This window comes from Chelon labrosus (assembly GCF_963514085.1).
Source record: "Chelon labrosus genome assembly, chromosome: 20".
NCBI lineage: Eukaryota > Metazoa > Chordata > Actinopteri > Mugiliformes > Mugilidae > Chelon > Chelon labrosus.
Window position 1 is genome coordinate 6,009,406 of NC_140353.1, and position 288,358 is coordinate 6,297,763.

At 42.8% G+C, this 288,358-nt stretch overlaps 6 protein-coding genes and 1 long non-coding RNA gene across 8 annotated transcripts; 2 read left to right on the forward strand and 5 right to left on the reverse strand.

Moving 5' to 3' along the window:
* Nucleotides 1-36,029: 36,029 nt before the first annotated feature.
* Nucleotides 36,030-42,533, reverse strand: mbip (MAP3K12 binding inhibitory protein 1). Its single transcript, XM_084568343.1, has 9 exons — nt 42,386-42,533; nt 41,244-41,360; nt 40,889-41,092; nt 40,204-40,300; nt 39,733-39,798; nt 39,211-39,369; nt 38,716-38,813; nt 36,426-36,464; nt 36,030-36,322 (listed from the first exon to the last, which is right to left on the reverse strand). Exons 1-9 carry the CDS (start codon nt 42,503-42,505, stop codon nt 36,233-36,235), a joined length of 990 nt encoding a protein of 329 aa, XP_084424469.1. The 5' UTR covers nt 42,506-42,533; the 3' UTR covers nt 36,030-36,232.
* A 17,943-nt stretch (nt 42,534-60,476) lies between these two features.
* On the reverse strand, nt 60,477-62,178 carry nkx2.1 (NK2 homeobox 1; the record flags this gene model as incomplete). Its single annotated transcript, XM_084569751.1, has 2 exons — nt 61,742-62,178; nt 60,477-61,150 (listed from the first exon to the last, which is right to left on the reverse strand). Exons 1-2 carry the CDS (start codon nt 62,106-62,108, stop codon nt 60,477-60,479), a joined length of 1,041 nt encoding a protein of 346 aa, XP_084425877.1. The 5' UTR covers nt 62,109-62,178.
* Nucleotides 62,179-70,377: 8,199 nt separating this feature from the next.
* On the reverse strand, nt 70,378-71,295 carry nkx2.9 (NK2 transcription factor related, locus 9; the record flags this gene model as incomplete). Its single annotated transcript, XM_084568780.1, has 2 exons — nt 70,378-70,952; nt 71,136-71,295. The coding sequence occupies 2 exons, from the start codon at nt 71,293-71,295 to the stop codon at nt 70,378-70,380; spliced, it is 735 nt and encodes a 244-aa protein (XP_084424906.1).
* Nucleotides 71,296-84,024: 12,729 nt separating this feature from the next.
* On the forward strand, nt 84,025-91,180 carry pax9 (paired box 9). Of its 2 annotated transcripts, XM_084568860.1 has the most exons (3): nt 84,025-84,164; nt 84,807-85,421; nt 90,907-91,180. In XM_084568860.1, the coding sequence occupies exons 1-3, from the start codon at nt 84,161-84,163 to the stop codon at nt 91,080-91,082; spliced, it is 795 nt and encodes a 264-aa protein (XP_084424986.1). In that variant the 5' UTR covers nt 84,025-84,160; the 3' UTR covers nt 91,083-91,180. The 2 variants fall into 2 exon arrangements, with proteins under 2 accessions (XP_084424986.1, XP_084424985.1); XM_084568859.1 differs by lacking the exon at nt 84,025-84,164 and having other exon boundaries at nt 84,672-85,421.
* Nucleotides 91,181-95,171: 3,991 nt separating this feature from the next.
* Nucleotides 95,172-184,439, reverse strand: slc25a21 (solute carrier family 25 member 21). Its single transcript, XM_084568958.1, has 12 exons — nt 184,307-184,439; nt 184,083-184,174; nt 126,412-126,460; nt 113,687-113,770; nt 104,411-104,477; nt 103,569-103,628; nt 100,050-100,157; nt 99,787-99,951; nt 98,039-98,220; nt 96,646-96,698; nt 96,106-96,207; nt 95,172-95,418 (listed from the first exon to the last, which is right to left on the reverse strand). Exons 2-11 carry the CDS (start codon nt 184,150-184,152, stop codon nt 96,146-96,148), a joined length of 900 nt encoding a protein of 299 aa, XP_084425084.1. The 5' UTR covers nt 184,153-184,174; nt 184,307-184,439; the 3' UTR covers nt 95,172-95,418; nt 96,106-96,145.
* Nucleotides 184,440-186,996: 2,557 nt separating this feature from the next.
* Nucleotides 186,997-223,453, reverse strand: plekhh1 (pleckstrin homology domain containing, family H (with MyTH4 domain) member 1). The gene is made up of 30 exons (XM_084569558.1): nt 222,861-223,453; nt 218,522-218,704; nt 208,512-208,574; nt 206,356-206,505; nt 206,185-206,268; nt 205,808-205,889; nt 205,317-205,499; nt 204,092-204,828; nt 203,850-203,928; nt 201,780-201,871; nt 201,531-201,678; nt 201,112-201,248; nt 200,917-201,027; nt 200,570-200,656; nt 200,097-200,255; nt 198,894-198,974; nt 198,576-198,755; nt 198,382-198,493; nt 197,305-197,417; nt 196,080-196,256; nt 195,779-195,876; nt 195,508-195,685; nt 194,378-194,533; nt 193,805-193,902; nt 193,465-193,606; nt 193,206-193,348; nt 192,954-193,083; nt 192,605-192,688; nt 191,858-192,004; nt 186,997-189,689 (listed from the first exon to the last, which is right to left on the reverse strand). Exons 2-30 carry the CDS (start codon nt 218,663-218,665, stop codon nt 189,537-189,539), a joined length of 4,248 nt encoding a protein of 1,415 aa, XP_084425684.1. The 5' UTR covers nt 218,666-218,704; nt 222,861-223,453; the 3' UTR covers nt 186,997-189,536.
* Nucleotides 223,454-231,653: 8,200 nt separating this feature from the next.
* On the forward strand, nt 231,654-234,614 carry LOC311505060. The gene is made up of 3 exons (XR_014699649.1): nt 231,654-231,786; nt 233,247-233,460; nt 234,334-234,614. It is a non-coding gene; the product is annotated as an uncharacterized lncRNA (long non-coding RNA).
* The last annotated feature ends 53,744 nt before the right edge of the window (nt 234,615-288,358 follow it).

Here is a 288,358-nt window from a genome sequence, read left to right on the forward strand (position 1 = left end):
AAGCAGATTTTTTTCCTATTCATGGCTTTCAATCCACTTATTGTGGTTTCACCCCACTTGCTACTATCTGCAACAATACAGATGGTGCACTTACAGAGCACTTTCGCCTGGCTAATTTTGCAATGTGGACGTTCAGCAGGAGGAACTCATTATACAGTGTGTCCCTCTCTCAGTCTCTGTGTGTGTGTGTGTGTGTGTGCATGATATCTCTTTGAAATCTCTCTCCACTAACATGGTATCCATTACCAAACAATGTGTTGTATACTGTGGGCAAGTATTCAGATGGAGGGGCCACACTCTAAAACCCATCACTGAGATTTTTTAGACTAAAATTTGTTTCTAATACATCAAGAAAGACAAAAATAAAGACAGAAAGTCAAACATTTTATCATACCTTACCACAGAATCAAAACGATGCCAAAGTATGAGATACGGTCAGTTGATTTATTTATTTATTTATTTTATCTGCCTTAGTCATACAAATTCTTAAATAGTGATAGGACGTCTATATAAATATTTTTAATAATTTTAATATCCAACTTAACTCTAGATATTTGCTGCAACGTCTTTAATTGGCATGACCATTAGCCTATGTTGCTAATGCTAGCTAGATGATGCACCGCTGCTGCTTGGCAACTGTGGCGTTTAAAAACCGCCTACCTCCGCTAACGGTTTAGCAAGCTAACAACGGTTTAACATTTAATGTAGGAGAACTAAATCAAAAATAAAAGGGTTAAGGTCATTTGTAGTTTATTAGTACAGTTTTCTTCGTTATATCATAATATGTCTAAGGGAATGATATTCCCAAGTGCCTCTTACCACTTTTTTAGCTTGCTAAGTTTTAGCCTCAACGGTTGCCTAGCTAGCTGATGTGTTACCATTTAAAGGAGCCAGGCCGGGTTGCTGCTAGGCAACCGTTGGCATTTAGAACCAAGTGAAGCTAACAGTTTATCAAGCTAACAACCAGGTACTTTATGCAGGAAATGAAAAGGCATAACGAAAGGATGAAACGGTTGGGAATTTACTGTTTATAACATGCATTTTTAACAATTTCATCCACCTTATTTTATTCATTGCTGTTTAGCTAGGATGCATAGTAGCTAGCTAGATAGCTAAGGTCTGCGCTTCTAGCTAGCAAGCAGGCATGTATGTAAATAAATAGATTCAGTCTTTATAGTTGTTGGGAGAGTTTGTGTACAAATAAGGAAAAAACTGCTTTGGTAAACCATCATATTAAAACATTAATGAGAGTAGAAAAAAAAATATAACACATAAACTGCAGTGTATAAAGGAAGTTTAAACACATTAAAATATGCAGAAATGACTGCAAGGAAATCCATAAGTGCCAAGGTTCTGAATAGCTGTTGCACCTCCTCCCTGGCAACTCCTTGACGAGGGGAAATGAGTTTGAGAGATGAATACAGAGTGGACATGATGGAGGAGTTGGAGCTCAGAGCTGGGTTTTGATCTGTGTGCGATAGTATTACAGCTTCAAGTCCCTCTATTAAGCTTTTTGAAACAGTTGAGAGATTCAATAACTGGATTCAAATCAGTATATTGTGATTTAATGGTCAGCATCTTATACTATTGATCCATGGGATCACGGCTGGTCCAACACTTGACTAATCCTCTGTGGATATTTTGATTAACTGCTTTAGATATGGGCTGAGGGTTTGTAACAAGCCAACAGGAAGTGAATGTAAGTAATGCTCTCTGAAGAACGGCCAAACTAATGTGTGCATGTTTGTGTGTAGGTACTTGCTTGTGTGCTTCGCAGGGTGGGGTTTAAGCTGGACTGTAGAGGGGTGAAGTGCCTTCGATCCTTGGGAGTGGAACGCTTTTCCTTTTGTTGCCCTCCAATTTTTGACTGGCTTGCCCCAGCACATGAGCATGATGGGGCTGTTTCTATTATCCAAGCTTCCCAGACTCCCCCACCTCACCCTCACCCTCGTCCTTCCCTGCTCGGCCTGTTCCCAAAGCGACTGGCATTCCTGGGGGCCACCAGTGAAGCAGCTTTAGAGGGAAGGCCTGCTGGCTCCTGGGTGGCCCCTTGTGCACAGGCTCCAAGGGGAGGAGACAATGTCTTATTAATTGACTGGGCGTCTTGGTCAGAGTGCAGGAATTTGCAGAAGGGGGAGACAGAAAAGTGGGGATGAGGGATGAGCTGAGAGGGATGGATGGATAGATGGATGGATGGATGGGCGGGATGACCGGGGAGGACTCACAGTCCGCCAATGGAGATTCATTGACCTCTGTCTCAGATTTATTTTCGTTTGATTTACATTGCTGCTCGGAGGGCGAGAGTGGAGGTCTGTTTTGCTTTGGTGCTTTTTATGACTTTAAATGCATTCCACATTATTAAGAGTTTCTAATTTGGCTGTATTCTGAAAGTCTCCCAGATTATGCTCATTTCAGAGGACTTTTCTTACCTCTGAACAGATTTATTTCCCTTTAACTCAATTCACACTAATACATAAACCTTATAGATCAATTATCAAATGAATGTAATTGAGACTGTCCATTTCTAGGCAAAATAATGTATATATCTTCAAATGAATTGATAAAATATCACCTCCATCTTGAACAAACACCACTGTTAATACTTTTTGTACAACAACAATACAACAATAATATATTGATTATATTCAGATTGATGGAAAACTTTAGGCTTAGGTTGCACTGATTTAAATGTGTAGCAGAAATATCTCGTCTAAGACAAAGCTGTTTTCTGATCATGTTTGCAGGTTGAAGAGCGTCAGACATCGCCGTGTGCAGGCGGACGTGCCTCCACGGCAGACTCCCTGTTTTGTGTAAGTTTGATGGAGTGGGACAGGACAGGGAGGGTTTTTTTTTGGGAGGGGTGGGACGGGTGTACCATCTCCCCATGTGGTCTCCCCCCAGGTGTCCTCACCCTAATCCTGTTACATGTGTCCCCCATTAGCACTAATGGAGCGGCCATTGTCCCCTCGTTGTGTGCTGCTGTGCCCTCGGCCCAGTCACCTTGAGTCAGTAAACTCGGCACTGTCATGTTTGGACTGCTTCCCACACCCAGGGGTCTCCATGACAACAGCAGACCCCACTCACACACACACACACACTGACTTGATTGTCAACACTTTCAAACTATTAGCATGTTTTATCACTGCTGTGATTAATTCAGTTGATCTTTTAAAGTCGCCCAATTCAATCTAAGCAATCACAATTATTAATTACTCTTCACATCATCTAACAACTATGTCTGCAGCTTTGTGGAAAAGCTTTTTTTTTTTTGGAAAAGGTTTATTTAGTTGAAGTAGTTGGAATTTTTGTCATCTCATAAAGAAACACATTTTAATTCAGTTTATTTGGTAAATTGACCTTCACTGAACAAAAAAAGACGATCGGTTTCATCTGTTTAGGTGGTTACTGACTATTGATGATGAATAATACATTAACATGTGATTTTCTCCCAACTTTTATACTTTAAAATTAGTTAAAATTGTTTCAAGGTTCCCTGCAGACATAAACTCATGAATGTTTTTAGATGTATGAAACGGTGATGCATGTTCGGCCATCTTGTTTGGAGCATTTTCAGGTGACCTGGCCCCCGCGCAGCATCCATCATATACAGACTGATTGAGCTGACCTTCAGGCCTGCCCCGCCGACCCCCAGGCTTCCTGTTCTTTGTCAGCCACTCACAATACCGCCGGTATCACACAGACAGGGGAGGTCTGAGAACCGACCAGGGGAGACCACATAGGCCACGGCTGGGATGGCGGGGTGGGGTTGGGGTGGGGGCAGTAGCAGAGAGGGTCTTTGGGGAGGGCGCTGAGAACCCCCTTTTCAATTTTGCCCGGTCTTTCCAAATTAGAGAAAAGGCAGAGAGTGGTGTCCTCTGTCACCCTGCCACACAGGGACCTTTAAAAAGCAGCCTCAGTGGATTCTCAAGTGAGGTGTCTTCTCAAGAGACAAAAAAGGGGAGAAGAATAAGTGGGCGAAGAATTTAATTGTGGCCCTGTGTGAGGACTGGCAGCAGGAGGATGGCCACTCTAGCATTTGTAAAGGACTGAGACAGTTTACTTGTCCTTCCTCTGTGCCTCTCTTTGGCCCCGTGAAATCTGAGGGGGTCTCCAGCACAGAAGCTACATCGCTAATCTTCCTCAGGTAACTCTGAATAACAGTAGCAGATGAAGCACTCAGATCATTTACAGGGGTAAAAGTAGCGTCATGGCAAACTAAAAGTTGAGTCCTGCATTCAAAATGATGCTTCTATAGAGGAGAACGGACTAAGAGAATCAAAAGTTGTACTCAATCTGTACTCAGATACAACTTAAAGGTGCAAAAAGTTTCTCTCCAAATATTACAAATTTATTCTAAGTCTGGTGTTGAGCTTCACAATCATAGCTAAAACCAACATTAAGCAAATGTTTAGAGAAGGAGTCATCTGCCATTTACTGTTTCTCAGACATACTGTTTAATTCATTAACACAGTGATGCTTTAACTACAGGGAAAACCTTGTCGAGCCTGGACGAGCTTATTAGCTAACTGCTAGCCGACCCGATGAAACAGGTTGAAAACAGGGTCACAGAGGTTAAGATGGTCGCAGAGGTTTGGCCAATTAAGAAGCCTGTTAGTTTGTTGGTGAGCACCAAAACAATTATTTGTTAAATGTTACTGTATTCATTATTATTTTAAGTGTGTTATTGTGATTTTATGCAACATTTTACAACCTTTGTAGTAGTGCCCCTGGTTAACCTTGGATCTAAATACCCAAGATGAAACAGGACAAAAAGGTTGAATAGCCTCTGATTAGAGACTTCTGTTTGGAATAATACATTTTGCTGGATATACAGTAGTTTTTTCCACAAACAAAAATAATAAATTACTAATTAAAAACTCAAATCCTGAAAACTATGAATTCAGATCTTTGACATACTGTATAAAATGTTAATTTGTGTTTACCGTTTCCACATCACACTTGTGTGAGTTGTATTCTGGGCCTCTGTTACCCTCTCAACGAACTGTGATGTTGAAGCACAAATGAATAAACAGATGAAAGTGAAAACAACCTGATAGAGTTAAACCCTGCACGTACATCACAATATATATAGAGTACATGTAAATAAAATGTCACTGTCAGCAGTAAGAAGAAAGCTCTTGCATCAAATGATCACGACTGATTAAAAACTACAATATTTCCACCTTTAATGTAATAGATTAGACGTATAATGGTTGTAGTCACCGTCTACAGCTGATTGAGAGCTTCACATATAATAAGAGCAGAGCTGAATTGACCGTAACATCCATGTTAAATCATCTGTCATGTAAACTTCCACAGTGCTACGTTTGTGTCTCTCTCTCTCTGCCTTCTTATGCATTCACATGCATGCGTGTGCGTTTGAGCTCTCACTCGCGAGCATACATGAAGCTTTGTCTAAAGTGCTCACCAGTTACCATGACAATACTTCTTTGCAAGGGGTCTGCAACAATTGCCTGCATGTATTGCTTCCCCTCCTTGTGGAAGGTATATTAATAAGATTTGTCCTTGGGTACCAACATACATGACTGTGTGAGTGAAGAGTTTAATAAATTGTGTTAATAAATTCAGAGTTCATGCGACTGCATCCTTCACATGGGCGAAGGAAAAAATGCTTTTTCCCTCCGCATGTGATGCCCCTTCAACAGAATGTGTGCAGCGTCCTTGTACCTTTGCATTTTTCTGAATAAAAATCAATAATCCTGCATTGATTGACCCTTTAATGGACCTATCATCATACAAACTTGCTCTCTTATGGTCTCCAAGAAACGGTGAATTAAAAAATGTCTTAATAAGGAGAGGCACAGCGATAAAAAAAATATAAAAAATACATAATTCAGAATATTGACAATCAGAAATTTCTCTCATCAAGAATGCTGAAGACACCAACTGAGCTGTACAACTGGTACAACTGAGCTGTGAGACACAGAATTATTATTATTATTATTATTATTATTTTGTTTCCTATTGTGTACTAAACTAGCTTACTGACCATTTTCATTTCCCCTTCTCCAGATGTCATCCAGTAGCAGTAACAGTTTATTAGCCACAACTCCAAAAAGAGGAGCTCAGTCCCAGTTGCCAATGTTTGCACAGTGGCACAAAAATCACACTGTTGAAAAACCAAGCTATAGAAGTTGTTTTTCTAAAAAAGACTGACCTACATGATTTAGTGGCATCTTGCCTCACTCTCTCCTTCCTAGTTTGCAGCAAAACTTACAGTAGCTGTTAAAAATGTGAAAAATGTGGCGCGCCCTTTGGAGAATCGGCGTTTGGGTTTCTGTTTCGGGCTACTGTAGAAGAATGATGACACAACATGCTGGACTCTGGAAGAGGACCTGCTTCCTCTGTAGATATCTCAATCTAAGCTAACAAAGACATATTTGTTATTTCTTTGTTGAATGAACTGTGAAATAAATGATGAATGACAAATTGAGTTACAGAAGATAGAAGGATATATTGGCACGCTTCAGTGACTTTTACTTGCAACCAATTTTAGGTTACATGAGCATATTAATATAACATATTAATTTCAGTCGGACTGCAAAAAAAAAAAAAAAAAAAAAGACAGAGAAAAGCCCAATTTTTATTTCCTTGTTGTCACTAATGAAGTCATCAAGGATCATTTTAAAAAATGCAAACAAAAGACTGATTGAGCCGTCTTGTAGATGTTAAAGCTACCACCGCCCTCACTTTCAGCTGCTCCTCGTCCTACAGTCTCCTGGCAGCTCTTAGTCAGGCTGCTGATCCGCTCTCTCTCAGTCCAGACCGCAGGCCTGTGGCCCAACACACTGAAGCTCCACTTCTTTTTCTTCTAATTCATTTGCAATGCTAATGCACAGGAGACAGCTGTCATCTCGCTGCGACCATGATCAATCCAAAGCCAGGAGGGCGAAAGGAGGAGGGAAGGAGGAAAAAAAAGAAAGAAAGATAAATAAAACTGCAGGGTAAATAGGTCGGCCTATTATCTTCTGGCCTTGCATGGGTGCAGGTCCTTGAGAGAATGAATTTCAATGAAAGTCCCTTTCACTGGGGGAAAAGAAGAAAGAGAATAAAATATGGAAAGATGCCTACAGAGACAAATGAGAGCAGAAAATTAAAAGTGGAATGAAGGAAAGCAAACAAGTTTTGTTTTCAGCTACCTTGTTGAAAGTACTCTTTGTAAAGCAATGGAACGCTTCGTGAAGAGTAGGGTGCTTCGTCTTGGGCATGTACGTATGTGAGTGCTCTTCATTCAGGATGTAGATGTCTCTCCTCCTGAGAACATATATCTGATTACTCGGGCAGTTGTTTGTTTTTTTTTTGTGTATTTTGTGGAAGTGGGTCTGGCCGACATTGTTTATAACAATCTAGTACAGTGGCAGCAGTGTTGTTGTTTTTTTCCGTGGAAGTAATTGAAATGCCCTTATTGAAATGAGCCTTTCATTTAAACCCCGGATGTCCTGCTTCTGATCTCAGTTTGTCTTGCTGACACTTTACTTTGCGTCATATCTTATGTTCAGCAGAGAAATATGCTCAAAAAACATATATTGTATATGTATCTAATGTTAATACAAATGCATGCTATGATTAATCCTTGTCTCATACTACATAACTTCTTCGTCTCCAGACTCTTGCTATCAAACCACTTACTTCCCTTTAGCTATCACAGGCCGAAAACATCATTCTTATATTTTATAATTTACTATGTTTTGACAGTTTCATTAAATACTCCGTCCTTACGCTGACATAGACAATAAGGAAACTGCAGAATAGTATATACTATAAGACATCCTTTAAACAAACTACAGTTTTAATTAAAGGTTAAAGCTTTTATTTTGCATCCACAGCATTTATTATCAACAGTAATATGTATTTTGATGACTGCTTACTGATATCAAATGATTGGTGTCAGAAAAGATTTCCATTTAATTCATGAATCGTGTGCTCCATTACATTTTAAAGGCAAATATTGTAGTTTCTACTCTCCTACATTTATCTGGTTACAGTTATAGTTCATTTTAGAGATGCACCAATAAATATGTCGCCACATAAAAGGAAGAAACAGTACAGGAATATTCTTCTTCTGTAACCGCTTATCCTATGAAGGGTCGTGGGGGCTGGAGCCTATTCCAGCTGTCATCGGGCGAGAGGCGGGGTAGTACAGGAATATGAGGAAACTTAAATAGCGACACCGTTTCAAACACCAAAGACCAATGCCGAGTTATAATATGTTATATAATGTACTGTGCATTGATCACAATTCTTAAAATATAAGGAAACAAATTGTAGGAAACAGAACATAAAAGTTGCTGGAAATAGTTAATATTTGACATTTTTGCTTAAAAATGACCTAAATCACAATTAATTTCCTGTCAGTTTGCTCTACTATTGATGGAATTAGCTCCACACAAGTTTGTGGATCAGTATCAGTAAGTTAATGTGGAAAATATTATACTGTATGACATAGACACGGACCAGTCTGAGTAACCAATACTCTGTTTCCAGTTTGTTAGCTATACGCATGGCTAAAACTAATTCTATCTAATACAAATAATCATAATAGTATAATTTGGGTTGAATTTTGTCCACCTTATCAGTGAGGCTAGACTAAATATCAGAAACAACTCTCTGTGTAACCCAGGGTCAGGCAACATATCCTCCAAAATGTCTTATCTCCTCTAAAGCATAAAAAAGCAGGATTTGTTGCGGGACTTTAGTTTAAAGTATACCTAATAAATTTTGAAAAATCTAGTGTTAGCTAATTGAAATTGCATAAAGGGTCTTGTTTGCATCAGGACAGACGCAGCTACACTGGAGGTGTAAGAACCCAGACAGTATTTTGCAATTTGTAAACCATATGATGACAATGGAGGTCAGCCAAGACACAAGAAGCTATTACTCTCCCTCCACCGCCTTCACTCTCTCTGCTAATAATGTTTGCCTAAGCTGGATTGAGGGAAATGAGGTGGAAAACTCAGAGCATGTGTGTGTGTGTGTGTGTGTGTATGTGTGTTTGGGAGGTTGGGGTGGATCTATTTCTGTGTGGTGGGTGGGTTTGGTGCGAGGGGGGAATCAATTGATTCCTGCTGAAGGAGTAGCAACAATGTTTCATCTTAAGATGTCATCTCTCTCTATCTCCTCCGCTCTTTCTCACCCCCAACCCACCCAACCCACCCACCACACATACACACACACACAAGCCTGTTGATGTCAGGCAGCAGCAGTAATCCCTGTGCTAGGCCGCCCAGATCATTATAGACTCTGATCTGCAGTCCCTGAAAGAGGGAATTAGCTGGGAACACAATCCCAGCGACCTCTGTGACACGGGGACAAAGCCTCAGCTGCCGGGGGTCCACATCCCTAAACCAGCCCATATGGCTCAGACAAAACTGTTACAATGGCCGCTACAAAGGCAACACAGTGGGAGGGTTGGCCGGTCTGCCTCTGTGTGTACGTGTCCCGCCACGAGATCTGACAGTTAGTCCGTGTTTGTACACCAATATGTTGATCTGCGTCGTGGATTATCAAATGGGTCGTTTGATGTGTAGGACCGGTCCTTCAAGTCGTCCAAAAAGTTCTTTCCTCACAGTTTTGACACTTGCTGTAGAAATATTTGAGCCATTTTCTGCATAAAAGTCCCAGTGTCAGGTTCCTCAACCTGATTTTTCCTGCTTCTACGACCCTGTCACATTTCTGGAAACATTTCTGGAAACATTTCATCATTTCGTTACAGAAATTCAAACGTCTTGACTGAGGATTGAGGGTTTAAAAGCTGTTGGGTTTAGGTTTAGGGTTAGGGGCTAAATAACTATGTCATTGAGGGTCCTCACAAAGATATAAGTACAAATATGTGTGTGGGTGTGTGCTCCTCCTTTACAGCATGTTTCCTATATGTAAGCCTTTCCTCTGCCCTTTTCCTGTGAGCTGATGGGTTTCCTAAGAGCCCCCCTGGTGAGTTTGTGCTCAGCAGCTCTTTGTGTTTTGGGCAATGGGAAGAGACCCCCTGCTTTTAGAATACACACAAGAGGATCTCCCACTTTCTCTCTCTGTCTCTCTGTCTGTCTGTCTCAGACACACTCACACACTTTCTCTGGTTCAGTACTTCCAGTGTGATCTCTTGTTACGTTACGTTTGTCGCAGACGTTTGAGACGCCTTCCAAGAAAAGTAATAATAGCACAAGAAAACACCCCAGAAATATAGTGATTTTACATTTAAGAGACTAAAAGCCTAAAGAATTTGCAAGATTCAAGCTGCGTGTATTGTGAAATACTGTTTCTTCTTGTCTCACTGTGCTGCAAGTATGCTGACCAGACACAAGCAAGAACTAATATACTTTCCTCCTGCTACAACACTAAGATCTATAATGACAGAATACACAGAGGAATATATGAACAGGAGATTTGTACTCCCTTGCCAGTTCATTACGTACATTAGGTAGTGAAAAGATAATAATACAGCGGTCCTGCACTAAATCTCCGCTTCATGTACGTCGTGGTATTCAGCATGTTGTTGTCTTAAATAACTGAGACAGCTGTTGATTCAACTGTGTTTTAATTTTAGAGGATAGAGTTTTAATAGGTTTCTATTTTTTGACAACCCATACATTGGACACATATTTAACATTGTAATATCATGAAGGGGGATTTAGTGCATATTACAAAGCATTTGTTTTCACTAGTGTACCTAACGAACTGGCAAAGGAGTGTAGGACAGGATAGTTGCAGTTATTGGTAAAATATTGTTGCTGTACAGTATAATGAATGTACTGTACAGACCCCTTTCATTTTGACACAAATTTAATTCGCAGAGCAAGGGGTCTTATATGTTTTATGTATTTTATGGAAAACTTGTGTATTGTGCACTCATCAACCGTTTGCTAACTGGACAGCTGTGATTGTGTATGAAAGCTAACACTTTAGAAGCCAGTAAATGAAGTACACAAGTTAAAAAAATAAAAAGTCTGTTTAGTTTTTCTCATATTTTTACCTGTTTTCTACAGTACTAGTGGTGGGATATTAAAGGATAATGGGTTCTTCTAATCTTTCATTGGTGGGTCGAAGCTGTAATAGCTGTCAAAACGGTGAGCCTTGCTCTCTTTTGGGATGTTTTCGCACACGCTCTCCTCTATTCACGCTTCCACAAAGGCTGCAGAGATGTACCTTCAAATGATTTTCACTTCTTTTAATCTGTTCCTGAATTTCAGAGTGGAATCATTTCATACCTGCCTACAAGTCTAACATTTATTTCCAGCCAACCGGTAACAAACAAGGTCGTGAGTTATGGGAAATCAGAAAAAGTGGGGAGTGTTCAGTGCTGCTAAATGGTTAGAATGTCCCTTTTTTTTTTTTTTCAACCTATCAGACCAAGATAAATGGTCCTTGCTTGATGTGAAGTGCTCCTATATCACCCTTCATCAGATATTTAAAACACTGAGAATGATTACATAAAGACATGCCGAGCTGCTTTCAAGGTGAGAATATGAACACTGAGGAATGACGAGTCTCCGCATGACTTGTTTTCCCGGCGTGTGTCCTCTTTCGCCTGCCTTAACGTTTGGCATGATCCGCGTCGAGTCAACGGTGTTGCAGCAGAGGTGCATGTTCTCCGGGGGCCATATTCTCTCTTTCTCTTTTCTCTCCACTCTCTTCTCCACTCTTCACCCTCTCCAATTAGGGGAGCTCCAGCTGTGTACCAGTCAGGATCAGAGGCTCCTTCTATTAGCCAAATCCATTTGTGTAGCGATTGAATCACTCCTCAATCTTCTCTTTTCGTCCCCCCGGCCCCTGAAGCCCCGAATACACATCCATACACCCACGCTTTCACGAGTGGCCCCACACACACACACACACACACACATCAGCCTTTTCTGACAGCTTCACAAACCCATGGCACGGAAATCAAAAAAAAAAAAGGTCCACATTTAACGAACTGCAGTGAGGACCCTGACTAAAATTATATGTTGTTTCCTGCATTTACATACGTATAATTTTGACATAATTTGTTACAAAATAAAAAGTAAAAGGTATTGAAAGAAGTATAGGTTCCATTTTTCTAGTAAATTAACACTAAGTGAAATAGCAACTTTCATTTTCAAAGCTCTACTCAAAGTTATTCTTGACCCAAATCTCTGTCGAGTCCTTTCCCCGTCCTTCATCAGTTTTCCCTTTTATTCCAGAAGGTGGCACAATTGTGTAGGGGCTGTTCGCAGGCCAGGCATTCATCCCGGTTCCATTGACGCAATACAAAAAGCCTGTCACTGAGGTCTTGTTCCTCAGACTGTCATAGAAAACAGTATCTCCATCTTTGTTCACTGTATGTTAAGAGACCTCTTGACCCTTTGCCCCGAAGACAGCGTTAACAAGTTGCCAAAATGTCACAGTCTTTTTCTTTTGCAATAAAAAAAAAAAAAGATTATTGTTGCTTGAAAAGAAAGCGTTAGATGAAGAGTATGTGGCCCTTCCACAGAGTCACATAATTCAAACCCACCAAGGGTAAGTCTTTTGTAAATCCTGTCCTCAGTTGAGTGTACTTTCCTGTCTTCCACTCGCTCTCACACTCTTTTTTTTATATAATTTTCTTTCCACATTCTGTCTTCGTCTGCCTGTCTGTCTGTTCTTTCTTTGTCTGTCTCTGTCCTTCTCTTTGAACTCTTGAGTGACAGAGCGTGGTCCTCAACAACTTTTACAAGTATTAAAGCACAAGGAGAAACAAAACGTTTATGGGACTTTCCAGCTATTGGACATTTGTTAGATGTAGACTAATAATCAAACAGATTGCATTAAAACACCGGATAAAATCTCTTGAGAGGGGAACTGCCACTTTCAATAAATGTTAAAACATCCTCATTGAATGTAAAGCTTCGGTTTTACTTTCCTATACGATGAGTTTTCTTATGAGCTGCTGGGATTTTCTGTTTTTATTCTCACATTGTGAACTGAATGTGGCTTTAAATATTATGCTGTACAGATTTTTTATTTTTTTTACCTCCACCCACAAGAAGGATCAGTTCTTGTCGAACTAGTTTCTAAGATGTCTCCAAAACTTTTTGCATAAAAACAGAAAAGGTTGATTCAGTATTAACGCAGAACTAAAGAGACGTTTAAAGAATGTCTTTACAACTCTGGCATAAACTACATAGGCTTCAGCACGCTGACTCATAATACTTTAAAAGATGAAATAAAGACATAGCACATTGCAGTTTATGTGATTAGTTAATGCTTAATTGTAGTTATGATTCCAGACTTGTTCTCATTTAATTCTGTTTTAATTAAAGTGGTAATCAGGTGACGAAATCAGGTTCCTGAACACCACACACTAGCATCACATTTTACTGACTCTTCAACACACACTCAGTGTTCAGTTTATTATGTACTTATGTTTGTGGGACGCTTGTGATGTCCTCTGTTTATACATTAGTCTTGTTGTTTCTGGTATTTTGACCTTGTTTATTCCCCATCGATAAGTGCAACACCCCATTCATTTTGACCCATGATTTACAATGATATAAATGATTTGATGAAAAGCCACAAAATAGACATTATGAGTGTTGACTGTTGTTATGGCATGGCTGCAGAAGTGCTCTTCGGATGTAATGTCAGCTGCAATCTGCATTTTGTTTTTGGTTTCAGTGCACCAGTGTCTTCTACGCGATTGAAACAAATGATCATCCTTGTCATATTTGACATAAACAAGGATTGTTGCGTCGCGCTTCAACATGTAGATTTTTTTGCATCTGACTGCTACTCTGTTAAAATCTGCTTCATGTTCAATGAGCAAATGCACTGTTCTGCTTTCAGAACGTCTGATCTTGAGAGGCTCTGAAGTGCCCTTTTCATCTGGTGGCATATAAATGAATGCATGAAGTAAATGTGAGTTAAAATGATTAACTTGTGATCTATTAAAACTCCTTCTGATTTATTCAGTGGTATGGGGAAAATAGGATTTCATGACACCTCCTGCTTTAATTTCATTACATAAGCTTGTATTTTTTTGTACTATTACTATTACTTTTAAATATATAATAACAAAGATGGAGGACTGTGCAGGGGCATGCAATTCAAGTGTTCTTCACTTCGGTTTTTCCTTCTGTATGTACACTGCTATCCTCTGCTCAAAACACACTAGAAAGAAAATATTTGGAGGTTGAGGCATTAAATGTATTCATGGGGGAGAACACTTCCTGATCCTCCGAGCACTGATGTATTTTCCTGCCCGCTCGTTGGCCCACTTCGCCTCCTGAAGTTCAAGCCTGAGAGAAGCCTCTGGTGCTCTTGATGACACGAGTTTAAGAAAAATAGCTGTGGCTAAAAGGCTTGGCAAGGTGTTCTGCATGGGCATCCGAGTGTGTTTGTTTGAGGGGGTGCACTTGACCTCCTCCCTCTCGAGGAGCAATGGAGGAGACAGTGGAGAGCTTCTCAGGGCTGTCAGTCAGACTTTTTCCCCTCGTGGTGCTGCTGCACGGCTCAGCCCACGGCTCCACCGGGATAAAAACACTGAATAAATTGTCATGCTGAGTATTTGATTTTACACCTTTGTTTCAATACATTGCAGCATTCGTGGCTTCTTGCTGTGCTTAAACTTAGGTGAATTAGTTTTGTTTATGCCTTAAAGTATACAGATTTGATTGGATTGGATTATTTGAGTTTCTTAAGTGTTTTAATAAGTCTCAATTCATTGCAAAGTTGTTTTTAATATGCCTTTGTCACTGGACAAATAAATATCACGGTGAAAATTGACTATTATTATGAACATAACAGCAAAGCTTTAATTTTTTATTTAAAATCTGTATTGCTAGTAGATGGGTGCTTCATCAGGACAAACAAAACAATGAAAAAGCTCTGAACCATAAATAATTGATTTAATTTTTTGGGAACAGGGCCATAGGTGTTATTGGAGGTCATAGCTTTGTACATTTTATTAATGTTATCATTAACTCTGAGCAATTAAGACTTAATGCTGTTAAAAGAACTAAAATAAATGTTTATTTTTTCTTTTTTTCATCTGCTTAAATCATCTTTTATCATATAACCTGACCAAAATATCAGATAAGCTGAAGGTCACATGCTGTCCAAGTATGCCGTGCTGTATTCCCTCTGTAAAACCCTGGAACAAAGAAAAACTATCTGCTTCCATCTTGGAACTTTGAATTACGCCCCTAACTTGGTTTTGTTTTCAGCGCGTCTCATCACTCTCAAGATGATAGTGCTGATTGTGATTTGTATTTTCAAAGCTGGGGCGGGAAAGCGCGTGGGTGTTTCGGGGGGTGTAGGTGTTTGCAGCAGAAAAAGACAATACAATTAAATGATTAATGCACAGCGGGACCACTGACAATTAAAACTATTATAGAAATTAAAATGGCATTATGTCACAGTGGAAAGCTGATGATACCCGTGCCGTCTTTTTAAAAGCAATTTTCATAATTCCAATAATTGAAATTACGGCATATTCATTCATTTACTGGGTGAGGAGGGCTAAGAGCGGCTACTAATGAAATGCAATCATTAGCATCCAAACAAAGTAATTGGGTAGTCTTTTATCCTTGGAGATAGGTGATAAGGCACAATCACCCCCGTCACCCCCCTCCATCAAAATGCAAAAGCAAGTAATTAAAGCACAGACAAAGATGAGACCAGCGCTGCTGCTGTGCTGTACACCTCTGAAAACAGCACTGATTGCCTTGATTAGAGACCTTACTGTACCCTCTGATTTTGTTTATGGATACTCTGACATTCTTGGAGAATAGAAGGGGTTGCGGGTAGATGGGTGTGAGTTATGAATTTGTTTCGGAAACGGCTAAAATGAAACCAGAAAGATGGGAAACTCTTATGTATCTATATCTATATCCGTATATAGATATAGATACAGTAAACTCCACAGTGGTACCTAAGGGTCCCTTTCTTTTCCTGTGATGGAGCTTGAATTCACAACTAAATCCACATTTAGCTCAGTTAGATATTAGCTCCTTGTACATACTTAAGTTAATGGAAAATAGTGCTGCTGTGTGTGACAATTACCAACCTGCTCTAGAGGACAGAGCATCAAGAAAAGGGAGGATGGATGGAGGTGGAGAGGTGAGCCGGAGAAGAAGAGAGAGGTTGAAGTGAGAGGAAGATGGGCACATGAAGAGTCTTGAGAAAAAGAGCTCCTTCTCCGCTCGTCTCTCTAGTGGGGACACCATTCTCTCTCCCTTTTCTTGGCTACCTCCTCTGTGGCGTTCGGGGGGCTTCTTCCCTGTATGTCAGCCCCCCCGTGTCTCTTCCGCCATCCTTGGAGAGCATCATTAGGCCCTCCTGGAGGGGAGTCAAGAATATAATGCGAGAGGGGCCACCTTCTAAAAAAGAGCCTAGTGGAACCTTTTCTCCTCGTGCCATCCCCTCATTAACAGCCTCCCCTGCTCTGTGCCTGCTTCAAACTTCCATCTCGCGTCGGCCTCTGCTCCTGTCCTCATCTGCAGCGTAAGGAAGCTTGTGTATCTGCCTCCCAAAGGGCTGGCGAGGGAGCCCATGTCTTGCTAGTGGGGCAGGGAGTTGACACAAGTCACCTCCTCCCAACCCCCGAACACTATACTTCCACCTCCTCTGAGATGGACTGATGGGAGGATGACAAAGGGACATGGAGGGGAAAGAAACTCCTCTTCTTATAGCCTTGGCCCTGAAGCCCACCATTCCATTTTGCAGCCTGTGAAAGAAGAGCTTTTCATCTCAAAAGATCAACACATTTCTCTCCTGCAGGCACCTACACCATTTCTCTCTCCCATTTTCTCCCTCTCCCCTCTTTCTATACACCTCTCTCATTCTTACTCCTTGGCAAATGGGAAAACTGTCCTTGGCTGGATTCTGTTTTTCAAAGGAATCAATTCTCCTTTGTACACACTTGATCTGACCCTGTGACAGGCATTAAGTGTGTCTTCTGCCTGATACAGAGGGCTCGTGTTCTGTGTGCTGATGGACGCATCCCATTATCACACACAAGCGCAAGCGCACACACACAAAAATGGAAACTCATGAAACGCGTGTGTTTTGTTCACGTGTCCGTGCGTGCAGACACACAGACACACGGATTCATACAGCGCATACCACATAAATGTATATGCATGAAAGCAAACACAGACTCACACAAGCTCGCTCGGTGTTGCCTGTGAGCTGATGTGCGCAGAATACCAGTGAGGAATGTTTGTGACTGAGGCTTGAGAGAAACAGATATGTAATGCCGAGCGCAAACTAATGACTTTGTCGGGAGCAGCGAGAGGGTCGAAGAGGTCACAACAAAGAAATGTTCGAAAGTGAAGATACCTGAACTGGGCAGAAATGCGATGGAGTGGTGATTAGACATTAAATGCAAGACTAAAGTTAAAAGCTCTTGGGTTATTTAAGGGCACCAACCGGAGCTACAGGTAGATATGCAGCAGATAAATGCTTTGAGTCTCACGTAATTAATTTGAAAGCTTCAGACGAGACATAACAAATTGAAAAGTCTCACAGATGCAATGTCTTTAACACCAATAACCTGTGGCTTTATGTGGAATTGAAAATTGTTGTTTACCAAAGTGACAGGGGAGCAAACCCATTAATACATTTAACCGAGACTTACTACAGTACAGCACATGAATGTACAGTATGTGTTTACTGTCATGATGGTACATACAAACTAGTTTTGACTGATTCTCTTAAAGTTTGTCAAACTTAAAGTGATATATATAATATATATATATTATTTTCTGTCACAAGGGTTCAAACACAAGTTGATATACATCATCTCTTTCTAATATTAACCTTTAAATGGTTTCTTGTTGTTCTTGAGAGTTTTTGGAGCCTTTTTGCTGAAAACTAATGTTGCCTGCATCTAACTATGGGTTAAACAATGGAAGGTTTAACGGTAAAGCTGCAGAGCCAGGTGATAAAATGACACCACCTTTGGGAGTTGCACTTAAAGGCAAGATCACATTACAATGAAATCAACCTACATTTGATCCCCCGTTGAAGGATGTCCTTTGTAACATTTAAAAACTAAATAAATAATGCCATACTCATGTTTACTATGCTAAATGTAGTTGTTGGTTGTGTTAAATATGTAATTTTAGCAAAAGATAATCTAGATATTTCATCCATTCTTTTCAAAACGTCTGGCCACGCCCACTTAGGAAACAGGAGGTTAGGAGGCTATTTCGTTACTGTAAATTAATATGTTTCATTAGCGCAACTTATGAGGCGTCATCTTTACGTGAGACCATATTTGGTTAAACTTTGACGTTAGAACGTTAGATTGGCCACTAGAGGCGCTGCTGAACAGTGTATTTTAGCATAATTAGCATATTTTATATATTATTTCTCCAGAGGAGTAATAACATATAAAATATGCTAATTATGCTAAAAAGTTCTCAGTCACTCTCAGACTCTATTTATTGATTAGATTAATATTTATTTACCGCATCAAAATGTGACATCACATCGCTTGTCAACGCGCCCTGCCACTATGTTAATTTGACCCGGAAGGGTTACAAACTGGACATCCACAATTTAGAATTTCGCGTCACCTTGTAACGAACGAAGCGGCGCAAATGATTCGAATCGGTCAGTGTTTCATTGTGACGTAAGAGGCCTCAAACGTCATCGGCCTTGTGATCACGGAGATTTAATACAAACTTCGACACAGCTGTTTCGAACCAGCTTGCTGTGAAAAAGTGAAAAAGGCTTCGGATCCTCAGTGTCAAACGTCTCATCTCTATGTAGAACTCAAGATGTAAATGTAAGTTTGGCTGCTTTATTTGAATCCGCGTGGATAAATGTGTCAGAGAGGGAGCTAGCGAGCTCATTATGCTAACCTACCTGGTTGGCCGTGCAATTTGAAGTCATTAGCATAACATTTTAATATTTGAGGTAAACCGTACACTTTTTTTTCAAATGTGTGTCAAAGTCTGACCCGTTTAAATAATTAATGAATCACCGTTTTATCGAGTCCAGTGTCCGATACAGCGACTAGATTCCATATTATGTATCTCCTTTAAATCGAAGCTCTCAACAGGTTGTTTATTAGCAAGCTAGCATTAGCTTATTCGTCGGCCCCATTAGCATTAGCAGGTGCCTTGACCAATAACTCCAAACAAAACCCTGCAGAGAAGCAGGTTTGTATGTTGTAACCTGCTTTATTCTTTTAATGTGCAAGACAATTTAAACATTTTAAAATCCAGTTTATAATGTCAGTATTATGTTATTTGTTGATACTTTCCGGTTGGGTAACACTGTTGTCAGTCAGAAGTCACTTTTCCACAGTGAGGTTACAAATGAATAAATTAAATCTAACTTGGCTTTCTAATTCGCTAGCTGTCTTGTGTGCTTGTGCATTTTCAGTCTTCACAAATTAGTCTCTACATATATTGACAAATAAAGGCCTACCTGTCATTATTTGTGACCCAGAAATACTGTCACTTTAATTAGTTCTCTAGGAGCAAGAAGCCTCCTGTGTCTATTAAGCTGTTGCACTGATTTAACATAACTGACATGAGTTTAAACTTTGACTTTTTTTTTAAGAGTGGTGACACAGTTGCATATCTTCTTCTAATGAACTGAGAACGGGCTCAGTCATTGATATGAAACAGTTGAGCTCATTTAGCATGCACATGACTAATGAGTTAGAAGAGACCAGTTTTTTTCTTGCTTCATTGTTACGCTGCTGTAATTCTGAGCTAGACTAAACAGTGTGAGTGCACTAAAAACAGACCGTTCTAACAGTGACAAGACTTTTGGTAAGGAGCTACAACTTGTGAGACTATTCTTGAATTGTTTTCCCTCTTACAGTACATCGCAGCAGAACCTCTGCGCTTGCATTACAGCACGTTGCCTGCATGTGTGAATCCAGAGGAACCTTCCACCAACAGCCATGGGAGCACAGAAACAATATATTAGAGGTAAAGATGTGTTAATTATATAGATACTCTCAAAGGAGTCACACACAAGCCACTATGCAAATTGCTATGAAGAGTTCTGTCCGTTTAATCTGAAATTTCTACACATTACTCATTGTCAAGGAGAAGCTTGATAACTGAGGCACTTCGCCAAGTAATGTTGTTATTCTACATAAAGAATATTATAGGTTTGTAAGTAAAATTAAGTGTGCTCACATTTCTGACAACCCTTTTTTTCCCCCAACATTTTTCAAGATAAATAAAGTTGATTAAATAATATAAATATTTAAATGTCAGTAATTAAGCAGATAACCTGAAGATCAAATGCAAAGCATTTTCTAACATTTTGTTATAAGACTTAATCACTGGGCACATTATTAATTACAAATGGTGTTCTATCACTGAGGTATGGTAACACTGAATGTCCTGTGTTTTACAGGTATCTGAGTGACCTGTTAAAGTGTTTCTGGACCAACCAGACTCTCCTCACTGAATGAGAGGCCATCGCAGATGGAAGTTGTCCCCAGGTGGGAGTCTTTCTTTAGTCTGGTCAAAGCTTGAAGATGATGATGTCCAGCAGCACCAGGAAAATCTAGGTATCCACAGACAGACACATGTAACTACACTGGATTATTTAACTCCAGTCAACAGAACTTCAGCACACAACAAACACTTTAGCACTCTTGAGTATATTTTTTCACAGGTAAAAGGTGTGTAACCAACACAAGACATTTGTCACTTTGACAGTCAGACTTCATTCTAGTGTTGTAATCATAATACCTAACGAGCATGTCTTTGGACGGTGGGAGGAAGCCGGAGTGCTCAGAGAGAACACATGCAGACACAGGGAGAACATGCAAACTCTACACAGAAAGGCCCCAGTCGGCCTGGATTCGAACCCAGAACCACCAGGCCACTGTGTCACGCACTTTTAAGGGTATCTTACAATACTTTAGTCTATGTATAGATAGTCTATTCCATGCAAGATACTGCCTCATTATGGGACGTTGGTCAGGTGTTACTAATGTGTACAGTCAGGATGTGGCTGGTAGCTACTAACTCTACTTTTAGTTAGTAATTAGGTCTGTTCCAGAGCTAATTACTTGACTAAAGATTCACACCGAATTCTAACGTTACTGCACATTAATATCTTCTCACAATATACGCTTTCTATTTCACTGAACACTGCAGCTCATTTATCAGAAAGGTAACTTCTAAAGACAAATATAAAACAGAGTATGCGTTTACAGTTTAGAGAATTCATGCTTTTGGGAGAATTTATAGATATATACCTAAATATTATGAGATATTTACATTATGATTACCAGTGGAGTCCCTATTGGAAACCATTCAGCTTTCTGCTCAAACATGTGTGATTGTATTGATTTTTGGTGGGACTAATACAGTATATTTGCTATCTGCAAATGAAGGCGTGCACTAATAGGAAGTCAGTCGGAGTTGGGCTTGTTGCACAGATTTCTGTCTGTTCCAAAAAGAGCAGTGATAAAATGGCTCTTATTGAGCATCTTTTGTGGTTGTTGTCTGATTGATTATTGCTCGAAAGCAACAGCAATTCATAAATCATGCTTAAGAACTACACCAGCATCGTGATCATTGAATAGCTTATGGTGTCCCTACATGCTTGTTTATTGGAGGCTGAAAGCACCGACCTTTTCACAGCTCATTGCTTGTCAAAGGTTTGAAGGTGATGTATTATGTTTAAGAAAAGCAACCTATAGCCTGTAATGTTTCAGTAAAAAAAAAAAATACCTGCAGAGGATTAGGTTAAGAATACATATTTAGTCTACAGAAATCACACTGTAATCACAAGGCTATTGCTGATCATAATGTAGGCTGTTGCTTAAATAAAGAACACTGAACAAAGAATAATAATGTTGTTTCTGCAGAGGCTGTTAAGCGCTCAGCAAACAGCCGTGTTTGACTTCCACTGGCTGGTGGAATATTTTAATATGGCGTCTAAACCTAATTGTTGTGATGATCCCATTGACCTGATATAGAGATAGACATGACCACCATGACCTCACCCTAATTCTTGAAGATGAGTTTTAAAGCTCAGTCTGGTGGCTCAAGCCGTTACCTACTTAGCATTGGTTGACTCCTCTTAACTCCCAGCTAATTCAGTATTTGGGAGGTAGAGCATCGGGGGAGGTGAGGCAGGTGGGTGATGCATAGGTAGACAGCAGTTTAAATATTCATGAACCTTTTAAACCTCAAGTTATCTGAAACTTTGCCCCTGTACAGTTAACGTGAAAGCGTGAAATTCATTGACATTCCTGTGTTGTACAAGGCTGTAAACATGTTTATTTCTGCTGTAATGCTTGACGTTTTAACACGGAGGTCTGTGGCTATTTACGCACTGTTGGATCCAGCCTGGAAATGCAGCTTTTGGCACTTGCCGTTTCCTTCATCTTTTAGTCGTGGAAGTCACAGCTTGGATGAACTCACAGTTCCAGCTAATGGACAGTGACCTGAAAGAAGGCTTTCATGTTGTCTGCCCTATTTTTTCTTTTTTTGAAAATTAAAGACCTATACAGTAGGCTGGATTCCAACTCTGTGGTACTTGACTCTTGACAAGTTTAGCCAATTTTAGCTAATTTTAGCTTTCTTCACACTGGTAGCTGTAAAGTAACTTCTCTTTGAGTCCATAAACTGTCTCGGCATTTTCCGTATTGTTTGTCTCGTCTGGCCGCCATCTTGGCGCGATGTGGGATCTACTGCGTTATATAAAAGTTGAAATAAATGTCTGCAGGGAATGAAAACACAAATCAGTCATATAATACCAAACAACTACAAAAAGTTTCCATCTTTAGGATTAGAATTCATTTACAGATTATGGGAAACTAGGCCTGTCTGCTCTGATTTCAATCAGATTTCAACGTGGGTCTCCATCACTTGTTCCCGTCCTCATTCTCTGCTCTACCTGTCTTTCTCAATGCTCTTTAATTGTCTGTGATTTCTCCCTTGTTGGTGTGTCTCGCAGCTGATACAAAAACCCACAGAGTCTTGAAAAGGCAAAAAATGAGAAAAGAGGCTGAGAAGAAGAGAAAGGGGAGCCGGAAGAATGCGTTTGATTAGCGCAAGTTTGCTCGAGCTCAAGTTCGCCATTGTGTTCGTCATGGATGTGTGAATGTTGCAGCGAACGGAGGGGCTAAGAAAAGACAGGCATGGGAAACATGCACACTGACATTTCTTAATCAAATATGGCAATCAGGGGGCCAACCAACAGCATACCATTTGCAATCCCTTTTAATTCATAATCAAAAGCTGAGCAAATGAGGGAGAAATTGAGAAAGACTGAGAGAGGGGGGAGAGCGAGGGAGAGAAATGAGGGAGAAGGAAAGAGAGGGAGAGAGAGATGCAGGTCATTACATCTCTTTTTACTGGCCCGATGAGAGCAATGCAGAATTAATCAGAGGCCATTAGGCTGTATTTACTTACCACTGCAGGGGCTCAGATCTCTCTCTCCCTCTTTCTCTGGATACGAACCCTGATATGATCCTACTCTGCCCCCACCTTATAACAGAGGCTGGAGCAGGGCTAAGAATAAGGGTATAACGAGAATGATCCCACATACAAGTGTGTGTTTGTGCGTGCGTGCATGTGTGCGCGTTTGTGCGAGTCTGTATTCCTCGACATTATGTTGCATCATGTGGGTGTTGTATGCACCGGGGGCCCGAGTGGTACGGAGAGGAGAGGAGCTGGAGAGATGCTCTTAAATCAGAGTGTGTAATCCCCTGTGGGGTCAGCCTGCGGCCTCTGATGTTGACTCACAACTCAGGCTATCACACATCTCTCTACCCCTCTCTCTCCTAATGCACTGCTGCCATTACTCACCCAGGTCCTGCTGGTGCCAAAATTTCTAATAATGGGTCTATGTCCCCAAAAGCATCTTGGCACTAAGTTAGTGCCATTTCAAGAAAATGGAGTTCAAACCTTTCTAAAAGATTGTGTTTTAGTTGTAACTAATGGCTTTTTAATGGTTAATAAATGTTATTAATGCTTTATAAATTGACATCTTGGTTGCAGTGTGCAGGAAGAAGTAATAATACTTCAATTTCAAAATAAAAGCAGGCATTTAGTGAAAGTATTATTAAGTACTACAACTAAATTGCTGTGTAAGCATTACTTTAATGTTGGACCTGGTAAAGGTTATGCTATAAAAACAGCTGATTATATTTGATGTCAGTAATTACGTTTTTTAAACCGGTCTAATACAGGTAAAGTCTGTATAACCTCCCTATTAGATGGATGGGAAAGTTCGGTTTTTTAGCAGTAACGTACTGGCACTGAGCATACCATACATAATCTATAATGGTAGAGGAATCTAGGATTGAATCTTCATCCACCCAGTTGCAAAGTTTCTAAACTCTAAATACGTTAGGTTGAGTTAAACTGTAAGAAAATTAAAAGATGTGGGGATATTTTTTTTAGCTTAGCACATTTTACAAAAACAACCATAACAAATTCATCACTTTTTAAGTTAATATGACAGGTGATTGAGGTAAAATCGCCTCAGCTAGTTCCTAGTTTCCATTTTCTAGTTGTGTATGTCTACCATTAAGTTCTGAGTTGGTTGTATGAAACAGAGCAATAACCTTATCCACATTTTCACCCGAAGTACCCAGAACTTTGAATCCCAGAACTTTTTTCATGGAAATAAAAGTTTCCTTCACACATTTAGTTGTCTTCCACTGCGCTCTACGCAAATTAGTCCGCTGACAAATGAGACAGCGATGGCTATATGTGTAATTCTTTTAACAGGTCTGTACATCAGCCTGCTTCACTCAAGTTGCTTGGTGACAATACAGGAGACTATACAACAATAATATAACAATAGCGACTGACAGGAATCAGTGTGACACAACACGAAATTACTGCTGCCATCGAGGAGTATCATTGCTATGGGATGGGGGTGCCTGGTTAAGTCTAGGTGGGTGGTGCATGTCTAAGTAACATCCTGTCCAGTCAGTGTTATTTACTTCACCTGTCAGTAGGGTGACCAGATCCCAATTCGCCAGACGTGGGACAAAGACTACGTTTGTGTGGGACAATGTGGGACAATGTGAGATACCAATGCATCAAGGTAGTCTAAAAGAACTGAGAAAAAATAAACATTTCTATTCTGCCCCTTTGCTTATGGCATTACTATGCTTTGCCATCTGATTGATTCAGTAGCACATAACAGCCTGCAAATAAAAACTTAACAAATATATTTTACAATATAAATATATATAAAAAGTTGCTTAAATGCAAATTTCCCAAGTTCACAAGGTGAGCAACACGTTTTGTCTCGCATTGTCTGTGTCGTTTCACGTCGTATTCACCTCCGTGTGAAACGGAAAAATGACTCAAGCAAACCTCACAGCAAACTTTACCAGACTCGCCTTGCATTGGATAGTTTCCGAATCTTTATTATAGCTGCATTTCTTCTTCTCAGTCGTACGGGTTGTGCTTCCCTCCATGTCTCGCGCTGCATGCCGTTCTGATCTGATTCGCATTGTTTGTTGTTGGTGGGCGCGCCCTTAACCTGCGTCCGCGTCCCAGTTTGATTGACATGATCAAACAGCCCGCCCCGACCCCTGATGACAGCCCTCACTGCTTTCTCCAAACAGCTATTTGATAAATGCCAGATTGTAAAACATGCATTTCAAAACTGGAGTCGGACTGTCAATAACAATGCGGGACAACGTCTCAATTTGCGGGACGTGTGAAAAGTAATGAAAATGCGTGACTGTCCCGCACAAAGCGGGACATCTGGTCACCCTACCTGTCAGTGGTTTTAATGTTGTGGCTGATCGGTGTATATGTATTAGTACAGACGAGGAGAGCTGCAGATTTGGTTGACGGACCCGTTATGGTTCATTACCAGGAGTCACCCCATTCACCTTGGCCCATTGATTGATTGTTATCATAAAGATGTTAACTATAGCCGCTTAAAAAAATAATGATGACACGTGTTAGTGTAAATGTTAGAAGCTGTTGGTCATATTTTCTGTGTGGATGTTTTACAGCAAAGATGAGTAGTCGTAATCCTCATTGGAAGGGTCTTTTTAATGGACAGTATATTGGTTAAAAAAAAAAAAACTAACATAAACACTAATCATTTACAACCCTATGACAAACAAATGCCCATTAATGGCTCATTAATGATCTATAAAGCATTAGTAAATTACTTATTAACCATTTGTAAACCACAAGTCAGAGCTGATAAAGCTTTTGCAAGGTGTGTCGCATTAGAGTGTTACACAGACGTTCTGTTTATTTGTGAAACCGTGCTTTGAAAAAAGTATGCACAAGTGTATACAGTATAAATTTTCAGTTTATTTACCACGTGACCTGAAATCGCAACTTCAGGGTCAGCTTCGACCATTGAGGTTAATTCCCCAGGAGAGACGGCACTTCAAAGTCCCCGGCACTGACCGACCACACCATTACAGCACAAACCTTTTTAAACAACTGATAGTGAGACAAAGGAGGCTGCAGCATACTTTCTGTGGGCGATATGAGCAAACAGCTAATGATGTTTACTTAAGATTAGCGGGGCTCACCACCAAAGGAGTCTGTCTTGGAAAGAGAAAGAGCCAGCAGAAAAGAGAAATAAGGGAAAGAACAAAAGGAACACAATTCAACAGTTTAGTCATTTAGTCTACATTGTTGTTTGTCTGTTTGTCGGGTGTGTCGCAGGAGTGGAGGAATGCTCTGTTTAGAAGTGAATAATTTGCCTTGAATCACGCATACAGGCACAAATCTACCTGCACACAAAGGCACGTGGGGAACTTAAAAAAAATAAATAAAACATTTCATGAATAAAAGATAATTGAAGTAGAAAGAAAATATCATGTAATTCAGTAAGTTGATTTGAAAATGAAAAAAAACCTTTTCATGTCGATCATGTAGATTGTTTAGTGAACAAATACCAGTAAAATTGTGAAAGAGGCAGTCTTTTACTTTAGGTAGGTTTCTACGTCTCTAATGTTGTAATTTCCATTCTAGCAGATGACAAATGACCCACCAAGAAAAAACAAACAAACACATTTTACTTAGTAAAACTAGTAATGTAAAAGTAAAACATTACTGTATAATATCACAATATATTTAATCTAACAATCCTATATTTAAAATCTCTGAATCGGAGCTCAAGTAACAATCAGAAACAGAGTACTTCTTTAATCCTTCAAGGAAATACTTTTGTTGCTTTCATAAAGAAGTGACAGTTGCAAGGAGACAGACTCAAATACAATAGAATAAAATAACAATATGAAACATGTAAGATGCATAAAAACAAAATGTTGCACTAAGTATAAAGTGTATATATATTGCATAAAGCAGAACAAAAATGACCTAAAAACTGTATGTAAGCTTGCAAGCTGTTGTGGAAACAATTTGCAAACACCACATGGGCTCGGGTGGATATAACAAACTTGTTAGCAGTCCGGTTACTTATTTACACACTGAGCAGATAAAGAACAACGTGGCATTTATTTGTAGTCCTGTTTTTATCAGCGCTTTGAACGTCACAACAACATACTTGATGCCTAATCCCATTGATATGCACGGCATGCGTAGTATCAAAGCGGTCCCAACGTTTGGCAGTATGCTCAGGCGGTGTATGTATATCTAATGGGTGCGGCTGTGTAGGTGAACTGGAGCTCCCAACACCTTTAAAACCATTAAAATCTTAATTCACCTCCACGTCCCCAACAAACGGAGCCAGACGTCTGTCTCCGCCGCACAGATAACGCTGCAGCCGCACCGTAAAAAGGCACCCCAACAACTGCAGCTGATTCCTCCCAGAACGTGTAATTTTCTCATTTAGCTCACAAGCGTTTGGCCCGACACCAATTAGCACGGGGCGCTGACCTCAGATGTCTGTACCAGGAGACATGGCGCTGAACGTCGCACCACGTGGCGCACCTCAATCAGCCGCTTGCACCCTCTTTTCTATTTTGCAGCCATCAAATCATTGCCATATACATAATTCATACACCTCGGATTTGGAGGTTTATTATAACCCCTCTCTTACTGTGAGAGTATGATTATATGTCAGCTTCAACTTTATAAAAATAGGAGAATGGGCCGTCTTTCTCTCCCATCTACATATCCTCTTTTAAGAGTGTCTGTGTCACTGTTACATATTTGTAATATAAAGACATAATCCATTTAAATGCTTGTAATTTCTAAATTAGGGGTCAATACATGCTATAACATATGTTAATGTATCTGTTCTTATTGTAAGTATCTGCTTATAGGACTTAAGGACTGTCCACAGATACAAAAAAACTCCTCTTTTTAATTGTCTGCCCATGTTATGTAATACCAAATTTCACCATAGGGGGGTGGGGTCATACCAAAATGCTAGTGCTATCACCCATGCCCTCTCAATATGAGGGAGCCACGAATGTCAATGAGGAGGGTGTACTTGGCTCTGGGATTATCAACATGTAATGGTAAGATAACATGAAACTTTGATGACTGTCTGGAAACCAGGAGGCAGAATCAGTGATTTCTAATTCAGATATATGATGGAGAATAATGATAGTATGCAATATTAAATTGTAGTTCCTCTTAAATATCGTGGCTTTCCTAATACGAAAGTCCTTGTAGGACTTAACATTGTGAGTGATAAATGTGAAACTTAACTGTAGTGACATTTGTATGTTATAATTAGAGTAACGTTGGTTGTTTTTTCATTAGCCACTTGAGCTTATCTTGTTATTGAACGTTCGTTTTAATGGACTCGCACGCTGTTTGGGTAAATCTATTTTGATTTGATTTGCTGATCTCTGCGCCGGTGTCTACAGGCGTGCGACGTACAGTATACGCGGGTGACCAGGTGTTTACGTATGTAAATGTATACATGCACATGCAAGTGTGCGTCCATATGCGAGTCCATTTGCACGTGTGTGAGTGTGCAGCATGCACATGTCTCTCCTCCTTGACGTCGTCTGTGCACCCCACCAGGCAGCTCTTGGCCTCCTCCTTTCATTGCTAAGAAACCATCCATTCTGTGTGAGTAATCAGAGCTGTGCCTCCAGGAGCCCAGCCAAGCCTCTCATCCTTGGGCTGCTCAAGAGCTGCTTTAATTAACCATCATACCACAGATGGGATCGATTTTTTTTTTCACCCCCCCTACCCCCCACCCCCTCTATCTCACTCTTTCTCTTTGCTCCCTCACTCTCTCCTTGCCTCTCTCTTTCTCTCTCTCTCTCTCTCCCTCTCCCTTCTATCTGCTGCTTCTTTCCTGCACCCTTCTCTCCCATACACAAGCCCCATAATTGCACTGGAACAGTGCCAGCCGCCAGTCGGGCCCCAGACTGCAGGCCTCTCCTCTCCCTCTGTTCTCCTCCTCAGCCCCTGGCCTCACCTGCTCAATACCTTATTAGTGTCAGGATCTGTAGAGAGTCATTGCGGATTAACTAAAGAGATGTGAGATTGATTTCTGCCCCTGCAGATAAAATTGAAGTTTTCTTCTTGCGTGTGCACGTGAGTGCATGTACTGTGTGTCCGTGTGTGTGTGTGGGTGTGTGTGTGGGTGTGTGTGTCAACAAGGGACAGAGAGCGAGAGAGAAAAGGAAAAGTAGAAAAGCAGAAAAAAAAGTCTGTATGATCTTTTAGTCTGCAGCCTTGCAGGGATACACTGGATGCATGTGCATGTTGTGTGTGTTTGTGCATTACTGTTCTCTAGTATGTATGAGGGTTTTTGAAATGAGGGTTTGCTAATTTGCTATTGGAAGACCCACTTGAGCCTCTGCCTCTCTCACAACAAATTAATCCCCCCTCTAGCTTTACCTTCATTGGTTTTCATGTGGCGCTATGAAGGCACTAGACAGACCCATATCCCTCTGTGCTACACTGTATTCTAGAGAGAGCTCCTCCATCCATACACATGAACACACACACAAATAAGAAAAAAAAAACATGCATGCACACCCAGCAAATCTGAAAGTCCAATCTCAAATTCAAATCTGCCGCAGTAATGGTCCCATGAAATAACCTGTTCTGGTAAATACGTTCACGAAAATAGCGTCCTATTGATTATTCATGGATCGGGAATGGCTATATATGTGTCAACGAGGTCTCGGAGGCAGCCAGTTGGGCGAGAGATTAACATCTATTTCGGAGGTAGGTGAATTTGTAGTGGAGGAGAGGTGGTGGGGGCGGGGGCAGGCGAATTCTGTGTGTGTGTGTGCGTGTGGAGAGTTGCAGGAGGTTGGGGATAGAGCGGGGTGGAGGGTTGTCTCCTCAGGATTGTGCTGTAATCACAGGCCTCCGTCTACATGGCACATCTCAAGAGTGGTGTCAGCTGGGCTCTCTTCTGTTTGCTAATAGCAGGGGGTCAGGCTTCACTCACAAAGAGGTGCGTTTGATCCCCAGGTATGGGACATGGAGGGAAGGAGATGACACTACTGAATACTAACAGGTCACGCTACACGCCTACTTATCTTTCATCTGGTGCGCGTGTTTGTGCGTGTGTTTGACATCCTAAATGGTATTTGTGTTTTTCAAACAGATTAGTGGGTTTAAAGCTGTGGTTCTCTAGTTTCAAGGTTTAAAAAAAATCACTGGAGATTCTGAAACAATAGTATGCTGCTAAAATGCAGATACTAAGTCCGTCTGAATCGAATTCTAGTTTCAAAATAATATAATGGAAACACTAATGATTAAAGCATGCAGCGGATAAAACCAGTCTAACTAGCCTTGAGCAGGCAGAGAAACTTTTTGAACAAATCTGCTCTGTTCTTGTTGTTGTGTGATGGCAGGTGCATTGCCTTTGTGTGTTACAGCTGCTGATTTCTAGTGCGGTGTTTGTGCGTTTGTATAGAAGCCGTTGTGGTGGCGGTTGTGTAGCAGTTCATGGGTCCCAGGGCCCAGCTGCCAGAGTGAGGCAGAAGAGTCAGACATCATTGTGGTGTGATTTCCTCCTCTCCTTGCAGATGGAGTGTTTTTGTCAGAGCGAGGGCCACAGTGATTGCCTCTTCGCCACCGGTGTCAGCCCAGGATAATACTGCAGCCGTCCCCCCAGGAACAAAACAGGATCAGCGCAATCCATTTTCTTTTTCTCTGCCAAAATGGAATAATTTCAAAGAGACAATCCCTGGTAGTCTCCAAAGCCCAGGAAAAAATCAAAAGACAACCATTATGGCAAAAATTGTGAAAGAGGTGTCCCACCTTTCCCCCTTGGCTCTGCCAAATACTATGCCCAGCTCTAACTAACAAGCCACAGCCACAGATAGACAATGAAAGTGGATTGAAGAGCAAAGCTAGCAATCTCACAAAACAGAGCGCTAAAGTGAGACATGAAAGATGCATGCGCACAGACTCCAGATGAAGAAGTAGACCCCAGTATGGCCTCTCACATTAGGTGCCACACTCAGATCTTTATATTCAAAATATGGTGGTTTTATATGAGTCCATACATCTGCAGCAGTCTGAGTTCTATGGCAACCTGCCCTTTACAATCCTAATGACACTTCAGCAAAGTGTGGTGGCTGAGAGAGGGCGGGAGCCGGGAGGCTTTCCCTCAGAACGAGCTGAGAGCATCTTATTGGGAAAAGGGGCTAAGAGTGTTGTTGTTGTGATGCCTGACTCCATATTCTCGGGTCATAGATATTCAAGAACTGCACCTCCCTTTCCATTCTGTCTTCCTGTTGCTATAGCGCATCAGTTCGGGACACGTAGTCCTATAGCGAGCCACCTGCAAATGAATATCCGCGCAGAGACAGCGGTGTGATGGGGCTTGAGCATGATGGTTTGATGCATAATAAAAGCAGGGACAGGTAGGAAGACTCTTCTAAAAGTGCTTTCTTCTGCAGAAATGATCAAAAGCATCAACACTTATCTGCAGGTTTTTTTGTGCATTTAAGAGAAGTAACTCTTCACATATTTCTCAAGAACTTGCCATGACACATGACCGGTTTGAAGCTCTGCTATGCACAGGTGCTTGAAGGACAATACCGGAGTAGTAGTCTATTATTGTACAGTGTGAATGAATGAAGAGTGATTGAGTGCAGTACTCCACGCCACCTATATAAAGCAGAAGTATTGCAATGTGAGGGCCAGAGAGAGAGAGAGGGTGAGAGAGCTCTAGAGGCCTAAATGAGGTGAAGGGAAGTGGAAGTGTCCAGTAGGGGGTCTGCTGCTGTGGGAAGAGAGGGAGAGGGGAAGGTGAGGGGAGGAGGGCTTGCTCTACGCAGTGCCTGGGCCAATGCACGAGGGTTTGGGGCTAAGTGTCTCATCAGCATCCAGCTCAGGTGCTGCCAGGGCCCACGCACTAACTATGCCCTGACTTGATTGTAATTGCCTGAATTCAACTCCCGCTGCTCCCTCCTGGCAATATCACAGGCACATTTAACTCCAGAGAGCCTGGGGACCATGCAGCAGGGCCACAGAGTGCAGCTGACTGCCTCTTGTTGAAGCCTGTGGGCTGCAGGGGGATCCTCTCTTGTGCTGTCTGCTTTGTGGGGGAGGGTCACAGGTGCACGCGCCCCCCTCATCTGGGTGTTTGTGAACATGAAACAAGTGCGACTGCATCGGATATACTCCGACAGTGATGGCATGAGCATGACAGAGGTATTTGTTGTTTTAATGTCACCTTGTATGGAATGAAAATGCGTCCCTATCTATCCTGCGCCCACAACAAAAGTTCTACATGACGTGCAAATTTCGGGCTTATACAACAAAAATATACTGATTAAAATTTGACCTTCTCTTTAAATTTCAGTATCCATGGCTTTTCATAGCTATGAAAACCATAAATTATTTAACATTATCTTTAAAATCTCCACACAATCAGTCCAGAAAAATAACCCTCCCGGTTTCTGTCAGCCTGTGTTTATCATGTCCAATTCAAAACCAAACTATACACTTGATTGCTTCATATTGCCACCCACAATATTTTTTATTTTACACAGTGTTGTGTGTACAGCGGCATGCTGTAGTTATGCAAATGTTTTGGGGTTTGAAAATTGCTTAAATCTGCTTTCAAAAGAACAAAAAACCCCTTCAGAGACCGGAAAATAGTTAAATGAAAAATGTGAGACCACCATCAACAACTTTACAGTAGGTACATTTGGGTTTTCTCCAAACAATGCATATGAATTTGGTTCCAAATTTCTAGTTATAGAACATTGAAGCTGCCTACATTTGAGCCCCTTTGTTTGTGACATTTGTGACTGACAAGGGCATGAATGAAGTACTTCCCTCATACAGCGACAAAAGCCCTTATTCAAACACAACATACAAAATTACGAGTAGAAATAGATTTTCCAGCAGTAATACGTAATCTATGTTTCCCAATCGGCCAGCTTTGGAAACTGCAGCAGGGTTAACTTAAAAAAGTTAGCCTGTGGTGCTCCTCATCCTGTGATAATAGGCCTGTCTGTAATGAAGAACAGGCTTGTTGCCAACAGGTGGTCTCTTTAAAAGACCAGAGCCACAGCACTCAGGATGGGGAAAAAAACTGCCATGGCAAAATGTGTCAGAATCTAATGTTCTGCAGAGTGAAAAGCCTGTTTTCTGTCTTTTGTTCCCAGCTAGAGATTCAGCCTTGTTCCTCATTGTTCAGGGCACAAACGAGCAACAGTCTTTTTTGACACGGAGCCACAGATGAATAAAGACTGGAGCTGACTAGTCACAGGAAAGAGCTTTCTTTTTGGAGGGCTTGGAGCCCATTAAGAGTTTGTGAGATATGAATGGATATGAATCCTCTCCTTCGACCCCACAAAAAAAAAAAATACAACTGGACACACAGAAGACAAGGAACACCTCTGTGTCTTTTTACCGAGGTTCCCAAGGACATTTCAAGACATCAGGCAGAAGAAGGGCTGATTGACAGGCAGGAATTACATAGAGTCAATAAGGAAGTGGTTCTTTGTTAATCTGAAAGGGTACACTATGCCCACCCAACCTTAGAGCAATAACCACTGACATTAACGTTGACATATTGACTTTATATTCTTGACATAAGCTGTAGAAGAAGCCATATAATTGAGGTGATTACAGACTGCATTATTGTGACATGAGCTTTATATTTCTGTTAGATTCACGGTACGAAGGTCTGTGCATAATGTGCCAGTGTAATAAAACAGATAAAGATAATGAGATATTTAGTAAGCCACTTCATGCACATGCTAGTCGGCGCGTTCAGCTCAATGGGCAGATGATGGGGGAGATCCCGGCAAAGCAGCCCACAAAATACAAGCTTTTGTCCAACTCCATAATCCATTTGTTACACTCAGACCAATTTGTCCTCATTAACCCTCATAAGGGGACTGTGTCTGAGACAAAAGCTCCCGGGGAACAATGAGTGCACCCCACCCTCCCCGCGTCCACATCGCCGCTGCTCAAGTGCTCCCCTTCCCAGCACATTGTGGCCCCTTGTTGCCAAGAAGGTTCCAGTCTATGAGCAAGAGATGGACAGAGCCCAACAAGCAGGATACACCTGAAAGACGGGGTGAAAAGAAATTTCCCCATTTCCGAGTTAATAATGAAATATCTTCCGAAAAAAAACCACAATGCGGAGTCTGCTGTTGTATTCAGGTCACTCCATCAATCAACTCTGAAATAAATCTTGACAAGATGTACAAAGAGCAACTGCAAAGAAAAGGAAGGGGAGTTACAGTAATTTCCAAAGACGTGAGAAAGTTGTTTTTTCCTGTACTTTTCAGTTTGTTACACCTTCAGTAAAATTAATTTAACAATGACGTAATTTCCATTTTTATTCCGTGTGAAGCACAAAATCGGTTTAAGTTTTAAAATACATTACATTTCCATACAATCCAATTTGTACCTGTTAGTGTGCCTTGTTTAAATGCACTGGTCACAGTATTTACTTCAAAACACCTATTGTTTGAATGAATCAGTTTACAAAAGGGTTCAGGTTTTGTTGTTGCATTGCTCAAATGTACAGTTCTTCAGTGCAGTTTTAATAACAAACCTAAACCTATAATAAACCTAAACTTAAACTTTGGATACAGTATTTCCTTTTTATGCTACTCCATACCTGTATTCCACTTTAAATGGAAATATTATATTTAGTTTGTACTTATTTTACATGATGTATTTATGCATTTACAGAATACACAAAACACGATACTAAAATACCGGATAAAACACAATGTTCATGTTCAGATCATTCATAACTACACGACTGCCTCTTAGAATGGTTTCAAACTTGAGTTTAAAAACTCAAACTCAAAAATACTGAGTTTTTTTGTGTTAATTTTAAAATTCTTGCATAAAAACAATTTGGATTAAACAATAAACCAGTGGTTTCAAAGAATTTAGCAAAAGGTAAAAAGTAGTGTCTAGTAGGGATCATGTTTTTGATGTCCTATCTAAATGTCTCTCCATTTAAATACTATCATCTGAAATACTGTATATATGGCAGCTTAAACTGTCATATAATACAGTACTTTTTTAAGTGTATATAAATTGATGATATATTCCGTCTGTCCATGGAAACAGATAATAAACATAAAGCTCTTATCAAATCTGACTGAGTTACAATGATAATGAAACAGTCGTCCAGATTTCATCATAAGAGAAAAGAAATCAGAATTAATTCTTCAGCCACTTGCTCGGTTAAAGCTCTACGCGAAAGCCTTTCATGAACATGTCACAGTGTCAAACGCAGCGGCGTCCCATTTAATGCTGGTTTGTTGGGTCTCCAATATGTTTTCCAAACAGAGTTGCAGTAATCAGGTCATTTGTTATAATGACAACCATTAGGGGTGATCATCGTCACACAGCAGTCAGGCAGATAAATCAGGTGCTCTCTCTCAGATTCATCTCAATTACACACACCGCGCACAAACAGACGGAAAACGCACACACTCACCTTCACATCATTGGGTACTAAAGATGAAAATGTTGAAGATCCAGTGTTTCCTGTGTTCTTTGAAACGTGTGGTTGAGTTTATTGCAACTATCGGAGCTAAAATCGAAGTTATCTCTACTTGGAAATTCTTGGTATGGTTTGATAGTGCATTAAATATATTTAATACATAAAAATATTATGATTAGCTGCAATGTAAGAGTGACTGATTGCGATAAGGTTGTGATTTAATATCATAAGTCATGATTAAGTTAGAGTCAGAGTTTGTATATGAAAGAAATACCTTTATTTACAGAATAATTACATTTCATTTAACTATAAAATGACTTAAAGAAATACATTTCTCAGTTTTGATATACAAAGTTGTCCCATCATCATCAAACGGCGGTGGTATGAAAAGCTCTTTTCACAGACGTGTTTCGTTAGGAGCAGTATGGATGTGTGTTTGCGTCTGTCCCAGTGGACGGTCTCTTCGCTAATATCCAGGCCCAAATTCAGTCACCCTCTTCAGCAGTGCTGCTTTCACTGCAATGATCTTCTCATCCAGCTCCGTCAGGCTGCAGGCCTAAAGGACGAAGTAAGGAAAAAAAAAAAACTAATCAATCACTCAAATCGGATTAACCTCCACTTACAAAGTACTATGAAAGGAAACAAAAGAAACTACTAACCTGAGCGGGGGATGTCTTTGGTCGCTTGTGCAGGTGACTCTACGAAACAAGGACAGAAATAATACACATTCTGAATTAGTCCTATTTTTAAACTGGCTCGAGCTTTGGGGGGCATACTGAAGTCTGTTCTTCTTACTTCCCCCTTAAACGTCTCTCAAGGACTGAAGAAAGAGTTTGCTCAGAGAGATAAAATGCAACAGCCAAGTGTTTTGCAAAATTAAAACTTGTAATTTTCTAATATCCACTTAAAGAAATAAAAATAAGTGACCTCATATGAGCAAACAGCCGAATGCACAATGCTGAAGATTATAAAAGAAAAAATTTCATTTAAAAATACACTTTAATGGAGATATGTCTCTATTAAATGTTCTGACAATAGTTAAGAGGCAGTAAACATAGTGAGGGAGATGAGGTGGTTAGCATACATGTAAAGTTCTTGGTCAAACAGGTCGTCTTTTGTGGAAGACTGCTTTATTTTTTAATTCTGTATCTTCAACTGTCACTGTAAAACTCAATGGCATTGTTCGGTTTTAAGTCGCTGCCTCCTTTACTGTTCAGTTTTAAATGCTGATCCTGAATAATCGTAGGCCAACTGTATTCTGCTTTTCAGCAAACACCAAACTATAGCAAGGAGAGAGGGAGAAAGAAAAAAAAAAAGCGGTGGGGGACTCCAAATATAAAGGACCCCCATCCTCATCAGTTTATTCAAAGACACTCAACATCTCTTGCTCTGCTCACACAAACATGCAGTGAGTCAAAAGCAGATGGAGAGCAGCATACTCAAAGAAGCAGCATGCTGTGCTGAGAAATACCAGTTTGAAGAGACATGCACATCTCAAGCACACTTAGATAACTAACACACTGGACAGACTCCTTCAGCTTGGGAAATTAGAGTCTGTGACTCCGCAGATGTCTGACAGGTTGAATATAAAGTCCAATAAATTACCTACTGACATCTTTTGAGTCTCTACTTCTCTTATATAAAAAAAAAAAAAAAAAAGCAGTGAAAAGTCATCATTTCTCAAATGATTCCTCTGCTGTGACCTAAATACGTCAGGTTTTGATTCCAATCAAGTGTAACTTGGAGAGTGAAATGTGTTGAAGTATCCAGGCAGTGCCCACAAACTCTGGGAAATAGATTATTTTTTTTCCCCAATAGCACACTAATATTGTACAGTTGACAGTGTAAATAGACAAACTTAAATTTGTCTCTTACAACACAGTGTGTGTCCTTGTCTAAATAACTCACACATAAAAATTTAAATTCTGAAAGCACGGCAGGATACCATGTTTTGAGAACTGAACCTTAAACTTTTTATCCTGTCGCCACCCTCTTCCTATTTGTGCACTCGTTGTATTTTAGAACCAAATCACCTTAAAGAAAACCAATCCATTTCCCATCTGGTAGATGGCTAAACCTGGACTCCACAAAGCTCATTTTGCGTACTATTAAAAGTAAAGCTTTGCAGTGTCTTCTGAAATTCTGCGGACGTCTATACTGACATTAAAAGCCGCGTATCTTGTTTGCTCCCAAGGCTTATCACATGCCGATGTGGTCATGGCATCTGCTTCTTGGTAGAAATTAATATTTTACGTTCTGCATCAACCTACCATTGGTTGATATGCACAGAACTATATATGCAAACCAGCCTGGAAGCCAACTTGAACTTCCCCTGGCCACTTGTGGCGGAAAGTTGGTCTGGGGTCGAGACACAAGACACAACATTTGATAGGATTTGAGTCTGGCTATGCCAAGCTATTTTCAAGTGGGAACTGGTTCTTTGTTATCGCTGTGCACTGGTCACATTGGGAAAAGTTAAACTTGTTTAAACTGCATTAGGAAATGGAAGCAAAGTTGTGTTTACTCCAACTCAAATGCATAAAAGTGCCAAGTTAGGGCAGCGTGTGTGGATTATATACTGCAACTGAAACAAGTCTATAAGCTTCAGGTGAGAGTCAAGAAAGAGCCTGCTACTTCTTTAAGTAATTATGCAAGTGTGAACAGGGAGGTGTGGCTACACGTGTTCAGGAAGTTTCTTATGATTCAGCTCCTCAGGTGAAACGTAGCACCTACTGAATATTTGAATCGGAGGAGGCATGCATGTGGCTGTTGGTTTGCAACGACCAGCTGTAACTCTTCCTCCACAACAAAACTCCTTTTGAAATAATGTTTCAAAAAGCAGACTTATCAACTTTATGTAGTTTCCTAAAAGTGTATATTCTTTCCATCTTGATTGATCGTAATGATTGAGTGACTGTCTTGTATCTATTTTAAAGCCAGGGGACTCACTGTGGACAGAAAGTACTCGGGTGATAGCCCCTCCAACTCCAGGATACGGTCCTCCAGCTTCTTAAGTCTGTGATAGACGCTCAATGGGACCGGGCCCACTGTAAAATAAAACACTTGTTGAACAGTCTAAACACTTACGCTTGTACATGACAAATTCAGAAGTAGTCAGTAGATTGTGATTAAGATGTGAATAAAAGCTCATATTTGATGTTACGTAAAAAAAATCATGCTGGGTAAAAAACTCATAAATTGGTTTGTCTTAAAATATTGGCTAGTCTTATTTTACACAAAGGTCTTCCCAAGAATAAACTTACAATACCATCATATGTAAATTTACATGTGTTCTAATTTATACTGAAAAAGTCTCATTGTTGAATGGGAATTTAGAGTTCAGCTGTTAAAAAGCATTTTACAATGAAGTGTGACACTTTCAGTCATTCACAACATTGCGTGAAAGACGGACAATAATTTCAGCATTGCTAGAACTTGTCTCACCTGTAGGGAGTTTTAGGTGAGTCTCGATGTTGTTAAGTCTCTCTTCTATAGCTGCATTTCCACAGTCTCTCGCCATTGGCCCCCTCTGCTGCTCCCCAGTCTCGCCCTGGTTTCCCCCGCTACGAGTCTGGGGCCCATAAGTGTTTACCACTCGCGTGACTGTCCAGCAAACGAACATAAACAGAATCCTTTACTTGGTTTTACACTGCAGACGAGTAAACGACACATCAAGCAGCTTAACAAACCATTTACAAAGCCAGTGTGTATATAAATAGTCTTACAAGACACTTATTTTTAACAACACAGCGACAATAGTACTTGTTTTCTTCCTATAATTTCTTGTTTTTTGTCATGAGAAATGTGAGCAAAGTGGCACTGGAGTTTGCTTTTATAATAATACTACAAATGCTAAATCAATTGCTCTTAAAAAAAATAAATTAAAAAAAATACACGCTTTAACTATCACTGCATCAAATATTATGTGCTAATTACAAAAACGTTAAGAGCTGTTAAGAAACTTACCTTTTACATGGCTTTTGAAACCTGGGTAAGGAGTGAACACTGCATCTGTTCTGGCACAGCTGTCTTCTAGAAGGGGATCAAATTTGATATAACTCGCAATTAGAATTTCCAAATGTAATTAAATGTGATTTTTTTATCTATCTATCTATCTATCTATCTATCTATCTATCTATCTATCTATATATATATATAAGTGTCATATATTTTATATGACACTTGAATTACAACTACTCCTGATTTCTATTACTGGTGTCTCACACAGGCTTTGAATTTAAAAACGCTCCTCTGTCTCATGTTTTTCTGGACTAAGCGGGTTGTGTTTTGAGGCCGAGAGTGTTAGCTACTTCAGTCCCACTCTTGGAGCAGTTCAGCCTGACCTCTCGCCTGTGGAAATCAGCTCTCTCCCAAACATTGGCAATCTGTGTGCAGGCTCCCTCTCCACCCTGCCCCCAACCTCTCTCCCATTCTCACCCTGATTGCAGTCGATCACGTTGCAAAACTCGCGTACATTGTTTTCATTGATCTCCATCTGCTTGCGTTCCATAAATGCAGATATTCTTCGCTCAATCTAGGGTCACAGTGGAGACACAACACAGATAATAAGATACAATGGAATGATGAGCTATTGATAGGTGTCAAGAACGCAATGTGTTTTGCCTACTCAATGTTAATGATCTGGGGCAAACAGGGTGCAGCAATTTACATTATATGGAATGAGAAATGCAGAGATGGAAATTATTTCAGGTAGCCCAAAAAAAAAAAGTTGAATTGCTTGCCATCATCACATGATAGAATATGAATACTGTTTGCTTGGCTACCAAAATAAATGCACAACAGAATGGGGCCTCTTGTCCTTCATCCACATGCAATCTCAGAGTAATGAGCATCCACTTCATAATCCATCAAGGACCTGGCCCTCTCTCAAAACCCTCCAGCAATGTGGTCTCTTCTACCCCACCACAGCACTAAAGGACCCCTTATTCTCCGCCGAACTCGGCTTATCAGGTCTCCATCAAGCATTTGCTTCACTGCGGCACGTCATGTGCACATCCTCGGGAGCAATTACTTATGATTATTCATTTGCTTGACGGAGTGTAAAGAGGGCTCTAAAATGTCACTGCCAGAACAGCTGACAGATCTGCTGACAGAGACCAACCTCTGACTTCCCGGCTCTAATTTGAACCATGACGTCATCGGCTGCCGTCTTGCTCTCTGCAGCCTCCGAGCTGTGAGGATGGTGCTCAGACGGTGCAGCTGTCTGCTCTTTAACTGTAGATGAGGTGACGGAGTCATCTGACGTGTTGTCCTTTATAGATGAGGCATCAGCATCCACCAGTGTCTTTATGCTTTCTGAAACAGCCTATATCAACAAAGACTATATTAGTAGTATAGTTTAAGTAATATATATATATATTTTTTATTAAATACATGTAAAAATAACACTGTCATAGCTCTCAATTCGAACTTATTTCTGTAATAACTTAAACGTATTGTCAGAATTGTATAAATACCTGTAGTTTAGTGATATGCTCCTGCAAACAGCTGTAAACGTGAGCAGTTGGGGATGATGGAAGATTCACAGCATTGGGGTTGACTTCTATCCTCAAAGCAGCATCACCTAATTTCAGCTTCATGTCAGAACACACACACAAAAAAAATGATGTCTCACTGGTTTAGACACAATCGTAAATCAGAATCAGCATTTAACATAAAACTGCACACTGTCAGGACAATGGACACACTTCAGAGGTAAAGCTATTTAGTGAAAATATCAACTACATTGATAAACAGCTGGGATTAATCATTGAGCTTTTTTTTTAAAGAAAGCTATGCATGGTACCAGCTCTCTACATACCTGCACTTCCTCTTAATATTTACTTCTTTGCTATTCTGGCTAGATGCTAACTGTACTCAGCACCAATGACAAAAAGGTTAAGATAAGACTTCAGTGGAAATTAAAAACAAGTTCCCTGATCTAATAATCTGTAATGTGTAGAACTATATAGCAGGTATTTTCTGCTAATATTTACAATTTTGATAATGAACTTCACAACTAATGGAATAATAATTTATCATGAGACACTGATAAACTAAGTAGTTGTTAACTGGAAGTGAAGACGTGTCACTATCATGCTACTATACACAGAACATATATGAAGATAGAGCAAGTGTAGGGAGATTTATGTATTCTGTGTATTAAATCAGTGTGAACAGCGACAGTAATCATGTTTTACGTCCCCTATATATATTATTTGTACGGAATCATATTCAAGTAGTCACAAGTTGCAACGTATAAGCTTAAAAATGAGCTATGTTCAGGGGAAAATTGGCGATAAAGGTGAAATGCTTTAACTGATGCTGCTAAGTTGCTACTGGAAGCAGTCAAGCCAACAAACGTTTGAAACAATTAAAACAATCGTTTAACGCCAGCTGAAACCCAAGCACGGTCACTTTCCTACAACTTGCCTGCCAAAAACATCGCCTGGACGTTGAGTTAACTGAATGAATGAGGAGTAGGTGTCGGCGAAACCAGCCATGCTAATACAGCAGGTTGCTAAAAACATTCCTAACAACATTAGCATGTAGCAACGTAACGACGCGAACTGAGAGGACCGCTGTCCTAAACGGCGCAGCTTAAACAATCCACACCAACCTCTCTCCCGAAGTCTGCTAGCAGCTTCAGTATCACATCCATGCAGCCTCTGTAGCTGGACATTTTACCGGATTCATTGGGAGGAGCGTGGTTTCCACTTAGCTTCATTGTCTCCGCCATTGCTGTTCAACGGGCGCAGAATACTGTCCGCTGATTGGCTGGAGCGCAGCGGCTGGTGTATGCGCAGTAGATGCCGTCGGGGCTGCACCGGCGCGCACACGCTTGCGCGTACGCAGACACAAGCGGGCTTGTTCAGAATAGATTACTGCTGATTTTTTTTTTGTGATCACATCGACAAGATTGTGATTTACTAATAATGGAGCTGCACTCTGGAGCAGGCTGTGCACGAGTGTGTCTATATTTGGCTCAATCTGCTGCTTTTTAAAAAAAACGGTTCATAGTAAAACTTATTCTATCGCATTTATTTGATTTATTTAAATAGTGTTGAGCTAAAACGAATGCTGTCCTACAACTGTTCAGTAATAAATCCAGCCTTTGTGATGGTTTGCTCAGATTCTGTTTGTTGATAAGTGCTGATTCAGTTATTTCTTATCCCTATAATGATATATTTAAACAAGGAGGGAAAAATAATACACGTGTTGCGTATATGCACATCTTTCCTAAATGTCCTATAATATGATATACTATGATAAAAAAAAAGAGGTAAATAAAAACACAACAGCAAAATGTAATTGCATCTAGCACTCCTTGTGCATCATGTTGTGCCCTGTAGCTAAGAAGCATTTCAGTGTTGCAGATATTTACAACAACTTTATATACTGTTAAAAGAAATCATCATCATGTTTAAAAATAATAATAATAATCATATGATTTATGTGAAAAATCTTATCAACTAGTGCCATAAATTAAAAATGTGTACCCCATCTCTGACATCAACCTTTTAAAACCTAAAAAACACTTTATCCTCTGCTGCCTTATGTCATGTTTATCACTTTTATTTTGCTTTTACGTTTCATATTTATATCTGGATTGGCGCTGAATGTTTATTTGATCATATTTTTTTATATAATAGATGTATGTTGAAGCTATTTGCATGTGTTTGACTTAAATTAATGTAGATTGTTGCAGGTAATTTTCCATATTATATCATACTTGTACACATGGCTCTAACTAAGGAGCAGCCATTTAGAAACTGCTGAAATAGAAGATAAATGATGCGCAGAGAAGAAAATGATCTAATTATCTTCTGGATGCACTTTAGTGAGCAGAATTATGTGTATATCTGCATCAACTGCATAATGAATCAAGTACTCTAAGCTGTTGTTCAGGACCTCCGCTCTGATTTATATCTGCAGTCAAATAAGAAACAATCAGACCCGGCTACCCGTTGATTTGACTCAAATGTGAGATTTGGAGCTGCATTTAACTGTATTCTCCATCACGTACTTTTCAAACAGGAGAAAGAATGGTCACTCAATTATAAGAACATTGTCCCTCTGACCACGGTGGACTGTGCAGCAGGGCACTGGGATGGGAACCTGGCCACAATGGCGTATTTTTCTGTGTTGAGTGACTGTGGGAAAATCTCCCTCTTCTATTCAGACATTTTCCCCTTCTTTTCATATAATGTGGAGAGAGACTGATGAAGGCAACAACAGAAAAAGAACAATTACAGGCAAAGAGAAGGCACAAGCACTCAGAACTCAATAATGCTCTTTAGAAGGGTTAATCATTTTAGGAAGGGGTCTGAAGACAAGCCTTTTTAGTTTAATTCATCTCTGGGGTGATATTTTTTTCTCCCCAAAACAGGAAAGGAACTGTAACACTTGACATGGTTTGACATGCTGAGCCATTGCTGAATGTTCCCACACAGCAAGGAGCTCAGAAATTAAAAAACTGCTCATTTAATGTGCCTGGCTGCAGACCCAAGTGCTGTGATTTATTTCTTTTTTTCCTTTAACCACAAAGCGTTCTGATTTAAGGCATTAATACGAGCCAGAGAAAGTGATGCTTCAGCTTGTTATTTTACATTTTGGTCACATTTAACTTTTTAAATCCAATTTGCAAGCTTTGGCTGTTACTCTAAGTTTGTTTTTATTTAAGATCTACAGTATAAAAATATTCGGTTACAAGTAAAAGCTTGACAAAAATGTACTCCAATTAAAAGTTGAACAGGCAACAGAGAGTTTCATCATATGAATTTATGTTAAACCAATGACGTTAAAGCTTAATGGTATAAGTATTCACCAAGTTTACAAAAACATATGTAAATTGTCCCAAATTGTGCAATATATGAGTAAATGCAATTGGTTGCTTTGTGCCACTGAAAATACATCTGAATGCATCTTAAAACTTAATATAATTTAACTTAATAACGTTTTGTCTACACTAATCAACAAATGTTTTCAGTTTTTAATTTGCAGTCTCAATTATAACTTGTGTATACAGCTAATGAAAGTTAGTACAGCATCGTATGGCTGTAACAGCATAACCTTTAAAAAATATGTTAATGTACATTGTAATGTGTAAAATGTCCAACCCCAAACGTAAGGCATACCGCTGAGTAAAAACGTATCTTGTGAGTTACAGAGGATTGTATAGTGTTACCAAGATTCCTTAGTGGTCCTCTGCGCAACTTAACTGTATTTTTTTCTTTAGCTCACAAGAATGCGTTCTTGGCAATGAGAGGGGGTTTGTGTTATACAGGAAACAAGATTGTTGCTGCCTCTTGCCTCAGTCACATCAGCCACCTGCAGGAAAATAAAAAGGTCCGCTTTTGAGGCTGTCTGCTCCACAGTGGCAGATGATGTTGACAGAGCATGAGACAGAGTAAAGGCCAGACGGGAGGGTCAGGAGAGAGAGGGAGCCAAGTGGATTGCAATGGGGAAGGTTTTGTCTGGTTTTACTGACAGACGAACAATTAAATGTGCTCCTTTCTATGTGGGCTTGGGACAGAGATGATTGGGTGGAACCACTGCCTTTAAAAGCGCGTCAGAAATATATCAGAGTAGACATGCAGACACTGCAGACATGTTTATTCCACAAGTCACTGTGTATCGACACTACAACCATCACATTAGAATGCCTAAAAACACCTTGGCTTTATACATGTTAAGTATTCAGATGACTTACGTGTACTAGTTCAGTGTAAAATGTTCAAACCAAAGTAGGAATTGTGTTCAGTCACCCGTCAGTGTTGTCATACACCCTTTACCCCCTCTAGTTGCTATAATTTATGGGGAAACTAATGTGTAGGGTCACGTTATAACATTAATTCGACACTACAAAGTTATTCTTAGATTATTTTAACATAGATAACAGTGCCACCCCATGATTGAATTTGTTTCTTTGAATTCTTGTCTTTACTAAATGTGGATTATTCAAAGATTATTCAGGTTTTTGGTTACAAGGATGGGATGTCCAGATGAGGCTACAACTTGCCGCACCGATTTAATAATTGAAGTTAAAGCAACCCGCAGAGGGAAATAACGGACCATTCCTCCAGTATTACAAAAAGTCTGAATGGAAGTCTTTAATATTTAATGACCAGTTACGGTTAGCGTCTGAGAAAAGAGTTCATCCATTTCTGTGACTTTAGTTATTGAAGACCAGTAAAGCAAGGGCTTACAGGCGGTTTAGGCTTCTGCGTCAATTTGACGCCGTAGCTACGTCGACAGCGCAGAGCATACGCAGGCACACTGACCCTAGCGCTGTAGCTGACGTTCACCGCCCCAGAAATGTATCTATGCACCGCGGCAATGTAGACCACAAGAGCTGTGATTGGGCCGCTTGGTAGTAGCGTGTTTCCGCTTTAGTATTTGCAGCTGCTTCTCCATCTCTGCAATTTTTCGAATCGATTGTTTTGGATCAATACAGATGGAACACATCGAGGAAAGGTTAACTGAGGAGGTTCAGAGATACAAACGTTTGTAGGCGAAGTTTCAGTCGCCATTGTTGAAAATGAAGCAGAAAGTAGAAACAAAAATTAACCCGACTGGCAAAAAGGACACAGCGCCGACTAGCGCAGTGTCCTTTACCACTTACTAGTAACGCCACTTCTAGTCCACCACAGAAAATACATCAATCAGACTTGAAGTGACAGACAGGAGTATGATATTGCTGTTACAGCAGTATCTGACAGTTTGAGAGAGTTTTTCTAACCGTGGCTTGACAAATAAAATAAGTGCTTGTGTGCAATCAGAAGAGGAGACTGATTGTCGTGTCAGACTGACCAAGTTGAAGAAGGCAAACTGTGGCTTTGCTAAGCCGCATAGAGGTTAGTAAGGTTTATGTGTGGTGAGGGTCATCTCAAAGCCTGTTTTGCTGAAGCACAGAGCCAAGACCATGTTTGTGTTTCCTGCAATATTTATCAAACAGGGGAAAAGACTAAGAAAGTGCTGAATTGGCCAAAATATGGCCATCATAGTGGCATCAAATTTGGAATTTAAACACAATATCAAAATGTATTTAACAAAATCAAACATAATGCAGACTTACAGTTTTGTTCACCGTCAAAATTTACTGAAAATGAGTTTTTGAAAGATTTTCACACTCATATTCTGCTGATTTAGCATGTCTAAACACAACACTGACCAAACTAGACAGAAAACTAAATGCCTTTTGGGTTTTTACTGTTTTAACGCAGACGCAGCTCTACTAAACTCTCAGTGAGCTAATGTGATGAGGAAAATATCACTCTCCTCTGCAGTGCAGTCCGCTGAAAGTTAGCCACAAGGGTAGGCAGGGTAGGTTATTGCTTTAAACCACTTCTGACTGTTAAGAGCATTAATGATATGGACAAAGTGCTAAGGATCCTCATAAAGTTATTAACTGGCTTTTACCGCTGCATACTGCTGTTCCTGCCACATTTCCAATCAGCAAGAGGAAGATGCAAGTCTACCAGCTCTCGAGCCTTTCCATGTGCAATCGCTTAATCAGCCTAATACAGGTATGGGGTAATTCAAGAGGTCTCGTGCCTGACCCATTTTCAGATGGTTTTTCATTATTCCTGCCTTTGGTTTTCTTTAGCTTATGTTTTTGAGTCATCCCATGTCTGACAAGACCACATAACACATCTGAAAACTAGTAAAAATCACATGAAAGCAGACACTTTAGCATTTGTAGACGCTCTGGAGCATTATTGTCAGACTATATATGGTCTATTACAAGCAATATTATTTTAATCAACATGGTAGTCACTATAGCCAGTGAGGTAAGAAAACCCTTGGCACAAAGATGTTGTTCATTTGTTCATTAATCTAACTCTAACAGGCTTTTAGCTGGAGCTTGAATTTTGCATAAACAGTGAATCAAATATTTTAAATGTTAGTACAGAAAATTGAAAAACTGCTCCTCATCTTTCAGCTCGTTGTTTTAAATCCCACAACTTTCCAGTTTTGGTTCTTTGTCTCATCAGTGATGTTTGCAGCACCAGCTGGCAGCTGTTTTCAGGTAAAGCTTTTTTGTTATGCCTGCTTGGCACCAAGTAGCAGACAGACTAAGTGACTGATTCTCTGGAGATGGTGGAGAACAAACCAGAGCAAAAAAAAAAAAAAGGACTTGCGTTATTTGGTGGACAGAAATACAGCTTCCTATGTTGTGATATCTGCTGGAGGTGTAAATAAGCAAATGTTTGCTACACCATGTCCCTATGGTCGTTACGTCCTGGCATTTTTAGAAGATCTATGGTTTGTATTTGCAGAATTAAAACTGTTCATGCCAAATCCAAATTCCTAGTTACATGATCAGGGTCATGGCCTCTGTGTTCTCTCACAGCTCTGACTGGTCAGCTCTGATATTTGAGGTCAGGAATGACCAAGTTAGCGCTGACAACTTGGTCCTCCTACGTTGTCCTCTACACAGTCGAGACAGTAACCAGCAGAGTCTAAATGGCTGAAGTGCGGTGCAGTGAGTCAGAGTGCTCCAATCACTCAGCAGTATTTCCCTAAGAGGGTGTATGTTGATAGTTCCCTTGTTATTACATCCTCAGTCAGAACTATGGAGGCCCGTCTGAATCATGGCCATCTGCCAGCACCAGACACACTGAGCAAGACATGAGATATTTGTGATGGATAATGGTAAACAAATGATAAAGGAAAGTGACATTGTAGTCAGGAATGCACTGAAAGTACATGTTGCTATAAATACTATAATTGCAAGGTGCATAACAGCATTTTGCAGCAGTGGGACTATTCAGAGTGTTTACTTCTGCCAAAGCAGCAATAGCACAAGTAATGTAGCTTACTTATCGTATCAAAAGCACAGCTCTGGTTTTTTGTTGTTTTAATGTTTTAAATTATTTTAGTGGAGCTACTTTTAATAAGTTTATATACTGGTGGATAGTGTCGTCTATGAAAATACATCATGATTTATGATTTACATCTGAATTCATCATCTACAAACAGCATCACTGTAAAATGAATTGTGATATATTGTTGAAACGTAATGTAGTTAATAGGATAAGTGTACGCTTATTAATCTACAATCATATCTTCTGGTCTGGAGGCATTTTGTTTATATAGTTACTACCGCGTTATGAGTATTTTTATTTTGTTTGGTAAAACTGCTCTTAAATACATGAATATGTTTAACACAAAGGCTCTATGTCTTTTCAAAATGACATTATAGTGCACTCTAAGCTATGTCAATCATTATGAACTTATAAATATTATTATTACAGGTATAATTCAGTAAATAGTACAAATTTTGAATACAAAGAAAAAAGGAAATACAAAGACTACAACTTCTTCTTTCCACCACTGGTACTCACTGCATGGAGAAACCCTGTTGAATCTTTGAAGTATTAAATAATGTAATGTTAAAAATTAGTCTAGTATGTTGCTATGAATAAGAGTATTTTACTTTTCACTCTGTTCCCAGATAATTCACTGTACTTCGTTCTGTAAATCTGTCTGCCAGCAGCCCCACAAATACATCTTGCCATATTACTCCCCGCTTCATGACACCATCCCTGCCCCCACCTTCAGCTGACTGCACCTGTCACCTGGGGGCCTCTGCCTACATTCAGGATCAATTTACATAACCTCATTTAGCAGTTCACAAATCAGAGCCATTAAGAGCTACTAACAGGAACCAAGGGTTCTAATTTAGCTTGCCTTTCACAGTGGGAAAATTGTGCAGTTCAGGCCTACAAATAAAGATTCAGGTCTTGGCTTTGATTGTTGATTGTGATGGTAAATGTACAGATGATTAGAACAGATTTTCCCCCTGTATTGATTTCCTGCCAAAACACAGCAGGCACTGGTCCTGCACTGGGAAACCACTAGAAGAGGTGAGCGCTAAGGGAGTTTGCTTCAGACATTGATATGCACATATATTAAGGTTTTTAACTATAAAGTGTTAAAAGAAATCAGTAGTGCAGCGTGTGCATGGTGTTCACTATATTTTTCACCACATATTTAATGTTATTATATGAAATGTAACATAGATTTGTTTAAAAAAAACACAAAGAATGAATGAAGAATATCACAATCAGTTCAATAAAACAGTTTATTTACCGCAACTGTAATTTTTGATTTCTCTGTGCACACCAGACAGCGTCCCTGTATCCCTGAACTGACAGCCGTGCGGTAATTTGAAGGACTTGCTTGATACTTAAATGCTTTTATTTACATTTGCGTGGCAGTGTGACAGTAGCAAAAACCAATTCAGAGTCGTGAATAGCTGAAGTCAAGAGCTGAAAAATTATTTTCAATCTGCATTCAATTTGGCAAAGATGGGGCTCATAGAATAAAGAGGCTGATTCAGATTTCCACTTGTTCACCACTAAACTTGGTGGTGCAGCATTGTGAACGTGTGCTTTTAGGGGAGCCATATTTTTTTTTTTTGGTGGGGCTAGGGGGAGTGTGTGTGTGTGTGTGTGGTGGGGGGGGGGGGGGGGGGGGGGGGATGTTTAATTAATCAACAAATCAGCACTCTTCTCACCAGCGTTCCAGGCCCATATGTTTGCACTTCAGGCTGTAGGACAAGGAGGACGCTCGGCATGAGATGCATCCAGCCGCCTACAGATTTTGTCTACTGCTGTTGCAAAACGTGATTGCATAACATCAGTCGTCAGCAGGCAGATAAGAGCTGCGATAACAAGTAGGCCCATAGAGTTGGCAAGGTTTAGACCAAACAGTGCTGAAAGACCCAGACGCATGCATTGACTGTATAAAAGCTTTGGGGGTCAAGTCACATAAAAATGAAAAGGTTTATGAGGTGTGATTCAGTAAAGTGGCCCTGTCCAGCTTTGGTCCGGCTCGTTTTTAGTCGTTTCACTTGAGGATAATTTATTACAAGTGTGCAGAGCAGGACTATGTGGGGGTTGGGATTTAACAGAATGGTGCTTGAAAATGCTATAGCAACCAACAAGAGGTTGTGGGCCTTTGGTAAAAGCAACTCGGATTGTGTAAAAAGGAGATAAGGCAGCCGATCGTGAGCGTGGAATATGACATTTTGCACACTTTTATACGAAGCAAGTAGGCAGCTAAAGAATAAAAGTGATGCACAAACTGCTTTTTAATGATAAGAATGGAGACGTTAAGTTGTTTGAAATGAACTTTCAGACTGTTTTAACGCAAACAGATGAAACTATTTGACAGATTAACTTGAGCCCGAGGGAGATTAAATGCTAAAAAAAAAAAAAAAGAGACTTGGACTCAAGCCAGTGTCTTGTCCATCACTCCTTGTCCAGGACAAGGGAGGAGACAACTGTTGTTGCTGTGTAGCCTAGACGAATTACTTTTAATGAACATGTAATTAATGGAAATAGACTGAACGGTTTCAAAGCAAACAACGATTCTAATTGATTTGCATTTTCCTTTTCCTTTTTTTTTTGGGTGGGCTCTCCGATTCCCTTTGTCAGGCGCCTCTATTGATTACCTGCTATGTGTATCGCTCCGCATGTGTTTTCCTTCATTAAGAGATAACGGGTTCCTGATTACTCCCATCCCCGGGTTTAATGTTGCTTAATGTCTACTTTGTTCCCGTGTCATGTCGGAGGGCAGGGAGAATAATGAGAGAGTGGGTGGGCCGTGATTGGCCTGCAGTAAGGCAATAGTGTTTAGGACGCCGGCTGCAAGGGGATCAGTGGAGAGGTTAGAAAAGCAGGACCTTTTGGGCTGGATGAAGCGCAGCATGTGGCCTCAGAGTCCGATTCACTCTCACTTACGCTGCTGTTTTCTGTTAAACTGCCATTTTACTATCAACACCTGACACCCCTGCACCGATTTCCCGAGATTTGGGGCTTTTTTTTTTTTTTTTTTTTGGGACGGCCAAGTGTTTAACATTAACGCGCCTCCGTGCAGCTTTGGGGATTAGGATACATATAAGCCCTCGTTCAGTCGATTTCCGTTCATTTAGCCTGTAAATTGACCAAGTAAGAAATCACATAGGCTATATCCTGCTGCGCAATTCAGCCACCGGAATAACATACAGTGACAATTGGCCAAAAAGGAGAACTACCGCGTTGTGAACAGAATTGCATGTTAGCTAATTGTTAATTTAAGCGGCTCGCAGTGGCTAATTATGTCGGCACAGCCAAGCCATTTGCATGATGGACCAGCCACCTGCCTGAAGGCGCTGCCAGGGCAAACTATATAATTACTGAACAGCAGTGGGGCAATTTTTGACTGTCGCCCCTTTTGTGTCGCATGAATTCCTCGTAATGACATATTTCATTAGGGGGGCAAATATCACCCCCTCCTCCCGGCTGCCGAACAAAACACGCGAGTCTCAACAGGTCCTAATATACGGGACCTATTTACATCCACCTCCACCCTGTGTTTTTATTAACCTGTAGTTATGTGCGTCTTTGCTGTGAGTTAAATGGACGAGCCGCGTCTTTTCTCAGCTCGGCTCTGCAGCCTATAGACCCCGCTCGGGTTAAAATGGACCAGGCCTTTTCTTAAAGTGATTGCAGCCTGAACTCATTAAGCTGTCAAATGTCTAGGCTTTGGGATCTTGATTGCTTATTGTGTTGCAACATTCAAGGAATTTTTTTTTTTTTTTTTTTAGTCTGCAAAGAGACCCCACTATTCACTCTAGCTGGAGAGAATGGGCTACAGGCTGCATGGTGGACTATTGGGTTTCCTCAAGTTTCCCCACTTTACTGGGAGCATGCTTTATGTTTTATTATTTATTATTCTTTTAGGAATGGCTCAAGATAAGAGCATTTCCTTTCCAACATTGCAGTATCCTCCGGTGACCACAATAATCAAATAAATGCACATATATAAAAGAATGTTTTTAATGCACTCCAGGTTTTCTTGTAGTTTTCTTATAATTTTAATAACCGCTGGAGGAAGTTAGCTATATAAAACAACTGTGCACAGTCTATATAGGCCACATACAGTCCTAGAAGATAGATTAACAACAAAATGTGCTTGAAAGATGAAAGGACTCAGTAAAGGTTCTCACTGTTTGTCATGCATTGCTTCTTTTTGCTATTACTTGGTCAAGATGAGAACGTTTTAATTGCAACTGTAGGGTTTTAACCAGTTATATAAACCAATCAAACAGATGTTTTGTTTATCGAAACACTCATTTGTAAAGTAGGCTTACAAATACATTAAGTGGAGTAGAAAGTACAGAAATAGGATTAAGAGAAGAAGATAGAAAGTAATATATGTATGAATTAAGTTTCCTGCTGATACTTTATATTATGGCATGTTTTTTCTGAGTGAATTTCTCGATTAAAAAAAAAAGTAATTATATATTATAATGTATAAGTGCTCTTGTGTGTATGGCATGCAGATCCATTTAAATTCACTTAAGGTTTTTAGCATGTGAAAAGGGATAGCCTTGGACTATTCAGACCTCCATTAAATGGAGAAGAAGTTATTGCTGCAGGCCCATAGAGCGAGCGGCGGCTCCCGGGTCGGTGTGGAGGGTCTGGTGTTAACGGGGTTAGTGATGGCTCGTTGGTTTCTAAAGGACTCCTGCTGCTACTGTACACAGACATGACAACTGCGCTTTAGTCTGGTCTCCTTTAATTGGCATGTCTAACGGGAGCGCGCTCACACGTCTTGTGTAATCTCTATCCCGGTGCGGACCTTCTACACAAGTTAAAACTCAAGATATGAATCACAATCAACACTTAATACTAGGGTGAGGTGGGCTAAATTTTAAAGGGGAAAATCTAGAAATATGTGAGATTAAAAGAGACAAAACTAGAAAACGTCTGGTGGAAGAACACAAAGGGACAACAGCTCTGAATGTTTGGACAACTGGGAAGATACATCAATAAAAACTACTATTTAACATGCATGGGTTGTTCCACTGAGGCTTGTGTCTGGGGTTAATAAATATTTTTTAGATATTTGCAACAAATGAATGATGCCCATTTAAGATGGATTTACACCCATTATGAATGACATGAGGTGGTAGCCCTGCATTGTTTATGGAATGCATTTAAAAATATAAGCTCAAAGAGACTCATGAAAGCAGGCTCGGGGTATAAAGAAGCTAATGGACCATGGCTGGAATATGGCTTGGGTGTTTTTGGTAGTCCCTGTAAAAAGGATTTTTTATTTTTTTTTTCAGGGGGAGAAAACTTAAGAAGTTGAAAGAAAAGTGAAACATTATTTTCGCACCTTTTGTTTGTGCGTGTATAATTTACTCGAGGAAAGGGGGTAATTATGTGCACAAATTAGCTTTGAAATGCTATGATCTTAACTAAGCTGAGAGAAACCAGCATAGTTCTTTTCTGAGTTTGTCAAATATTCAAGGAGGTCTGGCTTATCCAGGGATGCTTGATGTGTCATTAAGCTTCATGCGGCTGCAAGCTGGGAACAGGGTCTATAAACACGCGGTAGAATTTTCTCGCTTTGAGTTAAATCTGTGATTGACAAGCTCCTTATGCATGATGCTTGTCATAAAACAAATTTCCACAGCCTAAAACCACTCCTAACCATCGCTCTTATCCCACCCCGACTTCAATCCTAATTTTAAACTTATCAACAAATCAAAGTAATCACGTTAAATAACCATATATGTACTTTTTATCTTAATCTCAACCACAAACCCGGTCTTCTTCTAAGGACAAATACAAGATAGCATACAGAACTCAGTGATGGCAATATACTGCACACTTACATTAGCTTAGTTGGACTCAGCCAGAAAAGCACTTCATTCTTTTTAGAATAAGAGAACCTGAAACGTTTCGAGTATGACCGCCAACTATGCCAGGTCTCAGTCAGCACATATAACTTCACTGTTGTACATAAATAATGTTTCATTTGATGTATTGCCTGTAATTGGGTCACGTCCTCGTGCGATGGAATAGGTTCTCGTCTCCTTTTGAGAAATAATGTCATTAATAACGCTGACTCAGATAAACTTGACTGTTGTAATACAGTGGATATGTGGGTGTGTTATGGACCTTTGCTGTGTGTGTCATCATCGGGCCACTGACCACAGTGTGACTCAGCACATAGAAGTTGCAGGTATGTGTTCAAGACAAAAGTACAAAACACCCACACAGGTTGTGACAGGTGATGAAAAACTGACACAGTTTCTAGTATTTTACCAAAAGTCACTGAATTCAAACTCAGCGACCATGCCATGCTTTTCCTACGTCTATGTAACTTGGTGACCCACCGATTTAAAGGCAATGAATCTGAAAAAAGGCATTTCCAGTTTTATTTGAGCCCCTACTCTTGTGCTATTTAATTTATGATTGAGAAATTGGTTGAGCGTCTAATCAACTGCGCCACAAACAAACATCAAACTGTCGCACTATCAACTACATAATTGCAAACTTTTATTGTTAAATTGTTGTTTTAATACATTTGTAAGTTGTAATGGTGTATCCGTTTTTTGATTATTTGTTGTTTTGTGATCAAAGCTTAACGTGATTTGTGACAACTATAGCTACCCAAAACTACACTTTATCATTAGGTAGTGGTTAGGCAGACCAGTATCTTAGTAGGAGGTTCATTCATCAGTCTTTCATCTTCTGTAACCGCTTATCCTGGGAAGGGTCGTGGGGTGGGGGGGGCTGGAGCCTATCCCAGCTGTCATCGGGCAAGAGGAGGGGTACACCAGGCCAGGACAGGTCTCCAGTCTATCACAGGGCTAACACAGAGAGACAGACAACCATTCACACTCACACCTACGGCCAATTTAGAATCACCAATTAACCTAACCAGCATGTCTTTGGACAGTGGGAGGAAGCCGGAGTACCCAGAGAGGGAGAACTCCACACAGAAAAGCCTGGATTCGAACCTGAAACCTTCTTGCTGCCCTACTAGGAGGGTATTTTTGGATTTCAAATGTCTTCCTCGTCCTCCTTGAGGTCTATCTCGAGTAACGGAGGCGTGTGTAAACACTCCCCTGCAGCTTTATGTCTTTACATCGCTCATTATTGTGCAACGATTGCTAATCCATGCTAAGCTTTGGATTGATTTAAGTCTCTCTTTTCAGCTCGACCCCATCCACACGTTCTTCTTCATTCAGAAATGCATCACACTGCCAAGGCTTAAAACCCTCCAACATCTGTTTCAATGCGACTTCAACGTCTACGCAGATGATGCTCTCCTTTAAACCATATTATCTTTAGCAGCACATTCACTATAACAGATTGTAATGTATATTTTTAGAACCACAGAGCTGGATAAGACAACAGCCAGGAAGTCTGGTACCTCTTTAAATGGTTATTTTAATCTATAGTAGAGTTCTGAAGAAGTTTCTTTCAAATGTCTTTCGAAGAAGTTCAGAAATTAGGAAATATATATATATATTTTTTTTTCCAAATTAAAGAGGCCATTATTAATGGAAAGCAAATATTTAGGAAATAAGTAAAGTAAGGTTTGCACTGTCATTCATTTAGCTTTCAACTTTTGTGTTTTCTTATCAGCATTAAAGGATTTTCAGCCAAGACACAGCTCAAAATCTTAGTTTTACAGCAAAAAATAAATAAATCACATCTATTTACAAGTTTTCTGCCTTTTTAGCCTTTGCATGAGGTCCATTATGTATTGAGTTGAAAATTCGTGTGATTTGTGCCATTTTTTTTTTTCATCCACCCGAGCAGTATTATTAAAATGAAGATAAATGGCAGCCAGTCCCAGAGAAATTTTCTTCAAAAAGAAACAAAGCCAAATGAACACAGGAGATGTATAAAATGTGCTTTGTTCATCAGAGGGAGGGAGAGAGAAAAAGACTCCACTCAGCGAGCTCTGAATGCTGCATTTCATGCCTGCAACAATTATGCTGAAAGGTCAAGTATTACAGCATCTTGTGCTCCGCTTTGCATGCAAAGTATTTCAGTTCACAAATGACCCTCGTTTGCGCTCTTTGCACAATGGCTTGAAGAACCAGATAAACGTAGGACAATTAAAGATTTTTGCTCCTAGCTCACAATAACATTTACCAAAGGGGGTGATTGCAGTTGCTGTGTAATTGTCCTATTTGTAATGCACATGAATGCTCGGGCCTGCTGCAATGAAATGTTTAGGAACTTAAGAAAAAAGAAGGAGAGTGGCTGTGTTTTAGGAAGGAAGTGCGTTGTATGTTTCGTAAAGTCCAAACAACATAATTATGAATTATTGTGAAAACACATAACGCATATTTGGAACGGTCATTTGTGCAGATTTTCTATTGATGTATCTTTTTCAGCACCGTGGACAGCACCCAAGTCATCCGCCTTGCATCTTTAGCAGAAAGTTAACTTTAAAAAACTGCACAAAACACACACACACAAAGCAGTTCCTCACATTTCTAGTCCTTAGATGTCACTCTGAATTTCACTGCTAACATATTTCTGGTTTTATCACATTTCTTTGATTTGTTTGAGGTTTATATTTGCAAAAAGTGCAGAGTTAATGTTGCAAATGTTTGTGTCCATGTTCATCAGTAGTGATATATATATATATATCAGGAGTCACACTAAATCGAAAATAATTGTTCATGGGTTACAGATCTGGTCTAGTTAATATATCATTATGTAATATAAATACAGTTTTAGCCATTCTTACAAGCTTAAGTATTAGACTTTTTTTTTGTTTTGGAGCAACCAATTAATGGCGAGGTATGAGCCTGGGAACAAATGACCCAGCAACAAATATCCATCTTTAAATGATCTGAAGAGAGACATTTAGATTTACTTTATGCATACTTATCCACATCTTAGAAGTGATGACTGAACACGTAAATTAGAATTTGTTCAGAAATGCAAATTAACGATAAAAAAAAGTCGAGGTTAATGCGCAGTGTTACTAGACGGTATGTTGCAAAATGTGTTAATTAAAACCCTTTTTTATTATTATTCTCCTTTTCTTTCACTTTCGGTGCCGACATGAATATTTAAATCAATTTCTCCAGGAATATTATTGCACCCACAGTTTTGAGACACACGCTCTCAAACTTCAAATTTAGCCTCAACTCCGCTGCGCTGCCACTGATCCAGAGGATTCCTTGGTGCTAAACAGGCGAATAAAATTCACCAGCTACGGCCACTAACTCAAATATGATTACCTTGAGATTAGAGACTAATTGCTTGGGGTTCATGGAGACAGCCCACCATAAAGCCAGGAGGACTTGGGGAGTTGCACTGTGGGCTTCCACAAAAGAGAGCGATGAGAGCACACACGCTTCCAACAAGTCATTCTCAACAGCTACAAGCTCCACACAAAGACCACACACCGCGCCAAAGACATGTTAATGTAATCCCAAAGTTCTCACTTCTCTCCCGCACAAAACCTGCCCTGCAAAATACCTAATAGAAGATAGTTTCTGAAGCTGCTGGGTTTTCACTTAAAAGTCCTCTGAGGGGCATTTTTAGGCGCTGCCTGGTGGCCTGAGGCTGAGGCTGCCTCTGCTCGCTTAACGCGCAAATTGGAATTGCTTTCCAAAATTTAGCGAAATTCACCTATCTTTAATAACATTTGTGAACAAACTGACTATTTAATTCAAAAGTCAGAAATGAATAATTGCAGAAAAATGAGTTTGTAGTTGTAATAAAAGTCTATGAGCTAAGAAGAAAGGAGAACAGAAAAATGACAAATAGGTCTAATGCTATGAGTAGTGGTTGTGCGTCAAAGTGCATACAGCTGGACACTGTTAATGCCAGGAAACAAAGTGGAGATGATAAACAAGAAACCCGTCTATTAACCGCAATGTAAAATACATTAAAAGGGAACAGGTGCAGACATAACCTGCAGGGTTAATGCATAGCTGCATGCCAGTACGCTATTTGTGCAACCTATAAAAAATAGGGGAATGCTTGCTGGAATAGTAGCTGCGAGTTGGTCGATTAAAGAGCTCATTTTAGCCTTGAATAAAAACTCCTAAAACATTTTTTTCCCCTCCCCTGAATTTGGGAAAACATCCCCATCACCTATAAATGGAGATTAACTTTCAGCAAAATTGGAAAACGTACAGAAGTGATCATTTGTCTCAAGATAACGGATAAATATCTTTTGTTTTGAAACAAAATAAAAAGCATGCTTAAAACATTCACTTAAACATCTATATTTTTATGAATCTGAAGATACTTTATGTTAAATTATTTTTTTTTCTGTTAAGAGTATCGTATCCAGACTGCAAGAAATTATAGCTGTGGGATATGACGGCGCTGAATTGAAAACAACTTATTTCAGCCTTAAACGAAAATCACCTATCGTTACCTCCGTCGCTTAGCAACCACACTGTTTACGGCTAAGACTTATAGCTCTATTAGGTGGCGGGAGAATAGCCCCTAATGATTATTATACCCTTTTTTATCCAGCGAACCTACACATAAAGGAAAATAAATTACCGGTTGTGTTTATTATGTGTCCGATTAAAATAAAATAAAAAAAAAGGCGATCAAATAGGAGTAAAGTAGCCTATCTTAAAAAATCTCTATATAAAAAAATAAAATGTTTGTGGAAATTTGATATTGACGCCCGACGCAGACAGCCCCTTTCTCCGTTTCCTTTCAATTCCCCGATTGATAACTGATGAACCGGCTTGATAGCCCCGCGTCGACAGTTCGCCTTTGCCCGTGATTTGAGAAGAATACCGCGCTGTTTGGCCAGGGATTTCATCGATAAGCTGCCCTTTGAGCTGCGCTTGTGTTTGATGTAGGGAGCCGAGAGAGACCTCACCTTTCTGAGTCACAGTCAGCACACAGAGGGAAAACACACATGCACGAAGGGGGGAGAAAAAAAAGAAAAAATAAAGCACATAAAGGCTTTAGTTTACTCTGCGGGGCATGCTTTTGAGCCTTAAATGATAGCGCAAGACTGTGATTTGTCAGGAAAAATCAGCCCAGGTGTTGGAAATGTCAAAACAAGAGCCTGAGTGTTGTTACTTTGCCAAACCTATTTTGCATTAAATAAAAGCCTTAAAAAATAGATATAATAAAAAATAAAAATGTTAACTTCCTTGTAATAATAATAGCCTAATAATAGCAATAATCATAATCATAATTACGCGTTAGTTTCATTTTCGTTTTCTACTATTTTTTCGCCCCACTGGACTATTTCTGCCATTTAAACCCGCATGTTTAGACATATTTCACAAAAAAAAGTTTAACTGTCTTGTTTCCATAATTTATTAATAGGACTGTTTTGTAGTAAGTCAAATATCTATATAAGTTACAAAGAAATAAAACGTACAAATACCAATGAAACGACAACAAACCGGCAATAGCGTCAAAAACTTTGTACAACAAATAGCTAAAATTCAAACCTTTTACAGAAATATACAAGCTAGATCTACGGCGTTACATTAAATTCTATTATAAATCAGAGCCATCACGTGTGTTTGTGGAGGGGAATTTAACCAGCACCCATAATACAGCAGTCCCATATGCGTCCCATATTCGGGTTCAGTTTTTTTTTTTTTTTTCTTTTCTCTTTCCCAACTATTCGGCCTATTTGACTGCTGATTCTTCTTTTGTGTCAATATAATTTACATAAATAAATCCCAAGACTTTCACATCCGCAGTTTCTGGACCAGTGTTTCTTCCAAACAAGTCCACATTTCCTTTCAAAAGGTGGAAATTCAAGAAGAGCTGCACCGATTTCACTCGGTTCTTGTTCAAATGCGCACATTTACAGTGGAACTTGCCATGACAGGAAAAAAATGTCTTTTTTTTTTTCTTTAAATAGAAGAAGATTTAAATCATAGCCGGCGCCTCTTGTCACCACGTCCTGCCGTATAACAGGGCTGAACACTGCAAGGCCGAGCCGTACTCTGCGCCGGGGGAGTTGAGGTGAGAGAGGCCGGCTACTTGGCTCTGCAGAGAGGGCGGACTGGAGGAGTGCGGCGCCAAGTCTGGAGAGTGACCTGTGCTTCCCACCTGCTGGCTCTGATGCTGCCCGAGGCCGGACGTGTTGTTGGACATGATCATGGCATTGCCCCCTTGCTGGTGGTGTGTCTGTGCGGAGGACGTGGGCGTGTGGCCGCTGCCTTGGCAGGGCTTCCCGTCCTTCACCAGCACGGGCACAGCCACCCTCCGCGGGGACTGCTGCTGCTGCTGGCAGGAACCGCTCTCCTGCTGCATCTGCTGCTGGGACACTTTGTCTTTAGCCTGCCTCTTCATCTTGTACCGGTGGTTCTGGAACCAGATTTTCACCTGGGTCGGGGTGAGGTGGATCATACTTGCCAGGTGTTCCCTCTCCGGCGCCGACAGGTATTTCTGCTGCTTGAAGCGTCGCTCCAGCTCGTAGACCTGCGCCTGGGAGAACAGCACTCGCCTCTTTCTCCTCGGGGTGCTGGACAGAGAGCCCATGCCTTTGCCCACGTCCGCCAGGGAGCTGAGGCTGCCCATGCTGCCCATGTTCATGCCCGACGACGAGCCCATGAAGCGGGAAACTGAAAGAAAGAACAACAATGAGCTCTGGTTTCATTTGCAACAGGTGTTACGCTGAAAATCAACCATTTGCGTATAAAAATCATGCACAAGCTTGTTGTTTTTCAGTTATTACAACGCCAACAAAAATATTTTTCATGCCGGTCAAAAAAGTGCAACCTAGTACTATTTTTCATTTTGGCGTATCAACCTGAAGCAGGTACCCTCAAATGCGTGTCAAAGTCCATATTCGTAAACTGTCAAACTGCATCGGCTAAATGCTCTTCACAACTGACAGCATATTATTATCGGATTAATGTAATAAAGGACTCGACACTGGTTAATAAACTGTGTCAAATAAATTTGCAAAGCGTAAAATTCTCCTATCCCGAGACTTTTTCTAGCGCGTTGCACTCCTTGGATTAAATATGGGATTTGCGTGTTTTTTTACTCTCCGTAATGACAAGAAAAAAATTAACCAAGGAGAGTTTGAGCACAAAGGCGCAGAGGTGACAGAAAGAATGTAGCAAGTACGAAAATGCAGGACCACGTAAACCTGAGTTTCAGGTTTACGCACATTGCGATAACGCGAAGCACAGGTGCCGGATACTCACTGGTGGAGAAACGCGGGTCTGGGTTGGCTCCGTACCAGCCGGTGGCCGTGGCGCTGCCCCTCATGCCGTCCTGGTAGGACGGAAGATCGCCCATGTTGCCCAGGTTGCCGTTACAGTAGCCCCCCATGGCCGAGTGTGACAGCTGAGAAACACCTGCCGCAGTCATGTGGTAAGCCGCAGACACAGTCCCATTATGGCCCATGTGGTGCTGCTGCATCGCCGCCTGAGAGACCTGGGGCTGCCGGTAAGAAGTGAGAGGTGCCCCCAAGTTGTTATTCTCCATACTTACTTTCTTATAGCTCTCCTCAAGGGGACTCAAGATATCGGAAACAGAAAAAGGAGTCGTATGCTTAGGGCTCATCGACATTGTTCTGTGGCTGGAGAGGGAGAAATTAGAAGGCAAGGCAATCTCTCCTTCTCTCTCCCCTCTCTTTTTTTTTTTTTTTTTTTTTTTTTTTTTTTTGGCCAAAGCCCCTCTGGTTCCTGTTGTCTCAACGTCGATCCTGGTAGATGAACACGTAGGAGAGCGCCTCAAGTCCGCCTTAATTGGATTGAGTGGGAGCTCGGCGCTGGCTTTGGTTTGTTTTAGCTGGGTGCCAGGTTTAAGGCTACCATCAGAGGCGGGGCATCGGCAACAATACCAAACAGCTCTAGCCTCCTTTCGCCGAGCGTAATTTCACTTACAAGACATGTGCACCCCTCCCACTAACAATAACATAAGCGCTGTACATGATCATAAATGCTCATCCCGGCGGCTGCGGGCGGTGTCCGAGCTCGCTGCTGCTGCTGCAGCTGCTGCATCTCGAGTTTGTGACTTGTTGCTGATAAACACGCGGCTGCACCTTGGGATTGCAGTGACCACAATACACTTTATTAACTGTAGTGATGTTTACGAGGGCCTCTTGATGAAAGGAGGCCTATATGGACTTGAGAGTTGGAGAACCACTCCTCAGTTGAACTACTGACTTTTAATGGCCATGAGAGGCCTCCAGTGATTGCAGGATTGTTTGTGTTATGCCTTATCGTACTCAGACATGCAAAAGTGCACTTGCGGGGAGGGAAAATGACTGATACTGATAAGTAAATAAATACACATCCGCGTGTTAAGTGGCTGCGTAAATGATTAACCCCCCTCAATTTTTTCCCTTTTGATATCATTGGACGCAAGCAGCGTGTTACCTAAATTCAGATGCACACACTCGTCTAAGAGAGACCCGGTAAAATAAAATAGAGTCTGGAGGAGGAGAGGCTCTCATGTGAAGTTAACGGCGTTCAAGTAGCTACTCTCCTGCAGCACAACGCCAGGTAGCCCTCAGTAGCATCTTGCCTTAATGCTCAAGGAGCCATTACAGTTTAACTCAATCATATCTCACTTGTAAAATTTTACGCAGGAGCTCGAGCAAAGATTCATTTTTTTTTTCTTTACCCTTTTCTCCCCAACTACAAATTGTATTCTGGTGAATTGTGTGTCTGAGGTACTTTCTCTGCATATTTCTCTACAAACAGGAAATAGTAATATTTTTAAAGGAAAAGATCTGTGAAATACTCCAGTAGAAATTATTGTTGTTACTAATATTAGTATTATTATTATATTTCGAGCAGGCTATTTGCACCAGTACCGGTGGATTAAGCTTCTTTTAATTGTCAGTAATAATGTATTATTTCACATTAGTCAATATGTAAATATATAAAGCGTGGGGTTTTAGCCACAACTGCAAATTTATTATTTTCTTTTTTTTTTCTTAGTAATTAAATTATTGACAAATGGCGTCAAAAAATAATCGGTGAAGAATGAAAATCGATTTAATCTAAAAACTTTTAACTTAAACATTCTGTGCATTTCAGGATAAAAGCTGCTGAAAGACAATGTGAAAATATTAAAGCAAACGTGTTTTAGTATTTTGCAAGGGTCTTGCAGCAGCAGCAGCAGATTCCATCGAAGTCTGTGCCTGCAGGTTGAACCGGTGTCACCTTATAGGAATTAAAGAAACACAGCGTCTTCTGGTGGCAGCCACTCTTAGTCGTAACGTTGGGATCTGTTTCCTCCAAAATGATCCTAAACCTTTGTGTTTTTGGTTTTGTTTTTTCGTGCTGCACTACTGAATTTTTTTCTGTTAGTCATATTTGCGCACCTAAAGCAACAAGCTGTCAAACTGGATCCAAGCTCAGCAGCAACAGCAGCAGCAGTGTGAATGTGTCGAGAGCATGCAGATCAGTGGTAGTTTGCCACGGGGATCACCGGCTACAGTTATTTTACAGTCTTCTGGCTGCACATTTCACGGCTGCGTTCAAGCTCTGGCGGGATAATCTGTGCTCTATGTTCATTGCATTATTGGCCCAATTTTAAGAGCCCCGTGCGCGACACGCACCACAACAACCCATGTCTCCCGTCGCCTTACAATTATCTTTAATGAAGAAATATCATCATATAGTCCAAAATAAAAAATAAATTGTCTGGATGCCAGCCGAGGTGCCTGCGCGTAATTCGCAGGCCATATAATCGCAGCCAATTAAAATTACAGCATCTTTCTGCATCCAAGGTAAATCTTGCTTATGCGTTCCTTTAATTACGGGATTTCGCAAGACATTCTTAATCATCTAAATCAGTACCTTTCCCCTGTTCTGGCACACGGCTATTATGGCCAATTAGCGCCAATTAGTCCAAATGTTCCGGCTAATTCCTCCGAATAATGAGGACACTTTGAAGTGGCGGGTATGAGGCTACCGAGCCTTTGTTATCGAGGCTTCACGTTGTTGTTTATGAACTGATTGGCGCATGATATAATCCAGAGAGCAACTCCAGAGTGGAGCAGTAAACGTGTGCAATAGAAGAGCATAAATAAGAAGTTATTTTCTGTTGATGTTAACCAATAAAAATGCACTTTTCTTTTAAGGGTGAGCAGCAAATTGGGCACACGAACAGAAGTCTGTGTTAGGGATGCAGAGAGATGCAATAATAACTTCACATTTATATAAATAGTGCAGTTATTAGTGCTATTAAACCACGAATTAATCTCAGATATGTTCAAAACAAGCGCACCATAATATCCATACCAATTACAAATAATATAATACATTTAATGACCCTACATTTTTATTATTTTGCACTCTGTATAGTCATCCTGCACTAAGTCTGCATGGCATCCCGAATAAATCTTATTTTAACCAATTTAATGACAGTATTGGCTCCCCTGAAGTTTTCTTTTTTCTTTGCAAACCTTTTTCTGTTTTCTTCCGTGACCTCTCATAACTCTACCAGGAATTGAGCTACAGGGAAAAATAAATAAATAAAAAAAGAATAAAAAAGAGGTGAGAGTGGGGTGACAAAAAGAGGAAAGGTGGACACGCTGTGTGCTTCTCCACCTCAGACATGAAACGTTATGTGATGATGACCTCATGAGTCTTTCTTTCAGCTTTCAAGTGCGAACTACAGGAGGTCGCTAATTAATAATAATCTCTTGTTTCCCCCTCTCTAATCATTTATCCAATCATCCCACATTAACAGGAAGAGTTCCAAAAAAAATAAAAAATAAAAAATAAATTCCACGCAGCAACATAAGGCCTCGGTGGATGAGAGGAGCGTCTCTGGAGGCCCGCCGCGCAACCTTTGAGCAAATACTGCGCGCCTCCGTGATTATGCCGCTGAGGGCAGACATATTTGTCAACCCCCAATCTGCTAAGGAACACAGTGGTGAGGGTTGAGGGTAAAAAGAAAATGCGTTTGTCAGTGAAGCGCGGCCCCTAGTGGACCAAACTAAAGGACTAAACTCACCTTGTGCTCTCATTTCTCACATAAGGCGAGAGAGACGGTTTCCTAAATGATACCGTGTGTTATTCCGCCATCTAGTGGAGAGTTCGCTTTATAAACCTTATCACAACTAGAATTCACTGAAGGTGAGGCACATATCTGAAAGTAGGTAAAGCACATGTGGTTTAATGATGGCTCAGTACCATTAAGTGTCCCAGTAAGCCTTCCCCTTAGTGGAATGCAGTCACCATCAGTACATACACCTTTTAATATGATCTTTGACCTTACAAAACATATTTTTCCAACTTTCTTTATTAAAGATTAAAAGCGGTAGCAGACTGTTATTAAAAATAATTGGGCGTCTATACAGTTATACAGCTACATGTCCTGTCCCACCCCGTGAACACACCCATTTCAGGTCAAGACAGACATCATACGCACTTAACACACATAAATATATAAACAAATAAATACTGCAGTTATTGCTGAGGGAGAGTATAACATATACACTGATCAGGCATAACATTAAGACCACCTTCCTAATATTGTGTAGGTCTCCCTTGTGCCTCCAAAACAGTTGTGACTCATCAGAGAATGGACATGGGCCTTCTGAGGGTGTCCTGTGGTGTCTGGCAACAGGATGTCCTATGGGTTGAGAGGAGGGGCCTCTGTGGATCATCCCACAGATACTTGATCAGTTTGGGATCTAGTGAATTTGGAGGCCAGGTCAACACCTTGTGCTGTTCTTCACATTTTTTTTTAGTTGTTCCTAAAGCGTTTTTGTGTGTGTTTCTGTGTCAGGCTGCATCCTTCTGGGGATGGCTGCTGCCATCAAGGAGCGTCATTGCTATGGGGTGGGGGTGTCTAGTCTGGTCTAGGCATTCATTCATCCACATGAATGAATCCCAGGTCCAAAAATTTCCTAGCAGAACATTGAACTGTCGCAAGATGGTCAATGCTATTTACTTCTCCTGTCAGTGGTTTTAATGTTGTGGCTGATTGGTGTATGGAGCCTTTCAAAACACATTCTTTGTTTGCCACTAGATAAAACAAATATGTATATGTATGTATTACAGGTACAAAACTTCAAGTTTACCTTGAGTACTTTGCACAAGTACGTATGCTCAAGTTTGTTATATTTCTATTCCACAGAGAAATATATTGTACTTTTTGTTCACATTCACAGAGTCACATTTTATCAACTAAAAGGTATGATTATCTGATGAGATATGATAAACCCGCTTCTGCTGCTCTCTGCTCCTCCTCTCCATCTATGTCTTCCGTCCCAGCTTTTGTTTCTGTCTCTATACCCGGCCTGTCTCAAGCAGACGGTTCCCCCTGTGTGAGCTGAACTCTGCTCAAGGTTTTCTTCCTGTTAAAAGGTGGTTTTTGCTGCTTGGTCTGGTGATTCTAAGGCTGTGGTTTCTGCAAAGTGTTGCTATATAAATGATATTAAACTGAACTGAAATTAAATAAACTGAAGTAGCAGGAGGTGTTTACCATTGTCAGAAACTACTCCATCTTGTCCAGCTGTAACACTAAAATGCTCTAAAATGCAGCAATCCTGGATTATTATTATTATTATTATTATTAGGTCAATAATATAAGTATTCTACTGGATTACATTTAATACCAAAACAACATTTATTTACGTCCATATTTTTACTTTAATTGTGGGTGTTGACACTTCATGTAGTATTTTTTTGCAGTGCAGTATTATTACCTTAACCTAAAAGATCTGAATACTGAATGATGTTCAGTCAGGTCCTGCTAGGATAGTGTGTGAGGAGCATCACTTCATATAACCTCCTAAATTGGTTTACTGCAGTGTTTCCAGGTTTTGGGGTCAGGACCATAGGGCATTGAAGAAGAATAGATAATAATTATATTTAGTCAAATCTCTATTTTTGTGTCCATGACAACACTGATAAAGAGTCTGTAATGAGATTAAAGTCAGATGTTTTCATTGACTGACCTTAAATACAACTCTTAACGGATCAGTGAGCTAACGAACACTTTTACAACAGCAACAATACATTAATAAACCGTCTCTGGACTCAGTGTTGATGTGTAATGAATATTTTGTTTTTATCTATTAGTTTTTTTTTTTGTTTTTTTTTTTACATAAGTATTAGTTTTAGTCGTGCATGCTTTACATTCTGAACAAACGGAAATCTACATTAACCTCAAGCCTGCATGAACAAACGAAACACAAAAATACGAATTTCTGCACCATATCAACCCCAAACACATTTATTTCTTATGCTGTCATGTCGGTCTATATTAGAATGCTTATTCTACAAAAACAAAAGTAGGCTAAACACATTAACTAAGACAAAATCTGCACAAAAATGTGGTTTTCTGCCTTTAAAATAATCCTCATAGAATTTACCCTGAGGGCTAAAACGCTGAGGAAAGAGTGTATGTCAGCTATTTATAGCACACGATGCAAACTTTAGACAACTTTAACAACTACTTTGTTCATTATTGGTAAATATTTAGCTTAAGTGAACTCCATTAACTCCACCGCATCTTGATGAACTGGTCAATTAGCAATTTTATAGCTGCATTCACCGTCCATATAGCATGTGATAATAAACTTCTTTTCTCACTATTTATTGTTGGTTTTAACACACATTTCTCTATGTGTTAAATATATTTTATATTAGATGTATTTGTTTTGCTCATGCTTACTTTCTGTTCTGTTAAAGGAAGCCTCCCTTAGCCTTAAGCATGCACGAAACACCAATCCCGTATTCTGCTCTCATCATAAACTACTATATAAATGTAGAATGAAGTTTATTTCTTTAACGTGAATATATTCATTAAAAAAATAGATTGTTTTGATGTAGAAAGTGATGAGAAAAGATCACAAGTAGACAGTTTTGAGTGTATGTACCATTTGTGGTTTAGTAGCTCTCCATCCAAGTCTTTAGACTGATTGCATGTGGGTATAAATGAAGTTATTTCCTAAAAAGGGGGAAACTTTAGGGATTTAAAGGCATTTCTCCCAGAAAAAAATAAAATCATCTGTACAAAAATGTGAAATCCATTAATATTGACTTGTATCAAATGCTATTTGCAGCAAGTTGCAATGCAAACTCCGCCTGTGGCCTAGTTTATGTGGACCTTCTAACTTTCCTGAAAGGGGCCCCAGTGAGTAAAACTATAGGATGGGCAGGCTAATACAGGCCCATCCTTTTCAGACAATTCTTCGGACCAACTTAAAAAACCAATGGCAACCTCTAAAAGCCTGTCTTTGTCACCCTTAAACCCCAAGATGCTCTAAAACACCATTGTGCAGTTAAACCTCATAAATTTGTCGCAGGGACTGATTAAACATCACGGGAATTGAAACACTAAAGATTTTGTCTCGGTCCCTTTTGGATGAGGGACAATGGTCCATTCACAGAGAGACACCCAGACAAAAAGAGTGTTTAAGGGGAGATGCAGCGAGCTGAGGGGTTCGGCCAGTCCCCTCCATATGTGATACAAGGTGGCCCCAGTGAGGGGGACAAAGGGCCAGGTGACAGGGACGATGGGCTGCAGGGTCACAGGACGAGCAAACAACATTATAGGGGGCGTGAAAGCAGAAGACCCCCCTCGTCACTGATGAAAACCTGACATGATTTTAAACACTGAGGCATATTTTTTTCATAATTAGATATTCACGCAAGGGTGGACGGGGTTTCCTCGAGGTTGAAATTAGTCACCGATATTTCAGGGTATTCAAGAATATCACAATTAGCGCTCTAGTCAGCAGTTTTCTAAACTTTTTGGAAGTAATTTCACCGTTGAGAATAGTTCTGAACCCTTGTCTGAATGCACACACACACAAAAATCTATAACAACTGCCCCTTCATCATGCTTCACTTATTGTGTTATAAAATATTTAAAACTGGTGCTTGAGGAAAGTCGATTATCTTCCTTTAATTCTTGATTTTCCTCTCAAGAATCTTCTTCAGACCTACAGTACACATGCACCAAGGTTTTCCAGTTAAAGCTAATAGCTGCACTTAGCCCACTTTCCCCAGAATAACAAAAGTTAATTGTGGAAGAGAAAAGCAGCTCACGGTCCCAGACAACCACAGGGTGCTATAGAGAGAGAGGCTGTAATGTTTACTGGGTATTCTTATGCTTAAGCAAATCCAAGTCCCTTTTAGAAGTGATGTTTGCTCAGCTTTTGGGTGCATAATTAGTTTTTTAACATCATAAAAGCCTCTTGGGTCCCTGGCATGACCTGCTACATATTTTAGCTTCTGCAAATTAAATATATTTGAGGCTGTGTGAATTTTTTTAACAGTCTGACAGGTTTAAATCAGATCACTATTTTCTAGGGGGGGAAAAAAACAAACATTTGAGCATTTGTTTAGTTTAGAAATAGATTTATAATAGAAAAAGAAAGCACATTACACTGTAAAACTTATCATACAAAATATGAAAGATTTTATTAATAAATTCGTTCACAAAAAGAAACAGTTAAACCTTTAAAGAAAGTCTCCTTAAAGACAACAAATAACATTATTTCTCCTTCATGTTTCAGGCTAATAGTGGCTCTGCTGCTACACCATTCCCCTGCTATTACCGCCTAATGCAGCCTACTGAACCTCTGTGGTTTTCAACAAGTTATTTATACAAATATCGTGTTTTAAAAGCATACAAATAAATCATCTCATTGGATAATTAAAAATCTAGAGGCTACACCAGTAAGCCACGTGAGAGGAAAATCTTCCGAGACAACGCGTAAAATATCAAAATAAAAATGTGCAAAATATATTTCGTTCTATAGTGAAAAATCTAAACGTTTAAGTAGCTCGAAAATTTGCAGGACATTCAGACAAACATTTTATGCCGTTCTAAATGAGTCTGTGCACCGAAAATGAGGCCTTCACTTGAAAGAACTGAAGTGGACCGTGTCGCTCCAAAAGTCTCTCCAGGCCAATCTGGAGGCCGCAGCGGCTGGAAAGTGCTGGTGGTACCTTGGAGGAAGGGCGACCGGGGAGGGATGCTGAAGAGGTGGGTAAGCTAAAGGGAAAGGTACCACATGAGAAGAAGGAGGGGGTAAACAACCAGCTTTCTCAGTCTCAATTAAGCAGGTGTGAAAAGGTTTCCCGTCCCGCACCAGGATCGGAACGACGACCCTACGCAGCAGCGGAGGCTGCGGTATTTCCACGTCGTGCAGCGCTCCTTCTGCTCGGCCTCTCTTCATCTTGTAGCGGTGGTTCTGGAACCAGATCTTCACCTGGGTCGGAGTCAGACTGAGGAGCCGGGCCAGCTGCTCTCTCTCCGGGCCGGACAGGTAGCGCTGCTGGCGGAAGCGCCTCTCCAGCTCCAGGGTCTGGGCCTTGGAGAACAGGACGCGGCGCTTCTTGCTCTTCTTGCTCCTTTCCGGCTCCGAGTCCAGAGACGAGTCATCCGGCTTGGTTGAGTCGGGAGAGGCCTCGAAACTGCCCTCATCGGAAGCTGTAGGAACAAATTCAACAACAGGCCATGTTAGAATAAATTGGCACACATTTTCTCCCATCTATCTGCCTGTCTGTCTGCAATTGTATATATCTAGATAAACAATTAAATTTCAAAATGTAGCTCTTGATAAAATAATAAGTAAGTATAATCAGCCTGCCTTGGCTTTAAAAGTGAACTTACACATGCATGGGCTCCGGTCACAGTCGATCCAGGAGGAATAGGGCGAACCGGAGGAGCAAGAGGAGTAAACCGGGGAGGACCTCGGCGCTGCCTCCGCATCCTTCTCAGGCAAATCCAGGATGCTCCTGACGGAAAAACTGAACTTGCTCGGTGCAGCCATCGCGTCCTTGCGAGCAATCCGGGTTTGTTTTGCGTGGAAAAGAAGAAGAAGGAGAAGCAAGCACTCGAGGTAAATCTATCCGATGAAAAAAAAAGAACCTCGGGGGATCCACTTTAAGCGCTGTCCAAACACCAATGTGTGCACTGGGCTCAGTATTTACACAAACAGCACTCCATAAGCTGCAAACACAGGGCTGCTCGCTTATAAAGCCTCCTCCTCTGCTGAGTACCTGAATGGCTCGAGTGCTGTCACCCAATGATGGTTAGGTGTGGAGCAAGAGAGAAAAAAACCCCTCAACAATGAGCGAAGGAAACACTCGTCATCATTACAGATTCGTCCCGTATCGTCAAACTGGGAAACAGATAATGGTAATTGTTGGAGCTGAATCACGTCTTGGGTGGCAGCTGACAACAGAGCCCGTCCCATCATCAACCCCCCTCCTCCTCCTCCCTCCCTCCCTCCCGTCCTCTCCTCTTTTCCCTCCTCCCCTCGTCCAAACAACGTGTCCAATATTTGCATACAAAGTGAGCAATTAGCGTGATGCCTGCGAGTTGGTTTAACTAATACGCCCATTAGAGGCGGATTAATTGCACCGGCGTGAGAAGGTTGGACGTTTATGGGCGCTGGAGGATTCTCAAACGAGCACTTGCAGGAACTTCCTTTGCCATATTTGAGGAATGCGCCGATGATTTACGGTTAGATTTTATTTCATTCGCAAATAAATGGGGTTAAATGTTGTATATTGTGATATGCACAAAATAGATAGACACAAAAGAGAATGACATAGAACTACTTTTAATTACAAACACTTTAAATGTCCCAATATCTACAGCTGCATTTCAGTTTAGCTCCCATTTATTATAATGTTTTCCTATATGAGTGATAATTGCACAAGCAAATCTTTGTCTAACCTCCAAACAAGCCCGCTCCAGTTTCTGATAAATAGTCTCATTGATTGATTACTGCTGGCAAGATTTTTCTTAATTGGTTATCAAGATAAATGATCAATAATTTATCATCCCGGAAGCAATGATCATAAAGGGAAGACTGAGGCTTCTAATGCTTTTCTTTCCCCTTCAGTTAAAGTAGTTTCTATAAATGTTTACGCATGTTAAACTGGCTCAACCCTTCCCTGGCGTCTTGTCTCTTTTCAGTCCACCCAAACATATGAGAAAGTATTAAATGCAAAGCGTGAATCCAGCCTTATGTAGGGGGGGCTGTTTTCTTTCTCTATTTGATATTGATATCGACCCTCATCCACTTCAGCGAGGTGCGTGAGGGCCGAGCAGGAGAGTGGTGGTGGTGGAGGTGGTGGTGGTGGTCATGCCTCCCCAGTCGTCCTGGGTGGTCGGACGAGAGGGAACACAAATACATGCCAACCAGAGAAGGGGAACAAAGGGGGAAAATGTAGCCCCGCGTCCGAGACCCGTTGGAAGCATTTGTTCCAGTCAAGATTTTGCATTTGTTCAGTCCCGCAATAATGCCTGATTGACGCCCCGGCACAATGTCCTTTAACTTTGCAGGATAAATCCGAGCTTGTTCCGTGTTGTCATGGTTTTGAATGGAGCTGAATAGGATCTGGGACACTATCTACTGCTTTGCGTCTGCTGCCTCCAAGTCTATAGCACAGGGCAATATTACATGCGTGATTCAGGACGCATTAAATTGCGTTTAGATTTTCAGAGTTCAGCAAAGTCAGTGACCTGTATTATTAACTCCAAAATGCACTGAAATCAACCTTTATTTCTCGTGTTGTTCCAATTAATGATCTTTACGCGCAACGCACGTTTGTTCATGGAACCAAAACCAACCTTTTAAGTGTTTGCAATCAACACAATCTCATTAGATGTGAAAGCTCCGACTCCTCTCAGAGCATGACTTCTGTGTACACACCGGCCTCCTCTGCGGTTGACAAACAGCAGAGGATTACAGTACCGCGGGTTTGCAGGAGTGGGTGGTTTACAGAGGCACACTCGATTGGAGAGCAAAAACACGCAAAGGCAAAGAAGAGTCATGTCCAAAGAGCGCGAATTTCTCTTTCCACAATGACCTAGAAGCCTCTTAATCTATTTAACACCCGCGGGCTTGAGCCAGAGAGGGTCCTCTGCAGCTCCCAAGAGCTCTCCACTGCCAAATATTTACTCTGTTGTTCAGCTCTCCATTCCCAATCCCTCCTCAGCCAAATGGAGATTATTCTCACATGGTTCTGAAGTCAGCAGCTGAGCTGGTGCATTTTGAGAATGAGGGGACTTCAGTAAATATTTTGCAGCCTGTAAAGAGCAACTTCTAAAATGTTATATCAGTTTTTAGGTGTTAATGTCCCCTTTATTCCAAACTGTGTTTTACTTCTCTTAGATATATGACTCTCATCTTGCAAGTGCATCTGGCTTTTACATTCACCTACTGATGAGGGATTTTTTTTTTTATTGAACTCAGTTTAAATGTGAAAACAAGAGTTTGATTTTACAACTAGTCTGGAAGAGGATATTGCTCAATATGCAGCATTCCCAAGTGTGATTTGGAAGCTGACATTTAATTGAAGTAGGAGCTCCAGAAGTTAAACGTTTAAAATTAGCAATATTTCCATGTATTTTGAGAAATTTCCAAGTTAACTGGGAGCTTGCGTTGGAAAAATACCAGCAAAAAAAATTCTTCCAGTTAAAGTATTTATTTATTTAAGCTTTTAACACTTTTTAACACTAGTGCCTTGATTTATTTTAACCTCAAACCTTTCAGGTCAGCTAAACAGTAGCTTCCTGAGCCCAGCTTAAATTAAATAAACCCCATATGTGCTGTTTTACCCATAAATTAAGAAAGGAGAAAATCTACAGTGCATCATTTCCCATCATGTAAAAAAAAGAAAAGAAAAAGAAAAAAGACTCATTCATGATGTATTTTCTTTGATTATTATTATTTTCTTCTGTGTTTATTATTAAATTAAATGAACCAGAGGATTACATGGATAAAACAAACCATGAAGTCTATTCTTCCTTAACTCATTTTGACCTAATGCCCTCTGCAGCACCAAAATCTCCTGACTTGCACCGTTGCTATCCAAGTCAGAGCACTGTGTGTCGGCTCAAGTTGTGATTTTACAGTGGACCAGTGAAAGAGATGTTTATCTGTTTCCAGTCTGACTGATTATCCACCACCTCAACGGCCACAATGTCCCCTCTGTTGCCCCCTCGGTGCAGTGCGGTGTCTCAGTGCAACGTCACGCTCCGGCAGCTGCACCTGCCGCTGATGTCCTCTCCCCTTTCCCTCTCCTGTAAATACCATTAGCTTTTTGGAGAGGGGCGGTGGGGGATAATTACTTGGCAGACACATCACTCTCTCTCTCTCTCTCTCTTTGCAGTAAACTGGAGTCTTGTGAAGCTGCTTGACCGTGCAGCAGCTGCATGTTGGTGCTCAGTGAAAGTGCGTCAAAAAGTCAGGTTTGTTTGTATGCCGCTTTAGGACACAAGGCCCAGTGTGTGTCCATGGGATTTTTATAAAAAGGAGTAACAAAGGAGAGGAACATCTGACATAAAAGTGTGTTAAAGGCACACAAAAAGACACTAAAACATCAGGTTGCAGGAGGAATTTGAAGCTCAGATTATTAGACGTTATATGATGCTGTCCTTAAATGTTAGCATTGTAATAAAAAAGGGAAGAGCAAGAGAAATAAATACCAAATAATACAATCCTGTCTGCGTGTGACATAAAGGAGATTAAATATCTCAGGATAATTTAAAAGAGAGTTTCTCAACATAAAGAAACGTAAAGCCCTTCCACACCGCCTGTCACCACAGTTTTTAGTTTTATGTTGGAGTTTGCAGAACATCAGTTCAGAGTTGGAGCTCAGTTATAGTGCATTACTTTGTCTTTAGCCAGTGAATATTTATAAAAAAAAAAAAAAAAACTAAAGTGGGGAGGCATATTCAAACACATCTAAATATTTGCAGAATATTAAAAAAACAGAGTTAAGGTATAGCTGCTGGCGTGATTAAAACAAGACAAATACGTACAAAAAAGCTAGTGTTCAATCTACTTAAGCTCCTATTTAGAGCAGACACATCTGGATTGTGATGGAAAAACTTTACAAACAGTATTTTCCTTTGAACCCATATGGAAACACAGTAATTTTGAAAAAAAAACTACAATATTCATATTATCATATTATATTAATGAAGCAACGTCACCAAAATGCTTTAAAATGTGTTCTACAACAGGTTCTTTGTAGGATCTATATCTGAAACTCACATAATGGTCTGTGTTTATTGTCAGCAGTGCTGTTTTTAAAATGACAACATAAGAAAAAGACTGCAGTCATTGGATTTTTTTCTTTTCCCCTAAACACCTAGATTTTACTCGCAGAAGTTGTTTGAGTTTCTTATTACAACCTCCAATCTTTATAGCAGAAGAGATAAAAGATGTCCCTCATTGCCACTCACTGTCTCCACCTGTTTTCAGTCTGTGTTTGCCTGAAATGCTCTGTGCAAAACAAAGGAAACCGGTGACACTGCCTTGAAACATCACAGCTTATAGTAATGTTTTCTCTCACTTTGATTTGAAAGGACACCTGTCATGATGTCTCCAGGGTTCCTCCTCAAACCCTCTTAATCCTAAAGGCAAACAGTTAAAAACACAGAAGCCTTGTTTGACATGTGTGGTGCTTGGTTGCCCTCTGCAGGACACACAGTAAAAGACTATTTCATCGTTGGCCTCATCCAACCCCTTTTCACCCAAAACTGTGGGTGGAGTTCAGTTTGGTTTTAGTCTGAATCAAAATTGTGAATGTCAAGTGTGGCTGCAGCACAGAGACAGAAACGCAACAGTATACCTCATCTCTATTAGCAAACAAGTAGGACAGCTTCTCAAGAGTCTGTCTTGGTAATTGCAGAATGTGTGTACTCCTCATTCTTTCAAGCCTGTTGTAAAATCAGTGAACTCTGGTTGAATGTTATCTTAAAGAAAGGACTGTAGGATAAGTTTTTAAATCCCTTGTAGATGCAGAAGAGACAAGAGAGACTTCTGCTGAGCTCAATGTCCTCACACTTTAACCTCTAGGATTTACCCAGCCACAATTCAAGCATAAACTTGATGTTCCCAACAAGTGCATTTAAGCTTGACTTATTAAAAAGAACTCATCTTAACTTGTTCATACAAGGAATATAAGCAGGAGGCACGCACACAGCATTTAAAAGGTGTGTTTAAATGATTACATGCAGAATATGCATATGTAAAATTAAAACAAATAGGAAAACTGTAGAACAGGAGACGTAATAAAATAATAATTTCACTGATAAAAATCTAACAGTTACCAGAACCAGAGAACCCGGGGCAATAAAATATATTTATATCAGACTACGCCTATTAAAGCTCTCCTACAATTCAGTAAATAATGATACAGTGGTTTTATCCCTGAAATAATATAATAAACACTCTTTATATATTGTATATTTACATTTGCATATTGCCCTGTATTTTTCATATCCTTATTGTTTACAGAAACTCCGTATACGTTGTATTAACATCTTATATTTTCCTTGTATATTCAGTATACATATCCTTGTATATACTTCTTATATACTTGTTTACTTTTTACTTTTAGACTTAGGTAGACTTTATTCATGCACAAGGGAAATTGTAGCTCAACTGCACATAAAACAAAACACTCTTGAAGACTAGTAAAAGAGAAATAGGTGTAAGGTGTAAAAATAATCCATCTATCATTTCTTCCAGATATCCACCAGATGGCGCCACTGCATTTAGCAAGACACACGCTGTGTCGTTAGAGTGCGTGTTGGCAACGATTCAGCAGCATCAGTGAGGCTCCACAGTGTGTGACCAATAAGGACAAACAGGGAGACTAAAGGGGATTAAACCAAATTGTCTTGGTTTTCATCTCAGTTACGAGCTACAAAACAAACTGGTAGGTTCTGACTTGTTGCGTCTGACTCGCCTGGTCTTCTGAGGCTCCATTATGTCCCCCCCGCCCTCCTTTTTTATTTTTTTATTTTTACAGGCCTCCGAGTAAAACTAAGACTCACCTTAGTTTACCTGAGCCTTCCAACAAAACACGCTGCATCACATTCCACTAATGTGCAACCTGTCATTAAATTTCGAAATCAAATGCCTCGCCTCAGTTTCCACGTCGGCGCCATTACGCACTGGTTCAGGAGGCCTCAGCGCAGATTTGATCCTGAAATATATTCCCTCCTTCATCAAGTGCATACAATCACGCACAATTTAACTGAAAGAAAGTTATTCTAATTTATATTATTACTATTTCTATAATTCATTTAGTCGCCAGGAATAACAGAAATACCAGAAGGCCGGTGCTCTGTCAAAGCCCTCTCTGACATTATACATCTGACTCTCTCCGGCCTCTATTTGTGTATGAGGTTATTGAACACTCACTCTGCTCTGTAATCTAATAACACTGTGTAAAAATCTGACGCTCATGTGCCCAAACTTGACTAATTGCAGGAATGTTTCTGCGCTTAAGCGGTGATCTTAATGGATGGGGAAATTTAATATAAGCCCAGTCCAGGTATGACTCAACGATTCCTCGCGTCTGAAGTGCAGAACAGTGCGGTGTGGTCTGCATCAACACCCCATTTGCACGTTTCTGCACAAAGGAAACGCCGCGTAAAAGCGCAGTAAAGGTAGATCTCGCTATTTTTTCCCAGTGTCCTAGGTTAGGGACAAAGAGGGCTCCAAATTAGGGCGGAATGAAATATTTAATACTAATGGATGCCAGGTGCCAGACGAACAGATGTCAAAGTGATGTATGCTTAAAAGTGTCGTAAATATTGTTTCTTTTTGTCCCTCACCGCTGAACCCCAGGCCTGGCCTCTGAAACACGAATACATACGTCGTTAACCTGCGTTCGTCCTCATTAAGGCCGCACTAAAGTTACCGGGCCACTCGGTCCATGGAGAAGTGCTAACCTGCAGAAAGACTTTAATGGTGTCACCGCCGTTTGGCCAGCAAAGGTTAGAGTCATCAATGCGGGTTATTTTAAAGGCGCCCGCGCGATGGCATTTCCCTAAAAAAACAGCAGTCTCCACACATTTAACATCCATATAGTCCCATCTTATTTGTATCAAGCCGCTGGAGGCGATATCACGTCCCCTGTCCACCTTAACAACCCGCATTAGTGGCGCTTTTTGGGCGACAAACTGCTGGGCCTCAAAGCTGCGCACACAAACCATAACTCTCAGGCCGTGTGTATCTTATTGCAGATGTCAGTCAATTTGGGGACAGTTAGTATGAGATGACAGACCTCCAGCCCCTCTGTGAAACGAGAAATCACTGCGCGTCCCCCATAATAAGCCATTAGTGGTGGCTGGGATATCCCACAGGATCTCACTGGGAACATTAAACCGGGAACACCGTTCAGCTGCTTTCCTGCTTTACGGAGGATCTGAGCAGTGGAGCAGATCTGTGCCCCAATGCTGATGATAAGAAAATCTGCCTTGCACTATTTTTTTTTTCTCTCTCTCTCCCCTTGCACCACGCAGAGGAAACAGCGTTACAGTCAAAGCGTCTCAATCCAATTTTAGTTGGTTGTAATGAGACACCAGGTTGGAGATAAATTGCTCGGATGGATGTGATAATAGAAAAAAACTAATCACAAAAAAATGATCTAATAATAATAACAATAATAATAATAATAATAATACAAAGATTTATTCTAGGATATATAGTTATTTGCACTTATAGTATAGTTATAGTTATATAGTTATTTGCACTTGTTGAACATATTTTAATGGGGAAAATATTTAATATACTTTACATTTTTAACCAAATTATGAGTTCTTGTGCGCTTTAATTGTGCGCATTCTTTGTTGGCGCAGTGTGTGATCATTTAAACATTGCGTCCATCGCCTTTTTCTTCGTTTCTTTCATTTATCTCCTGCAAGACGAGGATGACATCTGATTGGCTCAGAGAAAATTACGTTAAATAAAACCAATTAGAGAATAACACTCATGAGCGGTTTCTAATTAATCGGATCAAAGGCTGGAGGCTAATGTATATTATGGAAAGCGGAATAAAGTCGATCGTCGCTGCGTTTCTTATGGAGCATAAATGCATCTCAATAAAAACCTAATAATAATAATAAATTCACAGTTTCGATACCGACTATTTATCAGTGTTGACGTTGTCCCTGATCCACGAAATTTAACATGTCATTTTGCAGTAAATCGGTTACTGCCTTGGACTGATTAATCGAAATGAAGTGGAGAAAATAAATCATATTTGGAGGAGAAAATTCTTCGGTGAGGCAGCTTAAAATTTACGAAAAAAATAAAAAATAAAAAGTCCTGCAGAAGAATATCGAATTTCATAAGGTACAAGCTTGATTTGGGATTACTTTATTAGAGATCATAAACCCATTACCTATTTTGTATTTAGCGCAGCATGATGGATCAAACTAAACTCCACTGCAGAGACATGGGGAGAGGTGGATTGCGCAACATTCAGGGGATTTCAGTGGGACTATTTTAAATCGAAATCCTGCTGCAGTTAGCAACTCTTTAATAGCTCACTTGGTACCAAAACAGTCCCAGCCTTAGAAACCAAGACAAGGGAAGAGTGCAGCCCACTGCAGCCCATGTGGTGACAACTGCTGAGCTCCTCGTGTCTTCACTTGTTGATAATGTGGAAATGCTAAACACAAAAGGTGGTTAAAGTGACTCTCTGCTCTCGCACGAAGAAGATACTTGAGGTGGGAGTGTCTGGGTCATCCCGGTTTATCAGTGTTTTGCAAGTGCAGTAACTAATCACACAGGTAAACAAACCCACGCGTGCCCACTTTTGCTGGCACAATTCGGTTTTCTGTTCCTCTGCTCCAATCAGCGCGGCCGTTAAAATGTAGTCTTAATTTATTGATGTTTAATTTTACAAGATCAGACACATTTGCAGAAGTGTGATATGGCTGTCTTCAAAGGAAAGGTGCATCGTGGAAACTCGGAGGGAGTGTGTGAGTTTTAATATTAGCAGTGGCTAAATTAAAATATGCTTTAATGTGTCTCATCAGTTTGTTGCAGGATCCGAAACTCAGCCTAAAATGTTGATGGATCGATGCAGTTCCAGCGGGATAACCGGCACCTTAATTAAACTTCAACTCTAATGGAAAAAGTGCAGAAGTAACTCAAAATTATATTTTGTCTACAGCTTCTTCCATCTTCGCTCAAACCAAAGCAGACATGAAAGAACATCTTCGCATGCAACTTGTTGCTCTGTTTCCATCACCATCTCTTTAAAGTTTCGGTCTGCTGCACAGATTCCACCAAAACAAAATAGAAGAACAAATCTCCAAACAAGAAAAAAAGTCATCCATGTTTTAATTATTGAAATTAATATTATTAGTACATTGCTAAGAATATGCCGTGGCCTTGTCCAGTACCTTGGTTTCAGATTAATACCTCTTGCTTTATTTTAAGCACACTTGTAAAATATAAATTTCTAAATCAAGAGAGAGAGTTAGTTAATTTAAAATGTCTGCTGCTTGGAAAGGCTGCATGGCAAACAAGCTGGAGGAGGTGTTAGAAATCCAAGTGCGCAACAAAATGATATTATTTACAAAATCCCTCTCAAGCATTAAATTGCGGATTGTCGAGTGTGATGGAAGCGTTGCTTTGCAGTTTTCTGCAGAGAAACCGTGCGTAAAAGCGCCGCACACACGCCGCCTGTCTGCATGTGCACGTCTGTGAAATAGTGGACTATTCAGTTGTCTGCTTGGCTGCATAGAACAACAAATACCTCGCTGGAGTTTAACCAAAAATGCATTTTAAAGACAGCATTTCGCAGATTGTTTGGTTAAAAATAAATACTGTTTATAAATGCGCCATGTTGAAACGTCTCCCATAACGTCTTCAGCCATCCATCTCTGCGTTCAAAGAATTAGACGGGGAAGAAAAATGTGACCTGTCTCCTGCGGAGAGGATGTTGAAGCTCTGAGTCCATCGGTGCACAATTTGTCTGACAAGTGATGCGTTGCCTTCACATGAGGTATGAACAATCCAATTCGACACGGACGATTTTGGGCTTGTGAGCAGTACAGGCATGTGACAGCCATGTAGAGGCTGGAAATCATGCGTGGAGGCTCCGCAACGCTAACAGGCCTCCAACAATGGAGCCCAGACGAGTGAAATATCAGCAGCCTGAATACTGATTTACCAGATGATTATTAGACACATTCCTGTATTCCATCTCAACATGAAGACACGTGGGAGGCTTCTTTAATCCACCTTGACAGCCATTATTATTATTATTATTATTATTATTACTGCAATAAGATGAAATGGTTTACTTTTGACCAGCAATACTAATTTGAAATAATAATAATAACGATAATAACAATCATTGTGAGCCGATCATTTGCAGCAGTTTTCTATAGTATAGCTTAATAGTCACATCATTTGTCTGATTCAATTTCAAGCTATTTCAATAACCTGCAATTCATTCTTGGAACTAGCGCTTTAATGCTGTCCATTCCCTGTTTCTGTGCGGTGCCATTAATCAGACAAACATGCACAGAAACTGGTCGCGTCCCCTGCTGCGGTTGCACCGTCACGTCTCCTCACGCTGGACATCTATTTGCCACAAGAAAAAAAAAAAAAAGAAAGAAAGAAAGAGAGGGGAGGAAAGAGGTCCGTCCAGTCCAAAAAAAAAAAAAAAAAAAGAGGCTGAAGATGGAGCAGTTTGCAGAGAGACCCTTGATCTCTCACCGCTGACCTTTTGTTATTTCAGCCACCAAAGGCACCTCAATGGAAACAAGTTGAGCACGTTTCCCCGCACCTTAAACATTATCCTTGACGCATTAGTGGCCTGGGAGCTGAGCAGGGTGGGCAGGTGGGGGGTAACAAGGGGTGATGCAGTGATACATTTATTATTATGAAGAAGAAAAAAGTTAATAATAGTCAGCTGAGGCTCCGAGTAGGCAAATAACTTTTAATGTAAACAGAAATATACGTCTCCCCAAAAGGCACGTTTAACTGACTAGTATTGGTGTTAAAGCGCACGACGTGATTTGTCCCGTTTCAGAGATTTACGCCACCATGAAAAGAAGGGAAAACTAAACAAAATACAAGTATGGTTGCCCTGCAGTAACCAGTCCCCGGTGCCGTGCGTGCAGAAACAAACACCGAGGAATACTTTGTGTACGTTTTGGCCCCCTCGAAGCCGCCTCTGTGTTTAATGTCAGCAGAGGTTTTCAACAATATACCTAATTGCGCGGCTGTACAGGAGTGCCGTTTGATGTTTACATGCACGCTGATCCCTTTAGATTGCACAGAGATGAAGGTCAGTCATGCGCCGTGGCCTTTTTTTTTTTAAGAAAAAGAAAAAAAAAATATGACACGAGAAAACCCAAAGCATGTGGCGAAATGGGGAGAGAGTGGAGGCGCAAAGTTATGGCGTGTGTTTGTTTCTCGTGTCGGGAAGCAACAAATCTTTCTTATTGCTTGCAAGTGGAGTTTCTTCAGAGTCAGTGCATGAATGCAGAGGCAGTAGAAAACGAGCCGTCTGCAGCTTACTGGTCTGCAGACCCTGAGCATAAAAAGCTTTTATGCAAAAGTTAAGAAATAATATCTAATTATTTTATCGCATAAAAGCCTGCCTACCAGTAACGCTTACTTTGCGTAATTGGCCAAAGAGTCAACATTTGGCCTGTCCGGCGCAGAGCCTTAATGCAAATCACTAAATCACAGTTTAAAATTGAAACGTGAAAAACTACTTTGGCTAAAACAGCACTTCAAACTGTAATATTCGTTTCACACGTGTCTGATCAAATCAAATAATTATTATTTTTTAAACTGGCACAAAGGTAAATGTGGCTGCCATTTATTTTCACACTGCATGACTTAAATGATTCTTTACAAACGTCAAAAAAAAAACATGTTTGCCTTTTGATCTTTCATTTTCAGCAAATCCTTGTCCTGTGCAGCAGTATTTGCTTTTGGGAGTGTTTTACAAAGTGTAACCTACTTCATGCGTAAAGGAGAATAAAAAAACATGGGCGACACATAGCAGAGAAAAGGCGCGCTAATCCTCAAGCGTATTGAGATACAATTTACAAACATCACCCTGCCAATTACATTACTCAAAACCAATCATTCATTTCCTCCCATTTCCTTAATGATGCCATTTAAAAGGATGAGATGAATGGGGTGTAGTGGAGCGTAAAGCCACCCAAAGTCACGTTCATACTGAGCTTTTATTTTATTTTGAAAGGATTAGTCATTACTGTATATAAAGGAACATGAAATAAAACTATTAGGGCTTTTAAATGCTCAAATTCACTCGCTTTTATGAGATATTGTTATTAGATTATTATTTTAGGCGATGATTTCTTATGATCGTCACAAACAGGAGCTTTTACGCATTTCTTTTTAAATCCAGCTCACTGTTCAATGGTGAAGGTCTGATCCAAAATCTTGATATGGCTTTATACTCACCCTATCGGCGTCAATAACAAACGCATTCATGGTGGTAAATCGCTAGTTTTGCATTCTGATGGGAGAGCTGCACGGGGAGGTGGACCGGGGGGAGCTCTCTCTTTACTTGTCATGTCAAACTTTTGGGCCAATGGCAAAGCCGCTCTGCGCAATCTCGAAAGTAGATGGGCGAGCTGCGCCAATCGGCGGGGCGGAAGCATCGGAAGCCCTGCCTCCCGATTTCAACAGATTGAAATGTAAGCCTGACTCCAGCGCCTTCAGGAAACAGATCGAGAATTTTGTCCCTCTTGTTCCTTATCGCACAAGAAGATTTTCTTGGGCGCGATTTTGGACAGTGGACACGCTGGACGCGGAGCAGGATCCACGCAGGCGGCAAGAACCGGACACCGTATTCTTCATTTGCGGCTTTAACACCATGGGTGAGTTCCATGTTGAATCGTTTTTTTTTGGGTTTTTTTTTTCTTCTTCTTCTTGACAGGGATGCAGCGAGCAGTCCCGCGACAAGGTGGGGGAACCGAGCGAGAAACTGACCGCTTGTGATGTTTTTAGGAGTCGCTTTAGCTTTTAATCCAGAGGGAAGAAACTAGGACCCTGAATTATTATGTGTCAGTTACGCACGAGTTTTTGGCACTGACCGCTGCACATCCGTGAGCAGTTTAGCCTGTGTGTCGACAGCAGTCAGTCAGTCAGATAATAGTCGGTACTTTTCACACAAAACTCGGATTATCAAACTTGATATTTAGAGGGAACAGTTAATGAAAACAATTAAAGCTTAAAATCAGGCGCCTCTGAGTTAATGGTGGAATTTTTTACAGAGCTACAAAGAGTTTTGGTTTCTCGTATAAATTACAAAATGCGTAATAAGTGGAATCAGCCACAGTTAAGCTATAACTACATTTGATTTGTTTGATTGATGTAATTAAATATATAGTTTGAAGTGTCAGGCCTTAAAAAATAAACGCTTTAACTCGGATCATTAGGGGTGTGTGGTGGGCCTTGGGTTGGTTACCTAATGGCTGTCTCATTGTTGTGCCCTTTTGTGTGTTTGTTTTTGACACCAGAGCCAGCCTTCGGTGAAGTGAACCAACTCGGCGGTGTTTTTGTAAACGGCAGGCCGCTCCCCAACGCCATCCGGCTACGGATAGTGGAGCTGGCCCAGCTCGGGATCCGACCCTGTGACATTAGCAGGCAGCTGCGCGTCTCCCACGGCTGCGTCAGTAAGATCCTGGCCCGCTACAACGAGACCGGCTCCATCCTCCCGGGGGCCATCGGAGGCAGCAAGCCACGGGTCACCACACCCACTGTTGTCAAGCACATACGGACATACAAGCAGAGAGACCCGGGGATTTTTGCCTGGGAGATCCGGGACAGGCTACTCGCCGACGGGGTTTGCGACAAGTTCAACCTGCCCTCCGTCAGCTCCATCAGTCGGATCCTCCGAAACAAGATTGGGAATCTGTCCCAGCAGAGCCAGTATGAGTCTGGCAAGCAGGCGCCTCACCCACCGCCACAGCCAACGTTACCCTACAACCACTTATACTCATACCCGACATCTAAAGTGCCCACTCCCCCTGGCATGCCCACCCTACCCGGACACATGGCCATGCACAGGATATGGCCTTCCTCGCACTCTGTAACTGATATTCTGGGGATACGGTCTATTACAGAGCAACAAAGTAAGCATGGCTGCACGGAGGGCGGTTTCATTTGTTTATTGCACTCCATTTATCCAACTTTTGAAGGGGTTTTGCGCGCAAGAGTGCGAATGTGTGTGTGTTAGGGGGGAAACGAGCATTTGTTTTTTCCCCTTTGAGCTAGTCTAATTGTTTTTATAGGCCTCCAAAAGTAGCTATAGGAACGCTGTAAACTCACAGGCCTCTATGGAGAGAGAAAGCTTAAATGCCATTTGACCTGCCTGCTGATATTGATTTGAAAGGGGGCAGGTTAGTTCAGAAACAGATGGTTTCGGCTTGCAGTAATAATTAAGAGACGGATGTAGAATATTAGAGGGACAGCGGAGGGAAAGGCGGTGAGATGAAGTGTATCACAATGAGGTGTGCTGAATGTTTGCCATGACTCGGAGCCAGTCATTTTGTTGCAGAGCTGTGTATTCAGGAGGTTGTGTGGTTCAGGCCTCAAAGCACTAGCTCCCGCTAAGATAAGTCTTCTGCTGAATGTGCTGTGTTTGTCGTACGTGTGTCGCATGCAGGCAGGCCCAGGTATCTTTGTGCTAAACAAGACCACAACTGTTTTGGAAACAGCGTAACACGATCCGGCATAAATCAGTGTTAATGGCCTGCTCGGTGGTGTGAGAGGGATTTTTCGGAGGGACTGTTTCCCAGTGGCAGGAGAGGAAGCGCTGTCAGTCCCACTGCTGTCAGGATTCGGGGCTGCCATGCGGAAACACGCCCCGGCTCCTCTCCACCTCCACCGCCATGCGAAAACCTAAGTCGTGCAATCTAAACAAGACAAATGTAAGACAGATATGCACGAGAAATCACGGGGGGAGGAATGTGTTTTGAAAGGCTGCCTTTATAAACAAATTATGCATTCGTAAATTATTAGCAGATGTTTGTGGCAGGTTTTTTGAGCACTACGTTAAGGTTTTAAGCACACTGGGTGACATAAGAGCTGATTTGCATGGAAGGGGTTTCAACAAATTTAAACGCTGGGGTTTGAATACATGGAAAATGGCAGGCAATAACAGAAGAATGCGCAGGCTTAATACCATTAACTATTAGCAACTATTTATTTTTATTCGCACGGAGGCAAACAACACACAGGTTTGAATTTAATCAATCTGTATAACTCTCGCCGTGTTTAAAACTCTTCATCGAGTCATGGCACTGGTGGGATTACTTTTCTCATAGTAAACACACGAAGCTCTGCTTAACATAATATCCATTACGCACGAAAGAGGGAGACGGCAAATCTAATTTGTCCACGACGATTTCGGTGGGCTAAAATGTCCCGGGCCCACCGGAGAGTCGTCCTACTTAAAACCATCTCCTGGGCCTCAATCTTCATCTGATCTCCAGGAGGAAGCAAAACATTTAGTCTCGCTCAGTGTAAACACATTTGCTTTAACGGCAAGTGAACTAATGTGACAGATCATTTTGTTCTGTGGTCTTATTTTGAACAGAAAGACATGAAGCCTGGTCACGTTTAGAGATTAATGGCAGGAGGAAATGATTGAAGCAAGAGAAAATAATCTCGAATTATCAGACAGTTGGAGAGGAAAATAATCTCTGCATCAGATTAGTTGCATTTAATAACAGATACTGAAACTGATTTGTTTAATCGATTAAGAAAACGTTTATTTAAAAAAAAAAAAAAAAAAACTTTACGCACACGACAGGCCTCTGACATGCGTTTGATATCTGTGCGTAAAATGCCAAATGACGTTGCTTCAGTGGAAAATGTCACAGGGTTTATTGTCTTATGCAACATGGCTAACCTTCGGCTGATGGATGCATGAGTAGCAGCGGCCTTCTTCTTTTTTTTTTTTTTTTTTCCTAATCCTAAAAACCCCTTCCTGACTTCCTTCTCTTCTCTTCTCTCTTTCTCTTTTGCCCCCCCAGTTAGTGACAGTCCGTCCTTTTCCAGCGCCAAACTAGAAGAATGGAGCGCTATAAACAGGACTAATTTCCTACCAGCAAGCTCTCCACTAGTCAATGGCATGGATAAACCGCATTTAGAACCTGAAGCAAAATACACACAGGTAAAAAAGTGGACGCTTTTTTTTTTTTTTTTTGCAGTAACAATAAGTCTGACAGTCTATCCAGACTTCTGGCAATTACATTTATAATCCAGCGTCTCCAGTATTTAACATTTAATAATTATGTGTTCTGGAAATTCCTCTTTTCACAATATTAATACGATCCTCCCATTGGCTAGCGAGTGATGGAGCATTTTTATAATATCTTTTCATTCATTTATTTATTTTTTTAGCTTCCTTTAAGTCCTGCTGCTTAGCCAGTGCTTTATGAATGATTACAGCACAAACGAGTTAACAATTAGGTCATTTATATTAGTCCAGTTATTAAACGCTTCCTGGATTATTGGAATTAATTGTAGCATGCGCAACACCCAGACACGAGCCGGACACGTAAATAAGAGCCAGTAATCAATATTTTATAGTTTTTGATTTCCTGATAAATGGTTCTAGCGCACACTGTTTGCTGTAGTCGAGTCAAATCATGCGTCTGTGCAAAAGGAACAACCGCCATTGCGCAATTTGTTTGTTTTATCCAGATTTACAGAGGACAAAGATTTAGTCGTGCAGGCCTAAACTTTCGCAATATGCAATATATTTTTTATTTTTTTCCACTGTGCTCCCAAAAGCCGCGTGAAAAAAGTCCAAAATAAACCAACAATTGATTTTTACAGACACGAACTTTAATTAAAATCGTTTACGCTGTATTTTCTACTTTTATTTAATTAAGTTTATGATACCCAAAATAGTTGATATGTATGGTTTTTGTTTTTTATTCAGTTTTACGTCAGTTTTTCTATGACAAAAATTATATTAGTAATTTATTCTGACATCTCCTAACAGGCCTGTACTTTTTGGTTTTCCGCGGCAGGTATCACGTCAAGGGTCAGAGTGACGGCGCTTGCTTGTGCGCGCATGCGTGCGTATTTTCTTTTGTCTTATTTTTTATTATTGTTTATTTTACGATAGTGCGTGCGATTCTCGTTACCGACAGAAAACGCTTCCACGCAGCATCCTCTATTTTGCCGCTGAGTTTTCGTGCTCGTTACACGCGGAAAATAAAAACGACAGGGCCGATGGTGGGAGATTAGCAGCGCTCAAAGAGTGGACACGCGAACCGTCTGAGGGAGAACAGCCATGTACAAAAAAAAAAAACAGAAGTGAGCCATTAAAGCGCAGAAAATAACAACTCTATAAATTACAGAGTTTACTGCACGAAAAACAAAGAATGGTGAAGTAAGTGCTGCTCCATCAAAAGGCTGGGGATTAAGCGCGCCCTTTGTCACTTAGAGTTTACACAGACAGCCACTGGAGCCTTCTGAGATGTTAAGTTAGTGTTGGTGAGACAAACAGGGACAGAGAGCGATGTCGTGCAAGGATCGTGTTCAAACATGGGGGCTGACAAGTTTTTGAAACTGCATATGTCTTTCGCTCTAATTTGAAAGCAAAATCTTTCCAGGCCTAATTTTCCTAATGCGCCACTGTCTGACTGGGAGCACCAGGACACCTCTACATTATATATACATATTTTTTGCCAAATATCAACAGGCCTAAATCACATGTTATTTCTCTATGAATCTGCGGTTAGATCCGTGCAGCCTATGGCGGTGTGCAGAGGGCAGAGCGGGCAGAAGCGCCCATGGCACTGTTTTTCTCTGGAAGAAGAAGAAGAAGAGCAGCGTCATTAAAACAGATTTAAGGTTGTTCTCGCGGCGGCTCGGAGCTGAATACGTTAGTGTTTCACTGAGAACATTTTTTAAATAATAATAAAATAAAAATCCAGAAGAAAATGTAGCTTTCCTAACAAAAAAAAAAAAAAAGGTTGCATGTAATATCATTTCAGTTCTCGCGCGATTACCGCGTTCAAACTTTTTAATGATTTATTCAGGATATAAACTGTGGGGATTCGAGCGTGACCAGGTGATTGAGTTATCCTTTTATTAGTCATTACACGATTCTGGTTTTGCTTAAGAAAATATAGGAGGATTAAGAAAAGACGAACTTAAAATATATTTTCTAGTTAGCCATTTTTTTATATTTTATTTAAATAGTATATAATTATTTCTCAAAATTCAAAAAATTCCATATATTGTATAAAATATTTGAGAGGAGAAAGAGTGGACAAAATAACTAGAAATAACCTAAGAAATAATTTAGTGTCAGACAGGTGATGATTCAACTCTTATATGAAGCTCTGCTGGTGCTCTTGTAGCATATTCCATTTTATTTAAAGGGTGTTTCCTGCATATGTAGGCCTACTGCATGAGAGTATGTAGTGTGTGTGCGTCTGTGTGTGTGTCTGTGTGTGCTTCATTAAGCTGTGATCATTGTTTTAAATGAAGAAAAACATCCAGCACAAATGAAACGTCCTGTAAAACACTTGATCGAATGTGCACAAGTATCTGTGAGTGAAGGAAAGACACCGACACCCGCAAACCCTCACCCAAGACACCCACACTCACCCAGCACAGACCCACTGTAACCCACAGCCGCGTGCATATACAATAACTGTTTTTGCTCTATAGCTATTTCTTTTATTTATTTTTAAATATATATATTCACCACAAATGTCAGTTTGGAGGATTATTTTTAAAATCTATTTCGAAGAAGCAGACAGTGACTCTGCTCTGTCAGTCAAGCAAGTCTATGAAAATAAGTCAGGGGAACAGAAAAGATCCCAAATGTAGAAATAATTCTCTGCAGACCACCCAGGAACAGAAAGTTCTGCCTCCCTGCTGAAATGCTTTGGTGAATTCCTCAAGTTAAGTCTTGTCGCTGTGCCAGAGAAGCAAAGCCCATTCATGCTTCAAACCCTATGCTCTGCCTCATTCTCTATCATATTTCCCCTCTTCCTGCCTTTTCACTCTCAATCTATCGTGACATCTGTTTTGTGGCGCCCCCGACCAGCCCTGTCTCCCATCGTCTGGCGTGGTGCACGAGCGCCGCTGCAGAAATGTCCACTTTCGGGCAGAAAACAAGCCCCTTGCACTGACGGTCAATCATGCGTGTGTGGGTTTTTTTTTTATTTTTTTATTCCTGTTTCATATGTTCCAGGGGCATGAGAGCGCATAACTGATCATTTATACTTTCATCAAAAATGGGGAGAATGGGCTTTTTTATGTGGTGTCTGTGAAGTTAGGATTTAAGCCTCTGCTATTTATAATTCAACCAACATCAGATTCACTTTCTCCCACAGCTTGCCTCAATTTTTCCCCCATTATAACAGCTGCTGGTGTGTGTCCACCTGGGACAGAATCACTTCACTAGATAAAAATCTCGGCGCTAAATAATTTCTATCTGAGAAAAGACACTAAATGAAAATGGCTAACCATGAGTTCCACACCGCGCAGGGAGCCAAGAAAGGATTTAGCGGTGCCTTGTTCAAAGCTGTAATGCAGATGTTCACCTCCTGATCTTCTTGTTTCTTGCTCTCCTTTTGTTTGCAGACGCCGAATGGATTGCCCACAGTGAACAGCTATGTCACAGCGCCCAGCATCCCTCCCTACCACCCTCCCACCCAAGTGTCACCCTACATGGGGTACAGCGCCACCACGTCGGCCTATGTGACCGGACCCACGTGGCAGCCGGCCAGTGGCAGTGCTCTATCTCCCCACAGCTGTGACATCGCCACCCCTCTGGCCTTCAAGAGCATGACAGCCAACCGTGACGCCATCCACCCAGTCGCCGCCTCGGCGCTGTGAAGTCACCTCCACAGACTGACTGGAGAAAGGGGCGAGGGGGTGGGGGGGCGGGATGCAAAGCGGGGTAAGTGACGAAGAGGACAGGAGACTCCAAGTCTGTCCCCTGCGGCTTCATTTCGTTCCCACCGCCATCTTCCTATGAAGGACTCGGCCCCAGGATGTGCGAGCATGTGAGTCCCCCATCCTCCTCCTCCTCCTCCTCCTCCTCCTCCTCACCAGCTCCCAGCTAAACACAGTCAGACCAAAGACACACAAGGAATAAACAGTCAAACTTCACAACCAACTTGTTTTCTAAAAGAACTTGCAGGACAGGTGTTCTGAAGGACTGATGTATGACTGCTACTCCATCCATCAACATAATTCCTCTTTACTGCACACTTCTGCAAATGTCTTTGGGCAAAATGGGGTAATGTATAACTTCATGAATATGCAATCAAAGAAAAGGGGGAAAAAAACTTTGCATTAGTGTTTCAGGGTGCTTATATATTTGCTATTTTTTTTGTATGTTGTATGCTTTTTGTTGTTGTTGTTGTCGTTTATGATTTGATAAAAGTAACTGTCTCATCGGTGCATTGTTTTCCCACTTCTCTAAAAATGTAGCCTGTGCAAGAGCTCCAGAGAGAAGTTTTATTTATTAGATTAAGGTACGTTGAATGAAGTGCAATTAGCCTCACAGACAGCATGGAAACCTCCACGCACGTTTAGACGAAATTGGCATTGGTCTTATGTTGGAGTCTAGAGCATTAACAATTGACAAATGTTGCACAATGAAATTGAATGTATCTTATTAAATTGTTTGCCTGTTCTCGGTCTTCGTGGAGTTTGCTGGCTGTTTTTCGGGGGGGTGGTGGTGGTGGTGGGTGGGGGGCGGGGATCCTAGAAGACGTGTGCACCTTTCGCGGCTAAAAATATGCTTTTTAACCGCCGTCTTTCTTCCCGCAAGTGATGCTAAATTCAGGGTATTGTTGCCTGCTGGCCTGCTTTACATGAGCAGGAAACTGCTTTTCATAAAAAGCTATACGTGCGTGCTCCTACAGGGCCTGTGTTTTCTATCGCCACGCGTCATGGCTCACTAGGAAGGTTCATCAGAAATGCTTTGAGCGCGCACACACAGTGTTTGTCGCCACATAAAGCAATTCTTTTTAAACCTTTCGGCCATTAAATTTGCACGGATCGGCCCGTCTTTTCACCTCATTACCTTTTAATGTGGCTCTTTCTGTATTCATAAAAAATAATACCTGCCTATTAGCCGAGTGACAAAAGAATATGTAGTTTAAGGAGATTAATTTGTTTCCTACGCAATATTCTGACTTAATTTATGAGCAATTAATCTAAAACACTTTGAACGTGCAGGGATTAAAATATGAAATGTAGGGGATAATACATGATAATAATGGTCTAATATTATGCATTATCATTTCCAAATTTTAAAGAATGTTTCTGTTTAGTTGTAGAAAAAGGTAAATTAAAACATCACTGTCACATAAAACTTTGTGTGCAGAGGACTCCCAGATTCCCGGAGCGAGGTGGAGTCCATGCACATTCACAGAGCCACAAATAGGCTCATTGGCCTGCGGTCTCCAAGGTCATCAGACATGCGACCCAAACGTGAACCTCCAGCAGCCGCAAAAAGGTCCAAACAGGGCTTGTCGGGGCCAACTCAACGCGTTCATTACAAAAGGAAAGCACACATGCCCGCTGACAAATGACATGTTTGCAAAATGATGCAAAAATACTTTCTGAATTTTTCAGCGGTGGGGGGGAAGTGTAGAGTAATAAATTACGTGAGCGTGGCAAGCCCTGTCTAGCCCGGCAGTGGAAACCAGAGATTTAAACAAGCTGCGGCGCTGTAGCGTGGACACAGAGTTGTGGATTGATAACTTAATAAAGTTGCTCACCTGCTTTTGTCACGCAGCATTACCTGCAGCTGAGGGCTTAGGAGGAGCCTGCTTTAATTACGGCTCCGGGTTTCTATCCCTCCTGTGTTGCAGCATAAACAATCCCTCCAAGTGACAGTGTCAACAGTCCTCCCCGCGCTGGAGCTGATTTGACTTGGAAAGCACTCTTCCCCGCATCCAGTGGTCACGGACCGTTGCTCAGGGATCGTAGTGTTTCTTTGACCGTATGTGAACCACATCACAGGGACGTGATGATCATACACTCGCTGTACCAGCCAGCCCTCACTCATGGCCACCCTTTTACCCTCCGCCATCCATCACGGGACAGCAAATGATAGTTAACTCTCTGAGTGACATGAAAGAGTCGTTACATGCTCGTGTTTTTTTTTTTTTCTTTTTCTTTTTACCTCAGCCTACACACAACAAGGCCAAACAACTCTTCCTTTCAACTGAGCTGCATGAACTGCACACAGTCTTGCTAGCCTCCTCTGACTCACACAGCAGAATTAAAACGTAGTCCTCTAAACTGATACCAGTATTAAAAAGAAAGAACAGTGTGTTTTCTAGACAGGGGGAAGCTGCTAGAAAGTCTGGTAATTCCTGCTCTTCTAGACTAATGTTGGTCAGCTTTATGGAAGCCTAAAAAGGCGCAGTTTTAGAAAAATAAATAAATAAATAAAAAAAAATAGGGGGCAGACACGTGTTTATAATTAATTATGCTGAGTCTGAGTTCAGTGTCATATGGTTATCTTTACTTCTCCGCATGCAATCAGAAACAAGACAGCCATTTGCAGAGTAACACAGAGCAGAGGACGTAGCGCCGGCTGAATGCAGGACCTCGTGTGTGTGTGTTTCTGCTCAGGGAGCTTTTTTAGAAGACGCTGACAACAGCCAGATATGTTTTCTTAATGTCTTAAAATAACAGCAGACAGGTGAGTAGAACCTATAAGTAAGAAATAAAAAAAAAAAGAATCAGCAGGGAAAAATCACAGCCTGTCTGGGGCCTTTGCATGTGTGTGCACGGCTCGCCGGTTTTTAGAGCGCGGTGTAAAACGTGGACATTTTAATATATATTAATCATTTATCCTGAGGCAAGTAGAGCCATGCCCAGGTCGGTGCAGGCTCTGTCAAAGCGCGGCCACCGAATTGAAGCGTTACAGACGAAGATGTGGAATTTACATGGAAAGGGTGTCGAGGAAAATGAGGAGAGGGAGATTTCGCCACTGATTTATGATCAGCGCGGCGTGCAGGGAGTTCAGGTGAAGGGAGGCCCTGTTGCCTAGCTACAGGCAATACATGCTGCAAGCTGTCAGGTCTGAAACAAACATACACATTCAGCGCCGCTTCACAGAAAGGACAGGTTAAGCGCTAACAGTCCCATCAGTCTGCAAGCCACAGTTGTTAGTCTGTCACCACGGGGCCCCCGGGCAAAGAACCAGGAGCCGTTCCATTTTGGCAGAGACAAACTCCCACATTAATGATGACTGTCAAATGCCAACGTGGCTCAGCGTAAGCTGCTACCAGATGAGGTTAAGATGAGTCTCTTAGAGCAACCTCTGCGCCCAAGTCTGTGCAACAGGTGTGTGTGTGTTTGCATATATGTTAGAGATAGACCAGCAGAGGGGGAGAATGTGTGAGGCAACTCCCCCCCACCCTCCCTTACTCCTGCAGCCACATTTGAATTACTTGAGCTTGTTGTTTTAGCTTGCACTGAAGCTATGCTCAGGCAGGGACTCCCCGCCACAAAAAGAGAGAGAGACAGAAAGAGAGAGAGAGAGAGAAGACTGACACACGGTTGGCTAATACAACTCCTTCAGCTGACAGGTTCTCAAACAACACAGCGCACGCACGGGGGGGATGACAAGGAGGAGGGTGATGAAGTGGTAAACTGATGGAAGGTGATATGCTTATATCAACGCCAAGCTGAAGCGCTGCCAGCGAAGACAAACACGCAACAAACACAAACTTACGGTTACAGGATATACAAGGGTATAACCCACCCCAAACACACACACACAGACACGAGGAACAAGTGTTTCTTTATCCTTTTTATTTGTCACCAGTACAAGCAAGTAACTTTCCAAAAGCTTAAAAATGGAGATTTAAAAAAAAAAAGTCAAATTAACGCAACAGTTCACCGATAAAACCTCCAAACACGAGGACGTCGTAAAATGTCAAAAAAAGATCCGCAGCGGGCCTCAGAAATATGAGTGTGGAAATTCTTATTAAAGCACCGTCGCAGCCGTTTTGGTTTTTGCCTCAGATACACAACAATAATCTGTGTCAGACGTATGAGATGCAGATTCATGTCAGTCACTCGGTCCAAGATCTGCTCCTTCATGACGAGTTTCTGTTAAGACTGGAGTTTTGAGATGAATGGATGATTCACTAGAGCTTTGCTTCACAAAGTTTGACTAATCTCGAGCGTGTTCAAGTACAGATAAGACAGAGTAAACAAGCCTTCACGTCGTCTTTTGTGGCACTTCAGCAGCAGAGCCCTTGACATCACTTCTTAAGTATCAAGTATATTTGCGTAACACTAAGTCGGACTACTGGAAATGATCAGGACTGTGTGGGTGTGTTCTGATCAGATATGGCCGGCCTTGCCGTGCCAACCCCCCTGCACCTCACACCCAGTCGACCCACAACAACTGTCATCAGATTTTGGGGCCTATGTGCTAAACTCTGATTGGTGCACAGGGGAACCGGAGGTCCCTCTAAGGCTCCGCCCCTTTTTAAACCAGTGAGAAGTGCACAAGGGAAAACACACAGAAATCATAGATGTGGATAGTAGGAGTCACGCTGCACATAATCACAAGACTAGTTCATTGAGACTTTAAAACATGTTGATGCAATATTAAAAAGCTTATTTGTCCATTTTCAGATATTGCTGCTGTTTGTTTTTAATTCCTGAGAAACCGTCTTGGATGATCCTTGTAACGCTGATTTGGTAATTTGTAAGATAAAAAAAAAAAAAAAAACCTAACAAAGAAAATCTAATATTACTGTGGTCAATTAACAATACTGGCAGTGAGGCAGAACTTACAAGGCACTACGGTGGCTTTCCCCTCCCTTTGTTTTTTCTGCTACCAGTTCCTCTGCAGCCATCCAGACACGTACTCGTAGACCAGCAGCATCACCGCTCCACCTGCAACGAGGAATACGCCTTTATTTCCATGGAAATGCGCAACGTCAGCTCGTGTCATGCGATCTAGAAAGCAGATTCAGACGTTTCGCCGCCTTTCTGAAGAACCCTTACACACACTTACACACACACGCCTCGAAAGCTGGTAGCCAAAGTACACAGAGAGGACAGACGGTGTGTCTACCTCACAGTATTTACAATCCAAACATTATTAAAACAATATACATATGCGTATTGTTATAGATTATTTAATCGAAAAATAAAATATGATGCTGGCCTCGTTTATTTGGAAACACTTTGGGAAGTGCAATTATTTTTTTTTCTTTCAAAAATCTAGGTCAAAACTATTTAAGTTCAAGTTCGAATATTTTTCATTAGCTGTGAAAGGCAATCCGTAAAATAATAAAAAAAAATCTTGGTATCAGTTTTATTGTTTGTTACCTGGTCCAAGCCTCATTATCTTGGGAACCAACCCCTTGTATAACGCCAGGTACCTGTAGAAAAGATATATAAGACATTAATGGACAAATATATATCCGTAGTTAGAATTCGGTATAAGGTTGTCTATATTTATCCATGCATGCAGGATATATATTTTTATCTGAGTAAATATAAATATAATACATATAGTTATTTTTTTTTACCTGAAAACATTATGAGGTACTTTTTACTGCCATGCATTTGTTAAATAACTCGTTTGCACAGTGTAAGAGATTACAGCAGCTGCATTCCAATGCATTTTTATTGGCTGCAACACCGATAATTTGCATGCACCAGAAACTACAACAACCACTTTTACTTTTAATAACTTTCTGCTATATTTTTATGCTTTTATTTTTGTCCTTCTTCCACCCCGGCATGCAGTCCTCTTTATTATGCATGTGACTGTGGACGTGAGTGCTCGCCTGGCTGGCTGTCTGTCTGTCACCCAATCAGGCGGTATATAGGGTCTAACGGCCCAGCGCTGGCGAGTACCTGCCTCTTAATGCATTCAAGGTGATCAGCGGCTGCCTTGCCTCCATCTCGTGCTCTCGTGCTCCCTGTCCGGCTCCCTGCCCCCGCCACTGATGGCGTTAATAAGGCTCGACCCACTTCCTCCCTGGCCCTCTGTCTGATTAGATTGACCCGTGGAGCGCCGCGCGGCTCGTTAGGGTCTGCTTAACGACGTCTCCCATAGGGACCACTAATTAGCTGGGACTGTGTTGTGTTAGGGAAGGGGACTGGATGTGGCGGAGGGGGCACCCTCCACGCACCCCTGCGACGACCAACGTTCCAGCGCCGTTCTTGCAACAACCCCCAACTACAAACTAACAACATCCACTAACTACAAACATCTCGCTCTAGCCCTTGTCTCGCGGAGCTGCATGGGGGAAAGTGGAAAGCCTGGGGCAATTGCTAACATAACATACATCTTTCCTTGAAGCTTCAATTTAGAGCTGTCATTCTCTGAGGCTTGAAAATATGTTAGCGTTTACTATACAACTGACAGACTGCAGAAATGTATGCTCACACTCGTGGGGGAATACAGCCCAGAATCTAACATCACTATTTGGTTTCCAGCTTCGGATCAAATGCACTTCCCATGTAGTTAGCACAGGAAACTTACACCGCACAATCAGACGTTGCTAACTTGTAGCTGCAGCTGGTACATTTGTCTTCTCTGACAGCCAGATTGGCAGATAACCAACTATCAGTTTCTAACAAAACAGACAAAGTGGCTCATTAATTCTTGGATGCACCAGTGGCAGTGTTACAAGTTTCATACTGGTTTCATCCCCGGTTTATCCCACCCCCTCCTTCCCCTTCCCTCCCTGCCCCGACTCTTCCTTCATACCCCTCCTCGCGGTACACCAGCGCCATGGTCTGGAAGCAGGTGCGGTACTTGATCTCTCCCGGCACCGGCTGGGGACCTTGGATGCGGCTCTTGGCGACGTCGAAGGGAATGTTCACGCAGGAGGAGATGGTCCCAGAAACTAGGCCGATAGTGAACTTCCTTAGGAACTCAAGGGTAGGATTCTGTAAGGGGCGGATATACATAATTAAAAATAAAATATTATTGTTCGACAAGGACTATACTACCGGACACTACTTTTAGAGTGACCGCCGGGCGTTAAATTTGGTGGCATACGACATAAATAAAGCCCAGATGGATGAGAAGAAAGTAGCGACAGTGAGTTGACAAAGTCAGTAATGAGACATTTTGTGTATATATGTGAGCGAAAGTGAGGGAGAGCATGAGGGGGGGACTTGTGCATATGATTGCAAAGCTGGCATGAAAGCCCTGATCATTTTATGGTAGCGGGGGGCAGATTAGTGCTTCCTGACTGCGGTGCGGCGCTCTGATTGGCTGAGCAGAAGCACATGTTCTTCGGAGAGCCAAGACAGAGGATTTATAAACAGGGTTCATGCAGGCAGACTGGGGAGGCATATGGGGACAATTTGGGTAATTGGGCTGTGACTCGGCACAGGGGTATTACTGTACCAAAGAAGCCCAGACTCAGAGAGCTCTGACAGCTAATTGGCCAGGATATTTTTACAAATGACAGCAGCCTCTCTGGTCCAGGCCTTTCTCAAGCGGCTGGACACCCCGAGAGCCATGGTAAATCAACAGCTAATCCCACTTCTTCAGTTTTTTTTTTTTCAAGTGGGATGTGGGGAAGGGGGTAACATAGCCGCGGTCTAAGTACACCCATCAACCCACTTCCTAACAGCCTTAAGCAAACATCTCCTCACACATTCACTTGTGAATGATGGCAGTGTACTATCTGTATCCTCTGTGCTATCCAAACGGCCACATGAGAGAAGCACAAGTGTGGCGGACTGAATGTGTTTGAAGCTCATTGCTCAGGTCTTTGGGTCAGTTCAGCCCTGTAAGTTGTCAGCGGCCTCACTTCTTACGCTTTGCTGCCTCGGCGACGGCCGCCGGTGGCTCCGCTCGAAAAGCATCAATCCATCAATGGACGTAACAACAAACATTCCCAAAAGCAGCGCCACAATCTAAGAAGAAAGCTATTTGAGTCATCCAGCCACATAATTATCATTCAGAGGATGACCACTCGGTTCTCTGCACATCATGCGTCACTGGAAAAATTTCGAAAATATAGCAGAGCCGGGCCTCCCACTGTAACCTCCTCTTGAAAATAGCACCGTTGTCTGCTTCCAATTAGTTCATTGGGGTTAATCTAATGCTCCAGTTTGTACATGTGGAACTGGCGTATGGTAACGTTTCCATTAAACAAAATTAACTTTTGTTTGGGCCATCAGGCACTGCCGGATGTGTAATCTGAAACTTTGAGGATGTTATGAAGAGCAAACAGACGAGGTATTAGCGGGGCTGATCTTACAAGCTCCCTTCTGATTTTTGCTTCCTCCTTGCCGTGGCGCTGGGGCGAGGTAATCATACAGTTAAACACTTGCTCTCTTCCCTCTGGCGATGTGGCTGGGACATGTGCATGTCATGTAGCTTGAGGTTAGCCGAAAAAAGTAGGTGTAGTCACCGTTACCAACACCAAAGCAAAGAATGTCTTGTGTTTGTCACTTGATAAAGGCAAGTATCTAAGATAGGTTAGAGTGGCATATTACCGGGCTGGTAGGAATGGCATCCTTGACATTGAAGTAGAAGCCAAAGTAGATCATGTTGAAGACTCCATGGCGTCCCAGTGTCGATGTTAATCCCTTATTCAGGCCCTTCAGTCCGAAGCCGTCTGATTGAATTATGCGTCTCGCTTGGCCAAAAGAGGACGGTTGCTGTATTGGACGGATTGAATTCAAAAACATGTCAAAGAGCTTCTAGGGAAATGTAACCAGCGCCTAACAAGAGAAGACAGTATTTTATTTCAGCCAACCTCTTTGAAGGAATCTCTGTTGGCCTGGAGACTGACTTTCACCACCTCGAACGGATTGACGACGACGGCCTCAGTCAAGCCTGCGCCGAGCCCCGCTACAGACAGCGCCTGGAGGGGAGGAGGGGGGTGGGGGGGGGGATTGCACGTGATTTAGGGCTGAGAATGTGGAGATGATATTTGGGTGGAGACGGAGCAGAACGGGCAAAGCGATGCAGACTATGAACGTGACCAGGATACAGGAGCTCAGTTGCAGTTTCATTCTCGGAGACCTGTTCCGGGTCTTTGTCTCGACTAAAATAGATATTTGCACTCGTCACGGTCGTCGTTGCAGATGACACGTGTTTGTTATCTTTTCACAAAACGTTAAGATAACAAATAGGAGTGAGAGGAAGGTGAACGGAGGGGGAAAACTGGAACGTGAGTAAAGATGCCGTAAGATGGAAAAGTGTCTTCAATGAAGTAAAAAAAAAACAAAAACAAAACAGTTTAATGATTTTCTAATCAGCAAAGCCATTTATTCATCTTGTCACACTCTGGCATAACATTATGACCGCCTTCCTAATATTGTGTAGGTCTTCCTTGTGCCTCCAAAACAGTTGTGTCTCATCAGAGAATGGACATGGGCCTTCTGAGGGTGTCCTGTGGTGTCTGGAAACAGAGTGTTGTTAGTTGTTGGGCCTTTGGAAGGAAGGGGCCTCTGTGGATCATCCTACAGATACTTGATCAGTTTGGGATCTAGTGAATTTAGAGGCCAGGTTAACACCTTGTGCTGTTCTTCATGTTTTTTTTTTGAGTTGTTCCTAAAGCGTTTTTGTGTGTGTGCCTGTGTCAGGCTGCATCCTACTGGGGATGGCTGCTGCCATCAAGGAGTGTCATTGCTATGGGGTCTGGTCTAGGTGGGTGCTAGATGTCTAAGTAACTTCCACATGAATGAATACCAGGTCCAAAAGTTTCCCATCAGAACATGTTATTTACGTCTCCTGTCAGTGGTCATAATGTTATGCCTGATCGGTGTAAGTTGTGGCTATAAAAGTGCATCTAAATTTATATATTTGAAATTAGCAAGTAAAAGTAAATGCTGCAGCACTATATGTATTTGCACTCGGATGCATTTCTTCATGTAAGAGTGTGTGTGTGCGTGCTCACAGAGAGGCGTAATGGGAACATGTCAAGAACGTGTCTATAGCTCATTACTCTTTCTGCCTCTTTATCCTGCTGTCAGAGCCCCGGGACCCATCTTCTCAGACATGCCTCACGATGTTTACACAGCCATCCAGCCACGTTTTAATTCCTTATTTGTATTATTACCGTGTGTGTCCTCATTAATCAGCGTGAAGACATTCAGCTGTGCTGTGCTGAGTAGTAGAGACGGAAAGAGAGAGAGAGAGAGCGCCATTCATTCAGAACCAATTCACTTGCACTAATAATCTGATGTGATTAAAGTACTGGTGGAAAAGGGGTCAGAGGCACTTGAGGAAGAGGAAGGGCAGGGAGATGATAGCGAGAAAGAGGCGTCGGAGGAGGAAGATGGGGGAAGATGGGACGGTGATGGATGGGACAGGTAAACATTTCTCCACCAGTGGCTGTGAAAACAAGCTGAGGATGTTCGCCGTGCCGGGGCAGCTCTGACACCGAGTTACAGGTAAGTCATCCATCATGGCTGACGTTTGGCTGCCACCTGAATAGGTGACCGCACCCCAGCAAACGTGATTCTGTCTGGAGTCCATGCAGCAGAAAGCTGATTACTCAAGAAGGATGAAACCACTTGTATATTCAGGGCCTGTGGTGTAACCAGTCTGCAGAATTAACAACCGCCGGGCAAACACACCGTGGAGTCCGTTAAAAAAGGACATAATTGTGCGTGCGGTTATTTTGGCTCTACTCCAGCACGCTGGGTTTGAAATGAAACAATGACTATGAGGTTTTTAAGATCAATTGTGTTCACGTCACACCAGCATTACGCGGTGGAAACACACTATAATTAGAAGCTTTGACACTGTATCGATAAATTTTAATGTTGTATTGCGCTGCCAGATTAGCTGTTGACATGACACGCACGGGCTAACAACGCCTGATTAACTGCTTCAACAATCTGGCTGTCAGACGCCTCGGAGGACGCCCGGCATGTCAGAAATTTTACTAGACTGTCTCTTGTAGTTTGCAGTTCCACGTGTCTGACATATTTTATCATTGTAGAAGTATCTTACATGTGGCTAAAACAGTACTCTTTAGGGAGACTGCTGTGATCTGAAACAGATCTCCACTGCAGACAGAGTCAAACTGCTCATCTTTTGTCAGCAGCGACGACGTCAAAGTCATCCAGTTTCGGCGCGCGCTATTCAAATAGTCAGGAGACAGGACTGAAGGGCGGTTGCTTGTTGTCTCCGGTCAAGAGCGTGACAGTTTAAGGTCTGGGCCATGCAGATGTGCTTATAAACCCATCTTGTACTTTTTATTAACTCAACGAACAAGATGGCTAAAATGCAGAATCGGCAGAGCTGCGAGTCTTCACTTTGATCTCATACTGTACTTTCATTTCTAATCCAACGTGCTCTTAATAAAGATCTGAAAGAGTAAAAAAAGATTTATTTATATATTGAATTTATTTCCAATTATGTCACGACAAAACAATGCATCTGTAACAAAAAAGCTGCCAGCCACACTAGATTAACACCAACCTTCTGTACACTCTTGCCGCGCGCTGTTTTGGAAAGGAACGGCGAAGGTTTAGGACGACAAATAAGGCCATTAAGTGCAACCCCGATCACAGCTGATGACCAGCTGATCTGTAAGCCGAGCGCCAACTACACACCCAACCTCGAACACAAAGGAGTCTCTTTGAGTGCGACTGCATACGTCTAATTCCTGAAGCTGGAAGAAACTTTCGGTTTCAGAAGCAGCAGAACTGGATCTGAAATCATTCGGACGCAAGCTATTACACAGCAGCAGTGATAGTCCTGACATCTGAACATGTCTGTTAGACATCAAGGAATAATTCATACGCGCTTAACACTGAACTAAAGTTGTCACTTTAATTTTAATTTGTGAATATTTATCGTGTCCAGGGTGAAATGGCTTCATGAAAAAAAATAAAGGCTGTGATTGCAGCTGTGTTAAATATTATTAAATAATATTAAGCACACCAAACAGTATGGACGTGTTTAAAGCTTAGTGGTGCCAGAGACTGTATGCTAGAGTCAGCAGGTAGAGTAGCCACATAAAGAAAAACATCCAGAAAAATAAAGTAAAATCACTAATAATTTTCCTTTCTAGTCATGAGTTACTGTTACATGAAAGAGCACCGAGAACTGTACGTTGACAGGAGAATTTACATTTATTTTAATTCGCTTGGCTGGTACAATTATTCTTGGCATTTGTCTTTGTTTTAAAAGGCTTTGGCGGGTGAGCTCAAATGTTGGGTTTTGACTAACGTTCTTCCTGGTTCGCTGTATGCGTGGGTTTTCTTTTTTTTCTTTTCACACGGAAGTGTATTCAGGTGTTTCTGTGCGCAGGACTCACCACCGCCGGAGACAAAGGTGTCAAATTCAGCAGCTTCTTGTATTGCTCAAAGGTGAAAAACTGTGGAGGAAAGATCGGGACAAATAGAGCTGTCATGACCTGGCATCTCTGCACACATCAACAAAGACAAAAGACAAACATGAAGCCACTTTAAAAAGCAACCGTTTCTATCTCAACGTATATGAAAATGATGCACTACTTTACATTTCAGACCTCAGTCTCTGCGGAGAGAGAAAAGTCTAATCCAGAGTCTCAGGAGGAGACAGATCCTCTGATTTGTTTATTTGAGCAAAGGGCAAAATGCCAGCGGAGGCTTTTCAGCCGAAGCTTTAATTTGCTTTAATTCTTCGCTCCAGACATTTCTCACCATCGGCTAGCTTTGTTCGCCGTGTGAGCGATTACCCCATCTTCTCAGTGTGAGTGCTTATTTTTAAAGTTCACACGTCCCTCGTCTCCAGCATCTCATTACAGCTCCATGCCAGGCATCAGGCCCCCTCTGTGCCCCTCCTCGACCCGCCCCCGCGGCCCCGTCACCCCATTACATGTTGGTTAGCGCCAAGCGGGAGATGCTAAGCCTCCTTACAAATAACAAAAGATGGCGCTGAGGGGAAGGCTTCCTGTAAACGCTTGTAAGTCAATATTTGGTAGCCCAACAGAACAAACAGGAGTGGCTGAAGAGGCAGACATGGAGGAGGGCGTCATGTGTTTAATCAACACGTGTGTACCATGTTAGGGCGACTGTGGTTTGAGTGTTTTCATATGGCAGTGGTGGAGCTCACAATGAAACCAGATCCTGAGCTTTGCAGCCTCATACAAACAGACTTCCACATCCTTTATCTCACCTTGACTGCCCTCTTCGGTGTCTCTGCCAGAATTGGAGGCAAGATTCCCTTGTAGAAGCCAAAAACTCTGCAGAGAGAGAATGTTAAACTTTCCAGTTAGTGACAGGGTTCAGTTCAGTTCTTCAAAAAGTCAGTAAGGACCTTATAAGTTGTGCAAGTGATTCACTGTGCACTGTAATTTTTATTGATTCATTCATACTAAAACTCATGGCAGTGCAGTCATTTTTCAAGGTAAATCTACATTAAACTGAATTCCCAAGCAAAGACAAACTCGACTACAAAGATTCAAGCAAATTGCTCTTAGATCTTTCTAATATGTCAGTACAAATCCTATTAATTGCAGCTTTTACATAGACAGGTTTCCCCGCAAGATTTGCTATGTTATCCAAACTATTAAAAACTATTTGTGCAGAATATAAAATGTCTGCACATAAAATACAATCGGTTCACCTTTAAATTACCGTAATAACGTGACAAACACCAGCAACACCAGCAGTCTGTGCAGTTCAGCTCATATACAGGAATACTAAACAAGATGCTGTAGAGATATGGACAAATGTGTGCAAGATTAAATGCAGTATCAGCAAATACATCTAATTTATAGTAAACCACTGATTTTCAATCAAACTTTGCTAGCTAGCGCTTACAGAGTTAAGCTAGTTCACGTCACGTCTCGAGTCGCTTCATCCGGGTTTTGACCGATAATTTAAAATCTCCATGATCTAAAAGATCAAGGGCACAAAAAATCGGGTTTTAAGAAGTTTTTATTGGTGAACAACACGACGAGCTTCACACCCTACGTGAGGTTAAACTGAGTGCAGATCAGGTGAGCGACAGGTGTGTGTGGGAGGTGAGTCTAGGGGGAGGCGGTTTTGGGAGAGGTGAGGGAGGAAGAGATGCTTTCGGGAGCAACAGGAAAAACAACGAAAGCAAGACGTGGTTTTAAACGTGCAAAAATATTTCATTTATAGGTATGAGACCATGGCGGAGTAAATTAGACCCTGGCGGGCCGCTGTAGTATTCCCATTGCATGGAAAACCCTGGACACCGGTATATTTCAGTAATAATCTAAATAAAAATGCCTCATACAACCACCAACAGACGAGATGGAATTTCAGAAAAGGAAAATACTAGCGCCCAATAACCATGTTTTCTCTGGGTGGATTAAATATATTCTATTTCTACAACTGTGTCCGATGGGGGATGAACTTCAGATGACGGGACGAGTTTCCAAGAGGGACAGAAACATAGTGTTAACAATCAAAACAAAAAAAGAAAAAATAACAAGGCTTGAATCTACATGGACTCTTTTATATAAAGAAGTCAGCGTTCCCAATCAAGTTGGGAGGGAAAACATCATCTTCTTCTTCTTCTTCTATGTATATTCCAAACAGATTTGATGCTCCACAGCTGGCAGAACCACTTTGCACATGTCAAACATCAGATTATTGTATTCAGCGTCCCTGCAAACAGTTAAATCAGAATCCCTGATCAGAAGAGAAATGTGGTCAATGAGGGGAGACCTCTCAGTGTGATGCAACACAGTTTAAAAAAAAAAACACCCAAAAAACTGCAACCTTCAAAATAAAAGGAGCTGAAGCTGCAGTTGTTAGCGCTGTCCTGTGTTCAAACCTGCCTGTGTGGGATTTTCTTCGCCTCCCTGTCCCAACCCCAAAGCCTAAAGCGTAAGTAAGCACAGCTGACGGATAGATGATTTAGAATAATAGTGTAATTAGGGTAATTTTACTGTTATTTCACTATTATTCCAACGTTATTTTATTTTGTAATCGCTTTTGATATATAGGCTTGCGGTAATTATTTTCTATAGCACTTAGCTGCTGTGTCATTTTGAATTTCCCCTGAGGTGGTTCAGTCAGGTTACATCTCATTTCATCTTGCACTCCCATACCAAGTTTGGGTAAGAGACAAATAATTGAAGATACTTGTGCAGAGGAGGCTGATTTCTTAAAGGGGAACTATCGTTTTTTACAACCTGGACCTTATTTCTGGCATAAAATATGATTCTTTACTCACCCATATAACTTTGGTGTCTTTTGGAGTCATCTGGACGATATTTACATCCGCGTATATCCATATAGTGGGAGTGAATGGGGCACCGAAACGCAGCTTCTAAATAACGCATTATCTGCCATGAAACTCATTAATTTCACCAATATTTTGTTATTACACGCTAGTGCTATTCCCGTTGAGTCCCTAGTTACCTGTTATCTATTCTCGGACGTGCAGCGGTTTGTTGTTCTTTGGCAAGGTCCAGGTTGTAAAATACGGTAGTTCCCCTTTAAATGTAGTCAAGGCTCTAAAATAGCTTGACTTCCAGAAACCCAGAATACATTTCTAGTAATACAACCATCAGGGAACCATTCATATCTGTCAAACCCATTTCTTACAAATTTATAACACATGCTCTTGGTAACAAAATAGTGTTATGATGAGTGTTATTGTTTCAGACTCGTTGAGTTCAAGCTACAAACGGCATCAAAATTCTCACTTAACGTTTTATGATTTAGATTCGCAAGCACGCTGATGTGACATTTTCTCAAAAACACAATTTCTAGAGCAATCAAATCTCCAACAGTACAAAATATCTAAACTGCTGGACCTGAGCACAGAACTCACAATGCGGAAACAGAACATATATTGCTGCTGTTTGGCAACATCACTAACATATATTTTCAAACCACAAACGCTGGTAAACAAGCTCTGCAGGAACATGCAGAGGAAATGATTTAAGAGGGGTTTTCAGCATTTGATCTGCTGGATATAGCAAAAAAAAACGGTAGCTGTATAATTTGGTAGTTTGCCTTTGCTCGATCATGTGTCCAGCCATGATTTAAAGCCCACTCAGTGCCAGGAAAAAATCATAAAAAGGAAATGTAAGAATACATGTAACTATATAATGTGTTATATTTAAATAAACAGCCTGGTTAGAGTGATAGTTTTACACATTTATGCATGTACACAAATTTCTTTCTTTTCAAGTTCAGAATCATGCATGTTATACACCGACCAGCCACAACATTAAAACCACTGACAGGAGAAGTAAATAACATTGACCATCTTGTGACAATTCAATTTTCTGCTGGGAAACTTTTGGACCCGACATTCGTCATGATGTTACTTAGACATGTAGCACCCACCTAGACCAGACCAGGCACCCCCACCCCATAGCAATGACACTCCTTGATGGAAGCAACCATCCCCAGCAGGATGCAGCCTGACACAGGCACACACACAAAAACGCTTTAGGAACAACTAAAAAAAAACAAAAAACATGAAGAACAGCAAATTCACTAGACCCCAAACTGATCAAGTATCTGTGGGATGATCCACAGAGGCCCCTCCCCTCAACCCACAGGACCCCACTAACAACATTCTGTTGCCAGACACCACAGGACACCCTCAGAAGGCCCATGTCCATACTCTGATGAGTCAGGACTGTTTTGGAAGCACAAGGGAGACCTACACAATATAAGGAAGGTGGTCATAATGTTATGCCCGATCAGTGTAAATGGAAGAAGATAGTGTGTTTTCTGTTTTGCAAAGTGAGCACAAAGCGTGTTTCCTATACATTTAGAAGTGCACACATACGCATTTCCCACCACCTTCAGTTTGGTGAAGACATGGGTTGGAATAGTTGTTTTGTTTGAACTTGTGTGGTTTACACCAACAGGGCCAGGCTGATAATGTCAGACAACTTGTCAATCAAAGAAAATTACACAGGTACTGACCTGAGTTTTAAATGTTTTCAGTGTAAACTAAGCTTTCTCTTGCAAGTTTTTATTTGTTGAGCTGAACTAAATGTGGCCCACGGGCCAGACCATGGTCACAGCACACCTGAAGCATTGGATACTATTGAGTCATTAGCCTTTGTGTTGATAACAAACTGCCACTGGCAACAGCAGCTACTTTCTACTGCCCTCATTCCCGAAATGTTGTTTTAAGGGGATTGTCTCAAAGTGGAACAGGTAAAACTGGTCCAAGTCTTTAAACAGTAGAAACAGTAAATGCCACATCGTCTATGTACATTTGGGAATTATTACAGATGTTTAATGGAGTGTACGGATCAAGTGATAACAACACAACAATTATAATTATTCCCACCTTTAACCACCTTTGGCTATTTAACTTATCTGATCAGACACAAGGATTCAGTAGCATAATAGGCACCACAGATTATGTCTGCACACTTTGTGGAATATTTTTGGCACATATTTAACATCCTGATGTGTGAAATGTGTTTTTTAAGAGATAATATTTCTCTGAGAGCCAAGACAAGTTCAGGCGGCAGTGAACCGGAGGGACCAAGGAAATTAACCAGCGCATAAACAGTCAACAAACCTGTTGCCATGGAAGAATTATTTTATTTTGCGGTTGCAGTCAAAAGCTTTTCAGTTTTCTACACTTCCTTGTCTATTCACAGTGTTTTCCATGAGCACATATTCCATTCATGGAAAATGCAAAATCGAAAAGTTGTTTACAGCTTTGCTGGTTATACTTCCTGGGTATTGAGCACTCTTTTTCAAAGGCCATGGCCTCGAATAAAATAAATACTTTGAATTAAGACAGTCCAAAAGCCCAGTCTGACGTACACTTGACAGTTTAAAGATAAACGTATTAATATCAAAGCAGCAGATTTGGCATCTGATGCTCACATGATCAACAATGTGATTCAAATAGTGACAGTTGAGTGAGTAATACAGGTGCTTATTTTTATCACCTGCCTCTAGCTATGTACATATGCAGTAACGTCTCCTAAAATCTGGGTAAAATGTGTAAAATGATTTCTCCTTTGATCCAAAAGATAATGTTTGAGACGTCTCTTCCTGCTATATGCATATGTTTCATTCAGTAAATCCCACAAAATTCCCCTAAGTGTTAATTAACTCATCTATGTATTGTCTGCCAAACCCTGCTTGGTCACCTCAGACCTCCAAAAACCATCAAAAACACATCAGTGTGCCAAAGTGTCGCATGCTGTGACACGTTCCTTCATAATAGTGTACTTCAGTTTATTTTAAGCCTATCAAAAACACACTGCCCTATCGCATTACACGCTTGAGCTAGAGCGATAAGCGTGTTGATCCACAAAGAAGCCCCTATAAAACAAAAAGCTTCTTTATTATGGAGTCAGTGATAGAATGAAAGGATGAATTTGTGACTTAAATATAAAATTTGTTCCCAAATGGAATAAAATAGGTTTGTGACTGTGAGCCACAGACGAGGTTGGGAAGTTGAAACTGATGATGGAGGAACTACATCTTTGTTGGTTTTGGCCTTTCACTCTTTAAAACCCAACATGGCGCCAGCAACACGTTTGCGCATGCGCACTTCGGATTAGCGTACTTACGTTACGCACTGCGCTATCTGAAAACTTTCAACAGTTTCTGAAAGCTGATGAGACGTTGAGCTTTGCAGCCATTATGGTGTCATTACGGTAATTTCACTTGCGCCTCTCCTGGAAGGTTTTTACACTCTCATAACATGCAGTTATAGTTCCAGGTCAAGTCTGGAAAAACTGGGTAATGCACTTACTCACAGGACATTTTCTGACCTTTTTATTGTTGAAATAAGCAAAAAAAATAGTTCATTAAAAAATGTGTTTACTGTCAGCGGCCTCATCTAACCAATTTCAAACAAGGTCCTGAATTTTGGTCTTTAAATGAGCACATGACCAGTGTCCAAGCTTTCAGGCGATAAGCATAAGAGAGTAGTATATTGATAGTGAACACAGATCTGTGGACACAGAGGACAACGTGGCGTGACCGACTGTATCCTGTGAACAGCAGCACCAGCTCTGTTGTGGCAACATTGTCTATAAGTCAACAGAAACGATCGTGGTCGATTAGGTACGAGAGTAAATATTTTTGCCCCTGGCACACATTTCAACTGAATACAACCCGAGAACAACAGGCCATGGCACTTGACAGCCCAAAACCTCAGCAGCGAGGCCACCTTCCAAAAACAGCAGTGAACCGTGACTAATTGTCAAAACACTTGTCGTCATGTGACAGAGCCAACGTATTTCATCAACACCTGAAGTTACACAAATCGCACCGGCGCTGGCTTATGGAGCCCTCATATCGGGATTATCGCTGAGGAAAATCCTCGCCAGAAGCCAAAGATGAATCCCTCGCTTTTTTTGTGTAAACAAGTTATTTCAGTCGGACGGAAGGCCCTTCCCTCTGCTCTCTTTGTCCATGCAAATGGTGGCCACAGATTTCCCGGGTGTGGTCAGGCTGGGGAGCCACCAGGTGATGAAGGAGGAATGAAATTTGCTACAGAACAAATATGGCCTCTAGTGAGTGGCCGTCATTTGAATCCTTATTTGATTGCCAATGTAAAGTACACACTAAGTCCCCTTTTTTGTCTTCCCTAACCAAATGGCGTCCCGACACAGAGCGAGGGACGAGGGGGGAGCCGAACGCGTGTGTGCGTCAGCGAGTAGGTGTGAGTCTGTGTGTGCCCGTGTGATTTGGCTTTCATTTTCATAAACCTTTCCTTTTTTAACAGCCTCCCTCCATCTGGAGAGGAGCGTATCAGCGAGAGACCGACACACACACACACATAAAATATATAAATAAAAAACAGCCAATAATAAAAGAAGTTTAACATTAAAAAAAAAATGTGTAAAAGTACAAAATTACGGACTGTGTGCTGCACTGCTTTGACCTGAAATATGAGCCACCACAGGGAGCATTTTCTCATGTAAACAACCGGTATGCTTCATCTGCAAATATTTTCATTTTCCCAGACTACTACTTTAACCTTGACATTGTCACTAACAGGGACGACGCAGCATTAGGCAGAATTCACAAAATGTTTTTGCATTGCAGGGCCCACCTAACCAATCTAAAGGGTTAAAAATAAGATTTAAAAGGGCGTTTAATGAGTTAAATTTATATTTTTTATATGGCAAGCATGTTTCGAGTCACCAGTTTAACATTTGGTGGTTATAAATTGTCTTTTTTTATAACCTAAATGTGGAATTTGCAAATGCGTAAACCAAAAGGTATAATTTGTAAAGAATTTTACTAACGCAGAGACAAAGGTATGTGACATTTTTCAGGAAATGCCAAGAGTATGACGGTTACATCGATAGCACTTAAACCGAAGCTTGCAGCTTAGCTTAGCATCAAGACTGGAAATGTGTGAAAGCATATAGCCTGGTCCTCCCCAGCTGTGTCAGTATTTCTTTGCAGTATAACTAAAACTCACTTCTGAACATGTGACTTACTTTTTCAATCTTTGGAAACTAGATAAGCCATCTCTATTCCTTTAACCTGACGGCTGCTTTATAAAAACACTTCCTGCTTCAATGCAGCGAAATATATGTAATCCACAGGACGCGCTATATCTGCACTTCTTCACACTTCCATGGATGTATGTATTTTTTTGCATGGGTGGTCCCAGCTGCAGACGACCCCGCAGCCCCCCGTCCCCGCGGTGTCAGTTCCAGGCATTAGTCACCGATCTACAGTATTTCAAATATTCTCCCATAACACATGGACCTTCTAATATTCCTGTGGCCATGCTTTTGGGTCCTGACCCAGTCTCTGGATACCACACCGGTAAAGAATGCTCCAGAATAGAGTCTTTTTTGTATTCGTCCAGACGGAAACACTTAACACATGCTCGTGCTGCTGCGCCCGCATGCAACAGCAAGAAAAGGAGTGTGGCCTGTGAGGCAACAGAGTGCTGGCGAGCAGAGTTCACACTGTCACACACTTACGAGCAAAGCTACGGGATTTCATGCCGGATTTTACGGATTTCCAGTCGACGTGATGTTAAATTTCGGAAAATATCGTCTTTAATTTCTCCCCTGCGAGCGTTTTAATGTATCATCTTGTGTATATAGTAAATATATTAGGTCGAGTTATTGTGTCCGGGCTTCCGTGTCTTTCCTCAGTTCAATCGCTGTGCTGAAGTTGTGAGCTCAGGTTTCATCCCTCATCGCCTCAGAAAGGAGAGCGAGGCCTGGTGTTAGCTCAGTCCTGCCATGAGCTGACGGGAGATGTTTATTTTTAATAATAATTCTACAACAGTGAGGCCTAACACTATTTATATAAATTATAACTAAGTGGTTTGGCCTGGAGGTTCTCCACAATGTGCTACTGGGGAGTGATTATACACTCAGCAAAAATATACTGTTAATGATAATTGGTCGACAAGAAAGTGGATCTTCTGTCTTAGGGGACTCTCCGCCGCATACCACAGCTTTGTTACGTGAGCTCACAGTAAAAGAGCTTTCATAGGGTGGAAGCCACGGAATTTGGCAAACATTGTATTGTGCCGGAAAATTCTCTAGAAATTCATACATTCCCGAGTCCGGAGGGACCCGCCCAAAAAGCATGTAGGCAGAAAGGCGTTAAATATCAACACTGTAAGCGCGCGTGCAGGAGGAAGAGGGCATAGCTACTGTTGCAGGAAAAAAAAAAAAAAAGAAAAAGAAAATGTCTGCTGAACTCCAACCAAGTGAGGATTTCCAACTGTCACTTAGCGGGCCTCTCGCCGCGCGCTTCGCTCACACCTCGCAGCAGATCAACTTTATATTCGCAGTAAAGCTGTCGGCTCGCCGTAAACAAGGCGAGTGGCAGCCACTTTCTCCTACGCCTGCACTGTCTCACAGACCTGTCACGGTGCAGGGAGAGGAGGTGGGCGCGCGGCCGGGTGACTGTCTTTAGTTAGGCCGCTCGTATCCGATGTGAGACACAATGGAGGATAATATGCGACGTGCTGCACAGATCGGCGACTCAGTTACACTTGAATAAAGCAGCATGTTTGGTCAAATGCATACTTTTGTATTTCCAATATAGGATAACCGTGACAGAAAAAATAAGTAAATACAATTGGATTAGTTTCCTGTTTAGTGCAATCAGTATTTCTGATATAAAATCCCTAGATATTAGATTATGTTGGACGGGAATAAGCAGTGTCTAACATTACTGGATTAGGCACAACCACTGAGCTTTTTTAATTTCATTTATTTGCATTTGAATCAATTATTTCTAAGTTTTCTAAGTAGATAATCTTACTTGTAGATAAGGAAATTAAATTACTAATAATATTATTTATTATTTTACAGGTAAGTAAAGCCACTTTAACACTAAACCAAGGCCCATCTTTCTTCCTGCTCTCATGTGCAGTAAAAAAAAACGTATGTCTGATGTTGCCAAATGTCTTGAGAAACCTTATGCATCATTTACGATCTCTCTTCTTTGTCACGGAGTTGGCAGCAACTGCTGCCGATCACCTTACCCTTCATTGCGGAAGATCGTCCTGAAGCAGTCGCCCAGGCTCCTGTAGCTGTTGGGGTCACTGGTTCCTCTCTGGATCTGGAACCTGCAACGACAAAATAATTCCTAACGTTTAAAATCATCGATTCGAGAAGCGTGTAACGTCTTTGCTTCCCGTTGCAGCAACGCCGTGACATCTGCGCACGAAATACACACAGTGCAAATCCAATCATGTAATTAATGAGCTCATTCCTTCTCCTTATTTTCTTCGCCCGCTCCCTTTCATCTGCACTTTTTTCCTCCTCTGCTCAAATGAGAGGCTCCTACTACCAGGTCCCCTCAGCGCAGGGGAGAACTCAAACATTTATTTAACCCAACCGATCCAATTAGCCACCCAACACCCCAGGACCAGGCCTTTTGCAGCGAGGTTTTCGGCCGCTTACATGCCAGTAAGCCAATTGTAACAGCTCTTCAGTTACGTGTAAATTTTTAATATGATGGAGCCAGTCAAGGGACTTTTTGTTGTATAGCAAACATGCAGGTACCTCCCTAATAAAGGCCGGTGAGCTGCGTGTAAATCTTTTACATGAGAGACTAGTCTGAAGTGAAAGAATGGACAGAAATGAGGCTTGTTAGGAGTAAAGAGTTACAGGTATTGAGATGATAAGGAATATTAATCCAATGAGGCTGGGACATAACAAGTATACAAATAAAAGCTAAAAATCCTAAATTAACTTACATTTAGTGGATGATGGATGTTAACTTGACCAATTTACATAATTGTAATAATAATAACAAAAACAGATTTGGGGCGATTCTGGGCGGACATAAATAAAGAGAGCAGGCGGTAACGGGACAAGAGAAAGATTCCCTCCTCATATGGCTTCAACTGCCGGGTCACAAGGGCAGCAGTAAGACGTCCACGCGGGTGCCTGATGGGGCCATAAAGAGCCCCCGGGTTCCAGTGGAGGGGGAGTTTAGTGGGGTGAGCGGCCTTTCATATCGCTAACAGATTAACATCTTAGAGGGGTGTCCCTCAAATCCTATTTGGTGGATTCCCAAATAGCTTGTAACCCGTTCCTGAAAACCAGTTAAAACAGCATAATAAATAGATGTCTGACACCATATTAAAGAGAAGAAGAAAAGAAGGGCTCAAGGTATGAGGGGACGGAGGAATATGGGGAAAGGGGGGAGGGCAAAGACCCAGAAGATTTAAGACTACTGGGGCTTGTAAACAAATTCAAATCTGGCTTAATTAAAGTCATATGATGACGGGGTCAAGGATGGAAGGCACCCTGTCCCCAGTCTCCCCCCTGTCTTCTCTGCGCTCCTTGCTTCGACCCGAACCGGCCCTGAGAGAGTGGGGTTGGCAGGGCCGTGGTCCGGTTCCAGCCCCCCGACTCCACTTGTGACCCCGGGGTCACCTCATTTCCTCATGGCCCTCTCCTACCCTGCCATAAAAGCCAGGGACCAAACAGAAAGGCCCAGGGAGTAGGAGATAATAGGGAGGACTAGAAGAACTTGTGGCAGCAGGGGAACTGTCAGGCCCCTGGCTAGGAAGTTGCTAATGTTGCTTTTCACAGCAGAAAAACACTGGAAAATAAGACTCAAAGCTTCAGTTACGTCCTGACTGAATGTCTCATTTTGTGCAGACAAAAAGCTCTAGTTTCTGTTAATAAGGCCTCAGCGAATACGACAATATATTAGCTGGCTGAAGAAGAGCAAAAGATATCCTCTGTATGGCTATAGCAGATTCGCTTGGCCTTGGAGTCGGCCATGCAGATCATAAACCCTGCAGACAGAAGACCAAGGGGAACCCTGGGACTGCTTTAAAACACACAGCTTGGAGCATCTTCGTCAATCACCGGTGAAAACTAATGGAGATACAGTATAGTCAGAGGTGATGATATCTCCGAGTTCATCAAAAACTCCCTCTTTCCACCCTTACCCAACATCCTACTCTCCCTGTATTTGTGCTTTACGGGCCCAGAGATGCCCCGGGTGAGGGTTAAGACGAGGGCAGGTCGGTGCTTCTGCGAACGGGACAAGCACTCTGGGGTAAATAATCCTAAAGACCTCGTCCACCTGACCTCCAACGCCTATAAAAGTACAAATTCTAGGCGTCCACAAAGAAGTCAAAAAGGTAAATGAGGGCGGAGTGGCAGGCCAGAGCCCCTGTCTTTGTATTTTTATGGACAGCAGCGCGGCGTTTGAGGGCCCTGCGAGGGCCGTGTCCGATACGGGACCCTCGTGGTAATGGGCTCAAACGGGGGGAACAACAAGATGGGCTGTCACCTCATAGAAGCCGAGATGCCGAGGTGAGGCTCATTAATGATACGTGCTAGAACAAAAAAAATGCCCATGGGAAGGGATTGGGGAGTTATTGGGTTGATCAAAAGGCTCGATGGGCCAACTTTTAAAGGGCCGTGCTTTTTTAGGAGATCTCTTAAAAATATACCCCAATAAACGAGGGGTGTTCGCTCAGCCGCGCTCAAAGCGTGGCAAGTTTGATGAGTTTTCTTTATTTAAAATTTGGGGCTTAATAGGGCTGATATGAAATCATATTTATAGCTATTCTGACATGTTAATTAACAGCTTATTCAGAGAGATAACGACCTAATCTACCTCAGTAATATTTTATATTGTGCAATTTTCTCCAAGTGTGAAGATTTATGTGTGTTGTTGTGTTTCAGGATCGGTTGCTACAGCGAGGGCTCTGATCTCTTCATGCCTTCGCTCTGGAAACGCCAAGAGCTTTGACCAAAAAAATTCAAGAAAAAACAAACAAACAAAAACAAAAAAGGAAAAAAAAAAAAACCTGAATCACCAGGGGGAGGAATGAGCGTTGTGCAATTTCTCACGTCAGATCTGCAATGCACGAGACAATCCAGGAGGCAACATGAAGGGGGAAATCTATTTTTTACAACCAGACAGTTAATTTTAATGAGCAGGATCATAAAGATGGTAAAAGTCCATTGCGTCGGTACATGAGGTTAAGACCACTTTTTCGGCCTAAATGGTCCAACATGGCAAACGCCGCCAGTCGAGACTTTCGTCACTCAATCTTGCTTTAGACTAAACAGTTTGACCGAAAAATAAAAAAGGACCCCCTCCGGATTCAGGACTTGTTTTGCCAACTCACTATTGTTGACGACAGAGCCGACTGACTCTCACTGAGGAAAAAAAAAATGTGTTTTACTAATAAAAGAAGCACAAATATGACTCTGGATGTTGATTTTAATAGTCTGATAGCATGAAAAATAAAAAAGAGAAAGGATAATCACTTATTTATCGTTTGAACCTATGACAAAAAGTGTTTAAAAACCGCTTGAGCATGGCAGGAGGAGACCGGTAAAAGACAGAACTCTGGAGGAAGGAATAGGAAAATAAAGTTGAAGGGGAAGAAGACGCACGATGGGAGCAGAGGGGAAGTGATAAACCTTTGGCGCTTGTGACGCGGCAGGCTGCCAGAGCTTGATCCGGAGCAGGCCAGGTTGGGTTTCACCAGCACCAGCTGAATCGGGGGGTAAGACCAGGCTATGGAGCAGGCTTTGAGTGTAGAAAGAGGACAAAAAGTTACTCTGGCTGTTAAAAGGGCCGCCCGCAACACCCTTCTGCCGTTGTGGATTCTTTCTCACGTCGATAAAACCGATTCCTCTGATTCCCTACGGTGATGTTGGGACCAGTTTTCTGGTCCAGATGTCTGCTCATATACCGTGACCCCCGTGACCCGAGATCAGACTGTGTTACTGGAGAGGAGCAGGAAAAGGGCCGCATAAAACAGCACGAGGACAGGCGAGGCAGGGCCTGTCTGAGACTCCTCACATGTTTTGAGCATTACAAACTCCTGGTTGAATGACAGATCGCTCTATATGTTCGAAAGGACTGCAGCAAATTTAGAAAGCCACTAACTCAGAAGTGGATTAGATAGGTGGAAAAAATGAGTAGTCTAACCAACATTTCCAGTAAGTGGTTGCATAACAGAAAGGAGTTCTTGGGTGTTTAATCTGAGGTCTTTGAACGTCTGCCAACGGCTGTTAGCTGAAATTATGGTGCTAATGTCGGAGCGATAGTTTTAATTATAGCATATATAACAGAAAAACTGTAAAATCTGTTTTCGGCAATTCTGCGAATACGCAGACTCCATGATATGGCAGAGCTCCTCAATAACCTTCCTCTAATGAGAACTCAACTAACTTAGAAGTCAATAAAATATAAATCCATGTCATGATAGATAACCTGGTCACAGACAGTCGCAGCCACTTGATGCGAGGAAATGCTGCGGGATTTTGGAGACTTCCCTGACAGCAGATAACAACTGGCTAAAACACTGTGCACCAGACAGAGGACAACTGACCTGCATGCTTCCAGAGAGAAACCCGAGAATCACTATTACTACACCGCTCTGTCTGGTCCCATCCAGGGCTTACAACTGCAGAAAGTTACACCAAGAACCCAACTTAAGATAAAAACATATGGCAGAGGCCTTTGTCGAGTCCTCGTTGCATTCCTAATTCTATTTAAATATTTGCAACTTGAGGAGTTAAGCTAGATTTACGGTTACGCATGAGAAACATAAAGCAGGATTGTAACTATACGTTGCAGCGACGCACTCTCCAACAGCTGCGCAGGGTCCAAAATGCATTTCCTCATTCTCTCAGTGGCCGGAGAAGAACAGAAAATCCAACCAATCCACTCAGACGTTTTCTCTCTTGTCTGCGTTGCAGTGATTTCAGTAAAAGCGACTGTTATTCATTCAGCATTTATTTGCCCCAGCTCTAATCTGCTCTGATCTGTTCGCCATTGTTCGAAGGACACAGAGAAACTCGACGCAGTTGACAAGCCGCTGACAAACGTTGAAGCAGCATAATTACGGAACAAGGTACATACACCAGCACACGGAGGCTCCGCATAGATCTCTTGTGGAAGTATAGAGCTTTAGGATGTTGACACCAATTAGTCATATGTTGACATGGACACTAGTATACCACTAAGTCTCAGATTCTATTCCTTTAACCCATCTAGAGACAGTTATGACTGCTGCTGTTGACTCTATAAATAAAACTGAATTGAATTAAATTAATAAATCACAACAATTATCCATCCAGAACATTTTTTTTCCCCGTGCATCACGTGTCGTGACTCTGGGAGGCACAGATATACGACGGTAGTCAAAAAACAAAAGGTGAACGAAGCCGGAATCAGTGTGGGCGCCATCTAGGTCCTTAGATCCAATTATTTAAAGTGCACCCTGAGCGACAAGAAGAATTATGGATCTGGTCAGCGATGCAGAGCTATGAAAGTAGCAACCACGCTAAGACTTTCAAACAGGCCTAAAATGCATTAGCAGTGGACCTTGGACAAAGCTGAGAAATTATGGAGGAAGAGGAAGGCCTGCTGCGGCGTTCTTGCGCTGGTCTTTTCACTTCATCTCGCGCTTGGCCCGCAAAGGCCAGAGGTCTTTTCTGAAAGCAACGGCAACTCCCACAAAGACGAAAACCGTGACTCATGTAAGCATATACACCTTAATTGCTGCAGAGAGTTTGTCGCGCACAGTTTGGCGGCAGAAACCACGCTGAGCCCTTAACTGTCTGTCCAACACTTCAATTGCAGATTATCACAACTGCATCAACAAAGGACTGCGGCTGCGCTTCAGGCACCCCGTGAAAAAAGCGCGCTCATTTACTTAAATGTTTTTAATGACTGAACGAACAGAGGTGTTCCACTGAGAAAATAATCGTGTCACTGGAAACTACCAAACAGTTGCAAGTTCCACTGCAGCTCGGTCAGACAGTATTATCCAAGCAGCGGCCCCAAAGCGAAGACAATTTTTGCCCAGTGTCTTTCCAAGTTGCAAGCAATGGCTGATTGCAAGAAGTTGGAAAAGGGGCAATGGAGTATTAATAAAGAACCATACAGACACGCATGTGTGAGTTTTGAGATGGGGCAGCAGGGGGGCAGCACTGTGGTCGCAGCACAGTCAGGGTCTAGTGAAATCAAAGCACACAATGCTTCTAGTCTGTAATTAGTGTACTGGAATGTGAAGCCCCTCACTGATAATGATTACAGGTGCTCCGCTGCAACATGCACATCTGCTCTTTATGTGAGGCTCTATCTATGTCGAAAATTTCTATCTCTATAGTAATCCATTTGCGAATGTTAGTTACTTCTCCAACATCTGCAAGCAACTGCAGCAACATCTGTCACGGCATTAAAAGTAATGGGTGAGGGTTTTTAAAGTTTATATTTCTGGCATTTTCCTTTATTAGATAGTTGACAGTGAACTGTAAAACTAAATGGGCAATGCAGTTACATGGTATGTATTGTACGCTCCTTTCCTTTTAGACATGCACCATTTTCTCCTCATCGGATGGGTTTTTTAAAATGTCTTCCGTCTTAATTGCGATCCCGACAGAGCACGTCTAACTAGTCTGGAGCTGGAAAGACTGCGGAAGTCCGGATGAGTACAGTGGTTTTGACGTAGGACATTTTTACGTATAGTTTGCCTATCATCATTGACAGCCGAGGAGGAGACACTTTAAAAGCACCTTCCTAATCCCAGGCATCTTTCTGAAGAGTGCGCTCTGAAAGCAAAGAGGAACTGGGGTTTTTTTTTTTTTTCTTTCTTTTTACATTGCCGCAAGGATGAGACAGCCGGGCATGTTAAGAAGACAACAATGAAACCGTGAGTATCATAAATTGCACATAACCTCCAGTCTAGTGTAGCACTTCGCCGTAAAGGTTAAGGCGTGTTTTAATAATGATGACAGAAAATACTGCTGGAACCATGCCCCTTTTTATGATCCTAATTTCGCATAGCTGTGCTAACATGTTTTCAGGGATAGATTTTAATTGGTTTAGTTGAATAAAATAGTTAGTTAGATGGGGATCTCAGAGATGTGCTTTGTCCTAACTTGAAACTATTTCTGGACTTGTTAATGGAGGGCGACTGCAGCAATGAATTAATATACTGTATAATGCACATAGAGATACTGGATCAGCAACAAAAACCTGCAAAAAAAAAAAAATGTATATCCCATATATAAGAAAAAAAGAAATCCTTATGTATAAAAATAGTGTTCAACGAGATTTAATGCATAACTTTTTAAAGGTAATAAAAGTAGTTTCTGCATCTGCATGGACACTTGTATTTCTCTGAATAATAGCCCAATCAGAATAAAAATGCCTCATGTAACCTCCTCAATCAGGACACGCTGGCCCAAATGAGAGGGCTGGCGTAAGCATTTGATGATCCATTCAATAGAACAAAATACCAGCACTTAATAACCACGTAGCGACTCCATCCAATCATTTCTTTCTGTTCAGATTAATCATATTCTCCCCGCGCATGTTTGCTCCGCATGTGCTAAACATCAGATGTGAGTTTCAGGGAGGGACAGAAACATGGACGAAGCAAAACAACAGTTTGTTCAAACAAGTGTTTGAAAGGCTGAACAAAGCCAAATCAGTGTGGGCACCGCTGTTGAAAGCGTGCGGCCTCCTTTGTCATCTCCTTCTGATGGATGAATCCAGTGTTGTCAGTAAAGTTTGCAAAAAAAACGTCTTCTGTTATATTTCTGCCAAATTCAATACCCTACAGTGAGCGTAACCACTTTGAACGTGTCCGATAAGTTACACTCAGACTGATATTTTGGGGCATGTAAACACATATGTCTTGTCAGATCATTTCATTTGTCATCCACGCAAAATCTATAATCAGAAATGCTTCAGTGGGGTTGAAGAAATATTGTCTATGTAAACGTAGCCAATGTTAAACAAAATCCCAAATGTTATTTGGTCTGTGATGAGATTAACTGTCGCCACCACGAGTGTCGGATGTATTGGCTTATCCACCTCCAAACCGCCGCACCCTTGCTTCATCTATTACATATGACTTGTTGACTGTGTCAGTAAACGCAAACAGTGATGTATGATATATATGTCAGACTGCACACTGGGTTACTAGGTTGGTGAGCTGTCAGACTGGTCAATCAGTACATTTTTATCGGCTTTAAATAAACAACACGAGACACAACTTTCACACATAAGACCGATGAATCCAATCCTTCAAAGAGACTTGAATGCAAAGGCATCATTCTTAATCCTGCCAATAATGCGGCTCTGCCCTGCTCATGAAAAGACTTTCTCTGTGCCGTCTGTAGTGGACTCACAGCTCTCTCATGCTTCTGCATGTTGAAGCGATGCACCGACTGAGCTTGGTATATCCTGCATGCATGCGGCATGTGTTTGGCTTTACGCTGTGAGTAAAGCCCTGCCCTGCAGTCTCAGAGCGCCGGGGGGGATTAGGAGCCAGCTTGACTACCGCTGACCTGCCTGCTCCTTTACAAGGAAAGATCAGCTATCAGGCTGCTGCTGCTTTGTGCCCTGCTGTTTGAGGGTTGTGTCAGGGATTCCTCCTTAAGTGCACAGGGGTTCACCAAGCAGCTGGGGGCAGACGGAGGTGGAAGGAGGAGGGAGCAGGGAGGAGGAGGGGGGGGCGAGCCTTTCCGCCATCCTCACCGCTGTCACATGTTCCCCCCAAAAAACTGGACGTCATCTGTCAAAGCCCTCATCAAAGATCACTTTCAAGCCCCCCAAGTGGCTCACACTTTCATGCGTGCTGTGACCAAATGGAGGTAGCGTTGCCATGGCTACTGCCATGAGCAAGGGCCAGTACCAGGTTTTTCTAATCAGGCTCGAAACGGGCTACTGCCGGGCTTAGCGGTTTGCCATGACAGCCGTGTTGTACAACGCAATTTACAGAATTGCACAATTCAGGACAGTTCTTCTAAAACACAGGCACGACAGGGGCTCAAAACAAAGCATTACATAATCGCTCAATAAACTGCAAGCTCAGAGGAAATGGACTTCATATGATATCGATGCAGCAGTTACGTAATAAGGATTATATTTAGCGAAGGTAGTGGCTGAAGCAACAGGTCAGCTGAGAAAGCTGCTGTAAAACTGAAAACGCGGAGGAAACTGTTCATACTTAGTGGGAGGAGTTAAAAACCTGGATAAAGAGCGGCAAGAAAAAAGGGAATCATAAAGGAGAGAGGACAAAGCACTGGGGAAAGTGGGAAAGTAAGTGTTGGTGGCAAAAGTTGTTCCTTAAAATAGACTTTTTGGGGCTCATTACAAAAAGCCCATCAGATCACATGCACACGGATGTAGCTGCAAGAAGTTCACAGTGCCGCGCGAGATTGCTCGTCCAGACGTGGACGTGGGGGGGAAGGCGTGGCCTCCCTCTCCGAGCGGAAGCAAAATGGTTGATGGGAAGCCGCTCTCAAATGTGTGTGAGTATGTTTGCGCATGCATGTTTATAAGGGTGGAGCTCCATGTAACAGGATCTCGACATGAAGGGAAACGCGGGCTCAGTGCTACTCTCTAATGAGAGGGGGAACCTGATCAGAGTCAGATGGGTTTGCCCCGAGCACACGGCCCCCTGCAGAAAGCGCCGCCCGACACCCTTTGTTACCTCCAAGTGAGCTGAGACCAGCCCATGAACCATGTAACTAGGTGGTTTCCAGGTTAATGAAAAGCTGTAACTCCGGTCCCACTGTCTGTCTCTGCTAAACTGACGACTGCCCTCCCTCCCCAGACCGTACTGCCCCCCCTCCATCTTCACCCCCACATTCCTGCCCATGAAGGGGGTGTCAGGGTCAGAAGTAATTAACTGTTTACTTTGTGTGAAGTATGCTACATTTACATTTTGGGCTGATTATTATCCAGAGAGACTCACGATGAAAGAACATTTCTGGATTCACTTTCATTTTTAGATTTCATACTTTAGAGCACAGAAGACAGGAAAACAGAGTCGTAATAGTAGCTGATGTAAAAATTATTGTCCATAAAGTTTAGTTTACGAAAGCCAATCGTGGCACAGAGCTCCGTCCAATATGATTTATACCCAGAACTATTTTACCTTATTTGTCTTCATGTAACCGGTCGTACACTGGTCTGCACTTTTGTGTGTGCTTTCACAATTAAAAGTAATCAAAAAACAATACATTTTTTTTTTTTTGCTTTTCTGTTTCATATTATTGCACATGGATGTTTGGGTTTTGGACAAAACAAGCACCGCTGACTATTTTCCTGAAACTGGACCGCCATAAATCAGCCCTTTACTAGCAGTGCTGTCCAAAAGGGCCGGTTCACACTATAACTGATGATATTAATAATAGCTATTTTTCCAGTACAGCAAGTCTTAGAGACACGGAACGTCTACCAGCTCGTTTGCCGCACAGCTCCAGCTTATCGCTTGCGTATATCTCAAGATGGCCGACATTAACGTGTACATGTTTGACTCTCTCTCGACGATGAAAGAGGCCGTAAGTCAAACCGACGTGAAGGTGAGCTCTGCGGGAGTCCCTCAGATGTAAGATAGATGTACTTGTTAGCAAAGGTGAGTAACAGGGGTCATGGCTTGACTGGTCAGCGAGAGTAAAAGTGCAACAACAAAGGCTTTTTTTAAAAAACAGATATCCTGAGCTAATATATTTGTCGCAATGTATTTTCTCTCCTACTCATAAGTCCAAATTTGGTGCCATCAATCACACTGTAAATTCTTTGTAAGCTCCCTGGAACACAGCTATTCATTTATGTGCCAAAAGAGGAGGAGGAGGAGGATGAAACTGTATTTGTTTAAAGAAAAAGCAGCCAAATGGGCCTGACTTTTTTTTTTTGATTCATTGCAGAAGTATTTGGCTACCGGTGGAGTGCGTCAGACAAACCGAAATCTGAAATTCCCCGCCTCTCCCCCTCCCTCTTAAGAGAAAGCAGAGAAAGATAAACCTTCATTTGGAAACAAGGTAAACATCAGTTTGCAGGTACACATTTTGGCAGGTCTACCTTCCAAAAAAAAAAAATTTAAAAAAGAAAGAAAGAAGAAAAAAAAAGGAAAAGGGAGAAAGAAAAAAAAAACCCTTTGATTCTGAGTTGGTGGAAAAAAGTAAATTTACTCCAGTTGCTGTTCAATTTGGACCGGTGGACATTAAAGCAGGAGCCAGTGCCTAATAAGAGCCATGCTTGAGAGAGAGAGACACACACACAGAGGGCGAGAGAGAGAAACCCAGTGGAGGTGTGTCTGTGTCTCGGCTCCAAGGTTCCTGCTAATAGATTTCAGCTCCCTCAGTGTCCCAATTAGCTAGTACGTACGCTCGGTTTATGAATTTATGTGTGGATGTTAAGTGTGTGAACACGCATGTGCACCACGAATGCATATTTACACATTTGTGCAATTACATGTTTCTCTGTGTGTGCAGCAACCGCCTGTTGTTTAGACGCGTTGTCTTAAGCTTCCAATTAAAATAAACAAAAAAAAAAGGACCCGGTTTCTTGCATTCAATTAAAAAAAAAGTTGTTGTTTTTTTCTTCTTCCTGAGCCAAGACCAAAAGGAATCAATTTACACCGACTCATTCTCAGCAACAAAACGCCTATCAACACAAACACATGGCGACACAAACAGAAAACAAACAGATAAACCTGTCTAGCTTTAGAGCGGCTTTTAGCGCTTTTTAAGGAAGAGCGTTACAAAGAAAATAGTGGATGCACTTTTAACCCTGACCCCGTGTGAGGACGGACAGCGAGAGCTCAAGACTTACCTGTAATAAACCCCCAAAGCTTCCACACGTGACTATAAATCACGCTGCGTGCCTTCAAAGTATCGAATATCGACTAATACAGCGCCGCTCACCCCTGCCTTTTATCCCTGTGTTCCCCTCTCCCTGTTCTGGTGGTGGCACTGCCTTTAAAGGCACGCCGGGCAAATTTATTTACCAAGAAACTGCTGCCGTAAATGACAGAAAGAGCAGTACAATTTACTGACAAGTAGTGAATGGGGCAGGGGTGCTTAGAGCGAAGCCAGAGGTCTTGACTGGGCCTGTGAAAGACTATAAAGCTTTAGTATTAGCCCACGACCTGTTTATGGCTGGCTGAGACACTGCGGTGTGAGGCTCCTGATCACTCTGCAGCTCAAGACTGCTGCTGCCGCTCTTGCGCAACACACAGGAGGTCGTAACGGGAAAAAACAAAGAACAGTTTAACACCTAAAGCATCTTTAGCGGCGGCTGATTTAGTCTGCAAGTCTGCGTCTTTATTAGGACCTGCAGAAAAAAAAAAAGATCTGAGCTTTTTGTTCTTAAAATGTTGTGTGAAAATGAATGGGTAAATGATGCATTTCATTTTCCGCTAAATATCTCAAGGCTCTTGGGGTTGGTGCCCACTTGTGTGGAGAGAGAGAGAGTGCAGAGCTGGCCAGGCTGGCTGAGCTGCAGAATAAGACCTGGGATTGGAACTTCACCACACAGACTCAAATACCCACCAATAGGATTCAAGTCACATGTGGACTGAAATGGCTTTCTTGTACGCAGCCTATAACTTCAGCAAATGTGCACAGAGATGAGGTAATATATGGATTTACATAGAATGTGTGGTTTACCCAAGAGGCAACCGCGGGGGCTGATTTAAAACCAAGTCAGTACAGAAATGTCCAAAAACTGCAGGTCCCCGAAAGGCTACTTGAGACCTTCACGTTCAAACGGTCAACAGAAATAAACGTGTTTACAGCCGTGGTCTCTATAGTCTGTTTCATCTTTCATGTCAACTGTATGGGTACGCGAAAGTGGCGCTAAGGCGTCACTCGCCCACCTCAGCTCCACTCACGCTTCACCTCTTTGCACATTTCTGAATTAGCCAGGAGTTAGGCAGTGTCGAATACAGTTCATTAACCTTTATATGCGACTCACCTTGTCTTCACCACATCGAGGGGATGCATCAAGCAGATTTCAACCAGACCTAATAAAAAAAAGAAAAAAAAGAAAAAAAGAAGTCAGGATTAGTCTCTTTGTTAACCACGTTTTCAGGACATTTCTAGAAGATTTTCTAATCAATATCTGTTGCTAATGATGGCACCAATGCCAAAGCAAGTTAATTAAACTAATAGGTGGTTTAGACGACAGCGCAAAGCGTATGTAGATCCTACGAAGACCCTAGTGCCGTAGCTGACGCGCATCTTCCCAGAAATGTAACTACGCACCTTGGCGACGCAGATCACGAGCTGTGACTGGTCTGCTTGGTAGTACCATGTTTCCACTTTAGTATTTCTGGCTGGTTCTCTATCTACGCAATTTACGAATTGATTGTTTTGGAGATTCGGTTCAGAAATACAGTCTTCAGCGAAAGTTTCAGTCGCCGTTGTTGAAAGTTAAGCAGGAAGTAGAAACAAAAATTAACCAGACTGGCAAAAAAGACAAGGCGTTGACTAGCGTTTGGGTGGCATTGTTACAGAGCGAGCCAGACTAATGAGCGCACAAGTATAAATGGCTTGGACCAGCGTAAACTACGTGCGTGGGTTACGTGCGTGGGTTACGTCCGTAAACTACGTATGTAGGTTACGTCCATAAGTTATGGCGTCTAGGTCCCGCAGTACCCTAAATGAGCCTTAAGTTTAATTTAAAATTGAGCATTACAGAGTTATAGAATTCGTAGACGTGCCTCTCTGAGTTCTCAAAAATAACTGAGGCTATGGCAAACATTGAGGTACCATAAAAATGGTTGATAACCGTTTGTGTTTCTGTTCTTAGTCTGTTTCTAAGCTGAAAAAAGACTCAGTACCAACATACACTTTCCAGCAATGAGACAAACTGTTTTGAAGTCACTTTTCAAGCAAAACTTATATCGGTTGTTATGTTCCAGCTTCTGAAATGTGAGAATTTGCTGCTTTTTCTGGTTTATATTAGTGTTAACTTAATATTTTCAGAGTTTAGACTGCTGGTCAGACCGTGCACACAATATTAAAATGAGAACAAACGGAGAGTAGTGAATAAATTACATCTATAAGCTGTAGGACAATAGATAAATAATCACCAGATTACTGGATAATTAATCATCAGTTCCAGTCACAGTCTCATTAGTCATTTTTCCCTCCGTATAAACCCAATGTGAACTTGTACATATCTGTTAAGGCCCGTGAGGATCAGCCACATAAATCAGATAATTTATGTCAAGCGTGACAGTTCACCCTAAAATAATCTGATAAGATGACTGCCTGACTACAAGACAGGGCAAACGGCAGTTGCTGTTTTTTCATGCAAATTTTTACCGTTTGTATTGAAGCAGAGCAACTAGACTTCTCCTTGGTACCAAATGGTTTGGACAGGCGACCCCGTCAACCTCGTCACCCCTCCGCCTTCATCAAATCCCAGCTACTTCAGCAATGGCTGCCGTTTTGTGACTAGCGCCATCTTTGCCAAAACGTAGGCCTGAACGAGCGATCCAGTGACGGCGACTTCTTTGCAAAATCCCTGTGAGAGACCACAGTTCTTGACATTCGCAGCAGCTGAAGCCACCAACCATGTCATCCATGTAAACCCAGTACATCAGCAGTGTGCCAGCAGCTGGAGATTCAATGCAGCAGGAGTGATCATCGAGAGACTCTGAGGTTTCACACACACACACTAACTATGTGCATCTGTGTTGAAAAGCCACTGCTTTGGCACGGAAGCCTTCTGACTCAATCCGTTTCTGTTTTTTTTTTTTTTTTAAACTTGCAATCCTCCCTACATCCCTTTACTGGTGCTCTGAGGGCTTCCCTTGCAGATTCCTCTGAGTGTGTACACAGCTGCTGTGCAATATGGGGGCTTTCTAATTTGCTCAATTAAACATATTGTCTATAAAAAGAGTGTGTCTTCTGGGGGTTTTCCAGGGAAGCAATTATCAAGTGAAATACCACAGAAATAAGTTCTTTGTCTACGGTTGCATCTTAATATATGAGCGGGAGAAGAAAGAACTATTGAACCGTGTTACCAGTGGCCAAGAGTCAAACAAAATTCCATCTGTCACGGCTCAGTTGCCCTGCCTTTGGTTGTTAATGGCACCGCACTGAAAAGACAAATACAAGACTGCACTGGACAGATTATTTTCTGGCCCAGCTATTAATAGCCCTGCAGTGAAGATGAGGCGCGTCAGATCTTTCAACAGGTAATCAGATTACGTGATGAAACCAAACCTGCCCGCCCGCCTGCTCGCTCGCTCGATCAGCCTGTGCAAACACAAAAGATGGTGGGAAGTGACCGAACACGCTCAAGAGTGATCTAGCGGTGGAAGATCAGAGTCTGGGAACAAAACAGACAACTTCACAAACGCAGTCCAAATGGCATATCTGGCCACTTAGCAGAGAGGCAAACAAAGATAAATCAAGAAATGTCCCAAAATTTATTGCAAATGAGTGTTGTAGGAGTAAAATAGGAGGGATTTATAGCTCGTAAACACATGAGGAAGACTCCTTCTTTGTTGCATGTGTGATTATTTTGTAGGGGTAAATTATAATAACCTCTCATGACCTGCTCCAACTGCATTTTGAATTAATTTCCTCAAAGACACTATTTTGTTCCTGGGTAGATATACACCTCTGTTAGTTGTAGAAGGGTTAAACAGATCAAACAAATGAATTAGTTAGTTTGCAGATTTGAACACAATAAGAAACTATAAAATACATGAAGTAAGATATATTTATTTTAAACAAAAAAGGTAAAGAACTGCTTCAGGTCACCTTGGTGTGACCAGAGTGTCTGTGCACATCTGGATACGTCACCAAAATAATTGACTCTAAATTTCGGGCCTCGTCGTAAACCTCAGATTACAGGAACTCTAAAGGACACAAGTTTCCAAATGGTTCATTAACTTCCAACGGCAACATTACTTAACACTCTTCTCTAATTGACAGGTCTGCCCTACTGTGAAATTCAGGTGCGTGTGTGTTCACTCATCAGGCCGTCGTTATTTTAGTGCACTGCGAACCCGGCGTCTTAACGAGGTTAACGTCAGTCAGAAATGCGCGCGGCCCGTCCTGCCTCCGAGATGGCAGTTGCGAAAGTGATGACAAGCGGCGAATGCAAAACTCTGCCGTGTTTGTTTGAGCGCCCGTCTAAAACCTTCGCAGACGAGACACCTTAAGAAGGGCTGATGGCAGGTGAGATGACAGGCTGGATGGGGCTGAAGAAAAACTAAAGCAGGAGAAAGTTTATGAGCGTAATCCTGAACTGAACTTTGTTGACGCGATCCTGACACCATTTAACTGAACTGATACTAAAGCACTGTCATTAAAGAGGCCGGTAATCATCAGATAGTCTCAGTATTGTGTAATTGGCGATTATTAGACGCATAGAAGAAGAGTGTTGTAATTTTCTTGGGGGTTAAGTTGACAAATGACATACAGTGTCCAATTTTTCCGATAGCCAAAACAGAACAATGCTACGGTGTGTCCTGTCTGCTGCTCAAATTACAAGAAAAAAAGAAAAGCTGCATAAAAAGGGCAGTGCAATCACTAACTGCTAACAGATTCACAAAAGCTTCAACCTGTTGCTGCGTTAAATCCTAATTTGTCGAGTCTATTCTTGGAGAAACTTCAGATAGCAGTTTTTTTCCCCCCGCCTGCGGGAATTGTGCGACCGTTTGATATTGCATAAGGTGTTATTATTTTCGAAGTGTTATTATCAATTATATAATTTGAGTCGGCTGGCGTAACGTCATCAAGCCTTCTCTGCGTGTAAGACGCCGAGTATGTAATTTCCTCGCCACCGACAGGCAGTTTCTCACTCCACTGTGCCCCAGTGCATCCTGCTCTTCCACTCCAGCTGTCAGCACATACTACTGTTTAATCACAGAGTGAACCCACACACTCGAGAGAGCACTTCGCACCCCTCCACAGCCTCTGCTGCAGCCAGTGAGGGCACACCGAGGGGATGATGCTACCGAGCTCTTAACTTATACCCCCTTTTTTTCTTGCCTCCAACATCTCCCGCCGGCGCCCACCTCCTCCAGCTGCGAGGAGGGGCTTAACGTTACAGTGACCTGCCATCTGGTTGACGTTTATGGCTTTGCTACGCACCAGTGAGTGACATACAGGGAGATTCCATTATTTGAAAGTCCTTTTGTTTCTGAACCACAATGCTACTGACAGGGCTTGTCATCTCGCGCTTTGCCGACACACATACACACTCACAGAGGCACAAGTGCAAATGGCAAAGGAGTGTCTGGAGCACAGCCATTAAGACACACTGAATGCTATTTAAAGCCAATGCACTCTGTGCCAAGACACAGTGTAAAGGCTAATTGTGCAGTGGAAACAAAAGAGCTGTAGAATAAGCAGCGAGATACTACACTGATTTTTATGCCGTGACAACATATAGTTTTGATTCCACGCCTGGGTTTCTCATTGCACGGACCCGACGTCATGTGCAGGGCTTTAACAGCCATGAAATTGTGCTTTTGTTCCAGATATTGCATAAGACGACCATAAAGCCCAAACAATGAGGTCAGGTGTCAGAAAGTGCAGCATCACTGTTTACTCGGGTTAGGTGATTTTGCGTCTGCCGAGCATTAGATTTATGGGAGGGAACCAACAAGCAGCCTCACTGGTAGCACTTGTAGCGCTACAACCGCGTTGGCATAAGACATTCCAGGTCGCCCGATAACTTGTCGTCCAAAGAGAGAAGATCATACATCATGCAGATGAGATAATTATCTGAGTTGGTTTTGGCTTGAGAATGCATGCAGCTTGCTCCCACGCAAAAGTGAGAAAGAAAAACAATAGAGCACCAGGGAGTGATTGCTCAACGGGTGCAGGTGTCATCCATCATGCCGAGACACACACTGAATGACTGTAATTCCCAGCAGCTACGGGCAGAAGGTCACTGCCACAGGAAGCAGGACTCACCCGGTTAAATGGACTAATACATGAGAGACATGCTTTCTGGTCATTTCACACGGTTACATAACCAAGTACAGTCTCTAATGACGGCATGCACACTATTTTCTTAATTGTGTTAACCATAATAAGATTTTTATAAATTCTAATATGAGATATTTGCAGTTTTAAAACTTGAGAGAACTAATAAAATATCATAAAAAAAGATCAGCTGGTTGAACTGTTTTAGAAACGTCTTACAGAAATAAACCTACACTGCTAATTGTTTTACAGACTCGCCACATTTCCTGGTTCATTGGGAGCCAAAGCAGAAAATCACGGCCCGTCTTGTGGTTTCAAGGCGTGAGATGAGACACAGAGTGTCATGATGACAGAGTTTCACCTCACAGGCCCGTTCTGGCTTTTGACACAAGATCCTGACTGAACCTGCAGGTGATATCTCTTGCCTTCATGTCCTCCATTAATACTTTTCAAAACACATCGGATCTGGAATGCTAAACAAACCCTGTGAGGCGTTGCTAACTTGCAATTTGTCAGGCGCGGTAGCAAAAGCCAAGACGATATCCATCAGCGGCGAGGGCCGGGCGCTCACATTTGGAAGATCTGATTAATATCAGGTTTTTTTTCTAAAAGCTGGAGCAGAAAAGGGTGGAAGAATGAAGACTGTCATAGCGATCAGGGGAGTGATAAATGAAAAGATGCATAGTTGGAGATTATGAAGTGCAGGTAATTACCACATAAACAACCATTAAGAGGTAGAAGAAACACAAATGTTCATGCTCATTTAACTTGTATGTCATACACGACGCCAACCTGCCAGACTGTTGATTTTAGACAGTTTTTGTTTGTACTTTCAACTAAAGCCAACCTGACTACATTGTTCTGGGAAATGTAATGCCTACCACTGCTTTTATCATTAGCAATGTCTGCCTGGGCACTGGCTCGATCAAAAGGACTTTACAATCAGATAAGAGGGGGGTGGGCGTAAACTATTGATAATCAGTTGAATAGGAAAATATTAGTTTATATTATATTATAATTTAGATTTCTGATTTCTGTGCACGGTTTCTCATGTGGGTAAACATCTGTTAATGTGAGATTTGAGCAGTGGTGTCAAACTCCGGCCCAATTTGATCTCAACCGGGCCGGACCAGTAAGATAATAACCCATAAGTAACGACAACTCCAGATTTTTTCCATTTCTTTCAGTGCAAAGAACAAGTTTAATAAACTATCCTTCAAAAAATTTAGATTTCATAAGAAAATTAAGTACAATTTGGGCACATCGCTGTCTGCTGTTAAGTCCTGGGTCTCAGTGTTGTGTTCTGTTCACTTCTCGTACTAAAACAGTGCTCAAATTAGGAACAGCAGTTATTTTCGTAAAAAATTGCAGTCTTTTATGTAGTTTTCCCTTTGCCAATTCATGCTGCGGGCCGACTCAGACCGTCTGGCAGGCCGTACGTTTGACACCTGTGGATTTAAGGAAGAGAAACGTGGATGCAGCAAAATAGCAAAGTGTTTGAAAAGATGAGCAAAGCTGGAATCAACTGGTTGACGCCTTTGAAAATGGCGTCCTTGTTGTCAACAGTCGAGGGGTCGGGGGGGAAGAAAAGTAATCATCTTTGGTCACATTTCCAGCAAACTCAAATGATTCACAGCAGGCGAAAACCGCTCCGTGCCAGTCAGAAGAGCATGTGAAACAAAGTTGGAATCTCCGATCACAATTAGTTCGGGCTGAAGAGACGTCGTCCGCGTAAATGTCGCCGCCGTGTCATTTCACACAAACATAAAGCGACCGTGACAGACTATGATAAATTAGCGCTATATTTGTAACATAATAATCGTGGTCGTCATAAACAAGGCAAATTGAGGAAGTGAATGAAATAAATGTAACATAAAAGTAGCCAAATAACACGGGGCCTGCAACGCTTGAGTCAGACCAATAAACCATAGTTACTACCAAGTGAGGCACACTACAGTACTGAAATACTGCGGTGGAGCCAAACCTGTTTTTAAAGAAAACAGCTGGTGTAACTATTCCAAACTGATCACATTAAAAGTGAAATGGAGTATAAACCATTTTCATGCAATCATGGCACATGCAATATGTCAGAGAGACACGGATAAGCACCTCATGGGGAGACGAGAGAAATGCCGTGAACGTACACGTCCGTATATTATAGGCAATTACAGAGAGACAAGCTGAGAGGATTTTATTAATGCAGAAGCAGGCAGGCATTACTTAAAGTGATTAATGCTTCACATCTGACCGTGCTCTTCTGTCAGAAGTGGATGAATCTGTTCTCGGCAAATAAAGAGAAGAAGAAAATAACCGAAAACAGCAGGAAGAGAAAGCAGAGAACATCACATTCCCTACGTCCCCGAAAACAAAACCACGAGAGCGGCGAGGAGCTAATGATGCAGGAATTTACATATGTAAAAAAATAAACAAAAAGCAGACAGGACATCTGGATGAAGAAGACGGAGAAAGAACGAAAAGAGGGGGAGCAATTAATCAGGGATATCACCAATCCGGCTTCCTGTCTCGGGAGCGCGAAAGCGTCCCGGTTAACTCCCCAAACAGTCCCTAATTCTGCACTTGAAAAAGCTCAGAGGGTGCTTAGAAAAACAAGCTGCAGTGACAGCGGGGGATTTTTTTTTTGAGACAAAGGGCATCCAGGCTTTCAGTGGGCCTGTGCTCACTATTATCGCCTCGAAGTTTAGCCAGAAATAAATGTAGTGGAGTAAAAATAGTACACTGGAAGGATGGACGGAGGGAAAAAATTAATTTGGGGCCTTTTTCCATAACAGGAACGAACCCTTTGCTCTTCTTAACATAGGCAAATCTATGTGGACACAGTCCCTGAAAGATTTTTACCGTCCTTCATGCCACACTGAAGGAGTTCCTGACAATAAGGAAGGACCATCCTGCAGAAACTCGGCACGTCCTGTTTGCAAGACGTCAGCCGTCACTGCATGAGTTGAGATGCAAACAAACTGAAGGAAGAGAATCCCTCTGATACGTTTGCCTTTTTTGCATAACAGTTGGACAACACCCTTAAAAAATGTCTTTGTTTTCCACTCATATCAAATGATAAAAACAAACAAGGTCTATATGAACCGTGCAATATCCCGGATAACGTATCCCGTTTGTAAATGATATATTGATTTTCCAATGAGCGTGCTGTCTCCAGTTTAGATTTATCTCTGGAGTTATGGCGCATTTTTCCCCACTGGCTATGCACAGAGAAAGCTCGGGTATGTCCCTGTCTGACGAACTCGAGATGAACTCTGTGATACTGAGTGTGTGCGAGTGTGTGTGCGGGAGATGCGCCTGCTCTCGCCCAGGTCAACCTGAGGTGCCTGGGCTGGCGGCCTAATGATGGATGTCAGTCGTCAGTTGTCAGGTGTCAACACTGTCGGGCTCCTCCATTACTGTCTCTGTTTCCTTCACACCTGTGGTGACATTTTTTTCTTCTCATACGTGACCGCCTGATGCAAATACCTGAGGCAGGACGGGCGGAAGCGAGCGGCAGAAGGTGAAATAAAGGGCACAAAAACGATGCAAAACCTGGTGTAACTGATGTTTGCGAGGAAGTGCTCCGTGTCGTCTCGTCCCTTTCATGAGGTTTGCTTTTTAAACAAATTGTCTCCAACTCCTGCAGGACACGCGTCACCGTTTAAATAAACTGAATAATCCTCCGACAATGGCTGCAGGGTGTGAAATATAGCTCTACAAATATGAGCACAACATGCAACTATGAAGTCGTCAGGAGCCTTGGCATTGTTCGCTATTAACCAGTAGGTTTCCTACCTGGGCGTTGTGAGACCTTAAAAGGTCAAAAGACGACTGAAGGGCGTCCTCAGACTACCTCGAACTGCTGGGTGTTACCTTTACCCTCCTGTCTGGTTATTCCTTTCACCACTACACAGTTTCAGTTCTTTTTTTTACTATTTATTTAAATTGAAAATGAGATAAATATCTTCTTAATCAGGACTTTTCAACAAACAAAAGACACTTTTGTTACTGACGACAGATACTAGAAAGTCACTTATTATTACAATGGACATGGACAAACAGTGTTAGTAAATAAAGTCAAAGCTTCTCCACTAATCCACCTTCAGAAAAGTTATACAATGTGTTTATGTGATACAAAATAAATCAAAATCAAAATATTCTTATGTCCCGATAGATTGCAGGACATACGACTCTGTTGCAAAGCTCCCTTTCTAATTAAATACAAATTGATAGGTTTAAGTTAAAATCCTTATACATGTCAAACTGGGGGACTGAGCCTCTAAATCAAATACTTTCTCTAATGTAAAAAAATTACAAGCTTTACTAATTTATTTTTTATTAATTAAAGGTTTTTATGCAATGACACAACATTGTATAAGAACATGGTGTTTTAATATGTTTTTGTTCTCTGTTAGGCGACCCTGGGTGACCTGAAAGGTGCCATAAAAATAAAACGTATTACTATTGTGTATTAATACAAAGTATTGGGATGTATGCATACTCCTGCATACTCGTTTAAATACATTAAAGTTCTTTCCAGCCACATATTTCAGCTATTATCCAAGAAGTCCAGCTCCAACTCTTGCAACATCAGAAGCTGAAAAACCACGTAATTCTCCAATTCAAATAAACTCACCAAGACTGGGATCAAATATTTTGACAAATCGCTTCACCCTCCTCGCCACAGCCTCTTTCTTTGTGTACTTTCCCCAGAACTCACCTGTCGTCTCATCAAACCCCCGCACAAGCCTGCAGGTTGGATCCAGCCTGCAGACCACAAAGTGCATGCTTGTTCGCCGCTTTGATTACTACACTACGCTAATTACAGGAACTTTATGTTGAAATATTATTCAAATGGCAAATAAAAGCTCGGTCGGCGCATCAGATAGACTGGTCTCCATCGAGGCTCGGCATGGTCTCGATGGAGAGATTACAGGTATCCAAAACAGCGCGAAAACACAAACAGCTCGCCCCCACGTCAAGCTCTTCTCCACCATCACTTGTTTTTGCACAATAACAGGGAAACCGTGATGTTTATTTTCACGCATCGTTGTTAAGTTTATGTCAGAGTGAATTCCAGCTTGCGAAACAGACGCGGCACTGAAATAGTGGTTAACGATGAAACACTCAATGATGAAGGATTAGTCACTCGCTCCAATAACACCGGGCCGAAGCTAAAGATTGTAAATTAAGACATTTAATTTGACAGTCTTTGGATTTCTCAATGAATTAATGGTGAGCTCAGCAACTGTGGCAACTCTGAACGTAGCTTCTTCTCCGTGACTACTATTCATGCACAAATGACGTCCAAAACCTTGTATCTATGAAACAAAGCAGGAGAAATTAAAAGCGTTGGGTTATAACGTGCAAATGTGATCAGTGCATATGGAGGAGCCATTAAATTGAAATACAGAAATGGTCCAAATGAAGTGACATGAACACAAATTTAACTGGACTGGCTCCTAAAAATAAATGCTGATGTTTCAGTTTGATCTGGTATTTGAAGATAATCTCTAGAACAATGTCCACTTTTATATAGTTACTAGAGTTAAATGCTGTTCTTGATACCTGATGAGACACCAGGCATAAAGAAAAAGGTGTGAAACTACAAGTGTGTGGCTCTGATCTTCTAAAGGATCATCCCTACACCCTTTTGTTAAAAATAAAATCTGTGCCGGCTCCAACTTCACAGCTGAAAACCCAGCTCTGTTATGCTTTCCTGAAACAGTGCAGAGCACAACAAATGGGCCATCATGGGGAGCCCTTCGCACGGCGCTGAGTGATGTGAAGCAGAATGGTAAAATGCGTAGGACACCACCATCATTAACTTCACCACCACGTCCCCACATCTCTGAAACATCACGACCGCCGCGGACACGCCCACCCCAGCTCTGCCCTCTGGTCTCCGGCAAATTCACCTTGTGTAAACAAAGATTACACCTTGTTCTATCCCCAAACCCCAGAGGGGAGAGCTGTGTCATTACTGTCACCTAGTGGACGGAGGCGAGACGGAGATTGATTAACACACAAAGAAGTGAGACACAGAGGGAAAGGCGGAATGCACGTGGGAACCGCACACACAAGATGGGTCTCTGCTTTAAAAGGGAGGAAAAGAACACGTGGAAGCTTAGTCCATTTAAAGTGGCACAAAAAATAAAAAATAAATGTGCAAATTGTCAGTAGATGTAGTGCGCCTCTTCAGAGATCACCTCTCTTCTTCTTCTCCTTCTTCTGAGAAAGCTTCGAGCTTCGTGGCCGGCATCTTGTTTTTATTTTTATGCGGGGACACAACTGACCGCTCGGCCACAACAAGCATAACTTTCTCCGGAAGCTCACCTGAGTCCATAAAAGCTGATAATAGAGCCAATAATTGGGAGGGCACAGCAATAATAGAGTTTTAGTGAGGCAGTAAATTCTTTAATTAGTTGTTAACACCCTCTGTCTATGTGGATAGGGTGAAGCCCCCCCCTTAATACAAGCTGCTGTCTGGAGCAGGCTGGATGGACACTCAAGCAGAAGGTCGGTGACCCATCTTTAAAAAAAAAAAAAAAAAGTAAAAAAAAGACCATCTTTTTTACTTTTTACTGTGAACAGGCTGCTGAGCACCTGTGTGTCATAATAACAAGGCTCTGGGAGACATTTAAAGCTGCCACATGTAAGTTAACCTGCACCTTTGCGGGTTGGGATTTAACTTGAGGTTAGGGTACAGTCGGTTTAGAAATCTTTCTGCCGGCCGGGGCCTTCTGCCACCTGGAAGAAAAACTCCATTTGGCTGACATTTCGGGACGCATCACGGTAGGGACGTACTCCAAACATACAATCTTTGTGGGAACAGAAAAAGGCTGCAAGGTAGATAAATGCAAATGAAGCGGGGCCTGAAAAACCAGCGGACATTCCTGAAGAGTGATACGATCTTCCACTCCACAAACTATCCCTGGTAGGAGAGATACAGTAGAGGAGAGAGTGAATAAGCTCACGGGGTGGTCCGGCTTTCTGCACAGTTGTAAGCGAGGGGAAAGGAGAAGAGCAGCGAGTAGGAGCTGGGGCTGAGCTTGCAGCGGTAGCAAAGGGGAAGTACCCGCATGGTTCCCTCTTGTCCTAAGCCGAGAGAGTTAAAGGCAGGAAGCCATTACCAAAGTGTAAATGCACTCAGCCATCACTGCTTAAACACAGTCAAAATATGTTCCAGCACGAGAAAAAAGTCGGAGGAGGTTGTTTAAACGAACAGGACTCTGTTGTCCTCTTTAAATATAAACCTCTGGGACAAGGTACGGCCAAACACCCCCTACCAGCTTCACACATATTGTCAGCAAGCTCGCCGTGTCTCTTTCCAAACATTGCATAACGCAGCTCCAGATGCACGCCGGTGGTTTGAGCCTGATGAGAGAGCGTGATTATGTTACATACGGCGGTGGCTGGACGCAATAATTATGCAATCAGCAGAACAGCTTTGTGTTATGTCTATGATTTATCAACATTATTTGAATTGGGGTAATTAATTGTCACAGGCGGGAGGGCGGGCAGGATTATTGGCTCACTGTGTGACAGGGCATCTCAGACGGCTTTTGTTTTGGCAGATGGCCCCACGCTAGCGTCGCACACCCAGGGAAAACCGTGCTCGGGGTGTAATCACAATGCAGGCCGTACCCTCAGCGTATCAGTGCTTTCTAAGTCATATACAAACAGGCTGGAGATGCAGAGATAGGGCGACAGACGCAGAGAGGCTCAGAGGCTCAGAGAGAGACCGAAACCGGTTCTCTCACTCACCGTGTGAACAAAGAGTGCAGGAAAAAGAGGTTGAAATAGGAAAATCCTGCAGAAACCAAACGGTTGCCATGGCTGCTGCAAGCTTAAGTAGTTAAATTAAGATGGTACACATGATCACGTGCTACTCAAACTGGAAAATGAGACTCCAGACTCTTCAGATGTTGTCATTGCGGAGACAAACGCTGGAGCTGCTCCACTGGCAATGAATGAGAGATGGACTTTCAGGACCGACTCTGTGTCTGAGGTGATGCAGGGAAAGGTCAAGCAAACATTCTTTCGAGTGCATAAGTCTCAGATTCACCGTCAATGGAGCAGACCGACGTTTTTGTCTCGTGGTGGCATCAGATAATAGCCTCGGGTCTTTGGTTTCTGGCTTTGTGAGAAACTTTCAGAAGTGAGATAAGGTTCTGCGTGCACTGAGCTGCAGCTACGTGGAAAAATCTTAAACCGCATACTGCACATGCATGGGACTGTGTGTCAGAAACATACGCAGCACATGAGAGCAAGAAGCTTGATGCTATAATTCAAAGCTGCAGCGAGTTAATTTCCCATGTGTGGATGCCAAATTGTTAATGAAATTCAGCAACACGCAAAAGGAGAAATAGCCCCATCATCCTGTAATTGAGGGGTCAAGATCTCCTCGTTGGACAAACTCCAAGTGAACCGTGCACGGATGTGGTGGTCGCTTTTATCCTGCTATTTGTCAGAAAAGCTGAAATAACTCCGAACTGTCAGTGGAGAATTATGAATGAGAGGCCGTTTTGTAAAAAGAAAAAAGAAAAAAAGAAAAGAAAGAGGAAAGTCACACGGTAACCAGACTAATGAAATAAAAAGGAGTCGTTCGAGGGGTTCCAAAAACGGCGCGTACACGGTTTGAAAACTGATTAATAAAACAGAATAAATCATAAAATCAAAATACACAAAAGTACAGAGGTCTTCAAAAAAATATGATGAAACTTGTCATTGCGGATTTCAGGGATCATTTTTATTTTCGCCTCAAATGGAAATAGATTATTTTCTTTTGGATCTGGATACGTAAAGGTTCATAAAACTAACAGATGACAGCTTGGCTCAGACTCCCCACAATGTGTGAGGGCCGTTGTGCCGGAGCCAGCTGGGCCTTGGGACAGATCCTAACATGTCCTAAAAGGATCCGTCAGTTTGCTTATGTTTAGCCATCACTAAAGCCAGTTTGGCGACAGTAGTTGCATGGCCTGTGTACATTTGAAGCAAGAGCGAGGCGTTGCGGTGTGAGAGCGGCGCATGCTTGTTGGACGCGGGCTTTGCTATGACAGATGCCGGCGATGAACTCTTGACACCGGCCCGACCGGTTTATGTTCAACATGTGTGTCTCTGTTACTGTCTCTGGTTTCCAGAAGACCGCTCCGGCTGGCTCGCCGTAGACGTAAGTATGTGCGGGTCTGTGCGGCTGCATGTGTGCGATGAGGCCGGGGAGAGATGAGAGGAGCAGCAGGATCCGCAGCTATCTGGGAGGTTGAGCGTAATGACACACCGGGGACAGATTAGGTTCCTGTCCATCAGGGTTCCATCAGGAAGACTCTGATTTACAGCCACGCTGACCAGCCAGCTTGCCCTCCACCCAAAGCAAACACACACGGAAAACACCACCGCCTCTGTGTGGTGGCAGCTGGTGGGCTCGCACACATGTTGCATTTGGCTGCTCCATACTCCGGTCAGTTTTTGACTTCAGTGAAGCAGTAACTGGGAGACGGAGCTTTAAAAGGAGAAACTTAAAACTACAATTAAGCAAATTTTAACGTTAAATTCTTTGAGCGTGAGAATGTGCCTACACGTCTGACTAGAATACATAATGCCATGTATGCAACTCTGTGCCTACCTCCCCAGAACAGTGCAAGAAGAAAGATGGACAGATCCGTTAAACAAGACGTCACCCCCAAACACAACAATGATTAATCACACGCTGCAAATTATAAGCACCTGTATGAATGAACGGCAAAGCAAAGGTCTCTCCCACTGTCTGACTGCATGCTTTCACTCTCTCAGACAGCCGCCCCGCCACCTCCGCAACCCCCGACCCCCCCCCTCCCTCCTTGGTGACCCCTCTGCCCCGCTCACTCGCACCGAGAGGAAGTCTGCCTGAAAAGAAATAACTCACCTCGTACACAAATGCCCATTTTGACTTAAACTCTCCATGAAATTAGAGATTATGATGTTTTATGCAGAGCTGATCTGCAGGAGTTGCAACATAAATGTTTGATACTTTCATACAAAGGGCATGGGAATTAAAAATTAAAGACTTTTATTCGTAAAAGGGGCAAATATTAAATTAGACATTATTCATAAGGGGTTAAATTTATTAAAAAAGCAACCGATCAAATGGAAGTTCTTCTAAAAGCAAACATATCTCTAAAAACCTCTTGCTTTCTTCATCCTCCAACTTTGAGAAGACTGTGGCCCTCTGTGTAAAATCACCCGAATTCATTATGCTAACAAGCTAGCCCTGCTGATCGGCACACAGACTGATGTGAGGAAATGTGAGTTTGATTAATGTGGGCAAAATTGAGCTGTGCAGACTGCTCCCCAGCCCCAGTTAAAGGAGTCGCCTGCCATCAGGCTCAAAAGGCTGCCGGCTGCAGAGCGGCACTGTAAGACCTGCAGCCCTACCGAAGACCTTTCCTCCTCCTGCCACACAAAACATAATTGGCCTCTGACTGGACCTGGGTAAATCTAGCTGGCACACACAGCAACTAAATGAAAACCACATTTATGATAGCTTACACAATGAGGGAGATGTGCTTTTTGTTCATGTGTATACATATCGAATAGACCTGGGCTGGCTTGTCTCTGGCTGTGATCTTCCAGTGCTTTTAAACTAGCCAGACCACAGCAGGCAGGCGAGCGAGCAGGCAGGACCAACCAGTCCACCGAAGCAGACTCTCCTGAAAGCGTCCCAGGAGACGGGCCATCTCACGGAGAACTGCCGATGAGTTAGCTGGACCCAACAACAGCAGCAACCTGGCAATCTCTTGCCCTTAGGGGAGCATGGCCCACCGTAGCGCACGAGGAAGGCACTGGGTTGCAGGGGAAGTAGAGGGGAAGAGGGAGAGAGAAAGAAAGGGAGAGAGGGAGGGAGGGAGGGAGGGAGGAAGGGGGAAAGCAAAACTGAGCAACACACAGAGCCCCCAGGTACCTGCCTGTACAGTCGCCTCTCTCCAAATGTTTACTTTGGACCAGACTGGCGGCCAACTGGTTGCAATTGACCCTCTACCAGGACGAGTTAGAGAGTGAACATGAGACTTTTCCTTCTGGGAAAACTGTGGAGGAAAGCCACACACGCACACTCTGCAGCACAAACACATGCAAATGCATACGAGCAAAATGAAAGTAAACACATAAAAAAAAAAGAGTTACTTTAATAATAAAAAGATATATTTGACGAGTAGCATATTAGACAACATTTCTTTGTTCAATTAAAAAAAAAATAAAAAAGGAAATAAAAAGAAACTGTAAAATTTCATAAATGAGTTGGAAAGAAGCCAGGAGTCAAGAGCAAGACCCAAAAACCACACAACTCCACCTGCCACAGGTGTTAGAGCTCGGGTTGGTCTGACTCTCAGACCGGTGGAAAACAGGGCGGCTGACACACGGGGCTGGGCAAAGTCCGACACCGTCACCACCAAAAACACGCTCCTCTTCAGAGTAAGAGCCCACTTCAGTCATTGGTCATCCCCACAAGAGCAGGCAGAGGCTAGGATGTGATGGAGGAGGCCCGCTGGCCCCATAGACTAAATAAAACCTCTTAATCCTCATAAACTGCTCCATATGAGTATTACATCCCTAACTCTGCACAGGACTTCCAAGGGAATGGAACTCATTTTGCGGGTAAAACATTACCAGAATTCCTCCTGTTGCTGCCTGGCTTCCATAATAGGTTCCGTGTTCTGTCCAAACCAGGTCCAACGCGAACCTTCACTCTCAGCCGCAAATATCGATGACAGAACGAGCTTATGATGAAAAATGCCCCGGAAAATGTAAATGAGGGGGCTGGTTGGATGCTTTGATTGCTGTCTAAGAGTGAGTGTGTGTGTTCGCGCGGGGGCAAAGCATGTAAAGATACAAACTATGTGCACAAGCCCTTTAGGGATTGGTTGCGCCACAGGGAGAGAAAAAAAATAATAAAAATATATAGCAGAGCTAACACGACACCCACTTTCTAAACATGATCATGCAGGCCTGCAGAGTCGATATGATTCATAAATAAAAATCACATTTAAAAAACAAACATGTCCGTGTAATCATTTCCCTTGTCAGCTGGCCTATTCATGCTCAGCACGCAAGCCCTCCGAGCATACACCTGAGCAGTGTAAGCATGCGCCGGCCCAGGCAGGAAACAAGGGGAGAGGAGGGGACGGACGGGGAGGGGGGGGGCAGGTAGGCATTTCACTCCAGGCCAGTCATTTGTCACAATTGTCACCGAATGCACAAACACAAATTACTGAATTATAACTGCGGATGTGTGTGTCCTGCCTTGGTTAAATCAAGACAAGCGCTGGGAGCTGTCATAACAGGGGCTGGTGTCTGGGCCACCAAGGGGGTGAGATGGGGTCCGAGTCAGTATATGTGAATTCTGTTACGGTCATACAGGGAGTATTCGGTAAACACAATGCAACTAAATAAAATGATAGAGAGGTAGAAAAAAATAATAATAAAGTTGGAATAATAAGACATCCTGATACATATTAAAAGTGTAAGAAAGAGTAAGCATTTTGAGAAAACCAATACGTCACTGTCACTTTAACTGTGATATATTGGAATAACTGCAGGAAACAAATCATAGCTGCTGTCACACAGACCGACAAAAACACATGAGTGCTGCTTTTTTTGAAAAGTTTCACTAAAGAGAATAAAACCAGTCAATCACAAGAAAATTAATAGAAATTATTTTCAAAGTTGAATGATTAAATATTCACTTATTACAGCCTTGCCATGTTTTTATATATACTTTATATTTAAAGTTGCTAACTTGATTTCTGGGGAACTGTTACGGGTGTTATTTTTCAACATTTCAGAAACCTGAACTAAAATTATTACTAGTTCTTGATCAGAAAACTTGGAAGAACCGTCCCCTCCCGCTGTATTATAAAGGAATGGACAAACCAGCAGCAACAAAGACCGACTGCGCCGTCACCTCGCGTCGTCTGCGTCTGGACCAAGAATTTGCACTTGAACACACCACAAAGACAACAGCCACTGGCCGTCTGGCACGTGAGAAAAGAAATAACTCTTCATAGCAATAGGTGGCAATAGTCTGTATTCCTATAAAACTATAAGAGCTGCCATTAGCTGGGAGGATGGGTAGCTAGGAAAAGCTGCAAAATATTTCACTGTTCAAATGAGATGCTTCCTGACTCCCTCACTGTGCCGTTGATTCGACATTTTGAATCCGATGAGAAGCCGCAGACGGGGGTCCGTCTGGTAGCAACGGTGCGGGACACAGCGCCAAAACTGGAACCACAGACGTTCACCGACTGCTGGCTCGAGCATCACGACCTTAAAGCAAACACGCCACAAAATGCACCCCAGTGGAGGCAACGTGAAACGTTTTGTTAGCAATGTATATAACCGGTTCCTATTTTAAAGCAAGTAATTTTAACGCTTCTGTAATATATTAAAGCAACAATTGTCATAATTAGTTCTGCAAAGGGCCAAATTTCCTCTGCCTTCTGAATCCATAATGCTAAAACTAAATCTCCGGTGTTGCTAAAAGAGGTGCAGGGTTGCGTCTGAGTCGCTCTGTTGTGCAGCGTGTGTGTCGAGGTGAACCACACAGGTACGGTGGCCCAGACACAGGAAATGTATTAACATGGACCACCGTTTACTCTCCTGACCACAGCGCGTCCCAGAGGGACACGGATAAAAAGCTCAAGGCAAACCCTCTTCACACACACACACACACACGCTATACATATACAAATCTAAACATATAAATTCACATATACTAGACAGTTGCACAGAGACCCGCAGTCATATTCAATATACAGAGCAGAAACGGATAAATTAAACACACAGACACATAAATACAGGAAAACAAATTAATCCGTACAGACATTAATTAAAATATTTACACGTATATTAATGCATGCACACACACACGTTCACCTTCCACAGCTTCACACAGACACTCACTGACAGAGAGAGGCACTGGTTTCTCCACCTCTGCGTGTTAACACCTGTCCACACAGACGTTCACACACTATCCATTAACACCTACATAAAACACCTACAGGCACCCGTATTCTATTAGAGGTCAGCGCCCGGCTCCTCAATTTCATGGCCCATGTATGTGAGGGGCGGTAAAGGTGAATGTGATGACAGAAGGGCATGCGAGGCGCACTGCAACAGGCGAACTATCACTAATCCACAGCTGCACACAGGCAGCCCTGTAAAAATCTGTGTTATATCTGTGAGCGTAAGTGGATCTAATGTTTGAGGGTTTTTTTTTGGATCAAACGGAGACAAAAAGGAAACTTCAATACAACCATGTCTTCCTCTCCACCTGTTTATATTCCCTTCTTTAAATGGCGAGCTCTGCTTTCCATTTTTCGCTACTTTCTCCCGGTTTCTCTGAGGTATTGAGCTGTTCTCTTTGGCTATATGACTCTCTCTTGGCTCTCGCCCCCCCTCCTCTCCTCTCACTCAGGAACTATGTCTCTTCCATGGCTGGGAGGTTGTAATTTGTTACAGGCGGCTGGGCAGGCAGAGAGGTCTCCCTCTTATCTGGACAAGGGATCACCAGGAAAATCATATCAGAGCGAAGGCGTGTTTAAATATAGCCGTAATTGCCGCAATCATTTCTTGCTGTCTCTCCAACCTCCCACCACCCCACCTCCCGCTTTAAAGGCCCCACCCTCTTTCTTTCCCCCGGTCTCCCCCAGCAGGCCCCCACCGTTCCCCAATACCCCGACATTTTTTTTTTTCCCCCTGGCTTTTCAGTACAGCCTCCCTCTTCCCCAGCGTTTCCTCCTCCAGTATCCAGTTAATCCTGGCTCGTGGTGTGGGCTCGGGGGCTGACAGTTGCATGACAAGGAATGTTTCCCTTTGTAAGAGCCTACTTCCTCCTTGCGCAGTTTTAGCCTAATTGAAATGTTTCCTATTGAGCTCAATCAAGGGGGCAATTACCTAATTATTCGCTTATGCCTAACTCGACCCTGTAGAGAGAGACTGAGAGCTGGGGAGAGGCATGGAAAGAGGGGAGAGAGGAGGAGGAGGAGGAGGGGGAGGCGGAGGAGCGTAACAGGAATATTGAGATAAAGGCAGTAAAAAAGTGAAAACAAAAAGGATCATTTCTCTTTCAGGCGACTGACTCTAAAGCCGGGGAGCTGAATTTCATCTGCGAGGGTTCAAATGTGCGCACAGCAAGACATTTATCATAACCAGCAATTTAATACACACATTAAATTGTAAAATCTGAAAAAGCGCAGAAGGGCGTTGCAAAAAAAGAAAGAAAAAAACATTAAATCTTAATTCAAAATCCAATTGTCAAAAGAATTTTCTCCACATAAAGTGACGTTATTTTCATAAAAGCGGGGGCGATCTGCCATATTTCAATTTATTCCAAGACACTCCGCTTTATGAAAAAGAGTTAAGATGCCCATTTTCTTTTGCAGTGCACAGAGGAAAAAAAAAAAAAAAAAGGTTGTGCATCTGGTTTTATGGGCTCATAAGGAGAAGTATTATCAAAGAGAGGAGCGAGGGGGACGGGGGAGACGAGAGGGAGACATTAAAGGAGCTGGAATGTTTTGTCCTAACTTAACCGGCCTCTAACACATTTAATAATGAGACAGGTAATAAAACACACTGGCACACGCACCCCTCAAATACACACTCCCTCTCTCTCTCTCTTACACACATCACAGTAAATGGGAGGACGTGTTTTCATATGTTTTCGTCCAAACTCGCCTGACATTAAAACAGATTGCCTATGTCATGTTCGGAACCATAATAAACAAAATTTTATAGCTCATTTGAAAATGGAGTATGTTAAAAAGCAATCAGTACATCATTAAATGTATCCATCTTGTGCAAAGCAAAGGTTTACTTCTGAATAATTTACTTCAGCCCGGTGAAAAATGTCCCTCGGCCGCGCGATGGATAGCGTAAATATGACTACCTGTGTGAGAGGGGCTGTGTATTTTCTGATTTGAATTCTGCCCTTCTTCTCTCTCTCTCGCTCTCATCTCATCAAAGCCCACCCCTATCCGCAGCTTCGACAAGTGCTGGCTGGATGACTCTTAAATCAATCATTTAAATATATGGATAAATCAGCGAGCCGTCTGGGTTTAAGCACACATGCCGTAGCTTAATTCACCCGAGCAAACGAGCACAGCAGCCATATTTCAGCCAACATGTGCACCACTGTTGTCTAAACAAGCGCTGCGAGGCAGGCCGCAGAGGAGGGTCCTGGCTGGAGGTCATGGAAAGCAGTTATAATGCACGCACACAAACACATACACACACACAAATATATATACACACACACACACACAGGCCGTGAAGGGAGTGAAGGCCCTGGTTTGAGGTCATGGAAATCAGTTATAATGCTGCCTTTCACCAGGGAAAATGAGAGGAGCAGCGGATCACGGACAGAAGTTGCTTTCCTGAGACACACATGTACGAGTACACACACACGAAAAAAAAATACATATGACGGCCTGTTATGGCCTATTATGCTCAGACACACACATGCACAGTCACACTGACCTCTACGGTCCGCAGAGGGAAGAAAAATGGAAGCCCGTTCTCTCACAGGCTGGGTGGGCTGATCAGCTGGACCTAGCGGGGCAGTGCATCTGGGAATTCTGCTGAAACACTTTTACACACACACACACAAATACTTGCATTGTAGCTACACTATTTTTCGCCGTTTCTTAGAGCGACCCCTTCCGCTTCCTCTACGTGATGAAAGCGACGCTGAAAAGTTGAAAAGCAGGGGTGAAAATAAATGTGACGTTAAAAACGCTACGCAGCGGGCGCTGGGCAGAGTCGGAAGAAGGGCCGATGCACAGAAGGAGAGAACAAATCTGCGGATCGTCCAGGTGGTCTTCACCCCTGGAGACTGCATGGGTATAAGGCGCGGGCTCGCCTAAAACCTGAAACCCATGCAAATGTGATCACTGGAGCTGGCCTTGATTGGGACGGCCGCATATGATTAAGTATAATTGCAAAGAAACCTTTTCCAAATGCTTCGGTGGTTTCGAAAAAGTGGGAAGGAAGGATTTAAAACCGATACCGAGCACTTTTTCGGTGGAAGGCGGCGCACGCGTGTGTGTGTGTGTGTGTGTGTGCGAGACAAACAGAATTTTGCAAGAGGCAGATGGAGATAGCGGCGCAATTTCTCGCCTCTTTCAGATTCGGGGCTGGTTGTTACATGCACACGCTGAGCTAGGAGGCTTTGCTGGCAGATAAAGTACACCGGGGTTCAGGGGCAGAACCCGTCACACTCGGATGATTGATGGCGCAGTCTGAATGCTTAAGTCAACAGAGCATGAGCACGTCTCGGCAGCCCAGCCTAGGCCCTCCACTCAGCACCTATTTAAGGGTCAGGTGCTTCAGAACACACTCACTGTGCAACTGCGCCCATTATCTTATCAAAGCATGCGCTCAGAAGTGGAGAAAGAAAAAGGCAAAGGGGGGAAATTGTCAATCAGTTTTAAAAGCTATGATGTGCAGGGTTTTAATCTGAAATAGTACGTTTGTATCTCCTGGATTTTGGAGACAGTTTCGGTTATTTCACCCCTAGAGAGATCTGCGTTTGTTCTTTTTTGTTGCCAAAAGTGTTACGAAGAAATACTGCACATCTAAAACCACATTTTCAGGGGGATTAACTCAACGTGTGTGCATCTACTAGAGTAGGAGGCTCTCAGTGAAACACTCGTGCACGTTCCTGTGCACATGCATCCGTTGTATGAAGAAGGATTTGAGGTGTTCCAGGTCACTTGCTCCAGGGAGAGGGGGTGCAGGTGTCCACCGTGCTGATCTGTGGGCTGTTCCACTTCAACACCTTGTCACCCAACACCCCCCCCCAACCCTCCTCCAAACGCTCCGCCCACCTTACTCCATCATGTCGTAAAAGAATTCAGGTAGGAAATTCACACGTGGAGCGATTAGGAACTTTTCCTCATCTACATCTGGGAGAGATGAACGTGTTTACAGTTCAACCAGACGGCCTCCCGTTGTTTGGAAGGGAAACCTGGGTCTTGTTTTCATAGCTTGGGCCATCTTTTCTATGTTTTATGATAACATTTTACTTACCAGACAGACCTTATTACGGAGCGCAATCAGGGGAGAAACAGAAGCGGTCAGATGGTCAGGGGATAATTTGGTTTGGATAATATAGTTAAAAGGTGGATTTGCTTAAAGTCCATCTGATCTCTTGTGTTTCCTTTCTCAAACGGACGCCAAAGTAGAACGTTTAGAGGCAAGGACCTCAAGATATTGGGAAGGAATGAAGGTCAAAACTATAAAACTGACACCTGAGTTATAAACATTAAAGTTTCCTCTAACAGGAGGCTGCTGCAGGGATTCAAACTTATTCTTTTGAGCAACCGGGCCGCCCCGTCTGAACCGTAGCGCAGTAGAATATAAAAGCGGCGACCGTATTCGATTCGCTTAGGAGCAAATAGTCCCGGGAAAAAGTCGCAGATGAATGTCTGAAAGTCGCGTTACGATCTTAACCCGTTAACTTTCCTAATGTCAGACCCGCAAAAATCAAACACAGATGCACAGTTACGCTCGCATCCCAGCCTCCAACGAGAGCGTGTTTAAACAAAGTGAAATTCAATTGTGGAGATGTAGTTATAGTTTGAAACGCAGCCCATGTGCCGCGCAAAAAGAAAAAAAAAACCCCATGTGTTTAAAATGCAGCCGATGTGTGCATATACAATGGAGTGAAAGTGGCGGTCTGCTACTTTTGTAAACCCCCAGAAAGAAAGAATGAAAGGGAGAGAGAGGGGGAGAGATGGCGAAAAAGAAAAAGGAAGAAGAAATTGAGTCAGGAAGTGAAGAGAAAGAGACAAATCCAGACAGAAATGGTCTTGTGGTCTGAGTCATTTTCATCAGTGTGTTTGTCTTTTGCTCCAAATGAATGACAGATGCTACAAGGTGGGCTACTAGCAACAGCATTGGCTCCCACAACAAACAGCACACGCACACACACACACACACACGCATGCACGCAGTCACACACACGCACTCAACCATGCAGCGTTCAGGTTTATCTGCGTTACAGCGTTGTCGCAATCTCCGTCTGATTAGGTGCAGGCCTGAGTCACGGTGGAGCAGGCTGTGGGGAGATAAGCTTTGAGGGGCGGAAGGACGAGGAAACTGAGACAGCTTTGACATGCTGTAGGTCTCAGCTTGAGCGGAGTCCAATAAATCGCCTGGATTTTCAGGCTCTGTCATGGTCCCACCCGGCGCTGTATGTATATGCTTTATATATGACTGTGTGCATGTCTACGCCTCTTAGCAGATGTCTCCCCAGCAGGCGTACAGCTCTGACAGATCCTGCACACCCCTGCCCGTGTGACTGGTGTGCGCGGCCCGAGCGTCTTTTGTGTGTCATCCTGTGGGGCCTGCAGCTGTGACGGGACCTACATCACAACACAAACATCGAGGGGAAAAACGGCTCAGAACACAATCACTGGATCACACCAGATCAGATTCAGTGACTCAGCAGGGGCCTGGGGAGCACTAACGAAACAATCACATGTAGACAAAGCACACAACACAAGCACACACACACACACACACAAACACACAGAGACGACAGGAACAGCATTTAACCTTCACTCTGTGGGGGAATCTCATCTCTGATTTCCCCAATTTCCCTTCCGCTGATTTGCTCCCTGTTGGAGCCAGATGAGGACGAGGATGGCACAACAAAGGCTGCCGCTCTTGATCTTCTTCCTGGTCATCAGTGTCCACATCGTCATCCGGACTACCCCCCCACCCCGCCCCCCTCACCCTTCACTCACTCACCCACCCACTGCCACCCCTCACCCTCATGGACTGGGTGCCTCCCAGCTGCGGCCCGGCTCGTCCTGATTGCGCCTGATTTGGGTTAAGTGATTATTACCCTGCTGCGGTTTGGGTAGGGACTCTCCCACAGGCTGGAAACAAGGAAGGAGGGAGACTTCTCTCTCTTAAACACACACACACACACACATATGTACACACACATACACGCACGCACTGTGTGTTTAGGTGTGCATTTAAGAGTGAAGGACAGAAAGACAGAAAACGCCTTAAGGGAAAAGATGACTGTAAACACTGTAAAAGATAGACATCAGAGAGAGAGAGAGTGTTTCCAAACTTTCTAGATTCAGAAACAGTTGGTGGCGCCAATTCTCCGAATGGGTGCCCGAAAAAGAAGGAGCAATGAAATGTCATAATTAAAAGACTCATTTGATGTCACTGTTTATTAATTTAAATGAATGTTTCCCTCATCGGCTCATCGGTCACGGTCACTCTCGATGTTTTCAGCTGCCACTACTTTTATTTTTCTCCTTAAAAGAAGCAGAAACTCGAGTGACGTTTAAGTCGCATGCTTCATGTGCCGTACGCCGCGATTTATTCCCCTTTTCATCCAACTTTTCCACCTCGGCCGAGCGCAAAAGCCTTCTTGCGATATTTCGACTTCCAGGCAATTTCACTTCAATTTGTTACGCACAAATTGAGAGGGGGGGGGGGGGTGAGGGCGAGCCAAAAAGATCTCACGAGAAAAATAGTGCAGTAGTTAAACCGGCGTATCGCGAAGAAATAAAACGTCTCAACAAACTGCCGTCACGCTGACGCACGCTGAAGCCTCCATATAGCACGGCAACGGGGATGTCACAGGAGAAGCGCGGAGGGAGGGAAAATGTGAAAATGTTCCAAACACATATTTACGACCCAGAGTTAAACTGTCTCTCACTCTGTAATTCTCTGAGCTTTTTACTGCAGGCTGGGGGTGTACAAAGTGCACGTTCTGTTATTCTACCGTCCGGCTCGTCTTACATCCACCCATCAGATTTAGAGCTGAGGTTTCGGGGACTCCACTGTTAAGACTCAGGTCCTTCGCTGCATTAGGAACACCCTGAAAACTGGGTACAGTTCAGGATGGGTTATGTGTTGCTATATTCGCGTTCTCTTCATTTCTGATTTCCTGTTTCTGGACAGACAGTGCAGTTTCGGCGGCCAATTTCTGGCTTAACTTGTCCTTAAATGCTATTCCCTGACAGATTTTGGGTCCAAATGATTCAGGTATTGATTTGCGACTCAGCTAAGAATAATTAAAAAGAAATTTAACTTCAGTTTATTATTACTCCAAAAGGTGGCCTGAGCTTTTAAAAACCAAAAACTAAAGTTACAGTACTGTTAAAGGAAATCTATAAACATCATGAATACTTTACCTGAAATGTTTTTAATAGTTTCCCTTTTCCATTACTATTCCCGGCCTGGAACAAAACCTGGAATACTATACCTAGAATACGTAATTACAACAAGCCACTTCATTTGTTTTTATCTATTTTAGAGAGAAGTAAGGAGCTTATCTGTATATCGATGGTTATTTAGGAAATTATGTCGTGCCACCTGTAAACATTTTCCTATCTCCTTCTTCAAACTCAAAGCAGATTGCCTTTTTTTTATTTTTTTTATTTATTTGCCCATCCTATCAGATGTTCCTATCCTCATGAATTCAAGGTGTCCCGAGTTCACGTGAAAGACAATAAGTCACAGCTGCAGTCCAGCTTTGGCTTCCTTGAACGTAGCCCGTTTCAGGCTGCGCGGCTCCAGCTAAGATACTCAGCCCCGGCAGCACATGAAACAGCAACGAAGTTCAAAACGAACGCACGCCGAACCTCTGAACGGCGGAGAGCCAAAAAACACACCATAATCTAAAACACACCATTTTAATCACGGTGGGAAAGATTCAAAAAGGCATCCACACCTGCTCGACGGAGACATTTCCATACGGGAGGAATACTTCACAGGTCCAACAATGAATTCCGATCATGTGGCTGCAGTGGACAGAATGCAAAGTAAACGTCAAGGGCCAAAAATAGCTTCATATATGGAAATGTCTATGAATTGCCACAATGATCCTAAACACAGCTGAGCGGCATAACACATGGTGTGATTTAAATGCAGATTTCTACCAGAGGTAATGCCATTTTCTTTCTTCTAGGGAAGCCCTTTACCTTTTTCTTTGCTAAAACTATCCAGCAACATTTGAACCTTTACAGTGCTTCAACCAGTTTGAAAAATACAAATTTTAATCTTAATTTAAAAGGATAACAACCCAAACATTTATGTTCTGATACTATTAAGAAGATAATACAGTTTAGAGCTTTACCCGAGTTGTTCATTTAGTAGGTAATTGTGCTTTTTGTGTTATTAAAGTAAACTGCGAAATACATTTTGCCAACACATTCTGGTAGTATACTTAATTGCACTGTCAAAATGCGGAAATACGCACCATGTCATCTAGGGCACACGACATCCCTCTGAGTTGACCTTAACTGTTAAATCAAGTCAACAAGACAAAGATGTCAGCTTTATGGGAACACCCGACTTCAGCAAAGACGACAATATGCAGAACGTACTATTTGAAACTGGCCTAACAAGCATGACATTCATTAAAACACAGGATTAGATGTTACAATCCCTTGTGCCAAAATCCCAGGCAAAACACATTTAGAGGCCCTGTCCAGCTGAGAAACCCTAACAAACCTACAGTCATGTGATATGATGCTTAACCTACAATCTAAATGAACTAAGTAAATGCTGCTGGCTTGTATGTCCCGCTCAGCAGCAGACGCTAACTCAAACCTTGTGAAATATAAGCTATCCAAATGCTACTGGCTCGCTTAACCTAAAATCTAACTAAACTAAGTAAATGCTGCTGGCTTGTAGGCCCACAGAGCAGCAGAGGATAATTCAAACATTGTGAAACATAAGCTAACCTAACGCTGCTGGCTTGTATGGCCCGCTCAGCAGCTAACCATAGCTACCAAACAATATGAAGACATCAGGAACCTAGCCTAAACAACAGCAGTATGCAGCATGTCATTGGGGTTTTCAAGTGGGCACCTCCCTTCACCGATGTTTCGTTAAGTTAGGCCCACGACACCTCAAGAAGGCTTAACAGTGAATTCCAGCATCCTGGAGTCACCCCCCTCCACGTGCACACTGCACCCGTTTTTCTCACCATTTCTCACCATTAATATTAGACAACAAGTAATATTTCAATAATTAGCCTAGTCCTTTTATGAATCACGACACAAACAAATCTACCATGGTTCGCCCCGTTGATGCGGCCTGAACCACGAACCAAACAAACAAATCTACCGTGAATCACCCTGTTGATGCGGGCTGAAACACGAAACAAACAAAGTAACCCGAGTGCTGGAAGTTTTAGGCTAATGTATTGCTTGACAGTCTAATAAAGTAAAATCTAGCAAACTCAGCTTTATTAATGTCTTCCAGTCACCATGATGGAGTTGTTAATCCACTGTTTAGACGTCCATCTTAACCAAAAGAAAAGTTGCGTTCCGGCCTGATTCACGTCTTTATATGTCTTCTATAAACCGGTTGGAAGTCCAAACAATGGCACTCAGTACATCAGTAAGATTATTATTTAACTAATAGTCCTAAAATTGGTTGGAAAGGTCCATATTGGCTTTCAAATGTAAATTTTAGCATACACAGATACAATGTCTTTTATAAATTCCACTGTGGGAAATTTCACCCAAATCTGGGGTCACTCCATTGGCCAAGGGGGTTGTTAAAAAGTCTCTATCCCTAACGCCATTGGCATTCTTAACACAACTAAGTGACCAATCAATGTACAGTGACTTGAACTGCCATCCACTGCTTTACTGTATTTATTATTATGTCAATGCAATGCTGTGTGCCTGTATTTATGTCAACTTTTGTATTTTATTACTGTCTGTCTTCTGTGTTGGTGAGCCGAAGACAAATTTCCACCCCGGTGGACAATAAAGTTTTATTCTATTCTATTCTAACTGATAATGCGGGCAGGCTCTGCGTGGGGATGGACAGAAGAGTCACAGTGACGCAGTCATGTGCCTTGGCCTAACAAAATAGCTCTGATTGGGTGTAGGACTATCCAGTTGGGTTCAGAGGTTTTTTTTCCCCCCCCTCCTTCTGTATTGGTTGAAACACGCCCAATAATGAAATCCCAATGGCATTTTACCAGACCCAGTTTGGTTACACCAGGCTACCATTATGCTGCAACTGGCTTGAATTTAATCACGGTAAAAAATACACATGCTGTGGGAACCAGAAACTAGATATAGAGCAGTGAGACAAACTCACGTCAATCAGCATATAAACACATACAGGGGTCTTCATTAAATGGGACCACCATACAATTTGGCCAATTCCAGATGATCAATCTCATCCATTTAGCAACTAAATTCAAACATATTCAAACATATATATAAACATCCATATAAATTATGGATTGTAGGATTACTGACATTGGGACACATAGCTGCTAACACGTGTGGGAAGGTACCTACAACAACATACCTTAATACTATACTAATGAGTGGTGCAGAGATGCATGAAAATCTCACCCTGTGGAGAGTGGATTCAAATCCCGAGGCCCAAGTACATGCAGCAAAAACATGGTGCTAAATTTTTGAGAAGCAAATTGGTCTGTTTTTAATTACGTCGAGAAAAGCAGTTGGACATTAAGGCTGGAATGCAGGGTGTGAATGGATTCTTCAACAGCAACTAATTTCAGATGTTTACCACGCATGAGCAGTTTTTAAAGTTGAAAATGGTGCACTAAAGTGGAAAACATAACACTGAGCATTTACTTCTTTTTTTTTTGGGAGAGAGAGAAACGGGAAATGAATAATGTTTGACACTGATCGCATGGCACACTGCTATAATTGTACAAACTACTGTTTTGTAACACATCACTCTCTTTTAATGTGTGTGACATAACAAGGCGTTTATTTGCCCCACGAGTCTGCCTGACCAAAATCGTGACAGGATAAAGAAGTGCAGCGCGAAAATCACGTTTATGTGGCGGTTTAGGTTGGATCATCTCTATGGAAACAAGTGTGTACATAACTATATTAGTGTATGTTTTTCCTGGCTCGGGCCACCCCTCTAAGAGTATCTGTCTAAACTTAGAAACCTGTGACTGCATGGAATTAGGCCTAATTCATACCAGCTCATCGTGAATATACAGTAGTGTATTCTCGAAGCAAACTTTGAGACTGGGCCACTGGGGCATCATACAACACTGTGCACTGTTGTACAAACAAGGGTAGAGGATAGAGAAAACATCAGCTGAGATGGGGGGGTCCGCAGACCACCAGGGTTATCCCCCCCCCCCTCCTTTCCATATTTGTTTAAACTTTCATGGCTTGGCTCGGGTCCTAGAGGGCCATCTTTCACCCCATGTTTTCGCCTTATTCACACCCAAAAACAGCATGCAGCGGAAGAGGTTTCCTGTGGCAGACGTCTGACTAGTATCCTAAACAGGCCAGCACATGCACACACACACACAAGAAGAGGAGAGGCAAATCCTTATTGGTCAGTTTGACCCGTGTGTAAGGTCAAGCACATGGGAATGTTAACACTCTAGGGCTTCACACAGAGACGTACACACTGCCTCGACCACTACTTCAGCTTTGACTAAAGTAATAAAGTCAATAAAATGTCTTCCAATATTTCGGATGATATGAAAACGCCTCCAAGTTGCCAAAACTGTGAGTCCCAGGAACTTCTTTAAATAAACTAAAGGATTTCTTCAGACTGCTGGTTGTCTGCACTTTCACCACAGTCTAAATACTCACAAGGATTAGGCAAATTAATCCGCTCATGTATGACAAACTGCTGGTTTAATGAGTCATTTTTGAATGTGGCTATACAACAACCTGCTCCACTCTAGTTCATTAGGTGGTGGTTATTCAGAAGACTGGAAAAGAGGAGTAAATGCAAAAAATGACCAAAATGCAAGACCTATTTTATAAGCCACTGCAGAGATCGACTGTGATTGACTCTTAAAACCAAGCAATCAGAAATGTTCAGCCCTCTGAGCACCAGCCTCAAAGTTCCTGTATATTTGAAAAGTACTTCTACAAAAGGAACTTTTGAGGAATAAAATAATTTCCCTGGAAATTGCTTTAGACCCTGGTTTCTGTAATGAAACCGTACAGGCTCCTTGAAAGTTTCTGCAGCGGTAGCATGGCTAAAGACAACCTTTTCTTCGCATTGGATTTACTTTATGCTCAAAACAGGTTTTAACAGCGTCTGAATGTGTATGCACAAAGATGGACAGCCTTCCTGTTTGGCCGGGTGAAGCCGTCTATGTCTTGGGGAGGAATGCTGCGGGTTCCCCTCTCCCGAGGGATCTGAGACCAGGAAGGCTGCTTGTTGTTCTACAGCCCCCCGAGATTCCCTCCGCTGCCTATAACAGCACCAAAACGACCAAAAGCACTGAAAAATATTCAGATGACGACATCACGTCACGAACCATCCGTCTGCGGGTTTTCTCGGGGAGGTGCTTTCGCACATGTCTCAAGTAAGACCTCCTTTACAGAATGTGTGTGTGTGTGTGTGTGTGTGTGTGTGTGTGTGTGTGTGTGTGTGTCGGCTAGAGCACATCTTCACTCTCCGTACATTACAGACTTCCCACAGAGGTCTTGTGCTTTGACAGGGAAGGTGAAAGAGAGGAGGGGGAGCAAGTTTTTTTTTCTGGCTGTGGAAAATAGAGGCAAGTTTTATGACCCATGTTCCCTGTCCTCCTGTAAAAATCACACCAGCCGTTTTCCAGGGTTGCAGCATCATCGGCCGCGCAGCCAATGAAAACAATGGAGCGTGTGGAGAAGAAACAAGGCAAACAAAGAGGGGGGCAAGAAAAAGGCCTCCTAGACGGAAATACCTGCAGGTCTACTTTATACATATACATCATCCTTTCCCCTCCCATCAGACTCTGAGGTAGACCCCTTACCTACTCACACACATGTAGAAATCTTTAAGGCTCACAGTCCCAGAGAAGTTCTCATGGGTTTTCAGTGGCAATCCAACCTGGCAATCTTCCAGTTCTCTCTGCAGGCACTTTGTTTTGCAGAGGGGGGGTCTTTTGGGTCAAGCCCAACAAAGATGCATCACTGCATGGACCCACCACATGTGGGTGGGTAAACGGGCACAGTTTTGTAATTCCATATTACCAAGAGGAAAGCTGCCAGGCTACTCTGCCTCCGCCCTAATTGTGATTGTCAAACTCTCTATTGAATTATGCGCAGAGAGGCGGAATGCATGTCTCTACTAAGCCTTGAAGATGAGAGAGCAGGAAACACCAGAGAAGCTGTCCTGTGAGGTCCTGTCTTTAGAGGTCGGCTAAAGACATGCATTGTGTGTATGATTCATATGTCACATTGTGTTAGCGCACAACAAGGGCTGAGAGGAGGCAGATTGGCTTGGAACGCTTGAGGAGAGGGACAAGGCATTTGTATTCTCCTGCGTTCGTAATACATGGTAACAAGGGTGATTTGCACAGTTAAATCAAAACCAAGTGATGGTGACATTGATGCATCGTAAGATGATGAAGCTCTTCAGCGTGCTTTGCAGCAAAGCCCGCTGCAATCCATTTGCTTCTCAGGAGACTCAGTCACTCGAGGTAACATGAAGAGTGAGTTAACCTGCGAGAGCGTGCTTGAACTCTAATGCGCTGCAGATGTAGCCATCTTACAAGTCACACTTTTTATTGAAAGCTTGCCGCACTGCTGCTTCTCTATCCCTTAAAGGAAATGTTTACAGAATGAGAATTTATTTATCCGGGGATGTAAGGAATGAAGTTGCGACCACTTTGATCAACACACACACACACGTTTTGCGTTACACCAAACATGACTGTTGAGATATTTGAGAACATGTAAGGAAGAACAGGCTGCGGCCACTGCTAAGGCAGCACTAATGCAGGTTAGGTGCAAGATAGATGCAGGATAGGGGACGTCTGTGAAGGCTTCCAATGGTCATGCCTGCCAGGCAGCAACATTACTCATGTAGTTGGAAGGTCTATTATAAAATTGGCTATGCATTACAGAGAACTAATGTGGGCTCCTGGCAGTCCGGGACACTGCCTGCGGTGAGGCTATCTAACACAGTCAGTGGGATTTATCTGCTGTTATGATCAGACCCACAGCAGACCTGCCTAAACACAACTAATCTCCCCCTACATCCTAGATCACATCAGGCCTTCAGGAAAAGTTTGAGAAAAAGCTCAAGATGTGCTAACTGGTCCTGATCAGACGCTAAAATCATATGTGAAAGTGGAATCTAGACATTAGAAGCACCTCTTATTCTTCATCGAACCCCCTCCTCCCCCTTCAAGATTCCTCCTCATCCCCCTCTTCCTTCTCGCAGACCTCCCTCCCTCCTCACCGGCTCCATTGCTCCAGGAGATCCTATCATTTCTCCCGCAGACTAGATTTCTTGGGTGACTTCAAAGCTTGTTCACTAAGTGTTTAGAAGAATGCAATGGAAACAGGAAAATAATGTTCTGATTTCTGTAAACTTTATAACATCTGCTTTTGCTTAGTGCTGGTGCAGTGTGAAGCAGGGGCTCCATACTGTGTTCAGTTTGGGACATTTTTTTCCCACAGTTTAAACTGCATATTGCACACTGTGCACAGTGTGCAGGATGGAAAGGGCAAGACATAAGAATATATTCTGAATGGCGACAAAAATGACATTATTTAAACTTTGGTAACAGCAAGAGCTCGTTCTTTTTTTTATGTAGGGGCAGTTTAATGCATTCCCATTCTCAGCCGTGTCACAGACCATTTGAAAAGCAGGTGAGGATGAATCCCACAAGAAAGGTAATAGTTTAACCCTCTAAGACCTAATTTCCATCACTGTTTGTGTAACCTTCATCTTCTGAGAATTCAGAGGATGCAATGAGTATATTTCCACTGAGAGGGAAAGGAACCAGGCGAGGCTTTGCTAGTGTCCCAAAAGGCCTGTGAGTAATGTTGCTGGCACCGTACAAGCATACACACAGACTAACGCTACCTCTTTGTGTATACACAAGATGACAAGCCGTTTTTAGGGCCAAGCCAGATAACTCCATCACAATCTCCCCATGCTAACAGGGCAGCATGACAAGAGCGCCGTGTATACACACACAGCATCTGACTGGCAGCCTCAGGGCTCCTGTCTCCTTTCCCCTAACTCAATCATGCTCAGGTTTCACTCTCGCCCATCCGAGGCTAACTCGCTTCCTCTCTCTATCCCCTCATTCTACCCCCCCTCACCCCCCCCAATCCTTGAAATCCCCAACCCACATCCCACCCATACTGTATTGGTTCCTAGCACAACATACATGCAATTCAATCAACACGGAAAGGACAAACTCTTGTGCAAAAGGCTTTTTCATCTCTGAAAACTCCCCGAATTGATTTTATGTCAAAGCATCAGAATTCAAAGCAACGTAGCTTGAACTTCATCTGCTTTTAATAGACAGGAGACAATACAGCTTTGTTCAGACTGTTGGAGATATTTTTAGCGGGATTTAGTCCAAGGCCAACGAGGACACACGTGTAGCTTCAGATACAGCGGCCTTAAACATTTAATTCTCCATGAACACGGCTAAAGGGAAAATCCTCCCTAAATCACTCTGACACGGCTGAAAAAAAATAACCATTGGCAATGCACCTTGCACTGCTCCATTTCATTGTTTGGTTGAGTATTTTTCATATTCCAGGGAAGGAGCCAAAATATTAAAAGCATTGAGTCACGTTGAGCTATTTCCACTGCAGACACAAATGTATCTGGTGAGTTCTTGGACTGAAAAAAAAAAACTTTAAATGTCAGGTTCTGGTGTCAGTTCTACATATTTCCAATTTTTTTTTGGCTCAGTCATGTAACAATCTACCATCGACAGAAGCCTCTATAAACCACAATGCATCGCACCCACACCCATGTGCGTCCTTAACAAGCCAAGAAACCAGGCTCCCTAACCTGACAGTTCTGGCATACGTGCACACAGAAGTTTTCCTCTCAGTGAAGAGAACTTTCATCAGGTGGGCTGGCCTTTTTATGGCCTATTCGAGCCAGAGATTCTGTTTTGTTTATTTAAACCCCCGCAATCATTTTCACTCAACCGGAAAAAGCCATCACCATCTTACTATTTCTAACACAAAGTACAATATAATATTTTAATTCATAGCTCAGTGCAGTATGCTCTTTGTGAATGGTGCTCAAAGGAGTTTTATGAGTGTTTTTAGCTAATTGACAACAACTTCCTCGTCCGTGCATGTTTCTCGACTGTGGTAGCGCAGGGGCAGCTGGAGAAAACCCATGCATACGCAGCCAGATCATACAAACGCCATGCAAAAAGACCCGGACAGCTGTGAGGCCACGCCAAAAATGGACAACCATTACAAGGAAATAAAAAAAAATATTCTGAAAACTGATATTCTGATATTTATTTACATTAGTCTTCCTAAAAATGACGAAGTATACATTGATTAGCACTCAATGGCTAGCACTTTCACTTGCACCAAAATTTGACCAAAATTGGGCCTTTCGGTGAAAAACAGGTTTCTTCTGGGTACTTGTGTTTTCTTCCCCAGTCTTAAAGGGGAACTACTGTTTTTTACAACCTGGACCTTATTTCTGGCATAAAATACAGTCGTTTACTCACCCATATAACTTTTGTGCAATTTGTAGTCAGTCGGGAGATAATTGACCTTTGGCTAAGCCCCGCCCCCCTTAGTTACTGTTGCTACGTCCGACATTCTCTTCTGGGCTGTGGTTTTCTGGTTATCTATAAGGCTCTGTTATCAATATCAAGGAGCAACACTGTTCATGCAAAGCTGGGTACGTCTCTATTCACTTCTATAATCGTTATTACGAAGCAAACGGACTAACGTTACGCACGTATAACGTTGTATTTCTTCAGCGTGTGCTAGCGTATCAACAACTATGCAACTTAAGCTGTAACGGTGATGTTTTGGTTAGCTCCACAAGGTTTTGCGCGCACATCATTGGGCTTATCCATACCCTGGATGCTGGATATATACCGACAGTATAGCCTGCCGAGACCGAAAATATGAGACGCCTGCGTTAAAGTCAATGGAGCGCTGTGGAAAAAGTGTCGGACACCTGTGGGAGCTCTCTTGGCTGTGATTGGTCAATCTACATTCTAGGGCGGGGCTTAGCCAAAGGTCAATTAGATCTGCGTATATCCATATAGTGGGAGTGACTGGGGCACCGAAACACAGCCTCTAAGTAACACATTATCTGCCACGAAACTCGTTAATTTCACCAATATTTTGTTAGCATACGCTAGTGCTATTCCCTGTTGAGTCTGGAGTTACCCGTTATCGTCATCCGGGATGATGTCTTCTGACCTGGATGATGTCATCTCTGAGCGCAGCGAGCACCCGCGACGCAAATTACAGGTAAACAAACCGACCGTTGCGGGTGCGCGCCGCACTCAGAGATGACATCATCCGGGCCAGAAGACATCATCCGGGGTCTGTAGGTCAACCTACAGACCCCGGATGATGATAACAGGTAACTCCAGACTCAACGGGGAATAGCACTAGCGTATGATAACAAATTATTGGGGAAATGAACGAGTTTCGCGGCAGATAATGCGTTATTTAGAGGCTGCGTTTCGGTGCCCCAGTCACTCCCACTATATGGATATACGCAGATCTAAATATCTCCCGACTGACTACAAATTACACAAAAGTTATATGGGTGAGTAAACTAATCGTATTTTATGCCAGAAATAAGGTCCAGGTTGTAAAAAAACAGTAGTTCCCCTTTAAGACATGGCAATCAGGTAAGCTGGAATCCCTAAACTTACTTGTGGAGGTGTAAATGCTCGTTTCTGGTTGCATCCATGTGATCAGTAAATGCAAATTTCGTGTGTCCGAAGCATACAGGTTCATAGGATGCTGGATGAATGGGCCAAAACACGCCAAGATGCTGAAACCATCCATCAATAACCAATATTATTAATGTATTTGCATACAAAGCAGAACACTATATGTACTCCAATGTTAACTCAAGTTGAACCCGACCTCCAGTTTTGGGGGGGTGGAATAAATCCTTGTCATGCCAGTGTGAAGCTGAACATGTGTAGGGTCCAGCCCGCTCCGCCCTGCTCTGTTCTCTGTTAGCTTGGACTTCACACATTTAACTCGTAGAAACTGTGACAGCGCCATTTTGTTTACAGTATTGTTGTGCTGCAAGTGTTTAAGGTTAATGACTTGCAGATGAAGTGTCAGGCTTGTTTCTGGAGTTGACGAACCAACACTGTGAGGGTGTTAACCGCTGGACGTATTGAGAGGGTCAAGCGTGTTTGATTGTCAGACCCGGTGCAACATGCCAGGCTCCGAGTACGAGGTCCGGTCTGGGAAACGTACATATGTTCGTTTGGCTCGGATGCAGGAATTACCTTTTCCTTCCTAAACTGCTTGGCGACTGAAATATTGTCAGTCAGCTGTACTGTTCGCGAGAAGGGGAAATGGTTGAAACAAGTGTATATGTAATAGTGTTAGCTTTCCAGCATACGGCATGTACAATGGGTCAAGAGAAGCCAACAGCATAGCTGGCAGTCTTTAGAGACCTAACAGTTACTTAAACTAATTTCCTCACTTGTTTTCTTTCCTCATTTTCGAAAGATTCCTCCAGCAGGAAAAAAAAACACACAGGGGTTAGACTCACCTACAACTTGAAAATAACACAGAGCAAGGCACCAAACACAGATGCTGGCACAAATACTAACGGCCATCCTGTTTTCATTTCTATCAGATGATTACATCTTGCTTTGTCTGACAAAGAAAATCAGCTCGTAAGGCCAAGAAAAGCCACAGAGTCTAAATTGAGAACCTGCAACTACCAGCTTTTTCATATTTGTGCTTTAAAAAATGTCTAAAACTATTAACGGATGACCAAAATAGTAATCAACTACTTAAATGCGGATCTTTTTTACTTTAGAAATGCAATTTAATGCCAATTTCAGGCTCATAACTTCTCATTTGACTTGATGTTTCTGTGCACTCGAACGTATATTTCTTGTCAGATCATTTTATCTAGCGTCCATATAAATCAGTTAAGTTGGAATCTCTAATCCGAATGATTTCAATCAGCTTTAAAGGATGTCGTCCATGTACATGTAGCCAGTGGAGCCGGGACATGCTTTCAAAGAGGCGAGCCGACGGTGACACTCTCCCTAATGGCCATCTTTTGCAGTTGACCATGTCTGAAGGGGAGGAGTTTAAGAGCCGCTAATCTTCCCTGGTCACGAGTAAACATTAATTTCATGGCCAGTTGGAGTCAGGTTGTGTCTGTCGTAATTGGACTGAAGAAGAAGGAGGGGGGAAAAAAAAGTGACATCTTTTCCCTCCAGTGACTCTTTCCGACTGTCACGTCCCTCCTCGAAAACTACTCCTTCCTGGTCCAGCCGTTTGCTTCCTGCCTGCCCCGGACACCCAGCACCATGATGAATGGGCCCAAGCTCCATTCAATTACGCCCAAAGTGCGAAGACCCAGGAACAATGGAAACTGGCCTCGGCAGTGCAGCGCAGACCCTCAGCATTCTTCGCAACAATTTAGTCTAATTAGCATCAACTCCTGCCCCATCCATCATACTCCTCAAGAAACATAAACAAACTGTCAGCTCTAGCGTAACAAACAGATCGCCCAGCTACTTAGCACAAATTATTCTTACATGAAACGCAGCTTCTCAGGCAACCCCTCCCCCCTTCAGGCCATCTGGGGGAATGGAGAGCTATTAAAATTGAAGACATATGTTTCAGTCAAGTTCAACTCTCCAGAGTGCCACAGCGGACACGGTGACAGTTCCCTCTGTTGGCTTGAATGTGACGGGCCGGGGCCTTAGGATGACTGAATGAGGTGTGGTGACCAGAATCAATACGTACTGTATGAATGTGGAGCATGTCATATTTATGTGCAGTTTGTATGAGCAGTATACACCAATCAGGCATAACATTATGACCACCTTCCTAATATCGTGTAGGTCTCCCTTGTGCCTCCAAAACAGTTATGACTCATTAGAGAATGGACATGGACCTTCTGAGGGTGTCCTGTAGTGTCTGGCAACAGGATGTTGTTAGTGGGGGGGCCTTTGAGGGGAGGGGCCTCTGTGGATCATCCCACAGATACTTGATCAGGTTGGGATCTAGTGCATTTGGAGGCCAGGTCAACACCTTGTGCTTGTTCTTCATGTTTTTTTTTAGTTGTTCCTAAAGCCTTTTTGTGTGCGTGGCTGCGTCGGGCTGCATCCTGCTGGGTGTCATTGCTATGGGGTGGGGGTGCCTGGTCTGGACTAGGTGGGTGCTACATGTCTAAGTAACATCCGCACAAGTGTTAGGTCCAAAAGCTTCCCAGCAGAACACTGCATTGATGGTCAATGTTATTTACTTCCCCTGTCATGGTCATGGTCATAAAGTTATGCCTGATTGTTGTATGTATGAATCTATTACAAACACTTAATCTAGGCAGGATTTCCATGTGATAGACAGTTACAATTGCCCTGAAAATTATCCATAAAGTGACAATAACAAGTCCATAAACTCACCCCAACATTTAATTAGCGCACCCAAGCACCCACATCTCACTGGACTCTAATTTTGTTTTTAAAAATCTATTTCCTGCCATATTTCACATTATTACTGAGTGCAACCAGCCAGCCAAAGAACAACATCAGCATCCCTTTAAATGCCAAACACAATACACGCGGAGGATTTCTGCCAGAGCATACATTATGGAGGAACCCAATGATGAGAATGGCCTGGCATTCTTCGCAAGGCGCAGACTACACAAACGAGAAGTCTACACAATCAACACTTAACGAAAGCCTTTTTGATCACATTTAAGACTTCGTGTGTGATTGCCTTTTAAGTGCCCGCCTGACCCACCCAGGAAATGCGGTAACCAGTTTTAAAAACATTCCTGGAGTCCCGAAAAAATCCGATTCAGGGCACGCTGTGGTTGCATTAAAACACAATTTAGCACATTCTTCTCACGCTTATCTTGGTGCTTATAATCAGTTATGAGGCCTCTATGATAAACAGCCGTAAATGGATTAGCCCTAATGGATTCATAATAAAAATATCTCATAAGAATGAAAATAGAGCTTTAAAAAAAGCTGCAGCCCTTCTCATCGGTGTGAATTGGACAAAGTTGTACAGTTGTTTTAGAGTGACCATGAGCAGCACTGGACCTTCACCAACCCACCCCCTCCTGAAAAACTCCTCCCACTCCACACAGACCACGCTTAATTTGTCAATTTTCCATTTCCTTTTTGATGTTCTGCAGAGTGTGAAATGCTTCGCTAATTATCTAGGAAGCTTGGCAGGCGTGGCTTGTTGTTTTTAGAGAGCTGATGGCAAGTCTCACTCATCCCTGCAAAGAGGGAACTGTGCAAACTCACAGTGACAAATAAACCAGACCACCACCTCTCGGGCCAGCAGCTAAAAACATTCAACAAAATAACAAAGCGGAGCTGAGCGAAACGTCAGCACCAGCTCTCGCTTTTTCTTTAACGTACTTATTCCACATTAAATGCACCGCAGTGTGGGAGGAAAAGTCTCAAACCAAGACCGTAGGAGCTGAGAGAGGCTTTGACAGGCAGATTGCAGAGGATGCCTGGCCAAGGTGAGAGTGGAGGGTTATTCTAATCAAGCTAATTCCCAGCAAACCTCAAAATGATGTCATCCAGTGTTTGCTCATTAGAGATTCTTGTCAAGAGGCCAAGACTAATTCTCCCTCAGTCGTGGATGCAAATGTGAACTTACCTATTTTTTCTCTCCCTGCAGCTCTTCTTAGAGGACAAACTTAAAGATGTACGACACATAAAACTACGGCAAGGAGGGGATCGGCTTCCCTCACGCTAATGAATGAATTGCATTTGTCGTTTAGTCGGCTCTCTGCGCCTCAGCTTGATTCACCTTCACTCAAAGACGCCCATTTCCCCTCTCGCTTTCCCACAAAGCTAAATATTTCATGCAGCATTTTTTCTTCTTTTTTTTTTGCGCAGAGCTTTCCGCCCCGTTTCTTCCCTGATGGGTATCACTCACGAGCCGTTAAGCTCCTGAACTGCTCTCTTTGGCCCGTACTGTCAGTGTGTCAGTGTGACTCAGCTCTCGGGGGTGATTCTCAGATCAAATGCTGCGACTGGATCAGAGCGGAGCGAGGACAATGCCGGCGCTGTCTCGTGCTCCCCCTTTTATCCTCTCGCCACTCCCTTTCTGAGCTCTTGTTTTTCATCTGCTCGTCTTTATTGTACTTTTTTTTTTTTTTCCCCAGCGACCACATCAGTTTGTCTGAACTCTTTGTAGCGAGGCAGACGAGGCGCAGCAAACAAGTCACATCCTGTACATTCCCCCTTTAAATCATGCCTCCATTTACGTTGGTGCACTGTATATTAACAGTCCCAAACAGATCCTAAAATTAAGATACCTTCTATTATTGTCTGTTTAACCATTTACCAGAGTAAAGCTGACGTACTGCAATGTCCTACGCCAAATATTTCAGCCTCATCGGACACAGAGAAAACAAGGAAATATTTATTAACATCACAGAAGATAAAACCAGTGACTTTTAGGCATTAATCATTTGACAGTTTTGCTATTAACTGAGCTAGAGTAAGAGTTGTCACTGTAATCTCCGCTCTCTGCTCACTTCCCCTTTCCTAAAAAGGCTGGGCGACCTTATAAAAATGATGAGATCACCTTCCTCAGTTACTAACGGGTCTATCTGGCTGTTATTCCGTGAGGCTACATTCAAAAGTACAAAGCACTAAACACAGCGTAGTACTGAGCCCCAGTGTTTTTTCAATGATCGTAACGTTTTATTGTCATTTTGTGCTTTTGGGTTATATTGTGATCGGTATCAGGAACTGGAATAACCTTACTTTTGCATTAAGTAATAAGTCAATTATTAAATTATGGCAGGAGGTCACTAAGGGTTACTTCAATTTTTTCAGTTAATTAAACAATTATTTAATCTATAAAAATATTTTCTATTTAATTTAGCAGCAAGGGAAAAAAGGCTAAAATAACTATTTATTAATTCTCTGAGCAATCCCATAATGTCACCTGGGTCTGGGCCATTATCAGGAGCATGAGTTAAATTAATAAAATAATTATTTATCATATAATCTTTATTTGATATTCTCTTTGTAATGTAAAATACTAAAATTCACATTTTTTTCTTTATCTCTTTCTGAGATCAGTGCCATTTCCTTACGTAAAAGACAAAACTGGTTTGAAAGTTAGAATGAAAAATTATTATTAAGTATTTAAAAAATTGAGAGCTACAGTACAGACTAATGTCTCACCACAGGAACCACGTTTGCTCTTGAGAATCCCCCTTTTCCCCCTGTGGATTGCAGGTTTTTATGCTTATTGCATAGTGTAATAGGTTGAAAACATTATGTGGCTTTCACGTGTTTATAGGGCCACACAAACACTGTCAAGCCGCCGTAGAGAGGCTGATCTGCTGCACCGCTCGCGATGCGATGAAGCCGGCTGCAGGATCTCACTCGCGCAAGTACAGTAAATCACTCCCTCTGCTGACGGTGCTGGGAGAGCTGCTGAGTTTCAGGTGCACTTCATCTGGCAGAAGTTTCAGAGGCCGGCCTCCAGAGAAAGAAAACAAACCCTGATCTGCTTCCCCGCGATCGGGCTCCCTGCGAGCCAGCCAGCGGCCTCCAGGAGGCTGTCCAGCCACTCCGGCCCCTCGGACCAGGATGTTTGGGTTAGAAAATGACTTTGCTACTCCCTCAGCCCCTTTCTCTAATTGCCCCAAGGGTAATTACCTTGTCTCCTTTCCACTTAAGAAAAACCGAGAGCCATAGTGTTATTGTATCAAGTAGAAAGTAAAGTTTGCAAAAATTAGTACGAGTAATTTTTTTATAATGACCATTACAGTTAGAATAATAAATGTATCAAATCAGAACGTGTAGGAGATGTTGATATCAATGAACTATTAAAATAAAGCGTGTGTAAACCGGTGGTCTAATAACGGATATACTTACATTTTCCTGTTTATACAGCAGATTACCAAATGACAGAAGAACTGCAATTAAATAATCCTGCTGAAAATATTTTACTAACACAACATTTCCTCAAGTAATCACAATAAAAACAAGATCTGCGAAAACCACAGTTGCCTGTATATGATCACTCGAGACGTTTCCCGTCAGTGGAAAAAAAACATATATAAAAGGCATACTCGAACTCAATTTAAAGCCAGCTCTGAATATGATGGAGGTGGCTGGGGGGGGGGGGTTATAATCGCAGAGGCCTGAGCGTATCATTCTGCCTTCCTCAAGACTCAGGACTGATAGATTGGTGCAGAGTGCAGTTTCTCCCTCGGGTGCGATATATCAGGCTGCAACGGTCCAAGTACCATTATGAAACACACCCGAGAGTACCGCAATTCAGGAAAGACCAGAACACCAGTGGAGCCCTCGAAAGATTTCTTCTTGTGCGGTAGAGGTAAAGACAAAGGAGAGGTTTTGACGAATATCTCTCTGGCCGTTAAACCTGGGGAACACAAATTCAGGTGGAATTACAGAATACAGACAAATGACGGCAAAGAGTCACCTGCTCTGATATATGAGAGGAAGACTCGTGCAGCGTCTTCAAAAAGAGACACACTCTGCAAGCGTTTGTTGTCGGATTCACATTCTCCGTTTGAAGACGCAGACATCAATGGGTCACTATAGAAACAGCTGTCAGCCTGTGTGTTCCTCCAAAGCTTCGGGGGGATTCTTATCGAGAAAGCATCTGTCAGAGCCTCTGATTACAGAGCTGCCCAGCTGAGTGCTCGCACTGTCGGACCGTCGATAACTTAACCTTCCTCCGCCCCACTTCTCGGCCACTGCTTTCCCCCTTGGACCCGCTTCAAACGCTCGCAGGGCTGCTGGGCAGGCGCCCTGTGAGGTCTCCGTTCTACTAAACGCATCTCAGTGTGAACCCTTGTTTTAAGACTCACACAGGCCATAGAAAATACAGTCTGTGTCGCATCTGAGTCATGACTTGGATGTCAGTTGTGGGGTGAAACTGCTTCAAGAATCAGTGCGCTGAACGAAAGCTTGGAGGCCTTTCAGAATAAATGTAGAGTACATCGGCTGTGTAAGTTATCCGTGCTGGTAATGTTAACATTTCCACTGATACCTGCGGCAAACTAATCGCAGATGTGCGGGGATTATCTCATATTTTTGGAGTTGTATGCCTTTGGTTAAATAAAATAATTTGCACATGCGTGTTAAATGATGAGCAAGCTTATCCGTCTTCGTATTACCTTAAAATCCACGAACGTCACCAAGTTTTACTGCTTTAAGTGCTGCTGGGAAAAGTACAAACTCTTAACTCGATACATCACTGAGGCGGATTAAAAACGCACCAATGCGGCTCTCTTCTGCCCTCTAGTCACTCCAGTCTGAGTCATCATATTCATGAAATATCTGGATCGGATTCTCCTCTGAGGCAAAACATTTTAATCCTCATTAAATAGCTGTGCAGCTAATTATGGCCAAAATTTAAAAAAGGCCCAATTTTTTTTCCCCCCTCCTCCTCATATCCACAGATGTTTTGTACTCTCTGTCTTTTTATCAGAAATCAAAACCAGATAAATTTGGAACATGTTGCCCCGTCCTCGGGGCTGCAGCCTTTACCAGCAGATGAACATTAACACACTAACACACTGCTCTTTTCTGCAACCTGGCAGCTTCCTTTAACTCTCCACTGCTTTCTCTTGTTCCAAACAAATTGAAGAGAACTGGTGCATACCTCTCACTGCTCTTTATAAACTCTTTCCAGACTGTGACATTTGCGTCTGCTTTGATTTCACTGCAGGACTCTTTGATTTCAAAATGATAATGAAATGGTAAACAAATTCCTAACATGACCTTTCATTCAGTTTTGTTTCTCATTATCAAATTTTTCCTCATCCTGTGCCAGCGTCCTTCTCTTAAGTATGTCATCCTCTCAACCACTCAAGATCAGAAATAATACAAAGTGTCTATAAATTTGAGCTTCCCTAATTAAAGCCTTGCCCCGGGACATGCTCTCGCATGGCCACCAGGCACGGGATATATCCTCTGAAACGGCACAAATTGGCCCGTGAGCACAACAAATTACATTATGATTACTGCACTGGCCCAAATGCTGTTCATCTTGATAGAGTTAACCCAAAGTGGGTAAGCTTGTCTCCCAACTGCGGAGCTAAAAGGGGAGAAAGAATTACAGTTTTTGGCCGGGGCTTACTGTAAAAACCTGTGTTGTAAATTTCCAGCTCATCCAGAGAATCACAGGGCCGACACACACACACACACACACACACACACACACACAATGCTCCCATCCATACACACACACAAATATATGCACACAGACACAGCCATGTAATTCGGGGTTTTTAGTTTGTCCGGTTTTGTTTTTTGTTTTTTTGACAGTACTTATTATGTTTATTTATATTTCAGTGCTTACAGCAGGAGCACGGAGGGTTTGTAATTACTGTATCTGAACTCTTGTATCAAATTCAGTTGAAATAACATGAGGTTCGCCGCGGCCTTGACTTTCTTTTTTTGAAGATTTCCTGCAACAAAACAATATCTATTAAACAACAGATCAAACGCAAGTGAGCCTGAAAAACCCGCATTAAGGAAGCCATCCAGTGGTTACCTCTACCGCAGTGGAAAAGGCCCATGTGTCTGACCTGCTACCAACTGTGGCTACGAGTTACGGGGCAGGAGGTTAAATGCCCAATTCAAGAGTTTTCAACACACGTCAGTGCTCATGAGGAACAAGGTGGTAGAGCATAAACAGAGGTCATGTTGTGGCTGTTGAGCAGCTACGTCGACGTTTTTGTGTTTTTAGCCGTTTAAATTCGCTAAACTTTTAGAAAACCGAACGCCGCAATGTCCTATCAAACATCTTACAGATAGCTGCTCCGCGAAAGGAAGAGCACGTCTCTACTGTGACTTAATTACCAGGTTGAAGACTCAAAAATACACACACACATCTGAGCACATAATCCAGACGCATGCAGAACACACACACGCTTAAATACATCCACTTCCTTGAATGCATGTGCACGCATGTCTCGCACAAACGCCCGCAATTACATCCCGTTTCCCGGCATAACTTTTCTCACTCGGATGCACACACACGCGAAAACAAACAAACAAACAAACACACACACACACACGCTTTGACCAGTCCGTGACATGGAAGAGACGGCGCACACACGCGGCCGTTTCCTTCGCATGAATACATAACCCAGACGCACGCAAACGCCATTCTCACAACTGTAAGACTTTAGTTTTCTTACAGGGTCGTTCTCTTTTTGCCCCTTTACTACTTAGCCTAAGTGCTCAATTAAGCGTAGCTTGTTGAGCTGATTTCCCTCCCAGTTTTATTATTGTTGCCATGTGCTGTACGATACATGCTTTCACTTTTCGACTGCCATGGCATATCTGAGTGATCTCAGGGCTCCGTTTACATCTGTCCTCTTGCTAGTTCAGCATGCCCTCCACACATACTTTCAATAATAATGAGTTGTACTACTGGAATGCCGAATGGGGAAAGTGTCATGCGGCGAAACTTGCATTAGACCTTTGTGATCATCTTGTTTGCAGTATGAAATCATGCAATGATGCGATGAGATGCTCTTTGCACCACAATCCAAAATCAGCTTCCTGCAGTTCACTGCACTGGTTTTAATAAATAGGAGGCAATGATCCAGAGAAAGCCTCCTATGTTGGGCAATCATAATTATCCTCCTGAATCCACTCTTACCATAACAGTATAATTATTATTATTATTCTCAGAACTTGCATGTATAAGGATCGTCCTGTGTGTGCTGCCTGACTATGAGATTAATAAGAGGCTGTTGTGGAAATTATTGTGGGTTCTGCAGACTAATTTACTGAGACAGATGTAAATTAATGGTGTGCTGCCAATATGATGCTTAATTCTCAAAAGCACTGAGCGGTTATATGCATCTCGCTGGAATGGCCACTGCACAAGTTCTATTTTTATTCAGTATGTCTTAATGAGTGCTCATGACTCGGTCTAGTGGCTACTCAAACCCTGCCATATTTTCACATCTGAACTACACATGTGTCAAGTTTTCTGACTGCATCTTGCGCAAAATGTGATGCTATCATGTTGACAAAGTCCGCCCACGTCCAAACGGACATATAAAAACCTGCCAGAGGACTCAAAGCCTAACTTGACACAGTGGACAGTGATGAGTTTGGTTGCAAATGGTTTCAAACCATCGCTGCCCATCACAGCCTAAACACAACAATCTATCTGAGAAGTCAGTACAGCTAGATACATAGTTTGTTTGCCGTCGTCCACATATAAAGTCATTTGCTTGTTGCCGGTTGCTTTATAGCTGACAACTGGTCACCTGGTGAATGCTCAAGGCTCCTGTTGCCAAGGTGTTTACTTCCCATCCCAGATGTTTCAGAGTGAAACAAACAGAACATAAAAAAAACACTGGTGCGTGGATGGAGTCCGTTTTGCCGTCACCTTGATCTGTTTGAAAAGAAGAAACTGTCAACGCTGCCCCTGCGCCATCTGGGTTAACCCAACGCTCTAAGCCCACCACCAGCAGGGTATATGGACGGTGAGAACAAAAGCAGTGGATGCCGTTTCTTTGCCGTTAGACTCTGTTAAAGCCATATCTGAATCACTGCGATTGGTCGCCATCTCAAATTTCAGATTAATTCAGCTTGGTACCTGCCCGCTTCACATCAGGTTTCATTTTAAACCACACCATTATCACAAGGGCTTGCTAGATTTGATCAATTTTCCATGGTCTTATTGCCACATTGCTGCTAGTCTCTTCCTGCGTTTGGCCCTAAAAGGGGAACCTGGACCTTATTCTGACATAAAATACGATCGTTTACTCACCCATATAACTTTGGTGTTATTTGGAGTCCTTCGGAAGATATTTAGATCCAGTGGAGCACCGCGTATATCCATATAGTGGGAGTGACTGGGGCACCGAAATGCAGCCTCTAAATAACGCATTATCTGCCGCGAAACTCGTTCATTTCACCAGTATTTTGTTATGATACGTTAGTGCTATTCTCCTTTGAGTCCTAGTACTTATTATTACTAGTTTATTTAGAGACTGCGTTTCGGTGCCCCAGTCACTCTCACTATATGGATATGCGCAGCGCTACACTGGAGCTTAATATCTTTCGAAGGACTAAAAATGACACCAAAGTTATATGTGTGAGGTCGTATAACGATCGTATTTTATGCCAGAAATAAGGTCCAGGTTGTAAAAAAACATTAGTTCCCCTTTAAGGACATTTTTCTCATTAAAGACACTCTTAGAAGTGACCACTGTGACACAGAAATACAGTAATTCCTCTTAGGATGCTGATTGGTCTGCACCTCTTTGGATCAGCCACACAGTCAAGGCTCAAAGTCTGGCAAGAAGGACTGGCGTCTCAAAAATCTCATGAGAATCCAGCTGCTCAACACCAGCTTTGTGCTTGTTCCCACTCCAGCAGGTGTTTTGACTATTTTATTTATTTTTTTTGTTCACAGTAATATTTTGCTGTAATGACACATACACACATGGTAAATACATTACCATACACACTACTGCAGCTGGTGATTAACTTACACAGACTTGTAACTTTACATTAATAAAATTGACAAATTAGCATAATTAGGCAAGTAATTGATTACTGGGAGAAATTATACAATCCCGCATTGGACATTATGCTCGTGTGGTCCATCGAAACATCCCAGGCCTACGTCTTTATTGGAACTATGACTGAGATTCATCTTTCCACAGTTTGCAGCTCATGTTTTTAATCTAAATCCGTTTCGTTTTGAGCAGCAGTAATATATGTGTTGGGTAATCAGTGTTTATAGCCACGGTTTGCTTTGTGGAAAATAACACTCAGCTATTACCAGGCCCAATTATCAGCAATTACATCCAATAGATTTATTGAGCATTTGTAGCTTTTTTTGTGCGTGTCACCAAAAGCGGACTCTGCTGTTTGCTCAAAAACAGCTGATTCAGAAGTCACTGCGGTGCACGCGCTTCTCTTCCCTCACTGCTTGAAGTTAAACCAGTGCGCGTGTCCGTGTCAGCTCGAGCAAGTAAGATCCGGTAATTGCGCGTTGCGTCCAGGCTGGACTCATTTCATTCCCCGATGCTCTGCCTCCTCTGGTCCCCCCCTGCCCCACAAAAAAACTCCGCCAGTGAACCGTTTTCATAAATCATGTCATTAAGATAACGTCAGGAGCGCGGCTGGGGCCCATGCATCACATCAGGCTGCACTAAACCGAGACCCACGTTTCCACTTCTGTCCAGACTCTCTGTGCGTAACCGGTTCATGGTTACTCATACCTCCTGTAAAACCAAAACACACCTTAGTAAACCTGCTCTATTCTTACAATGCACTTAAAAAGCCAAATAATTACTCCACAGATTTGCAGATTTAAATTTTACACCAGAATATTTAATCTACTGCGTCCAACTGAAGATTTGCTCGTCTTTGTCTTTTCATCCAAGACTTGACAGAGACAGATTTCAGCGCGGGGCAGGTAATTTCACCAGAAAATTGATGACACTTGTCAAAATAAAGATGATTCACACGCAGCCCAAAGCCTCTGAGAGGATCCAGCTGAAGACATGCCAAGACCGAGACATAATGAGTTTGCTGCTCACATTACACTAGGGAGTCAAAGACAGAAAATGGCACACGGCCCGTCGCCGGCCAGCACCTTTAGAGCCGAGGCAAGATCTGAGGTTGCTCGTCTGTCCCTGAGGAAAAACCCTCCCAGTGCTCTCCTGGAGTTTGCAGAGTGTGTGTGTTTTGTGCAGATTTAGAAGAAGTCCTCAGATCTTTTACTTCAATATAAAAAAAACACACAATGTCAGCTAAATTTAATATGAAAAAAATGTTCATTATGCACCTAAATGATCTGTGTTCTGTTGTTTTTATGCACATTATTATTATTATTAACAAGGGAGCAGATTTGAAACACCACTGACAGAGCATTGCTGATTTATTATTATATAAAGTGCCAGGTGGTGGTTAATTTACTGCAGAACAATTTATTGTATTTTATATAATTTATTATATCAAGATAGTCCAAATAAGTTGTGAATTAACAGCTGCCAGACAATTTAATGAGTGAAAACTGGGGTACGAGATGTTCCCTGTGAACTGAAGTAGAGTCAAAGTCGGGCGTCGTAAAACTAAAGTACTAAAGTACAAGTATCTTCAACTCCAACACAGTACTTGAGTTACATCTGGTTTTAAAACCAACTTGTGTGTTAGCTGTGTGAAAGTTTTTTTTTTCTTCCTGGGATATATAGTATTTGATTAATTTAATCTAAAGGCCTAACTTTATATTTCTATCTATATTAAATATAAAATCCACATCTTTCTGACATATAATTCAGTCCTAATCCCGTTTCGTCGCACATTTAGAACATACCAAAAAGTTCGTGCAAAGGCTTTTTTCCCACATCACTTTATGAATTTAATCTACATTTTTACGTTAACCTTTTTGGGTTTACGTCTATTTTAAGATGCGACGCATTAATTAGACCGCCATTAAACCTAATGCCTCCTCGCATTCAGCTAATTTCTTGTGACATTGCGATCATTCACATTTACAGAGGACGGTAATTAGTCGACGGAGATAATAAATCTCTCGTGTTTGTTTTAGGATTGATTGGTGCGTTGTAATTTCTCCATATTAAATGAGGGGTTACTTTAATTGCAGCCTGCACACACCCTGCAGGGCGCAATTTATTTCCTAAAGAAACATCGGAAGAAATTCGCTCCAATTAATGTCTGAGATCACTTCGATCGAGGAATTGATTGGTCCAAGAATCGAGGCCGTTTTTTCTCTCTCGTGTTTATGAGTCCGCGTCGACGGTAAATCCTGCAGCGACGCGCCGAACTAAAGACACGTGTGCCCGCTTAATCCTTCACCACTGCCATGGCTCATTTTAACCAAGCCATCCACGACACCATGCGTGGACGTGTGTCCGTCAAGGATGGAACAGAAAGGCGAAAAAAAATGTAAATGGGTGTCATTTAATGAGAGCCAAAGCACACATTAAAATATGAAGGACGTCGGTCTGAGACCAAAAAAGAGAAAGAGAGAAGGGGGAGGGAGGGAGGGGGGAGATGGTTTAAAGGAGCAGGCCAAGAAGCAGCCCATCCAGAATCAACATTACTTCAAACATGAGGTCATCTAAACATCTGTCTACAACATGTCCGCCGGGAGTTCAATCAAAGCCCCGCTGAAACATGTACAATTGTTTCTGGAAATAAATATTAGGCCTAATTCGGCTGTGATTGGTGCAGCCACTTGAGAGAGGAAAAAAAAAAAAAAACACTGCTAACTGCACTCTCTGTCAATGGATAGCCCTTCCTTCCTTACACACACACACACACACACACACACACAGACTTTGTTTGACTTTATTTATTTGATTCCCCCTCTCCTTTTTTTTTTCTTTCTCTCTTTCATTCGGGCTAAGTGGCTTTATTTGTTCTTTCCCGACTGATTTCAGGTTTGACTGTTTAAAACCAATTAGAGCCAAAGCGCTGCGGCGCAGTCGGAGCGCGGCTCTCTGACAGTCTGGAGGCCGAGCTGCACTAATCACGCGCCGGGCGTCTGTCTCATGTCGTCACAGTCCATTTGCAGGAGACGGATCGATTTACTCATGGAGTTTTTTAAAAAAAAAAAACATCAACCGAGGAAACAACTAAAAGACTCAAGAGAAAACATTACAGCAAAGGGGCATGCAAGCAAACAGAATTTCGCTTTCCATTTTTTAAATTCTGCATTAAATCATAATGGCTTTTAATATTTCTTCTCTTATTTCCACTTTAAAAAAAAAATACGACAACATACATTATTCATTCTTTGCAAATCAGAACAGAAATGCTCATTAGCTGCCCATGGGATGGAAAGTAATAGCACTCAAAAGCCACTGACTGAAACCTGAATAGTTGTAACATCCCTTTAGCATGAAATGACATTTAACGTGCAACTACTGCCCCCGTGTGGTGGAAACTGGAACTTAAAGAACCCAGTACTGCTGCAGAAGTCTGCGCCACAGAATGAAATACGTTGATAATTACAAAACTCATTGAAAATACATGATGCATTGGTAATAACATAAGGGAAAAATAGGTCTGCAGCTAGTAATTATAATAGGCCTGTCAGTTATTTCCTCATCTGGGCTGCAACAATAAAACTGATTGCTACTTTCCAAGATGACATACAAAAAGCGTTTAAAAAAAGGCAACTGGACATTTCACCACTCATCTAGAGTAGCTTCTTCAGTTGAACTTCAGTTTAATATAAATTATATTTAGTTGAACTGAAGATGCTTTTTGCATGACTAAGAACCTTCACAGACATTTTCCAAGACGAGATGGACCAGTTCCACGATTCTAGGCTGATATTTGATATTACAATTTGGCCAAAGTCAGCACTGATGCTTTTTGTTAGTTTGCTGTGTTGTTTTTTTAGGCCATTTATTCCCCCACTGGTGTCAGCCAAACAACAATTTGAGCATGAGCACGAAATAAATTCCACAAATTGAGGAAACTATCTAAATTAAAGCCGCCTTTTTTAACATATACTACATGCAACAATATGTAAGACCATGCAAGAGTAATAAGCAGTAAAATAAAATATAGATAACACTAACAATTCAGACTGTGAACAACAACACAACATTTAGCCGGTGCAAAACTAATGCGGCACAACAGATAAACATGTCCATGGCCATCAGCGAGCCATCTTAGTTGTTGCAGATACATTGATGGGACGTGACGAGGTGAATATCGGACGATACTGGTGTTTATGCATCCCTGTCAGATTCATTATAAAGAAACTGCTCATTTTATTTTGTCTTGTCAAAACTTGCAACTTGTCGTCACATCTGTCAGAAGTATATACGTACAGTAAGCTACAGATTACACCTGCACTTGTCTAACTTTAATACTTTATTCCCAAAAAAAAGAATAAAAAAAAACTTGTGAGGCCCTCAGTGTCTTCCTGTTACATACTTGGAGAGATGCCGGCCCCCACAGCTAGGAATCACAGACATCAGTTTCCACGTACTATATTCCAACAGGCAGTTGATAAACTGTCAACTCATCATAGGTGAAGAGAGTTTGGTCAAAGTTCATCACCAAAGCACTGACCTCTGAAACATGTCAAAAAGAGAGAGCTGCTTCAACCACACACTGTCAAACTGCGATCAGATTACTGCACCAAATGCAGCGTTCTCCTCTTAAATCACATCTGACTCGAGCCCTATGACCGGGCTGTACATAAATTACCACCAGTCTCGCTCCATCCTTGTTAACAGTGAGTGAAGATGGAGGAAAAAAAAAACTGATGGGGAGGTGGGAGTGAGGAGAAACACTGAGGTCATTCTTGCTCAGGTATGAACCTCTGTCCCCTGCCCGTTCCCATCATCCTTGGTGAGGACAGATGAGAACCCCTCAGCTCCAAGATGGGAGTTCAGGACAGCAGGTTGTCAGACCCAGGGGGCTTGTGCAGGGGTCAACAGGGAGGGACAAGCAGCGTTAATATATACGTTTCTCATGAAACACATCACCTGAGACAAGCCACGCTCAGAATACTTCATAATAAGCTGAATGTTTATTGAAGCGGTATTAAAAAAAAGTGACCTCTGGGGAACAAAAGTCACATTTTCAGCCCATTGTCTCCTTTATTTCTACTGTGCTGCAAAAAAAAAACAAAAAAAAAAAACAGCTGAAGAACTCTACTACTGTTGGGTCATTCTTAAAAAGAGCATTTCACACTGTCTGATATGTTGGAGTTGTAAAAAACTTACACCACTGATTTCAAAGCTTAAGTGTGCAGGGCTTTTACATATACACCGATCAGACATAACATTATGACCACCTTCCTAATATTGTGTAGGTCTCCCTTGTGCCTCCAAAACAGTTGTGACTCATCAGAGAATGGACATGGGCCTTCTGAGGGTGTCCTGTGGTGTCTGGCAACAGGATGTTGTTAGTGGGGGGCCTTTGAGGGGAGGGGCCTCTGTGGATCATCCCACAGATACTTGATCAGTTTGGGATCTAGTGAATTTGGAGGCCAGGTCAACACCTTGTGATGTTCTTCATGTTTTTTTGAGTTGTTCCTAAACCGTTTCTGTGTGTGTCTGTGTCAGGCTGCATCCTGCTGGGGATGGCTGCTGCCATCAAGGAGTGTCATTGCTATGGAGTGGGGGTGCCTGGTCTGGCCTAGGTGGGTGCTACATGTCTAAGTAACATCCACATGAATCCCAGGTCCAAAAGTTTTCCAGCAGAACATTGTATTATCACAAGATGGTTAATGGTTTTTACGTCTCCTGTCAGTGGTCATAATGTTATGCCAGATCAGTGTAAATCTACAACTGTCCCATTCAAACTTTGCCAAAAGAGTTCACACAATGCTGATTAGGCCAGGTATGTCTCTATGCTGCACCTGTCAAACAGCAATGATTGGTTTTCCGGGTGGAGAGTGAGACGACGGGAAAAAAAACCAGCAAGCATTGAAAGAAAAGGTTTTGATGCCCCAGATGAAAAAAGAAACTCAGCGCACAGACGAAGGATTACAGTCTCAACAATTAAGTGATCGACAGCAAGGACAAACACAGATGGCCATTAATGTGGCTTTTCCTTTTTGGAAAGCGGTGAGAGAAAAGACGGATATGTGCACCAGATGGACGCGTCCACAGTGTTTGTGTAATTACTCCCACTGCCAGAAGGAGGAGATGAAAGTTCCACAGTGACGTGTTAATAGCCAAGAGAGACAAGACTGGACCGTAATCTAGACTGAGTGGATTGTTCCTTGAAGTTAGACATATGAAGCAACTCTTTAATGCTTTACTGACTGATTCCAACTCACAGAAAGAACGATAGAACGATAGAGACAAGTAAGTGAGCTAAAAAGAGGAAAATATAAAAATACTGAAAACAATATTCTGGTCTTCCAATCAACAGCACTGATGATTAATACCTCAATAAGTTATTAAACAACATATGAGAGATAAAATTTGTGGTGGAAATTAGATACTGAAGACATAACTGGGCAGTAGCGAGCTTTAGACTGAATGTCCATCATCATTGAGAACATTATAGAATAAAGGTTTTAAGTAAGCAGCCGCATTTCTCCTCAGCGCTTTCTTGTTTTTGCCAAAAACACACATTGCACATCCACAGTTAGGCCAACTAAAGTTAAAATTTCATTCATCTTCTGCAACCGCTTGTCCTGTGAAGGGTCGCGGGAGGGAGGGGTGAGGCGGCTGGAGCCTATCCCAGCTGTCATCTTGGGGCGAAAGGCGGGGAACACCCTGGACAGGTCGCCAGTCTATCGCAGGGCTAAGTTAAAATTTCACAGCAGATATTTTTGAAGGGTCAATGATTACTCAAACGCAATGATTAACCGTGAAAACACAGCATCACCGAAGACTCGACGGCAGCCGCAGGATCTATGACTATAATTTTCGTCTTTTACATAGAAAGTGTAGCAGCAGGTGATAAAACAATGCTGTGGTTTGCAACTTAGCACATGGTTTCCACTGCTGCTATGCAGGAAGTTTACTTGCAATTTGGTTTAGCATTATCTAAAACTAATGCAATCTAATACAATATTCCTGCTTTAAATCTTACTGTAAATTCTTTTGAGACTATTTAACAGAGGTGTTGATTTACTCTTTTTTTTTTTAATTCAGGAGTCCAGCTTCAACTATCTGGATAGTTTAAGTAGCATCCACACCGGCTGACGTCTCTCTCTGCCTCAGCAAACAGGAGTTGGCAACGTGTCACTTCAGTCATGAACTTTTAACTCACTGCAAACAGGGGAGTTTTTATGTGAAGGTTAAGCTTGTAAAAAAAGGAGCAACGAGTCAAGAGGGTTCGCTTCTGCTCCCTTCCTGGTTAGGCGTGGTGGAGTTAATTATGGTTTCCACATGTGTCGCGTCAGAAGTTGATGTTAGTTGGTGATTTGACTGGATTCCAAATAATGGACTGAAAGGATTTACAATTGATCTACATTAAAAAAAAAACAACAACTAAGAAGTAAAAATGATCTAAAAGGAACAAAACTGAGGCCAGCTTTACTGAAATTCATTGTCTTCCCTTCACGGAGACGCAGTCCACATTCTTCTCCTCTAAAACTGGTGTGACGTCTCAACAATCTGTTTAATTACGGGTTCTATTAACAGGTGCTACTAGAGGCTTGTCCTAACAGGCTGCTAAAGGAAATGTAAGGAAAAAATACCATGAAGATAAAGACTTTACATTACAGGCATCCCTGCCGACAGAACAGCTGACATATTTTCTTCAAATGCTAATTCAGAGTATGTCTGTAAGTATGTATTATATGCAGACATGTATGATGTAGTGTAAATCCCCTCAGAGCTATTAAGAGCTATTAAGAAATTAAAACAGCCCTGCCCTTCATGCAGCATCTCCATCCTTAGTTGTAGTTTAATTATCATTTATTTATTCTTACAACCCACACCTCTTTGCTCTGCTGTGATAGATGGGCGACCTGTCCAGTGCGCACCCTCCCTCTTCCCCTATGACAACTGTTGACAGGTTCCAGCCCCCGGGGTCTTCCGCAGGATAAGCAGTTATGAATGAAGGATGGACTTGTCTGCTTGCTGAAAGATTATATTCTCATCATCTGTTCACTACCTGGTTTCAAAGCTCATTTAAAAGCGCAGCTGACAAAACTAGCCAGCCAGTCGATATTGTACTGAATACAAAGTGCAGCAGCAGGTTATCTGCAACTTGGTTTAGCACTCGCTGCATCTATCTACAATTAATGCCATATAGCAGAACAGTCCTGCAGTAGATCCTTCTAAATGATCACGAATAGTCTCATTACTGCACATGCCAGGATTATATTTACAATGCAAACCTTAACTGTAATATGGACGGAGTGTTTTCACCCCTGTACGCAGGCTAAATAAGAGGTTTGGTCCCCCGTCAGTGCAGGTCACTGGTGTGATATAGGATTTTACAGTAAGTTATTGTAAAACGGTTCAAAACATTAATTTTAAAAATAATTGTCAAATGATGAAACACAGTTGGAGCCCTGCTTTCAAGTGCAACTTAACTTCCTGACTACTAGTAGTTCAAGTTTGTCCATTTATAAACCTGAATATCTCCCACCCACTGCATACTACTGAATTAACTCCTTTTGCTATCTGCAGAGGACATTTGGGGCTTTTCACTGATATCAAATGTGAAGGGGTGGGGCTTTGGCACCTTTCTCTTTCTCATTAAGGAAAATGTCGTCCATCAGTTATGTGATATCTTAAAAATAAAAACTGTTTTTACAAAGATTGGGAAATAAAAAAAAAAAAAAAAAGTTATATTTTTTTTCCTGGTAGTCAGGAGGTTATCAAATGTGAACTTTAACAATAAATTAATAAATTTGTATAGTACAGTAGTTAAAGTATCACACGCATGCGCATTATTGACTTCCTGACTCGGAGGTTCTTCCGGAAGAAATACAACACTTGGAGAAAGAGGGGAACTATCTTGAAAACACATGTGAGATCTTTGACTGGGTGAATCCAAAATGCTCCGGTGAAGACATAACTATTTTTAATCCGACTGTTGTGCGACTTTAACCGGAAACATTAGGTTACGGAGTTGTGGAAAAGTCTTAGGAGGAAGGCGCACGTTACATTTCAGCGTAATAACAACAACAACAGTAACATGCAGCCATGCTACAACTTTCATTAAGCGGCATGCTCTCGGAGGTATTGCATAATCTGAAACCGTGGTCTAAAATAGCAGAAGTGTGGTATTAGTTGACTTACCAGCGGATCCACCGGCTATAATCTGATGGGAAGCCTCTCGGAGAAGGCTCTGCGGCTTCTTGGTGGTCATAGTTGGTGTTTTTTTAGATGTTCTGTCAAAGCAAAGCAAACATGTGGACCAACTGTTACAAGCGGACTACATTTAACCTGCTGTAAAGAGAACAGGACTGTCGCGCTGCTCAGTAATATTATTATACTCCAGCGATGAGTAACCGCTGACTAACCTGTGGTCTCCTGCTCTGCCGAGTCTTCGTCCCTCCAGCTCAACTCTGAAAGTTTGGTCTGCTCCTGAAGCCGCAGCTCAACCTGGAGAAGCGCAGCTCTGGTATCTCTCCGAGGCTAGCAGGCTGAAGCTAGTGTGGAATCAATTACCAGAGGCTCTCAACACTAGTCCCCCCACAACTATTAGGCATCTCAGAATATGTAGAAACCATCAACCGAGATTTTTGACCTTAGAAGCAAATCATCAAAAACGGTTTTCTTATTTAAGTGATCCAAAATGTACCTTTTAATAATTAATATCAAATATGAGGATGAATAGATAAGTGTGCTCCTTCACACCTGATTTCTTACCATCAATTAATATATTAAACTACACCGATCAGACATAACATTATGACCACTGACAGGTGATGTTAATAAAATTGACCTTGTTGTGACAATTGAAATTTTTAGACCGAGCATTTGTGTTGATGTTATGTACCACCCACCGAGACCTGACCCTCACCCCATAGCAATGACACTGACACAGACACACACACAAAAACAGTTTAGGAACAACTGACAAAAAAACATGAAGAACAGTACAAGGTGTTGACCTGGCCTCCAAATTCAATAGTTCCCAAAAAACACACACAGTCCCATCCACCCTCAGAAGGCCCATGTTCATTCCCTGATGAGTCACAACTGTTTTGGAGGCACAAGGGAGACCTACACAGTGTTAGGAAGGTGGTCATAATGTTATGTCTGATTGAAAACAAAAGCACCCACAAATATACTTGTTGTTAGAGACTGAAATGTCAGCCACAGGTGAATGTGTGATGGTGATCATGATCTGTGGTCCTGGCCCCATCAACCTGCCCAGTGTCTGTTGCTTACAGGATTTCATTCCTACATATTGTGCAAAACACCTCATGATACCTCAGTATATCCATACATTGTGCCAGCCCACTGACACTGCATACCCTGTGATGGCAAAATGCATTAACCCTATGGCAAGAGACTCACAAGAGTCTGGTCTTCTGTCTCTAAAAGCACAGAAGAATTGAACCAAACTAATCGTTTGCACAAAGGGAACACGGAGTATTGACACAATGAGTGTCCAAGGTTTTCTGAGAGCTTAGAGTATTTATCAAAAAACAGATAGACAACAAAGTCAGGGAGGGATGGAGCCCGTTCAAAGTGCAGTTACTGGGCTGAGATACACATTTAAATGTATCCACGCTAACTGATGAGTGGCAAAGAAGAACAAAGTGAGTCTAACTAATGGCTCTGTCAGGGTTACAATAGGCCTAAAGTCTTCACTGTTGAAGTTTTCTGCTGGTGAGCGGCTTGGATGTTAACTAAGCATTTGAATACTGGCTCTATCTGTCCTCTTCATAGTACAATCGCCTCATTTGTTTATCTGGAGGTTTCAGACGTCAGGTTCTGTAAAGTTTCTTGAAATATTCAGATTATTACTGACACTATGTAAATAAAACTGAACCGATACCTTTGTACATTTACATTATTCATTTGCATTTGTTTTGACTGAACTGTTTTGATTTATGAACATAATGACTTATCAGTTAAAGGAGAACATAATCGTTGGGTTGAATGAATGAAAACCATTAGCTTGAAATAAAGTGGTATAACCTCACATCTCACAATTTAAAGATGCTTTTAAAGATACAGAAGTACAGTAATAATCATGGTGGATGCTCTGTGATTAGAACAAAAGGCTTTTTATGCTTTATAATATGTTTTAAACTATGCAAACACATTCCTCTGTATAGAGCACACTACTGAAGGTGCTGCTGTTATAACTCATACAGCGTGAAACTATAAAATACTGTACAGGTAACAAAATGCGCATCTACACCACAACACTGGAATCTTTTACTTTAAATTCAATTTGATTTTAATGCTTATAAATAATGTAGCCTGAGGCACCATGGAAAAAAAAAAAAAAAGAAAGAAAAGGCAAAGTTATTTTCTTTTTTGATGAGAAATGAAGGCAGGCTGAGATTCAGCACTGAGCCCTATAACGAGTATTTCATTTTGCATGAGAGCAGCTATGGAACAACACGAGCTTCAGACAAGCTATAAAATCTGGGATTTACAGCATATATTTGGCAGGAAAGCGCCATTACCACTTTGACCCCCTTGGATAAGAAAAAGCAGAGCAGCTTCCACCCGTACAACCTCAGCTCCAGTAAAACAAGTATACTGGGAAGGCTGTGTACGACCAGCGCGCAGGGCAACTATTTACTTTATGGACACAATGAATGAGAGAAGAAGTTTTTAGTGACACACCGTGTAGAAACAGTGTTCTTTTTTTTATTTCCTCCGGGAGGAGCTTTGAATAAAATATGAATTTTGGTACTGTTGCACGAACCGAGTGTTTCCTGAATATTACAGTGCTCCTGGGAAATTATGTTTTCAATGGAAGTTTTGTGCCAGCGTTAAGAAAATAAGCCAAGAAATGAGTGATGCGTTCAAGAACAAACACGAAAAACATACTTTTAAATTATTTTTTTTTTTCTGATCACTGAGGCTTTATGCTTATATGCTTATAAGATATTTGTGGTAGAACATGTATTCAAGTGCTTTACTCAATCTTTCGGTCTAAATTTAACTTCAATACAAAGATGACATAAGAAATAATTTAAACAGTTGTGATTATTTAATATGCAATTTGGACTGATTTGTTATATTGTGACATATAGTGAAGAAACTAAGTCTTCATACACTGCCACCTGGATTTAACTAAGCAAATATGCACGAGCCTCCTGTTGGATAATTACTGCATGGGTGGTTATTTTTTAGCTGGGAACAAGTTATTTAACCCCAACTGATGCAATGAGTAGCTTCTCATCTATCCCGTGGTCGTGGAAAAGAAATTACTCTGTTTGAGAAGGGTCAAATCATTGGCATGCATCAAGCAGAAAAAAACATCTAAACTACTAAAGTTGGGTTAAGAACTATCCAACACATTATTAAAAACTGGAAGGATAGTGGGGAACCATCGTCTTCCAATGTAATTGGAAAAAAATCCTTATTGATCGTGACTGGCGATCACTTAAACGTTTGGCGAAATCAAATCAAAGTAAAACAACAGTAGAACTCAGGGCTATGTTTAATAGTGAAAGTAAGAGCATTTCCACACGTACAATGTGAAGGGAACTCAAGGGATTGGGACTGAACAGCTGTGTAGCCTTAAGAAAACCACTAATCAGTGAGGCTAACTGGAAAAAAAAGGCTTGGGAGCATAAAGATTGGACTCTGGAGCAATGGAAGAAGGTCATGTGGTCTGATGAGTCCAGATTTACCCTGTTCCAGAGTGATGGGGGCATCAGGGTAAGAAGAGAGGCAGATGAAGTGATGCACCCATCATGCCTAGTGCCTATTATACAAGCCTGTGGGGGCAGTGCTATGATCTGGGGTTGCTGCAGTTGCTCAGGTCCAGGTTCAGCAACATTATGTGTCCAAAGAATGAGGTCAGCTGACTACCTGGATATACTGAATGACCAGGTTATTCCATCAATGGATTTTTTTCTTCGCTCATGGCACGGGCATATTCCAAGATGACAACGCCAGGATTCATGGGGCTCAGATTGTGAAAGAGTGGTTCATGGAGCATGAGACATTATTTTCACACATGGATTGGCCACCACAGAGTCCAGACCTTAACCCCATTGAGAATCTTTGGGATGTGCTGGAGAAGGCTTTGTGCAGTGGTCAGACTCTCCCATCATCAATACAAGATCTTGATGAAGAAATAATGCAACAGTGGATGGAAATAAATCTGGTGACCTCACCTATCTGGTGAAAGCTAAAGGAGGTCCAGGCAGGGTATACTGTGGTGTGTTTTAACTGACCAATCATATTTTAGAGGTTTGCAAAATTTGAGAATGAACTTTAGCATTCACGTGACTGAAGCAAAACGTTCTATATTTGCGTCTTTAATGTAGTAAAGTACCTCAAATAAGCACAGTACCTGGTAAAAGTACTTCACAGTGAAGGAAAGTACTCTGACCACCTGCACCAGATGTACATATTAGCGTTAAATGAACATCAAACAATATGCACAAAAAACGTCAGCAGAGGATTGTACCGTTTATTTTATTACCACACACATACAAGCGCCACGAAGACGCCACCTTTTAAAACATTTGAGACACATTCTAGTACAGAAGCCAAACATACTCTGCTCTTAAATTACTCTGCTACACGAAGCAAGCGGTAGGTTTTTTTTTTCCCCCCATTCAAACAAGACATTTTCTCTTTGAGCCCCTACAATGTTGAAGAGAAAATAAATAACTAATATGAACAAAAGCGAGACAGTGGTTTATCCATAACAGTTCAAGTCATTAAAAAGATTCTGGTAGCTCTTTTTGTTGATCATTAAATCACAGAGTGGTCTGATTACAAATATACCGTATGAGTTTTCAGGTCGTATGAAATAAGAGGACCGTCAGAAAGTGAACAATTTCACAGATGTTTCATACATAGCCAGCATTATCACTTTTATATAGCTTTTCTTACCGTTGTGTAACTGTCTACGTAAAACGAAGAATAAACAGGAGCTGTAAATATGACCCTTATTTTTCAAGAATCAAAGAATTATTGTTTTACAGCAGAGAAGTTATAATTTCTTGATCAAGACATAACAGATCACTAACAATTCTGATAATCAGTAAATCGTTTTAAGCAATAATACCCCCAATTCACTGCTTCCAGCTACTTTTGCTTTGTAAAATCTAATATCTTTGGGGTTTGAATAAATCTGAATATGTCAGCTTGAAATAATAATCAATAGGTTAATCTATAATGGGAATAACTGTTAGCTGCAGGCCTAATTTAGAGTAAGATTATAGGATTATATCAAATTAAGACGCAAAATACTACGAATCTGCACCATTATATACCACGTCAGTCCCTTTCTAATTGGAAAGCACTTTATTAATTAATGTAAACCATTATTTATTATTGGTTACTTGTGGTGAAACGTTTAGTCTTTTCCAACATATCCAGTTCCAACAATGAATCCAAGAGTGACCTAACACCAAAAGGTGAATTGTTGAAACACTCCTCTTTTGATAAAAAATAGTCTAAAAAGACTAATAAACTAAATCTTCATATATAAAAACACTTATCTCTGAGTAGCGGTTCTGTAAAGAAAAATAAACGGACATACAACTGAGTGTTGAATGTGTCTGCCGTCGTCAAGCCTCCCTGCAGTCAACCAGTTATTCACAGTAGTGTGGGGCCCTTGGTGGTGTAGTTCATGGCGGGGAAGTGCCTGCTGTCTACGTCCCAGTGGCCGAGGGGCTGAGGGGAGGCGGGCGGGAGGCCGGGGTTCCAGTGGTTAATGTAGCTGGCCATGAGCAGAGTCAGCTCCAGTATCTGAGATGAGAGCAGAGGGGGGGGCTTAATGGCTTTAACATTATGATATGAATGTGTTTCATTTGATTCTTGGGAGAGTGGCTCAAAGAAAATGAAAAAAAAAAACTGATCTGCAATAGTAACATGACTACTCCACTGAGATTCTGCACATAAAATAAGAGGGGAATCGGTTTTCTTCATTAAATATCAGTTGTGTGAAAACAGGTGAACGTGGTGAAGTCAGTTTTCCATACTGCATTTCAGGATCTTGGAGACTCCAACCAATCTTCACTTTAGTTGTCAGCGGCTCTTGCTTTAGAGCACGGGTGTCAAACATACGGGGGCCAAAACCGGCCTGCCAGATGGTCCAATCTGGCCCGCGGGATGAATTTTGCAAAGTGCAAAATTACATTGAAGATATTAACTGCAATTTTTTAAATAAAAGTTACTGTTATTCCTAGGGTTTACACTGTTTTAGTAAGAGTTACAGACATAACACAACACTAAGACCTAGAACTAAACAGAAATTGCACTTCTTATTCTTAAGAAATGTCCTGTTGCTCATTACATGTTTTGTAATAGTACAGTTCATTAAATGCGAACAACAATTTTCATAACGTACTTGTTCTTCTTTCCACTAAAACAAAGGGAAACGTTTGGAGTTGTCATTATTTATAGGTTAACACGCTATTGTGTTACTGGTCCGGCCCCATTGAAATCAAATGTATGTGGCCCCTGAACTACAATAAGTTTGACACCCCTGCTTTAAAGCATCTCATACCTTCTTTTAAAAGGTGTTAGTGTCAGAAGCATTTGTCGAATCAGTTTGTTAACACAATACTCAAACTTGGCCCCTCCTTCTCCCCCCCCAGTTCAACGAGCAAGGCCAGTGGCTATTGAGCAAGCTAGAGAGTGTATGAAGAGAGGGAGCGGCGTTAGCCAAACGAAGACAGTGATTTAGGTATCTTTCAAATCTAGGTCAGTATTTCGAAACCGCGAGCGTTTATCACTCAGGTCGGTTTGTTTGGGCTGGTGTGAACACAGCAAATGAACTGATTGCCCCGTGAACATGACCCGAGTCACCTCTGAACGATACATAGGTGTGAAAGCCGCCTTAGAGAAAACGTCAGCACATCCCAACACAACAGCACAGCCTTGCGAGAAGGTGTCGCATTGTCGGATTTTGTGTGAATGCAGCCAAAGTACATGGTTCATCTTCATCTTCCACTCGTCTGCTGCATGTTTGTGTGTGGCTTAGTCAAACAGACACACGGCCTTGCACCTGTCTATACATCCACGGTTATGGGACCATGCGCCCACCGCTCAAAGGTCACGGCCCAGAAACGTTCAGCGAGTGTGCAGCAAAATGAGAAGAAAAATATAAAATCGAGGCAGGACATGCAGCTTCTTGTACCTTTAAAAACAAACCTCCACAGTACTCAGTACCACAACACCACCTGTGCAGTTGTTGGCTTGGCCAGCTTTGGATTTACACTTGTAGTATCAGGATTTGGATGGCTGGATGACATCTTCTTTTCCATTACACTTTTTTTTATCAATAATTTAACATTAGTAAGGAATTGTAGGGTTAATAACCATCTGTTATCCCGCAAAGACAAGGAATTTACTTTTTTAACCTCTGTCATTCAGATTTACAGTGTTTGTCCTCTAGTTTAAAGTCCAAACTGCATCCACCAAACAAAAATTAGTTCAAGGTTTGTAGGTCAAGCTGTAAATAAGCTATAACCATGGCGACATGTTAAGACGGGCCAACAAAAAACTTTCTGTTCCCAGTTGCGTTCTGAATAGTGAATACAAACTGTTACCATCAAACTGGATTCCATTTAATTTAATAAAGTAAAACTGGAGCAGCTCTTCTGTGCCCCGGTCAATCCTAAAAATAAACACGGAGCCGATTCCCACATCAAACGTACACTGAGGGAACTGTTTATTCATTACTTCAGAAAATAAAGAGCAACAACAATATTTTTTCTTTTTTAAAATAGTTAAGTCACTCCAGTTTTTCCATTTGCCTCCTGGGAAATGCAGAAGTGCCCCCATATAGTACAGTTTTAAATCATTGAACAAACTGTCTTTTGAGCGGAGTGGAAACGTGGCTGGACTCTTGAACATCGACAAATCAATAAGCCCGAACTTCTGAACGTCACCGGAGCACGGCGGTGTCGTACCTTTGGTTTAGCCATCGCGAAGACCAGCTTCTCCACACTCTTCTTCCCGACTCCCGGCTCCCTCTGCTGGCTCGTGACCACCATGAAATCGTCGCGGCAACCGCCGAACGTAATCACAGACTGGTAGGAGTACGTGAGCAGCGTGTGCTGAGAAAGTGAAAGCATGGCCGGTGTGAAATGTGCAGTGAAGCGGTTGTAAACAGGGAGCATGTTCAGAAAGTAGAGAAAGGGGTTCATTTTGGAAATCATTCTACTTGTTTTTTTGTTTTGTCTAGGGGGTAAATTGAGTGTGAAGATGTAATTTCCAGCAATATATTCTGATTTTCCCTTTTTTCCCTTACTTTACTTTAAAATAAATAAACAATGCAACCCTCTGCTGAAATCACATGATCAATGTCGTGCGCCAGACCAAGAATGACCTGGATCAACATGGGTTACTGAAAATTACAGAGCTCACATTAACATAGTTTACATGCTGGAACTGCAGTCTGTCAGGGTCAAGTATGTCAAATCGGAGGCTGGCCATTTTATTTTCCTTTGGATTTCTGGTGTTTGAAAACACCGCAGGATAAAAATCATTCCAGACCAGTGGGTCAGGAAAAGCTCAGCAGCTGTGGCCTATCCAGCTGAGCAATGCAGTTGTTAAAAGCAAACTTGGGTTTTTAAGCTATAAAGAAAATTAAAAAGATGGAAATGTCAACGGTCTGCGTTGATGGAGGAGTTTCCTCTAGACAGTCTGAAGCTCACCATTGTGTAGTCCAGCACACACAGTCCATCCTCATTGACTGCCAACCAGACCTGGCTCTGCTCCACGGGAGAGGGAGGGACGGGCTGTGGAAGAAGGAAACATAGAAAAGTTGTTTTACAGATGTAATCGTCGCAGCAAACATTACAGCATCCTCTGCGGGTCGCCTTGGCTTCAAGCATCGTCCAGCCGGGACATGAAAGCTTGATGCATGGATCCGCAAGTGTTAGAGCCAAACGAGTTAACTATGAAAGAGAGCGTCTGCATCAGCAGCACCTGCTTGTTTTCACTCAGACCGGACAGACGAGCACGAAAACACGGAACAAAGAGAGACGAGGACTATACTTTTACCTTGGCACTGAAGAGCTTGGCTCCGAACAGGGGCCATTTGCGAGCCACGGTTAGATATATCCTCACGCACTCTGACGCACTGCAGCCACGCAGATTTGACCACTTGGTGGCCAGGCGCTCAGTAAGATCTCTACAGGGAGAAAAGGAACAGATATGGGTTTGCAGCAAGACTACATAAAGTTAAGTGTTAGTTTGCCGGACTTTTCGTTGCAGGAGGTTAATCTGAACAACTTAACGTGGTTTTCAGTTTACCTGAGCTGCTCTGAGCTGCAGTCCTGTTTGTAGCGTTTAGGGTAGAAGCGCTCCAAGGCTTGCAGGAGAATCAGCTGAGACTTAGGCTGAGGAGAACCGGTAGGAGAGGAGGCACCCGGCCGCTCCAAATCACCGTGTTCAACCTGGAGGAAGACGGAAAATCAGACGGACAGAAAGACAAATGTGTCGTTCTTCATGAGCTGCAGTACACAAGCCTGTTTCTTTGTCTAAATAGCTTTCATTTATTGAGTTAACACACCTGCGCCATGAGGGCAGCCACCTCCAGAGCCAGCTCTTTGTTCACAGGGAAGTGGCCTTGCTGAACTTCGTCATTCACCTGGTACGCCAGCAGGAGGCGCTCTCGCTCCGTTTCTCCTTTTACCTGAGATCTGAAACAGAGCCTGCACACAAAGAAAAACTTATGGTGGCGCTTTCCTTTCCCGTTCTGTCTAGATTTTACTTAATTTCTAAGACATCCAACCATTAAGAGTCCTGAAAAAACTGAGAATGACTCAAAACTTATTACATCTTTCATCGTACTGTCTATGTTTTGTTTGTCGACGTGAGATGAGGCCCAGACACAAACACAGAAATCATACCTGCTCTTGTACGTCAGTCGGACAATCCGCGTGCCCTCATTTTTCCCAGGATGCAGCTCCTTTAGAGCCTGCTCCCACTTGGAAATGACATCGCAAATCTGGCAAAGGGAATAAAAGCTTTTGTCAGACGTACAAAGTTTTTTTTGTCCTTACATTTGTGGCAGCAGCTACATCTGCAGACACTGTTGGATGTACTGTACATTGCGAGCCAAATGGAGCTATGGAACTTTCTTTTGTGGGATGGTTGAACACGATGGAACAATTTAAGCAAGCTAATTTAATTTCAGTACAACGAAAATGAAGTGGAACCACTACTTTTACCATGATTAAGTGGAATTGAATTACAGAGGGAGGCTACGATACGCTGGACTACGATTAAAGCTAATAGTCACAAGAAGCTAATACTGACTCAATTTGTCAAAATAGTTCCAAACTACTCACAGCCGATCAGCTAAATTATTAAGTAACTTGAATCTGATGATTTGTCTAGATACACCACGGAAAAGCCAGAAGCCTCAGTGGTGTGTAGCGGGTTTCTTCCATCCACTTATGCTCAGTGACCCGTTGTCATACCTTGGCAGATGGCTGCAGGCAGTGCTCCAGGTCTTTACCAGACGGATCATCAGTGAAGAGGGCAAACCCAGTCAACTGTGGCTTCCTCATGCCAATCCTCTGGTTCAGTGTGTGGAGGAACTCCTCTACTGTGGTGGAGCCATCAAAACCTACGACCTACATTAAATCACAGAGAGCACAGATCTTTCTCACTGAAAAAAATAAGCTGCACAAAACCGACTCGGCCGTTATTAGAGCTACAGCTAGTTTCAGACGCTGCAGTGATCAAACCTCCAGCAACACTCGTAGTATATGAAACAACTTTAAACATTAAACCGATGTGTTTCTGCTCGAGGCCTTTATCTGGGTTGTCCCTGATGACGTGACAAATGTTGAGTTTTGCATCTTATATAAACCCTAAGGGAAATTTGTCTTCAGGATATCAAAAAATTAAATCAAATATAGGGTGGACACAACTTTTATAAGAATTTTGAATTTTGCATTTCAAGACAGCAAAACTGTCACTGCATGTGAATTCCGGTTTTGCATCATATTGTACCGTATCGTACATAACTTACCGCATCAAATCGTATCATGACATACCATATCATACCGTATTGAGACGTACCATGTCTCACAGTATCGTATCGTATTGTGTTGTATCGTGTCGTGTCGTGTCATGTCGTATCATGTATTACAGTATTGTATTATATTGTGTTGTGTCATATCGTATCGTGCTGTATCGCATCGTGTCGTATTGTAACGTGTCGTGTCGCATCATGTCATGCATAACTTACCGTATCGAGTTGTATCGTGTCTTATCGTATCGTATCGACTCGTATCACGCAGTATTATATCGTATCATATTGTATCGTATCGTATTGTAACGTGTCGTGTCCTGACGTGTCGTATCGTGTCGTGTATTGGAACGTGTCGTGTCGTATCGTGTCATGTTGTGTCGTGTCGTATGGTATCGACTCGTATCGTGCAATATTCTATCGTATCATATTGTAACGTGTTGTGTCGTGTCGTATCGTATCGACTCGTATCGTGCAATATTGTATCGTATCATATTGTAACGTGTCGTGTCGTGTCGTGTCGTATCCTATCGCGTCTCATCGTATCGACTCAGAAGATAAACTACTTTTTACCTGGTAGGTGTTGTTCATGAAGTGAACAGGGATGCTGAAAGGCAGTGAGTGGTGGTAGGGGTTCCTCAGCAGGATGGAAACTATCTCCATACGTGAAGGCTTAGCCTCCCGCTCTCCGTTCTGCAGAGTTCGCTCCAGAGACCTCTGACAGTACACTGCATACTTCCCCACCTCATTCCTGCGTGGCGGAAAACAGACGGAAGTTTATAAATGCACTTAAAAAAAAAAAGGAGCAACATTTTAAGGAATCACAGACGTCGAGTTAGTTCACCTTGGGTCAGCATTGTGTTGCAGGTACTGTCTCAGGTACCAGAGGAAATGTTGTTGAGGAAGGAACAAAGCCACACAAAGAGACAGCAGCTGCCAACACTAAAGGAGGAGATAGGAAAATGAGATATAGTTTAACTAACTCATTATGGACAGGGTTGCTGAAAATCTTTTTTCTTTCCTCTCAAGAGAAATTGTTTGCTAAAAACATAATAGACTCATGTTCTATCATTTACTTTGTTGCTGCAAAACTGAAATTGCTTCTTTAATTTTGTTATCGTGTCTTTACTATGCATCCAGCCGACCTGCGTGAGAGAGTAGTTGTGTGGCGTCCGTCGGTTGGTCTGTTTGATAAGCTGGCAGTACATCTCATTCTGCAGCTCCGGGTGGGTGAGGCACACCTGCAAAGCATTCTGGGCCAGCGAGGTGTGGTAATCCACAGACGGAGACTCAACCAGCACATTGATGAAGAGCTGACAGGACTGCGGAGAGGCAAAAAGTGGACATGAGATGCCACTGAACTACCAGGAGGTGGAGGCAAAGACAAGCCAGGGAATCTGGAAGCAGGGCATTATCAATGCAACTTAAAACACCCAAATAAATACAACGTTTGGTGTTGGTGAAATTCAGGACGAACAGAAACTACAAAAAATATTACAGCGTGAGGTCAGTAAGAGGAAAGACATGTGAACTTCATTCTTTTGCCCTCATTCACAGGGACAGTTGAAGACAAAGGAGCCATTTTATCAGATTCATTAATACTTCAAAGACACGAAGCAGAGCAGAGACTTGAAGAGCGTGTCACCTCCATTCATTATGTGTCATTGTGTGAGTTTGGGGGACAATTATTAAGGCTGGCTGGTCAAAGAAAGCGCCGATCCATTCAGCCTTCAATCCTGCACTCGTACTGTAGCTGGTGGGGCTCTGAAGCGTGAATCGGGCAGGGGGAGGGCTCCTGGGTGGGCACATTGAGGGCTACAAAGTTGAAAAGAAAGGAAAAGGATCTGCCATCTCCCTACAAGGTCCCTGTTCAGCTCAGATCTCATTTCTTCTCCCCCTCGCCCCGTCCCGTGGCTTCTATACCCACTGCTGCCACTCTCTGATGGCCCTGACCTCCCATGTCTCCTCTTAAAAAGGGGGGGGCTGCTTTTACATCGGCTGTAAACCACATGAACGGTTAGCCTCAATCAGAGCAGATAATCAAGCCCATTATCTCTCTTCAACACTTTTGATGAGCTGGGCCCCTCAGTCTTGAGCCTTTGATCTGGTTTAGAGGCAGGAGAGAGGAGAAAAAGAAGGCCACAGAGCACATCCAGGAGTGGGAGGGGGTAAAGGGGAGGGGGCTACAGCGGGGACAAACTGGAGTAGGATGGATGATGCCTTGAACAGACTCTCACAGTGGGAAAAAAAGCAGACAGAAAGGGAGAGAGGGATTCAGTGAAAGGGATAAAAGGAAAAGGAGGCTCAAAAGTAAGTGGAGTGGAACAAAAGAAACAGACAGAGAGAGGGGCGAGAGGTGGAGAGGCCGACCTTGAAAAGCTTGAGAGCCTCCGTCTGCAGGGCTTCGGAGGGCAGGGTGGTGAGAGGCGAGCGCAGGCCCTCCTTGCAGAAGCTCAAGGCCTCGCTCTTCCACAGCACAGATTCTTGGGAGAAGGAGGAGGACACACACAGACACGACACGTATAAACCGACTCGCGCACGCACACAAACAAAGATCGAGTTTCAGAGCTGTAATGACTCGACCGCTGACAGACATTCACACACCGCTCCGGTCGTAAACAGAGTCTGCAGTGTGGATTACGGCCGTCGGACGCTGGAGATCAAAATAACACGTGGACTACTACCGAGCGCGTTTTAATGCACTTACTTAAATAGAGCGACGCTGCCAGTCTGAGCCCTTCAGTTAATGCATTGACTGTATTTATTTGTAGATATTTCCAGTGTTATCTACAAATAATACAGAGCACCATATCTCAGATCAGATTGCTTTTCGCTTTGCGAACTCCTCCAAAATAAACTCATCGCTCATATTTTCAGGAACAAATTTAATACCGAGACAAAAAGCAAATACTCCGCTCCGTCACACTTGAGCAAAAAAAAAAATAAAAACTTTATATTGCACTGCCATGAATTTGAACAAAATCATTCATCATCAAAGCTAAGCTGACAACACAAGATCAAAAGCTAACTTCTTGGACGGGACAAAATTGAAAGAATGAAGAAATAATCAACGTTTTGCTTCATTTTTCTTTCCCTGTGCACATCTGATATTCGTTCTTTACATATAACCCATCCATTCATACACACAAAGATTAGTGACCACACTTGGATCAGTTGCCAGCCGTTGGAGGGGTTAGGTGCCTTGCTGAAGGCAATGCATCCATGTATGCATTTTCTTCCTGTTAGGCCTGTGATTCAAACCTCTAAGGCCACAATCAACTCTCAACATTTCAGTTTGGGGAAACTGCAAACTAAATGTCTTCTATATTATTGTAAACTGAAAAATTAACACACTGGCTTAGGAGTTTAAGCTAGTGACTCTTTCATTCATCTTCCGTAACCACTTGTCCGGTGAAGGGTCTGTCAATTATCAAGGAAGTTTCTCACCTTGGTCTCCTTCAGCATCCAGGAGTTTACCAATGAGCTGCTCACATTCTGTGCCAACTTTGAAGTTTGCACTGCTGCCTGCAGCCACAGTCAGGTGATACAACCACGTGTCCTATGAAAAATAAAATTGATTAATATACAACAGAAAAAACATTTCTTTGAGAGGATGAGCAACAGAGTAACAGATCTGGCACCTTCTCCTGCTTGGTGCCGATGAGCAGGTACGTAGGACTCTGGTCTCTCGGTTGGACCACTAAGGTGCAGTGGGAGGAGAGGAAACCTCGGCTTCCCGCCTCATAGTCCTCATCTGAATCACAGGAGCGATCGACCTCCTGCACTGACGCCTCCCGCATCTGGAGCTGACCCAGAGGCAGCTGAAACAAACGGAAAGGATCAAAGAGAGAAGACGCCGTTTAATGGGGAAAAAACATTTGGTGGTAAAGGGGACTAAATTCAATTCAGATGGTTAAGAGCGAATCGGGAGTGAAGAAAGAGAGACTTGTCTTATGAACCTTGTCCTCCTGGTTGCGATAGTAATAGAAGATTTTTCCCACCAAGGAACACCACACCAGCTTTGAGTGTCCGTGTTTGACCTGAAACAGAAACAGCAACATGAGAAAAGTTTCGGGACAAGACTATCTGACAGTTTGTCATAACAGCAGTAATCGGATTGGATGTTTTTGCATTCTTTGAAAATCAGATCAAGAGTTTATTTAATAGTTTAACAAATGATAATCAGGGAATTTATAAACCTGACCAGGAGATGTTTGCAGATCACTTAAGATCAGCTTTTTTGTGTCAAAAGCAAAGTGACATCTAATACATCTCCCAAATGAAAACAATCCATCCGCACACCGTTTCCTCTGCTGCATTCAACTTCACTCAAACCAGGGATGTAGCTGGAGATGATACGTTTTCTGAGAAGGACTTCTTCCAGAGACTTCTAAGAAATATGAATGGAGCTATGATGTCAGCTGTCCAGACAAAGCCAGCTGTGGATCCCTGCAACGGGGTCACCGGGGTTAACTGAGCTCTGAGAGGCAGAACCTCCCGCGTCTGAATAGCGATCATGTCGTAACTAGCAGATCAAAGTCCGCTCACGGGAAGGGATCGTGAGAGAACGTGCGCTCCATCATCTCAGCTTGAGGCTGTCGGTCATCTGCCAGAGACCCGTCACTGACACCCGTCACATGTTTAAGTGTCTTAATTTTAACAACAGACAGGCCTCGGCTAAAAGGGAGAGGCTGGAGGAGGGTGGAGGGTGGAGGGGAAGGGGGAGGGAGCTCTCTAACATTCCAGCATCTCTGGTCTTGTGGCCGTGTCCCAACGTGAACGAGGTTTTCAAGAATCTGCCCGCTCTGTCGAACACCCCCCCCACCACCACCACCCCAGTGACGAGCAGGGCAGCCTGGTAGTGCAGGGGTTAGCACTCACAGCAGGATGGTTCTCAGCTTGAACCTTCCCATCCCGCCTCTCACAGGGCACACAACCCCTCTACAGGATAAGCAGTGACGGATAATTTACTTTATTTCAGTAGAGATAAATCACACAAAGCAGCAATCCCATTAAAATTGCAACTAATTGTTCAACTAATTCATACTTTACACATAGCAATGTTTAATTAATGAGCTGTAGCCGTGCTAACAGGCTAGCTGTTTCCCATATTTACCCTAACATTTCAGGATCAGCTTAAACGATAACTCATGACTTCTCACCTTTGTGAGCCAACCTCTCACAGTGGGCTTTGCAGCCGTCTCCACGGCAACCGGGCTGCTGGCCTGGACTTTGAGTATGTTCTGCAGAACCCTGATCCACTCCTCCAGGATGTTGGGTGAGTCGGCGGTCAAATAGAAGGTCTTCTTCTCTGTAATCAACTGCCTCAGACGAAAAGGGGAGAAATATGGGAAAAATGCAAAGCCAGGGCCGACTGAGATAGCATCATCATGTCAGGGGAGATCAGAATCAGCTTCCGATGAGCCAGGAAAACATTCCAGCCCAACGCTACACCTGATGTCATCTAAAGCTGCTTCTCTGGTATGCGGCAGTAAAGCTCCACCATGATGCAGGGCTATATTAAGCGCGCGTGCTGTGAGCGAACGATGCCACAGGCTTTAAAGATCTTCGCCGCTATGTTCTACTTTACTTTTACCTCTCAGTAGAGAAATGCCACCTTTAAAATACAACTCACCTGAAATGTCTGCGCGCCTTCTCCACGTACGATACAGCAGGACGAGTTCAGCTCAATCTGACCCTGAGGTTTTCTAATCACATCGCTCTGAAAACACACATGGACACGTGCCACAAATCACAATTTCTGACAAACGTCATAAACAGAATTCCACCAGAAACCTCAACAGATGCACGTTAATGTTCATTCCTGTTAAATTTAGCACAGGTACAGGTATAAAGATGGCACTTGTGTCTTTACCGCAGCTGTGCGGACAAAACTTTGAGATATTCCGGCAATGTTTTCTGTGCAGACGGCCGAACCTTAGAAGGAAGAAGACGGACACGCTCGCAGCGAGACACACTCACAGGAGATTTGTAGTAGAGGATCTCTCCATTCCTCAGGATGAACCAGCGACGTTTCCAGGCTTTGACCTGGCTGCCCATCTTCAGTAGGTACCCGGACTTCTCCAGCATCTCCTGCAGACGCAAACAGCGGAGGGATTATGACCGGCTTCACCGATATCAATACAGTGGAGGCGACAACGGGAGGACTCTACTCACAGGCCCAGTGCTCTCACAGGAGTAGGAGGAGGTCCGCTGAACCTTATGTTCCGGTTCAGAGTAGTCACTGTCCAGGGAGTAGGCGTCAGGAGGTATGGCATAGTCGCTCTCTGAGCTGATGGAGGACATGGACACACCTGTGGAGCAGGAGAGTCACGAGAGAAACATAAGAAAATGCTCAGCTGTGGGACGGAAACGCAATACAGTGAGAAAAATGATGTGACTGAGAGCCAGATGGTTCAGGACAGAGGGCTCCTAAATGGAAAAACCACACTGAAATACACTTATTATTGAAACGCAGAAGTTTGCAACTGCATATCATTCTAGGCTGCAGAAAGAATATTGTTGTCTCTCTTTCGTAAGAGATGTTCCATCGACAAGAATGCTCAAAAGATTTCACTGTAATCTTTGATCCTCACCTCGCTTGACGGCACGCGGGCTCCCGGGGACGCTGCCCTTCCGCTCCGGGCTCAGGATGGACGTCCGTAAACTGGCCAGAGAGCTGCTGTCATCCTCTGAGCCGGAGTCGTCGTCCGGCAGAGGCACCGTGCTGATTTGAGTGGCTTTCTAAAATATAAACCAGTAAACAAGACGCAGGTGAAACCTGGTCTCCTTTGCGGGACAAAGGGCGACCCATATTGTGTAGGAAAAAGTGACATTTCACTCACCCCTTTAAGTGTGGTATAGACTGGGACATTGATATTCTTATAGATCAACTGGGTGAACGGTCCTGCCGCTGGATACTGGGGTAAGGTGGATGCTGCAACACACAATATACGTATAAAGAAAGATCAACACACAACCCAACATTTACAACTTAAAGTGAGACTGTAAATGCTGAAACATGGCAGCATTTAGCAAACATGCCCTGCAGCATTCCATAGAAATAACAATCAAGGTTATCTAACATTACCATTACACATTATACCAATCAGGCACAACATTATGACCACCTTCCTAATATTGTGTAGGTCTCCCTTGTGCCTCCAAAACAGTTGTGACTCATCATAGAATGGACATGGGCCTTCTGAGGGTGTCCTGTGGTGTCTGGCAACAGAATGTTATTAGTGGGGGCAGGTATTTGATCAGTTTGGGATCTAGTGAATTTGGAGGCCAGGTCAACACCTTGTGCTGTTCTTCGTGTTTTTTTTTTAGTTGTTCCGACCTAAAGTGTTTGACCGTGCGTGTCTGTGTCAGGCTGCATCCTGCTGGGGATGGCTGCTGCCATCAAGGAGTGTCATTGCTATGGGGTGGGGGTGTCTGGTCTGGTCTAGGTGGGTGCTACATGTCCAAGTAACATCCACATGAATGAATGCCAGGTCCAAAAGTTTCCCAGCAGAACGTTGGATTGTCACAAAATGGTCAGTGTTATTCACTTCTCCTGTCAGTGGTTTTAATGTTATGGCTAATTGGTGTACATTTACACGGTCCAAAACATTAATCAGAATATAACTTAAGCTAAAGCTGCCTGTAAAATACATGAGTCAATAGGAAAAACATACAAAACAAGACAAAAATAAACACTTAATTAAGTTTTTAAACTGATAAAAAAAATTAGCTGAGGCAAAAATTCCCTGAGGAAGACATGTCCATAAATATGTGCAGCTGCTACATTCACGTCATCATTCCTGCTTACCAATGCTGTCAAAATCATTTCTGTCTCAATTTCAATTCTGACTCACTCTGTCCCTAGCGCCCTGTTCTTTCTATTCATTTCAGTTCTGTCACTGAGCCTTGCAGGACATCTGTCACGCAGCCGAAGTCTAATTGCTAAAATGTTTATTTCTCAAGCTCTTGTTACTTCCAAATGATCTTTTTTACTGTTTAAACCCTTTTAATCATTAGCAGTTTTGACTTTTATTTGTAGCAGAACACATAATTATACATATGGAAGGATCTACAGTGCTTCAGTATACGATCGAACTGCGTGTTAATATAGAGCAGGATAAGACAAGAGAAATTCATTTTAATTGCACACACGTTGCAGCTGGTCGTCCTCATGTATCCACTGATAAGATGATGTATATAAAAACTTGGAGCCAAAACATAATAAAACCTGTCAGTTTTATTTAGTCAGAGATCTCAATTCACCAACAACAGATGCACCTTAAGGCAAAAAACATGCCGGGAAGTGGAATAAGCTGAGCAAGCTCGAACGTAATCCACAACAGTGATTTGGCAGTCAGCTGCGCGTACCTGGCAGTCGGCAAATTGAACAGTCAAAGCGGTGTCAAACCTGTCTGCATCCTGACAAAATGGAAGACGTCGGGACAGAAGACACAGCGGTAATTACACCCGGACCAAGTCCTTTCATCGCATTTAATTAAAAAGCAGCTTTTCCCTGTGCTCCCCATTTCCTCACCGCTCCCATGATCTTTAGTGACTCTTTTAAGAAAAGAAAAGAAAAAAAAAAAAAGGTGGTGGGGCTCCTGAAGAGGTGCCCACACCTCCACAGGTGTGTGGAGCCTCAGGATAGAGGAAGTGACATCAAAAACAGCAACGACAGATCCAAACAGACCACGCTCCTTACCCCCCCGCCGTCGCAGCTTAACTATCAGCTGAATGACACGTCTCTTCACACGACTGACTCATTTCCCACACCACAAGCAACGCCACCCATGCTACTCACACACACGGGGTTATAAAACTATATATAAGTTTAATTCCTTGCTGCAGCATAAATGTGGTGAGGAATTTGTGGTTTCTTTTTTTTTTTTTTCTGGATGTAAGGGACTCACCTCGTCCAGGGCCCCTGGCTCCAGGACTGGCCTCTGATACTCTCATTCCTGACTTAGCCACAGCGTAGATTCGACTCTCCTGCAAAGATCAGTCACATAAATTCAACTTAAGTACTGTATGATTAGAGAGTTGTGGCACTGAGACTGAATAAAACTTTAAAGTAATAGTTTGCATAAATAATTTTCAGATCAGCATAAAGTACACATGCAGGAGTTGACAGTATAATACTGGTTTCTCGTACCCAGGAAGGGAAGCGATGCAAAGGAGGAGTTGGCGGCTTCAGAACTTCTGGATCCAACCGCTCCAGCTCTTCTGCAAGTCCCACAAACGAGACTCCATCCCGGGACAGTTCCTCTGATCCCGGGCCCTCCACCACTCCATCCATGCTGTCCAGGAGCCCGTCGTCAATGTCCGTTTCTTCCACAAGCTGAGAGAAAGGCGAGGTGGTGGTGCCTGTGCTCTTAAGGGTGGAGGAGGTGGAGGATGGCGTCATGATGTCTATGTTGACGTTGAGGTGGTGGAGTCGGTCCAGGCTGGGCTGCGGCTGGCTGTAGTGTTTCTTGACCAGCTGGATGCTGTCCCTGGGGGTGAGCGGAGTCCGTACCTTGGGTAGCGTCATGCTGGTGCCGGACTGGTGAACCGGGGGCTGGGAGGAATGGGGAAAGGGGTTGTTGGTGGAGGGGGAGCGAGACAGGAGCGGGCTTTTGGGCGTTATTCTGATGGGAGACTCTGGAGAGCTTGGTCCGTGTGCCATCTCGTAAGCGGAAGATGAAGATGAAGAGGACGAGGACGAGTGAAGGCACTGAGAGCGGAACTTGCTGTTGAGCTCGTCGGAGGAGTTGTCCCTGTCGGAGCACCCTGCGTGGCCCTCTGGGGGCTCCAGTCCACCGTTGTCGGGCCCCTGAGAGACAGCATCATGGGCTGCGAGGTCACCGAAACAAATCCCTTTATTGATCTGTTCAGGAGACCATTTCACATCTGAGGGGAAAGAATACGGAGTCACTACATTTGCGATAGTCAACATATGTGATAGTGCTGTTAAATATGACATTTTGCACATTTAAAATAATAGAGAATATTTTACACATTTTGAAGTTTAACTACATTTTTCTTGTGATTTCTTTAGGTTTAGGTGCTTTAGGTGGTAAATGTCAATGTCAAAAGTAATTTAAAAGGCATATGGCATTACCTTGTGCAAAACTTCCATATATCAAATCCCTTATACTGTGTCCTAAAACATTTTCGTCTGTAGCTTTTAGTTCACATTTGAAAATTAAACCAATTATATTTTAATAAAAATCATCTCAATAATGGCAAATAACAGCAATATTTTGGAAATAAAACTTTTGCGAGGCTTGAAATCATCCCTCCTTTGTTACAGGTTTCCATTTGGTCACGGTGAACCGCCTCAAACGCTTCCTGCTGCTCACGTCAAGATAATATAAATCAGGGGGCAAGCGGCGTACCTGTAGTTGGGGTTTTGATGTTGGAGGCGGCGCCACGGGAACCCGTCTGTCTCCTGCCGTCGTCTTGGGCCGGCGGCGTGCCGGGGCAGCTGGGAGGAAACAGAGGGCTGTTGGGCACCAGGTGGGTGTCCATTACAGGGGAGGTGGCAGGGGATCCAGAGGTTGAAGGTTTCTCTAAGAGACCTGGAGGAGGAAGAAGATGTCAGAAACTCTTCTAAACTGGAGGTCTGAGAATAAAGACTTGATAACAAGATGCTCTTATTAAGCAACAGTCACTAACAGTAATTTAAATGCCATTTTGAAGAAATATTAAGGAGTTAAATGTTCTCGTGCACAGTGTGTTAATGATTCCATGCTTTTCCATCCAAGTATAAAAAAGATAAGGAACTTTTTCTTTCTTGCAGAGCTAGACGAGAAGATTAAATATCAGTTTATATTTGTTAATATTAGTGTTTACTGATGTGTTTATGAATGCCTACAGCAGTACTCACACTGTAGTTTATCTTGCAGCAGCATAATCTGTTCTGTCTGCTTCAGGTTAGCCACTTTCAGTTGCTGGTTCTCTTGCTCCATCTGTACACGGCCGTAACATTTATGTAACATAAAACACACGTTAAGCAGCAGCAGTTTAAATAATCCCGTTTTACAGTCCTTTGTTTTGGCCTGATCCGAAAGCTACGATTAAACTTTATCGTTTTTTAAACTGCTTCATTTAAGGGATTCATGGGCTGACGTTGAAAATAAACATTCATAAATAAACCAGACAGCTTGCAGAGAAAACCGAAGCATCCAGTCATCAAGCGTCTCCCATTTCCACAGATAATTTCTCTCTTCTGTCGGAGATATATCTATACATGTCTCAGCTTACCTCTCTAAGCTTAAAGGTGACCCAGTCTTTAATCTTGGCAGCCTTCTCCTCAATAATTTTTGCCTCCTGGGCTCTGACTAAGATCTGCAGTCGGAGAGAACAGGTTTTCAACATACTCTTCATGAACATAAATGGACATTTCTGCTCTTTATCTCATGGCTACGTTCATACCTGTTTTTCCAGCTGCGTCTCTAATCTCTTTATTACAGCATCTTTGTCCTGAACCTGGCTGGTCAGGTCTTGATACTTTCTGTACAAGGAGCTCTCAGATTCACTGGTCTGTATGTTCGCAGACTTCAGCTTTTCCTCCATGACATGGATCTGAAATGGATAATTAGAGGAGTGAATGCACAAACATGGCCAAAGGACAGCTTAATGTTGCATGCTTCGTCGATGGCCAACGAGACAAAGCCGAGAAGAAAACAGTGAGGGCACCTTTTGCCAACTTTGAAGAGAAAATGCTCTCTAAGCCCTTAGGTATTTCGTGTTTTTAAAGAAAGGGCACCATTAAATTACCACCTACAGAAAACACCTGGAACAGACAGTAATGACAGCAAATTGGCGATTAAACCCGACAGAGGGAGAGACAGAGTATGTGTGATATGCAGGTGGCTACTAATCCTCTAACCACACACTCTTTTTGTTAAGTTCTGTCAAAGGTTAAGTCTTCACTTTGAGGATGAGTGTCCGGCAAAAAACAAAACACAAAATCTGACTGAATGTGTGTGAGTGTGATTTAATAGGTAGATTCTTCTTGAGCTTTGACATTTTAATTTGACAAAAAAAATCTTCCATGAAGGATGCAGCTCTATTTAAATACCACTGAGCTAATTTCACTCAGTAAGAAGCAAGATGTCATTAAGTTAAGTGGTCCTACAGTAATGACTTTGTTTTCTTGTAAATAATATGAACATATGGACTGGAAATGGACTTTAGCTTTACAACAAAGAAACGGCCTTTGGGGTTGAAAAATAAACCAATGCTAAAGTACCAAAAAGCATTTTCAGAAATGGCTGGTTTTGAGGCTCTCCTTAAAGGGACGTTTCCCATTCATGACATCTGTATGGTGAGTTAAAGGGTAATTACCATTTTTAAAACCTGGACCTTATTTCTGGCATAAAATATGATCGTTTACTCACCAATATAACTTTGGTGTTATTTGTAGTTCTTCGGAAGATATTTAGCTCCAGCAGAGCGTCATGTATATCCATACAGTGGGAGTGACTGGGGCACCGAAACGCAGCCTCTAAATAACGTATTATCTGCCATGAAACTCGTTCATTTCACCAATATTCTGTTACGATACGCTAGTGCTAATCCCCGTTGTGGACGACGACTTTGTTCATGATGGTTGTCCTTACCATTTTGAGCCAGAGTTTACGGATGAGGAGCTTGTTGAAAGGAGGATGCGGAGGCAGAGAGAGGAACAGCTGGCCAAAGAACAACAAACCGCTGAACGTCCGCGAACAACTAACAGGTAACTCCAGACTCAATGGGGAATAGCACTAGCGTATCATAACAAAATATTGGTGAAATGAACGAGTTTCACGGCCGATAATGCGTTATTTAGAGGCTGCGTTTCGGTGCCCCAGTCACTCCCACTATATGGATAAATATGCGGCGCTCCGCTGGAGCTAAAAATCTTCCAAAGGACTAAAAATGACACCAAAATTATATGGGTGAGTAAACGATTGTATTATATGCCAGAAATAAGGTCCAGGTTGTAAAAAACGGTAGTTGCTCTTTAATTTCTCTATAACTCACCCTTTAAATTGTATCAAGGTTTAAGGTTATGCATAATACAGGGTGTGGCGGACGGTTGCCATCACAGGTTGCTGGCTATCTGCCTTGTTCGTCATCGTCTGACCAATTTTCAATAAGCCAGGAATAAGACAGAGTCAGGAACTGCCAAAATGCCGATGGCCGATGCCACCCACGTTGAGCTTCAAAACCCCTCCTCAGAATCCTACAGTTAACATCCCACAGTTTGTACCCATGGTTACAAGTATGTTATTGTTGTGACTTTGGTTATCATTTAATTTAGCTATGATAAGAATGTTCCCCAACACTTTGCCAGAGTTAAAACAGGTGTGTGAAGAACTAGCAGCTACAGTCAGACAGTCTGTAAACTGTATAAAATGCTCACATCATCTGGACTGATATTCTCTTCTAAATAAACTTTGTAAACCTGCAGTTTATGGACAACTTGATCTATTTGCTTGCATTTCTTACTCAGCAGGTTGCATTTCATCATGTTAATAATAACAAAGATACTGCTGCTTAAAACACAAGCTGACATAAAGCAGAATTTTCTGGTGCTCCCCTACCTGTTTCTCAGCACTTTCGGCCCGCTGGTCAGCCTCTATCACCCTCTGCTCCAGCTCCTGCATCTGGAAGAGAAAAAAGAAAAGAGAGAGGTTAAGATGGTTTCTGACATGGGTCAGGGGCTGGGCAAAAGGTTAGGGGTGTTCATGGGAAAGTCCTAAGTTCTCACTGACTCATAGGTGGACTTTGTCTCTCCTCAGAATAGTTACATTTATTTCAAAGAAAACTCAAAATACATCCCGTAACCGACCACAAAGAGCTTCGTTAAACAGATAGACCATCACACCTGCAGAAGCATGCAGACATGCTTAATCCTTCATAACCACCATTGCCAGTGGGAAGACACCTTAAAGATGAATGTAGTTGGATCAACTTTATAAGGGAAAGCATTTCTCTAATAAAGAGAATTTTTGAGAAAGAAATATTAATTCAGTAAGGCCGTTTAAACATCAGCCAGCCCAGAGAAGCAGAGTGAAAATAATCCTCTACAACCAAATGATAAGTCACCGTTTGAACAGGAGCTGCGCTTTAAGCGGAGACATAGACATATTGTAGAAATAACTGGAGAGGCCCACAGAGGAGGCTGACCATCCTTCACGCTACTACCGCTGGCCAAACAGCAGTGTGACAGAAGAATGCTGGTGTGTGTGCACAAGCTTGCGTCACCTTTTGTGCAAGCATGCATGCTCGTGCTTTCAAAGGCAAACGCCATCCATCCTGCGAGTATGCACACATCTGCAAGCACCCTCTCTCCATACGCACACACACACACTCATATGCAGGAGTGTGTGCACAAAACGCTTGCACACGCACAAGTTCAACACAGGACACCCTGCCTTATGAGTTCAGTGACCCGGTTGAAAGGAGAACAAACATACTAATGGATTCACTCTGCTTGAGAGATGCATGTGAATTCCTCCCGTCATTTTTGTTCCCCTTTCCCTTTGTCTCTCCTCTGTCTTTCTTTCTGCCCTCTCATCACCTCCACAAAGGCCCCCTGATTCCCAGAATCCACCACACTCACAACATCTGAACGCTTCCCCGCAGCCAGATTAACACTCAGTAAAAGTCAGGGGGAGGCGTGGGTGGACACCGATGGTTAGCGGTTGGAGGACTCCTCACCCCAAGGTCACAAGCCTTCATTATGAGTCAAAGGCTTCACTGAGCTTCAGCCGGAGAGGAGCAAATAGTTTTTTTTTTCTGTCCCCCATTCACAAAACAAAACTAGGAGAGGCCACTTTAGGTGAATGCAAAGATACTTAAAGGTTGCGATGTTGGACACATGTGGGAAGTTCAGATCAGAAGAAGTCATTAGACAGCTGGAACTGCAGCCAATCCTGTTTAGAGGACAAGTTAGAGGTCAGAGACTCAAGTAGAAGGATTAAAACATGAGAGTCAACACTAGTGTGAAGCCAACAATGAGCTACAACCATGTAATGTATATAAAGATGCAATTGAAACGTTAGCTACAGCTTCAAGTGGCAATTGTTGGCACTTCCGCTGCATTTCCAGTCTTGTACGTTGTATTTGGCTCAAACTATAGTAAAGGTAGAGATTCAATGTCCAAGCTGAAATGCTTTTGCATCAGTATTTTTTTTTTGGCAGCTGTGTGAAATGATGAGACCAAAACATACTTGTTTGTACGAGCGGGTCACAGCCTTATCAGATGGACTTAAGTGCTCCCTCATCATCAACACCACCTGTCAAGGTTAAACTGACTACATGACGTCTTAAGTATTCCCTATAGTTGCAGTGGTAAAAAATAAGGTGATCTGATTACTCAGTCTGAGCAATCAAACGGGCGAGCTGACGGTGGCTTTAAGCGATCGGATATGGACACAGACGGTGTAACCTAGGACTCTATGTCTGTGTCTGACTGCAACTGTTAAAGCCTGAGTGCTGAGCAGGCATGAGACACTACGAGAAACTATGTTGACTATCCGGCATCTGTCAGGCCGCAGTGCAACACGCTAGCTTCTGCTGCTCATAAGGACGAGAGGAGGGTCATGTTTCGTAGCCGTGTAGTAGCAGTTTGGGTAGATTTAAAGTATAAATCTGATTATACTAGATTTCCTTTCTTCAGTATACACCACAAATCCAATAATTATTTGATTAACTGTTTGTGCAATAGATCTTAATGTCCAAAAACATCTTTAAGTGCCTCTTGCACTCTGCGAGATGTTGTATAATGAATACAGACACTGCTCTTTATTTGGAGTCAGTCCCATATACACGTCCTGCTGCCATAAATACTAATAGTGACTCAAAATAGTCCACAACAAATGCAACTGTTTAAATAACTCCTGCTAAAGCCTCAGTGGCACCAACAGTCACGGACAGAAAATAGTTAAGAGATGGACTAACGCTTTTTAATTTTAATCTCAATTTACGCAATTTTATTTTTTGCAATCTTTTCCAGGCTATGCTGCAGGGCGCTGTCACTCTCTGCTTCACTGTGAATTCCAGGGAGACTGATAGTATCCAGAGAGGTGGAGATAAGATGCTAGCAGACAAGAGAGAGCCGTTCATCAGTTTCCCCAGACAGCTAATAATCTGTCACAGATAAATATCTGTTTGCTCCGTTAGCTGCCAGAAAACAAGCTGACTGACGTCTGATTTGGATCACTAAATCAGATTTTCTTTTTTTTCTTTTTTATCCATTTTGATGTTTTGCGCCGTTTACGTTCAGGGCCTGAAAATCTGATGGTCTGTCAGACTCTTTATTTGTACGAACCAGACTCAAAGGGCCTGATGTTAGGCGGCCAAAATTGGTTTGACAGTGAAGTATCTGTTTACTGAGGCGTTCCACCTGCCTCTCAACTTTAATCATTAACTCTCGCCCACAGCTGATGCTTAGTAATGGCTCCGGTTCACGCAGTAAAGGTTAACACCGCTTTACAAAACAAGGGAGTAACGGTTGAAGGGAAGATAAACTAAATACTGAGAGAGACGAATTAAGGCATGGATGCATACACAAACATACAAAGAAAAACAGAGCGAGCCACTCCTAAGAAATCCGTAATGCAGTAATGGTTACGCCTCAGAGATTAAGATATATTTTAAATCATTAAGACAAATGATTAAACCTCACAAGAAGGTGCCAGACTCCTTAACACATTTGCGGTAAAAGACATGATCCAAACAAGCCTCCCCGTGAAAATAAATGTTTATACACGCCGGTGTGAACCCAGTGAACTTTCCAGGAGTCTTCTTTGCTTGAGTCAAATAACAGTGCCTCGCTCTTTAAATCACGTGAGGCTTATAGCAGAGATTAATCCAATTTGTTCAGTATTTAATTAGCCAAGTAATGAACGGAAACCGTGAAGTAGGAATACCACTATTCCTATAATCTGGCTCTGACTCGTAAGCAAATATGAAAGTTTATGGATTTATTTAGGTCTAAACAGTATCAATGAGGATGAGTCAAAACCTTCTTATAAGACGACTCCTGTAAAACTTTATCTGAGGTGTTTGATGGATTCTGGATGTACAACAACAGCAGCTTGATCCTAATGTCCACTCTCATTGACTCACAGGTTTTTAGGGGCGTTCCACCTTAAGTCCATCTGTCCCTCTATCAAACTGAACCCTTTAAGCACACTTTTCACAAGTCTGTCATTCTGCAGATTTGTTCCTGAAGGAGCTATCCACAGGTCATAATGTTGTGACGCACTGGAAAAAAATAATGGAGCGTTAAGAACAAATGCTACGACACATCTAGTTCATCAAGAACTTCTTTTAATTTTTGCCTAAGGATGCTTTTCTTTAAAAAAACAAAAAAAACCAAAACAAGATAATTCATAATTTGATATCTCGTCCACTATGTAAGGTGAGAGCCAGGAAAGCGTTCAGATCAGACAGTCAGTCCCTTAAGCGCCTTGGCCGTGATAAAAGTGCAGAATGTAAAATAAAATGTCCCAAAGCCTCAGCAGTATGAAACACTTTTTGGCGTTAGGAAGGTAACGCGATATGTCACTGAGGAAAGACCCATCCTGTTTACATCGTCTCAAGCCCTCGCAGACTCTCAGTCACTTACTAGGAGACGTCAGTTGAATTAAGATTTAGCGATTACAATTTAGAGTGGAGAATTGGCCATTGTTAGACTTTCCGAAATATTTTTGAGCATTGTCACCTATATGAAACAACCAAGCTCTCGGAACGACAGCATTGGTTAGTGCATGACTTTGGTCCGGCCTGAAATATCCATCAACAAGTAAAGGACATACTGCCACGCAGTTGTTACTCATTACGCCCTGAGGATGAATCCTAATGACTTTTGATTTGACTGATTCCAACTCTGGTGTAATCATGTTTGTGTCTTTGTGACTTAAATATACACAATTTACACTTTATGGATAAAATGGATTTGCTATACCTTGAAATGGCGTTGAGTTTACCGTGTTCACAAACAGAGTCCACATGAACGGCCCCTCCTGTGGTATTTATAACCTCATATGTGGAAATTTTCTGTCTGAGGAAAATGTTGATATTCCCAACAGCCTCATCTTTTCAATTTGAAGACAGTGACAGAACCATCTAGGAAGTGGTCCTTGGAGATAGTTTGGAAAAGTATTCAAAAGAATACTTGGTGATCGAAACCCAATAAACTAAAGTCTGAGGAGCTTTGAATGCTGGTGAGCGGTCAGTGTAGGCAGCTAGGTAGATAGCATGTTAGTGGACGAGTCTTGAAGTCTTTGAAAGGAGGTTTTTAACATAAATAAAGGCATATGTAGGAGTGAACATTCATTCATTCATCTTCTGTAACCGCTTGTTCCTGTTTAGGGTCACAGGGTCTGCTGGAGCCTATCCCAGCTGTCATCAGGCGAGAGGCAGGGTACACCCTGGACAGGTCTCCAGTCTATCTCAGGGCTAACACAGAGAGACAGACGACCATTCACACTCACATGCACACCTACGGCCAATTTAGGATCACCAATTAACCTAACCAGCATGTCTTTGGATGGTGGGAGGAAGCTGGAGTACCCGGAGAGAACCCACTCAGACACAGGGAGAACATGCAAACTCCACACAGAAAGGCCCAGTCGGCCCATGGATTCGAACCCGGGACCTTCTCGCTGTGAGGCAGGAGTGAACATGATCACAACTAATAGGAGATTTAGACTTCTGCATCAATAACAGCACAGAGCCTAATGCCATAGCCGACGTGCACCACCACAGAAATGTAACTAAGTGCCGTGGCAAGACCGCAAGAGCTGTGATTGGTCCGCTCGGTTGTAGCGTGTTTCTGCTTCAGTATTTCCGGCTGCTTCTCCATCTCTGCAATTTTCGAATTGATTGTTTTGGATCAATAAAGATGGAACACATCGAGGAAAGATTAACTGAGGAGGTTCAGAGTTACAAACATTTGCATGACTTGTCTTCGGCAAAATTTCGGCAGATGTTTCAGTCACCATTGCCGAAAGTGAATGAACATGAAAGACACAGCAGTTTGGGTGGCGTTTTTACAGAGCGAGCCAGAATGTCTTGCACCAGCGTAGGCTACGTGCGCGGGTTACAGCGTCTATGTCGTGCAGTACCATAAAGGAGCCTTAAAGCATGCCTTGAGTATTAAATGCTATTAACTACCACAAATAGATTCAGCTCACGTATAAATTGCAAATCTTCTTCAGTTTTCTGTACATGGAGAAATTTCAGCTTTAATACAGAAGAGTGACTGCTGACGACAACAGATCACCCCTTCTAAGTGTGCAGTAAAAACTCAAACTAATTCTTAAATGCAGTTGTCGTCCTGTTACACTACCCACCAGACAAACGGGGGATCTCCTTTCCTCTCTCAAGCTCTGGAGATAAATGCCATGTCACAGGCAACCACATCAACTTATTTTTTTTTTTCTCATGTTTTTCCATACCAAAGTGGGTCAATGCGTAAAACACTCCTAACTTGGCAAGAAGGGAGATGAAGAGCGTGAAGCAGTCTTTCCAAACAGCAATAACATGACGGAATGGTAGTCACTCAGCACCCCCCCCCCCCCCCCCCCCCCCAAAAAAAAAAGTCAGGAAAAACACACTCAGCAGCAACGGCCTCCACTTAAACCCGGCTCAGCAGCGTGTGCGTGTCAGTACGTATGTGTGTGTTTACAAGAGAAAGAGTGAAAGAAACGCTGGGAGATTAATTAGCCTTTTCACAAAAAATAAAAAAAAACTAATGTTTTTGGCAACATGGCCAAAAAGAACATTTAAAAATAATCATGTGTTATTACAAGAAAGAGAAGGAGAGTAATAAGTCCATATTTTAAACGGATGTTTCAAGGTAGCTAGCTGTAGAAATCTTGTCTGCAAACATTAAAGTTTAGAGTGATTTGTCTTTAACTGTTGAACACACACGTCAATGACCTCAACACTGGACCTGGATCTGGACTCTGGCTACATGTTAGAAATAAAAAAACACTGCACCTATTGCAGTGCTGAGGATTATTGGTTTACAACAATATTCCTTCAACAGGACTGAAATTATTCTGATCAGGCATAACATTATGACTAACCCTAATATTGTGTAGGTCTCCCTTGTGCCTCCAAAACAGATGCGACTCATCAGAGAATGGACATGGGCCTTCTGAGGGTGTCCTGTGGTGTCTGGCAACAGGATGTTGTTCTAGGGGGGCCTTTGAGGGGAGGGGCCTCTGTGGATCATCCCACAGATACTTGATCAGTTTGGGATCTAGTGAATTTGGAGGCCAGGTCAACACCTTTTAGTTGTTCCTTAACCGTTTCTGTCTGTGTCCCCCTGCTGGGGATGGCTGCTGCCATCAAGGAGTGTCATTTCTATGGGGTGGGGGTGCCTGGTCTGGTCTAGGTGGGTGCTACATGTCTAAGTAACATCCACACCAATGAATGCCAGGTCCAAAGGCAGAACATAAGATGGTCAATGTTATTCAATTCTACCACTACTCTCAGTGGTCATATTGTTGTGGCTGAATGGTGTACGTTTACATTACTCAGAATATGACTCCTGACATGTTCAAAGAGGTTCTGCCCACTGTAGAGCATCAAATCTTCCCAAATACAACAGAGGAAGACGTTTTTTATTGGACATATTGAATTCATTCAGTCGAAGGAAATAACTGGGAAGGACGCACATTTTTAGCTGCGCTTGTTTGCTTGTTTTGCCACCTCCACGTTTCCGTCTCTTCTGGAATTGCGTCACGTCACCTGACACCACCCCCACATGGAGTAAACATGGACAGAATGAATGTATTTACTTCAACCTGAGAGAAACAACCGAACGACCAACATCTTACACTATTATTAGGTGCCAAGGTTTTCCTATTGAACAGATTACCAAACGTTTACACCACCCTCTCAATACGACATTTTCAATTTGATTGGGCTATTACTCTGGTAATTAATGGAATACGAGAGCCTTTGTTAATGAAGGAACTGTGTTTAATAGTTTTTGGAGCGCAGCAGAGATCTATGCCACTGGGAAATAAAAATGTCTTTGAGTTTTGCTCCATGGATGACGCTTGTTTTGGTCTTTTTGTGGTACAATACTAAGCTGCCAGGTTGTGAAAAATCCATTTGGCTGGTGTAGATCACTGCAGTGGACAAAATCTTTATTAATGATTTCAAAATGTTGGCATGAGTGTGCTGTACGGGGACCTCGGAGAGGAGCTGGAGGTCTGATGGAACCTGACAGAGGACGCAGCAGGGAGTCGTCGCACTCTTATCAGCCACAGGGTTATGTTTGGACTGTAAACATCCTGCCGACCAACTGAACTGAACCTCTCTACCACTCTGTAGTTAGAGATGATGCCGAAAGCAAACCGCCGTGACAAACAAAAGCAACCCGAAGCTATTTGGATCTCAAAGAAACTACCACTTTGTAAATCACCTCTAAAAGGGAGAAAAGTCAGGACGGGGGAAAACAGATTTCTGCTGCTTCTTCCTCACGATCCAAACACTTCCACTCTTTCACCAACAAATCGTCAGAACAGAGCCAAATCTCCCGATGACAGCTGATTACTTTCCAAAGTGTCTGGTAGTCAAGCCTTACAACAGCCACAGTTTTACAAGCATTTGGCCGGCGGCTAGCGGTTATTCCCCCAACTTGAGGGGAAGAACCAGAAGTGATGAGTTAAATGTTAAATATTCCTTTTGGCTGCGACCGTTGCCGACCTACGATGACACACAAGGAGTGGACCGAGTGTTTACCAAATAAGCTGAGTAATCTCATCTGTCTTTGCTCATACACATAAACATACAGTCATCCACATCTGTATTTCTAACTGATCCACGTGCTCTAATTGTTTCCTCATGCGTAAAAAAACTCTTAAAAACACTGGCGGCGGATCACAGGAAGATGATGAAGCAGTGTACAGGGCTCGGTCAGAACATCTAGCTCAATGTCTTATTCTGCAGATGAGAGATTAGTTTAAATCTAATTTCCACAGTAGCACTATGGTTCAAATGGTTCAAAGCCACAAATCCAATTCATACTAAACTATTCATGCCTCTTCGCTGCCGTATCAAATCATAAGTCCACACATGTGATACGTGCTCTAGCCAAAAATCACACTAAAACTCCAGTTAATTGTAAAGAATGTAGTAACTAAAATAGCTCTGAAGCTTGTAGTTCATTATTTATAAAGACAAACCAATTTGAGTTGTTTCTTGGCGTTTTAGGTGCAACAGTTGTGGTTTGGCCATAGAAAAATACCAGTCAGTCTTTGTTCTGACCCACAGCTGCTGCTGCTGCAACTGGATATGCAAATAAAAATCAGTTCCCACTGTTCTCATCATACGTTTGGCTTCTTATCTTATGATGCTTAGAATACGTGGAACAAATCTTTTACTCTTCCATCCTAAATTGATCATGTATTATCATATTAGCTAACTTGAGATTTGTCAGATACACCAGCTTGTTCTGTGAGCTACACCAAACAGTTTCTGTCTAGACTAAGAACAAGACTGCGTGGTACACAATGTTTAGATTTACTAATGTGCAAATGTCTCTTTAGTAATCACTTTAAAGGACCAGTGTGTTGAATTTACTGACACCTAGCTGTGAGGCTGCAGACTGCAACCAGCCTACAAAAACCTTCTACAGCATAAAAACACTAAAGGCTATTATTATTATTATTATGGGCCACTGTACAAACATGGTGGTGAAATATGGTGGACTCTGTGGACAAGGACGTACACCCTATCTTGATTATAAAATAATGAAATGCTGCTCTTGAATGCTGCTTTCCATTTGTGCAAAAAGATCAATCCAAATCCAACAAACTTTAATTAACTAAGGCATTCTTTAACTGGTGCAACAACTATTGAAACGCAAACACAGCTTCTGCCATTTTATTTTAGAATGATCGGAAATTCTTAGTGTGAACTTTACGCACTATATGTTTCCATTCGGCTAATGGGACACAACAGACCTAGTATTGACATGTGTCCTGAGAGATCCAATCTCAAGTGGTAAATTTACACATTTGGAGGTGGCCTGGGCCATTCAGTGAAGTTTGAGTTATAATCTGAGCTTTGTGTGGGTCCCTAAAGTAACTAATGCCAGGGCGTTATTTCATAGCTCATTGTGTTTAAGAATTTGTATCATGTCCCCACGTCAGGATGCACATGATACGAACAGAGTGGTTCTGAAACAGCGGAGACAACGTTGAAGACAACAGCTGTTTGTACAATATTCCTGTGCTCTCCAGATGTTGTTGGTGTACGTCTGCATACTGCAAGCAAAACTGTGATAAGACTTCTACTGATGATGCATGTTGCTGCAATCATATCACTCAAGACACACGTTAACACCAGGTCTGGACATGATTTGCTAATCAGTTACTTAATTCCATGTACTGATGTGTGACTTTGCACCTATGAGAGATGATTACCACTGGTCAAGTATCAAAAATCTTAATTTACTGCTCACTACTGATCAAACTATTGAGTGTCTTCTACACGGGAAGTTATAAATGAGTGAACGATGGAGCGATTTCAACTTCTGTGCTACTTCTACCCCTCATGTTTAGTTTTTTTTTTTTCTTACCTTCTCTGCCAGCAGCTCTCGGATTTTCCCCGCCTGGAGCCGGAACCTCAGCAGCTGCATCTCAAGAGCGATGCAGCGTTTCTGCCAATCCACGCTGGCCGCTCCAACGGCTCCTGCTCCGCTGCTCTCCAACACGTCAGCCATGGCGACGATTCAGAGCTCTGCCGCTGGGCTCGGATCGGTCTGAAAGACAGAAAAACGCTCGTGTCGGTATGGTTCGAGTTCGCTGTAAAGAACCCGAGAAAGTTTATCTCCGCGCTAAGACACGAAATGACACATATCAGCCTGAACATTAGGCGCGAATACTCCTGTAATGACATTTTTCTTGTGCAGGTCACCTTCTGGTTTCATTTACAGCACAAGACAAGTAAAAATGTGAGTTTATAGCCTCTCAAGTGCTCATTGCTGACCGCACTTCCCATGATTCACTGAGGAAATGTGAGTAAACCAAACACTAACAATGAGTCCACAATGACACACAATTAATGAATGCTTCCTCTCACTTTCTGCGTTTCTCTGTGATGCCAATCAAAGAGAAACATATGTCCACATGTTTAGTTCATAGAAAACAACTATCACTCGTGACAATCTGAATCTTTCCCTCCTATTCGTCCGCAGTCTCTCCACATGCCCACACACACTGAACAAAACCTCAGCAGGAAGGCTCTGTGTCAGCGGGGGAGCCGGTTCATGCGTGCCGGCTCCCAGGCCTGCCAGCCACTAAGCAGGTCGGTGCTCTGCTTTTTAGCCAAATTACCTACTAACCCAATCCCCTCACCCACAACCCCCTAGCCGCCGTGCAATCCCTTCTTAATTACAAGGAAGGAGCGAAACGAGATCCTGCACGGCACAATGGTGTCTTTCTGCATGACAGTCCCATCACGGCCAGAGGGGGGGGGGCTGTCAAATCGCCTCAGCGAAGAAAGGAGGAAAGAATGTGTGACAATGAATGGGCCGAGTGCTGAATGTGGGAAACTGGGGCGCTGAAGTTATTTTTACCTGAGGAGGACTGACTGGTGGCTATTTTTCTCTGGCAAGATACTAATTAACGAAGGTTAAAGCCCTATTGTGTGTACTCAATACAAGTCTAATTATCTTTAGATAAAAGCAGCCATAACAATCAGCTTTTAAGTTGTAGCTCGTGTGACGATGTAGAGATGTGAGTGAATTTTTAAATATCGAAAAGAAGTTTCAGGAACTTTGAAAGGCTTAGTTTTCAGACAGAAAGACAGACGGGCTGAGTGCAGCCAGACACCGTCAGCAGAACAGCAGACGTTCAAAGTCCAGCGAATATAACTGCACCATGGTGCTCCCTACAATTAGCATGCTCATAAATACAGGCCTAGCAAACAAATTACAGAAGTCGTGCATGTGGAGGTTACGCCAGCCAACCGCTGTACCCAAGCTGGACAGTCAAGGTCCATCTACCAACATCTCCCTCTCTCTCTCTCTCTCTCTCTGGGGCAAACTCAAGGGCATGAAGGTCAAGTAAAACCGGACGCTAGTGTGGGGAAGAAGAGGGATCAGTCCGCTTGAATAAACCCTTCTCTGGGTCAGACTGTGGCAAGCCGGGAAAGAGGAAGCCAGGCCCTCCTCTAGAAGCTCAAACATCAGGGTGTAAACAAGCCATTTGCTGGTTAAACACTCTCAGCACCACCGTGCTAATTCTCCCTGAACCAATTCCCTCAGCGCTGCCTGCTTGTTGCACGCAGGGGGGGGTTGTTTCAGCTCATGCTAACGTGTGCCAGGACCCCAATATGAATAATCAGGAAGTTAAACTTTTTACTGTGCAGGGTGAAGGAGGGAAGGCAACCAAAGGTTACAACTCCTCCCTGCCTCAGAGTGCATGAGGACAAGATCAACCCTACAACACCAACCTGTCATGGAAGAGGGAATTTTTGTGTGTGTGGCGTGTCATACAGCCCAACATCTTCTCCTTCTGCATAAGCATAACCCTCCACCGTGGCATGGTTTACAGAAGTGCAGGAGACAGTTTTCCACTGAATATGCTCTTCGGTGTCTGTGTGTCACATGCCAGAGCTTGGAACATTCAGGTGGCACGGGCAGAGAGGAAATCTAAGAAAACAAAAACGAGCCATCCGCAATCATCTCGGTGGATCCATGTTTGGTAACGCTCGGGCCCACCCAGAGCCGACACATGTAGCCCAGAATGGTGAGTTCCATCCAGGCTGCAGACAGACATGAGGGCCCTGGAAGCCCCTTCACTTCCATCTAGCTGCAAGAGCTTGCACACAGCCACAGCCAGAGCAAACACTGGGAAAGACGGCTGAATGGAAACGCCACCGCAAAGATCCCAGCAGGATAGTTTCTACGGGCTGCCACCGCAGACGGCCCGCTTTCCACTGACAGTTACACTGCATTATTCCTCAAACTGAGCACGATTTGATATCCAGCGAGAAGAGTTTCTATCCAAACCTATCACAGACCGTAATAAAATTGTTTGGATGGGAAAGTGTTTGCTGTTTCTCTCCGGCTGTGCGACTGTACCTTTGCCATTCCTCAAACAGGAAAAAAGGACCGAGGGTGCGTGCTGCTCATGTGCTCAAGTCTCAAGTCTCAAGTCAGCCCTTCCATTGTCTAGAGCCTCCTTAATCACCACATATTCAAACACACACTCGGCAGCCAGTCGTAACTCTTCAGCGCTTGCTTACCAGAGCGCAGACCGACACAGATGGAGATACACAGGGAAATATATTGGAAACAGACACATGTGCACACACACTGACACACTGCTGAGCATGCAGCTGTGGTGATGTAAGTGATTAGGTGGTTCAGTGATATCATCCCCACCAGACATTTCAAATCCCCTCTGTTGTTGTCTCTGCTGAGGTCCAACTTGGCTTCACTGCATTTTGGCATATCCCTCCCCCACCCCCCCTTTAAATAAAAAAGACTCCCGTCAGACAGCATAGGAGCACGGGTGTAAATCTGGGTCAGCCGCTGCAGATTCGTGTCAGCGGGGCAGATCTCGGTGCGGTGACGCTGACAAATTGTCGGAGAGCGCGAGGAGTCAAGTGCGGGTGCCTTAAATATTGCCTTATCTGCTCCTCTGCGGCCCCATATGTTTAACAAAGGGGGACCTCTGTAGACTCCCATCCGCTCAAGTAGGCCTCACACTTTAGTTTGAATTAGGGCCTCGCTATTTTGGTCCCGTTTTACAGCCACAGCTGCGAGATCCTCATGCAAATAAAAAGGGCAAAAATCTCCAGCGCTGCTTCACATTTCATAAACTAAAGAGAGGTTAGTGTCACCGGGTGCAGAAGAATGTTTTAAAACTTAACTAAACAACGACACTTGCCCTGGTTTTTATCTTAACTGAGCGATCCCTCACACAGACACCCAAAACACTGCAAAGGCCGATGGAAGTCATCAGCCCACTTTTTAAATCATGCGTATACTTCATCTTCATCCTCCCACCGTTTATCTTCTTATTTGTCTTATCTTCCTCCTCCTCCTTCTATCTGCCTCACCTCTCCTCCCACTTTCCTTCCCCTCTCCTCCTGCAGCACCTTTCCCACCCTCCCTTCTTCCCTCCACATCCTCTTCTCTTCTAACCTTCTTGCCAGCGAAGCAGACCTGCAGCTCTCTCTCTCCTGAGCGCAGGTTAATGACAGGCCTCTGCAAACTGACCACTCTCATTATCAGCCCCAGCCTTAAATACAGGCCCTGACATTCCACTGCACTGAGGTGTAAACATCTACCTCTGCAACTCTCCTGTCCTGCGAGCACACTTTTAAGTGTTGACTCTCCACTAGCACTGCAGGGCACGAAGAAAGCTTTTGTTCCTGGGTGAAAAATGCAGTTTAATCACAGAAAGCCACAGAAGTCTTTGCAAAAACATGAGGAAAAATAAATGATGTGCATGTGTGGCAGACAAAAAAATGTGCACACTTTCCTTTAATGTCATGCAAATGCAGTGCAACAGATGTATTTTCCTCTTGCTCCACATACAGGATTGATTTAAGCTTTTAGCAAATGATTTTAGAGCTACTGCGGGGGGACGCAGTGGCCAAGGTTTTTAGACGAAAAAAAGGCTACAAGGAACAGGTGTGCGCGCTGCTTAGCAGATCAGCAGCGACCGTAAACCGTCAGTCAGCAAAAAAAAAAGCAAAAGAAAAAAGTTCAACCAGGCACCAGACATCTCTCAAAATACACAGCTGCACCGGCGTCTTTTGTCCCAAACCACCTCCTGTGGCTAAATTTATCCTTTGGCATGTGCGTAAAATCAGCAAGTGACTCCGCACAACAAGATCTAAGTCATATATAGATGAATCGCCGTAGTTTCGTTCTGCAACAGAGACATTCACAGAGACTTTACCTTGTGACTTTGTTGTCTGTCCCCCCCTCACTCGGGTTTCTCCGCTCACGGACACCTTCCCCGGTAAATCGTCGCAGTTGTGCTCATAACTTCTCCTCCGCCGCTTCGACTTTCATTCTCTCCTCTCATTCATTTCTCTGCAGCGTTTTCATGTCTTCCCTCGGCCCCGTCCCGCTGCTGTCCTTGGCTTTCCGCGGAGCGCAGACTTCAGTGGGACTCACTCACGGCTCCATTCAACAGACTCATCCCATTTTCCTTTAAAGGGCCGAATGCGGGATCAAATTTCTCCGGGAGTCAGGCCCCCTTGTGTGCAGGAGCTGCTCAGGATATTGCATTAAAGCTGCCTTGGGTTTCCCCTTTAAGATGTAAACATAGTCCGGTGAAGATTTCTCTGGGCTGAAGGGGACGCTCGGTGGAAGAACAGAACCAGGGTTTGTTTTATTCAGTGACATCTCAGACATCAAATTCAATTCAGATCTTTTTCATATGTTAATGATAAAAATATTTCAAGGATCTTAAGAGAAGCCAGAGTATGAAACCCCCAGAGAAAGCTCTAAGGAAAAAACTTTTTAATGGGAAAAATACCTAAAGAAGAACCCAGCTGGGAGGAACCATCCGCTTGAGGCCCACTGCCTAGAACGACACAAAAAGAATGATGGAAGGAAATGAAAGGAAGACACAATCAGAAGCAGATACTGTACATTCATACATCTAGGCAAAGGATATATAGTTAGATCCATATATGTTTGGAAGAAGACAAAGCCCTAAGGCCAAAGTCTCCACAAAGGAGGAGACCATTCTTTTGTGGTGTCCGTACGCTCCAGACTTCAGGCAGTGACTGTCTGCAAAGAATTCTGGCCAAACTATAAGAAACGAACATGTTATTTCTGATCATGTTCATCTGTCCGATCACTTTCGAGTCACTGTAAATGGTTGACTGCGTAAAAAACTGTTGTTTCTACAGCCATTCTCCCAATTTGCATGTGAATACCCCTTTAAATTAAAGCTGCAACTCTGCACTTTAAACCCACATAACTACACATGAACATGTTTTGGTAAACGGCTAAAAGAACGCCACCGTGCATATGCATGACACAAACATACATACCTAAACACCGCAGCCTCGAGGCTACAGGCAAAAAAATAAATAAATTATGTGATAACTAAAGTGCTAAAGATGGGAATCACAAATTGAATGGCAAACCTGAACAACATGAACATAAACAAATCTGCTTCTTCTCCCTTATTAAAAATATGTTACTATTTGATTAATTAAAGGAGAACTACTGTTTTTTACAACGCACCCATATAACTTTTGTGTAATTTGTAGTCGTTCGGGAGATAATAAGATGATCATATATCCATATAGATAGTGGGAGTGAATGGGGCACCGAAACGCAGCCTCAAATTAACGCATTATCTGCCGCAAAGTCGTTCATTTCACCAATATTTTGTTATTGTACGCAAGTGCTATTCCCCGTTGAGTCCAGAGTTACCTGTTAAAAACAAGCCGACTGTCGCTGGTGCGCGTGGCACCCAGAGATGACATCATCCAGGTCAGAAGACATCATCCGGGGTCCGTAGATTGACCTACAGACCCGGATGATAATAACAGGTAACTCCGGACTCAACGGGAAATAGCACTAGCGTACGATAACAAAATATTGGTGAAATTAATGAGTTTCGCGGCAGATAATGCGTTATTTAGAGGCTGCGTTTCGGTGCCCCAGTCACTCCCAATATATGGATATACACACATCTAATTATCTCCCGAACGACTACAAATTATACAAAAGTTATATGGGTGAGTAAAGAATAGTATTTTATGCAAGAAATAAGGTCCAGGCTGTAAAAACAGTAGTTCCCCTTTAAGAGGCACAAAATGTCTTAAACTGAACAGAAAATTTATTCTAAGCACAGGAAGTTGCATGTTTCTGCCCCACACATGTGTATTCAGACATATTCATACAAGCATTAAACACACATTCAAGGTGAAACTTTCCACCAGATGAATGTTTAAACTCAGTGTCAAACTGCACATGCATCACTCAGCAGAGTAATGCTCAAACATCCAAGTGAAGTAACAAATGAGCCACTTTTGTTGAGTGGGGGTAATTTGGAGCAGTCTGTATACCTTTGATTAAAAATCTAGACTAAGACCACCGTGTGTGAGCCCTGAAAAGTCCAACTTTTAGGTTTTAAGTAGCCTAATTACAGTATGTTTGTTTATTGGCAAGGCTTGTAGGCTGGACTTTACTGGAATCAAAAGTGGTTAAACTATCGTGTGGAGCGTTGCAACTGTAATGAATCATTATCTGGGTAGTAAAAGAATTGTGAGGGGATAATTTGGGAAGGTTTGAGGGTGTTCAGGTCTCGCATCCTGGCATCCTTCCTCTAAAACCTCTTAAGGATTCCCTCAAATGTCAGAAATAGTTCAGAGTCAAGCTGCTATAATCAGCAGCGAAGTTTGGAAACAAATGGGGTCTAATCAGTAAGGCAGACATGCGACCCTGTTGGGAAGATTGGTTTCCTCTCATAGTCTTTGCACATCTCCATCTGGAATGTTTTAACATGTCTGTCTGGGCATTTTAATTGGTACACCCAAATAAATAATGCATTATTTTACAAGCTTCCTTTTGCATTCGCACATCTCCTGACACTAATCCATGCCCCAGCAGTTCAAGAGTTTAGAAATCCCTCAGTGTAATGACAAAACAAAATCTAATTATAATGAAATGGAACTTGAAATTGCATATATAGTTGCTTTTTTATTTTTTTTTTTTAAGTTTGCGCGTTAATGTTACAAGAATGCAGTGGTGTGACACACCCAGAGGCTCCCGACTGCCTCAAGTCGTGTCAGTGCGCAAATACAGAGGGCATTCATGAAGACATAATATCAGACGGAGACAGAATGCACATAAATAACCACAAGAACTTCTCAGCTGCTAGTCCGTGCAAAAATTGGACGGGGACGTGTGAGACACTGCGTGACACAGAAATAAGATCACATGTTCACGTAAAAGCACTTTAGGAACACAGGCGCTCTGTTCAACCTGCTGCACAAAGATTCAGATTGTTTCTATCGACCCTTGATTCTGCTTTTAACACACCAAACCGACAGGATGAACTGCCGGCAACGCACCAGCACACCTCAGTCAACAAGTACACCGATCAGGCATAACATTATGACCACCTAATGCTTCCTAATATTGTGTAGGTCTCCCTTGTGCCTCCAAAACAGTTGTGACTCATCAGGGAATGGACATGGGCCTTCTGAGGGTGTCCTGTGGTGTCTGGCAACAGGATGTTGTTAGTGGGGGACTTTGGGTCCTATGGGTTGAGGGGAAGGGCCTCTGTGTATCTAGTGAATTTGGAGGCCAGGTCAACACCTTGTGCTGTTCTTCATGTTTATTTGAGTTGTTCCTAAAGCGTTTTTGTGTGTTTGCTTGTGTCAGGCTACATCCTGCTGGGGATGGCTGCTGCCATCAAGGATTGTCATTGCTATGGGGTGGGGGTGCCTGGTCTGGTCTAGGTGGGTGCTACATGTCTAAGTAACATCCACATGAATGAACGCCAGGTCCAAACGTTTCCCAGGAGAACATCACAAGATGGTCAGTGTTGATAACTTCTCCTGTCAGTGGCCAAAGGAGATAGAAGCTACTACACAGAGCTGGCCTCTCCTGAGTCATGCTGATCAGTTGGTCTTCAGTAAAAATGTCTGTGTAGATGAATGATCAGATCATATGAAGTTAATGTTAAAAGCTTATGTTGTGTCTTTAAAAGCCAACCTAAATATCAATAGACCACTATACATTATTCCACTGTTGACATTTAAGCAGTGGTTAGTGGTGCTAAATGTTTCTAGTTACAGTAGGTACCATAGTGGTTGTATCGGGTGTGGATTTAACAAGAGCTGTACAGTAATGAGAAATACACTCCATCGTGTGAATCAACAACTTCTGATACGATTAACTGCGCATTTCTAGAGAAAATGTTTCCATTCTCCATCCTGGAATAGATCCCTACACTGAACTGGGAGGGTGAGTTTGCAGCAGGCGTTTCTGTATTCTAGCTGGCCAGGCTGACGGCTCTGCCTTGTGTTGCACAATAAGTCAGTGCCTCAGTGCTCTCAGTCAAAACAACTGGTGTCAGGCCTGCATGGTTTACATGCCTATTCTCGGGCACAGCTGCCAGCGCAGCAAGCGAGGGGAGGCTGGACAGTAGAGAGAGAGGGAGCGCTTAAGGGCCAGTTTCATCAAGTGTTCACAGATTAATGTGCGTTCCTACAGCTATTTGACCTCTGGGGCTATGTGATGACCCAGACTGTGACCGGGTCACTGAGCAGAGCTGGGGGATCCAAGTGACCCACCGTACACCAGGGTCAGAGCGGAGAGGAAGTGCTGGCTTCAAAAATCGTATACACTAACTACAGCAGATTTTAGACCTGTCTTAGAAAATATGATACACTGATAATATCAAAAACACGAAAACTAACAAATAGCAGATCCAACAAGTATTTTCTGTGCAGTTAAAGTCTGATTTATCTTATTTCTGTGTGTGCGACGCATTGTCTGACAGATTCCTCCATTAGAGGCATTTCGATTTAATCTTACGTGCACAAACGCCACAAAATATAATAAAAATATTGCACATTACGCTATCTCTGCTCTGGGCTTTGCTGCCGACTAAAATCTAAAATCAAATTACGGAGTCCGTATCTGTGAAATCAGACTCAGTTACATCTATTTTCAGAAAAGCGTTCGTTTACGGGACTGAGACAAAGACAGAGGGAACACTGACACGAATTTGTCAGGACGGGTTACTTCTCAAGGTTCAGTGAACCACAATATAAAACAAAGAAAAATCTGCTTTAAGTTTTCGTCCGCTTCACATGCGAACGGAGCAGACTGCACGAAAAACTCAGACTCCGCAGTCATTCCGCTCTTTTATTTTAAAGCCATAATTTTAGCAAACACAAGCAGAGAGCAGATGTTTTTATGATGACTTTGCTTGATTTTTTTTTTGATTTTTTTTACATGACCAAAACATCTTTGGTTTGAGTTATGATGTTTGTTTTTTTTATAATTTTAAATGCTTTTAATTTACCTTTCGCATGAAATAAACAGCTTAAATGAAGCAACTGTATTCAGATGGCTGACTACTTGAGCCATCTTCAGCGCAGACACTGACAGTCTGACAAGAGACTGAAGCCTCTCTGCAACTGTTGTTAAGCCACTTGTCTTGGCCTACGCTGCAGCACTTAAGCTGGCTTTTTAACAACTGGAGATTTTGTTAGGCTAACAAATAGGTCTCCTTTTCCCTCTCTGATGTCCTTTGAGCATTTTATTGCAATCTGGCCAGCCGTGCTGGAACCACAGAGGGAGTGGAGCATGATGGAAACTCCATATAAAAAGAAAATAAACCCAACTCACTTTAACAGCAACGCTGTGAGAGAGAGAGGACAGCGCTGTTGATGCGAGATGCTAAGGACTGCACGTTTGACACTGAGGGGGGGAGGTGGCGGACATACATTATGAGTTTTTATGGTGGAAAAAACTACTCACCATTTCATTTTTTCCCCCCTGTGATAACAAGACTCCTCTCCCCTTTTGCCTCTTTAGCCCGTTACTTTCTGCTTCCTCTTTGGGTTTACAGTGCTTCCTCTCACTCCGTGTGTGGTCCGCTTGACGAGTGGCAGTGTGGCTTCCAGTTGACAAAGGCTAGAGTTGCAGGTAGGGGTCATCTCTCTGTTTTGGCCACAGCTGTGAAGGGAAACAGCTCCTTCAAGTTTTTACACAACAGCACTCTCTGAAAGTCACACTCCAGAGAATTGGTCCAGATAGATAAGATTGATTTTAGCCACAATATGTGGATTTAGGAAGATCTGATGAGACTTTAAGAATTTTATTTTCATTATTGTATTGTTTTTGTAGCTTAGAATGATCCCTTTATATCTACACGGGGAGCAGGCCGTCTTCCATGGAGACCTCCATGTTTCTATGGCGTCTTTAGAGAGGGCCTTTCTTGTTTTAAACTGATATTGTAGGTTCTGCTGCACGGTTAAACGAGGAAATTGAGGTGAGGGGTATTCAGTCACTTGCAATCTACAATCTCATGACACTAACGGATCTTGACCGGTCAGATAGAAAACCACATGGGCCACTTTGAGTTAAAGGTTAATAAAATCAACTGATGAAAAGTGAAAGAAATAGTTAGCATGGCACCGTTAAGACACTCTGGATAATCTGATCACAAGAGGCTAGCTTAAAGTACAGAGACGCATTGAGGACACATCGCTTAGACCACACCTGGAGGTGGTCCAGGCGGCTCGTGACCACAGTCTTTCAGCAGCATAAACACACAACGGGTCCCGGCCACGTTGACAGATCACCTGCTCAGCTGGCGCAGCGGCGCACGCATAAACAGCGCTGTTCTGAAACAGGTATTGTTTGCAGAACATTCTACTGTTTGGATATGGAGCGCAGAACGGAGATCCCACTTGTCATCGGCGAGCGCTTACACGTACGTGCGGCTCAGTCTTCATTCCAGTTGATGAAAAGTTTAAAACAATTTCCAGAAAATACGGGAAAGAAAACGATTCACTACTGCCAATACAATCTCCGTAGGGTGCTGATTCTCCAATAAACCACTGCAGAAGAAGAACATGAAGAAGAAGAAGAAGAGGGCTCAATAAGATGGAATTAAAAGAGTGGCAGTCTAGCATGAAACAAATCCAAACATTGTGGAAAATACAATGGAGAAAGAGCATTTATTTTTGTCCGGTGTATTGAGTAAAGTCACAATCATCTCGTCACTCCACACAAACCTGATGATTTTGTCTGTCACAGCAGTGGACGTTTAAGTCCTTGTCCTTACAGTAGGTGCACCGTGATTTATCGGTCTGACGCTTAAGCACAAATTAAAACAGATTCAAATAATTGATTGTTAACAGTATGTGTGTTATGGATGTGTGCAGTAACACATTTCTTTGGTCACGTGAATGAAACAGAAACAAACTCAACGTATCATTGACATATTATCACCTTATAAGTTGGTAGGGCAAACTTCTTGTTTATGCAGCCATTATGGAGCAACATCATCATTCATTTGGAGTCCCGTGTGTGGTTTCCTGCCCACCTTCGGTGTGTCGCCGTGACTCTATACTGGATACATGTGCAATAGACATTAAAGCAGGGGGTTTGTGTCTTCTGTCAACATCGCCAGCACTTAGGAGCTACTGGAAAATATGTCTGCTGAGTGAGATGTAGCGCAGTGTGCCTAGTGACAGTGGCTTCGGAGGCAGACAGTGTGAGTGTGGTCAGACGGTGATCCTTAAATCACGGGTCCAGAGGAATGATGACTGTTTAGCAGCTTCACAATAACACTCATTTCATAAAGCTGCACGTGGGACCGCGCGCATGTCTGCGAGCCACATGTGCGAGTGTGTATCTCTAAAGGACACGCGTATAAGTATAAGTCTCCTGCACAGTAAGTCGGCGTGTGGTTCCACGGGAGTCTGTGTGCAGGGTGAAGCCGTGTAAAGACCTAAATTACAACACAGAAATGTCGTGGTCATGCTACGCAGCGATAGGTGATCCAGCCGGAGTGTTTACAATTGGTCGGAGCGTGCAAACGGCAGCCAGTCCGCAAACCAACAGACCTCAATTGTTGAATATAGTTTTCCACCCCGGACTTGAGCTGTGAAACTAGCCACGTTCAAATCCTGCGGTCGCAAATTCACAACTATAGTCAACAAAGATTTCAGTCTGACAAGCCCCCAGTGTCATATTTGATACGTTTAGCACTCTATCCCATTATTGGATTATGCATTTGGGTATTCAGTGTTGCTTTAAGAGGACATATATGTATAGTAGAAGAGTTAAAGAGTCTTTCCTGGAACACATTTGGATGAAGGAGGAACTTTTTAACCTCACAGCTATGGGGTGGTCTCATTTACCTTCAGGCTATCCTGGAAAGACGTTATGCAGCTGTTCCATGTTTGATATTTTGGAAAATGCAATAATATTCCTTCTGGAAGAGAGTTGAATAAGAAAACTGCTGCAGCCAGGGGTCAGTTATTTTAGCATAAAGACGGAAAATAGCTAACAAAATTCACCTACCAGCACTTCTAAAGACCGCTAATTAACACTTTGACCTCCATTATGCTAAGATAAGCTAAGCTAACAAGCTGCTGGCTATAGTTCCATATACAGAAAACACAGACACAAGAATATATCTCTTGATCTAACGCTTTGCAAGTGCAGGTACAAGGATCACTAGCTCTTTTCAAGAAAAGAAACATCGAATCATTATTTGCAACGACATTCGCTGTCCTACGTGACGGAGAAGAAGAGCTGGCCTGCACACAAAACTAAACACCAGTTGCGTTCAGCACACACACACACACACAAAAAGGGAAAGTGAGTAAAATCGTCAGCTTGCACACATCACAGGCGTCGGGGGGGATCTCGATCCATCATGGTGAATCCCACAGACAAAACACTCAACACCAAGGACAGACAAGATCTGCCGGGGCACAATGCTCTCTCTGTTTACACAGGGACATGGCGAATCGGGCGAGAAAGAACCAAAGGAGAAGAGGAATGATGGAGTGAGAGATAGAATTAGAGTGTACTGCCAGATAGCGTGCATGTGTGTTTAGAGAATTGAAAAAAAATAAAAAAAACACAGTAAAACAGGGTGGGGATAGAAAAAAGCAGGGCGTCTTGCAAACAGAGGATGAGGCAATGTCACATGATCTTTTGAAACCCTGCGCACGGGGAGCAGTGAAAGCTCGAGGACAATGGAGACTATGAGAGCATAAAATGGAGAAAACCCAGCATTGTAAACTGTGACTCCCCAGCCCGGAGGCTTTAGCTCCTCTGGGGAGAGCTTGGATGAGGTCCTGCGCCGCGTCAGGCCCAGTGTGAGTGGCTACAGAGTGTTTTGCATTCAGAGACGATAAGATCCAGCTTTGATAAGAGCTTTGTCTGACACGGGCAGAGAGGATGTGAGGTTTGGATGTCATCGCTTTACAGACACGAGAATTCAAAATGTATGTGTGCACTCTACAAACTTTATATGAGACTGTAGGTGGTAGATCAGATATTTTACTTGACTAAAATAGCTAATATAGCAATGTAAAATTATTTAGTGATAAGTAAAAATCCTAAAGTTACTAAGAATCATATCAATCAAACTATCTCCAGTATTTTAAAGCTGGAGAGCAGGACATCTAAATGAATGTCTGTTCCATTCTCTTGCTAAACAAGCTCATACAATACTAATGAAAATTAATCAATCGATGAATCAAACAGATATCCTCCAGACACGGATGTCGCTTTGCTGATTTTGGACGAGTTAGCTTTACATGTTTAAACAATATATTCTTCTTCTGACGCTTTCAAAACACAAGTGTGAGACTTTCCAGAAATGTGGACATGTGTAATTACTCTCACTGCCAAAAGGGGGAGACAAATGCTCCGTGCTGCAGCTTTAAAGGGGAACTACCGTTTTTTTTACAACCTGGACCTTATTTCTGGCATAAAATACGATCGTTTACTCACCCATATAACTTTGTTGTCATTTGGAGTCATTCGGACAATATTTAGATCCGCGTATGTCCATATAATGGGATTGACTGGGGCACCGAAACGCAGCCTCTAAATAACACATTATCTGCTGCGAAACTCGTTCATTTCAATCTACAGACCCTGGATGATGATAACAGGTAACTCTGGACTCAACGGGGAATAGCACTAGTGTATCATAACGAAATATTGGAGAAATGAACGAGTTTCTAAACAGATAATGCGTTATTTAGAGGCTGCAATGCGGTGCCCCAGTCACTCCCACTATATGGATATACACAAATCTAAATATCGTCCGAATGACTCCAAATGAGTAAACGATCATACTTTATGTCAGAAATAAGGTCCAGGTTGTAAAAAATGGTAGTTCCCCTTTAAGTATCGAAATAAAAATCAGTCGTTTTGCAGAAAAATGACCTCTGTGACGTTTTGGTGTTTTGTTGTTGATGCTGTTGCATCAATGTGCAAATGCTAAACTGGCTGCAGTATTTTACCACCGTAGCTGTAGTTGGAAGTAGTTTGTTATCTTTAGATCTCATTTGACACTGAGGTTATCCTTTTTCTGATGGAGAATTATTAATCAATCTTTAATCAAAACCAATTTCTTCTATGTAGGCTCATTATAAGGACAGTTAGCTTATCTTAGCATTAAGACTGGAAATAGGAGAAGACAAAGCAAGAAATGCTCTCCAACTGTAACTGTTACTTTTCAAAGTACGGTACAATTACCTCTCTTGTAATTCAACATAAAATAGAAACTTTTCTCTCATTTGATGTGTTTTGTTATTTCCTGCAGCTGGTCGCCTGGGGGAGGCCTGAGCGAACGTGTGAAAGCTGTACATCTGTTGCTGGTGTTGGAGGTGACGGGCGGTTGCAGAGTGAGAACAGCTCTCACAGACAAGGTGCGAGGCCCACACAGATCTTCATACGACCTGGACCCGGAGCCTCACCCCTGCCTGTATACTCCACCCGCTGAAAGCTTGATGTCTTTTCCTCCCTGAAGAATACAGGTCAGGGTGTGAATGCACCACAAAGGGATTAGCACCTTTGCTTCTTCAAGGGGCCCCAGACATACCACACACATGTTAACAGTGACAACATTTTGATTTGACAAGTAAATATGAGCATTTCTCATTTAGCAGTTAGTAATAATAACACTATTATCTTTCCTAGACATTCCCAGATGCTGCAGACATGTTAACTATATCCACAAACCACTTATGAAGCCATAAACCCACTGGTCACTCAGCGCTGGGAGGTGTTTGTTATCAGTGTGAACACTTTGTTGTTGAAGGGATCCACCAGACGTCCACATGGGACTGGACAGAGAGGGGTGTGACAAGCTTGTAAACCAACGCACACATACTGTATGCCTACAAATATCGTGCGTAGGTCGACTCACTGCATCCGAGGCACCGAAACAAATATTATCCCATGTGTGGCTACTGATGGTGGTCCCTAAATGTCAAGGAGATTTTTCCAGGAATGTCCTGATTGAGGAAAAAATAAGCAAATTTAAACAGAAAACAAGCGTCTACGGGCTTGTAAGACGTCAGGGTCTGTGGTGTTTCTCAGTTTGTACTTACTCCCTAATCTTGAGCAACGTATACAAAGCAACTTCTCGGTGGGGTTTGAGAAGAGAGCTTTGCTTTTCTGATTTTAATCTATCTGTTTATCTGAGTAGCGTGCTAACTTCTGCACAAAGTACAGAGAATGTCAATGTCTGCACCAAACGTCACAACAATCCATCAGATAGTTTAAATTACTTTAGTTATTTCAGTAAGAATTGAAGAGCGTAGACATTATTACTCTACAGCCACACAGTTAGTATGACTTGAACTGTGCTCAGGGCCTGATTGGTTCTGAAATGTCTTCTTTTACAGATCAAAAATCGATAAATCGGATCAAAATTCAAGCTCTGCCTGGAATTTCTTTCAGCGAGCTCATGACGGTAACAGGACTGGACATTAATAGAGACCACACAGCGTTTAACAGCTTTGTGAACGTGCAAGACGTAAAGTAATGACTAACAAATAAAAACTGTACAAATCGATAAAAATAATGAAGTTGTGATTTGTTGATGCTGAGGCCTTACTTGATGTAAAAGCCTCGAGGTCTGCATCCTGGTGTTGTTGCATCTTTTTCTATGGAGACATAGAAAGTTGAGAAATATGAGTTGGGCCTCGTGAAAAGATCCAAAACAACACGAGCACACATTTTCCTTTCCCACCCCCTCCAAGCTTTCTTTCTTTCTTTCTTTTTTTTTTCTGAGCAGATCAGATGTCAGCCTCTTTCATCTCAGCGAGCGGGGGGCTGATGTCATACCCATGTTGTCAATGACTCTGACAGCGCTGGGTCGCAGAAGGGAAGGAAAAGATGGATTTCGAAGAATGGAGGTATAGGGAGGAGAGCAGCAAAGGCGCGGAGGGAAGGAGGTGGCAGAGGAAGAAAAATTAGAGAAAATATTGGGAGAAGACGGCGACAGAGAAGGGGGATGAAGAACAGTTTTCATGGAGAGAGAATAAACAGAGGGTGTAGGTTGGAGGGGGGGCAGAATGATGGTTTTAACAGACTCAAGCAGAGCAGACTAGAGCAGTATAGAGAGAAAAAAAAAAAAAAAAACAGGTCTCTGCTGAACAACTCAAGAACCAGACTGCAGTATGGTTTGCCTGACTGTGCGGTGTCGCCTGTCTGTGTGCAACTTTAGCAAAGCTGACAGTGAAAGAGCGATGGATGGAGAACAAAAGGAGGTAAAGAGATAATCAAAGAGATGAAATTAAAGGGAATAAAATAAGAGAGAAAGTGAGATCATGAAGTCTTGTTTAAGAAGCAGAAGTTCAAATTATTTTACAATTTTAGCGAAACGCTGCCCTCTGCTGGACAGTAGCTGTGCAGCACCCAATGCGTACAGCTGACTTGTGGTCAAGTTGCTTTTTCCAACTTGACCACAAGAGGCCGCCAAAGCTGCAGCCACCGCGTCAGCCACAACTTTCATTGGGTTAAATTATGTTGGGACAATGACATATTAAAAATATATTTAAATTACAAATTTATAATGAAAATGGCTTTAAAATGCAGAACGGGTTTAGAGATAAAGTCTCTGCTCAGACTCCAGGCCAAATTAAACTACTATGACTGGATTTTAATTCACAGAACAGATGGAAAATGACCCACAACATACTGTGTAAGCAACCGGGAGTGTCTGATGGTAAAGAAGTGGACTTTACTGAAATGCTCACAGTCAGTCAGCTAATGTCAACCTGATCAAGCTGCATTTCACTTGGCCAAGACAAAACCAAAAAGAGAAAAGACCCACGAGCAAAGAACAACTGAGCTTTGGGCAGCTGTTGCCTGCAAAGTGTTAAGAAATTTAAATAATATTTATGATTATGTTCATTTCACAATGAAGCCCCTGAACATGCCATATGAAATGGTTGCACCTTTCCTATAATTCAAACGTGACTACCCTCAAATTAAAGCAGAGAGACTGCAACTTCTGTATTTTATGGTAAACAGCTGAAACAATAATAATAAAAAAGTTTTAATGCAATTATAACGTGACCGAACATCAAACTAGATAGACAGAAGAGCATCACACCTACGTCTAAGTGTACGCTAGGGGTATTAAAAGCAAAATAAAAAGTGATATGTAATAGGATGACATTCTGAAAATAGACGTTTCAATAGATCAGCTGTGAAAGCTTATGCTCATTTATCTATTTATTCATTTAAGTCTGGCTCAAAGGTTCTCGTGGGTGAAAACCTTTTGTTTTATACGTTCACTGACGTGTTTGTGGTTTCACGGACCACTTCCCCTTTCTCAAATTCATTCACATTCATATTAAATCGTTTATTTTCATATGATGACAATATTGAACATGTGGTTAAAATTAAGGGAACTAGAGAAAAAATGGAACAATGTCGCTGGAATCAAATGTCAGACGTCTTTACTCACCTCTCTGACCTCCTCTCCGCACGGATTTTAATTCTCTACTGCAACATCCGCTAACGTGCTCCATTTCTCCCCTTCCTAAATCAAATTTTTGAAACTGTTAAAATGGTTTCAGATGGATTAGATTATCATATTCCCCAGACTGTTCCTGGATGATTTGTGATAAATCAATTACGAGTCTAATTGCAGAATTCTTTTCGCCTTGGACTGAAACTACACATAGCCGCACACTCCGCCGGCGTTGCGTTTCACAATTGGATGTTATTTTTGTCCTCCACCACTAACCATCTTAATCTGTCTGACTAATCAGTGTCACTACTGTGAGCCAAGGACTCGTAGTATCTCACATGTTTGAAAAATTGGATTTTGTTTCTTTTTTTAAAATAATTGCCGATTAGTAACACCCTGCATTGTGCCGTTCACATGGATATCTGGTGTTGTGTCTTTTTTCGTTCCAGGGCGTCTCAGATGTTCTTTGTGCAGACTCATTGCTCCGCGCTGCGTCTCCAGGAGGAAATATGTTCTACAGCTGTCAAACACAGCAGCGCTGTTGATGACCAAATGTTCTGCTCTTTGATGGCTTGGCTGTACACAGATATAACAATGGAGTAAATAACTCCAGACTCTCGCAGCAAACAGCTCCCCTTCTGCTGTACCCCTCCTCCAGTTCTCAGGAAACGCTTGTGGTTCTTTTTTGCGAAAGCGTTCACCACACTCCCAGCAACAGATGCTGCCATCGGTAAAACTCACTCACATCGATGCCGTCAATTGGTCCGGTTCTCGTCAGTTTTTGTCTTTAATCTACTCCCCTGACAAAAACAAAAAGCTCACAAAGCACCCACCCACCCCCCCGCACCAACCCAGCCAACGCCTCATTCGCCACATCCCTTGAGAAGCCGACATAGGCATACTTGCGTAAGACAGTTGGAGTGGATACGTTTATGAAAAGGGGGTTGATCAACAGCTACATGTGACAGAAAGCGTCCTTCAAATATGAGCTCCGATGAGGCACGGGGAAAAGGGGGGGGGGCAAAAAAGGTCACGACCTCGATATCGGCTTCTTGGTGGGGGTGAGCAACCCGAAAAAGAAAGGGACAAGACAATTGAGCACTCTCTCCCTGTGCTCGGCCCCAGCAGCCTCCTCCTGCTCCACACCCCCAGCAACGCCACATCCCATTGAATAACGGACACTCTGATCAAAGGGGATTCCAGCTCTCCGTCTCTCGCTGTCCCTATCTCGCCGTACTCAGTCAACTGGAGCGAAGGATGGACGACACACTGGTTATTCAGTTCCTGGTGTACTGATTAGGACACAATGGAGCCCCATGCGGTGTCAGTTATGTGTGTGTGTGTGTTAAAGCATCCTCTATACCCTATACACTGACACGCACTCGCAGACACATGCATCCACACACACACACACACGGTGCACGTCCTGAGCCGTCCCAATCTGAGACCATGACCTTATAGCAGGTGGCGTGAGGGCAACAATTGCTCGGGTCTGGCTGGAATCTGTTCGTGGAGATGCCGGCCAACGGCAGGGCTCGCTCGCCTCAAGATGTGATACTGAGGAGAGAAAGACAAAAAAAAAAAAAAGGCAAGAGGTCGACTGTGTGCATAGTCATGGGAGAGAAGCAGGGAATCATGGGAAAGAGTGATTCAGGGTCAGGATGAAATCATTGAAGCTGGGAAACATTGAAAAAGGGTACAAACTGTTCCTGAAATATCACTTTAACATGTTTGAGAGTCACGCACATAATCATGATAAACTACAGGCATGTAGAATTTATTTACTTTCAACAGTTGTGTAGAATTTATAAGAACTTTTGGACATAAATGTCATCAATAGACCATATAAAGATGTATTTTCTATAGTCCTGTGAAGTTTCCATCAATATTTGGAATAAAACTAAGAAAAGTTTTTAGAAAAAATTAGAAAACTAGGGGTTTGCATGAATATCCTGACTTTTTTCTCTCCATTATTTGTAAAACGTTGTACAACTGGTGCATATGGATTACAGCTTTTTAATGTCTTTCAAGGTCTGTACACTAAGTTTGCAATGCCTTTAAAACTTAAAGCTTAAAACTCATTTAAGATACTGCAGGACATAGACGCCGTAACCTACGTACGTAGCCTAGCTAGTCTGCGCTGTGTTTTTTGCCAGTCGGGTTAATTTTTGTTTCCTGCTTCACTTTCAACAATGGTGACTGAAACTTTCGCCGAAAGTTCGCCGAACACGAGTCACACAAATTCGTTCGTATCCCCAAACCTTCTCAGTTAACCTTTCCTCAGTGTGTTCCATCTTTATTGATCCAACACAATCAATTCAAAAACTGCAGAGATGGAGAAGCAGCCGGAAATACTGAAGAGGAAACATGCTACTACCAAGCGGACCAATCACAGCTCTGCGTCACCGTGGTGCATAGTTACATTTCTGAGGAGGTGCACGTAGCTACGGCGTTTTGGGTCTGTGCTGTCACAGTAGCTACGGTGGTGTCAAATTGATTGTGTAAAATCTGTGGAGTTCATGGAAGAACAAGGAAAGAGAACAATTCTTGATTTGCTGATACTGCCACTGTCACTGTCTTGTGCACTTTAATAGTAATGATGCACCAGCTTTACGCTCAGTCGACCTATTTGTTGCACATTAACCAGCCGCTTCACTACAGTAGGAGCAGTGATTACGTCCACTTTTCTCTGCTGCATGGAGAAAACACATGCAACCACTTATCTACAAAGTCGTCTTCATTGTTACACGTACTGTACTGCAGCATCCGCCATGCTAACCTACTGTAAAACCCCTTCGTCTTCCTCTTGCTTCTCTCCTGGATCTGTGCCATCTGAAGTGTGCCTCCACGCTTTTCGTGCCGCATTAACCGCACATTTTCCACACCAACCGAGACTAATGCAAAGAACAGGACTGGGCAGCGATGTCGTGTGTTCTCAGCGTTCACGGGGATTTGATGATAGACTCTTGTGCTTAGTCACCGTCTACATTTCGAATTCGCCGACCAGTTACCGACTCGTAAAGGGAAAGAATTACTTTAATCTTTTAGGTTTTACTCCAGTGTCACATTAGGGAACACGCCGCTTTGGAAATGGCTCCTCTGTAAATTTGGATTTAAACGATGTGGCTGTGACTACAGCTGTGCAGAGTTGTTTTTAATCAGTGAATAAATTCAATCAATTCATCGACATTGTGCTGATGTGATTACTGGGATCCGGGAGAGCACAGACATTATTACAACTCATAAGTGGCCGGTCAGATGATCAGATGCTTCAGCCACATTATCTAAGTGCCTTTTTGTGGAGGTGGGACTTAAATGGAGCACAGAGTTTGACAATAATATTACCGTTATTATCCTTTAAATCCGTCAAAGAAGTTAGGAGGTATGGTTTTCTCAGTGTTTGCGTTTCCTGCTCTGTAGACCTGTATAGTAATGTTGTGAAGTTGCTAGGTTTTAGGAGTTAACTTGGTGAACGATGATGATTTAGATGATCTAAAACAACGCTAAAACTAGGGCAGCTGGATTTGTTTGAGTTTTCTTCAGTGTGTTTCACCACTCATCCACCATCCAGGTGAAGATTGGGCCTTGCCATGAAAGTTTCAGGTGTGCAGCGACCACAGATGTTCCAAATAAAATCCCAAATCCCGGATTTGTCCAGCTGCCTTGGCTTTAGCTTTGTTTTTAGATATACCCTGAATGGATCAATGAGAATCTTCACTGTAGATTGTTTTAAATGGCGCGCCTGGAAATAGCGCAGTAAAGATGAGGACTCAAATGTCTATTTTTTAGCTATCAGTGAGGTCACTAGTCCTCAAAACATGCACATGGAAGGTATACGCTTCAGCACATGTTCAAATATCATTCACCAGATGTGACAAACGCAGGAGCAGGGAAGCTTAGGCTGGGAGGATTTTGCAGGGCTGGGCCACCACACAGGGCAGCCAGTGTCTCCCTCCTGCTAGGGCCGGAGTTTCCTCTCGCCACCTGATTCAGCATCCCACATCTGCCCCGAATTAGCATGCTAGCGGACGTGCCCAAACCCCTGGAGCCAGCCAACGAGGGGCTGAGGCAAACAGATCCCCATGACACACAGACTAATGCAGCCAGACGGACGGCCCACAGGAACGCCTCACATGTTCCACAGGGGGAATGCAAAACATCCTGCGTTCGGCAGCACCTCGGAGTGCAACGCACATCTGGGCGGCAGATGTACCGTCAGCAGAAAAAGAGGCCGGTGCGCGGTTCCGCATGCGTGCTCAGATGCCTGCCTGTGTGAGTGACATTGTGTATCCATATTTACACAGAGCACAGATTTGTTTTGTTTTTTTCATATATAGAGGCCGCGGCACACGTGTGTCTATGTATATAACCAAATGGGCCGCAGCAGACGCAGCACTTTTGCGGGTGGAAGGAGAGAAGATCAGAGGCGTAGCTTCGCAGAAGTAAATACAATCAGCCACCGAGAGCTGGATTCTGTTTAGAAAGGCGTGGAGGCGCGACATCGATGGAGTTGTTTCAGGTCAGCGGAAGACAAACACACAGACGGACCCAGATGTTCTGACCACTACATAAACTCTCTTTAAAAAACAAAGAAAGGGAGGAGAAATGAACAGAAATAAATATGAATGCCTAATAAAAAGCAGATCCACCCTGTGTCTCCACATCAGGAGTTCTGAAATATGCATGATGCAACCCTCAGCTGAACTTTAGGAAGGAAAACCTCCGGTTTGAGGAAATCTGGTGCATGCGGAGGGCACAGAGGGCACAGAGGGCATGTTACTTCATCATTCATGGCACAAGTTTTGAAGTTTAGTTTATTTTTATATTTTTTTTACCATCATGAGATTAGCATTTGCAGCATAGGGTTTATCAGGAGTGTGTGACCTAGGAGAACAACAGGGCCAAAAAACCCATGACTCATATCATTGCTCAAGATGGCTGTCAATAGCATCACTGTCAGCGAGAATGGACATGAGTTGCTGTTGCTTGCTGAAGGGCTCGATCATTCCTCAAATGTATACTCATCGTTATGCAATGAGGGTGGCGGGATGGGATCAGTGAGGGCCTGTAAGGTCACATTACTTCTTCTCATTTGTGATTTTCCCGCCACAAATGCCACATTTGTGCATTTATTATCTATCATTTGTATTTCTAATCAAATTATAGGAAAATCGATCAATTTAATCCACCCATTTCCTAATGCTTATTCAGGCTAATGTGGTGCTGATTAGATTATTAGTAACTACTGACTATATATGTGTGTAAGGAATACAGAAGAAAATGCATCAGTATTGAACAAGAAATAATGAAACATATTGCTGAAGGCGACTAGGATGCAAGCAAGCCCATTAACAGCCTTTCTGCCGTGATTTGCAATTCTAAGTGAGGCTGCAATACTGCTGCCGTCCACTAGGTGACACTTGTGCTCTGCATCTGCACTGCTTGAGAACACACAGAGACTCTTTTTAAAAAGCCCCTGTTTGAGTCTGACACTCATGACCTCCATACCACGAACAGACACAAACGACGTCTGTCTCCTTTTTCCTCTGTGAGCAGATCAAAGAATAATTAAGATGGACATGTCAAACTACACTTTTTTACTTTTACCTGTCTCTAGCTTTTGCAGGAACGGATGTAAGGACGGCAGAGGAAAACACACAGACAACACAATAAAGTCTTCAATCACATACCTACAAGCAGTCCTACAAGCATGTGATTAATGTCTGACACCTTATGTAAAAATAAGAGCAGACAGACCTTGCATTTACAGTATGAAGCCTGTTTCCCGGTATGAATTTGACACCTGTTGGTCTCCCCGAATGACTGGAAACGGCTTCAGTTCACGGCAGAATGTGGCTCCGCAGGTGAACTTTCCTGACATTGTTGTCGTGTTGTCCTCAGATCTCATTAGGCTACCGTCTCCCTTCCTCTCCGTCGTACGCTTCTTTCCCCGGAGGAACACCCGGGGCAGCGTTCGAGAAGTCCTGCGGGACACCGAGATGAAGGCAAGGTAAACACATCGAGGCGGTAAAAAGGACACGAGGCTGGAAGCGGCGACAAAGTGAGTCAACTTATTCCAGAAAGTCCACAAACAAACGAGCACATAAATGGACAGGATGTTTCTCCTGTGAGGTTTTGAGAAAGCTGACTGAACACTGTATCAGTTGACATTTAAGGGCAAAGTAAAGGCTTATTATGGTGCAGTTTCCAGTGGGATATGGCTTTTTGTTTTAGGAAATATGCCTATGACGCTACAGCTAGCATCTTGTTAGATTAGCTTAGCATAAAGACTAAAAGCAGGCTGCGTCAGCTAGCATGGCAAAGAACAAGACATTAATAGATTCTGAGCTAATAGCTAATGAGCAACCTTTAGTTGCAGTCCTTTGGCTAGGCAAGTAGCCAATCTAGCCAGTTAGCAGAAGTTAGTTAGCATCTTAGCTTTAAGCAACATTTACATATCATCTTGAAAGCAGGTACGGTTAGCAAATAATTGCCTTCTCCGATTTACAACTCCCTATTGTAGTAAGGAAATCTTCTGGTTTTTAGGCTACCCTCAGGGTCTTTGTGTTTGCACTCACAGTGCTGATAGAAAAGCTAGTGGTTGGTATAATAATAATGATTATTATTATTAAGGGGGTTGCCACTTGTGCAGCAGCTGGGGAGAAGTTTGGGGGTTAGGCGCTTATTCAAGGCCCCTCAGACATAGACATGGGGGGATGCAAACAAACCTGTGACCCTTTGGTCCTAAACCACTATTTCACAGCTACCCAAAAAGCCTGGATCTACATCGATCAGCCACAACATTAAAACCACTGACAGGAGAAGTGAATAACATCGACCATCTTGTGACAATACAATGTTCTGCTGGGAAACTTTTGGACCTGGCATTCATTTGTGTGGATGTTACTTAGACATGCAGCACCCACCTAGACCAGACCAGACAGCCCCACCCCATAGCAATGACGCTCCTTGATGGCAGCAGCCATCCCCAGCAGGGGTACACACACAGAAACGGTTTGGGAAAAACTCAAAAAAAACATGAAGAACTGCACAAGGTGTTGACCTGGCTTCCAAATTCACTAGATCCCAAACTGATCAAGTATCTGTGGGATGATCCACAGAGGACCCTCCCCTCAACCCATAGGACCCAAAGGCCCCCCCACTAACAACATCCTGTTTCCAGACACCACAGGACACCCTCAGAAGGCCCATGTCCATTCTCCGATGAGTCACAACTGTTTTGGGAGGCACAAGGGCGACCTACACAATATTAGGAAGGTGGTCATAATGTTATGCCTGATCGGTGTACACTGGTATGGCAATGTATTTCTCTGTGACATATAACAACACAGAATATGCGTGTCACGAAGCCTGTCTGGATGAATCACTGTACACCTACAGGATGTCTCGAAATGTTTCTCTTGAAATTCATCAAAAAAAAAAAAGACCAAAGACAGAATTCTGCAATTGTTCACATTTCCTGCAGTCAGGGTATTTTCTCCGGCAATGATGCGTGACATTTGATCAGGCAGCGTCCAACGACAAAAACCGTGGGACATTAAAACCAAAACAATGAGCTTAAAGATCTTAAAATGTTTGGTACCGCAAACTCTTTCAGATTCAACATCCAAAGGGATTGTAAAAACATGGATTTAGTGTTGATTTAAAAGACAAATATGAGCGCGGTATTGATCAGAAACACTCTGCAGCAAAGCAAATAAACAGCGTCAAATGCTGAGCTGTGCCTTTAAGCAACCAAATAAGCTGCCCTGATTGAACAGTAAAGACAAAAGAAACTAAAAACAAAGAGGGGAATGTTTATTTGGTAGTGAAACACTATTTTGCTTTTGAGGTTTAATGAGTTAAAGGGAAGAGGAGAGGGACAGCGTGACTCAAAGCAGGGAAGGAAAATAAATAGTGTGATGAAGACACTTAGTCCCGTCATAGCTCATTTCACTTGCGGACACAAACAGCATCACTCCAGCTGATTAAGTAACTCCTGCGGGGCGGGAGGTGTGCGCGTTCTCTCCTCGCAATGTGCGCGCGTGTGTTTTGATCGCTCATCATTTGAAGAAATAAATAAGCCGCAAGTTATTTCCCAGCACGTGGTTAACACCTCTGTGGGCCGGTTTTAATAATCTCTCCTCTCGCTCCTTTCTTTCTTTCTTTCTTTCTTTTCTCCACCGCTCCTGGTGAATGACAGAGTGAGTGGGCTCAGGTTGTAATTACAGTAATGAATGATTTTCTACCTTTCCGTCCATCTTACATGTTTTTTTTAACCCCATCCCCCCCTCATCCCCTCCTCTTCCTCTTTACTGAAGGCCCTTTCACCCCTCCCTGTTCCGCTGGATGTGGGCTGGCTGCTCGGGCCTCTTTGTTTTTGGTAAGGAGATCCCCTGTTTATGTGAAGGTGGGTGTCCCTGGGTGCTTTTCTAACCACACTTCTTTGATCTGCTCCTCCCACTCTAGCCACGGAGTGCGTGAGGTTGTGCACTGAGTTATGATAAGAGAACATGCATGTGCTTTAGCATGTGTTCGCGTCCCGAGACGCTGTTCGTGTCTCGCGGTGTTTGTGCGTGGTTTTGGTGGCGTCTGAGGGAGCAGCGATGTGGTGTCGCTTGAAAGATCGACTTCCATCTGAGTCTCTTTACACACAACAGTCACACAAGTCCGTAGGTCTGGGAATGCGACCCCTTAAAAAAAACCAAAAAAAAAAACCTCAAGCTGCTCTAATCAAGTATTAGTTTGGATTATTTGGCTGAAACAGACAAAAAAATTAAAGCTGCACTGCTTGATCGTTTATATCGACCACCGTTCAAATGCATGAACGGCGTCACTCGTAGTCACAAAACCCACAGAATATGCTCACAGGGCCGTGCTGTTGTTTTCGGATCAGCAACTTTATTATCGAATTCTCACTAATCTCATCAGCAGCTGCTTACAGACGCTTTATAAGAGCTGGCGGACGAACTTTGCAACTTTGCATGCTAAGAAGTTGGAGAAGAGCAAAACAGAAAAGCAAATTATTTGTATTCCCATTCTGCTGCTATATAAACGTCGCAACTTGATTATAGTTGTGTTTACAGCTTGTGGACAGTGTGGATCTTCTGAAATGCATTTTTATGGTGATGAACAACGTCTGGCTGCACGGCATGAACCGTACGTAGCGAGCAGCCCGTCTGCGTTTGGCTGCTGTCTGCTAAGGGGTCAAAGAATTTCCTCTGCAGCTTCCCCGGGTTTTTAGATTCCTACCAGAAACCTGAAAATCACAATTTCACATATCATCACTAATTCCGCTGATTCAGCTGATTCAGCATATTCCTCGGTGTTAGCTAAGCACTTGGTTACTCGCATTTGGAGAAATAAAACTGTGCATTTAGCAAGTTTGCGGCGGGAATGCAATCAGAAGTTCCCCACTGCGGTGTCAGCTGCTGCTGCACAGTTTGAGGAAGAAAATGAAATTTAGTTGGGTTAAGATTTGAGAAGGCAGGGCCGCTACTACAGCTGTGTGGAGCGTTACCTTTGTGTCAGGCAGAGCTTTGAGTTTTGGGATCAGGGCCTGAGAGCGCTGCTGCTGCCTCCTCCTCCTAAACTCACCCCAGCAAAAACAGCAGAGTGGTGGGAGGAAAGAGTGATATGAAACCCAGAGTCGCTGACCCCTGGTTCTTAAGGCAGTTCACGGAGAGTTGAGTCAGAGGTGCGGGACAGGCTAGTTAATTCCTCCCTTCCTCAGTGGACTCCAGTGTGAGCTCGCATACGGCATTATCCTCTACAATTACAGCACGTCAAGTACAACTGGAGTGAAGGCGGAAATCCTTTTTAAATTAGAGTGAGGTCAGCTTTTGGATGCAAAATGAACACCTGTTACTGTTTCAAGGCGTTTTATGTTAACTCCCTCGTTTGCCCCGGAGGGAAAAAATAACATTTAGCGCATTAGTATTGTTTTAAACAATTGTGCACAACCATGAATCTACTTCTGTTTGGTATTTGTTAAAATGCAGTGTCAAAAAATCCTTGTCTACTCAACAGGAAACATAAAAAGCATATATTTCTTAAACTCCTTTTGTTTGGGTTTAAGTACAGAAGCAACTTGAAAATTGTCACAGTTACAATAATAAACTTGCAATTAGGGTCATGGATTGGTTTAAAAAAAAAAAAAAAAACAGACTGAAACAGGAAACAAGTAGGAGGCGTCTGTGTAACGTCCAATGTGTTGCTGACTCGTCCATCTACCCCGACCTCTTCCCTGCACAGAATTTGTGGCTTTATGTTTGTCTCCTCGCTTTTTATTCATCTGATAAAAACATATGCAGTAGAGTTTCACATTGACATACAACGAATGAAAGATACTTAGTTTTCAGAATTTTTATCAAACTTATACCCAGAAGAGACGACGTAATCCCCCATCTGCAAGTTTAGTTTGTCCCGTGTCTGTCTAACCCTTCTGGCAGTGACGATAATTCCACGTAAAACGTCAAAGTACCCTTGACTGCAGCTCCTTTCCACGGACGCTACAATCTGTCTGCACAGTTTTTCTCTTGAGACGTGATTCATTTTCTCAAGAAATGGTCTGATTCCAAACTTTAATTTCACTTCCCCTAAGTGCCTGTTTACCACAAAGTTATTCAGTAATGTGGTTGCAGATATTAGCAGCTGTCTCACACCGTTGTTTCCTCATCCTACCTCTTTAACTGTTTACGAAGAATCCCCCCCCACAGTCCTGATTCAGTTCTTCTGGTCTTCTAGAAGAACTGACCGTGTATCGTGGGAGGTAAAGGCGAGAAGTGGAAACCAGACGTCAAGATGGCACCCACTCATTTCTGGGAAAGCTGGCCAACTAGCGTGTGAGCTACAAAGGAGGCCAGCCATATGAAATGATAGTGATTCCAGTATATCTTCAGCTTTTAAGTTTTAAATAGCGTCCATTAGCATTAGGATGTATCTCGGTCAAAAATCAAAAACTGGTCACAGGCAGCCTCTACAATCTGGATTTCTTTCGTTTACACTGAGATATAATGCTGAGTCGGATGAAACACCTGTATTTTTGAACATGTCTACACGCGTCGCTGTTTGTGTGTACAGAACATCGTGTTACCGCTTAGATAAACCCGACTGTGTCAAAAGATGACTTAATCTTCAGGGTGAGAGAACAAAACCCGTTCCTACGTCATCGCAGAGGATGCAGGGACCCATTGGCTCACACCAGCGCCGTCAATAAGAATGAGCTGTTTTAAAATGAAACACCCCAGCTAACAGAGGGAGTGTTTCTAATTAGGATGGCACGCTGGTAAGTAGGAATGCTGCACAAGGGCACGTGGAACCAAAGGGCAGATTGTTAAACAGCAAATAATGCACTCCCACCCCTTGTCACCTCCTTAACCTGTGAAAATCCCGTTCCTTCAGCCCACTTATCCCATCCGTGCCCCCCCCCCCAGCCAAGCTCCACAGCAGTCCGGGGAGAGGCATGTAAATCTGGCCCCCTTTGAGTGAGCAACAGGCTCCGGAGAAAATAAATCTGCGGCGGTTCACGGTGAGTTCAGCCAAGCCGCTGCTTGAAGCTTTCCCTCTCTTCTCCCTTCTCTCCCTGAAACTGCGGCCGGTCTCTGTCAATGCATCTTTCTTTCCGTCTCCATCATTCGCTCGTTCTCATTCCTGTCGTCACTGCTCCTCGGCTCTCTCCTCTGTCCATAAACCTCATCGCAGATTCGTTGATGTCGCAGATAGACAAAACTACAGTGATGTCATTGTTCTAATAATGACCTCGGGGAGGAAGAGGGACAGTCCCCCTCACTTGTGTTGTGTCTGGTTGGTTTCAGTCCAGTGTCTGATTCAATCGACGTCTGACTGTAAGCCGGTTTCCTGAACCTCAGACTGAAAACCAGTAGGTTTGGTATAGTGGGAGCCACATGACAAGAATGATCATGTTTCAGCGAGTTACTCTGAAAAAAACACGATAATAAAGTTTGCATTTAGTGGGTTTAGAGGCCTGCTTTGATATTTTGGAGAGCAGGATCTGTATTTGATCTCATTTCCCCAACAGCTGTTATGTACTTATTCGTGTGACAGTCAGGGCTGAAACTGCTTTTCATAGTAACATAACCAGTAAAATAACCAATACTGTACATGTGTGTATGGAAAAGAAATATTTCCACACAAAAAATGCAATGTAAGTTTCAAGTCGTCCAACCGGAACGCCACATCTCTGAACACAACCCATAGGAACAAGTCTTGAACAGAGGAAACACAACAAGCAGATACGTTTTAACATGTTTAAGTACGAAAGCAACGTGGTTAAGTAGCGAAGGATAACAACTTGGTTCGAAATCGATCTTAGAATCGATCATGGTTACAATAATCACAACGCAACTGGGGTCAAGGAACGTTTTAAAAGAAACACTGTCTGTTTGCAGCAGGACACAAACAGCATCAAACAACGAGTCCAATGTTTTGCCCACCCGTCCATCGACCCTGACCTCCTCTCTGCGGAGATGTTGTTGCGCACGAACAAATGGATATTTAGTTTACGAAACTGCTTTGTGCGCAAGTTCATTTCCAGCCTTCGCCCTTTGCTGCGTGTCTTCCTGCGTCTCTCCACTGTTAAATAAAGACACACTCAAATGAGAAACTAAAAAAAGCAAGAGTGGAACTTTTGTCGTTCTGGCAGTGAGATTAATCACACCATGACGAACACGTATGAATGATTAATCACATAATTTATAAAAAGAAAACACGGTGTTGACACTGGAACTGCTATTCTAGTTAAAACAGAAACTGAGAGGGTGGCAGAGGAAAAAAAAAAAATGAAGTCCACATGGCTCATTCACGAGACTACACCACCAGATTGTCTTTGGGGTTTTTCTGTCACGTAACCTACCTATTTTCTTAGCACCAGCTCACAGTAGCTAGCTAGCTAACACGGACCACATCGGTGCAGTTTATTTTCAAGGGAAAGAGAAGGACAGATGTGGCCTTATTCATCCAGAAATATTCAGAGCAGGCCGTGAAGCTTTCACTTTGCCTTAATAACACAGTGTTATCTTGGAACTGTAGAGCTTTTCCAGCATGTGAGGGACTTTCCATACCCAGGAGTGTTAAGTAACAGTTTCCTCACTTTTGCTTTCCGTTTCAGATTGTCATCCTTCTTCCGAACGCAGAGTTTCTGTTTCAGCCAGAGCAATGAAACTTTTCTTGGATGCCTCCTAGTTTTTTGCTCCCAGTTTCTTTCCATCGCTACCCCTCTCAGCTCTAACGAACCAGTCATTGCTGTTTCTGCATACTGTCATGTTGCATCTCCGGCACGGCGTCATCTAAATACGTTTCAAGCCCAAAACGAACAAACTGGTTCAATCTTTTTGTCAGTGCAGAGACAAAGTCTCGGAGCGAGCGGGGGGTTGTTTAGTGGAGAGAGCGTCTCGCTTGTGGATCATGTCAGCTCTGTGTTGACACTGCTAAAAGTGCTCTTCTGATGCAGTTGTTTATCAGAAATGGACAGATAGTTTTTAAAAGAAAGAGGAGAAGGAGGAGGAGGAGGGGGAGGTCTGGTCACTGAGTACTTCCAGACCTCTAATGAATGAAGACGGATATGAGGACACAGCGCCCGCCCTAACCCCGTAAACTTTGACCCGTGACACAGCACAGCGCAGGGGTCAACATGTCGCAGCGAAAAAAGAAAAAAAAAGGAGAACTTTGTCATGAGAAGATTGCTTTATTTGCTCAGGGTAATTAAGTGACATGCTTCCAATGCATTTAGCATCTGAACTATGCCACTAGAAGACATGTTTTCACACCATAAACCAGCTCAAATTGTGGAAAATATCGGCTTGGGGTAAACAAGCAAGATGACAAAGGCCTCATTGTAGCTTCTAGGGTCTTTCAGATAAGATATACGAAGGGAGCTGCTACAAACGCACGTGCACAATGTGTCCACATTACACTGATATATAATACCGCTCATTATTCCAAATTACCGCTTCTCTTGTTTATACTTCCACGACAAATTGTGTGAGTAATTGTAGGTAACCCCTCTTTGTCTGTCATTAACTGCCCCGTCTCCTTATCTCCGGGCCTTAGACAAACCCCAATCCTCTGATATTATTGATGCTTCCCTTGACAAGTGTTAAGGATGTCTCTGCACAATGTGCGACTCGTTCAGCAGGGCCTCGTCCTTAATCTCTGACCTAGACGAGGGAGAACTCTCAGTTTATACAGGGAGTGGTGGGAGTATTAGATTACACTAGGACTGTAATTATAAGGCCCCTTGGCTGATAAATAGAAGGGAATGCTAACACACATGCATGCATGAACTCAGACATGCATACAGTGAGGTAGGAGTCAAGAATACACATTTGGTTTTAACTTTGTTAGGGGTTATGCGTCCAAGATCGCCTCAGATTCTGCAGCTTTATCCCCTCTTACACTGCATTTACAAATTTGTGTTTTGTTTTTTATTATTTTTTTATGGTTGGACCGTTCCCTGGTTTGTATTCCCCATTGGTGCGATTAATTTGTCAGATCTGGACACAGGAATCATTCTTGGATGTGGATCAAAATAAGCACGTCGAGAGCATTTACAGGAAGTGGTCTCCCGTCTGGTCGGAGACAAATTCTGGAGCAGTTTCTTTCTCGGTGGGAACGTGGCTTAACCTCACGTCTGCAAACACGAGCTGAACGGCTCCCGCATCCAGGTGGACTTTGCAAAAACTGGGATGCAGACGACTAGGCCTTCACACAGACGACTGGAATTAAACCTGAACTAGCTGGTGACGCGCATTGCTCTCCTGAGATGTGGACGGATCAGAGCTTCATTATAGCGAAAACTCTCATTTGGCTTTAAATGATTGCATGAATTGTTCTCAGTCCACAAGGAAATGAAGCCGAGGAGAAACGTCACGAGTTTACCGGCTTGTCTACGGTCAGATAATCATATAATGAGATATTTTCAACTGCAAAAGAGCAGAAGTAGGCATGACATTAGGTTAATATAATGCCAAAACATGCTCGTAAATTTTAAAGTTGATAAACGCTTGGTTTGATTAAGAGAGCCATGGAGGCTTTTTTTTTAAGACTAATGTTCATAAAATGACACAAGCAGTAATCACCAGTTGGCTGGTACCTTACATCTGTAGTACCTTACGCAACAATATCAAACCGGTAAAGACATCACATTTAGTTCTGATTGTTTAAGCAGAAAGACATGTCCCTAGAGTCCTAAATCTTAGTCTTTGGTAGGTTTGGTGAACACAAAAACCTAATCTTTATGGCTACAACAGGAGAATGGCCCACGCATAAGAGTTAAAAGAAGTCTGACAAAGCAAAAAGACATCAGTGAGAATCAAAGCCAGCGCTGTCAAAGACAACACTGATCTGAGTGCTGCAGCATCACCAAAGCCACAGGGGCTGGAACTAACACAACAAACACAACCAAACGGGCTTGATCCAATCCTCTTCAAACAACCACCAATTTCATGTTGCATATTTGAGCGTGAATGCCCAACTGTGTTTGCTCTGTGCGCACTCTGACCCCTGTCCTTCATCCCTATAACCCCCACCCCACCTCACACTGCCATGCTCAAACCCAGCTTAGGCCAGCCCACTCAACAGGACAAACTGCAGGCCCCCTAATCAGCTCATTTAGAACAGATCAATGGCACTGATGACAAGAGCCTAAGCTGAGGCTGTGGACCAAATGAGGGCCGAACAAAACAGCCTTCTCAAACGATGGCCTCGGAGCAAATAACCCCAGGGTGAGAGGGTCAGGAGGTTGGTGACCTGGGTGGGTGCAGCGGCGGAGGTGTCCAACTGGGCCTAAGAGAGGGGTTTAGAGTCCCCGGTGTCCCCCGCTGGTGGGCCAGCTGAACAAACAGCTGGGAACAAGGCCCGACTTCAGCGTGCAGAGACACAGAGCTCCAGCCATGCAAGCCCGGTTTCAGACAAGACCAGGCTAGAACTTAGACCCGGGACTGCACGAGGACAGTGAGCTGCTTTCTTCTCCGGAGAAAAGGCCACGTCTGATCAGCGCGCACAGCGAAGCGGACACATGCAATTGAACCCACGCACATGCACAGCAGAGCATGCACACATCCTCATTCGCACATATTGTCTGCCGCATAGACACGCATACACACGACGTCAGCACAAACTCCATGAATTCACACAGGCTCTGTCCCCCCTCTCATCTACAACACAAAAGGCCTGTGTCTATCTGGCTTCTGCTCAAAATAACACTCCTCTATCTTCAAGCAATTGATCTCCACTCGTCTGTTCCTCCACAGGACATCCACTGTTTCTGCTGATTTTACTGCTCTCCAGCAACTCCTAAAAATTTGGCCCTGTTGACATTTCCCCAGTGGTAGCCACATTCCAGGAACTATTCCATATCTGCAGTGTTTTTCAAGATGTATGTTCTTTTGCAACTCTGATTATGTAAAAGCTTGGAGCTCAGACAGCTGGAAATAGCTGAAAAGATGCTGGCTGTGGTTATTATAGGCCTGGGAAAGCAAGAGTAAAACTACAGAAAGTGATACAGAAGGTTGTCCTGATAAAACCATTCCTCTTGTCCCTCTTTGATGCCAAATAAAACACAGACGAGCCTCGTTCGGCTCTGCTCAGCCTCACTCGGATTCCCAATTGCATGCGCTCCATTTCTGGCAAAACAGGGTCACCGCAAGATATAAAGAGGTTTTTTGGTAAAATACACACACACACACACACACACACACATAACCGTACACACAGACAGCCTTGTTTGGGGCAGCGGGGGGCACAAGCTCTGATAATGAGTGGCACACATGAAAGGCCGGCTCCTCCCGAGAAAACAAACTTCACCGGTAGAGCCGTTGTTAGCAAGCTGACCTCTGAGCCTCTCAGTGGGCACATTGTCCCCCGACGGATCCCCTCCGACAGCCCGTCACTCAACTCGGCCGCCTCCATCAACCAATCGGCGCCCGGCGTCGGCGACCCTCTGGGAAAGCCCCGCCCAGCGAAGGGGCTCGAAGAATTTGGTGAGCGGCCATGTTTAGACGGCAAGAGGAAAAATGATGCTCTGTGGCTATTAGTGAAGTGCAAAGATAAGACTGATGACTCTCAGTAATAAATAATGTAAGATAAACATAATCAGTCAGGGATCTAAGTATAGAATTACACTATAATTTATAATCTATAATTAAAAATAACTTCTCTCAGTAAGACGTTCAGGGGTCGATTCAAGCATATTGCAAAAGAGAAACATTTCTCAAGTAGACATTGTGGTGGCTTGTGATATTTTGAGCTCTGGATCGTGCACACACAGTCACGTAACATTTTAGTCTATTAGTGAGTTTGCATTTGTGCTTATGCCTCTCTAATGTCACCACACTGACTGAAACTTTTAATCATGACAGTAAGGTGTAAAAAACGCATTTACTTTACAAACCTATCCACTCCAGTATCCACTCCTCCTTTAGTTTTGTTTTACTTTTTTCACCAGAGAAAAACATTTCTGTTTAGCTCCTAAATTATCTAGATGCCAGATCCCTACGCAGACGTGCACCTATCCAGAAATGTAACGACGCGTCGCGGCGACACAGACCGCAAGAGCTGCGATCGGTCCACTTGGTAGTAGCGTGTTTCCAGCTGCTTCTCCATGTCCTCCATTTCCGAGTTGATTGTTTTGGATCAACACAGATGGAACACGTAGAGGAAAGGTTAACTGAGGAGGTTCGGAGATACAAACGTCTGTACGACTTGTCTTCTGTGAAATTTCGTCAAAATTTCGGCGAAAGTTTCAGTCGCCGTTGTAGAAAGTGAAGCAGGAAGTAGAAACAAAAGTGAACACGGCTGGCGAAAAAGACACAGCGCAGACTAGCGTTTGGGAGGCGTTTTTCCAGAGCGAGCCAGACTGACTACGTGTGTAGGTTACGCCATCTATGTCCCGCAGAGGTATAAACGGCGCTTCAGATTAGGAGTCTACCATTTGGTGCCCTCTGCTGCAGCTGGAAAGAAATGATGTGAGCGGTGACAGTATGTGAAAAACACAAGCTGCAGGTTTGTCAGCATTTTTTAATTTTTTTATTTGTCCTACTTTCTACTAAACGTTATAGTGGGTGTTTTGGATTTGGGAAGAACTAATCCTTTTTGTCTTCACAGAGTGTGTCCCTCTGAGTTATGAAAAGTCAAACACAAAGAGGTTAAATACAGGTAAACTCAAACGCCACCAGGCAACCACTAATCCACCCAAACACACACACACACACACACACACATGGCTACAAAAGCTCTGGCTATTCCCCGAGGAGCTACGTGAGGAATCTGTGAGGTGTCAGAGCTCACTGTACCACTCCACATTGTGAGCAGACAAAGGACAGGGAGTGGGGATGACGGGGTGGAGGTTCACTCCTGCTGACGGCGTCTCCAGTTTCAGGTCCTCTCAGGGCGGCCGTGGGCGTGCTGCGTAGGAGGAGAAGGTGGTCAATTGTGTCTCATGAGCACAGAGTGGAGAGGGGGGGGGGGGCGGTGGGTGCACGCCCTAGGCCCTGCATGCAGGATTTTCACATGTCAGGAACACCATTTCGAATACCGGCGTGGATCCTGTGGCACGCGGCGCCAGCGCCCCTTTCCTCCCCGAGACACACTCTCATCTCCTCTTTCCCTTGTCATCACCTTGATGCCTCAGTGATGGATCAGCTGCAGAGTTTGAAGATTTCTGTCTCTGCTCAACAATTGTCTCGAAACCCACAACAGAGATACTGGCTGTCATTTGACCGCGAGTGTCAAAGTTCTGTATTAATATAAGTATATTTCATTTAATTTGTCAAAAAACACACATGGTTTCAATATCGCCTCGATGGCTTGGCCAGAGCTACAATGCGAAAGGCCTTGTGGTGTTAAAATCCTGACAATGGTCCAGATGCGAGTAGATAACAGCTATATTTTATCGTTTCAGATCTGTCTTCACTGTGAGTATATCACAGAAGTTCATAGTTTCCAATCTCGGAGTGTTTAAGTAACTTTCTTTCCGTCACTGTTTGCATATGTGAGAACTTCTGGCCTAGTTTTTTTTTTTTTTTTTTTTTTTCCCCTGCACACACTTCACAAACACAAAAAGATCATTCACTGTCAAATATCCACCAGCATAAAAAAAAAAAACAAACAAGATGAGCGTTCTTCTCCTCAGAGCATATTCAATACAAAGTGAATTTCCTGCTGGAGCTATTGTATGTCGACCGGCCGCAACTGCTCAATCCAGTTCTGGCCGAGCTCTCCCTGACCTCTAACTTCCCTTTCCATGAGTGGGGACTTCCTTCATTTCACAACAACAAGTCCTCTTGTGCTTGGCTCCTCTGTGTTCAACCGGCGCACCAAAACACGTCCTCCTGGTGAGCCACGGACCTCTGATTCACTTGTGTGGGAGCACCTAATCTGTGCCGCATGGGTAGAAAACTGAGAGGATTAAAGGGGAAATCATTTTCTCCATGGCTGCAGAAACCAAAGTGGGTTCTGCCGCTGTGGAGAAGGATCCCTCTGAGCGTTGATGTTAGGCAGGGCTTTTTTGTGTGTGTGTGTGTGTGTGTGTGTGTGTCTGCCTCCTATTGTCTTGTTACCTTATAAATCTTCCACGCCGACACCTGATACCTGATTTTGTGGCTCATTTGTCACCCATGTTTACGTCTGGGATGTGCTGAGTGCAGTCGGGATGGAGTGCTCCCCACCCCACCCCCCCGCGCAGCCCCCAAGGGTGTGGGTGCTGCTGGGATGAGTGACACAGTGGGCCAGCTTGTGAGTGGGGTGGGGGGGGGGGGTCAACATCAGGAGTGCAGGGACAAATCAGAGAAGGTAAGCCTACTCCTCAGGACACACATGTCTTATCATGTCCCTAAGTAAAGAAAGATTTAGATCTAATAGCGATAGTGAGCGAGCCACAATAAGTCAGGGAGCTGAATGTTTTTGCAGCATCCAAGCTTGCACATAGGTGTGGTTATACTGGCTTAAATGTGTCTCCAAGACATCTGCCTTCGCTGCAATGTGATGCATTTCATCTGGGATGCTATAAAAAAAAGGAAAATGGCATTTAAAGAATTTAACAGCGATGTCTCTTTTCCACAAACAGTGCTTGTTTGACTGCCAGACAGCATCTGGTTTTGTCACTTGACAATTTCTGAAACCAGTGTAGTCATTTAATTTTCTTTTCGGGGAAGGGGAGGTGTGTGTGTGTGGGGGGGGGGGGGGGTTGCTATTTGATTCACTGCTCTGTGACTCGGCAAAAGACAAAAGAGCTCTTCCAGGGAGACCGGGGAGGCAGTGTGGCGCAACCGAGCATAGGTCACGGTCGCAACATTTTCGCCATTATGTCGACACTGTTTCTACGAACTATTTAGCGTCAAGGATTTCATCGCCAAATGTTATTAATATGAAAACCTCATGGTCAGTGGTTGTCATTATTTCTGTAAAGTATTTCCCAGGAAATGTGTCCATAGCAACGTCCGTCTGGGGGGAACATCCAGAGCAGCAGCGATGACGCTATGGAACTTTGAAGCACCACAAGTGACATTTTATTCACCTCAGTAATCTTGATGGAGATGGATACAACAGCTCTTTATCTAGGCGGCTGCATGTTACCAGAGGATTGCATTGCCCTAAATACATGGCAATACTTTTTGGTGGGGGAATTTGAGGTTAGAAAAGTGGGGGTTATCTTATTGTCAGGGACTGGACAATTACATGTCATGAATGTCAGATGTTCTTTTTGAACGGAGAGCGTAACAAGATCTACAACAAGAGAGCGCTGAATTATGGGTTGTTCGGCCCAGTGTTTTTATTGTGTCACCGTGATTGACACGCTACACAAATGTGGGTTTTACTTATGACCGCACTTCATGTTTCTCTTACACGAGAGAAAGAGCTTCCCCGATGAGGACTGTCCTCTCCTTGGATTAATGGTATCACGGGGACAGAGTTTAACAGAGTTTCCTATTCTCAAAAACAGATGTTGGAAAAGGCATGGTCGTCTCATGATCGGGAGAGTCTTGCATTCAGACCAATATGTTGTTTTAGTTTTAGAGTCAACCTGACTATAAACTGGACCCCATCTCAGATGTCTACTGTACAATATGCATGTCCCTGTTTATTCAGCAGCCTCGGCGCCACCCCTCCGCTCTGTCTTTTGCACTCCATCCAGTTCCGAACACAATAACTCTCAATGCCAGTGCAGCGGTAAATAGTCGCAGGCTCTCTGGCATAAAGAAAATAGCCGAGCTGGGGAGAAGAAAAGAAAGAATGGAGGAGGCAGGGGAGCAAGGAAAGAAGCGGAGCGAGGAAAAGATTAGGCTCTGGTGAAGTACAACTTTTCCAAAGCTGGCTTGGTCTTTGGCAGGCGGCCAGCAAAGGGAGACAATACAACGCTGTGCATATCCAGGGATCTATAGACGCTCACTGGAGCATTGGGCTATTGGGAAGAAGGGTGAGGGGGGGCTAAGCCCTCTGTTTTCAGAGGACGTGATGGGGGACTGTGTCTGAGGAGCATGGTTGAATTGGTGATAGCAGTCCAGTCACAATGTACAGAAATATTGACCTGACAGACTCGATCAGGGGGCGCACAGGGGCCATACTGTCCTGCTAGACCCCAACCCCCCAAAAAAAACACTCCCATCCCTCGGCTTCCACAGCCTTCCCGGTTCACGTCTCACTGTGGCAGCACCTGCTCTGTGTCAGAGAAGAGATGAGGGGGCCGAACAATATACCACAAACAATCTGTCAAAGGCCCGTCTCAGTACGTCCCCCAGGCCCTTTTAATATGGAAGGACGAGCGGAATAACAACTGATTTTCGTTTGCCCCTCCTCGCTTTGTATTCCGTCCTCGAGCTCTCTCTTCACTTCATTACATTTTCATTAATTTCAATCAGAGTTTCATTTCCTTTCTCTCCTCTCGGCCCTCTTGGCGGTACGTGGAGGGTCAAGGTTTGGGGAAGAAGAAAAAAAATAGCGAAAGAAAGAAAAGGGAGCTGAAGGAGAGGAGGAGGAGGAGGAGGAGGAGGAAGAGAGGGAGAGGAGAGGAGAGGTGCACCCCTTTAAGATCAAAGGCTCGGTGCCATTGTGAGGACTGTACAATGGAGTACAGCACAGAATACACTCCCCCCTCCCCACCCCTCTCCACTACTCTAGACCCCTCCCTGGCCTTCTGAGGGGCCACCGTCAATAACCCCATATACACTGTGACTGGACTGCTATCACCAATTCAACCATGCTCCTCAGCAGAAGCAAAGTTGAAGATAGTTCCACCCTGGCTAAAAATATATCAATATAATAAGGAAAACTTCATGAATGTGATTTCCCTACTTCATCCACACAAGACAACCCAAACTAAAATATACCCAACCTTCAATATTTCTGTGATTACAAACACCTGCCAAAGTCTGCATTAAGTGATCACTTTGGTCACTTGGTGGCAGCAGAAGAAACACAACTGACCTTCACCTCAAAAAGCTTTGTTTTCCACCAGCTTGTTTCTGCCTGCTTGACAAATCGAAGCCCCAAGACAAAGTCTCTCTTTAGCTTTGCTTTTGATTTCCACCAACCTTCTTTTTTCCACCTCCTGTTTGGTGCTATGCAGGAAGTGTACAATAGAGGTTTTTCTTTCCATTGCAAAGTGCTGCTTTGCTGCAGCTGGAAAAAAGAAAAAAAAAAAGGGTTGATGAGAGCGTGAAGCAAAACAGTAAATTTCCAAGCTGCATTTTACAAATTCTAAAATGCTCTGCAGAGCTGATGGGAACTGCGGCGCTCTGGGATAATTCTTGGCCTTGTCAAGACACTTTTGACAATAAGCATTTTATCAACTGATGCTACAACAATATTGATCGTCATTAAAAAAGCTAATATTGACTTCAGGGCTGAGAATTCAACTATGTCTACGTCTACAGCCCTAAGTTTGGTTGCATCCCGCACCACTGGCTCTAGTCCAAACCAACGTCGGCGGTTTTTCAGCTGCTGTGATGCTATTTCTTTTCAGTCAAGTGCAAAACATATGTGCAAGTTGGTTGTTAACCGTAATCTCTGTGGTGTGTTCACAGGCGACGTGAGGCGACGTCTACCTGGTAGTTCTTTGAAGTCGGTTTTGGTGCATCTGTACCTTTAAAGATGACGCAGTGAGATGTTCAGTATTTCATCAAAACCACCATCTTCCCATAATCTCAGGTGAGTTTTTTTTATATATATATACCGTAAACATTTACAGATGTGAAATGCATTGCCCGGGCTTCTGTATGACTAAAGCTCTAGGACTGTCACATTTCCTGGATCCAAAAAGAAGTGAATCAGCTGTATGAATGCTTTTTTTTTTCAGTTTTCCAGGAGACAATGTTCATCCTTGGAGAGAATAAACTAGCAGAAAAAGTCACTCTCATATTTCTAGTCTTATTGGTTTAACATGGGAAGTATAAAGGAAAAATGTAACATAAATAATATAGAAGCACGTGTTGCTTTCAATCCATAAACACACCGTTATTATTAGTACCTGATGTAATTAAAGATAAGCTCCTCACTGAAGTTCATATCTTTTTATTTCTCTCTCTCTCTCTCTGGCGCATGAGCTGTAGTGAAAGTGTAACCACAATCTGAAGCGGAGCAGTGAAATGACATGCAATATCCTGCTTTCACATGAGCGGCATACGAGGTATATGGGGCCACCCCCTTGTGTTTGAGAAGGCAGATAAACCATAGTGTCAAACTGTGTGTGTGCTGCATGAAAAAAAAAGTCCCCAAAGATCCCCCACAGAGGAGAGTTGGCGGTTGGGGTTGTCCTCTTACAGCTGTAACCAGTGAATGACCCGGGACAGGGCTCTTTATCCAGACAATAGGAAGAACAAAACCTCTCAGTGTCTTAAAACGTCCCACTCCGTTCAAGATACTTTTATATTTTACGTTTAAGTGTTTGAAGTGCTCAAGTGCACTTTTGAACACGGCCTTCTTCTTAGCTCTCCTTCCCTAAGTCAACTCCTATTCCTACCTTTTTCTTCCCCTCCTCACCTCCTCCCCCGTCTCCCCCCTTCCTCCCCTCCCTCTCTAAGCCTACGGGGCTTATCTGTGGGGATGAGGGAGAGAGGAGAATGGGGAAGACAAGCACTTTCATGGCTGAGTTGGGAGCTATTAGCCCCCTGTGTGCTCGGCCCTGTTCTACCTCCTCTCAGTATTAATCTGCAATGACAGCTTCACTGTTTACCAAATCCACCCAGGATCCTGGGGGATGACTGGCCGGCGCCACTCTGCTCCATTAACCTCTGACCTCCAGCATTACGGCACCAGAGCCAGGCCCAGGGCTCGGGGTTAGCTGGCCTGAGCAACCAGTTGGACACCTGTCTGATGTCCGAGACAGAAGCCCCGTCACGTATTCACAGTCTGTGCACGAAGATGTTTCTCAGCTGGGCATTGGGAGAGGGTGTCGTTTAGAGCTCCTTTACTCTGCTTGCAGTTTACATTTGGATTAGGAAGATATACAGGTGAGATATACAAGTTTACTTCTTGTCAGCCTCAGGTGATTAACAGTGAGAAAAGCCACACGTAATACAAACAGAAACAAACAAACCTTGCTTTTAAAATAACAAAAAAAACACATCACAATTTAAAGGTTTTGTTTGAATAAATGCTGTCAATGTAATCTCTATTAAAGGGGAACTACTGATTTTTACAACCTGGACCTTATTTCTGGCATAAAATACAGTCGTTGCCTCACCCATATAACTTTTGTGTAATTCGTATTCCTTCGGGAGATATTTAGATCTGTGTATATCCTTATAGTGGGAGTGAATGGGGCACCGAAACGCAGCCTCTAAATAACGCATTATCTGCCAAGAAACTAATTAATTTCACCAATATTTTGTTATCGTATGCTAGTGCTATTGCCTGTTGAGTCCGGAGTTAGATGTTATCATCACCGGGGGTCTGTAGATTGACCTACAGACCCCGGATGATGTCTTCTGACCTGGATGTTGTCTTCTGACCTGGATGTTGTCATCTCTGAGTGCCGCGCGCACCCGAAACGGTCGGCTAGTTTACCTGTACTCCAGGTTGTAAAAAACAGTAGTTTTCCTTTAATAGATGCCTGGACATGCGTGCAGAATGCTAAATTGTAATCCAAACAGACAATTTCCTACTGTTATAGAGCAGCCACGGTGGTCTGTTAGATGAAGAGCTGCAACTTCTCAATGAGGCAACTAGCTCCCTATACTTTACACTGCTTTTCACAGACTCACTCTGGGTTTAGCATATAATCTGGTCAATCTTTGCCAGACGTCTTTATTAAATCACTAATGTTTGCCAGCTGTTTCCTCTTTCCAGTGTTTATGCTAAGCTAAGCTTAGCGTCTCCCTGGCTCCGCTTATATTTGCAGTGCACAAATTTTACAGTTATGATCAAACTTTCTGCAAAGTTTCCAAACTAACTTTTTTTTTTTTTTTTACTCGCAACGTACTTCCTCAAGTCTGGGGATTTTGTGTCGATCAAAAACGTTGATAGCGCTAACAACCCAGATGTGTTGCAGTCTACAGAGAAGGAGTTAAAGATCAGTTTAAAATTTCTGACACAACTAGGCCACCGGACCAACTGGAAAATCCAAAAGCAGAGTCAGGCTGCAGTTCTGCACTTTCTTTTGATTCAATCCGTCCACGTGTCTTCTGATCCTTTTCCCAGACTGACCACTGCGTGTGAGGAGTATTACGCTCTCCCTTTGAAGTACAGGTTGCAATCAGTCTCTCTTAAGATCAATAACTCATTTTCGACACATTTGCCGTGAAGCTGACGTTACAGAGCACGTTTTCCGCCTCTGCTGCAGCTACGTCTTTGCGTGCCATTGTGGGGATCAATATTTCAGAGCTTTAGTCATGAAAGGAACAAACAATAAACACAATAAAATATGATCAAGAGACACATCCAGCTTGAGGAGCTTTCATTTGATGATCATGTTTTAACCAACTCCCGATTTGTAGAATGAGTTTCATGGACTCACAATGGGCTGTTTTATTTAGAACAGATATTTCACATTCTGCAGGGATTTATGTCATTGTTGTGCTCCTTTCTTTGTTTTGAATTGGACAGCGCACAAGACTGAATCTGAATCAGAATCTGATGACAGTTGCGCTATTGGTTGCTCATGTTGCCAGGCTTGTGTTAATCATATCTGATAAGACCTCACAGACACAGCTCTCATGAAGCAGATTGTCTTTTGGCTTTTGAATGGTAAACTCCTTAGGTAAAAATATTGCCTAAGATCTTTTCCTCCCCAGAAATGAAATCTTGATCGTTGCACATGTCAACACAAATATGAAGTCTTAATTAGAAATAGCTGGTCGAGGTGGGTTTTGACATAACATCCAAAAACGAGATTCAGCTATTCTGACATTAAGGTTTTTTCCTACTTGCATCAAAATTTATCAACAGTGATTCACCACAAACCTGATCTTACCAGAAGAGCTGTGCAAAGCTGCATCATCTGCTTTGTGGTAGATGACATTTTAACAGAGATAATGCAGTGTTCCTCCTCACCACACGTTCTCGTTGAGCACAAAAGCTCCGACTAAGCCGCTCTGGTTGATCTTATAATGTTTACCTTGTGGTTTTTACACGGATTCACTGTGGACCGAGGCAGGCCTCCGGACAACTGACGAAGCAGTAGTTTAACAGTGTCACACCACAGCGTTGATGCAAAGCTCTGGCATCCGGACCTGTGTGAATCAGGAGCACTTGTGTAAGAGACGACTGAGTTGAAATTATGCTAAAATTAAGAGGTTGTCGACACCTTACTGAGGGCGACACCGAGAACTGTGTTTTTGTTCTTTCTGTTGCCTAAAATTATGAGAAACCTTAAGATAATGCTGTGATTAAATCATCGCACACAAAACCTGTAGGCCCACGTGCTGATGCTGCAGATCTTTAAGTGTGCACAGTTGTACAGTCATAATGCACACACACATTTCCCAGCAGTGTTGGCTTGTTGCAAAGAAAAAAAAACACACACGCACTCATTTGCAGTCACATGCATGTACATACTCACACACACACGCGGGCGCACACAAAAGCCGAGCCAAGCCAAACACACTCAGTCTTCCGACCAGACGTGAGGAGTGACAAAGCACCCGGCCCTTCCATCAGCAGCCTGCACACTCACTCCCCCCTCCCCGCCTGACCTCTGACCTCGACGACAACACACTGTCATCACCGTCACTCCTGGTAGGTAAACAGTGCATCCTACAAAAACCAGCAGATACACACAGGAAGGTGTATTAAAGCTGTGTGTGTGTGTGTCGTTGTCTCAGTGTGTGTTCCGTCCTTTTTAAACATTTGGTTTGTTTTTGGGCTTGTCCTTTCCTCCGTTTTTTATTTCACTGTCATGTGCTCCGGTTTTATCTGCTCTTCCCTTCAAATAACCAATTCCTAAATCCAGGCCACCTGCAGCCGCAACCAAAGCCAACAGTCTTCGATTTTTCTGCTGAATGCCCAGGAAAAAACAAGATTCGGGGGCACACATCTGTTGCCAAAAGGAGAAATATTTACCCAGGATGACGCAAGCAGTGCCCTGCTATTGAACCGCTCTCGGCTATATTTAGAAGTAGCTCACCACCAGACCAAAGTGCTGGACTCATCAAGATAACATGAAAGAATGAATCTTCTTAAGTACACCCCCCCCCTCCCCTCCAACCCACCTCACACACCCCTCACTCCAAGTTAACCCCCTCAGTAGATTTCCCACTCGCAGCCACTGATGCGTCACCTAACGCACGCTGAAGACCGCTCCGTGAAAACTCAAATAGCGGCGCAAGTTCTTCCCTTTTTACCTCATAAACTTTATCGTTAAATCCAACGGACATAATCGACATGTGAAATCCTGCAAACTACAAATACAAACACGTACGCCGCCCTCCTGCTAAGCACACTCCCCGACAGCCGCTTTCCACAAATCATACACAAATGTTTATGGGATTTTTCCACAAATTAAACAAATAAAGAGGGGGTGGGGTTGGACTAGGGGAAAGGGGGATTGTGTGTGTGTGTGTGAGGGAGGAAGGGAGGGAGGTGGGGTGAGCAAGGCTCTTGGATGTTGAGCGAGCCAGCGCCTGGAGCCAGCTGAGGGCTCCTCCTCTCCCAGGAGAACCGCCATGCCACGGCCAGCTGGAAACCATTGACAGGAGTTTGGGGTTAGTGAGCAAGAGAGGAGAGGGGCTTGACGGAGGAGATCACGGGGCCTGCTTGTCTTGACGAATCCACTTTATGCAACCAAAGTAAGACCAGAAACCAAGGAAGGAGAAGAGCAAATATGTGTCATATATTTTCATGCTGCCAGTGTGTGTGTGTGTGTGAGAGAGAGGGAGAGAGGGAGCCGGTGAAAGAGTGGTGTTTAAAAATCATGAGTCATCAGCACTTCCCGAAAGAGGCCTAAAGAAAAGATGGCTTTCGTGAAAATCTCAAAGTTTACACGACTTTATCAGATCCAGTTAAAAGCACGCAGAGAGAAATCAGCACATGTGTTGAGAACATTTTTCATTAAACTACTTCAGCAGAAAAACAACCTCTGCAGACGTGTAGGATGAAGACATTGTGCTGTTCTGAGTCATCCAGCACCTGACACTTTGGCATAATGTTTGAGCACATCGAGCCTGTGTTGAATTATTGCCTTTTTTCTTTCTTTTTTTTTTCTTTTTTTGCTAGGAAAAAAATAATGGGGAATTGGTTTTTGAAACTTTCTCAATACTCAACTCTTGAAGAGCCCAAGAAGAGTGTGGGCGTATTCTTGTGTTTTGAGTTTATCTTTGACATTTTTAAGGCTGGAATGAAGAACAACTTGAATTGCGCTCAAGTTGCATTCTGTAGAAGCTGTGTGGTAAAATAAAATAACACAAAGATAGACTAATAGCTTTTTTTTTTTTTTTTTTTTTAAAGTATGAAGACAGAGTTTTTACTCAAAGCATAAAACAAACAACCTCCATATGCGCCACTTCAAACCAACACCACACCAGGACATAACTGAACAGCACAGCTTTATCCGGTCATCTATGTGATTGCTGCATAAACAAAAGAAATCTGCACAACAGCTTCTCCCATGACATCAGGCCTTTGTCTTTGCCTTTCACTGACACATCGGGAGAGAGCACTTGAACATGCAAATCTAATGAGTGAATCACCGGCTTCTCGACAAGGAAGTGAAAACAATCCTAAAAAGGAAGAAGCTGGATTGGCACATTTACGACACGAGCTCCAAAGAGATGAGATTTAATTTGAAATGGCTGAAGTTGGTGTTTTCTTCCCTCCACGAAGCACCTCCTTTCATACACTGGGTGTTAAAGTGTAGACATGAATAAGTCAGCCATGATGAAATATGTGATAAACCGTATTCTGAATTCAAGCATCCAGGCATTTCATTTTCTCCTTGATCTCTCCATCTCCGGACTCGCTGCGTGCACATGTGGAAGGTCTATTTTTATCGGTTTACCTGCAGCCAAGCCATGCGGACAGCTGTTTTCCATTTCCATTGGTTTGATACAAAAGAAGGACGTGGCTTACCCTGCACCCAGAGAATAGTTTGCTACAGCTCCCAATAGCTTGCCACGCGCGGTAGCTGGATTGCTGCGAGATTTGCGAGATCACGAGATCACACGACAGTCCCGTCTTGCCAGGCTTCAAGCTATGGGGCTGATCCACAGAGGTGCAGACTAGGAGGCATTCTGGGATCAACGACTGGCAGTGTGTTTTAGGTGTGTGCCCTTTATGTGCAAATAATCGACACTTACTGCTTGCTAGCTTGTTAGCTTGATTGCTATGTTTAGTGTGTGGGCAGATGATTCCTCCAATCACCTGCTAAATATCTTGGCTTTTAACGAACAGTATCAAAGACTGATTCCTAAATGGGTCTATCACGCACTCATATTAAATCGCATATCTAAAAATTTCCATCACCTACTTGGGTTTTGAAACTTTAAGCTGTAAGCTGTGTAGGAGGAGCATTTGAGATTTGCCGTGTTATAGGTTAATACAGAAAGTGGCACTTTCAAAATACATTTACACAGAGCATGTGTTTGAAATGACTAACCCAAAAGGCCCAGACACATCAAAGCGCCAATCAACTACCGTCAACAAAGGGCGACTGTGACGTTGCCTGACATTGCCTGTGTGACACTTGAACACCCCCCACAGACTGCAGACAAAGGTCAGCTGCCTGAACGAAAGGAAATAACTTAAGTCATACCAACAGGTGTATACGTCATTCAAAAGCGGAAATCGAAACTGGGAGGCCAGGAATTGTGCATCAGTTGGTTTACAGCTAATTCATTCTCTGTGGTTACGTCAATGTGAAAATATTTGTGTATCTGAATGTTCAAATGAGATGTTTTCATGCAACGGTGCATGACACACAACTGGGGAAGACTAGTGACGCAGACATTCACCAACTCACAGACTCTGATCATCGACTTGGGGTGGTTAAAGTCAACTTCCTAAACCAACAAAAACACAAGCACAGCTTTAAGATTTGCCCTACATTCAGAGGAAATGGAAATGTAAACAATTTCAAATCACAAAGACGGAAAAGAAGGTTCACAATTGTGCTGCCATGACTCACTGCGTATACTATACAGCATCAGTGGTAAGGCTTCACATGTCAAGTAGCTTCTTTTTCCTAAAGAAGCCAAGAGACAATACAATGACATGTGTGTTGTTTCCATTCATCCTTCTTCTTGTCCGGGAAGATGTTTAATTCCTGAGTTTTCAAGACACGCTAATCCCTCAGCAGAGCAGACACACACATCTAACAAACGATTACAAGAATATGATCACAGTGTTTGGGTTTCCTGCAGTCATGCCCCTGGGATAGTGGTCACAGCTTGGTGGGAGTCTAGTCATGTTTTATTTCCAACTGGCTTCCTCTCTGCGAGCTGATTAGAAAGTCTGTTGTCCATTACAGATGTTTTTTGAAGCGAAAACAAAGTTATCCTCCACATGACTGTTTTGGTTTGAACGGCACAAAGATATAAATCATATCTCCGCGTCGTGCTTCACTGTATGTGCCCTCGTGCAGTCACATGTGAACCTGAAACTAGATACAGTATTTACTGGGAGCGGGAAAATACCCAACGGCGATGGCATCAAAAGGAAGATAATGAGGACGTTTGAGTCATGGCACAAGAACCTCAAACTGCTTAATCACTAATGTCTATTCAAAGGAGTACAGTTGTTTGGTAACATTACACATTCATTATGCTCACCTTAATGACGTCATACGTTTTGTCAAAAGGCAGTTACTACGGGCAACATTATGCTACTACTTGACCTTAAAATAAGTGCAGCACAGTGGCGAGGTGGTTAGCACTGATGCCTCACAGCGAGAAGGTCTGAATCCATGGGCAGACTGGGCCGTTCTGTGTGGAGTTTGCATGTTCTCCCTGTGTCTGCATGGATTCTCTCCGGTTACTCTGGCTTCCTCCCACCGTCCAAAGACATGTTTGTTAGGTTAATTGGTGATTGATTGGCCGTAGGTGTGCATGTGAGTGTGAATGATTGTCTGTCTCTCTGTGTTAGCCCTGCGATAGACTGGCGACCTGTCCGGGGTGTACCCCGCCTCTCGCCCGATGACAGCTGAAGATGAATGAATGAATGAATGAATAAAGGTTTCAATTTGGCAGCTTGCGTTGATTGGGTACGTTCACCTGTGAGATGTACACAGCTAGGTATAAGACGGTCGAACTTCACGGCAGAAGCGAGTAAAGAGAAGAAGAGAGAAAGTAGACAAGTAAATCTCAAACTGTCTTTCAGTCGTCGGTGACAGCTTAGACGGCAACTAGTTCAACTGTGAGAAGGCCCGCGGCTCGCTAGCTCTTGATCATAAGCCAAGTGAACCCGTTTCGACCAAAGTTTGCCCGCTGCCATAAACTCTTCTGACAGTGGTGTGAAAGCGAATTCCGCTCCAAAATTGTAGGGGCGCACAGACAAGAAAAAAGTACCACTTCTTACATAACGGGGGTTCAAGGAAGTTGAAGGAATGTGCTGCTTCTTGCTTTGATCTTTTCTTGGCAGAAGGCTAAAAGAGACAAAGGGTGAAAGGATATCAGAGGGGCAGGGGGAAAGTCGCCGTCACCAGGAGATACCGCCACATCGTAACTTTCAAGGACATCCCCGGGATCAGAGATGGAGCAAGCGCCATCCTTCCAGTGCAGCAGATGATAACACCACGGAGTATCCTGTCGGACTCTTGTGTTTTCCTAACTTGGTCATGGAGACCTGCTCCACCAGCACCCATTGAGGGACCATGAGCTTTCTAAGGGCTAAAGAAAACGAACGCACCTCAGGAGTGAGGAAAACATCTGGGCCAGGATGTCAGCACCGTCAGAGGTCCTGCACTCCTTCACGTAATGCCCTCATTCCTTTATATAACCATTAAATCACTGAGGGGTGTGAGAGAATAACAGCCGGGGCCTGGGAAAGAAAAGAGAGCTAGACGAAGACAGAAAAAGAAATAAACAGGAAGGTACAATGTGTAGTACGCCAACCTGTAGATAATGACGTGAGGCCTTATAAAAGGCAGATGTTGCTTTAAAATCGGGAAGATACTCTGTTATGACCGTATGTCTCCATGTGTTTGTGCTTCATAATTAAAACATTTACAGACTTTGAGAGCCGTGCTTCTAATTCAGCGTCATCCCTTCCAAAAGTTACTCATCTAGAGCTTGCTGAGTGCATGAGAAAAATATTTTAACACTTAAAGGCTTGTAGGCCTGTAGGTGATGTACTTGAAAGGGCAAACATGGGTTACGTAGAGGTCTGACTGGGGTTCATTTATTTGTTGAGGTAAAACTAGAGAACAACACATTTTTTTTTTTATTATCAACACAATCACATCATTAAGTCCACCCGCACTGGATCAAACGCTGTTTTGGTCTGACGAAGGTCGAGAAATGACTCAGTTAAGTACCCATTCATTAGAAAAAACAAAATGACATCATGTATGTTCTTTAAGTCCTCAGCTAAATAACTAATATCTAATATAGTGATAAATGAAGAAACCTGACAAGTGAGACAAGAGAAACAATGCGCTTTTTATGAGGCTAATTCTCAACTTCCTGTGCAGTCCCTCGACTCCCTCTATTGTCTTGAGTTTAACTCTAGACGCTGTGACACTGTTTCCTTTGCCCGAGCCAATTCAGCCGTCTAAAACTTGAGCGAGTGTCGGGCTGTGTCCGCAGGCGCTCAGCCCACCGCTAGGACCTGAAGCGCAGCACGTATGGAGGAAACCGCTCCAGTTGGAGAAATCGGATCCATCTATGGGGAATATCCCAAAATAAACCCCTCTGTTCTCCCATATCAGGCCTTGTATAAATAAGATAGCACTGCAGGCACACTGCACCATGGGAATTAGCCAATCCAGTCCTGTAAACATCAGCCAATGACTTCTGGCAGGCTGGCCAGCTCTCAGGAGGGGAGGTTCTGCGCTGGAATTCATAAATAAATCACTTTTCTGGGAGGATTATGTGTCCACAGTCCCCGTCCTCCCTGCCCCTCCCCCTCAAAATAAACAGGGCCAAGCAGAAATAGCAGAGTTTAAGCATCACTACAGGAAATGATCTGGGTTCCTTGCTATAATTTGGGGACATTATTTTCATAGCATTGGCATTTTAGTAAGAGACCCTTTTTTCAGACTATGTTAAACAACCCCCCTCCACTCCCTTCTACAATGCACACTCCTACTAACATTATTATAAATAAATACAACGTCACCCAAACAGAATAGAAAACCCCAGAGACTGATAAGAACTTTCGCTCAATCAAATAGTTTCCAGCTCAAAACTGAGGTCGAGTGACCTTTTAGCAGCTTGCTTTTCTGTTCAGTGGTTGTTTGGGGGAACTGTTTGTGCCATTAACAGGTTCCCAGAGGAAGTAATGCAGCACTATTTAAACCTACTTAGCCTGGCCCTGCCCCAGACTTCACGTAATCACCTCCTTAGACAAACACGGGGGGGCCAAGTGACAGATGTAGTGGAAATGATAAAAGAGCTGGAATTCAGCCATGAATTTGATAACATGCGCAGTGTCTAAGAGTAGAATTGCCACCTCGTACTTTGGTATGCCTCTGCCAAACAGTCTTCTTGCAGTTTACGCCCGTCCAGATTCATATAAGTGTTGAAAGTGGAAGCTAACGCGACAGTATGTTGGCGTGTATGTTGCTGCTGAATAACTTCCAAACATGCTGACTTCAATTAGAGAGCATTTTTGCGGATAACTCATACGGGGCTTTGTCATGTGGTGCATAACCAATCACCTGAAGCTCAATATCAGAGGAACAGGAGGCGTCCTGTCCTGGTTTCATACAAGGGAAGGAAGTGAGGAGGCCTGTAAAATGTTGTCATAATTTGGACTTTGAATTCTTGAGTTAAGTCCAAAAAAGCGTCTTTTTAGGTCACACTGACATTAACCTTTATCAACAGATATCTGCAACATTTTAACACCAGATGTTTTCTGGTTTATGTCCAAGGCGTATTGACTAATCATGTTTAAGAGGTCTTTGCTCCCACGTAGGTTAGATGTTCGTGTGAGGAGCAAAGGAGGATGAACACCCTGCCGTACTATGTTGGCTAGCAAGCTAACAAGTCACATTTCTCGGACATCTTAAAACAAAGATGATGTAGCAGCTTTAAACGGTTATCAGAGCGTAAACTGTCCGGTTGTAGTCAGTCGTCGTCCCTCGGCCCGAATTAGATCTCCGCGTCTCAAGTTTCTAGCCGTACTGGAAACACGGAGCAGGAATAGATGTTATCTGTTATCCAGATATCAGCTGGCTATTTCGGAAGCCTCACAACATTGGCCTTCAGCCGATGGGTTCCCAGATTGCAGTGGCCTTTAGCTTTGACCTTTGGCCAGTGAAATCAAGTCAGTTTATACTTGAGTTAAAATGAACGACAGACAGATGGACGCAATAAAGTATGGACAGATGAGATGAAAACAGCTATCCAAGACAAGGAGCAATGAAAATAATCAACAACCTTTGAAAATAAAGTTCTGTGGTGCTTGGATTGTGTAGCTAGAACCTTAAACATGTTGCTCCTAATCTCCATATGCTGAATGTATTGGCACGCTGTTGCTTATTATAATTTAAAGAGGTGTTTCTTGAAACTTGGCAAATCTTAACCCAGAATTCACTCTTTGAACTCTGTTTCGGCCTCTGCCAAGATAAAACATTTATTTTTTTCACTGTTGAATGCTCATGTTCACCAGCCAGATGCTAAGACCGGACCAGAACAGTGACGTTGTGGGTCTAAAAACCAAAACGCACCACAAAGCTGAAGGAATCTTCAGAGCCGGGTGACAAATCTCTGTAGGTTTGTCACTACCACTAACACCTTTCACATTACACACATGTTCCGCTAATTAGTTAGGACAGAAAAGTCGACTATAGCTGCTTTAATGTCTGCCCTTAGATAGGAAAACATTTGGTTCCCAGTACTGTGATGTTTATGGGATGGCACATTGTCCATCAGAGCTTATAATAAACACACTCACAGCTGCCATCGCTATGACATTTTGCAGAAATGACCTAAATGAAAAGATATTTGGTCCGAATAAGAACACGAGAACATCATGGAAACAATAATGAAGCACAGAAAGTACTTGTAGTAAATGAAAGGCAATAAAGTTTTCCGAATGTTGGAGGTTGTTTTTGTTGTTCTCTAATGCGACTAACTTATTCTTGTGTGGGCATGAACGGGTTAAACTGAGCGGAGAGACGCTTCGCGTCAGACGTACACAGAGGCTTCAAAGAGTGGAGCGCTCCTCGCCTCCTCTGCATGTTCCATACAGTCTTCAGCACAACTTTTACTCATACAGTACAAGGCCCAGAAAAGGAGACACAGATCATCGGCCCCCGACATCCTGTTCAATACAGTCTGTCACGCAGGTGCTGCAACCCCCCCGACACAGCCAGAACACACACATATACTGTATAGCACACGTATCTGTGGTATGAGTCAAGGTATTTAGTTAATTTTAACACCTGCTAAATGGTTGCCAAGTGAACAAAATCGTGTTATTGCCGGTCTGAAATAGCACAACCACACTTTCTGTGGTCCTGTGACAAGCAGGTCGGGGGAAAGAAAGGGGGCTTCCTTTTTCCACATCAATAAGATAAGAAAGGAAGTGACATAAGTTCCTGCAGCAGTCTGCGCAGCAGCGGCACGCGGCGGTGAGCGATCGGTGCATGTGTTGTGTTCAAAGAGAAAAAAAGATTGTCTGACGTGAACTGGTTGAGATCTAAAAGGATATCTGGTCGTTGCTTATTATCGACCTCGATTTAATTTACTTCCCCTGCGCTTGTTTGAAGATGTTTAAATACTGGGTGTTAAACCTTGACCTTTGGACTGAAATAAATGCTGTATGGATTCAAGAATATCTAACCTGCCGCCTTTTAGTCACAAGTTGATCTCACAGATAAGGGAATATCCTGCAGTAACCTCTGTTGACATAATAAGTTATTACTCCAATCTTATCAGATCTGTCAGACCTGTTTTATTATTATTATTCATTCTGACAGTAACAGAGGAAATCTCATTTCAGGAACAGAATCAACACACTCAGTTATCAGAAATTTTAAGTATATGTAGCCAGGGGAGAGTGATTCAGCAAGCGGGCAAGACACACATAAAATCATTATCTGTGAAGGCATATCACAGTAACAAGTGTGACCATGGCCAGAGAGGACACATTGAGCAACGCTGTTTGTAAACTGAACCCTGAACTAGCGACTGCCGGGTTCACGGCGTGAGTCACAGCCTGTGGTGTCGCCAGGGTTTTGCAGCTCAGTAAACATGGCGACAGAATGCCAAAAGGGAGAAAGTGCCCTGGAAAGTACCCAAGACGCTCCACCGTACAGACATGGGAAATCAACTTCGGCCTCTATCAGCTGATAAGACGAGACACACTTGGGCTGGATTTTATCTCTACATGGTGAGGAAGAAAGTAGAGATGGCAAGTGACAACAAGAGGAGAGGAGCGTGTTTCTGTCTTTGTGCGTTACAGAAACAAAAGCAGTGAAACAAGCACATGAGAGCCTCACCTAGATGTCTGGAACAACAAATCCTCTAAAATTGGCCATTTCGGTGGTTTGTGCCACATCGCATGTCAACAAAATGACCTTCAATTCAGCATGACCCTCCACCGTCTGAGGGGCTTTTCTTGGAAGCGGTTCAAACCCCAGACATGGTCTCACCTTTCGCTCTGTGGGCGATGACTCATAATACTTCACCAAAATCAGGCTTGGCGAGGGTCAGCTTGCCACTCTAGTCCTAGATAGCGAACCGCCGGGGCCACGCAAAGGGAGAGTCAGCGCACTGTCAAAGTCCAAAGTTTGAACCTGCCCCACTTTGGACTTGGCTGCAACTCAGGGAGGCTACAGGCCACTTGCTCAGACTGATAAACAACCCCTGGGCACAGAAATAGGCCAACTGAGAGAGAGGCGAGCTCACACACAGAAAAGTTCCATTTGAAATGATTTTTTAAAAATAATAATATGTACATGTACTAATATATTTAGTAATATGTCTGCTGTTTAAGAAACTTACAGTGGTTAAAGGTGATTGTCATGTGTTGTAGACATGTTGCATAATCCAATGCACAAAGGAAATGGAGAAAACAAGAGTTTAAAACCATAAAGACCTGAATTTAAAGAGTTATTCCAAGGTCAGAGTTGTATAAAACAATAATATAGTCGTATATTTAAATGTGTGTCAGACCGTCTGTCCTTAGATCAGCGGTTTGGATGAGGAAATGATCAACCATCAGTCAATCAGGCTTGTAAGCCCTTTATTTTTAGCTTAAAGGACCCATCTTATCCCATATCGCTCCCCTTTTTAACAAGCTAATATAAGTCTAGCACGTCCCCAGAATGTGTCTTTCCGTGTTTCAGCTCAAAACACCAAACAAATCATTCATAGTTTCACGCCTGCATATACAGCTATCTTTACCCCAGCTCCAGACGGCCCGTTCTGGCGTCTGCAGCTTTAAATCCAAACGAACGGCTGTCCCTTTCCTCCCTGTGTGCCATGGATACCGCAGCGAAAACACAAACGAAACAAAAACACAGGAGCTCATCCTTACGCTTTTGAACCAGCCAGGGACGGGGCTATCCCATAATGATATCATAAGGGCCTGAGAACCTGGATGTTTTGTTTAGACACTCATTTTGATTCATGGAGGAAGGAAAGGGGAGGGCGGTTTCTTATGTTTTGCAGGCCTCAAAGACACTGTGGCTACAATAATTACAATAATAAGTAGCTTCAAGGTTGTTTAATGATCTTACTCATCACTGTGTGACGGCATCAACTTGTTGTAAGTCCCATTTCCCATAAAGTGCCACTGTTTCTCCTTTCATATGGTATTTATACTTTTACATTTGAATACAACACTAGATGAGTAGATTCAAGCCAAATATGTGTCTTCAACGGGAAATACGCAGGTTATCTAATCTCATGGTGATATATTTGGGATCTGTAATTTTAAATATTCTTGTTGCCTTTCAGTCTCTTGCCAGTAATAAAAGAACCAGAAATCACCTTCAACACCTACAGTACCTGAATATTTGAAATGACAGAGACCACCTCAAAACCATGGGCTTTTTACAGCTTATGATTTCACCGGCATATTTGGGTGCGGGGGTATTTTTAAAACATTCGAGAGCATTCATGATTTCTGAGCCTTTTTGAGTTTGCACAACCCCGCATTACATCAAGACGCGATCACAGGAAGTGGCTAGAAAGGGGAGTTCTGTCAGGCCTAAAATAGCTCGTCAGACACCAGAATGCACCTAAATGTCTCTAAAGCGTTACACTTGAACGGGCCTTTCTATGCTGCTTCTTTAAAATCTCATTATAGCCGCACAGGGAGGATACACACCGATCAGCCGTATCATTAAAACCACCGACAGGAGAAGTAAATAACATTGAGAATCTTGTGACAGTTCATTGTTCTGCTGGGAAAATTTTGGAACTGTACTAGACATGTAGCACCCACCTAGACCAGACCAGACCGGACACCCTCACCACATAGCAGTGACACTCTTAGATGGCAGCAGCCACCCCCAGCAGGATGCAGCCTGACCTCACAGGCACACACACAAAAACGCTTTAGAAACAACTAAAAAAAACATGAAAAACAGCACACTGATGAGTCAGAACTGTTTTCAGGAGACTACACAATATTAGGAGGGTGGTCATAATGTTATGCCTGATTGGTGAGGCAAAAATGGTGAGGCAACCTCTGCATTGAAGGAAAAGCAGTTCTCCAGGAAGACTGTAGCTCGCAGTCCAAGTAGGGTCTTATGCAACAGACAAGGTAATTTATTCAAACCCACTTAGGAAAGAAAAGGATCAGTGTGGTGGCTGCAAAGTTCATTAGCCAGTGACACTATTTCTTGGAAGTCTCGAGGGTACTCTCCGTGTCAGAGGCATGAGGGGCTGACGTGAAAAGTTGGTACTCCAACTTCGAGGAGGTCACTTCTTTAACAGACATGAATCACCCGAAGAACAACAAGCCAAGTCGTTCCCGCAAGAGCCTTTTTCCATCAAAATACACCGAGGGTCATATAAAGTATGTGGCATGTCATTGTGCACTGTACGACGGAGCGCAGCCTATGAGATAGGTCATAAAAATACCTCGCCGCACAGAATATGAACCGTGATATCCTAACCTACTTATGGAAACGTCTGTGTAATAATTCACCTCAGATTTATCGTTTTATGAGTGAAAAAACGATCTCGGGTGTCGTCTGGGTTTTTCGGTTTTGGATTCATGATTCGGCAAAAATTAGGGATCAGCAAGTTCATGGGTTTGACCTACAACTGGTGCTGACATGTCACGGGGCCGAGGATAATGGATGCACTTGAACCTCGCGTATAGTTTAAGGAAGATGTACCCGTACGACAGCAGACTAAACATAAACACATCGGGAGTTTACATTGAGAGCAGCGGGGGCCGCAACGGCGCTGGCACAGATACGTACGCGAGCGCAAGGCGATGTTAACGCCGCGGACATCTGAAAACCACAAATCATGTTCAAACGTTTTACGTGCGTTTTAGATCTTTAAATAGCAGGCCTGCTCTTTATATGCACACAAGGGATTCCATGCACTCTCCGTCCAAACGCAGGCCAAAGTGTGTGAGAGCTTCTGCTTTGTCATTCTTCACCACCAGGAGCAGCAGGAAGACAGGAAGCTCCACCCTGGACGCCCCCCTCCCCTCCATCCTCCATCCTCCATCCTCCCTTAACCTGACTCAGACAGCAGCCAGGCCAAGTCAAGGCCACTGATCAGCTCCTCCTTTTAACTGCTATCACGAGTGCAGGAAGGCATCCCTACGCAAACACAACTATTTCTTTTTACACGTGATCCTGTTAAGAGCGGAAATAAATTACCTTCACTAAAACCTCTACTTTCTCCTCTTTCTCTCCTTCTAACTTCTTCCAAAAAGCCAGTACTCCCACTCCTTCCCTCCCCTCCCTATTCCTTGTCCTCCCCCTCTCATACTCATGCGCCCCCCTCCCTCCTCCCCTTCATCTTCTGGGCCCTCTCACTGACAGCTGGCTCTGATTATGGCTGTGAAAAATGGGGCAGTCACGCCAGCAATTCCCCCCCTCCAGCATTCCTACAGCATGACTGCGCACTTTCTCCCTACTGGTGCTGGGCCTGCCTTTCGCCTCCCACCCTCTGCATCCCTCTGCTTCTCTCCCTCTGCCTTTCTTCAACTGTCTTTGTTTCTTTCTTGTTGTTTTGCCGTTTAAGCGCCGTGTACCAGCGAAGAAGGAGGTGAAGTTTATGCAAGCGGCTGTCTAATTTCCTAAGCAATGGAGGTTTTGATGGACAAGCTGAACGGAGAAAGAACAGAGAGGAGGGTAAAAAAAAAAATCAAAAATGAACAGGAGCTTATGTTTAAGTTAGTCATATGACAAAGACAGATGGAGGCAGCAGTCCACAGCTTCTTCACATATGGAGCATGATTCAAAAACACAGCGAGCCCGCACAAGAGCAAACACACTCCATCACTGCCTCCTGCTATGACGTTTATAGTACATTACATGACTATATAATGATTACAGCATGTCCGAGAGCACAATGTTTTGGCAGATTTTTCCATCCGTACTTATTTATTTGTCCAATCTGAAAAAGAGCAAAACCACTTTGTTGTTGGCATGGGCATCCACAGCGGAGGCTTGCCGGGTTCGGTTACATGATTCGCCTCCGTCGAGGCTATTCAGACATTAAAAGCTGCAGTTTTAGCACATCCATCCACACCTGTGCTCGTGTGCCAAACGTTCCACCCCGGGCTGCATCCACTCTCTCCCAGCTTAATACACTGGAAAACAGGAGACGTGCCCAGAATTCACAACAGAACCTAGACGCCATGACACTTAAAATAGTTGGCGGGGAATTCATTTGCTTTATCGTGAAAAATGATGAGGGGATTAATAGATCAGGTTTCCGCAATCAGGCAATAAACCCGGTTTGTGAGTTTACTATAACATCTAATAAAACATTTTACCACGGCGGAGGTGAAGCGTGGGCAGCATGGCGACGGGAGTACGTGACAGACTGACGTGGTGGTTGTGAAGGTACTTGATCGCTGCAAATGTCACGGTGTTCAGGAAAGAGTTTGAGGTGAGGAGACAGGTAATAAATTCAGGTCAGCGCTTAGCAGAGAGCGTGCAGGAGTTTGAACTCGTGATTTTTTTTTTGATAAGGTAAGTCTTATTAGCATCAAGCTGTTATTGCTACATGCTAATAGCAGCTAGTTACTGCTAGCCATTCTTTCAGTCTTTGTTTTCAGGACTTATATTTATATTTTTGAGTGTTAAGCAATAACCTAAAGCAACAACTCAATGCTAGTCATTAAAATAGAAAACATAGTCTTTTCCAGAAAGACTTAACAACTAGCTAGCTGCAACTTTCCTACACCCTCCACTGCATCTCTTCAATCGGATATACCGTGGTGATCAGTTTCACTCTCTATGAAGGAGTCTTGAGGGTTAATTTCCTATAACATGACAAGAAAACTGGAAAGAAAGTCAGATGAGTTCTTTGCTGGAAGCCTTATTTTTAGCTATATTCTCTATTAGCATATTGGCTATTGGCTTAAATGGCGACTTAGACTTATACAATTAAAGCTGAGCAAATGCCAAACCAATCGCACCTGAAAGCCTGTATCAGCTTGCTATTTACTTTGTGCCAGAGTAGTATTTCCAGGGAAACTCAGACGAGTCCTTATCTGAAGCTTTTATTTTCTTGTAACAAAAGCAAATATTAGCCATTAGCTTAACTCCTGCCTTTAAAGTATCCAGTGCGATTTCACAATTGCACACTATTTCTGGGGATATTCACGGTGTGCAAGCACTGGATGCTATGCTGCCGTGAATACCACACATTGCGATGCGGTAAATACGGCTTTGGCAGGTTAGCATGGCTATGGGATTTCCAGGGAGGCATTCAAAAAGTGACATAATGGTTACAGGTTGAGCAGCGTGCTGAAAAGATGATTGATGGAAAGTACATTGAACAACTGACACTGACAAAGCACGCACTGCAAGGAATGTGAATTTGGGTGCAACCGAAATTTCCAAAACTTCTTGAGCTAGCAGTTATTTTTCCAAAACATAAACCCAATCATCTAATGCATCTACACTTGCATCTGGTCCAGTTTTTTAACAGTTCAATGCATTGCTAATTTTAGCCAGATTAGATTAAAGCTAGCAAAGTAGGCTATTAGATTTAAGATGGAAAAATCCACCAAGCGCAGATAAGGTTTAAAGAAAAAAAAAAAAAACGGCGGCGTCCTTATGCTACCAGTAATTTTCCTACCCCATGCACCGTATCGCCAGCATCTGAAATACCTTGATAATCTCTGTTTCACTGTTTAATAGGGAGTGGAGAGGGCTGTTACAGCATGATCCCAGCGCTCCACAGACCAGCAGATGCCTTGTGTCAGGTTGCATAAACAAGATGGAACACTTTCATCCATCATGCTGCCGAACTGGGAGCTTTAAGCCCTCTTATCCGGCTCAAGACATCTTGTTGAAGCAAAGACATTTTCAGGGCGCCGACCTTGATATTACCTCAGTGGAAATAAATCATGGCTGAATACTGAACTCTGCAAATACCCACTCCATGCCTCTCTGTCCCTGACCTAGGAGAGTGGCTTCAACATTATTGTTGCAGAACTCTTCACGCTCTAATCGTGTCAAAGTATTCAACCCTAGCTTTTTTAGAAAATTCCTATGATAGCCGTTTTAAACTCGCACGACAGCTATGTGATGGAAGCTGTTGATTCACAGGCCTGTCAGATAGGACAGACTCATATCCTGTGTTTGGAGACTGTCAAGACAAAAACAACAAACAGCCGCAGGCACGAATCGATTGCACAAAATCCGACCCAACGCGTAACAATCAACGTGTGTTTCTGAGGCTTCATTCTGAGGTGTGAGATTAATCTAATGTCACATTTGTTAATGCAAACATCAGGCACGCAAATTATACGTCAGTGTTGATGCCGTTGTGCAATATGAGAGTTTGTAGGTGCAAGCATGCTGATGTGGAGATTGTGACAGCTTTCAGTGGTATTTTGATCGTGCACCTATCTCAAGGGGTGAGTCATGCAGTGAGAAAGTTGCCCACAGTGGAAGCTCCAGTACTGTACTCTACCAAGGACCCACCCACGCATCAGCCCTTGGTCTCCACTGCTGCACTTATTTTCATATATTTTTTTTTTCTCTCCTCACCTGCTAAACTCTGTTCCATTCAGTCTCTCCATTCACACAGCAGACTTTACAGACTGCGTCGAACTTCGTCTGATTATGATTCTGATGATTAAAGCAAGTCAAGCAACTCCCTGGAATCAGCTGTGCGGGCCAAACCTGAGGTTTAACCATATTAAATATATTAACAGGCTTCCCCCTGTTGGGATGGAGCTCATGTGGAACTCATTTCGACCTCCTCTTCGTATTATCTTTGATTTTATTGGATCGTGCCCACTGCCTGTTGCCGCTGTCAGGAGGTCTGAACAAGTGTCTCGCATAAAATAATAAAAAATAGGAGCATAAATTTAAATTGTTATTTGTCTATTTTGAAAAGAACAACCTTGAGAAAAAAAAGATGTGATTAGCAGCAAAAGTTTATTAACCTTGGATGAAGTCAAACAGCGCTAAGGCCGTCGTCTGATTCATGGCATTCATGTGCTTTCAGCTCTTTATTATGATAACGAAAGTGAAAAATTATGATTGGACTGTAATAGTTAAAGTAGGTGCATGTACGGTTCCCACCAACACATTTGGACCGTTTCCTCCCTGACCACTGAGTTGGAGAGTTGGAGCGGCGTAAACACTGCTAATAGAGACTTGGAAAGTTTCAGTGAGGAGAAAGGGGGATTGTTTGGGTGTACTTTGGCAGCGGTTTTGGCGTATAGTGGTACTGGTAACGGTATGAAGGTGGGGGCTGTCGACTTGGGATTTTTGGTAAATGTGCCATTATTTACGAGTCGGGTGGGCTGAGAGGGGACAATAAACTTTCATTTCTGGGAAAGCCATTTGATTTTACTAGACTTTGTTGAACCTATAAGAGTACAAGGCACGGGGGGAGAAAAAAAAGAAAAGGCAAAACCAGAAAGTATTTAACAAGCGCAAAAAGTGTTTCCAGCTATATTCAGTTGTCACACAACACGGCTATAATGTGAGTACTCCCCTGGGTTGACAGAGTCACGTGGGCCGACATTTGGGCCTGATGTGACACTAATAGTGCTTCCTGGAAAATATACACAAGCAGCGCTGTGTATGTTTCGGAGGGGACGCTAATGACACAGAGCCACTCGCAAAAGCTAAAGCCCGACTTAATGCATAATTCATACCAGTTTTCTCTTGTTAAAGCTCTGAATCACAAACAGGCAAACTTGCCGACACGCATTTTGACGGTCAAATTACAACAAACATCTGTCTTGACAAGTAGTTCAGCCTCACATTTGGGATTAAACCTCATAGTTCGTGAATCAAGAGAAGAAATCTGTGCCAGCGGGGTGAAGTAATTCCACTTGTTCCCAATTATGTTTCTTTAGTTTGAGGAATTATTAGTGTCAGTACCCTGAAATTAGATATATAATCCTAAATAAATCAGGATGAGCGTGAAGAAAATAACTTTTTCTTTTCAAAACACATGTTTTCGCGTAATAAGAAAAGCGGATAGTGCAGATTTTAGGGCCCCAAACGTGGAAAAATTTACCAATTAAGATAGACCATTAACTTCCAGACCTGGACCAGTTGATGCTTCCACATTTTGGCACGCAGGAAACTAGACCCCTGTGTGGTTTATGGCTGCAGGACAATCCCCATTGTCCTGCTGGATGCAAGTGGCTGGAGCCAGGAACTGCTCTGGACTTCATGTTAGGCCCTGGCAGCAGAAAATTATAGCTTTGGCCAGGAAAGTCGACCAAATGGGCTGATTCTTCTCATTTAGCCCAGAGGACTCCACACAGCTGCACTTTCTTTCAGTGCCAGCGAAGAAGACAGTCTGAAAGAGGGAGAGGAGAAAGAGAGGCGGAGAGGGGAACAGTTGGGGGCAGTTGGACTGGACAAGCCTCAAAGACCCAGAGGGTTGTTTTCTTTGCAAAAAAAAAAAAAAAAAAAGAGGAAAAAGAAGCAGCTTAGACTCATCTTGGACATCAAACTCTATTTTGGGCTTTGCTGTGTTTGGACTGCGGGCAATCACAAAAATCCCTCAGAGTTGTTTTCTTTAAATGATTGGGAACGCTTTTTTTAAAATTACAATCAAAGAGGTAGGACAGTGATGTATTCTGGCTCCTCTGAGAACAGTAAATGCTGTTTGAGCCTTTGTCATTGTTCCTCTGAGGAAATCTTTCTGCCATAGGCTCCTTGATCTTTATCCACATTACTCGAGCTTTGCTCATTTCCTCATCGTTTTCCATTAAAGCAAGAGCGGATATGCTTCACAAGCTCATGCGACTCTGGAAGTCACGGCAGTTCAGAGAGAAGAAAGGAGCAGACGTTACAAGAACTTTTCACTGCAGGAGGAGAGACAAAGGTGCAGTTTAACAGATGATGAACTGGTCGGAGCTCAAACACCTGCGGCTCCTGAGATAGCAAACTGTTTAACAGCGCTTCTGTCCTTCTGTCCGTCAACGCATAAAGCCCGCTCAAACGATTTGATTGACCTGGAGGATCTATGGTGGAGCGCAAATAGTTTTTAACAGATCACAGGCCAAGAAGAGAACAATTTATAACACAAGTTTTTTGCAGGACATCATAGGATCACAGCAAAGTTGACCTTTGACCTTGTGGACACAAAACGTCATCACTTCTTTCTACTGTATTAGACTGTAGTCGTGTGAAATTCACACATGCAGGGTTAAGTTCACAGTGACCTCTGACCTTTGTCTGCTAAATTCGAGCGTCTTCATTTGTGAGTCCAGATGCATGTTTGTGCTACGTTTGAAGAAATTTGGTAAAAGGTGTTCACAAAAATGTACAGACAGACAGAATAAAAACCATTCACAAATGCCGACATGGCTCATGACAAACACTGACTCAATCAAGCTGATGTCCTTTGTAGCACACGGAGGTACTTACTCCATAAGAATAACGTATTATAAAGGCTACATTAGCATGTCAAGCTAACTGTTTAAGTGTGCAGATTCATTCATTAATTTTCTCTAATCGCTTGTCCTCTGGAGAGTCGCAGGGGGGCTGGAGCCTATACCTGCTGTCGTTGGGTGAGAGGTGGGGTGCACCCTGGACAGGTCACCAGTCTATCGCAGGGCTAACACAGAGAGACAGACAACCATTCACACCCACACTCACACTAACGGCCAATTTAGAATCACCAATTAACCTAACAAGCATGTCTTTGGACGGTGGGAGGAAGCCGGAGTACCCGGAGAGAACCCACGCAGACACAGGGAGAACATTCAAACTCCACACAGAAAGGCCCATGGATTCGAACCCGGGACCTTCTCGCTGTGAGGCATCAGCGCTAACCACCTCTCCACTGCGCCGCCAGTGTTTGGTCATGTTTTCTGCATTTGTTTGTGCTTTGTACATTTGGAACCCATTCTTTTTTATACCGACTACGATGCTCGGCATGCCTGTGATTTGTGGCTTCGCAGCATTTTATTCTAAATGGTGAGTGTAAAAAAAGATCTAACATGAAGTTAACTAGAAAGAATATTCCCACACCTTCAAACCCAACAAACAAGAAGTCCTGCAGTGTACTCATTAAAGTAATCTGCGGATCATTTGAAGCATTTCACTGGCAACAAATCCAGACTCCAAAAAAAAAAGAAAAAAGGTTTAAATTAGAGCTGCAGTAATAATAAAAGCAGAATATAGGCGATAAATCACTGCACGCCCACAACAACAAGGAATCTGACATCACCATATGCACCGAGGACTGCCAACAAACAACTGTTCCTATTCTCAGTGCTGAACATCATTTAATGAAAACCACACCGCCATCAGTCCACACATCAACAAAAGCTAGAAAGCGCATTTACGTCAGGCGAGCTGTTTGTCGAACACCGAGCGCAGCCGTGTCACAAGCGTGTCCTCGTCAACAGCATCTGGAGGAATATCAGTAACTGCAGAGGAGTCCAGCTCAATAAAACTTGAGAGGATAAAGTGTGAGAAAAAGTGGGCAGGGTCACACGGGCGGTTGGCTTTGTGTATTGTCCAGAGCCGGACACATGGACTGTGTAATTCTAGTCCAGGAGTGACCACACAGGGCCGGTTGTGAGGTCTGGGAGAGCCAGAGAATTGAGACAGATGGGACAGGGGCAGGATTTTTCGGTGAGAGAATGCTTTCCACTGTTCCAACGCGATACAAAGCCCATTGATTTTTTTCCCCTGTGTTGAGTGAGGAGCTGAGGAATATCTTGTTTCAGCGTCCGCCGCATGGTCATGACACCTGGACCAGGGTCAGGTCTGTGCGGTCCCCAGCGGAGGCGCGCTGAGCCCAAAAGGACGGAGGGGGAGGGAGAGACTGGACACAACAAGCGCCAGATTCCTCTCCGCATCCCTAACGCTTTCTTCACTAAGGGCGTGACGCATGCATATCATGTGACGTCCCCGCGCTGATCTCTCCGCAGCTCTGGAGAATCATCTCACTTCTGCAGCTTGATGGCTTTGACCTCGGCTTCATCCTTTGCGACCCCTAATGTACGAGCGGAAAACCAAACTTTCTCTTCCCATGAGCCCTCTGGACAGACAGAAAGATTGTTCCTCAGGAAACGCGGGTCAGGAAGTCAGAGGAGGAAGCTGGCCTCTGGTTCTAAATACATCCCTCCTCTGGAGACTGGCGTGTCAGCAGAGAGTTGGACAGTAAATCGTCTTTAAATGCTGACCTCTCACTCTCTTGTTTTGTTGCTATTTTCACGAGCTCGCACTCGACCAAAACATCGCCATCATTACTATTATTTTTATTATCCTGTTTCGCTGCAAGTCGGCACTGAAAGGAGCCACAGCCACTGACTTTCATTTCCACGGCGGTGTTTGTTTTGAACTCTGGTCATGGCTGTAACGCTGTGACGTGTCAGAGCTATCCAAACGAGCCAGGGCTCGCATTGACGGCACATCCCACCCAGTGTGAGCTGAAGGGCAGTGGAAGCGAGTGGACGGGCACGCTGGAGCGAATCATGGGAACAACATCAGCAAGAGCAGTTGGCGGTTCACCACTAACAATGCTGTGGCTACTCTTATGGACAATTAATCGCTGCTAGCTCTTATTTTCCTCCTTCCCTCGATCGTTCTCTCTGCCCAAAGTCTCTTCCTCTGAGGCTAGTCTCACCCTGCAGGATCACCACAGTCCTCCCATATGAATTTGGCAAACATACCGTGAGACATGAAAGGAGGCAATCATGGTGTCCTGGCTGTCAAAGCCTATACACACGAGGGCCGGATCACACAAATTTGGGATGCGGGGAAGGAGGATGTATTCAGGAACGAAACCCGCGGCGTGTAACGGCGAACGCGGGCTGACACACGACAAGATGTTTCGAGAAATTAAAGCTTGTTTAGCTCAGGCTTGGCCATCCTTGACTGGCGATTGCTCAACAGACAGCAGGCTGATTAGCTGTCGGCGTTTCGAAACATGGTCTCACATGCTAACAGAAAACAGGATGTGCTAGGAGTGTTACGTTATCTATGGCTTTTAATAGGAGCTGAATCACTCACCGTATTCCTGCAATGTGTCACGCTTGCAGTGGTGAAAGCAACATTTACTCAAATACTGCGTCTATTTTTTCAGTGGAATATTTTTGTACTTTTGCAGTACATTTGCTTCACTATACAAATAGTAAAGAAAAAATTAAACTACAAATACATGAAGTAACTAAAAGTATATATGTGTGTATATTTATTTAAGAAGAAAAGAATACTTTTAGTGACAACAAAGAAAGGCCATTGTTGTGATGCCACTTGCTCTTAAAGCTTTGTTTCTATGAAGTGGGGTTGTATGAGGTACTTAGATGGAGGGTTGCCCCCCCCCCCCCCCCCCTCCCAGTTTGGAGAAGCACACAAGACAACAAAAGAACTGATGTGGACGGGGATAAGCAGCAAAACAAGACCCAACAAAAGGCCCCAAAAAAATAAAAAATCTATATTACTTAAAGTGCCATTACACATCCTTCTCTGAAGAGGAACTGTAGCTATTATTTTGCACTCATCAAAGCCACCAGACTCCACAGACAAAAACAGTCGTTTCGCTTCACATATCACTGGTGCTGCTGCGTGACTTGGATCCTAACGAACGTAAAATCGGTTTAAATCTATGCCATATTTAGAATATTATGAACACTTTACCTTATCCTCAGAGGGCCCTTTTTTTTCCAAAGGGGAACTGAAAGTGTTTGATCGATCAGTGCTCTCTTCAGAAACACCAGACTCCATTGACACAAACAGTAATTTTACTTTGCGGTACAGGAGGGAGTTTCTGGTGATGGATCAGTTTGTTAGTGTTGTTGCGTAACTTTGGCGCATTAACGCAATACTTTTGATTTGAATTAACGTGTTAAAAGCCCAAAGTCACACTTCATTAGTCGCGCCCCTCTCGTGTCCTGTGAGGCAAAATTGACGTATTTGTCAATGGAGTCTGGTGGCTTTGAAAAGAGCGTAGTGTCCCATTAGAAAAGGCATCTAGCTTTGATAATATTCGAAATGAAATACTTTTTAATGTATTATGTATGTTCAAGGTGGCTAAATGATGTTTTGCTGCTGGCTCCATACACAGCAACACATTGCTTGGCTTCTGTGTCAGCCGGCCGCCATTTCCTGCATGAAATACACTGATAAATACGTCATACAACTTCACTTCAAAGACATGGAACAGCTCCTTTCAGTAATAATATTCCAGCGCTGTTTGCTAATAAATAACTAATGCTAATAAAAAGTCATGTTTTCACTGCAACATACGAGACAGGAAAGCAGTTTCTAATGAAGAAGAGATGTTCCACTTGCAGCTGCTCACGCAGTAATAGCCTTCAGTTTTAAGGAATTGAAAATGGAAGGGTAGGGTGTGCGGAGGGACTTTTCCAAAACAGACACTTCAGCTGGAACATTTACTTTTAAAAGTCAGACGTATCAGTTAGTGGAAACCTCTAGGGGACTGGTGTTCATCAACAATCCCCAGAATACACATTATGTACCATGCCGCTATAAAAATACTACTTATTCCTCCTTTAAGACTCCGTTTAATGAGCTTGTGGTCGCCCTGAGTGGGATGTGGTGCAGCACAGTTCCAGATTACCACACTGCCAGTGTGAGCAATTGTGTGTTTTGCAGCTGATAAGTCTTTTTGCTTCACATAGGGCCAGTAAGTTAGTGTGTCAGTGGAAAGGCTGATTACACAACACGCTGGCTTGTTGCTGAGTCCTAATTCACCTCAAAGCCACACAAGGAAAGGGTTGTGTTTGACTGTGCTGACCTGCTTGTCTAATCTTAGAAATTCACACTCGACGTGTAACCATTCAGCTCTAAAGTTATGCTTTAAACAAACATGTAGACACTTTAAATACTGCACAAAGAGACAGGAGTAAACACCAAAACACTGCAACAGGGAGACAGAGAAAATGAATAACTCCGCCCTCTGTGGGCCGAGAGGAGGAATTACAGACAAACTGTTGCTACAACAGTCACCACATCCAATTTGTTGTCTTTCTCCACGGCTTCTTTCATCTCCTGCTCGGATAGATAAGAATTTAACATCCTGTCATCCCACTTAAACATTATCAGTGACCTCAAGCTCTATCTCCATCCTCCCTTCTGGGGAGGGGTCATCGAGAGAGGACAGAAACCAAACCACACAGCAGAGGCTGAGGAGTGACTGACTGCAGCGCTGACAGAAAAAAAAAGAAAGAGAGAAGGGAGGACAGCCTTGACCTGGAGGAGCACAAATCCTCAGAAATCAAGAGAAGTCAACTCTGTCGACAGCGAGAGCACGAAACGAATGGAAACATGACTATTATTCCCTCTGCTTTACATTTACTGGCGTATACGACGGCAAATCTGACCTTTGAGCGGTAGGGGCCTTAATTTTTAGTCAAGTGTTTCACTGTTACTGTCAAATATAATATTTTACTGACTGCTGTATATCTGAGACGCCTCAAAACAAACTATTTTGGGAACTTTTTAATTGGAAATTGTAAAAAAAAAAAAGTATAAGCAACACAGAGGAAGCTTAGTTAAAGTTTAAAAGTCATGGGCCGAGTGCATCAGCACACTGTGCTAAAGGTTCACCGCCTGCATCTTTAAAGCAGGAAGACGTCTCACTTCATCCCCTGAGAGAGCAGGCAGACTTTTTTATATATGTATTTTCATTTTCGGCAGGAAACAGGTGCCTCCTCCTGAACCTGGAAGGACAACCGAGTCGCACAATATCAAGCGGGCACGATACATCTGAGAGTAGCAGAGTAAACAACGG

Excerpts from the sequence above, each read along its gene's own strand:
- mbip (XM_084568343.1), bottom strand. The coding sequence starts at position 42,505 with ATGGCGGAGACAATGAAGCTAAGTGGAAACCACGCTCCTCCCAATGAA. Across the intron at positions 39,370-39,732 it reads TTTCAAAAGCCATGTAAAAG|TCACGCGAGTGGTAAACACT; the intron begins GTAAGTTTCTTA and ends TTTGCTGGACAG. Across the intron at positions 38,814-39,210 it reads TCACCTAAAACTCCCTACAG|TGGGCCCGGTCCCATTGAGC; the intron begins GTGAGACAAGTT and ends TTTATTTTACAG.
- pax9 (XM_084568859.1), top strand. The coding sequence starts at position 84,758 with ATGGCTGTCTCATTGTTGTGCCCTTTTGTGTGTTTGTTTTTGACACCA. Across the intron at positions 85,422-90,906 it reads GTCTATTACAGAGCAACAAA|ACGCCGAATGGATTGCCCAC; the intron begins GTAAGCATGGCT and ends TTTTGTTTGCAG.
- slc25a21 (XM_084568958.1), bottom strand. The coding sequence starts at position 184,152 with ATGACCACCAAGAAGCCGCAGAGCCTTCTCCGAGAGGCTTCCCATCAG. Across the intron at positions 126,461-184,082 it reads TATAGCCGGTGGATCCGCTG|GTCTGGTTGAAATCTGCTTG; the intron begins GTAAGTCAACTA and ends TTTTTTTATTAG. Across the intron at positions 96,699-98,038 it reads CTGGTGTACCGCGAGGAGGG|GTACCTGGCGTTATACAAGG; the intron begins GTATGAAGGAAG and ends TCTTTTCTACAG.
- plekhh1 (XM_084569558.1), bottom strand. The coding sequence starts at position 218,665 with ATGGCTGACGTGTTGGAGAGCAGCGGAGCAGGAGCCGTTGGAGCGGCC. Across the intron at positions 208,575-218,521 it reads GAGAGCTGCTGGCAGAGAAG|ATGCAGGAGCTGGAGCAGAG; the intron begins GTAAGAAAAAAA and ends TTTCTCTTCCAG. Across the intron at positions 201,679-201,779 it reads TCTATACCACACTTAAAGGG|AAAGCCACTCAAATCAGCAC; the intron begins GTGAGTGAAATG and ends TTTATATTTTAG.